General features: G+C 46.9%; 3 protein-coding genes across 7 annotated transcripts in view; 2 read left to right on the top strand and 1 right to left on the bottom strand.

The window, feature by feature from the left end:
• Positions 1-62590, top strand: part of DENND1A (DENN domain containing 1A) — a 465733-nt gene extending 403143 nt beyond the window's left edge. The window contains exons 14-23 of the mRNA XM_081104118.1: positions 2193-2297; positions 2674-2761; positions 4623-4663; positions 6998-7069; positions 8770-8826; positions 16839-16970; positions 43231-43319; positions 56387-56515; positions 59149-59404; positions 60337-62590. Coding sequence (XP_080960244.1) covers positions 2193-2297; positions 2674-2761; positions 4623-4663; positions 6998-7069; positions 8770-8826; positions 16839-16970; positions 43231-43319; positions 56387-56515; positions 59149-59404; positions 60337-61515 — 2148 coding nt within the window. The 3' untranslated portion in view covers positions 61516-62590. The remainder of the gene's footprint in view (positions 1-2192; positions 2298-2673; positions 2762-4622; positions 4664-6997; positions 7070-8769; positions 8827-16838; positions 16971-43230; positions 43320-56386; positions 56516-59148; positions 59405-60336) is intronic.
• A 2700-nt stretch (positions 62591-65290) lies between these two features.
• Positions 65291-87133, bottom strand: CRB2 (crumbs cell polarity complex component 2; the record flags this gene model as incomplete). Its single annotated transcript, XM_081103121.1, has 13 exons — positions 65291-65515; positions 67272-67389; positions 67935-68051; positions 68863-69649; positions 70691-70856; positions 71367-71875; positions 71966-72844; positions 75486-75599; positions 75778-75963; positions 76454-76593; positions 76692-76887; positions 79352-79672; positions 87037-87133. 13 exons carry the CDS (start codon positions 87131-87133, stop codon positions 65291-65293), a joined length of 3855 nt encoding a protein of 1284 aa, XP_080959247.1.
• Positions 87134-157764: 70631 nt separating this feature from the next.
• STRBP (spermatid perinuclear RNA binding protein) lies at positions 157765-286885 on the top strand. Of its 5 annotated transcripts, none has more exons than XM_081104116.1 (18): positions 157765-157915; positions 226953-227118; positions 231013-231233; positions 238812-238977; positions 242806-242950; positions 250338-250429; positions 250930-251025; positions 252158-252269; positions 252927-253024; positions 253251-253362; positions 260999-261091; positions 261779-261978; positions 267281-267439; positions 271390-271524; positions 271718-271858; positions 274804-274927; positions 279794-279838; positions 285847-286885. In XM_081104116.1, the coding sequence occupies exons 2-18, from the start codon at positions 227116-227118 to the stop codon at positions 285849-285851; spliced, it is 1947 nt and encodes a 648-aa protein (XP_080960242.1). In that variant the 5' UTR covers positions 157765-157915; positions 226953-227115; the 3' UTR covers positions 285852-286885. The 5 variants fall into 5 exon arrangements, with proteins under 5 accessions (XP_080960242.1, XP_080960239.1, XP_080960240.1 ...); XM_081104113.1 differs by having other exon boundaries at positions 284981-286519; XM_081104114.1 differs by lacking the exon at positions 285847-286885 and adding an exon at positions 282540-283624.
• Positions 286886-288358: the final 1473 nt, after the last annotated feature.

Genomic DNA, 288358 nt, shown 5'->3' with positions numbered 1-288358 from the left:
GAGCTAAGACTTTCCTCTCCCACCCAGGACCCATGTATGTGATACACGTGTCACCAGATGTACAATGTTGAGCAAAGCAGGTACCCTTCCTGCACACGTATAGCCTAGTGGAAGAAGCAGACATTAATCAATCAATCAAATGTAACGTCTCTGCAAAATTCTTGACTAGGACAGTGACATGATGCAATCTGCATTTTAAAATCACTTCTGCCTGAAGAAGCGGAGGCACTGGGAGGAATGACACAAGCAAGGGGCATGGAGTTAAACCTCCACACCTCAGTGCCAGTCGTGGGATGGAGAGCAAGGACAAACCTGAGATTCCACTGGTAAATGGGAAGGACCAGGAAGCCTGATAGGTCTACTGTGGGTGGTATGGATAATGATGGATGAATGGAAGGAAGGAAGAAAGGAAGGGAGAGAGGAAGGAAGGGGAGAGAAAGAAAGAGAGAAAGAGAAAGAGGGAGGGAGGGAAGGAGGGAGGGAGGGAGGGAGGGAGGGGGAGAGAGAGAGAGAGAGAGAGAGAGAGAGAGAGAGAGAGAAAGAAAGAGAGAAGGAAGGAGCTAGATTTGGGGTGCAATTAGGGGGTTGGGCCATTTTGAGTTTAAAGTGCTGGAGGGCCATCCAGGTGGGAATGGTGACATAGCTTTGGAGCTCAAAAAGACGTCAGAACTGACGCTGTTTATTAGGAGCCCTTCGGCGTGTGAGCTCCACAGTGCTCATGGAGATCACCTGAAGAGAGAAGTCGTTGCCCTGCTCTGGTCCCAAGGGTGCGGAGCAGAATCTCAGGCCACAGAGTGGCCTTCCGCTGGGCTAGCCGGTTATCACCAGCTGATTCCTCGCAAGGAAGGTGTAGAGCCGCACCAGTAGTAAATGGCACGAAAACTCTGAGGAACTGGTCCCCTGAGGAGCTGGTATGCTTTTTTCCTCATAGACAATGTAAAATTTGCATTGTTTCCCTTTTTGCTTCCACAGCCAGGAAGCTCAGAACTGATTTTGTAATTTAATTTTAGAAATCCTATACTCTTTTCCCAAATACTTAAATTTAATATATTTGTCTTTTCCAGCTTCCTTTTTTTCTTTGTTCTGTGTGTTCGTGTAAGCTGCCCCAGATCCTTTGTAAAATTAGGGGTGTAACTGTATAAAAATAAAGATTCCCCTCAGCCTACCTTTTTGAGGCCATCCTTGCAGCCCTTGTGCAACAAGTCTGCCCAGTTGCTGGGCTAATATTGGCTGGATTGAAGCAGGAGGAACTCTTGGAATTTATAACAGCTAGACAGTAAATTTAACACTTAGGTAACTCATTAAAGCAGGATAAAAGTGGAGCTTCAAACATCTCTGTGTTTGCCACCAAGTCTGTGAAGCGAGGGGTACCTTTAAGTCAGTTCAAGATATAAAAGTCTGATCTTTCAGAATGAAGAATACCCCATTAAAACTAAAGCCTTCTCTGTGTGGGTGAGCACTCCGGATCCTTCAAAGAAGGACTGGGGTGTTGACTACAAGATGGGATGTTTGTTAAGCTTAGGGTGTCATTTTCTTGCCTCATAAAATGTAGTTTGGTAAAAGCAAACTTCCTTATCAAACAACATATGCACAAAATTGACTGGATGGTACATTTTCTTTTTAATCATCCCTGCTTTTCATATAAATAATTATTCTTAAGTGATCATTTGCTATTGGTTAAGATCTCGGGGTATATGGTTCTCAAAGGGTGTTCCCCAACTGATGCCTTAAGGACTGTAAGGTGCCGGGAGTGGGGATGGGGTGGGGAGGGGAGACCTCGAGGCCAGGAGAGCCCAGCCAGCCGCCAGAGCAGCTGGCTCCTTCTGCTTCAGGTGCTGTCTGAAGAAGGTCCAGCTTCTAAAAGTGAAAAATTTGGAAATCATCGCATTGGAGGGTCCATCCGCTGACTTGCTGTTGGGATATGCAAGGGGGAGAGGGGTGGGGGGGTGTGGAACCCGGCCTTTGATTCTCACTCTGCCTCCTACCAGCTCTGTGACTTTGGGCAATGACTTCCTCCCTGACACAGCCTTCTCGTCCAGAGATGAGAATGCCATCCAGATAACGGCCACTTCCCCCAGAAGATGAGGATCTAATTAATCCAGTTAGCAGATGTAGAAGCACGCCTAGCCGAGTTTAGAGCTGACCCCACACCCTCTTCCTCTAACCATGCTCTCCCCTTCTCCATCTCCCAGGGGGAGCCAATCACCTTCTGTGAGGAGGCCTTCGTGTCCCACCATCGCTCTGGAGCCATGAGGCAGTTCCTGCAGAATGCCACCCAGCTGCAGCTCTTCAAGCAGGTGCCTGGCCTCCCTAGCTTGGCCTCCGTCTGAATTCCTGAGAGGACAGTTGGGGGGTGGGGGCGGGGGAGGGGGGGGGGGGCTCTGCAGCTGCCTTCACTGAGCACTGAGGCTGCAGGCATGGGAGGGACTCCCACAGCTAAAGAGGGTCTGGGGACGGGGACGGGGTGAGGAGGGTGCTCAGAAACCAGGCAGGCCCTTGCAGATATGCCATGTAGTTTTACAGGTTATCGCAGCCATGCAGCCAGAGTTTGGAGACTCGCTTCTTTGAAACGCACAAGCCCTAAGGCCCTTCCTTGGTCCTGCACCAGGTGCTGGCTGCGCACTGCTGTCCTTGTTCCCGTGTGCAGAGTTCTGTTCTCTCTTTCTTTCCTAGTTTATTGATGGTAGGTTAGACCTTCTGAATTCCGGTGAAGGTTTCAGTGATGTTTTTGAAGAGGAGATCAACATGGGCGAGTATGCCGGTGAGAAGCGTTTTATTTTCTTCCTGTTCCGCGGGCTGTGCGTGGGAATAGGGTGTGTTGGGCAAGGAGCGGCAGTGACTTCTTGTTTCCGTCCCTGGGGGTTATGGAGGAACTGATTTCAACCCTGGCCTTGCAGTGTTTGAGGAATTGCTCTTCGTTTCTGATGAGATGCATATTGGCCCTTCTGTGATCCTCTGTGCCAGGGCCAGCATGGTGCCATGGAAAATACACAAGGCGCCGTATTAGGAGACCTAGATTCAAATCGGGACTCTGCCCCTTACTACAGCAATAACCTGGCCAGGTCATTTCGCCTCTTTCAGCTGAAATGTGTCCATCTCTGCGCTGAGAGTGACAGTGCCTGCCTCACAGGACTCCTGTTACAGCTAAATCAGAGTCCGCGAGGAAAGCTTTGTGCCGTCAGCCAGGACAGACCCGGGCACAGGACCTGCTCAGTCACTGTGTCTTTAAAGTGTGAAAATCATCACAGTGCCTGGTCTCTGCATATCTTTAGAACTGGAGGGCTCATCCTCTCATGTTTCAGAGGGGGCATCTAACGCCCAGTGGCCAGGCCCCGAGAGGTGTTAGTGGCTGACCCTGCCTCCTGAAACCCCGTCTGGCATGTTTTCCAAGTCCCAAGCCTCAGTCTTTGGCAGCAGAGTAGAAACTAAAAGCAAAATAATAATAATCGTGCTGCTGGCCTCCTCTTGTTGCTGGGCATGTGTCTGGTCTGGACTCTGCTGATCATCCAGCTGGCTGTCCTAAACTCAGTCAGGTGAAATGTCACCTGCAGAACCCTTTTTACAGGCTGGCTGTTTGGGGAGCATCATCATTGAAGCCAGAGTGGGAGTCCCACGGTCGTCATGGACTAGTGCAAAGCCTCTGTCTGTCCAGAGTCCCATAGAGGAGGGATAGACCCAGCTCTGCCCTCGGGGGCTTTAGACTGGTAGGAGAAGGAGACACATAACTAAAGACAAATGCAAACTAAATCCATGCAGGAAAAGCAGTAGAAACAGGTTTTTGTACAATTAGAATGGGGCTCTGAATTCTGACTGTGTAACGAGAGAGCTTCATAGGAGGCAGGTTTGAGTAGTTCTCACAGTTGAGTGTTTGTTCTGGAGAAGATGGGCCTTCTATGTTGGTAAAGTAAGTCAAGCCATTCGGAGCATCTAGAAAAGCTGTTTGCCGATGAGACGTCCTTATCCCACCCGATAAAATGAGCAAGTTCCCCAACAACACCTCCTTTTCCTTTCCCTACATGATGCCAGTGCGTGGAGCGCCAAGTGCGTGTCCAGCAGTGTGCTTGCCCTGGGATGCATGGCCGGTGCCCCCTGCCCTGGGGTGGCTCACTGGGCCTCAGAGAAAATGACTTCGGAAGGAGTGTCCCCATCCAGATGAAGGAAGCTTGTAGTGGAAATAACATCTGAGCTGGTGGCTGAGGGCACCGAGCCGGAGAGGGAACAGTGGCCAGGCAAGGGGAGCAGTGTTACCGAGGGTGCACAGTCAGGGAGCCCCCGGTCGTTCCTCGAGGCTGGAACAGAAGGTCCTGTGGAAAGGTAGCACTGACGGAGTGGCAGAACGTGGGCGGTGCTGAAATGAGGCCATGGGCTCTGGGGCCTGCCCTCTCTCCAGAAGGTGGTGGGGAAGCCTGGTTTGTACTCGGGGCACTAACGGGATTAGATCTCTCAGAAAGAAAACCTGTGGCAGCAACTAGCCGCTGCCTCCTTCAGGGGGTGGGGCCCGGGAGCCCCCATGTTCTCCATGTTTTGAACTTTCCCAGGCCTGCCTGGTGAACGCAATTGGGGAAACTCCTGAGCGCACATCACTGCCTTAAATGACAGCTCTCTGACTCCTCTTTCCCCAGGCAGTGACAGACTGTACCACCAGTGGCTCTCCACAGTCAGGGTAAGTGTGCTCCTCTCCCAGCCACCTGGGCCCTCCTTAGCCTCCTGGCAGCCCTGCTCTTCCCCGCCACCCAGGAGGCTGTCAGTTAGCCTGGGGCATCCATTCTGTCAGCTGAAGACGCTTTTGTTTGTAAAGCCAGGTGGAGCTGGCAGGATGAGACTGTCCATAGTCATCCTGGTGAGGGTGAAGAGAGCCAAGAGAAGCCTTCAGCCTAGGACGCTGGCCAAGGCGTGTCAAGTAGATGTCGTCATCTTAGAGCATTTCTGGGTGTCTCCTTCCAGGACCAGGACAATTGGGAAATTGTCATGCGGAAACCAGAAATACATGCCTCTTGCCGCTCTGCAGTGTGTTTCAGAGCCAAGGCTTCTGGGCAGGTGGAAAACACTTCACCGAGAGACCTTTTCCTCCCTCACTGTCCTTGTGAACAGTCTCTCATTACGTTAGAAGCCAGGAGCCTAGGGCTTCAGAAGCCACTGACGAATTCAAAGTCTTGCCTTTCTCTTACCTGGCTTTATCAGTGAGTGTGGACTGCAGGCCTGTGTGCCAGGCACCACGCAGGGGACAAGGATTCCGTGGAGAGCAGACACAGGCCCTGCTCCGGGGGAGCTCCCCTCTTGTTCAGGAGGCAGGCACGTAAACAGGCAGCTTCAACATAATGTGATAAGTGTTCTCCCTGCTTGTGGGCCAAGTGCACTGCTGCCAAGGCGGGTCCTTTGGAAGTGGCTGCAGTTGGCCGAGAGTAAGCAATTCCTCAATGAAAGACTTCTTTTGTTCTTGTGGTATGGCCAAACATGGCACTTGGCAAATCATAGATGAGCAATAAGGACTTGTTGATTGATTGATAAAGAGAGTTTTACTATTCCAAAGGACCATTGAAACTAAATACTGAGTAATTTTGGAAAGCAGTATGGAATAAATGAGTAGGTGAAAATTTCATATTGTCCTGCAACATAGAATGCTTTCTAGGTCAAATTGTAATGTTTTTAATTAAAGCTCAAAATTTCTAATATGGACAGTCTTCCAAAATTGTGCTAAAAGTTGATCCCATTAACTACATTACTATATCTTATTCTTTCATATATTCACTGGGTCCTGCCTCTCTTTATTCGGGTCTGTTGGAATTATCTTTCCGAGCCACTACCGATCTGATTATTTGATGCATTTTATTAAAAATCCTCTAGAGTTTAGACTCCTGATCCTGGCCTTCGAAAGCTGACCCCATCTGGCCCCCAATCGCCATCCCTCCCATGATACATGGAGCACTTGTCACTCACAGACACCCTGGCCTGTCCGCTTCTGCCCTTGTGCTTGTGCTATTTCCTACCCCTAGGATGTTCTTACCCTTCCTATCCCCACATGAACTCCTGCTCATCCTTCATGAACCAGGCCAAATGTTTCATTCTCTAAGACCTTCTCTGACCTTGCAAACGATGAGCTTCCTCCACACTGCTGTGCACACAGTCAGCACAGCTCTCACCACCTCAGGGTGAAGATGCTTACCCTGGTATACTCCCTGGACTGGAGGTCTTTGAAGGCAGAGACCAGCCCTCTGGTGCTCAGTACCCTCAGAGACTAGCACAGGGAATCCCCTCGGTGAGCCCTCACAGTGCCTGGGCCTATCTGTCTGTGTGCTTCATACCCATTCATTGTCCCCTTCATGTGCTGGGAAAGCCTTCCTGCCCCCTCCTCCTTCTCGGTTTTCCCTTCTTCCCCTGCTCACCTAGAGAAACTTAGCCAACGAATCAGTATGTTGAATTTCTACTAAAGCCATGATTAATATTTATGGTTCTTCAGTCTTTCCCTTTCTCAAGCTCTAGATGTTAAGGAAGGCAGCATACCAAAGTGATTAAAAAAACAGCACAAGGTGAACAAAGGAAGGTGCATGGCTGAGGGTGGCATATTTCCAGAGTAGCCAGGAGTGCTGCTAATCAGGCCCCAGTTTTCTGCCCCGGCTTGGTGTTAGCCACAGAGTCCATTGTTATGAAAATCACCGCAGTGCTGTACTGGTGACTAGACTATCTCGAAGCCCTTACCTCAGAGAGCCTGTGACGAGCTTTCCTTCCAGCCAGTGGGCAGGTGCCAAGCCAAGTACTGAGCCTAGAGTCCCCCTCAGCTCATTATCACTATCCCCATCCCCCACCCCAGCACCCATAGTGATTCTGCCATGGCCATAACTAATTGCCTGGGACCAGTTACCATCCAAGCCTATTTCTATTTCTCTAATTAAATTACACTCTTGAAGTGTTGCTTAACTTGATTAAAGAGAAGAGGTTTTTGTTGGTGTTGGCCTACTACATCTTCAGTCCAAATTACTAATTGACATTTTTATTATAGAAAGGAAGTGGAGCAATTCTGAATACTGTGAAAACGAAAGCAAACCCAGCCATGAAGACTGTCTATAAGTTTGTAAGTACTGGTCTTGGTCTCAGGACCCAAACAGATCTGCTCCTTAGCATGCAATTCACCTATATATTTCTGAAATAAATAGATAGATAGATAGATAGATAGATAGATAGATAGATATCAGAGAGGAAGGGATAGGGAGGGAGAGAGAGAGAGAAACATAAATGCTGAGAGGGAATCATTGAATGGCTGCCTCTTGCAAGCCTAACACTGGGGATTGAGCCCACAACCCAGGCATGTGCCCTGACCAGTAATCAAGCTGTGACCTCCTGGTTCATAGGTCAATGCTCAACCACTGAGCCATGTTGTCTGGGCAGCATGACGCAGCTCTTAAACTCACCGGATCCTATCTACAGAGGTGACTCAGCTGCTGCACTGTTCCTGAAGCTCTCAGTGCTTTTAGTGTAATTTAATGTTGCTATTTTATGACCAGGCCACCAGTGACTTTTTTTTTTCAATCCTCACTGGAGGATATTTTTTCCATTGATTTTTTTTTTTTTGAGAGAGAGAGAGAGAGAGAGAGAGATTGGTTGCCTCCTGCATGCACCCCAAGCAGGGCCAGGGATTGAACCTACAACCAGAGTATGTGCCCTTGACCAGGAATTGAACCTATGATCCTTCAGTCTATGGGCTGATGCTCTAACTGCTGAGCCAAACTGGCCAGGGACAGGCAAGTGACATTTTTAATTTAAAGTATTTTGCCTACAGTTGCCACAAGAGAGAAATGGGAGGCTACTGGTTTTAGCTTTTAAAATGTAGGCTGGGTAACTAAAATTCTGGCTGCTCCATGCCAGTGTCCCTGAGACCTGAAGGCATGGTCCCTCGGGTGTTCTAGCAAACCTTTCTTGTGTATCCCCATTATTATGCCAAAATAAAGCAGCTCCTTTGCAGGTTACTGAAGAGTGTTCATGGTGGGAGACACCCCCTAATTTTTGTCCCAAATTCTCATCGTCTCTCATCACTATCCTAAAGGAAATGCACTGTTTGTGAAACTCGTGCACACAGCAGCGTGGAAGTAGAACACGTCCGTTCCCGGTGCTGCATCTTTTACAAGCTTCAAGTATTTGTTTCTCGTGATTTCTCTTGCTTCTGATTTGACTCTGAGCTGCTTAACTGGGGTGGTTTTCTATTATGTCCATTTTTAATTTCGTTAGTCCTTTCTGTGCTTAAATTGTAGTTATTTTAACAGAGAGGTGGCTGCCAACAGAACCACGCAGGTCTAAAGTGACAGAAAATAAAAGCCAGGGTGTCTGTCGAAATGAGATGTAAGAAATGGCTCTGGAGAACCCCAGTCATGCGTCCGCTCAGGCCATTCTGCCTGGCCAGAAAGCCGGTCCCAAGGCTCTGCCCTGGTGAAATGGAATCGACCCTGAATCTTGCAGCCAGAAACGCTGCTCAACTCTTACTGGTCGCTGTCAGGCTGCTGAGATACATAATTATAGAGAGCAGAAAGGGGCGGGGGTAGGGGGGATATCGGTGCCATCAAAATGCAAAAAATAAAATCTCTGTAGCCTCTTTAAAGGCTTTTTTTTAACCTTTTAACATTGTATTTGTTTTCATAGCCATTATGTTTTCAACTTGATGATCCCATTTTTCCTTTCTTTCTAGTAATCAGAGAAGGTGATTCACAACGGACTGAAATCAAGCATAGTCCCTGCTGGGAACAGAAAGGGAACCTTAACTTAAATTAATTTTTCATGCAGGCAAAAGATCATGCAAAAATGGGAATAAAAGAGGTGAAAAACCGCTTGAAGCAAAAGGTACTTGAAGTTCTTATTCAAAATGTATAAGCACCGTGTATGAAACGCGTGGCCACAAAAAAGTATGATGTGATCAATAGAGGCTGTTTGATACGGTGTTGTTAGCACACTTCAAAATGCATTACCAGCTGTCTGGGAGTTCTCACACTGTTATAAATATTCACAGACAAAAACTGTCTTCAAATATCATTAAGACTCTGGCTTAAACCCACAAAGGCAAGCAAGTTGCAAGTTACCATTGTTGGTCTATCCCTTCCCCACCCCACTGGGCTCGGGGCCCACCCAGAAATTGGCTTGGTATCCCCATCTCAGCACCACTCCCTCCTACAACTGACCTGGGACCAGCTGTAACCCAAACCCAGGCGCATCTTCAGAGAAAGGATGCCGTGGTTCTGGCATGCACGTGGCCGCTGTGCAGACACAGGGCACAAAGGGTGGGTTTGAGGAGGACACTGCGGGCTCTCCCCACAGTGGTGGTTTTACCCAGAGGAGCCCAGCAGTTTGTGTTTGAGATACTTTTTGGGGTGGGGGCGGGGCGCGGACAGAGTGGGGCTCTGACGGTCTTTTTGGACTATCAGTAAAATTGTACAAAATCATACAGGCTATATCCTGATTAAGAGTCCTTCCACTTGATTCTCTAGATTGTACAGGGAGGTGAGTGTAACAGAGAGGACATTTTCATATTATTATGAATGTCTCATCATTGTTATTGCTGCCATCTTCATTAAGCACTAAGGATGGTCTAGGCCAGGGGCTTTCATATCGAATCCTTAGAACCACCCTGGGGGTATTATTCCTATTTTATGTGTAAGGGGACTACAGCTCAAAGGTGAAGTCATCTGCCCATGGGTCACACTGTTTGAGGCTGGCTGAGCCAGGGTTAGATTCCAGATCCATTATATCCAGCATCTCTGCTCTTACCACCACAGTATTTCATACTGCCTTCCTGAAACAATTGTTTTGTTTGCCAAAAGATGTTTGGGATCACTACCTTCATTATCCTACACACCCCAAATGTACCTCTCTAATAAGGGCCTTTGTCTATCTCGGCAGTTTTTTAAAAATAAAAGCAGTTTTAATTTTACGAAGTCAGAAAGGACCTCTCATTAACTTGAAATGGTCAAAGGAATTGGTTCCTTGCTTTTAATCGCAAAATAATTTGCTCTAAGCATTTTAAATTCTTAGTTTCAGCTGAGAGTGAATTTTTAGCAGCTAAGATACAAGTCCAGAAATAAAAATCTTGTCATGTAAATCCAGGTAGACCTTAACCATGGTCTGGTGCACCCTGCCCGAGACTGGCAGGTCGAATTCTTTACTCGGATGTTACTTAAGTACCTAAATATATATATTTTTATCTCCTGTCCCAGCCGCATGTAACTGAATTGGATTGCAAGTATAAAATGGAGTGGCAGGGAGGGGGGGGGGGGGGGGGGGACTTGCACCAGATTTCCCTCCTAACGACTAAAGCCCAGGCCCCAGCTGCTGTTAGAATGTTACTGAAAGTAAGCAAAGGAAGGAGTCCCTCCTCAGGCAGGGGACAGATGGGCCTCACTGGCCAGATCTGCGCCCCACAAGCCATTGCTTCCCTCCACGTACATGTGAGCATTAAGAAAACCCCCTTTTCATGATACATAGCATTTCTGCAAATAACTGGTTAAGCTCGGGTTTTGATGCTGTTGTTTAAAGGTTCACTTAAACAATCTAGATCTCTCTCTCCTTCCCTGCCACCTCCTCCCTGTCCTTTCTTTCCTGGATGGTATCTGAAGCAGACTTTCTCCTCCTTCTCCTCTTCCCCCTGCCAGCCTTTTCCAGAATAGCTTCAGGAGGTAGTGCTCTATAGAGTGTCAGTACATTTCAGGTGACACAGATGGTGAAGGCATTTTATAGAAACGTGGTTGTCACCATAGGACTGTTGACAGATCCATTAGTGCTCCCTTTTCAATTTTCACTTCCCCCTTCCGTCTTACAGCTCTCTCCAGACCTGCTACTTTGCCGTGGTGCTTGGAGGAGCTCTTTTGTCATTGAAACTAGCATTGTTCAGTGCAGACAGGACCTGGTCTTCTGCGGAGCTCCCAGCTTCCTTTCTCGAGCTAATGTCGGATTTTGCTCCCTCTGACCCCCTCACTGCTGTAGGAAATACTTCCTGGGCTTTCTTGTTCCCCTCCCTCGCGCTCCCCCCCCCCCACCCTCACCCCCCTGCAATGGCAACATACTTATGTGGCTCTCACACACGTCTAATGCAGACACATCAAGTTTGGTTTCTGCTATGAAACTGAAGCAGTTCCCAACAAAGATCCAATTTTCAAATGTACTGGATTGCCACCTGGCCTCCTCCAGCTGCATAGCAATGGTGACCTCGCAGATATAATCAAGAACCCAGTCTTGCCCTCTGTGCTCTCGCCTGGGGTTTGAATTGCAAATAGAAAGTGTGGGGCCGACCTGCGGAGAGGTCACCGTGGTATGTGAAGGGTCCATCTCTAATATGGCTGAGCAGGGCCCCTTCTCCTTCCCTTGTTCATTTGTGCTGTCGATTTTCAAAGCATCTGAAGCAGGAGCTTTCAGGGTATCCGTGTGACCACTGGCAAATAATTGTCATAGATACTGTAGCGTGGCTTTATTCACACCTGCTCTGCTTCAGCCCAACAACAAAAAAAGAAGGATGGATAACTTATTTCTCTGGGTAAATGGAGCAAGGTAGTCAAGTTCTTCCACAGCTTGGCCTCCTTTGAAGTCTGACTTGCTCAAAATGAGGAAGAAGAGAAATGGCAAAGATGCTACCCAGGCGTTGCTTCCTAAAGGGAGAATAGAGCACTTCCCATGCCCCACACCCCAGCATCTTCTGCCCGACCTGGATAAGAAGGCCACCTGGTGGGGCTCGTGATTGTCACCAGATTGCACCCAATCACAGCACCCTGCAGGCTGGCATCAGAATGCCCTGTTCCTCCTCACCTGCAGGGCAGTAAGGTCTCCATTGGGGTGGGGGGGGGGGTGCGGGGGAGCGATTGTGGAATCCCTGAAAAATGATCTTTTTTTCTTCAGTATCAAAATGATTTCATCAAATGGGTCCATTTCACGGCCCCTTTTAAAGTCTCTAAATCTTTGATCTTTCTAAATCTTCAAAAGATTCATCAAGCTTGTTAATTTAGTTTCTTTGATTAAAAGGAGCAGACTCACCATTGGGTTAGCAAAGGCTTGAGACTCTGGCCCAATGTTCCCCAGTGTATTGAAAGGAGTGAGTAAGCACGTGGCGGGGGCAGGGAGATCAGGTAGATACTTGTAGGACAGACATTTTCACACCTTAACACACAACTGTCAGCTCCTGGTCTCCAGACACATTACGCCGCCGTCTCCATCACAGAAATTCCAGCTTTGGCTATTGTTTTGACATCAGTATTCATATTTTAATTTGCATTTGCTGTGGTGTGAAGTAGACTAGAAAAGAAGGGCACCGCCCGAATCCGAAAATGCAGACCAGCAATCTGAGTCGGAGATGGGAAGCCCCCACCTCACACACTCGGGCTCTTTAAACCCCCAACCTGTGGCCAGATGTTTGGGCTCCTGAGGCGGGACGAGCTAGAGTCAGTGCTGGTTGTATAAGATATTAACTGTGTGACCTGGAGTAATTTACCTCATTTCTGTGAAGCTAGTTTCTCTCATCTATAAACTAGGAGAGAGAGATTTTTACTGGATTGTTCTAAGGATTAGAAGAGGTAAGGGATTTTAACAGCAAAACTTAGTAACCACTCAGTTAATTAGTTTTCCATCCTGTCCAGTTCTCATGTCCCACATCTGGAGCAGCCCGTCCGCCCACACTCCCGGGTGCACATGCCCTGAGGTTGGCATGAGATCACCTCCCTTTTGGTCATCCACACAGCCACCAGAGCAATCTTTCTAGAACACAGCTATGACCGAGTCACTCCCCAGGTTAAAACCTTTCATACGTTTCACACCTCCCACCTCCTTGACCAGGTGGTTCTTGGAGTGCTCCAGCTGCCATCCACCGCTCAACTAGCTGTGCTTCTAGCTCCCGTCGGCTCGGAGCACTCTGCTCACATCTCTGCCTCATGAAGTCATAGCTTGAGCTTCCTCCATGCCCAACCCACACCAGGCTCCTACCCAAGGCCACAGAGAGCCCCTTCCTCCTCCAGGCTCCTACCTCCTGCCTTCTCATGGGCACTCTGTCCAAGGACTTAAGCAAATGCTGACCCTGCATCTGGGAGATGCCATGCTGTGGTGGCCTCTGATCTATAGCTCTGTCTAGTGTCTCTGTGTGACCCTTCAGGAAGGAAGATTTGCCCCTCCTGTCCGCTTCTTGATTTCCCTTCATTAAAATGACATTTTGATGGTCAGTATGTTTTCCGTTTATAAACAGAAAGCATGTTAATTGAAGAAAATTAACCTAATCAGACAAATGAAGAAAATTATCTCATTTTTTAACCTGCATTTTCACTTAACTATGTGCTAAACATTTCCCAGACCACTAACTATTTCTTCCACATGTCATTGTTTTAAATAGGTACCTAAAATTTTGTCTGAGGGACATACATACATGATTTAATCAATCTCATTGTTAGATACTTAAGTTAGTTCCAATTTTGTCTAGGCAAATATCTTCATAGATAAAACTTTGCAGGAATTCTTAATTATTTCATCAGTATAAATATCTAGAAATTAAATTAATGGGTCAAGGGACATGCACCTCTTTTAGGGTTTTGATATACATTGTATTCCCACCAGAAGGATCTGAGACAGCCTTTTTCCCATCCCCTCTGCTGGCAGCTTCTCAGTTAGCACTTAGACCACAATGTATTTAACCCTGGGGAGCAAGACTTGCTGTTATTGGATCCCTACTATGTGTAAGACCTCTGCTAGCAACAGAGGATGTGAACTGGCCCTATTTCTTTCTTTGCTAGGGCTCCTCCCACACTCTGCTCTCCAGGGAGGAAGCTGTTGTCCTTCCCCAGGTGGAAGGTATAGTGCCAACGTTAATAAATTGGTAGGGCAAGCCTTGGGACTTTGCAAGAAGTCTTTCGCACCTTCGGGTCCTCTAAATAAAATTAATATGCTGCACTACTTTTTGACGCACAAGCACATTTGTATATTGGACACATTTGCCTTCCAAATGTGCAACTCTAACTTTACAAAGATTTATTAGAAAACATGTACTATATTCCAGGCTCTGGGGCAGAGAACCCAAACCCCAAGGAATTCGCAGTCTATAGGGATAAGAAGATAAATAAGTACCCATTAGAAGGCATGGCAGCACAGGGTCGTGTAAGAAAAGAGGTTTCTGAGAAGGCGAGCACAGCTGATGACTTGCTGAGCACCTCCTGAACCCAGGAAACCTTCACTTGCTGTTAAGGTTGGAAGGATTTAAATGCCAGAAATCAGACAACTCTGGGTTCTTCCTCTTTCTAGCTGTGTGGCCTTGAGGAAGTTGCCCTCTCTGAGCCCTGTCTCCTCGCCTATAAAAGCATGATCCTCCTGTTACCTCTTGGTTGTTGTGGAAACTAAGTGTGATAGTGAGGGTCAAGGGACTGGAACAGTGCCCGCCAGTAGGAGGTGCTCACCACAGGGCAGCTCTTTTTAGATGGTGTGCTTCCCATTTGGCAGGAATAAGGATTTAACTTTCAATTTGCACAGCATTGTAACATTTTTTAAAGCTTCCTCACATCTCATCTCATTTAGCCCATTGTCCCACTGGCTTTGAAGTTTCCCAAGCAGGAGGTGGTCTCCCCATTGTAAAAATAAAGAAATAGGTTGCAGAGAGATTGAGTGAATTGGAAAGATCAGACAGCTACTAGTGGTGAAAAACAAAACCAGAAGACAATGTTTGTATTACCTATAAGCTTAAACTAAGACATTTTCCTAAAAACTACCACATCCTTTTTAAAAATAGCTCTGTATCATCTTATAATTTTTATCATCATCAGTATTTTTTTACCATGGTACCTAACTGCTCTATTTCTTTTTCTTTTTTTCTTTTTCCAGCCAATCACTCACACACACTTGCAATATTTTTCCTAAACAAAAAGTGATTTTCATTTATTTTTTATTTATTTATTTTTTTATTTTTTTACTGTTTGGCTTTACTCAACTTCTTGTGTCTGTCCTCTGGGTAACCCCACTGGATCCAAAATCCCCCTTTTGCCCTTTGTTACTTTCTGGCACAGAAGGGGTCCCTCCCCATCTTTGTTCCACTTGACCTGAGCACCTTAGGGCAGCCCCTTTCCAAAAGAGCCATTTCTAATTGGCTGTCGGCAACCTCTCTCATCACTGAGCCTCAGCCAGGCTAAGATTTGTGGGCCTCTTGATGTGAGCCCTGCCTGCCAAACCAAGAGGTACTCATCCCCTGTGTTGTTATCAAGAAGTATAGAGACTGCAGCTGGATGTGTGGGTTGACTTCACACACACACACACACATTCCTATAGCTTATTGAGTACCATATACAGTCCATTATTAATGCTCTAGGCGCTTTTATGTTACTTTACCCTTTACTCCTCATAGCTACCATATCCCCATTTTACACATGAGGAGACTGAAGTTCTTAGATGCTACATATGTTTCATCCTTAATGCATTATTATTCAGTAAGGGACCCTGTTCCTCTAAGTGTCCCATTCTCTATCTGGCTAAAAAGTTAAGAGCAATCAATGGTTAAGTCCTTATATGCAAAATTTAATGAGCGCTAAGGTGTGTGTTTTGTTAACCAAAATGTGTATTTGTTTTGGTAATTAAAAGAATTGGAAGTTGTATTTATTATTTCTATAAGTTATTTTTACTTGGCGAAAAATAACAATTTAAATGTATCTTGTTTGTACATTGATTCTCTGCCTTGCTTCATTGAAGATGAGCAATGTCATGGCTTGAATGAATCATGTGGTCCTCCGCACACAAATGGGCACCACCCACACATCCCCAAGAACCCTGTGCGCCGTCAGCTACTGGCAGCTGCCAGAGGAGCCGCACATTCGGGCTTTTCCTTTCTTTAATTTGACTTTACTCATCAGAAGCACAAATTAAATGTAAATTTAATTTAAAAACATTACTTTGGCAACCTAAATTTTCTCCAAGTCATAGAATCCTAACTCAGACTTCCATCTCTTCATTCTCTGCCAGAAAGATTAGGGCTAAGAAAGAGGGAGCATGAACACATCATTTTCACAAACAGTAACATCACCGGTAAACAAATGTGGAAGAAATGTCCACACTCTCAAATAATCAAAGTAATGCAAATTAAAACAACAATGAGGTCTCATTTTTTCACCTCTTAAATTAGCAATACATATTTAAAATGATAAGGCTAACGAGTACTGTGAAACTCTTAGCGCTGCCATTGCTGGTAGTGGTGTAAATTGGAAAGCAAATTGTTAGAATGAATAAAAAGCCTTAAAAATGGTTTCATCTTTTGACCTAGTAATGTCATTCCTAAAGATTTCTGTTAAATAATCCAAAAGAAAGAAAAACTGCGATGTTTATCACTGTGGTGTTTAGGGGGAAAGTAAGAGCATAAATGTTTGATGTAGTAAGATGGTTTATTAAATAACCGTATGGTCATTCAATGAAATACCATGTATCCATTAAAATTATCCTTATAATGACTATGCAACACCATGGAGATGCTTATGATATAGGAGGAAAAATAGAATGTGAAGTTATGCACGAGCTGTGATTGCAAGTAATTTTTAAATGTCTGCATGAGGGCAACGTTAATATGTAAAAATGAAAACAGCCCTGTAAAGTAGTAGAATGAAAGGTTTCCTCCCCGCAGTTTGTGAATTACTATGTTGTCTTTGTAATTTAATGTCCATGGTTTGGGTTTCTCCAGCCCTTAAAAGTCAAACAGCCAAGTTAGCCTTCCAGTTCCTTCATCGCTAGCAGGAAGATGGGCTCTGAGTGGCCCAGAGGGAGTTCCATGGCCTGGCTCTGAGCCTTGAGGTTGGAGGGAGCACCTGTGCTCGGGGCAGGTGCCAAGACCCCGTCACCAACTCCTGGCTGGCTTCTCCCTGCAGGACATCACCGAGAATGGCTGTGCCCCCACTTTGGAAGAGCAGCTACCAAAGACTGTGCCGTCCCCACTAGTGGAGGCCAAGGACCCCAAGCTCCGAGAAGACCGAAGGCCAATCACAGTCCACTTCGGACAGGTATGTACCCTGGCCTCTGACTGGTCTGGGTTTGCTTTGCTTTGCTTTTCAGCAGAAGCTGTGGCGCATACAGCCGGCGCTTTTTCGTTTCAGCTCTCTTTGCTAAAACAATCCCATGGAGTTTGCACATCTTCCAGTGTCTATTTGGAGCAAACATGTTTTGAAGGGGGATTTTCAAAAACTTTGAGGAGACAGCATGGCTCTGGTCATAAACTCGCTGAACTCTGGAATGAAGTCATTAAATGCAGCTGCCGCCTCCCACCCCAGGCACTTCTTTTAAGGTGCCTCTGTCAGCTAAGCATCTCATTAGAACACTTTAGCATCCCAGGCCCTTCTTTGCACCTTCAAATGAAAGGCAACAAGCGAAGTCTTAAAAAAAATCAATTAGGAGTTCTTTATTAATGTACTTCCTGAAAATCAATATCGGGAGTTCTCCTTCTCACAGTAAACACTGCACTACTGTTCTAGGTGCTCGATTCTGTAGCCAACTATTTCAGCGACCTGAGTGAGCATTTGAAAATTTGACTGCTTGATTTTTTTCTCTCTCTTAAGTAAAACATTATACGCTGTATAGGAACTGAATTTTTTTTTATCCATATCTTATCGGTGCTTATATTTTTGGTTGAAAAAGATTGTGTACCCTCTACTACTCTTGATTAGCAAAAGTCATAATTTTTTGGTTTCTAAGAAATGGCTCCATTAACAAGATATGACTGTAATAAGAATCTGCAAGGTTATTTAATCTTAAATCACCTGATTCTTTAGCCATTGATTAGATGAGGCATAATTTAAATAGTCTTTATGATTTTATTTTAAATATGATTGCTGTTTTATCACATAAAGGAGCTAGAAGCACACATTTAAAATGTTTGTTTATAACAGACATTTTATCAAGTGCCTACCGTGTACCTGGCATAGAGCTATTTAGAAATTAAGGGAACTAATTGTTGCTGTGGGTTATGATTGTAAGGTGTGAGTTTGTTAAAACATAAGAATCTTCCTCTGTAATCAATGTTTTTAGATAATATATTCATACATCTTAAACTTGGAGAGGTTTGCCACTCCTTTTCTGATTTTACACTTAAAAGGAATATTATAAAAATTTAAATATAGCATAAGAGAGAAGTGTCCATGGGGCAGAGCTCACTTGCTTAATAATTCTCTTCAAATTTCGTTGATGTTTGCACCCCTGAAGAGCTGCCTCATCACAGCGCAGGCCCCAGTTCCCTGGCTCGGTTTGCTGAAAGCCGGCCGTTGTCGCCAGCGTGGCCTTCCAGAGCCAGCTTCCTGCCTTCCTTTGTCCTCATTCCTGCACACGCGAACCTTCCCATGAAAAGAGCCCCTTGCTGGAGTTTGGAGCCCATTACAGAGAAAGGGGGCGGGGGAGAGGGATTTCATGGTGTTAAACATTCCATTTTCGAAACACAAAAAAAGGAGGCCCTGTTTGAAATGGAGAGAGACCTTCTTTCCATTTCAGGAAGAAGTAGAGATGCTTTAATGTCATTCCCAGCTAAATGCAGAATAAGAGTGTGTGTGTGCGCGCGCGGATGGGGGACAAACAATTAAAAAAGCCACCCCAAACTCTGTTGAAATAAGAGCTGTCTGTGCCTTCACAGGTCTGTAAACTGGAGAGGATGAAAGTGGCTTTTTTCCCCGTTTGTCACCTCCCTCACGTGGCTGCCAGCATTATGCAAGTGTACAGGAAGGCAGGGGTTTTTTTAATGCATGCATGCGGATTAAGGTCAAGCCCTGAGTATCAGCCATGCAGCGGGCTCTCCCTTACAGCTGCAACCGCAGAGCCTACCCGCAGCCGCGAGATGCCTTAATTGAGACGTGCTGTCAAAGTGACAAACACATTTGCATACAGTCTACACTCTATTTATTTTCTCTGGAAAGGTCCACAGTCTGCTGTTGGTTGAACATTCCTAATCAGTTTGCTGTAAGTGAACTGCCTGCGAGCTCACTTGTGCCGCCACTGCTTCTTCATTAGCTGACAGATTAGCTGCTGGGGGGATGGGCCGGGAAACGCCGGCCCTTTCTTTTAACTCTTTCCAGCTTTGCCCCCAGCAAGGCTGTCCTTCAGTCCTTCCCCTGGTTTGATGGGCCGTCGACCGGGACAGATAGCGTTTCAAGAGCACCTGCTACTGGCAGGCCTGAATTTTAGGGGCTTGACGTTCTTCTCAAAGAACAACCTTTTGGGTTCCACTTCAGAAATTCTGCCACACTCTCCTACCACCTGCACTACTTTTTTATTTGATATTTTCCTTTAAACAGACTCAGACCCGACATCTATACCTTAGCCTCCTCTTAAGCGACGACGTTGGTAAAATCATAGGGTTGATATACTAGTCCAAGTTTTTTCTAAGGCATATAAAAAATTTTTTCTAAGTGCCTATCCATGTATCACCTAAACACTCAGCCCCAACAGTATACATTCTCCTCTGGAAACATGTGTCCCCTCTGCTGTAGCCCTTGGAGGAAGGGATCATTACCGGCATTCTATGGTCCCAAAACTAGAGCTCAGGGACGGTCCGAAGGGACCTGCCAGGGCCACGTCACCAGCTCGGAGACACAGGACAGTCCCACGGCAGCGCCCTCGCCAGGCAGAGGCTTCAGGGAGGAGCTGGGTGCCCCTGTCTGCAGAGCCCCGGAACTTGGCACATACTCTGCGTCTCACACAACCTTGTAATCATCGCTTTAGTGCTTGTCATCTCCCGTAAGAATATGAGCCTCTGGAAAGTTCACTGCAGGGCTTGGTAATCAGTAAACATCTTGGGATTTTATTATTGATGTGGATTTTTAGATTGATTAATAAGTGATTGATTCTGAGGTACTTGCTATGTGTCCAGCAAGGTTTTTTTTGTTTGTTTTATTTCAGTTGTTATGTTTATAATTCTGTTCATTTGAAGAAGAATGAATATTCCATTAGTAGCCAAAAACTACTTCATAATCTCTTTCCACAAATAAAGATGTTGCAAAAAAAAAAAAGATTTATTGGAAAAAATAAGCAGTTGAGGAGAGGAAAGGCCTGGCGTCCCTCACTTATATCAAATAAAGCAAGGCTTTTAGCTGTAAAAGAGACTAAGCTACATAACCAATGCAAAGAATGAACTTAATTTGGATTTTTAAGACATTCTTGGGGAACTTGGAAGATGGACTAGGATGTTAGGTGATATGATAGATGTATTGTTAACATCATGGTTGTTAGGGATTTATCTTCATTCCTAAGAGGTACCCACTGAAGTATTTTAGGGGTGAAATACCATGGAGTCTGAAACTTGCCTTCAAATGGTGTGGCCAAAAAATTACACACACGCCAGCACACACTCACAGACACACACAGACCATTCACAGAGAGAAAGCAAACATAGTCCCCATGCCCCCAAATATTTCACTGCTGAGAGGCACGTCCGTGGAGGCAGTGGGTAGAGAGGATGAAGTACAGATTCTAGAATCTAGTATTGGGGGTGTCAGGAACCAGTCCAGCTCAAAGACCACAAGCAGGATCTATACTTGGAACCTGTCAGTTAGGGTACTTTGGGGTGCAGAGACATAAAATCCAAAAGAAAAATTGTTGGCTTCATGTATGGCTTGATCCGGGTATCATGTTATGTCAATCGGGCCCAGTTTTTTGCTACATTTCTTGGCTTTGCCTCCTCTACTGGAGCCTCTACAGGCAGGCTCTCCCTTCTGGTGGCAAGGTGACTGCAGTGGCCTCAGACTACATCCCTCCAGGTGTCAGACCAGCAGGAGAGTGAGTGTCACTTGCTGGTGACTTCCACACAAGGCATGGGACTCACTCATTAAACCAACTTTGATCATACACCCACCTCAGAACCAAACATCCTGCCAAGTCTCCGTGTACCATGGGCAGGCCCTGCCTGAGACACATACCTAAGAGGTGAAGGCGGGGTGGCCCCTAGAAAGGAAATCGGGAGACTGTTATTAAAAGAAGGCAACAGATCAGATTGAAAACTGGGCACAGAGGCCAGAGAGGAGATGCTAGCCCAGCTTTTGTTCTCTTGTCTGATAGCGGACAGGTTTACACCCAGAGCTGTGGAAATCATGAAACCAAGAGAGTAGGCATGGCTGAGAATCAAGGTCAGAGGTCACCCAGGGCACCAGATAAAGAGGGGACTGAAGAATAATGGCAGGTCAGGGCATGGCAGGGAGGTCAGGGCCAGAGGTCCCAGGTTATGGCAATGAGCACAGTTGCCTATGATCGCTTCTGGGCATGGAGTGTGACAAGTCAGCCGAGATCAAGGGCCCAGGGGTGGAGAAAGAGCCAAGACCCTCCCTCACTCATTCAGCAATCACTGGTACCTACTCAGTGCCGTGCCTGTGAAAACAGGGGTGACAGTAACATGGTCCCTGACTTCAGGGAGCCCACAGCCCGCAGTGGGTGGTTTAACTTAATCCTGCGGATGGAATCCATCCGGTGGTTCTGAAAGGCGCAGGTCTGTGCTGTGTGATCCTGCCACAGGGCATCTGAGAGTTCCCTTTTCCTTTGTTATAAACTCCAACCAGTTTGGTCCCCGGAGTGATTCCCTGCCAGCATGCTCAGGGGTGCCCACCACCTCGTCACTGCCTTGCTGGAGAGCAGTGCAGAGAAACGCAATATTTCATTAACACCTTGCTCTTCAGCAGCTTCAAGGACTAGGCTGAGAGCTCGTTCTCCTAGGACAGCCTCAGGTACCTGGGGATGGTCCTGAACCTGAACAGCTTGAGCCTGTTCTAGGATGGGGGGCAGCTGGCTTCCTGCGAAAGCCCCAGAATTCCTGTACCTGCCCACGCAGTCCCCACTGCTTTCTCACTGGCCGCAGGAGAGAATTCTTGCCTTTTGGATCAGTCCTTCGGCCCAAGGTATGGTCTCCAGAAAGACCCCAGTGAAGTGCACGGAGGAGTGGAAATGGGGCTGGCCAGCTGGAGCCCGGCGGAGGATGAGTGTGGAGTCCAGCAGTGGGGGCGGTCTGAGCCGGGCTGTGTGCTGGGAGCTGTGTTGAGTCCTCCTTCCTTTAGGCAGAGTGCCCACCCCCATCCCCAGATTCTTTTCGGCCACACCTGTGCCTTCTAAGCACCACCCCTGTTCTAGCAGCTCCCAGAACCTGCCCTTCACCCTTCCGGTTTCACCAGCTTCCCTCACTGCAATGTCTTCCTTTGTCCTTGGCCTTCCCCAAACCTGCCCATGCCAGTTCCACCACTGCGTCGACGACCCTCATATTCCTGGGTCGCGTGTCACTCTTCTCCACTGGTCTGTGAGGCACAGAGGGCGTCAAAAAAACATCAGCAAGGACTGAGATAGGTGGGAATGTGGGTCCCTCTTCAGGATTCCCTCCCTGGTCACAGACCATCCTTAGAAAAATTTACCCAGCCTTCAGCGTCCTGCCAGAAGCCCCCCTGCCCAAGCCCCCTGCCCATAGCTGGGTCTTCTGGGCTGGAGGTACTTGCCATCCTCCACTTCTGGGCAGTTCCTTCCCGCCCTGCAAGACTGGGCAACGCTCCTTCCTCTCTCTAGTCCCCAGCACAACATCACCGCTCTTTATGGGCATCTGGCGGTGGAAGAAACCAGAGGTGAATTGGCTCCTACCGTCCCCACAGCCAGGGTGTCCTTACTCTTCTGTTCCACTTGACAAAATTCCGTCATCCTCTCAGGTCCGCCTCAAGCACCCTTCCCCCAAAAAGCCCTTCTTTGCTCCTCCAGGCAGAGCCATGCCCTCCCTGCTCTGGGCAGCACTGTCCCTATGCCTGACCTGCTGTCCCTCATCTCTCTGTCCTCGCACCCACGGGGCCTGGCACAGGTGAACTGCTCAGTGAGAATTGGGGGACGACCGAGTGGTGAGTGAGTTCACAAAAGGGTGAATCATAGGACAGGGTGTAGGCAGCTCTGCACTCCTCGTGCTGTGAGCAACCCATCCGTTCACAGAGCAGGAGAAACCACAAAGGGGCAGCTGTGCCCTGCGGTGCCCGTGCGTGCGTGTGTGAGTGACAGGCCTCCCACGTCCCCAAGTCTGTCTGCATTCACAGTGTGGCAGCAGGGGCTCTGCCAGAGGATTGCCCAGAGCCTAGAACAGCCTTCCTTCCAAGGCCTGTGCTGCCGCAGCTCGGAATCCAGCTCCCTGCCAGGGAGACAGTGAGCCCAGCAGGACAAGAGCAGGAAATCTGATTCAGTGAGACCGGAGGAGGCCTTTTCCCCGATTAGAATTCTCTGTGCCAAAGGTGGGGAGTTTATCGCAGTAGGGAAGGGGAAATAAAACATAAAATGTTGAAAATAAATTATGTCCCGCAAGCAAGATCCTCTGGGAGAGTCAGCTCGGAGTCAGTGGCTTTGCAGGGAGTCCTTGCCCTGTGGCCACAGGACTGCTGTGCCAGGAGCTGCCTGTCACGGTACCCCATCAATCCCTAAGCCCTCCTGAGCACTCGGTAAGTTATTAACCTGCCTGTGCCCAGGGGAAGGGATGACAAGAACTGAGAGATGGCAGGATGAGGAGAGACAGATGGATTGGGTTGGTTTTCATTATAATGTAGACCTACTGTGTGTGAGCCAGGCCCCTCCACAAACATCATCTCACTTAATCTTCTCAACAACCCTGTACAATCAGCGCAGTTATTATTATCCCCGGAAAGCTGATGCTCAGAGAATTTAAGCAACTTACTCAAGGTCACACAGTGCAGAGCAAGAATTCCAAACCAGGTCTATCTGATGCCAGAGCCTGGACTCTCCCCTTGCTCAGCCCCTCTCATCAACCCTCCTCATCAGCCACACCTTGGTTCCCGAGGCATCTGGTTGTGGCTGCCCGTGTTTGGGGCCTCGAATCCAGCAGTGTGGCTTAAGTTGACTGTGGAGATCAAGGTCACTTTGTTCTGCTTCTCCCTCATTCCTGGCTGTAGCTCATGGCTCCTGTCTGGACTTGGGACTTTGCTTTCTCCCTAGAATAAACCTAACGGAGCCCAGGATTCCTTAATATGAGGGGAGGGGGGGGCACAGTTTGAGAGCGGCATCCATGCTGCCCTTCTGAGTGCCTGCTGGGGGATGAGCGGTTTTCTCAGCAGTCTCCTTTCTCACTGCATTCTCTTCCCCAGAGTGGTGCAGCTGGGACTCTGACTGCCCCACTATTCCATAGAGTCAAGGGCCTTCCCCCAACCCCACTGCCAACCCCACCATCCCCGATGGTAAGATGGATTCTGCTTCGGACCTGGGACAGCTGGGCAGTGATAGCGGCTCCCTGGCAGCAAAGGCTGCCGGCCAGAGTCCTGCACACTTGATCTGAGATTGCACTGACCCTGACCCTAACTTAGGTCATTGTTTCTACTGGGTTAGTTTTATTGTCGGTCCGCTTAGTTCTGTGTTGCCCAGAATATTGTATCCCATTTTGTTTATACTGCAAATGATTTTTAAATGTAGTAAAGTATGAAAAGAGAATATATAAAAGAGACTTGCCCCAAGGGATTGTTGCTTGTATCCCACTTAGAATGCAGAGTGTGATGGGCATTCGCATTGTCTGTAAGCACTTTCAACTGCGTTTCTGTGATGCTGCTGCCCTTCAGCCACATGGTTCCATGGTTCCAGCCACCTCCTGGCCCTCCCGGGGATGCCCTGTCCCAAGCCCCTTCTAGGCAGGTGCCTGTGTGTACCTCCTGGAGAGGGTGACAGTGAATAGTTCCAAAGGGACAGGAGGTCCCGCCTTGGTGAGATGGTGCCTTGAGAAGCCAGGAGACATGACTTTCCGGTGTGCTGACCAGGGGACTGTTTTCTGCAGAGACCAGGAGGGAGGGGGAAGCCGTGGCCCCAGGGCCGTCTCCCAAACACCTTCCATTGCCCAAACCATGAGACCGCTAAGAATTCTTCCCCTGCTGCCCTTGATCTTTGTGGTTAAAACTCCTGAAGTCTTGGCGTTTTAACCAGGCAGAACTCTGAGCTATTCTTTTATGCTCTCATTAATTCCTTCCTTCACTTATTCAACATGTAATGAGGCCCCAGGATCACACAGGAATGTGATGTGGTCCTGTCTTCATGGCACTCGTCTGGCATACAGTTGAGAAATCATATAGAAAGAGAAAGACTAATGGACATAAATGTATTGGCTGGAAAGGTGCCCTAAGGCTGTCTGGAGGAACCAGGGCAGGCTTCTCAGAGGAGGTGACGTTTCTGCTGGATCTTGAAAGATGAGTTGTTTATCAGGTGGAGCCAGAGGAGGCATTCCAGGTAAAGAGAATGGCAAGTGTGAAGTATAGGACAGTCTGACTCTTCAGACTAGTGTGGAAAAGCAAGAGGCTGGGAGGCAGCTGGTGCGGTCCAGGGGCTGAACTGCAGAGGTAGGCAATGGCTAGGTCCTGGGGGAGCTTGAGACATGAGGGTGTCAAGGAGCCAGTGAGGGATGATTTCTGAGGGATTGGCATTTGGGAACACTTCCTCTGGAGCCACCACCTTGGGAAGGGGTGGAAGTAGGTGAGGCAGCAAGACCACTAATGATGCTGCTAAAGTTCAGGCAAGAGCTAGTGGGGGCCTGACCTAGGACACTGCTTATGGGGCGAAAGTGAGGGAAAGACTGGAGACAGACCCAGGAGACCAAATGCACAGACCTTGGTGGCCTGCAGTGCCCTCCGTGGCAGCTGTGGAAGTGTGCTCTGCATGGTTGAGGCGGACACTGGCTGCATTTCTCCTCCTCAGCCAACTTGCTCTAATGAGGTCTGAGGTGCAGCCCGTGATGAGGGAATGTCCACCGGGGTGCACAGGGCCAGTGGACACGTCCCTATACAGCCAAGGTGAAAGGCTCTGCTGAGGGCAGAGTGGCCAGCTTGGAGGAAACCGGGTACAGTGACCCGCATGGACCTGCTTTTGCCCCAGGGCCATCTGCCAGCCAGCTTCCTTTTTTAGAAAAGTATATTTTTATTGAATTCAGAGGAAGAGAGACGTAGAGAGAGACAGAAACATCAGCGATGAGAGAGACACATTGATCGGCTGCCCCTGCACAGCTCCTATTGGGGATCGAGCCCACAGCCCAAAACTGTGCCCTGACAGGGAATTGAACCGTGACCTCCTGCTTCATAGGTCGACACTCATCCACTGAGCCACACCAGCTGGGTACCACCTTTCTTTCTATATTCTGTTCTGAGTTCTGTAACCAGGGTCCCCAGAGCCTACTCCACCCCTTGCCCCCATCCCAGGGTGTGCAATCTTATGGCTCCTAGTGTCCGGGTTGGCAGCTCTACAGCATCCCAGGTCAGTTCCGCCAAGGAAGATGTACAGTATTATGCTAAACCAGCTTTACGGGCGGCCCCTTAAAATGCAAGCCTCTGCCCATGATGGATGGAGAACATCCAGTTGTTGAGCCAACCACTTACGTTGTTGCAAACCTGCAAGAACCACACACAGGCATCGTTAGGCCTGTTAAGCCAATGACCCCATAAATAAACAGCAGAGTGTGTCTTGGTGCACCAGGGCTAGACTATGGAAATAGAAGCACTGTATAAATCACACACATTTACAAAATAAATATATCAGTGCGTTAGTGTATGCAGCCGTAACCAAATCACCTAGTGTAACAGCCACGAGAAGCTCGGAGCGCCTGCCAAGTGATTGGCTTCCATCCATCCGTGTGCATCAGCATTGGAAATGACCGCCGAAGGGAAGGGGGTCCTCCTGCCCGCTGACCTTGAGGCCTTTGAGTTGAGGCAAGTGGTGAGCTTGCAGGTGGGCACCCTCACACACAGCTTTCCTGCCAAGGTGTGAAGCTCACCCTGGCCGTGTGTTCCTACAGATGTCTTAAGGTCTGCCGCCAAGCAGAAGGCTGATTAGCACCAAGTTGCAGATGTAATGGGCTGCGCCTACAGGATGATGGCTGGCTGGCTGGGGGCTGGGGCAGATTTTCTAATGATGCAGATTTGCTTTGGCTTACGCAGGGAAGCAGTGAGTTGACTTTCCCAGTGACTCTCACCAGAGCCCCGTAACTTTCAGCCTTTCACCCTAAAGGCAGGGCTGCATTTTCAGAAAGTCGGTTCCCTGTCTCCGCTGCCCCTTTCTGCGCTCTGAACCCCACTGGGCATCTGGCTGTAACATCTGGAGCTCCAAAGAGGCAGCTGACAGAATGGCCACTGGAGTGGGCGCCCCTCCCCTTGGTTGTAATGGCACAATGCTAGATTTCAGTATTTTAAATGAAAAATATATGCAGTTAGCTGTGCGCTGACAGTGTCCTTGAGGATTTGACAGTGAGATTTTCCAGCAGTTGGTCTTCGTTAGGATCCTGGCGGTGTTTAATAAGGCAGTCGAACTGCTGGCACCTTGGGTTCCTGTTTGTTCTCCGAGGGCTCTGGGGCTGCTGCGGTAAGCACATCGACCAGAGCTGATCATTACAAGGGCGTACGCCACCATGAATAAAAATGTCACACGTTTTCCCATCTCACAGCGGTACAAAATGTCAGGCCTGTCAAACACACATTGCGGGGAGCTGTGTGCAGTCCGTACAAATTGGAGAGCTGCATATTCCCCCAACCTTCTGATATTCTTCATTTGAAGCTGAAGAAAAACAGTTGTTAACCTATTAGCTAGGATTTTAAACTCTGCTGAGGCGGCGGAGGGTAGACTTTGACACAGATAGAAATGTATTCCAGGGTCCAGGAATTTTAAAACCAGGTTCTCCATCCATTTGTTCCGAGGGGAGGAAAAAACCCCTGTGTCTAGTGAACCTGGCTAGCTGGCTGACTGTAACAGACACACTGGGGAAAAGTTGGGATATTTCACATCTAAGCTTCCTATTGCTTCCCACTTTTGCATTCCATTCAAAATGTCTCTTGCTTCTTGGGATGGCCCTGGGGCTCAACCTGTTAGACCAGAACACCTCCGGGTTGGGGTTTTTCCTAATCAAAGCAGGCCAGGAATGCTGCCAGTCCTGTGGACAGAGTGTCTTGAGTGACAGGGACAAGGACTAGTGGGCCTGGACCAAATGCTGGGCGATGGCCTTACTGATAATTTGATGCGAGTTTCAGGCAAACATTTACTTTGCACTGACTTAGTGTTGGCCTTGTGCTCAGATATGAACTAGGCACAATGCCACCATCAAGGAGCCCATCATATTAGGGGAGGGACAGAAGAAAGAAGCCCGGCTCTGTCGAGCCACGAAGAGAGATGAGCAGGGTCCCTCAGGTAGGCAGGTGCAGGAAGGGCACCCAAGACAAGCACGTGCATTGTGAAGGGCAGCGGCACTTGAGGGGCAGGGCAGGGTCTCTGTAGGGCTGAAGGAAGTGGCTGCTTGTGGTGGGGTGGGACGTGGGTCTGGTGGAGCAGAGACTGGGTCTTACGTGGCCTGCCTGCCAAGGACTATCTACAGGGACATGGCCAGCGCCCCAGGCTGCAGGTGGGACCCTGGTGGCAGGGAGAGCAGTGTGAAGGTTCCCATGATCCCGGACTCCCCTTCCAGAGGATGCTGAGCGATCCTATCTGTACAACTGCAAAATCAGGGGAAGATTCTTACTTTAATTTCCTAGTGGTGTAATGCTCGGGGTGGACATCATAATGGCGATGATAAATTAGCCTTGGTTTTGCTGAGCTGGCCCTGGCCCTTACATGCAGCGAGCAAACCCTCACCAAGTCAGGACACAGGCCTGGCGAAGTGCAGGCAGCTGCAAAGACAAACCTTTCTGTGTGGTCAGAATAGACTTAGCAGGACAGAAAGCTCAGAGGGTGTCGGGGAGCATTCCCGGGAGAGGAAGCCACCCTCAAGCTCAAGGGGTTAAGTTTCAGCATCTGCCTTCTGCTGTTTGTGGGTCGGGTCTGATGGAACAAGCAGGACTTCTGGGTCAGACATAGCTGGGCTTGGATCCCGCCTGTACCACTTGTGATCTCTGAGGCCTGGACATGTGAACCTCAGCTTTTCCATCTGCCAAATGGGTGTTGTACTTTCCCTGCAGGGTTTTTGAGACTGTTAGAGTCCTGGTGTACAGTGCTTCTAGCACAGGCCCTGCTACATAGGAAGTGCCAGAAAACAGTAGCCCCTGCTGGTATCAGAGGGGATCATGCCTCCCAACATCGGGAAGCCCTTCCTCAATCCCCCACCTCCTGGCAATGTCACCCAGCCACCCTTGACGGCATCCCAGATGGCTGCCCTGGTGTAGGTAGCAGCAGTGCATACCCTCCTCCCGCTCCTGTCTGGGCAGAGAATGGCAAGCGTCAGCAGAGCTCCCTGCCCTGCCCTGCCACCCGCCGCATCTGGTGCCCGACCTCGGGCCACCAGTGGGATGCCACCTATTCAGACCCAGCAGCTGCACCTGACTAAAAACAAAAGGCTCCCCTCCCCCACCCCCTGCTGGCCCTCCTCCATCCCCCGCCTCTGTCCCCCAAGTGGCTGGGGTCACCCAGCCCTCTCGCAGCCTTCCCTCACAGCTGCCTGGCTGCTTTTGTTCAGCATGTGAACTTCCCCGTCAGCCGAGCTCCTTGCACGGGAAGTAATCAGGGATCTTGACAAGGCTTCAAACCACAAATGCCACTACAAATTAACCAGCACCACTACAAAATACTACTCCTGTCAACATCGGGAGGAGCGCGCTGCTCTCCAGGACCAGCCGGGCTGTCCTTTCACTCGCCTCACTGCAAAGAAAGCGCCCCGCCCACCTAAGAGAATGGCCTGCAAGGTGACTGGTGAGCCCATGAACCCTAAGCAGGCCCTCTCCAAAGATGCTGGCTTTCGGGCCCAACGGCAGGTGCACAGCTTTTCGTCAAGGGCCACCTCAGCCCTGAATAGCCCCTTCCAGGTGCTACCTCAGGACAGCAAGCTGCAAGGCACGTGGAACCCTCCCTCTGGAGTCCAACACCTGGACACCGCGGGCCACCCCGCCGGCTTCCTGACCGTGGAGCGCGAGTCTGGGCGGGGGTTGCCCCATCTGCAGAACACAGGTCATGATCGAGCCTCCCTCCAGAGTTTGAGGACTGGCTGGGATATGCTGAGGGTGCTCCAAGATGAGGCCCTTTCCCACACGGAAGCACCTCTTTATCACCCTGGGTGGGTAGGATGGAAGTTTCTTCCTCAGCCGTGATGCACAAGCCCATCCTGTGCAGCATCATGCACGGAGCATCCCTCCTGGTAACAGCCTCCGCCCATGCTTCAGGGCCCAAGCACCCAGGGTCTCTCTGGGGGCCCAGGGCCCTGCCCAGTGCTGTTGGCACAGAGCAAGTGCTACAGGACCAGTGCCCGCTCTTCCCCAGCCGTCCTTGCTGAAGCTCTGAAGCCGAGGCGAGCATTTGATCCTCCCCAACAAGCAGGACGAAGAGGATTGGAGATAATGACAGGAGTTGGGACAGGCGAGAGCTGTGCCCGAGAGCTAGTTGGGCATTTCAAAGGAGACACTCCACACAAATATGGCTTCAATGCACTCCTTTTTGGAGGCATATCAAAAGAAGCCCGCTTTTATTTCCATACCTTGCATAATAGCGGCTCTCCAGTCCCGAGGAGTTAGAGGAGCCTTGCTCTCAGCCCAGAGGCCCTTTGTAAAGCCACAGAAAGCTGCCTTCCCCTCCCAGCCGGCCTGTTTCATGCACAGGTCAGAGCATTGATGTGGCTACTAGCCAGGAAAATTAACCAGGTGAACTCTTTCCTCGTTAAATAGTGACAGAGCTTAATTGTGAATTTTCTCTTTTCCCCTCTCCATTCCTGGCAGCGTATCTGGTTGGGGCACATCCCCGGGACAGGGGAAACCCCAACATCTGTCCAGCTTCCCCATTGTGGCTGCCAGGGCCTCCCCATCATGGGCTAGACAGGAGTCTGACGGGAAGGGGACAACTCAGAACACCATTCAGACACAAAGGAGCTGAGGCCCTCTTCTGGGCTGGCCTCAGGCCAGATCTCTCATGCCTCCAGCTGCCACCAGGCACACCCCACCTTCTCCAGCCCCCAGAAGGAGAGCTTCAGGGATCCTGGCTGCCCCCCGCCCCAGGAGGTTGCCTCTCCACCCCAAGCTTTGTATGCACAGTCCTTGGCCTTCGGTTGGTCGTCGTGGCCTCAGGTATCTATGCTCTACCTCCTTCCCCTACCACAGTCCCTGGTTGGGGCCTGGTCTGTCGCCCCACTGACTTGGACATTTCACTTGTGTGGCCCTAGGTAGCACCTGTCCTCCTCCCTGAGCCTGCTCTCCCAGCAGGGACATGGGGATGCTGATTCTGACCTCGAAGGGATGTTGAAGGGAGAGTCCAAGGTGTGACCTCCATGGGGACTGAGTAAATCCATATGTTGGTTCCTTCCTACATACATCACAGGACTCCTGCCCCCGAGATGAGCTCTTCGACCCTCTTCTGAAGGCCTGTCACTCACTGCTATATGTGGCCCTGGGCAAGTCTTTGCCTTCCCTCCTCTGTGAAATGGGGTGATGACCCTCATTCCAGCATGAGGATTCCCCCAGCTACCAAGATTGCTGGTTAGGCACCAGGAACGAGGCCAGCAGGAAGTGCATTGGCTCCGCCCACTGTGTAAGCTGCCCCATCCCCTGCACCCACTGCCCTCAGCCCCAAGTCAGCTCCTGGCAGCGGAGCACTCTCCACCCTGCAGCCCCATGCAGGGCGCCCACTCATCCATGCTGCTCAGGTAATTAAGTTGATATTCCAACAGGACTTCCACTCCTGACCTTTTGGAAACAAGGTGTTTTGCTGCATCAACAAATTAACTGCAAATCAGATGCTGTCCTCATAAATGTGGGTTTCATATCAAATGAGCATACCCACCTGGCCCACACGGCTGACAGATTTAAACACCAAGGGCCAGGCAGAGGCCATAAAGTCCCCTCTTCTCTGGGACACCCGTGTCAATCACACTTTCAGACTTATCCCGTGTTCACATCTCCCAGTAGTCCCTTGGCAAGGGGTTGGGGGATGAGCTGGCAACATGGAGTCCTGGGTAGGCCCCTGTGGCTGGAGTTGCTGTCCACCTACCCTCCTCCCATCCATCTTCTACACCAAGGACAGACACGAAGACCTGGAATAGTCCCCTCTCACCACACCGAGGAGAAAATCCACACTTTTTAGGCAGTCAAAGCCCTATATTATGTGACCCCCCCACTAGCCCCTCTAAGGTGCTCCCCATCTTCATATTCACCCTCGGTCTAGTCTTCTCAGACCACTGTGGTTCCCCTGTACCAGGCACCTCGGTTCCCTACCACCCCATCTGGTGGAAGACTCCTCCTTTGAACCTCCACAGACCTTAGCCCCCTTGTCCCCTCGTCAGAGTAGGAGCCCTGGGAGGGCGGTTCACGGAGGTACCCTGTGCCTGTATAGGGCGTACTCCACTGTTCGTGAAATGAACGAACCAATGAGTCACATGCCTCTGGAAAGCACTGGAAAGAGATGCTCAAATAAGGAAGGGAAGGTGGCAGTCCCCTCTTACCAGCCTTCTCAGGCACAGATCTGACAACAGAGTCTAACTTCAGACGGGACGAGGATTAGAAAAGCCGTGTCAGGAGGACTTCACATGACTTTGGAAATCTGGGTTGACAAGGATAGCACAATGGACTGAGAATACTAGCTCTGTGACCTCAAACTAGTCCCTTCACCTCTCTGGGCCTCCTGTTTCCTCTCTCTATAGCAGGCAAATAATTATTCTCTAACTTGCCTCACCAGGGGATGTGAGGCTCAAAGGAAAGAGGAGAAGTAGAAAAGCTTTGAAAGGGAAACGCATCGTATAAATAGAAGAGATTACTATTAAAATCCAGTCTCCTTCAACAGTGCTTGACTAACAGTGCACTCCCTTGGAAAACCAAGGTCCTCGCATCCACGGGGTACTCTGGGAAGACGGGTGGGTCCAACGGGAGAGAGGACTGGACGGTCCCATTTCCTCTTGAGGATTCCGGGCCAGAGCCTCCGTGGCTGTATTACACGCCCGCAGCATCCTCACACCAGGGCTTGTGACTCAAGAGTTATTTCTATTTTAATAAGAGTCAGCTGAGGCTTAGGCCAAGTAACTCACCCAAGTGGCAGAGCCAATACTGAACGCAGCTAGAAAACAACAGAACCAAGATGTGTGCCCATGTCTGTCTAACCCAAATACTCTTTGTCCGCTCAGAAAGCCATTTTTCTGTGATGTAGGACAAGTCCCGTTAGGTCATACATTCCTTAAGGGTAAAGGCTGTGACTTCTCCTGAGTCCCTGCTCCCTGACCCCAAATAGTTGTTCCTGAAAAGTACACGAGAGGAATCCATCCACCCTGTAGAGTGAATCTGCTTCCCCATGACCATGACCTTCAGGAGGGCGGCTGCTTGTGAGAGTCAGGGAAACCCACAGCCCAGCTCGGGGAGTGCCAGGTGAATTGCGAAATGGAACCCTTCATACTGGCCCTTTGAACTCACGTAAGGAACAGCAGCCAGTGCAGCCGTGTTTTGATCCAGTGAGCCAACTGAGGATCACACAACCGTGCAGAGGTGCCCAGCCTCCCTGTTCTCTGCTTCTGGTTTAGCCGCTGCCTCTTCCAGCCATGGGAAGCACACTGGACTCGCAGTCAGGAGGCCTGGGACCAGCTCCGGTGCTCTCCTTACCCAGTGGGGGCCTTGAGCAGGTCACTTGACCTCTCTCTAGTCTGCTTCCTTGTCCACAGAACGGTATGCCTTCTGCCACTAGGGCCATGAGAAGAGGTTGGGGTTGGGGGGCCTGAGCTGGAGGATGGGGTGCAGAGAAGAAGAGAGCAGGTCTCTGCGCTTGGGAAGGGCTCCTGGCTCCCCTGCATGACATTCACTGGGTGTTGTAGGGAAAGTGAATCTGTCTTCAAATAAACTGGGGAAACAAAACTTTTAAGGAAAAAGGAGTTTCTTACTGAAAGTGGCCTGAGGTGACCTCTGAAAATGGTTCGCTATTCACTTGACCCAGAAACCCCACAAAATCATGCAAATCAACAGGTTCAACTCTTGGTGTTCACTTAAGAACAGCTGTTCTTAAAGTGCCCAGACCATCAAGGGTATGCATATCCAAACGCCTCCAAGTATCTGAAGGATGTCACTTTACAGAAGCAGTGGGTGCCGGGCATTGTTACAATGGTGGGGTTGGTACGTGTGCCCAGGCTATACAGTGCGGCAGGGTCCGTGGCCCAAAAAGAGTGCTGAATTTTTGCTGCATATGCTTTAAAATGCAGAGAGTAATGCTGAACTTAAGGGTCATTCTCTGGCCATTGAGCACATCTAAGTGAACAAAGTTCCCAAGATGCAGTGCAGAACGTACCAAGTTCATGGGCGGATTGACCCATCCAGAGCCCTCCCTGCCACACTGAGAGCTTTCTGCTGAAAAAGAGCAGATTGTTCCGAAATCAGAAAAGGAGGCTGCACAGAAGAAAAAGATATCCCAGAAGAAACAAAACCTTATGGCCTGGAAGTAAATTCATAATATAATGCCAATTAAAGTATTAAAAATGAAAACGGGAGTTACTATGGTTTTGCCTGGTTAGGATGCTGTTGTTGTTGTTGTTGTTTGGGGAGGGGGGGGGGGCGTTATTGCAGAGACTTGCTTTGCTGTACTAACAGTCATTGTGAATCTCCAAAGGGAACAAGACGGTAGACAGCATCTCCCAGACTTGTCTGCTAGAAACCCCCCTTTCTCCCTTCGGACAGTGCGTCTCCTAGGACGGTGTTTCTCAGACGACACCTTGGGAGACACCAGCCTTCCAGCGAGATGATTTGAGTAGACAAGTGGCATGGTTGGGCATGCGTTGTGTGCTGCTTAAGTCCACTCTGGAGCAAGTGTGGAAGGTGGGTTGGGAGGGGGAGCGGCTGGAGGCAGGGAAACCTGCCCATGTGATAGTTGCCCATGTCTCTGATCGGGCGCTGTGGGGAGAACTTGGCGAACATCGTCTCATTGAGTCTTCCTAACAGCCCCTTCCTGGAGAGAGTGCCATTACCTGCATGTACTGATGAGGAAAGGAAGGCTGGGTGGTTAAAAATCACCGGCCCTAGGAACCCAGAGGGCAAATGGGGGCTGAGGCTCAGTCCAAGACTGTCCCACCTAGAGGCCGCCTCCTGAGCACTCGGCCACACTGCCTCCCCTGCCGGCAAGAAGGGAGATGGCCAGGTCACAGGTGCCGAGAGTGAGGACTGCAGAGCTGGAGGAGTAGAGTGGCCAAGCAGATGGGAAGGAGGGGGTGAGAGCTGGGCATCTGGACAGGGACAGTGGCCTCTGCTCCCATTCTCTGTCCTGCTTGCCTCCTGATGAGCTGTGTACACTGGGAGGCTCAGTGGGTGGCATCCTAAACCCCAGATGGCCTCCAACTGAAGAAGGCTCACTGAGCAGGGCTGGGCCCGCACTCCCCACTAAGGCATAGGATCTGGGAAGTCACAGTACATTTCCATCCAGATGAGCTCTCAGTGTGCCATGAGGACCGCAATTCTCCACCCAGTCTCTCAGCAGATTTTCCCCACAGGCCACTCTGATAGGCCCTGTGCAGGGCGGGGACCCAGGGGGGCCTGGAGTACACACCCTCCCCCCTAGGAGCCAGGTCAGAGAATGACCTCTGAGGTTTGTTCCCTGAAGAATCCCTCCCGCCAGAAGCTCTGTCCAAGAGAAATGTCATGGGAGCCACACATGTGAGTCCCATGTGGAATTAATATATTTAACCCAAATATCCAAAATACTTCCATTTCAGCACGTAATTATTATTAAAACTAACCGAGATATTCTACATTCTTTTTTCAAATGTTTTTTTAGTCTGAAATCCAGTGTGTGTTTTACCTTTACAGCATGTCTTTTTTGTTTTGTTGTTTTTATAGAGAGTGGAAGGGAGGGAGGGAAGGAGGGAGGGAGGGAGGGAGGGAGGGAGAGAGAGAGAGAGAGAGAGAGAGAGAGAGAGAGAGAGAGAGAGAAACATCAATGTGAGAGAGACATACTGATTGGTTGCCTCCCGAAAGCTCCCCACCTGGGGTCAGGGATTGAACCTGTAACCGGGTATGTGCCCTTGACCGGGAATCAAACCCATGACCCTTTGGTGCGAGCAAACTGGCCAGGGCATTACAGCCTTAAATCGGACTCGCCACACTCGCCACACATGGCCACTGGCTCCTGAAGTGGGCAGTGCCCGTCTAGGCTTTGTCGAATAAGGATGTACCTTCATGAACTGCGTGGTTGAATGAGCAGGAAGCTCCTGGAAGCCTCCCAGGGTTTGCTGAAGTCCAAGGTCTCAGCCTTGTGTGGGCTTTTATTCTCCTGACTCTGCCTACCGGTCTCCCACACTCCTCGGGGCATCTGCATGGGCAGGCCTTTGAAAGAACAGAGCTTGACTCTCAAGATAAAGGATTTGACAGTAGAGCCAAGAAGTCTGTGCTCTTCTGTTTTTTATCCAAATTCTGATTTCAAAAGCCAAGCATTTTGTACAAATTTTATTTGTTCACCAGACATTTATTGAGCATATATTTTCTTCCAGGGCACAAGGATTTAAGCATTTGAAAGATAATGGGGTCAAATATACTGTGACAGAAGGAGACTGGACTTTGCGTGGCGAACACACAATGCTATATAAAGATGATGTATTATAGAACTGTACATCTGAAACCTATATCATCTTATTAATCAATACCACCCCAAATAACTTTAATAATATTTAAAGAAAAGAAAGATAAAGGGAGATGGGGCAGCTACTTCCTGTTTGTGATAAGTCTCACATAGCAGGGGGCACAGAAGGCATCCTCTGGCCTGGGCAGAATCTTAAAAGCCAGTTGGATGTCTGCCAGGCAGACCAGGATCGGGAAGGCCATCCCACACAGACGGCAGGCAGGAAATAAGGCACGAGAACTCGGGGCCGTTTGGGGGCCTGCCCTGGTAAGCAGGCATGAGAAGGATCTGTGTGGAGCATGGCAAACGCCAGATCTTGGGGAATTTGGAATGCCAGCCAAGACCCTTTTTGCGCCGTCACCCAAGGTCAGATGGGGGAGGGGGGAAGGGGTTGCAGCAGAAGTCTCCAAGCTGAGGTGTAGTGTGGTCATAGTGCACTTCGGAAGTTCCCCCTTGGCCTGTGTGGACAGTGGCTGGAGGAGATCCAGGCAAGGGTGCGGCTAGAATGCCATTAGCAGAAAGGAAGGCCTCAGAAATGAAACGTGCAGGACCCAAGGTCCGGCCAGGGGCAGGTGGCGTCAAGGGTGGCCCTCGAGCTGTGGCTTGGGGGACTGGATGCTTGCTCTCAGGCTGTGTGTGCAAAGGCACCAACCATCTCGTGTGTACTGATGTTTTAAGTTTCGCTTTAATACAGCCTCAAAGACTCCTCCGTGCCACCCGCCCGCCGCCTCCCAAGATACAGCGCTGGAGGCCCGTGAGTAGCCAGTGATTCTGCCCGCCCTCCTAACACTGCCTGGGCCGCGGCCCCCGCCTCACTAAACCTCCTGGGGAGTTTGAACTCAGCTGCCTTGCAAAAGAAAACCGGGGGTTGGGGTTTCCAGTTTCCCTCTCTGTGTGGCATGAACCCGAATTTGCATTTTCTGGGCTTCTCTCTCCTTTTTCTGAAGCAGTCTGGGGACTTGAGGTCAGAGGTGGAGGTCGCCAGGGCCGCTGTTGTGTGTTGGTGTGTGCAGCACAGGAGCTGGATCTCCTAGGTTGAGCCGTGTGTCAAAGCCGTGTGTCCAAGCCCGGCTCCAACTGCCTCTTCTCACAAAGCCTGGCCACACCCTCTAAATCCAGATTAGGATTTGGAAATTCATTTGATGTCCCTCCCCAGGGCCGAGGCTACACCCCGAGGATGTGGCGCAGCTCAGATGGAGACAGGTGCTCCTCCTCTGGTGGGCCTCACCTGGAGCTCACCTGCTCATGTGGTGACAGTGGCAAAGGGGCAGGTAGGCAAGAGGGGAGGCCCATCACTGTTTTTTAGAGAAATGCAGTGGAAAAATACAGCGTGGGTCCCGCATTCAGCCGGGGTGAAGTCATTTTCCTTATAAGCTCAGACTTGGCCGTGCCCAGGCACAGTAACTCTAGCAGGTTCCTTTGACAGGGAAACTTGGCAGGACCGTTTGGTGAGGGCCGTTTACCGAGAAGAGAGCCCCTCCATCTCGCGCTCAAAGCGGCCACCGCGCCCGCAGCCCAGCAAGCGGGGTCAGGGTTCCGCCCGTTGCCACTGGGGTCCCCACGCCCCCCCGCCCGCCCCAGGGCACGAGTCCGATCCAGCCGTGCCAGGCGTGGCGGCCGGGCCGAGCTGTGTCTGTTTTTAGTCCCCGGTGCACCTGTGGCATCAGTGGGGTGGCCCCCCTCTGTGGCTGTGAGAAGTTCCAGGTCCTTCTTCCCTCCCTCGCCCGCCGTGTGTGGGGGTGGGAGGGCGAGGGTGGAGCTGGGGGCCAAGGTGCCTTCGCCTGTGGCCGTCATGACGGACCGCTCCCGTTACCGCTCCCGTTACCGCGCGCACAGGGGTCGGCACAGCGTCCAGGGCTGGAGCGGCCGCGCACTCGGGGAGGAAGGCACAAACGGCCCAGAGGAGCCAGCGTGGGGACAGGCGGCCGCTTCGGGTCGGGCCTGGTGGGATGTGGCGCCTTTCAGGGCAGCCCTTCGCAACGGGGGTGGGCGGAGACGGAGCTGGACTTGGATACCCGAGCCCTGGGCTGTGGGGGAGTCCTCAGCTCGGAGCCCCACCTGTCCCCGTGATACGCCCCATTCACGAGGGGATCCTGAGCAGAGCGGAGACATCTGTAAAGCCCAGCACAGTGCCTGGCACCGGTAACAGTTCTTCGTCATCCTAACGGGTTTTAAACCTTACAACTTCTAAGGAGTGGCGCGGTTTCTTAACTGTCATTGGCCAGGGCTTTTCTGGTCAGCAAGTCCTTCGTGGGCACATCCTCTGGTTGAGCCTCACGGTCACCGTGAGGGAGGCCCTGTCTCCACCCTGTAAGAAATGAGGCGATCCCCAACGTCAGGGGTCCTGCTAGAACCCAAAGCTGACCCGGGAGCCAGGCAGCGGGCAAATGCCTTTACTCCTGCAGGAGGCGCCGCATGGTCCGGGCGCACATGCACATGCACATGCACGTGAGCAGGCGGTCGGACCCCGTGACCTGGCCCTCACTCCTGATTGGAGCGCGGGTGCACAGTCTTTTGCGATTGGCTAATTCAAAGGGAGAGGTGGGCCTTGGCCGTTTCAAGATGGCGGCCCCAGGGGAGCTGCAGGTCATGCGGCAACATGGTGGCTGCCAAGTCGCGCAGTCCAAAGTGACGGCTGTCTACACGGTCCTTTATTCCCACAACCCAGTTTAGAGATGAGAAAACCGCTGCAGGTAGGAGTCACCTGACCCGAGGACCCCTGGCCTCCCAGCACGCGAGCTCCTGCCGCCCACTCCGTTTCCATGGAGTCCCTCGCAGCGCGGCCTGGGAGCGGAGCCTGCGGCTGAGGACGCACCTCCAGCAGCCCGCGGGCTCTGTGGCCCCTCTGGGGCAGCACTGGTCCTGGCAGGGATACGGGGTGAACAGCGTGAGCGCTGACCTTCTCTGGGCCTGGGCCTGTGCTGAGCGCTTGTATGGTTGTTTGTTTCTACAGCAGCCAGAGGAGGCAGGTGCTGCTTCCCCATTGCAGCCGCGACCAGAGCTGGTCAGAGGCCCAGCCGTCCCTTGAGCCCAGGCCTGCCCTGCGCTGCCGCTCCCCCTCCTCACCAGCAGCCTCTCCTTCAGCCACAGTCCGCTCGGCAGCGCGCAGCATTCCCGGGAGAGACCCGGGACCCGGGCAGGCAGGGGCGCTCTCCCCGGGGGCAGCTGCCGTGGGCTCCCTGTTGTCTTGCCAGGGTGGGCACTCACGCAGAGTGGAGTAGAGAGGTAGCCACGTCCTCTACCAGCTAAGCATGTGGGGATGCCAACGTGACCCTGAGGAAAGATGCCATTGGACCTGGATCGGTGCCGGAGGTGACTAGCCCCACACTCGGGGCTGCACGCCCTTGGTCCCCTGGGTCATGGCGCACTGAAGAGGCGGGGTGCCAGCAGAACCAGGTGTCCTGGGCTTGGAAGTCAGAGAGCCCTGCCCTGGTTGGCATCACAGCTTGGCACTTCCTGGCTGTATGTCTTGGGCAAGACGCCTACCTTCTCTGAGCCTTAGTTTCATCATCCATAAAATGGGTTTAGCAATACCAGCCCTGTGCACTCATGCAAACCTGTCCAGTGGGCACCCCCGCACACAGGGGTGACCCTGGAAGACGGGCCTCCCAGAGGATGGTCTGATAAGCTCCCATGTCCGGAGCCACTGGCCCCCACTGGGCTTTGCCTGTCACCGAGCTGCAAACCTTCAGGGCAGAAGTGCCGCCCTGGGCCAGGGTGCTGGGAATGTGCAGGCCAGCCACTCGGCCTCTCTGGAAGGAGCTTTGTAGCCTGGCACCTGTGGCTGGAGTTCACATGTTACCAGAAGATTTAGATTTTTCTTTTTAAAACTGGAAAAAGGCAAGAGCAGAAGAAAGCCTTGCCGGTGTCTGCTGGACTGAGGGGCGTGGGCCCAGGCGTGCAGGGAGAGGCAGGCCGTGCTCGCTTGCATGTGAAGCCTTTATAAGCTCGCATTTATTACTTCTTGCTCACCATTAAAATCAAATGTACTCGGTGCTTTTGTATTCAGTACACATTTAACCCTGCCGACTTAGATTTCTCAGGTTTTAAATCCGGTGGGGAATTGGCTGGTTTCCCAACTTTCCCCTCAAGTCCCCCTTGAACAGAGCTCAAAATCCCTGTTTAGCATTTTCTCCCCTGGCGCTGCTGGGATCCTTACACGGGTGGGGCCATCGCTGTTGTGTGTGCTTGCGGTTTCTTCCCTCATCCCCAGCCCCCTCCCTCCCTAAGCACCCCAGAAAGACGACGTGATCGCTGAAATATGACGGGCCAGTCCTGTTACTTGGGCTTAATTAAACCATTTTGTCTCTGTGTGTCTGCCTGGTCGCGGCTCTAACAGTGGGTCTGCGGCCGTGTGTGTGTGTGTGTGTGTGTGTGTGTGTGGTTGGTGCCTGTGTCTTCGCCTCTTATGTGTATTTGCGAGACGTGTGCATGTTGGCATCTCGAGGCCTCTGCATGTCCCTGGATGGTTGTCTGTGAGTGTGATTCTGTGTCTGGCTTTGTCCACACCAATCAGGTGTGTGTGACTCTGGGTGTGTCTGTAACGATGCGATGCAGGCGACTGACCGTCCCCGGGCCTGTTGTGCCTTTCTCTCCCTCCCCTGCCTCCCCGGCCTCCCTGCTCTCCACCCCCTCCCTCTCCCGCTCTGTCTGTTTTATCATCCCTAATGAAGCAGTCTCCTCCATCGATCCTGCTGATTGCCAACCCGTTCCTTTTGTTTGTTGGCGCGGAGCCACTCAGCGGCACTCTGACAGCTCAGCTCGTCTAATTAGCTCTGTTGTTCTTTTTCTCCGTGTTTCACCACGTTGCAAGTTCAGTTGAGGTTGCCACAAACTTAATCCCCCCATTTCAGCCACAAGTTCACATTCCTAACCCGCCTTTATTGTAGCAAGGAGCAGCCATGTGCAAGGACAGGCTGATAGGCCTTAGCGTCTGCCCTTTCCTGAAACCCCCACCACGGGCCCGGGGCAGGGCAGAGCGGCTCCGTCACCCCCACAGCACACGCCTTTGTGGTGAGAAGTCCGGGGGAGCATTCCAGCCAGGTGATCCTGTTTACCAGCTGCCTCTGGCTCTGGTCCGGGAAACCAGTTCACGGTCAGAATGGGTGGGGGTGTCTCCACCCGTGCATCCAGCAAATGGTGCCTGGGTGTCTGCCTTGAGGCCGCACTTCCTAATAACAGTGATAGCAACCGCGACGGTGTTGTGCACGTCTTAGGTTCCAAGCAGCAGCATTCATTTGTTTCGTGAAATCTTGCTGAGTGACTCCTTGAATACCAGACACTGGGCAAGACGCTAGGCAAGGGTAAGGCCATCACAAATCAAATCTTCTCATTCAGAGACACCCCACTCGGCTTCCTTTTGTTATTGACAAGCTCACAGAGAAGCAAGATGAGCATTTATGGAGCTCCACTGTGTGCCATGCTAGCGCTGTCCCACGTCATTTCAGTGGGTGGTCACGGTAGCCCCACAGAGGAAGACAGCAAGTTTGATGGGAAGCATTTGGCTTTTCTGGCCACATCTCTGAGTTGCCAGAGGAGGCTGAGATCAGACTGGCCAGTCCAGAGGAAAAACTGGTTTGATCAGATTGCAGACCTGGGGGCTTGATCAGACTCCATGAAGACTTGTCTTTTATGCAGTCAGCTTCATCTGTGTTCCTAAGCCATTGTGCTGTGTCACCCACAAATTGTGTGGGAGTGGGGTCCAGAGAAGGGGGGGCAGGAATGGAGCATGAGCGCTCCCCTTCTCCTGTCCAAGAACCTCAGCCATCGTGGTGCCTCCTACTGGGTCCCTCAGCTGCAGAGAGAGAGCAAGCCTCCAGCACCGGACTCAGTCCTGGTTGTTGGCAACGAAACTCACAGGTAGACTTGCTTAGCTGAGCTCCCTTCGGGCCCGCTCTGGCACTGGAAATGTCCAGAGGTGACAGTGGCAAATTTAAAGCCATGTAATGTTGATGAGACTAAATGAGTATCCTTCTAGGGGCACTCAGACATTCGCAGCCTAACGCCTATCACAGGCTCCACGGGGGGAGAGGGTGTTTTTTTCTATGGGTCCTCGTCTTGGCTTTCAGAGGCAGCAGACCAGGAAAAAATAATAATAAAGAAAAAAAAGCAAGAAAACTATCTTGCCACTGCAGCCCACAGTGGACCAGGAAGCTGCATGCTTCACTGTCAAGTACACCCACCCCGCCCCTCGGCGTGGTAGCCCTGGGGTGTGCGGCCCTGCTCGGGGCACTGCTGCGGATGCCCTGGGCAGTACTCTCCAATGCCATGTTTTGCTTTCTTCCTGTTCCCATTTACAGAGGAAAATAGGCGTCCTGTAATTCAGTTATAAAAAGAACAAGATAAGCACCAGGTGAACCCTGAAAACAAAGTCTGAGTTACACTTTGGGGTTCTCCTAGAGTGGGTTCTGGGTTCTGAAAGAAGGCAAGTGGGGCCATATCAGCATGAGGGCCCCTGTTCTGGGTCCTGTGTAGACCGACCCTCACTGCACCCTCACGGCAGCCCTGGGAGGAGGCAGGGGACCCACCCCGACCTGCGGATAAGGAAACCAAGCTCTCAGAAGAGCCTTTCCCGACTGACGGGCCACGGGATTCCAGCCCAGGTGTGGCGGTGTTTTCGTGACAAGCAGAGCTTTTGTAGCTCATACCGTAAAGATTCCCTCGGCATTTATTTTGGGGCCGCTTATCTGAAACTTCAGGATGTTCCCGTGTGGCTCTTCCAACTCACTGCTTCTTGGGGGTTCTCCCCTGTGTCCACTCCAGGTGCGCCCTCCCCGTCCACATGTCGTCAAGAGACCGAAGAGCAACATCGCAGTGGAAGGCCGGAGGCCGTCCGTCCCGAGCCAGGAGCAGTGAGTACCCGCGGCTCCCGCCCCTCTGTCTGCAGGAGCCCAGCGGGCCGCGCCACAGCCCTCACCTTCGGGAGGCTGCCCTGGAGCAGGAGCGGGTGTCTCACAAGAGGTTCAGGAGCAGGGTTTGGTCTCGGTGTCTGTTTCTGCTGGCAGTTGTCACACCAGTGGGGCGGCCTCAGAGGCCAAAGAGCCAGCCCCCTGGGCTGGGTTTTGACCGGTGATGCCCACAGGGACAGGCTCAGGAGAAGGTTCCAGGCCTTTTCTGATGTTGAAGATGTAGGGTCAAGAGGAGAGAGTTAGGAACCTGGTCAAAAGTGACTTCATGAGGGCCTCTAGCCTCCTAGACCTGGGGCACTTGAGGGCTCTGGAGCCCAGATTCATACACAGGACTGTCCTCCCCACTGCCCCACCCCCACTTTGCTCACCTGTGCCATAGCTTGTATGTTGTCTCAGCTTTGCTTTAGCACCTCCCCTCGGGCCCAGAGGTCTTCAGGGCAGGCACTAGCATAGGACCCACATTGGAGTCACTTGCTGGTAGATGGTAGGTAGATGAGGTAAATGATGAGGCAGGTGTCCAAGCAGTGACCAGAGCTGCCTGGGTGGGTGAGGCTTAAACTGCACAACCCCCAACTGGAGAAGAGACCACTACTTCCATCAGAGGGGTGCACTGCTCCCATCAGAGGGTGCACTGCTTCCCTTGGTCCCCAAGCGCACAGCCCCTGGGGCCCTGCCCAGACAGCTGAGCTGCTATACACTGGCTTCCAGTGATTCCTTGAGAAAGTACATGAGTCCATCTTGGTCGGGGGATTTGGGAAACCAAAAACATTGCCTCAAGGACCCTGAAGTCCCTTGGGTGCAGAGGGGAACACTCCTCATGTCTGCTCTCCTCTCAGAAGAGTTCTTAGGGGAGAAGTTTAGGGAGACGGTGGGCCCCGGCCAAAACACGGACCCAAAGGGAAGAAAGGATTCTGAAGTGCCAAGCTGTGCCTGAACCCAGGTTACAATGCACTTCCCTCCTCCAGGATTCTCTCTTTACGACTCCGTATTGGTTGAGACTGTTGTGTCCTATAGAACCAGCCTACCCAGGCAGCCTCAGCCCTTGCCCAGCAGGCTGTAGGAGACAGAGAGAGAGAGAGAGTCAGAGTCTGCCTGCCTGTCTTAGAAGATGCTTGGTTATGCACAATTTGGAAGAGAGGACTCCTGAAGTTGGGTGTAGGCTTAACTTTTGCTCTGACAATATAGGACGGTGGGAATAATTGAGGAATAGGTTCCTGGCCATGACTGGCGTGGATTATTATTGCCCCCTTGTGGAGAAAATGCTGCATGGCATCAGAGTTCCTCAGACCCTAAAGATTTCTCCTTAGGGGGATGAAATCACTTTTCTTTAAAGCCACCACTTTAAATCTGGGCCAAATCTTTTAGCCACTGCACTGCGGTACAGGGCCATGGGCCTGTAGATATTGAAGTGTGAACCCAGAATATCCCTGCCTCGCACAGAACCACCCTGGGCCTACATTACTGCACGTTCTGCAGGCAAGCATGACCCACCTTGTGGCCAGGTTCCCGGTTAAAGGTTGGCTTCCTAGTCGCCTCTGTTCTCATGGTGATGGGATGCCTCTAGTGTGTGCCAAAGAGCCCGTGTCTGGTAATCCCATCCTCCTGGTGATGCCCAGAACCGTGCTGATAGCGCTTTTTGTTTCTTTTTGCAACATGCCTGTTTTAGATTTCTGTTCAGGAAATGTGAAAGGAACCACTGGTGGCATGGGGGCTGGCTTAGTGGGTTGGCAAACCGGCAGCGATAAAAATCAAATGACGGGTTCTCTGTGGCCACACGTCACAGATAAAGAGGTACACTTTGGGACGTCGTTCCAAGAGTTTCTGTTCACATTTTTTAGTCATGGGGTGGGGTGCTCTCCCATAATGCCAGTGGTGTTGCTGGTGCAGCCGGGTGTTTTCCTGCGTCTCTTCCCGTGCTGCCCCCCCTCCCCCGCCTCGCTCCTCCACTTCCACATGCCCTGTCACAACAGCACTTGGATGTGTTTTTCTCAACTGTCATCGGCTCCAGCTGGCAAGACCAAGTTCTTAAAACACAGGAAGCATCCAGCGGAAAATATTTTAATAAAACAGACTCCTCATAAAATATTGTTCTAGGGAGGAAAGAGCCCAGCTCCCCCAATCTGTCAGCATTGTGCTGGGAGACACGAGCAGACAAGCCAGCAGGCAGGAGCCGTTCCTAATGGGCCTTTGTTGCGGATGGTTCCATGTTGGGCACACGGATCAGTGCCTGGCCCTTTAATCCGGCCTGGATTTTCTTGAATCATGGATGGTTGTCTCTACCAGGAACATCTAAGTGCATCAGAAACGTAGAGGATTTGGGCAACAGAAAGAGATACGGGATCTTTGAAGTGGAGGGAGGGATTCCATCCTCCTGACTTCTTGCCCCAGCTCTCACTTCCAAATAGCATATTGAGTAATCAACGTTGTGGACAGTGAGATGGAGCTGATTAAGACGAAAACGGTCTCCACAGCCCCCTGCAGCAAGCTGCTCGCGCCTGGAACTCATCAAGGCCCGTAGCATCGGCCGCCAGCTCGCGGCCAGTCCATCACTGAAGCCGTTTCTCCCTTTCCAGATGATGTCCATCTGTCCACTCGGCTACCCGTTCGTTCAACAGTATCTTTGAAAACCAACTAGATGTGAGCTGCTTAGGGTTTTAAAAAGAGGCCTTTAACGGGTCTCCATGCTAATTCTTGTTGACTTGAATTCCCAAAATGAATTTTTTTCCTCTGTTGAATTTTCTTCCTGAACCGACAGTAGGTGCCCTGGCCCCTTAAAACCATTTGAAGGCGATTGGGAGAACACTTCAGAAAGACTTCTGGGAAAAGTTTCCCCTCTGTTTTCCAGTTAACATTAGCTAATTAATAGTCAGTGACTATTTCTCCCAAGAACTCGTAGCTACTCCCAGGATCCAGGACGGCTGATGGGCTGCCCGGAACACTCCTTAGGGGAAGAGTTGGTGTTGGCAGGGATCGGGCCGCAGGGCTGGGTCAGGGGCCGGTTAGCAGCAAGTACAGCCGTGCTCCCGCCTGTTCTGGGCCTCTTGGGCTGGTGTTGGTTTCTCCTTCACAGAATGGGACTCGAGCTCAGAAAGTGTACTTGACCCATGTCCCAGGGTCATCCAGGTCGAAAGTGGCAGGGCCAGGGCTCCGGTGCCGCTTGACTTCATTCATTCTCTCAGTTACACTCTGTTGTCAGTCTGCTTTGCCTAGGCAGCTCCAGGCGCTAAAATGACTTGTCCCCACACCACCCTTCCATTCTGGTTCCCTGGAGTTGGGAACCGGAGCTGTTCAGTCATCTTCCTGCCAAAGAAGCAGTGTCCACTGGAGCCTGAGTGTCTCCACCTGGGCCGGAACGAGAAGCAGCACTGACTGGCCATCTCTTAATCCTGTGAAGGGAGGGGTGGCTTTCCCCTTCAGCAGATGGAGAGCTGAGACGCCGGGGGAGACTTCCAGTTACTTGCCCAAGGCCTCCAGGCTTGAAATGGCGGGATCTGCTGTCTGAGGACAGAGGCCTCGCCCTTTCTTCTGCACCATCCAGGCTTTCTGTTAAGAACCCAATCTGCTCAGGCTGGTGTGCTCAATGGTTAGTGTTGGCCCTTGCACCAAAGGGTCATGGGTTTGATTCCCAGTCAAGGGCACATACCTGGGTTGCAGGTTCTATCCCTGACCCAGTCAGGGCACGTGCAGGAGGCAACCAATCAATGTGTCTGTCTCAATCGATTTCTCGCTCTCTCCCCTCCCTCCCTTCCACTCTCTCTAAAAATCAGTGGGGAAAAAAATATCCTCAGGTCAGGGTTAACAACAACAAAAAATGAACCTAATATGACTGCTCTGCTCTGAGTGGTGAGGACAGTGGCAGCCACAGGGGGCACTGTGAGGTTCACAGCTCCCCACCTGTTAGAGGTGGGCCTTGGTGGTTTCAGCCAAAGTGTGTGTGGCTACCAGGCCCCAACTTATTTTCCTTTTGGCCTGTCAGTTATAAGGGGATTGACCTTCGAGCTTGCAGCTCAGAAGGAGCCGAGAGCAACGTCTTAAAGGCAGCACTACGCTCAGTACGGCCCGCCCCTCAGGACCACACACAGAGGCCAGAGGCAGGGAGTGACCTGGTCCCCAGTGCCTCTCTGCCAGGATACCCGTCCTTCATTCACTGCAGGAGGGGACGGGCAGCAGCCCTCACAGAGTTGCTGTGAGAACAGAAGGAGATTGTTACATACAGGCTTTGCCTCCCTTAATCTTCACAACAACCCAGAAGGGTCGGTGGTCTTCTGAGTCGTAATGGCTAAGGGGCTTGGGTCCATGTGGATCGGATCCGAGATGCCCCCAGTCCTGGCCAGCTGCAGAGCCTGGGCGCTTCCGGCTGCACACCGTGTCTCACCTCTAACGGTGACACAGAACACCCTCCAGTCCCACAAGTCTTGACTGGCTGCGTGCCGGTTGTTTGAAGTCTCATTGCACTAAGTAAGAGCAGTCCAGATTCAGCCACCAAATGCTCACGAGCCATGGCCCTGCACCCCTCGGCCAGATCCATGCAAAATCTGTTCTTTCCAAATGATTTTATTTACTCGTAAAAATAACCCAATAGCCTTATGGACAATCTGGAAGTTATGAAAAAGACCAATTCACTCTGAATCCCACCACTTCAACCCCTTAGCAGCATTCCTGCAGACTCCTGGCGTTCCTTTTGCCGTGTCTGTGCAGACCTGCGGCTTCCCTGAGGAGCCCATCCTGGGCACTGGCCCCACGTCCTGTAGCCCCTGCCGCTGGTGACCGGAAGACCCCGTCGCGCGGATGTGCGTGGCCTACCTCACCACGCCCCTCGGGCTGGGTCTGCAGACTGTCCCAGCTTTTCACCAATATGGAAAACGCCCGAGTGAGGTCCTGTTCTCCAAGCATTTCCTCACTTTACATCATTATGAGAAACAGAATGATTAACAGCTACCATTAACTGAGAACCACATGTAAGCACTTCACATACTCTGTTCCATTGAGTCCTCGCGAGAAATCTAGGGGGGTAGGGGGTGAGGAGTATCATTAGTTCTGGTTTATAGAAGAGGTAGCCAAGACCCTGAGAGGTAGTCACTGCCCTGGGTTGCACAGCTAGTTAGCGGCAGAGCTGAGCTTTAGAAGTGTCTCTTTAACGCCAGAATCCGTATCCTAAACCAGTTAGGCAGATTTCTGCTCTGTGTTGCTAAGTAATTTTCTAAAAGACTCGTGCCACTTTACACTCCCCCCAGAACTGTGGGCTCCCTGAGAATCTGGGCCTGGGGACCCAGAGGACTGTGTGGCTGGTGCTAGAAACCCTTCCAGCCAAGGAGAAATGCTGCAGGTTGTGCTGGCTGGACAGACAGTCTGCCCACCGAGCGGCCAGCCCACGCTGCACAGGAATGGAGATCTGAACTGCACTGCGCGACCCCAGCACCCAAAGGCCCGGGAGGTTACATCAGGTCAGAAGAGCTGCCGGGAGCAGTTGGTGAGCGCTCTGCCCTGGGGCCGGCCTCGCACCCTGCCGTATCCGTGCAGGCCGGTTGCACACACGCTCTGGCGGGAGGTAATGTGATCTGTGCTGCTGCACGCGGCCCCGAGCAGCCTCAGTGGATCACGACCAGCGACAGGCGTGGAACTCCTTCCCTCCTGCCTGGCCCAGAGCCGCCCTGGGTGTGGTCACTGAGCTCTGCTGGGCGGTAGCCTGGAGCACGAGTGGGGCTTCAGCATCTGACAAACCTGGGTCAGACCTGGGCACGTCTCTGCCCCGTGGTGTTAAAGACCGTGCCTGTTAGCATCCCAAGAAACAGGACTCAGGAGCCACACTAACGTCCTAAGTCAGCCAGTCTCCCTCCTGCCACCTCCTGCAGCCACTGCTGCAGCCTCAACAATCCGACCTCCCCCCACACCTGCCCCCCCACACCCACAATTCCCCGGGCTTCCCCTGTGTAGCACTGACCTGCTGTGTTGCAGCTTTCACCTCACAGGCAGGTGTGCACACCTGGCAAAGCCGTGTGTCCTTCAACTCCAGGACCAGAGCCTGGCCCAGGCCTCTGCTCAGGGATGTTTACTGAATGAATGAACAAAGGAACCACTGAACACAGGTTGAAGCTTACAGCCCAGCACCCCGGAGGCAGGGGAGGGGTATCGGTTAACAGCCACAGAGGTGTAAAGAGCACCTGCTCTGTGCCAGGCGTGATTAGCATGTGAATGTGAAGCCACCAGCACCTCCCTGCCCTGGCCTTCTAGGAGCCAGAAACTGCAATCAGCCCAGCAGCAAGGATTCAAGATGCCAGCTGGGTCCTGGGGCCCAGGGGGGAGGGGCAGCTGTCTGGGTACTACCCCCTGGCAGACTGCCAGGCCCCAGTCTCTGAATAGCCAAACACTGAGCAGAAGGCCACAGACCCAATTAGCAAGGCCAGGGGCTCCTGCCCTGACTCGGCCCCTCCTTCTCCAACAGTGGGTCCTGGGCCCCAGGGACAAAGACGAGCCAGGAGCCAGACGTGCAGCCTGAGCCCAGACTGGAAAAGCAGGGAAGCGCACCAGCCCAGGGAACACAGGCCACTGGGAGCCAAGGACCTTTCCCAGGAGCTGGCACCATCGGGGGAGTCAGTTCCAGCTGAAAACCAGGCCGTCAGGTGCCCCAGGAAAAGGGCTTCATCCTCAGGACACTATTGATGGCAGGCACCTCTGAAAGGCTGTGCCCTCCCAGCCGAGCCCCCCTGTATTTGCCATGATGCCACAGCACCTTTTCCCACGGGCCTGTCTCAGGCCCAGCACTTTCATAGACATCGTCTTGCTCAGCCTCCCTCGCTCCCCAGAAATCTTCCCAGTGAAGGCAGAGGGAACCAAGGTTCTAACACCAAGTGGAATGACCTGGGTCTGCTGGGTCCCACATCCAAGTTCACTGCTTTCTCGCCTGACACCCCACCCCACCCCCACCTCCACCACGGCTGTCAGAGGCATCCGCAAAGTGGGGAACAGTTCCTCACAGTTTCCCTTCCAGGCAGGGAAAGTGCCCCGAGGTGTCCCCACCCATCTTCTCTGCACCAAAGAACCTGAGGGTGGGATAGTGAGGCAAAGCCCACACATCCTGTGCGTGGGCCTCTACCTGTGTGGGTATCCACCCGGTGGCCCAGGAATGACTTCTCAGGGCATCTGGGGCATGGGTGTGGACATGGGAGATTGACACTAGTGATTTTTGTTAAAAGAAGGTAGGAAGGAAGGAACAGACAGGTTGATAAATAAGTGGATGAGTGAACGAAGGTTGGAAAGGCTAAAGGGCACAGCCAACCCAAGAGAGAGATCAGGGCCCAGCCAGGAGGCCTCCCTGCTGCCTGCCCAACCCTCACATCACCCCTAGCCTCGCCCATGGCCTGCACCACCTGCTCCCTGCCAACCCCGCTTTTCCCTCGCTCCCTGTGCCCACTTTTCCACAGGAACTCCTCTAGGCCATGTGCAGCCTCTGCCATGTTCACAATTAGAAGCCCAGCCCCCATGTCACCTCCCAAGTGAGCCAGGGACACCCCAACCACTGCCCTCTGGCAGAGCAGGTCCCCATGGGGTGGGAAGGACCCAGTCTCACACTTAGACCAGCCCTCCTGACCGGAAGACACCCTCTCATTGGTGACTCTACAGCAGTTGGCCTCACATTATTAAGTAGATATTTACAAATGAGTGTAAAGGTCCTGTGTCTAGCACATCTGTCTCCAGTTCCTCCTCCTGAGCGCCGCCCTCACCCTCACCCTGGGTCACATGAGGAATAGCCCCAGTGCAGTTCCCAGCTTCCTCCCGGGGTCCTGCACCGACCTCGCTTCCCCCAGAGACCCCTCTGGCTGGCTTCAGAGCCCTTGTCCGTCGTGTTAGCCTGTGTGCCTGCTGCGGTGTGGTCTGGAGCGTTGGCCCCGGGTCCTGGCGGTGGCGGGAAGGCACGGCAGGGTCCTCTCCTGTGTCTGATGTGCTGTGACAGGCCAGTGGGGGCAGTAACCTTACCTGGGAAGGTCTTTGAAGGCAGGGACCACCCTGTCCGTCCTGGCACACCTGGACAAGAACCTGTGTGTTGGCAGGTGGGTAGTAATCGAATGTTCACTAGGCACCAGGTGATATGCAAAGACCTTTGCAAACATTTCATCCAGCTTTACGTAAAGACCACCAGGAGGGCTGTAGGCATCCCATTTTACAGATTGAGGCTCAGAGAATCCGATGACTTTGCCGAGGTCATCTGGCTGGGGCATGGGGGTATGGAAGGCTGGCTGGACAGACTGGGATCCACTGGCCTCGTCCTGGGGCCTGTCCCTGCTCATCAGCCCCACCGGAGCCACGTGATCAGGGACACCAGCGGCCATGACACCTACGAAGTAGGGATCCTTTGTGCTGGAGTGAAATGATCCTTGAAGAAATGATCACCGGCTCCCTTCACTGCCTCCGGAGACCAAGTCCTCGCTGATTTTCCCCTTCTTTATCTCAAGTACATTTAAATGTCAATTAAATTTGAAATATCTACATTTGTCAGCATTTCATTTTGGGCCAGCGTGACGTGCTGCTGATTTGTCCACGCGATGTGACACATGAAAAAAACTCTCGAGATGCAGATCTTCCTCATTAAAAAATAAGCCCGTGCGATCCCGGCGCGGCAGAGAGCCACGGAGCACGTCCCCGCTTCCTGACGCCGTGTCTCTGACATGGTATTTAAAAAGGAACAGCCGTGCCTGTCACCACTGTCACATGCGCGCGCCAACCGGCGACACGTTAAACCAAACATTAGAAAGGGTTCGGGAAGTCATCTGCATGGGAGTCTGTGCCGAGACGGGGTAGGCAGAGGCGGGAGCAGCGTGGAGATGATGGGGTCTGGACAGTGATGGACAGCAGGCCTTTCTTTCCCGCCAAGACTCCGGCAGCCCTCGCTGGGTAGCCAGGCTCGCCATGACCTGCCTTCTCGCAGACAGCAATTTGTGTATAATAAAATCCAGGCAAGTGGTGGGTGGCAGACTGCAGGGTAGTAGCTGAATTGGGTTAATGAGGGAAGAGGTACACTTTTTTTCCCCATATTCTGCCTTAAGCTAATGAAAAATTTAAACCTGGACATTTTCGACGGTTCATCCTTTATCTCTGACAAATATCTGACTGTATGTTTCATGGAAGAACATGAGCAGCTGAATTTAAATAGGTTTATTTTGAAATCTCACCTTTTATTGAAAGCGGAAGGGGAAACACCCTGCGCCTTATTTCATTGTTTCAGATCCACGAGAGGAAAGAGGCAGGATGGCGAAGTGGTTCAGAGCCAGGGACATGCAGAGTCCCGGGCCCTCCTTCAGCTGCTGTGTGACTCTGGGCAGGCAGCTCCCTCTCTCTGAGCCTTGGCTTCTTTACCTGCAAGATGAGGGCGCGATAGGAGTTCCTGAGCAGCTTTGGCAGCGCTTTGCTCGACGCCGTAAGCACTGCTGGTGTCCTCATCGCCCGCCCTGCGCCTGGACCTGGAAAGCTCTGCTTGAACCAGACCCCATGTCGAATTCTCATCTGAGAGCTCAGCAGTGATCAGGAGACACAGGGCCTCTTGTCGCAGCCACTGCCCAGCCAGCCTGGATGGCAGGAGAGCCGCCCGAGAGTGAGCTGGACATCGGGGCTCCCTCTCCCCCCTCACCCCAGCCCCGCTCCTGGACATACCAGTGTGGGCAGGCACAGGATTTTATCGGTGACGGACGAAGCCAAGGGCCCTTTGCTCTCACACGATTCCCAGCACTCCTGGCAGGTTTAGTGGCGTTTGGTTCGTGTGCCAAGCTGTGGCCTCTGCTTTCTTGTCACTGCCGGGGAAGGGCGTGCGTGGATGGCTGTTGGAACGGCATTCAAGGTGGATTTGAGGGCCTCCCAGAAGCCTCGAGGTGCATCCCCTCCTACACCTACTGCCAGCCTGGCTGACAGAAAGGCGAGGGGCTGGGCTGTAATCCCTGCTCGTCACTTCCTGGCTGGGTCACTTGGCCACATCCCTCTCCTTTGCCAGTGACTCCAGTGCTCAGCTAGCACTGGGCCTGCTCACAGCTGGCACCCAGGCAGGGCCTCTTGATTGGGCACATGGTTGGACAGATGGACAGATGGACTATGGCAGTCGCACTCTGTAAAGTCAGTGTATGGAGACCTTCCTGCTGGGTGTTGGGAGGGGTAGAAATGGCCTCTGTAAGCCCCTGGCACTGTGCCTACGTGTGGATGTTATGTGAAACCTTTTTCTGAGACTCCCACCTGCCCCACACCCCAAATGTGGTCCCAATCTATGGGTCTCAGCTTCTCAGAGGACGGATGGGATGCTCATAGCGGGGACCCTTTTATTCAGCCACGGGCTGGTGAAATGGACCATGCTGTGTTGGGGCTCCAGGAAAATGAGTGAAACGGGGGGGCACCTTGTCTCCCTTGCACACTGGCTTCCATTCATTCAGTCCTAAACTCTGGTGGTGCTCATGCTGTGCCCCAGGTGGGGACAGAGAATGAGCCAGGCCCTGCCCTTGAGCCAGAAATAGAATTGCAAGAGGTTCAATGGCCTCCATGAAGCGGTGACACACGCAGTCCACGGAGAAGCTGACCATCGAGGGAGAAGACCGCAGCGGGAGCTCCGGGAGGGCTGAGCGTGCCATTGGGCTGAGCCTCCAGGAGCAGGCCGCGCCCAGCAGACCAGGCAGGTGGCGTAGGGGAGGGCAGGAGGCCGCACAGGTGGGCAGGGCCAGCTCCGTGTCTGCCCTGCGGGGAGCTCGCCTTGGCACTGCCACTCTGTAGCCCTCACTCCGCCCATCTATACGTCATCCACGAAGGCCTGGACGCTTTATCCCCAATGCTTTATTCAGTGGGTTTACTCACCAATCAGCCCATCGCCAAGAAATTGCGGTTCAGAGCAGCAGATTCGCAGGCGTTAAGCAGGCGAGTGACAGGGCCGGGTTTGTGACTCAGAGCAGGATTCCGGCGGCTGTGGAGGGTGGCCCTTCTCTGCACCTTGTATGTCCCGGAGGACATAGAGGAGCAGCAGCCTTGTCCTGCAGTGAAACCTGCCTGCCCTCCTGAATCCGGGGAAGTGCCCGCCTGAGCTGACGCTCTCCTGTCCAGGAAGGGCCAAGGTGTGTCCCTACCCCCTAGAGGCGACCTGGGGAGGAGAGGAGAGGGACGCTGTGGCTCACCCCCTTCCAGTGTGCACCCCGGCAAGTGGCTTCCCCTCTCTGCGCCTCGATCCGCACTTCAGTAGGAGGGACCGCTCTGCCTAGCTGACTTCCAGGGAGGAGCAGAGGACGCGGGGGCCAGGTGTGACAGCTGGGGGCAGCTCCCTGCTCCTTCTGAAAGAACCAGCATGTTCCAGGTAACAGCTGGCTGGCAGACCATAGCTGAGACGGCCGCAATCCACTCTCACAGCTGCTGCCCCGCACTCACCCTCCAGTGAGGTTCCCATGCACTTTATGCACTTTTCTTAGTCGTCACGTTCTCCTGAAATAAAACCTGAATGGAATTGCATCACATAAAGCAAAGAAAGGAGACTGCAGTGGTTGGGGTGGGGGGAGAGGAGATAGCCCCCCTCAGGCACCCCAGTGCCCACCCACTCCCCAAACTTCACCATTGCCCCTAGGGATCCTCCGCATGTGCTGTACAGGACAGGGACATGGACCACCCGCTCCCAGCCGGGTGCCCAAGCATCGGCTGCAGGGCTGGATTCTAACCGAGGTCTGACCGGTCCAGCTCCCTCTCTCTAAGCAAGGCTCTCGTAGGCCCTGGCCCATGTGTAACTCACAGGAGCCAGCGTGGAGTTCCTCTGGGCTGTGTGTGTGTGTTGATAGAGGCAGAGCTCACAGGTGGTGACAGGAGAGATGTATTTTTTATAACAATGAATATTTAATTTACACATCACAGATGACAAAGACTCTCTGAAGAGCCATCTGAGGGGGATGCAGGAGCTGCTCACCCGAAAGGGCACTCGAGCCCACTTCCATGTGGCTCACTGCCTGCCTCAACTTTTTTTTCCTGATTATTGAAATAGATATGCACGTTGTAGAAAACTTAGATGACACAGAAAAATAAAAGGACTGCTCCAGTCGCTAGTGTAGATGTTCAGACACACCTTTCCAGCCTTTTTTCTGTGCATTTCCCATTGGCAGACGAGGGAGAGTGCAATATAATTGCCATTCTGCACTCTGGTTTTTAGGTTTTCCTTTATAAACATTACTAGTGACCTGGTGCATGGATTCGTGCACATTGAAAGGAAATTAATTGGAAGGTGGCTGGTGGGGCGGGACTGGGCATGACGGGCCAGACACACCCTGGAGCCAACCTCCTGCGGTCCCTCCCCGGCCAGTGCACCTGGGGCAGGGTCTGCAGAGTGAGCGGAGTCCCTACAGCAGGTCGGGTTCCTTGGCCTGGCCTGTGGGGATGGGGCTGAAACTGGCAGTCTGACATCCCCCGGGGGGTCCCGGAGTGCGAGAGGGCACTCTGCAAAGTTGCTGTCACTCCGCAGCTCCTGCGTTGAGCGTCTGGCCCCTGGTGGTCAGTGCCTGTCATAGCTACCAGCCAGTTGGCCAGTTGCTTAGGCTTTTATATATATAGATAGTTACTGGGAGGTTAGCATTCAGCCAACGGGGCCATCATTCACTTCACCAGCTTCCTGTTGCTGTAAGTCTAGGTTGTTTCATGTTTTAATATCACAAACGTGGCAGTGATGGGCACTGTGGGCAATCTTGGCCATGTTTAGGGTTATCTAGATGGCAGTGGGATTGTCAGGTCAGAGGTGACTGGATCGTGTGTTTAAGGCTCTTGACATGTGTGGCAAACCCACAGTTTCTTTTCTGTTTGGGACCAGCTCCCTTGCCTCGGGGGCCTGCCTGCTCCCCTGCCACCAGCTTCACTGGCCCGTGGGGGCTGCTGACTGGGTCACATGGTGGAACTCACTGAGCTCCTGGAAGCCTCCACCCAAGGCTGCAGCGGAGGCCAGGCCAGGCCTGCCCCACCCTGTGGAGTCCTGGGGGTGCCTCCTAACTGTTCTCTTCTCTTGTCTTCCTCTGCCCCAGCTTGGTAAAGCCCTTGCAACACTATGCGGTCTTCCTGTCCGAGGACTCCTCTGACGATGAAAGCCAGCGGGAAGAGGGCCCGAGCCCTGGCTTCACCGAGAGCTTTTTCTTCTCCACTCCCTTTGAATGGTCTCTCCTTCCTTCTTCCCTTTCCCTGAGCTGGGCTGGGTGGCTCCCAGGGCCCTGGGGGAGGGGGTGGCCAGGGCTGCTTGCCCTTGTGTGGGGAGGGTGTCTAGAGCTGCTGCCTTCGGTTCCCCAGTGCCAACCTGCAGGGTGGATGCTACCTCCGGGTGTTCATTGTGCCAGCCCCACAGGGCGTGAAGCGAACGAGGTGACAAGAGGGATGGGGTGTGAGGCGGTAGCATGGGTCCCCACTCCTTATACAGGGAAATGTGCTTGATTGTACATGGAATGAATTGGTGGCCACAGTTAGCCCTGTGGTGATGCTCAAGGCCTTCATCTCAGCACATCTTGGAAAGCCATAGAGATGGAGGGTCAAGTTTAAAACAAGAAAAATTTATGGAATGTGTGTATTAATGCTGGCATATCCAGACATTTTACTGATCCGTCTAACTTTAAAGTAATTTTATCGTTGTAATGTATAGCCTAAGCTTCATGCTGATTCCAGCTATCACCCAAAATTAAGCTTTTCTAGGCCCCTTCTTTGCCAGTTCTTGCCCCTCTGCCCACAGTTTTCCAGAGCTGGGATGGAGCAGTGGCATAGCATTTGTCAGTGTTTGTTAACAGGTTGTGGTGTTTTTCATGGGACCCTTTAAGGGAAGGAACTTGCCCTTTGCTGAAACCCAGCAGGCCCACATAACCCCAGGGAGTGAGTAGTTACAGTGTTTATAGAAGTGGGGATTCTTCCCCCCTCTCCCTGCTCCGGTGACTCCCCCTGAACATAGGTGACAACCCATGGCTCCGCTCCTGCCCCTGTGCCCCACCCCGGGGGCGGGAAGGAGGGTTCTGGCCTTTTCTGACACCAGCTCACCTGAGAGCACGGGCAGGCCGATCCCCTCCCTTGTCCTCACTTACAAAGGGGTGGTCTACGCCAGTATCGCCAAGCTTCACAGGCCACCTTTCCATACGGCGTATCTTTTTCCTTAAAAAATTTTTGTTTAACTTTTTAAAATTGCCTTGTCCTAAGCAATAGTATCTATCATACCATAGGCTTAATGTATCAGCTGTTATTTCTACTACTAATTAAGAGCCATTGGAATAAAATGTTCATCCAGGTACCACCTTAAAACCACCTTGCAGGTAAAGGCACTCTAGGTGACATCCGAGCAGAGTCCAGCAGGCCCATGTTCTCTTTAAACCAATTGGTGCCTTCAGTATTTATTTATTTACTTATTTATTTAGTTATTTATTTAGGTGCCTTACATATTTAAATAATGGCTGTGTTCATTCCTTTAGCCAAGACCTATGAAAATATAGGCTTTTGGGCGTGTTTACAAAAGAACTGGGCCATCTTAAAACAAATGGGTTCTTTTAAGTTAATACTATTTCCTTAAGTGTATGGAGCACACTGACTTTTCTCTGTCTCCTTTGTGTTCAAACTTGGTTAAAGTGGCTTTAATTCCTTGTGCAGATGGCTTAGTCATTAGCGAGGGACTTTTAAGTTCTCTCCTACTTGGCTTTCATTTTTACCTCTTACCAAGGGCTGTGTGACGTAGGATAAGTTACTTAGCCTCTCTGAGCTTCAGCTTCCTCATCTCTGAGATAGGGGTTTGAGTCTACTTCCTGGGCTGCTTGTGTCGTTTCAGCAAGATGGTACAGGTTCATGGAGTCCTTGCCAAGAGTCCAGGCTGTTCACTGAGCCCCCTCCTTCCACCGTCCCCTGCTGGTTCCTGCCAGTGCGCCGTTGTCACCACCAGGTGGCCACCTTCCCCCACTTCACTGGAATCGTGGGCGGTTTCTGGCTGAGCCGGAGGGCCCCAGCCTTCCCCAGCCTTATTGTTAGAAGTGGACGCTGCTCTGGCCCGGGCTCCAGTAGAGGTCAGGGTTTACCCAGCATCATCTCCACATGCGCAGAGGTGCCCTGGGGTCAGGCTTGTGAGAAAGGAGCCCTTTTCACTGAGGTTTTGGTGCATGAACGTACTTGATGCTGTCAGCCTCTGCGTGCCACTGTGCACCAGGCACTGCTCCCCTAATGCCCACCACTGCCTGCAAGGGAGGGGCACTGTGGAATGGGGAAGCCATTGAGGCTCAGAGAGGTTAAGTGACTTGCCCAAGGCCCCACAGCAAGAGATGGCACTGTCCGAGCTGGAACCAAGGTCAGCACAAGATTCCCCCTGAGGATCATGGGGTGTGCTGGGCAGCTGCCCTAGGGAGTTTCCCCGACTCAGTTCCCAAAAGCTGTTCCCAAGACCTGCCTGCCAAAGCTTAGGCCTGCGTCTGCCTGCCTGCTCCCTTTCCAGTCGTGCCCTGTTCCTTAGGCTTTGTCTGAATGGCTTGTGAGTCCACCAGCCATTTATCTGTTGGGTCCTATGGTTTGGGAGGAACGAGGTGAGGCCCCCAGTGCCAGATAGAGACAAAGTGCTTTGCCCATGATCCCACAGCGACCAACAGAACTCAGATTTAGTCCCAGGTCTGTCGGAGTGCCACTGCCCAGACCGCTGCACTCAGGACCTCAGGACACTCCTGTGCCCAAGGCTCCTGGGTGGGATCCTCAAGACCTGGAAGTTCTTGGAGGTGGGGACTGCTTGCTCCTCCCACAGAGGCTCTGGGTGGGAGAATCCAGCCTGCTCTGCTCTTCCCAGGCCACAGCCATATCGGACACTCAAGGAGTCAGACAGTGCAGAAGGCGAGGCAGAGAGCCCAGAGCAGCGGGCGAGGGAACCCGTGGGCCCCGCCCCAGCTCCCCCGGACCGGGCGGCCAGCGTCGACCTCCTGGAAGACATCTTCAGCAACCTGGACATGGAGGTGCCACTGCAGCCCCTGGGCCAGGCCAAGAGCTTGGAGGACCTTCGAACTCCCAAAGACCTGAGGGAACAGTCGGGGACCTTTGACTATCAGGTACGGTGGGGGCGGAGGCGGGGGCGGGCCTGCTGGGACTGGAGCTTTCACACCTGCCACAGGTCCCCCACGTGTCAGAGGGAGAAACTTTCCCAAGGCCCTCGGCCAATGCTCAGGGTCAGTCTCACTGCAAACCCTGCCAGGAGGGCCAGCGGCCACCCGCCCCCCATTGATCACTAGGGAAGATGCTAAGCCTGATGGAAGTCGGCCCCACTGCCATCTGTGCACCAGAGAGAGGTGGCCGGTGCCCCAGGCCGCTCTCCCCAGCACCCCACCAGGGAAGGCTCCCGGAGAGGCTCTGGATCAGAACTTCCGGGTCCTGGATTATTTGTGTGCAACCACTGGTCTTCCGCTGTGACCTGCACCCTGTCACTCTCCCCTCCGTGCCTGTTTCTTCACTGGCCTATGGGCGCTGCTGACTGGGTCACATGGTGGAACTCACTGAGCTCCCGCGTACCCATAACTCACATGCGCCCCTCAGGCCAAGAGAAGGGAGGTGAGGCCAGGCCGTGGAGCTGGGGAGTGGTTGAGCGGGGCCTTGAGCCCAGTCCCATCCCCCCAGCCAGTGTGCCCTCACCCAGGCCCTAACCCTCACTCGCCCTCCTGGGACTGAAAGTGCCCACATGCTCTGAAAAGTAAAAAGGGCCCGACCAGGTGATGGTCAGTGAATGGAGCCATTTTTCCCAAAACTACTTGGCAACCCCAGCATAAAGGGACAAGGGGGCCCTTCGCGCCGTGCAGAGCCTCTGGGCTTGGAGTCCAGCCTGCCCGGGGCTCTCTGCTGGTGACCGGGGCTGAGCCCCCAGCTGCTCTGAGTCCCAGGTGCCTAATCCCAGCCCCTGCCCAGCACACAGGAGGGGTGGGGTGGGGGTGTGCTGACTTCCCGTCTGTCCCGTCAGCCTGTGGTCACTGCCTCCCCTTCCCTCCTGCAGAGGCTGGATCTGGGCAGGAGTGACCGGAGCCGCGGGGTGCCGCTGGCCTTGAGGCTCGCTCACCCGTACAACAAGCTCTGGAGCCTGGGCCAGGACGACATGGCCATTCGCAGCAAGCCCCAGGCCCCCTCTCCCGAGAAGCCCTCAGCCCTGCTCGGGAACACCCCGGCCCTGCTTCACAGACCCCAGAACCGGGACAGCATCCTGGACCTCGGCGACAAGGAGGCGGCACCCACCCCTACTCCGGGCAGTATCACCATTCCCCGGCCCCAGGGCAGGAAGACCCCGGAGCTGGGCATCATGCCCCCGCCTCCCGCTGCCCGCCCAGCCAAGCTCCCGGCTGCCGGTGCTGCCCTCGGTGACTTCTCCTCAGAGTGGCTGCAGGCGGAGCAGGACAGGCGCACAGCCCCGCTCCCCAGCGCTGCCCCCCCAGGCCCCACCAAACCGCTCCAGCCGCTCAGCCTGGCCCCAGGGTCTGCGGCCACTGGCAGTGATGCCCTGCTGGCCCTCCTGGACCCCCTTAGCACATCCTGGTCGGACAGTACCCTCCCACCAGGCCCTACAGCCCCAAATGTAGCTACCCCATTCACCCCCCAGTTCAGCTTCCCCCCCGCGGGGACCCCCACCGCATTTCCACAACCATCGCTCAACCCGTTTGTCCAATCTGTGCCAGCGGCACTGCCCGCCATGTCCCTGGTCTCCACGCCGGCCAGGCCTTTCGGGGCCCCTCCTGCTTCCCTGGGGCCAGCTTTTGCCCCCAGCCTCCTACTGTCCAGCTCTGGCTTCTGCCCCCCACATAGATCTCAGCCCAACCTGTCTGCCCTCTCTATGCCCAATCTCTTTGGCCAGATGCCCATGGGTGCCCACACCAGCCCCTTACAACCACTGGGCCCCCCAACAGTTGCCCCTTCAAGGATCCGAACGTTGCCCTTGGTCCGTTCAAGTGCCAGGGCTGCTGAGGCCAAGCAGGGGCTGGCCCTTAGGTCTGGAGACCCCCCACTCATTCCTCCAAGACCCACCCAGGGCCTGGAGCCAGCACGGCAGCCCTCTGCTACTCAAGAGGCCAGAGACCCCTTTGAGGATTTGCTGTGGAAAACCAAGCAAGACGTGAGCCCGGCCCCGGCCCCAACCCCAGGCTCGGTGGAACAGCTTAGGAAGCAGTGGGAGACCTTCGAGTGAGCCAGGCACTGAGGCTGGGCGACCAAGCCCAGCAGGGCTGTGCGCCACCCCAGCTCCCAGGCCAGCGGCCCTGCTTCTCCTGCCGCTCCATTCCACCCAGGCTCTGCTGGTGAGGAGGGATGGGACCCTCTCTGCCTCCCCACCTCCCCTCCACATGCCCATCTGAGGTCTGGCCTTTGGAGAAAGGCACCAGTTCTGGCCCACCTGCCACCACCTCTCCCCAGCACCCCTGTTGGGTTTTGCACTAAAAAGGTCAGCTGGGCCAGTGATTGCCCCAGGCCAGTCCTACCCACCTTCCCCCTGAAAACCTCCAGGCCTCTCCTCCCCAGCCCAGTTCTGTCCTGCCTGGCCCGGCCCTGGACACCCCCCCACAACAGGCGCAGGTGTCAGTGTACCTGCAGCCTGAGTGTCTGCACGAGGCACATGGTTTGGCGTTTGAAGTAGGAGCTACTGGTGGGGCATTTCCAACCCTCTAGCAATACACACACTGGTTCTTTGTGAGTCTTCACCCCAAAGTTCAGCTGTTTCTGGCTTGGTTGAGAGTTGGGGGGTAAGGGATCCTTGAGATCCCTAGTAATAGCCAATCCCAGCCCCAGCCAGCCCTGTGTGGGCTGGCAACTCTGATTGGTAGACGGAAAAATAGCGACAGGTTAATCTGGATGCATCTGAAGCTGGAGTCAGGCCATTGCCTGCGCTCTCCCTTGATCCTTGTGGGTTCTCCTGGTCTTGTGTTTCTAATGGGGCTCAGCCTCTTGTCTTGGGCTGAGCAGAACTGAGCAGCAGGGACTGTTCCAACTGGAAGGCCAAGCTTGACCCAGGAGTCCAACTGCCCGGGGTCAGGAAGGGGCGGGCCCTGCGCCCTCCTCCAGGCCCTGGGGAGGGGACTAGCAGCCTGGAGGGAGGGCTGGAGCACCCGCCCTGCCCCCTCGAAATCTCGCCAGCAAAGAAATTCCTGAGGCCAATGTCACCAAAGCTAAATTGAAATGTTTTGTTATTGTTTTTCTTTTCCTTTTTACTTTATTGATTTAATGAATCTTGAAATTGACTAGTTTCAATAAACCAAGTTGAAATGTGACCCAAACATTTAAGAAAACAACCATCTGAGACATGCAGGAAATTGTGAGCATTTTGACCTGATTTCTCATTTCCTATTTGTGTTGGCCAGACGGTCTCAGCGGTATCTGATGGGGCAAGGAGGTCTCTGGAGGCCCCCAGAACCCCAGGGAGCCTTGTTGGTGACTGAGGGGCTGGGAGGCCACCCCTGGGTGGGTGAGGCCTGCCCTGAGGTTCGCTCTGATGAGGAGTGTGAAGAGCTGCAGGTCCCGCACACAGCTCCTCCTGGAGTCAGCCATGGCCCCTCAGGCAAGTCTTCTGTGAATCTCCCAGCTGCTTGGGAGAGGGTGGGAGAGGTGTCAGGTGGGGCTGTGGGTGCCGCCAGGACACTCAGGTGTTTCTGTAGATTCCAGTTCTGAACCCCGTTGGGGACAGGGCAGCCCACCTGGTGGGCGTATGAGTCAAGCCGTACTGGTGGCCCCAGGAGCGGAGCCCACCCCGTGATCTCTGGCTGCGCTGGGGCTGGTGGCTGCTCCTTGCTCCCATGAGCAAACCAAAGGAGGAAGTTCGTGTGAGCGTTCAAGAAAAGCTCCTTGGGGAGAAGGCTGGTACCCTGTGTCCTTGAGGAAGGGAGGGAGGGAGGCCTCAGCCACCTTCAGGACCCCTCCCGTGGAGGCAGTGGCCACCGGGCAGCCAGGGAAGCATCTGACCCTGGCCCACTCCCAAGCTTGTTCTCATTCGGGCCTCTGAGGCCTCTCCCTCCCAAGCAGGGCATCGGGTGTGCTGGTCCCAGGCCTGCTGGGTCCCGGAGTAGGGCTGCGGGTCACCTGTGCAGAGGGTGCCCAGGAAGGAACACGTTCAGGGGGCATCTGGAGGTCTCACTAGCGAGGGAACCTTGGCACCTGCAGCTCTGCCGTGTCATGTTGGTGTTGGAAAGGGAGATGCACCGAGTGGGCGAGAAGCACACCCTAATATCTGTCCCCTCCCCCGCCCCAGGCTGCCTGGAGAATAACGGTGCCTTAGGAGCAAAAGGAAACCATGGGGCTCCCCCCAAAAAAGAGTGGCCCAGATTTTATGTTGGGGTTCCACATAAAATATCTTAGGATCCGTAGGAACAAAGGTTGGCCAAATCCTAACCACAGCAGTGCTGTGGCTCAGTGGTTGGTACCAGAAGTGGCCGTGGCATGCTGGCACAGGAGGCACTGGCCTGGCACACAGGCAGAACGAAAGGGCTGTGAAGCCCTGCGGAGGCCAGGCACTCAGGCAGGTAGGTATCCCCTGGGGATCAGAGACCCCAGTGTGAGGGCACCACCGAGGAGAAGAGGGGAAGCAAAGTTCCTGCATGTGTGACTGCAAGACCAGCAGACACAGGCGGCGCCAGCACACCCGAGGGCCTCCCTCGAGTCCTCCCCTGGGCCCTCCCAGAAGCCTTTAGCGATTGGGCTGCAGGTGAAGGAGTGGTCCCCGCAGAAGAGCTGGGAACCCAGAGCTGCGGGGGGAGGGGCTGCTCCTTCATCCTCATCACCCCCAGGGAGGCCCTTCCTCCCCCGCCCCCCCCCTCCCCCCCGTCTTTCCCTCAACTCCTGACACCTAAAAGGACTCCCAGACAGCCTTCACAGCAGACCCGAGTTCAGTGACTTCAAGTTCTTTCCCACTGTCATCCCCACTGATCCTCAGCCCTGCCTGGGAGGGGGCGGGCTGCTCTCCCCTCTCCGGGTGACAGGCCCTGAGGAGGCTGCCTGGCCCAGACACCAGCAGCACCCCTGCCTCCGCTCCTCCTCTGCCCTGGCCGTGGTCTGATCCTGCAGACAGGTCCTGAAGCAGCATTTGTTCAGGGAGCCAGGAGCACCTGGCCGCTGGCTGTGGCCTCCCTGATTCCCCAGCTGCCTCCAGAGGAGGGAGACTGGGACTGGGGCCTTGGTCCTTGGGCAAGCCCTGGCCTGGCCTCCACGGGCGTGTTCAGCCGTGGCTTGCCCCTGCCCGAGCGGTGAAGGTTGTCCCCACCGCCCAGCCGTCCCCTCGTGGGATGGCCTGCACCCACTACAGCAGGGGTCCTCAAACTTTCTAAACAGGGGGCCAGTTCACTGTCCCTCAGACCGTTGGAGGGCCGGACTAAAAAACTAGTCGGCTGCTAAGCAACAGGCAGCAGCGGCAAAAACACCCGGCGGGCCGGATAAATGTTCTCGGCGGGCCGAGTGTGGCCCACGGGCTGTAGTTTGAGGACCCCTGCACTACAGTCACCTGCACACACAGCAAAGATGTGGACACGCCCATGAGCCCAGTCCAGCACACACACCCATATCTGCAGATCAACAGTCCCCAGGTACACACCCATACCGTGTGTGCACGCGCGCGCGCGCACACACACACACACACACACACACACACACACACCTGAACACACCCTGTGCATCACGTGTGCCCTGCCCTGCACAGCTGCACATCTGCTGAGGCAAGGACTGGTGGGTCCGAGGGATTCGTCCAGCCTTGCCAGGCCCTCTCTGCTGCCCTGAGTGCCCCCCTTTTCCTCAGTCCACAGTGGGACAGAGGCAGGGGGTGCCAGCAGAGGGGACACTTCCCCAGCAGGTATGCTGGGCCCTGCACCAGCTCCCAAGGCCTGGAAGGGGCAGCCACATCCCAAAGGCCTCCTGGAAGCGGCCTCCTAGGGTATCCAGGTGGAAATTGTCCGTGGCCTCGTAGGTGCTGGCGCTGGCAGCCAGGCCTAGATGAGTCTCTCCTCGGGCGGCACCTTGAGGACACTGTCCATCTCCAGCCGGGCCCCGGCCACCTCCTGCTGGCTCGGGCTGTAGGTGCCCTCTGACTGGCGGCGCTTTCTGGCTGCCAGGATCCCTGAGAGGAGGCCCAAGAGGAGGAGGAGGAGGCAGGCGCAGGCTGCAGGCACTGCCACCTCCAGCAGCGGGAACGGCAGTGGCAGTGGCAGGTCCTTCTGCAAGAGATACGACCAGGAGGCCTCAGGTAAGGGAGGCAGGGAGGAGAGAGCAAAGGGGGCACAGGACTTGCTCAGAGGAAATGGGAGCTATCAGGGAGGTAGTGGGAGACCTGGCCCTGGGGGTATACAAGCAGGTGCCAGGGAGCCACCGGCAGAGCGACTGCCAGGAGAGTCCTATATGACAAAGGGGTTCTGGCTGGAAGGAGAGAAGACGTTTATTGACCACCCAGTCCGAGCTCAGCACAGTGCATGGACTTCACGGAAACCTCACACCACGTGGTGAGGCAGCAGGGAGACCACTCCTCACTCCAGGAGCTCAGAGTGTTTTATCTGTTCCCTGGTGTTTCCCCAAAAGCTGGGAGCAGGGCCTGCATGGTAGGCCCTTGGTGGGTAGGAGGTGAGAAAACAGGCTTTGCCCAGACTCCGCAGACGCGTGACTAGGTGGTGGCAAGCGAGGACTGGCACTTCTCCGTCTGCCCCCAACACCACCAACACCACGCTGCCAACCTTCAGCTTCAAACCCCGGTCAAGGCCCTCCTGTCACTGGCCAGGGTGGGCCTCAGTGCCCAGCCCTGCCATGTGGCTCCTCCTCCCGACAATAAACCATTCAAGCTGCGGCAGTGGGGACTTGCTCCCTCCCCATCCTGAAGGGTGGCCTGGTGTTTGAAAGTGACCATGGAGACCAGGCTTAACCCCAAAGTGGGAGAATCTTGGGCAACAGCCGGAGAGGCTGACTGGCTGATGGCGAGCACAGAATCCAACAGGGCCTGCTCCCCCACCCCATGGAAGCTAGACCAGGCTTTGGGGGGCCTCCTCTCCGTCTCCCCAGTCTCCCAGGGTTTCCCCATCAAGGAGTCTGCAAGGCTGGAATTCTGAAGTCCCGGAATCACAGAAACCCAGGATTCCAGAGCCACAGGTCTCCCTCAGGCCCCGGTGACCTGGGTCCCAAGCCCAGCACACAGGCCTGGAGAAGGGTCCAAGGCTGCAGATAAAACTGGGCCCTCACCAGCCGCCACCAGGCACTTCTGGGGGAGTTGTAAAGCCATTATCTCCCCGGGCTCTGGGAGGGTGGGTGGGGAGCCAGAGGCTGTAAAGTTCCACTTGAAAGGAAACAGTCCCCAGAAGCAGAGGGAATTTGCAGGTTTATGACCCAGGCTGCCAGAAGCCCGCGGAGATCAAGGCTCCTGCCCACCGCCCCTGCAGCCAGTACCCACTGTGGGTTCATGCCTGCAGGGCCAGCTCCGCCCCTTAGTGGGGAGCCCACCAGAGGGAGGTTCAAGCTCAAGCTGCCCATGGGCCCCTCCGCAGCTGAGCGTCCTGGGGTCGGGGCCGAGCTCACTCTGGCTCAGACCTGGGCTCCTCAAATATTCCTACTCTAGAAGCCCCTGGAGATTACAGCCTCTGTATTCAACCTAAATCCCTGAATCCCAAGATCCTGTGGGTCCCGAATCCTGCCCCAAATCGGGCTTGATGGGGCCCAGCTATTTCACTGCCAGCCCCCTGGGGATGGTGGGGACCTCCGGGCTCTCCCTGGAGTGAAAATGCTTCCTGGGTGGGGTTCATGGAAGGGACCTGGGTCTCCCCTGTTGCTGCTGTCCATCCCACGACAGGGTTGGTCCAGGAGCAGCCCCAGGTGCGGCACATTTCCCCCTCCCCCTCCCCCCCCACCCCACCCCCCGCCACCACCACCACCACCACCACCACCACATCAGCTAATAAACTCCAAAACCCCACACCCTCTGGCACAACTCACCACCACTTCACAGAACTGGCCCGAGAACCTTGCGCTGCAGACACATTCGTACGCCCCAGCAGCCACCCGGCAGGTGCCCCCATTCAGGCAGGGGTTGGCTTCACAGGAGAGCTGACACCTGGGAGGCAGAGAAGAGGGTGGGGGAGGAGCCTGCTTCCTCCCTGCTGTCTCTTGTTCCCCCAGCTGCCACCTTTAGCCCCTCAAACCCCCTTCCCAGGCACCAAAGCTCATCCATGCACTGTCCCCGCCTGGCTGGGCCCTGCCGGGTGCCGAGGCTTCACGTGATCTCCATCACTGCCCGCCACCTCTGCCCCCGCATTCATGACTGAGAATGGCTCACTCCACCAGAAGCACAGGAGAGCCCGTGCAAAGGCCCGGGGATGCTGACTCCGGCTGCAGCGGGCCCAGAACCTGCACCTTTACAGCCTCCCCAGGCGGTCCTGGCGCAGGTGGCCTGTGCAAGGGCCTCCAAGAAACACCACCAGGCCACCCCTTCCCTGCAGGGGTCTGCAGAGCAGTGGGTGGAAGCCCCAGAAAGTGACCGAGGAGGGCTGTCAGGCATGTGAGGACAGTGAGGACTCAGACGGTGAGTACCCGACTCTACCCACCCTGCCCAGCTCTCCACACTCACCGGCCGCTCTCCAGGCCCCGCCCCAAACCCACCTCTGGCCACCAAAGCCCTCCTGGCAGCTGCAGTTGGCACCCTGAGGCCCACCCTCACACGGGCTGCCATTGAGGCAGGTGACATTCAGGCGGCACCCCTCTGGCAGGACCGGCAACCTGGGGAGAAACAGGCTGGACTGGGTCAGGACGCCTGCCCGCCCCCACCCCCACCCCCTCAGCCCCTCGAGCACAGGCCAGCGGAACCCCTGTGTGGGCATCCGTGGACTCAGGGCCACCTCCTATATAGTCCCTAGTGTCAGTCAGGCACGTGGTGTCTGAGGTGGCCACAGGGCTGTCCAGCCCCACCCCAACCCAGGCGGGGGATCTTCCCAGGGTCCAGGCCTTTGAGAAGCTGACAAAGGGGAAGGGCTCTGCTCAGAACAAAGGTGCATGCCTCAGCACGACGCGGGCCTGACATTCCTGGGGGGAGGGGAGGAGCCCAGGAGGCAAGGCCTCCAACAGGCAGTCTCCATAACCTTGGCTCCAAAGGACTGGGGCATCGAACCAAGGGTGAATAGGGGCCCACCTCACCCGGCCTCCCTCCCAGGGGACTAATGCGGTGAGCATCAGCGGTGGGTGGTGGGCTTTCGGGGAAGCTCCATCAAGGGTTTCTTCCCAGACCAGCTCTGGGTTCCCCACCCTTCACCCCCAGACAGCGCGCCGTTTATCTGAAATTCACATGTATCGGGTGTCCTCTACCTGGCAAGTCTAGGGGACTGTGGTTCCCATTCACAACGAGGGCAGGAGGCTCAGAGAGGGGAGGGGGCCGGCCCACAGGCCCGGCGCATCCACAGCCCGGCCCTCGGCCCTCGGCCCTCGGCCTCCAGCCTCACCCACCGACCCGGGGTCCTCCCCTCCAGCCCCGGGTCCTCCCTCCCGCCGCCCGCCTCTCCCGCCCGCGCGCGCCTCTCCCGCCGGAGTCGCCGACCTGCAGCGCGGGCCCGCGAGGCCCTCCGGGCAGCGGCACAGGAATCCGCCGTCGGGGCGCGCGTGGCAGCGGCCGCGGAGGCAGGGCGCCGAGCGACACGGGTCGGCGCGGGCCTCGCAGCGCGGGCCCTCCCAGCCGGGGCCGCAGGCGCAGGCGAAGGCGTCGAAGAGGTCGCGGCAGGCGCCGCCGTGCAGGCAGGGCGAGGGCGCGCACACCGGCCCGCCGCGGCAGCCGAGGCGCGGGGCCGGCGCTCCGGGCCCGGCCGCGAAGTGCTCGCGGGGCGCGGGGCCGACGCCTGGCCGCGGGCGCGCCAGGGGCAGCGGGAGGCCGCCGAGCGCCACGCGGCCCAGGCAGCCGGTGAAGTTCTCGGCCAGCAGGACGCGCGCCGCGCCCGGGCCGCGCAGGAACGCCAGGTCGCCGGCCAGGCCGCGCAGCGCCAGCGGCGTCGCCGCGCCATCCAGCCACAGCAGCCAGCGCGACGCCGCGGCCGCGGGGCGCTCCATGGCCAGGCGCACGCGGTGCCAGGCGCCGTTGGCCACGCGCGGCCCGGGCGCGGGGAGCACGGCGCCCGGCAGACCGCGGCCGCTGCGCACGCCGGCCGCCAGCGAGCCGTTGTGGACGGCCAGCCAGACGGCGGCCAGGGTGCCCGCGGCGGCGCGCAGCAGCCCGGCCTCCGAGTCGCGTGTGCGGAAGGCGAGCGAGAGGCCACTGAGCTCGTGTCCCGACGATGCGTTGAGTCCGCTGAATGGGACGGGAGGGCCCTCGCGGAACGTGGCTTCCGCCACACCTGCGGAGAGCGGGAGCGTGGGGGAGGGCAGGCCTCCGCGCAGCCACCCGCCCACCCCAACCCCTACACGCAGAGGATCCCATCTGCCGCCTCGACTCCCACCCATTGAGGGTGGGTGGAGGATGGGGAGAGGCAGCACACAGCCACCTACCACCTAACCCCAGAATCTGCGGCCCCACCTGCACTTGCAACCCCTCCCAATTCCCTTCCTCCAGGGAGCAGACCAGGCAACAATAACCCCTCGGAAAAATCTCTCTCCCTTTCCTAGGCCCTTTCCCTCCTCCTGAAGTTGCCTGGTCTCATCACCGAGGCCTACTCTCCACTGCAGGGAGTCCTCTTTTTTTCATGCAGATTTTTAAAATGTCGATCATGCATTTTAATGAAATGCAGTCAGCTTTTAAAAATGCTAATCATGTCTTTCTCCAATTTAAAGCCCTCCCGTGGCACCCCACTGCCCTTGGGAAGAAGTCCTGAGCTGCCTGGCCCAACTTTCAAGGCCCCTGGCAACCTAGCCATCCCATCCCTGTACTTGTGTCAAATCGTTCTTCTAACCCTCAGGGCCTTTGCACATGTTCTCTCCCCTCCCTGCTAGGCCCTTCCCTACGCCAGGTCAGAGTTTTATCTGACCTTGAAAATCTAACGAATGCTCTCTTCCTTCGAGAACAGCAGTTCTCAACCTGTGAGTCGCGACCCCTTTGGGGGTTGAACGACCCTTTCACAGGGGTCACCTAAAACCATCGGAAAACACATATATAATTACCTATTGTTTTTGTGATTAATCACTATGCTTTAATTATGTTCAATTTGTAACAATGAAATTGGGGGTCACCACAACATTAGGAACTGTATTAAAGGGTCGTGGCATTAGGAAGGTTGAGAGCCACTGTTCTTGAAAGCCTGTCCTGCTGGATGCAGTGGCCCAACTACCCGAGGCTGGAACTGTTGGCATCCTGGTCTACTGAGCCCTGAGGTTAGGGGTGGGGTCTAACCCAGCCTGAGTGTCCAGCCCCCAGCATGGGGGTGCCCAGGGCACACACTCACAGACAAAGCCATCAGGGACCTCCTCACAGGTGGCAGGCGGGAGGCAGGGCTGGCCGGGACACCACAGCTGCTGGGCACACGTGGGCCCTGTGAAGTTGGCAGGGCAGGTGCAGTGGAAGTCATTCCAGGTGACCAGGCAAGTCCCACCGTTGAGACAGGGGTTGGGCTGCAGGAGAATCGGGACAGGGGTTGGCTCAGGCCTGCAGTAGCATACCCGTCCCTGCGCTGGTTCTTAATTGAGCACCTGCTACAGACGCATTACCTCCTCAAACAAATGGAGTGGAAGTCACTATCTCCACTTTACAGATGAGGAAACTGAGGCTCAGAGAGGAGAAGCCATTGCCTGAGTCACTCAGCCAGTAAGTAGAGGAGCCAGAGGTCACACCCAGGCTATTCCGATTCCAGGGCTGGTCTTTGTTCATGAGCCAAGTGGGTCCCTGTGTCCCCACACAGTCCTGCCCAGAGGCTGAGAAAGCCCTTGCCTGGGTCAGGGTGTCGGTCTCAGAAAAGGACCAGAGGGTCAGAGCAGCTGGGCCAGGAGGAGCTGAATGTGAGCCCTTCACTGCCCCGCTCTAACTGTGGCACCTTGGGCAGAGTGCCTTCCTCACCAGGAGAAAGACGTGCTGACCCAGATGCAGGGCGGAAAAGGTCCCCACCCCTTTGCCAGAGCACTCACCCTGCACAGGTCCTCAGAGACGCAGCCCGCGGTGAGGTTCCAGGCCTGCCTGCTGCCCAGCTCGGGGGGCTGGCTTACGTTCCCCAGCGGCAGCGGAAAGAAGGGGAGGTGGAGGCCATTGAGTCGCAGGTCCTGGAGGCAGCCGCGGAAGGGCCCACCCCAAGGCTGGGCGTCCGCAGGGAGGCGTCTCCCACCCACATGCACCTGCAGCCCCGAGCCCTGCAGCTGCTCAGACCCGAAGCTGAGTGTCACCAGGCGGCGGAGCCCATCGTCCCAGGGTCCAGGCAGCACCAGAGCAGGACCGCCCCGCACCTCGGCCCGGATCTGGCCCTCGCTCAGGAACACTGTCAGGACAGCTGCCGAGTCGTCGGCAAGTTGGAGCAGCAGGCCAGCAGGTTCCCGAGTGCGGAGGAGGAAGGACACCGTGAGGTTGGGGCCTGGCAGCCGATGGACCAGGAAGGATGCAGAACTCAGGGCGCCCCCCAAGCCAAATGTGGCTGCAGGAACCTCTGCAGGGGGGAGAGGGGGCCAGGCATGAGGCGTGTGGGCTGGGGGAAGGCACGGCCTCTGCCCTGGGGCCCACCTGGCTCGCTCCTCACCATCAGCACATGTGGGTCCACTGTAGGGCCGGGGGCAGTCGCAATGGAAGTGAGTCCACAGGTCCACGCAGGCCCCTCCGTGGGCACAGGACAGAGGCTGACACTGCTCATGGCGCTTGCAGCCTAAGAGGACGTTCTCCCCAAGATCTTCAGGCAGCAGGAGGTGCCCATCCACATGGACGTCCTGGAGGCAGCCTGCAAAGTCTGCGCCACCCAGCTGGACAGAGCGGAACCCGGCAGGCGGCGTGGCCGTGGAGGCTGCAGGAGCCTGGGGCACAGAGCTGGAGGCCACGCAGAGCTGGGCAGGGCAGCCCTCATGCCAGAGCCGCAGCTCCAGGACCTCGAGGCGGAGCATCACCTCCACTCGGTGCCAGTGGCCATCATTTAGGGCCAGGTCTGGCAGCCTCAGGACTAGAACGGTATTGCCGTGGCTCCAGAGTGTGGCCTGAAGTGTGGCTGCCGCCAGTGCCAGCTCCAGCTCCAAGCTGTCCTGGGTATCAGTGCGAGTGGCCAAGGAACCAGCAGGTAGGGTGGTGAGAAACCTCAGTGCCAGACCCAGGGGCCCACCAGCTGGTACTGATACCCGCACAGGGTTCCCAGCCACCATGGAGAAGGTGGTATTCTGGCCACAAGCCGGTCCGTGGGTACCAGGTGGGCAGCGGCAGACATAACTGTGGACTCCAGACTCAAAGGTAGGGATGCAGGTCGCAGCCAGTGGGCAAGTGTGGCCCTGGCAGCCAGTGAGCTGCACAGAACAGTCATGCCCACCCCAGTCCTCCGGGCACCGGCAGGTGTAGCCTGCCTTGATGTCATCACAGGTCCCCCCATGGAGGCAAGGCTCCGACCGGCATTCGTCCACTTCCTCTTGACACGTCAGGCCTTCGGGAGAGACCAGGCCAAGGCTCAGCACCCAAGGCCAGAACCACAGTCTGGACCCAGAGCTTCCCAGCTTCCTGGGACCGGGACCTCAGTACCTATCAACCAAACCGATTCCCAATTTCCAAAGGGTTTTTCGTGGCCCCCTGCGGTCCCCGGAGGCTGGAACCCGGGATACCCCTTTCTCTCCACACCCTGCAGATTCAATCCCCTAAATACTCTCCAATCTGCCACCCACCTCTCCGGCCTCACCTGCCTGACTGCAAAACCCCTCCGCCATCCACCTCCACAGCAGCCAGAGGTCTGGTTCTAAAGATCACCCGCCAGGTTCCTCTACTGCTGAAGGTCCAATCACTCACCCTGGCATTCAAGGTTCCTCTCGGGCTGGGCACGACCGGGCACTCAAGTCTCAACCCTGCTCCCTACACACCTTGAACTGCCTGTTCCTCCGAGCTTTTCCTGCGAAGTCCTGCCTCTGGGGCTTTGCTCACGCTGTTCCCTCTGCTTAGAATGCCTCATCCTCCCTTACCCTGCCTTTCAAACTCCTATTCATTCTACTAAGCCCAAATTCAGAGGGCCAGTCCCCTCGGTGGCTTTCTCTGACTCCCAACCCCAAGCGAGTGTGTCACTCCCAACTCCTTGTCCACATCCAGGCACAGCGACCCAGAACTCTGTATTGAAAGTATCTGTCTGGGTAGCTGAGGTCTCCTCCAGGGGCTTGAGTATAGCATTGGCACCTAGCAAAGGGCCTAGCATGGCTTTTGTGGACAGAGTGATAAAAGGGAGGAGCGGGTAGAGGTGGGCATGCATCTGTGGCACTCCTGGTAGCCCCCAGGCTCTAACCTCCTAAGGGGCCCATACAAGCTGTGAAGGGACCACCTCACCCTCCTTCCCAGAGCTCCCATGCCAGGTGCTCTGGCCCTAGCTTAGGTCAAAAAGCCACAGCCCAACCCCAGTTCAGCCCGAGACCCCACAAAACCACCAAGGCTAGCCCTGCCCCAATATCCTAGCTGAAGGGACATAGGCCCAAAGAAGCCACCAGGCTTTGAATCCTGGCCCAGTCAGCACACAAGCGGCACAGTCTCCTTCTGAGGACAGCTCGCTCCACCTCCCCTGCCCACAGCCACCCTTCTCCATACCTGCCAGGAGCCACAGGCCCCCCAGGAAGGTCCACAGGGCCCGCAGCCCCATCGCATTTCCCCAGATGTGTGAGAGTGCTGGGCGGCCGCCGAGGCTGGGGAGCAGCGCTCCCGGCCTGGTCTGGCTGCCTCCTTCAGACCCTGCTCAGGAATGCCAGGCACTGGCCTCCCCCACGCCAGCATGAACCAAAGGGAGGACGGGGGTGGACGGTGGCAAGGAGCCCGGCCCCACAGCCGGGATTCCCCCTCCTGGTCTCTGACCTTAGAGATCTGACCTCGCCGTCACCCATCAGCTGAGCTCAGCTGCTGCTGACGCTGGGGAACCTGAGGGGGTGACACTCCCTCTCTGAAGGCTCCAAGGCCTCCTCTAGAAGGTGGGGACTGAAACCCCCACTTCATGGGGCGGTGGTCAGGGGTAGCAAATACACAGAGAATGCTCTTCAAAGCTGCCTTGGTGGACCCACTGTGTCCCAGGCACCCAGGAGGCAGGGCTCAGGGACTGCAGCCCACAGGGCGGGGCGCCCAGGGGAGTTGGCCACCCAAGGGTGGAGGCACTGAGCCCCCGGGTCTTTGAGTGGATGAAGGGTAGAGGCGACGGTGTGATCACCACCTCCTTCCCCTGGGCGGGGGAGCCTGTGTCGAGGAGCCCTGCCAGGGAGAGGAGGCAGTGAGCCTGGGCAGGAATGTGGGCCGTGTGGGGGAAGTGCCACAGGCATTCCAGAGGGGCAGGGACACGCGGTGAGTGAGGAGTTCTTTGGGTTCACCAGTGTCCGTGTGGGAGGGTGTCTGTGTGTCTGTGCATCTGCTGCACTGAGGCAGGGAGAGGCTGCTGCACCCCCAACTCCTGCCCAACAGGCCCCAGCTCCCCCAAGGTCAAGCTCATCCTTCTCCAGACACTGGCTCCAGCTCCCCGTAACCACCCCCCCCGCTTCTCCCTTCCCTGTCCTGGCCCAAGGGCCTCTGCCCATCCCTCTGATGTCAGGTGCCTGGGGTTCTCTGCCCCTCACCCACACACTCTCCCCGACAACCTCGGCCACTTGTGGCCCCGGCTGTCAGGGTTACACTTCTGACCCTCAGTCTCTGACTCCAGCCCAGGCCACAGCCCTGGGCCCCAGATCCCTGTCCAACAGCCCCCACCCAGGCTCCTCCTGGGGGTGCCGCTCCGACAGACTCAGTGTGGACAAAGCTGCACTCACTGTCCTCCACCCAATGTCACCTGTAGCCGCATCCCTGACACCTTCCACTCCCACCTGGATAACCCTCAGGACCTGCAGGTGTCCTCCTAAATGTTTCTCAACCTGTTTATTCCCTGCATTCCCACCTCCAAAGCCCAGGTCCCAGCTCGGCCCCAACATGAATGACACCTGGGCCACTATACCCACCTCCTCTCTAATTCCCTCTCCCCATCAGTCCAGCCTCCACACATCACCCAGAGGAGCCTTCCCACCCCAGACCCACCAGCTCTGACCTTGCCCTGCCCCGGTGCCCACCCCACCCCCAAGCACCTGTGTAGCCATTTGGACAGTGACACCGAAAGCCGTTGGGCAGGTCTTGGCAGCTGCCTCCACCGAGACATGGCCCGGAGGCACACTCGTCCACGTCCACGCTGCAGTCGTCCCCTGCAAGAGGCCCAGCCGTGTTCCCACCTGTGCCCTCAGAGCCAGTCTGGACCTGGAAGGGCCCGTTATAGCTAGAGAGACTGAGGCCCAAAGAGAGGCGCGTGAACCCACCCCCATCCCTCCGGGTGCATCTGAACACCGGTGGACCTTCTGCCCTGAAAAAGGGTAGGGACCTCACCCTCAAAGCCTGGAGGGCAGCGGCACAGGAAGCCAGCAGCATGGCGGAAGCTGAAGGCGCCAGGAAGGGCGGCCTGGGCGCCCCCGTAGAGGGTCGGGTCGGAGCGCTGCAGGCATTGGCCCCCGTGCTGGCAGGGGCCTGCCGCACACTCGTCCTCGTCCACCTCACACAGCTCGCCGCTGTAGCCTGGGGACACACACACGTGGACATCAGGTCAGAGGGAGTCCTCCGGCTGCAGCACCCTCCCGCCTCAGACGCCAGCCCAGCCCAGGGTCAGGTTAGGGTAATGGCTCAGAATATGGTCAGGCATGTTGAGAGAGAGACACATCAAAGGGGGTAGGAACGACTCTGGCAGCCTCAGTCAGCTCAGCAGCATCATGGCATTACCATGAGAAGTGAGCACCTTGCACGTGCCAGGCCGTGGGCCGAGGCCTCGTGGTCATTACACCTTTACTCTCCTCGGAACTACCGTGGGAGCAGGTGCTATGATTGGGCCCATTTTGCAGATCAGAAGCCTGAGGCTTGGAGAAGTTGCAGTCACGTGCGCCCACAGCGAGGTCCACTGAGGGCGCATGCGCACCGGTGCACGATTTCTCCGCCCCAGGCCGCGCCCCGCCCGCCAGCCCACGCATGCGCACGCATGCGCCCTCCGCCCCCCGCCCCCCCCCCCACGCACCTGGCCAGCAGAGGCAGCGGAAGCTCCCGAGGCCCTCGAGGCAGGTGGCGTTGTGCGCGCAGGGAGCCGACGCGCACTCCAGCACCTCCTGCTCGCAGCGCGTGCCCTCGTAGCCCGTGTCCCCGCAGTCGCACCGGAACCTGGAGCAGAGCGAGCACGCACTCGGCTGCAGCCCCACCGCGTCCCCCCGGCCCAACGCGCGGCCTTCCCGCCTTCGGACACCCGGCCGCCCACTCACCCGTTGACCAGGTCGTGGCACACGCCCCCGTGCGCGCACGGCTGGCTCTGGCACTCGTCCAGGTCCAGCTGGCAGCTGGCGCCCCCGTAGCCCGGCGCGCACACGCAGCGGTAGGAGCCCACGCCGTCCAGGCACGAGCCCCCGTGCAGGCAGGGCGCCGAGGCGCACTGGTCCACCTCCACCTCACAGTTCACGCCTGGACGGGCGAGACACGGACGGAGGCAGGTCACCGAGAGGGAGGGCGAAAGAGGCCGAGGCGGGCCTCCTCAAACCAGTTCCAGTTACAAGGAGCCGAAGGTGAGGGTCCACGCAGAGAAGGAGTTTCTCACGCCCGCGGTGCTAACAGGATAGAAACAAGGTCGACATCCCTGCCCCCTTGGGCTCACGAGCATCTAGCCGGGAGATGGGTGTTAAGTCCGTGTTAACTACGGGAGGACTGGTTTTCATGTTGATAAGCTCAACAGTGAGAAAGCCCTGGATTCTGGGAAAACGAGAGTCAGGATCTTGGCCTGGGGGATTGGGAGTCCGGGAAGGCTTCTTGGAAGAAGCGCCTCCTGGAGGACCAGGGGGCTTCATAGACGAGGATGGGGGGCTGTTGGGTTCCAGAGAGACTGTTAGTCAACACCTGCTTGGGGCCGGGCATGATGCCCTATGGCCGCGCAGAAGGCAGGGAGCTAAGGGGAGAGCGGAGGAGGTGAGGCAGGGGTGCAGGGAGGCCGGCCTTGGGGCCAGGTGACACAATCTGGGCTTACCCTAAAGTTGTAAGCAGCTGAGTTACCTGCTCCTATCTGCATTTTAAAAGGCTCACCTGCCGGCTTTGCAAAGTGTAAGGATGGACCCCAGAGAGGAAGACGCCCCGCTGGGAGATGCTGAGTAGGGTAAGCAACTCCTTCTGGTCTCCCCTGCATTGTCTTGCTTTTAAAACTGAAAGTCCAAGTCCTGGGAACCCCCTCAGTTCTGGACAACACCCAGAAGACTGGGAGGCCCTTGCGGGAGGAGGCTGTGGAGGTGAAGGGAGGTGGGGAATCCCAGTGTGGAGATGGACTGCTATGTTTGTCATTATACACTCCAGTGGCCCTACCCATGCCCCCCAACTGGGAAGGGTCCTGGGAAATGATTGATCATGGGGGCCCGGGGGCCCAGGTGGCTCCTGCAGGAACCTTACCCCCTTCCTGGCTCAGCGAGCACAAAACACAGCCCCTCCTTCCTGTGCTCCTGCATGCCTGCTACCCTGGCCCCACTCCCACCCTCTGTGCCAGGCAGAGCTAGGCCCAGGCCTGGAATCCCAGCCTCCCCCGCCTGGCTGGGAACGGAAGGAGGAGCAGAGAAATGAGTCACACAGACACTGCACTCGCTCACATCTCACCCAAAAAGCATTCCCCAGAGCGTGTGTGCACCACACATCCGGGCGCACACACCTGCTGGCACGTACGCACACAACATGTTAGCACAAAGGCATTCAGGGAGCCTGGACACCCGCAAATACTGAGAGACACACATGACCTCACTCACATATCCAGGCACCGAGGCTCTCAAAGGCTGAGAAAGACACACGGAACCCGCTTCCAGAGTCCCTGTTCCTCTGTGTGCAGAGACCTACCTCTTCACTCTAAGCACCCTCCCCTGGAACCCAGCCCCCCCCCCCCCAGTCTGACCCATTGCTCTGAGGTGACCTCACACTGCCCTCTGCTCTCAGAGAGAGTTGTCTGAATCCAGTGTCCATACTGCAGGCTCCCAGCTGTGTCCTCCTCCCCAGCCTCTAGGCCCTCACTCCCATGCTCTTGCTTGGAGCAGGAATGGGACTGGGACGGGGCTAGCGTTTCCTCAGTGCAGCACTTGGGAATGCATCATCCACTTCCCACTGGAGACCGCAGAGGCCCCTGGGGTTAGTCCCACGGTCCAGTTTGAACAAGACCACCATGTCTCTCTGCTGGAGTTTGGGGGGCTACCCAGGGAAGGGGTCCACATTACAACCTGGACCCGTGGTCAGCAAACTGCGGCTTGCGAGCCACATGCGGCTCTTTGGCCCCTTGAGTATGGCTCTTCCACAAAATACCGACTTCTGCACATGGGCCACGAAGTTTCAATCGCACTGTACGTGCGCACCCGCACGTGGTATTTTGTGGAAGAGCCACACTCAAGGGGCCAAAGAGCCGCAAATGGCTCGCGAGTCGCAGTTTGCCAACCACGGACCTAGACCATACCAGGGGTGTTCATACTCTAGAATCATCCGATGAGTGACAGGAAGTCTGCACCACAGCCGGACACAGGTCTGGAGTGAGTAGATGTGAGAAATATGAGGTGTGTACTCACTAAGGCCAATCCAGGCAGATCTGCACTCCAGTCCCACCAGAGATGCCCGAGGGTGTCTCCACACCTAGCACGCGTCGGACTCTGGAAGGGACTGAGGGAGCGCGTGTGCAGTGCCTTGTCTGTGCCAGCCACCGTACCAGTGCTCACACATCCACGCTCACCCAGAGCTGCCAGGGCCGCCCCAGAAGCGTCGAGACCTAGCGTGGCTGTCCCTGAGAGCTGCCAGGATGCCCGGAAAGGAGGTGGGGGTGTCTCTGCTAAAGTCAAAGCCGAATCGGTGACTTCACACTCTGAGCCAATGGGATGGACGTCACAGAACCTCCCCCGGGCACAGCCGGGGCCATTACCTGCATAGTCAAGGGGGCAGTCGCACTCGTATCGATCGGCCAGGTTGCGGCAGGTGGCCCCGTGGTGGCAGGGCCGGGAGGCACACTCATCGATGTCCAGCTCACAGCGGGGGCCCTGGAACCCGGGCACACAGTAACAGCGGAAGTCGTCAGGACCTGGACCCTGGGGCACGCACAGCGCGCCGTGGTAGCAGGGCTGGGTGGCACAGCCCTGGGGCTCGGTGGGCCCGCAGGTGTAGCCGCTCTCCGTAGCCTGGCACTGGGTCCCTGGAGAGCATGGGTCTGAGGCACAGGCACTCCGAGCCTCTGAAGGCTCTGTTCCTGTAGAGAGAGGAGACGGGGTGGGCAGGGGCTCCCGGGCACTCCCCTCCCCACACTCGCCCTGGTCCCTGGAGACAGAAAACCGCAGGGTCTGTCCACACTGGGTAGGATGGAGAAGGGGCTGGTGGCTCAACAAGCCAGGTCCCAGCCGGCTGCACACAGCCACACCGGGACTGGGAGTAGTTCAGGAACCTCCATGGCAGAAAAATAGTACCTGGGACGCTACTCCGCTCAGGATTGGCCAGCAGGCAACCCTCCCGGGAGCCTGCTCTCTGTCCCCTCGCATCCCTGCAGCGCCCCTTTGAGGCAGGCTCTGTCATGCCCATTTCACAAGAGAGCAGGGTGAGGCTCAAGAGAGAAAGTGAGGACTTGCCAGAGGCCATCGCACAGCAAGTTAGTGCTGGGACAGCTTTCCAGGCCTTCCCTCCGGGGTCAGCCCCACTGGGGTGGGGGTGTCCTGTCCATGGCCCATTCCCTCCCAGAGGGCCCAGGTCAGGGCTCTTCCCACTGCCCCCTCCGCCACTCCTGCTGGGGGTCTGGTAACTCCATCCCTGCGTGAAATTGAGTGAAATCGAAGATGGAGGACTTCAAAGGCCCTTCTTTCCCTCCTCCCCCTCTTCCCAGCCCACCCCACTGCTCTGGGAACTTCTCACAGGATCCCTGGCCCTCACTGTACCCCCATCAGCAAATGCTTGAGTGTCAGCCTGGCTAAGGTCACAGGGTACAGGGCAGGTACTGAGACCTGCTGACAACCCCTGGCTCTGGCCGCTGTGCTGCCTGCACTGAGCTCCCTGTTAGAGGATCACCTACTGATCCGGAAGCCAAGCCAGGTAGAGAGCCAGCCTTCCGCCCTTAACCCTCCCTCCCTCCCTCCCTCCCAGCCTGTCAGCCTGTCAGTATAATTCTGGAGTAAGAACAGTAAGAACTCGGACCTTGGAGTAAAACAGCCTGGGTTAGATCCCAGCATAATTACTAGCTCTGGGACGGTGGGCAAGTTCCTCCTAGGGACCTGCATCTCCCAGTCCGAAAGGGGGTGCTAATAGTCCATGCCTCAGAGGGTGTGATAGGGTTCAGAGCCTCAGGGACTGCAGCCAATCCCCGCTTGTAGGAACTCGGTAAGTGATGGGGGAGGGGGAGTCGCCCATAAGAAGGAGGCACCCCCCTCCCCACCTGGGGTTCTGAGAGGTGCCCCTTCCCTGGCCAAGTTGTCATCCAGACACTAACCAGGCCCTGCACCTCCCCTCCCCAACCCGGGTGAAGACCCCCAGATAAGGCCTCGCAGCCTCTCAGGCGTCATCCACATTCCACAAGGCAAGGCTGTCCACCAGCCGACCCCCACCCTTCCCAGCCAGGGCCAAGCGGGGTGGGGGACAGGGAGACGGGAATACTGGCCAATAAATAGACGCAGGGAGAGGATCCTGCTGCCACCCCCACTCGGAGCACCCAGAGCGCCTGGGACAGCTCAGCATGGGCTCACTCACTCCCAGCCCCAAATTGGGAGTCCCACAGGGCCAGGCTAGTGGCGGAGGGGTGGAGGGTCTCAAATGCTGTCAGACCACATGACTTTCTAGGCCCATGGGGTCCACAGATCCCCTCTGCCCCCAGCTCAGGGCACCAATCCCCAGACCCTCGCCTGGTCGCAGGGGTGAGGGCAGGGGGTATTTGGGCCTCTCTCGGGGGCTTATGGGCAGCCCATCTTTTTCCCATTCCGAGTGGCTGTGGCTGATCCCTTAGGAGCCAGCCCCCAGGGCTAGATGCTGTGATGGGGGCAGGAAGGTGATCTGAAGGGGGTGGGAGTGAGTTCACCTCCCTCATGGAAGGAACAGGGCTGGCATCAGACAGACCCGGCTTGGACCAGGGTGCTGATAGGGCCCTCACAGGGTGTTGTAAGGAGCCACCGCGGTGACATGGGTGAAGCCCTGGCACCCAGTGGCCCCTCAGGGCTCCGGCCGTTATGATCAGGGTCCCTTGACCCAGCCTCGCTCAGGACGGGGAGCGCAGCAATCAGAGGGCCCAGCTGAAGGAAGGGCTCTGGCTGCTGGGCCTGTGCCATTTCATTCCAGCAAGGTGCCACCCTCCTCCGTGTGGCTCGGAGCTGTACCCTTTCAGAGCAGAGGGGCCCGGGCTGGGCATGCAGCGCCTGGGGGAGTGGGAAGGTGGGAGCAGGTGGGCTGTGGCCCCGAATGACAGAGCCCACCGCCTGGGGCAGGGAGTTCGCCCTGTCAGAGCCCGCAGAGAGGGAGGGAGCCGTCTGTCCTGGGAGGCGTGCAGTAGCGCTCTAGCCCGGCCACCAGGGGCAGCCGCATCTCTGTGTAATCTCAGTGAGTCTGCGTGTTTACTGAGGGGTTGGGTAGAGCTATTGCTTCTCTTCCACGGTTGAGGAAAGAGGCTCAGAGGGGAGCCCAGTCCCGCAGCCCAGGAGGGGCTGGAGTGCAAGCCCAGCTCTCCCTGCTGCGGGGCCTCCACCGGTTCCAGAGCCCCGCCCCCGCCGCCAGTGTGAGGATTCCCGTTCCTGGGCCCCGCTCCGACCTAGAGATTCCAACCCCTGGGCCCCGGGCCCCAGAATCTGCATTGCAGCTGCTCCCAGGGAGTCCCTTGTACAGCGGGGCTTGGGAACTGCTGACCTCGGGTTCTGTCTCCCAGGAGCCAGTCGGGGAGGCCAGGCCAGCCCAGGGCTGAGGGGAGGAGGGGTAAGGACCCAGGGCAGGGGCGGGGCCGTCCCAGGGGCCCGGCAGGAGGGGCGGGGCCTGTTGCCAGGGTAACGAGGGGCCTGTGCTTATCTTTACAAATCCCTGCTGACCTCTCAGGCCGCCTGGGACGACCTGCAGGGGACGGATTAACTGTCATTGCCCCTCCCCTCGGACCAGCTGCCCAGCCCTGGGAAGGCCCAGAAGGGAAATTTCTCCGCGGACAGGGCGGGCTGACAATAACAGCAGCCGTTTACTGAGTGTGTACTATGTGCTCTGGCCTGTGCTCCACATCGCGCATCTACGACTACGTTATTATGTTGCTGTCAGTTCCAGCGGTTCTCAACCTGTGGGTCGCGACCCCTTTGGCGGTCGAACGACCCTTTCACAGGGGTCGCCTAAGACCATCCTGCAGATCAGATATTTACATGACGATTCATCACAGTAGCAACATGACAGTTATGAAGTAGCAACGAAAAAAATTCCATGGTTGGGTCACAACATGAGGAGCTGTATTTAAAGGGGCCAGAAGGTTGAGAACCACTAGGCATGCGTGCTGTTGAGAAAACTGTTTTTTCTGACTCAGAGGTTGTAAACTTGCCCAGACCATCCCTCAAAGAACTGAGAACAGATGTCTCAGACTTGGGAGAGGCCCACATCTCCCGGGCATGCGAAATTCCCCGGGCAGCCTCGGCATCACCACCCTGTGCTGCCATTGTAGTGCATCCCAGCCCTGCCTCCTGGGCACTGGCCGGGGTCTCCATGCATCGCCACCCTGTGCTGCCATTGTAGTGCATCCCAGCCCCACCTCCTGGGCACTGGACGGGGTCTCCATGCACAAGCATAAGAGTGGAGGTCCAGCCCCCACCAGGGGCTCAGGTGGTTGGAGCACCCTCCAGTACACAAAAAGATGGTGGTTTCAATAGCCAGTCATTTCAGGGGAGGGGGGTCAACCTATTGAAGTTTCACATCACTGTTTCTCTTTCTCTGCCAGCCACAATGAGAACTGTTTCTGGGGCGTGGATTTTGGGAAGCGTCTTGTCTGGACAAGGCCAGCGAGAGACTATCCTTAAAAAGTGACCCAGTGACTTTTGGTGTTGGGCTCACGATGCAATATACAGATGAAGGATCATAGACTCGCACACTTGACATGTATGTAAACTTATTAACTAGTCGGTTGGTTGGAGCATCCACCCGTACACTGAAAGGCCGAGGGTTGGATTCGCCGTCAGGGGACATACCCAGGTTTGATCCCCCCGTCAGGGTATGTATGGGAGGCAAGCAATAGATGTGTCTCTCTCCCTCTCCCTCTCCCTTCCCCTGTCTCTAAAATCAATAAAAACATATCCTCGGGTGAGGATGAAAAAATAATAAGTAGATTTTATCTAAAAGTCAAAAGGAAAAACATTTTAAGAAGAAGCGACCCAGGGTCTCATAGGTGCAGAGCTCCTGGCAGAAGGGCCATGTTCATCTCACATCAGTGGCCCCAAGGCTGGGACCCAGTAACAAAGCTGGAATCCCTGAGGTTAAAAGGCACAATTCTGGTAACTAACCACAACAATAACTGTAGGGGATTCACGTCCTCTCCTGGCACTGGCACTGGCACATCCCAGAGTTTCCAAACCGTGGTCTCAGAGCACTCGGCATCCAGAATGCTCATGCCTGCAGTGCCTCCCCCTCCCCCCCTGCCCCAGCTTTCAGGGATCCCCAGGGAGGCACTCCCGGTAGGGAGGGCCCCACGGAGCAGGTGGGGCTCCGGCCTGCCGCCCACCAGGCCACGTATAATTATTTCACCTTTAACTACAGTGGCTTCTGGTTCAGTCTAAAGTTTCTGAAACTGGGGATCCCATGCTGCACCTCAGCTGAAGAACCATGGTCTCATGCTGGCCTTGGAGTTAGCCTAGGAGAGGTGGCTATATCGGCTGGTGCCATAGTTCACTGTGTCGTCCTGACCCTGCCAACCACTGGCTCTGTGACTCTGGGCAAGTTACTCACCCTCTCTGGGCCTCATTTCCTCCTTGGTAAACTGAGGGTCTCATAGGGCTGTGGTGAGAATGAAACTGATCATGTTGGTCCGGTAGCATAGCACCGACCACATAGTGGCTGGTACTGTTTGTTTATTCATTCGCCTACATATCTTTACTCGAGGCAAACACTGACCATCCAGCAAACCCTGGTGCTGGGTCACCTGTGAGCAGTTCTTCCCTCCCTGCCTCTGTTCTGCAGGCCCCATCAGCTCTGGCTGGAGGAGGGGCCAGACTTGGGGACTGGAGGGCTGCCCCTTTGTCAGCCAGGCTCCCTGGGTGTTCTGGGAGCAGGAGGGATGTGAGAGCCCAGCGTGCCCATTGTCCTCCAAGATGCCTGGTCCTCTCCTAGCAACCGGCGGAGCCTTTGTGGCAGCGTGGGCTCCGGAGAGGGGCCAGGCGCGGGCCTGGCAGGGGTGGGCAGCAGAGCCAGGGGCCCAGGGCCTCCAGAACCCCCATGCCCTCTGGGATGGAAATGGCTTTTCAGGTGATACAGTCCCCGGGCCCTCTCCGCCTGGCAGTCAGGCCTGGAGAACTGGCACCCAAAATGCTCATGCTGCAGTGCCCCCGCCCCAGCTTTCAGGGATCCCCAGGGAGGCAGCTTCCCGTGCAGAAATCACAGGGGAAGGCTGCCCTCGGAGACCCCAGCGGGTGAGTGTGCGGGGGCGTCTGTGAGTCCATTTCCTTTTGTAGCGCCATTTACTCTCTGTTCACTCCACCTCGGTTCACGTGAATGTGTCTCTGAGTGTGGATGCACGCATGTCAGCACACTCGCATTGGTGGGTGCCGGCACATGTAGGGGTGTGTGTGTGCGCGTGCGTCCTGTGGGTCGACATGTGTGGACACCTGTTCATGAGGTGGTGTGTGCCCTCGTGCATGCCACACCCATGTGCAGGTGTGTGTGCATTTGTGTGTATGTATGCACAGGTGTGCGTGTGTGTGCGTGCATGTGTGTGTGTGTGTGCGCGCGCGCGCATACTATAGGACAGGGGACAGTCACCAGATCCGCAGACCAGGATTTCTTGTCTCGGTGCAGAGAGCAGGCCCCAGCGCCTCTCATGAGCCCAGACATGCCTGGGGGGCCCAGCTCATAGCCTTATCCCTTCCTGAGACTCGTTTTCCTCCACTGCACCATGGGGTCCTCATGCCCCCCAGGGCCGGAGGCTTTGTGAGCCGGGCCCACGAGAGGCTGGAGGAAGTGGACTAGGCCAGTGGTCGGCAAGCTCATTAGTCAACAGAACTAAATATCAACAGTACAACGATTGAAATGTCTTTTGAGAGCCAAATTTTTTAAACTTAAACTATATAGGTAGGTACATTGTTATTAATTAGGGTACTCCTAAGGCAGGGGTGGGCAAACTTTTTGACTCGAGGGCCACAATGGGTTCTTAAACTGGACCGAGGGCCGGAACAAAAGGATGGATGGAGTGTTTGTGTGAACTAATATAAATTCAAAGTAAACATCATTACATAAAAGGGTACGGTCTTTTTTTTTTTTTTTTTTTTTTTTTTTAGTTTTATTCATTTCAAACAGGCCGGATCCGGCACGCGGGCCGTAGTTTGCCCACGGCTGTCCTAAGGCTTAGGAAGAGCCACACTCACGGGGCCAAAGAGCCACATGTGACTCGCGAGCTGAAGTTTGCCGATCACGGGCCTAGGGGGACCTGACCCCACACCCTGGGAGTCTGAGGAGGTAGGGGCTCCTCAGCCACAGTGGACCTCAGGCCACTGCCTGCTTGGTTCCCTCCACCAGCAGTCGGGGGTGGGGGGGGTGTCTAGTAGCCATAGTGACCAAGACAAAGCGTCCCCCGACGCCCCAGGAAGAACTCCAGGCCCGCGCACACATGAATCTACTTGGACAAAAGCAGAAACAGCTTGGCGAGTGGGGTCCGGCTTCGGGAAGCCTTTCAGCTCCGTCTGGGAATGCCTGGGCAGGGGCAGCCGTGGGCACCATGCTCCCAAGGACCCAGCCACCCCAGGGACCCCAGTGCACCTGCGTCCCCCCAGTGCAGGCGGGGCAAAAGCACAAATGGGGGAAGTTGGCAGAGACCAGGCTCCCCTGGTCCCCTTCCCCTTCTCCAACCCCATCCACTATGTTGGGTCTGCTGCCCCCACCCCAGGCCCCCAAGACACAGTTCAACCCCCTGGACAACTTGCACCCCACAACTCGCACTAGGGCAGCCCACCACACTGAGAGGCCTCAGACACACCCAGGCTCCCCCAGCACAGCTCATCCTCCCTCACAACTTTAACACCCCCCCACCTGCACCCCACAACCCAGCACAGGCCTCACAACCCAGCACTCCCACCCCAACACCCCTCCTAAGACACACAGCCCACCCCATTACCCAGGTCACAGCTGGCCCACAAAGCCCCCCAACACACAACAGCCTGAAGTCCCAGGACACATTTGCCTCTACACAAGTTCCAGTGGCCCACAGCAACACACTCCTCCGCACCCCACAACTCAGGCCTGCACCCCACAACTCAGGCCTGCACCCCACAGCATCTCACTCCTGTGCACCCCACAACTCAGGCCTGCACCCCAGCCCTAGAGTTGGGCTGGCACCCGCAGGGACAGCTCCGGGGCCTGGGGTGTCTGCTTTGGACACAGCCTGCTCAGGTTCCCCCCAAGGCTTGTGCCCCAACTCACCGGCCAGGAGGGCAAGGGCAGGGGCCCAGAGCAGCATCAGCAGCAAGAAAGGGGCTGGGAGCCTGGGGTCCCGGGTCCGTGGCCTGGCCAGCGCCATGGCAGCACGCTCTGCTCCGCAGCTATGGGAACCGGCGGCCTGGCTGGCTCCGTACCCCCCTCTCCCTCCAACCAGCACTAATGCTGTGGACAGAGGCCCGGCCCTCCCTCCCTCCCTCCTCTCCCGCCTCCTCCCCCAACCCAGGCCCTCCCAGGCGGCTCCTCCAGGAGGAGGGTTCTGGAGGAGGGGTCTGGCCCACCCAGTCTCCCCAGGGCCCAGGGCTCCAGGCAGGAGTCAGGGGCCCCTGTGGGTCCGATCTCACCTCACTGCCCAGCACCCTCTCCCTCCTGACCTCCCACCCCTGTCTCCTCCCACCTCTCAGGCTGTGCTGCCTCTGCCTCCTCAGAGAAATTTCTGTTCTGTGGGGGAGGCCGGCAAGTCCTCAGGTATCCCACCCGGCTGGACCACCCCCAGCGCCTCAGCCTGGGCCCCCTCCCCAGCCATCTTCCCACCCCAGCTCCTCCCACTCAGCTCCCACCTGAGCAAGGGACGCCCCCTGCTGCCTGACGCCCCTCTCCCTCCCCACATTGAGTCACCCACAGGTTCTGGCAGCAGTTCCTTCTCAGTGTCTCTTGGTCCCACTCCTGCCACACATTGCCCCTCTCACCATGGCCCTCAGGAAACGGCCCCTGACTCCCCCCACTCCCCGACCCCTCACCACCAGCCATTCCTCCCCTTTGGCCTAGATCTTCTCCGCTATTTGCAGCTCCAGACCCCTCACCATAATCCAAGGCCCCCCCCTTCGACAGAGCGGCAGCACTCACTAAGCAAGCTTTCCCCTCCCCCGTGGGAAGTCCCCCTGCTTGTCTAACCTCGCAGTCTCCTGCTGCACTCGATGTTTGCTCGCTCCGGCTGCATAGGGCAATGTTGCTGGGTGGAGAGGAGGGGTTCTTCAGGGGACCTGGACCCAGGAAGCCAGGTCATCTCAAAGGCGCTGCAACATAAAACACCCCCGTTGTCCCACTGCCCTCAGCTCCGGTGGAGGGAGAACCCCTTGCTGAAGGGACTTCCTGAACCAAGCCACTGTCCCCTGCCAGTGCATCCCCGTTTGGCCCTGTTCAGTGACCACCCCAAGAGGTTTTAACTAAAAGGCCCAGGTCCTGTGCTGGGCTCTGCCATGAGTCCCTGACATCTGGGGGTTACAGTGGTTAGATGCGACCAGCGACTGAGGTTCCTCTCGGGCTGCTCTAGGGGGATGGGCAACGGCCCATGGACGTTCAGGGCAGGGAGCAGTGTGAGTCACACAGGGCAGGGCGTGGGCAGTGGGGGCCACACTGGTCCTCCTACCCAGCCAGGTGCTCGGAGAGGGAACCAAAGGCCTGGGTTTGTCCACCTCCCTGCCCCATCTCCAGCCCTGAGTCTTGCTCCCCCTGGAGTCGGGGTTCCGCCTTGGGTTCTGGACTCCTCTCCTAAATCACCTTTAACTTGCTGCCTCTCGGGTACACCAGGAGCGTCTCCCCTCCCCTCTGCGGAAGCCCCTCTTCACCCTGTAGGAAAAGCACAGGCCTCTGGGATAGCTCCAGGTTTGAGCCCCGTTCCACCACCGATTGTGGAGTGGCCTCAGCCAGGACTTCCTTCCCTGGGCCTCAGTTCTCCCGTCTGTAAAATGGGAGTGATAGCAGTTTCCATCATGGAAGGCTTTACAGTAGTCCCTATCAGTGCGTTTGTTTTCTGCAGGTTCAGTTATCTGGGGTCAGAAACATTAAATGGAAAATTGAAGAAATAAAGAATTTATAAGTTTCAAGTCGCATGCTGTTCTGAGTACCTCACCTCATCTCATCAATTAGGCATCGCATCAGCTCACATCATCAGAAGGGAAGAAGGGTGAGTACAGAACAATAAGATATTTTGAGAGACACCACACTCACATAACTTTTATTATAGTACTGGAGGCCCGATGCATGGGATTTGTGCACTGATGGGGGTGTGGCCTGCGGGGATTGGCCTGCTATGGGAGCGCTGCTCATCCTGGTCAGCCTACGGCACTCCCACTGTGGGAGCACACTGACCACCAGGGGGCAACTCCTACGTTGAGCGTCAGCCCCCTGGTGGTCATTGCGCATCATAGCGACTGGTCGACTGGTCGTTCTTGTTGTCCCGCCGTTTGTCACTGGGCTTTTATTATATAGGATATTCTAATTGTTCTGTGTTATTAGTAGTTATTGTTGTTAATCTCTTATGGTGCCTAATTTAAAAATTAGACGTTATCATAGGTATGACTGTATGGGAAAAAACATTAGGGTTGGATACCATCTGCAGTTTCAGGCATCCATGGGCGTCTAGGAGATATCCCCTGGGGGTCAGGGGGGGCTGCTGTAGTGATCTGAAGTGGCAATGCAAGTTCTCTTTATTCTGCTTTTCAGAGGTTCCCAAGAGATCCAAGCAGTCCCGGGGAGCGGGGGGGTGGGCGCCAGGAGGGCAGGAGCCTCTGGATATGTGGACAAACACTGGAGTTCTTAGAGCGCCAGGGCCAGCCCATCCAAGCCTCACCCCTCAGCCACTGTCCTGTAGCTGCCGTGCGCCACCTTGTGGCAAATGTGGGACCACCTTCAACCCTGACTTTATTGGGTCTCTCAGAGGCTTCCCCACCCCCTCCAGCTTCTCTTCCCTAGCTTTCCTCCGGCTTTCCTCATACTTTCCTGACGGTTCCTTGCTCTCTCTCTTCCCACAGTGTTGGGGGATTTCAGGGTCTGCTCCCAGCCCCCTGCCTTTCTCACACGTCCCTCCTCGGGTGAGCACATCCACACCCAGGCTCTCTCATGAGCTCTGCACCAGTGACTCTTAACCCTGTTCCGATTCCCTCTTGGCAACAAATGTCTGGTATCATGCTATGTTACCCAGAAATGGAATGACATATATATACATATAATTCCCAAAGGAAATCTATCCTAATGCTCTAACTAAAATATCAGAGTAAGTCATTACAGGCTAGTGGTGAAATGTACAAATTCTGGTTTCTGTACTTCCCTGCAGTGTGATCTTGGGTAAGTCACTTAACCTCTCTGTGCCTCAGTTAGCTTCCTAGTAAAAAAGGGATTTTTTTTTCTATGCAGCACATTATTGCATAGAGTTGTTATGAGGATTAAATGAGTAATTTTTCATGAAGCATTTAGAACAGTGACTGGCACATGTGAAGAGCCAAGTGAGTTTTGGTTAAACTAATAACAGAAGTAATTTAAGATAATATGTACGTATTTCAAGTAAACATTTTTATTGACTCCATTAGAAGACAGTAAAATAACAAGAGGCTTGCGCCTACCCATAAAAGCCCCCCTGACTGCGGCAGCCACAATGCAGACTGACAAAGAGAATGTCAGGTTGTCAACTCGAACACCACAAGTAGCGTTGACGTTAAGTACATAGTTTTTCGGTGAGTAAGCTTCTGAACAAGAGAAAGGGCAATCTTCCTCCAATTTACAGGGAAGTTATATTTCAGCGTATATTAAAATTTAGAGCATTCATGCAAAAATGAGCTCAGCTCAGACACTTACAAACAGGTTTTTTTTCCTGTCCACGCCTTCAGGGACTGTCCTGCCATTGTAGGCTGTCCAGCATCCTGGGCCCCACCCACCCAGTCACCATGAAAACTGAAAGCACCCCCAATGCCCAAAACAGTGCCCAGGAGGCCCCTGGGTTCCACACCCATTGCCAGAGGGACTTTTCCAAATCCCAGATTGTGTCTCCAGCTGTTAACTCCTAGTTACTGTCAGGAAAGTCCAAATTCCTGAGCCTGGTTCCCAAAGTCCTCATAATTGAGCCCCCTGCTTCCTCCCCCCGGAGCAAATCTACACCGTCACCCCACCCACTCCCCTGCCCCCTGCACACTCACACAGGGCACATAGCAGGTGACGAATTATTACACACGAGGGCCCTTCAGCTCTGGCTGTGGGGATGGCACATCAGGTGGAAAGGACTTTTCTGGGAGGTGCTTCTATAGAACCTGCTGGGGTTCCCAAGGTCAGAGAGCTCAGCTGCCAGACAGCAGTTTCCCGCAGGAGGTAGGGCCTTGGAGTGTGAATAGGAGTTTTCCAGGGAGACGGGGGCAGAAGGCAACCTGGCTGCAGACCCAGCGTGGGCCAGGGTCAGGTGAGAGCGAGGGCATGCACTTCCACCGCTGCAGGCAGGTGAGTACCAGCTGAGGGCAGGATGTGGAGGGGCTGTGATCAGAGGAGAGGCTGGTGCATCGGCAGAGGACAGCTTGTGTAGAGTTTGTAAGGTGCCCAGGAGCCTGGGCTTTGTCCGGGGGCACTGGGAGCCATGAGAGGGGTTAAAGGGGGTGACACAGGTTGCATGTGGCAGAGTTCCTCTGGGAGGAGTGTGGCAGGTGCACGGCATGAGGGCAGGAATGGAAGGATGCCAGGGGACGGTCACAGATCTGAATTAGCGCAGAGGAGGGTGAAGAGCAGGGAATTTGTGGGGCAGAAACAGCCGAACTTGGTATCTGCTGATGAGAATGGAAACAGGTGCTGGTCAGATGGCTTAGGGCAGTGGTTGGCAAACTCATTAGTCAACAGAGCCAAATACCAACAGTACAACAATTGAAATTTCTTTTGAGAGCCACATTTTTTAAACTTAAACTATATAGGTAGGTACATTGTTATTAACTTAATTAGGGTACTCCTAAGGCTTAGGAAGAGCCACACTCAAGGGGCCAAAAAGCCGCATGTGGCTCGAGAGCCCCAGTTTGCCAACCATGGGCTTAGGGAGAGTGGTCCAGACAAACCCAGTCTTCTGCAGCATCATGGACAGGCTGCGGGCCTCTCTGGAGACACTAGAGGGCGCTCCAGGATAGGTTAGGCTCCCCTTCCCACCTGCTGCCAGTCCCCACCCGCTCCTGGAGGGTGATGGGACCCGCACCATGGTTCAGACGTAGGCTCTGGGTTTCTGCCAGGACCCTGACCAAGTCCAGTGGCTCACAGTCTCGGGTCACCTCACCCTCCAGCCGCTGGGTTTGTGGGATGAGGGGAGGTGGAATTTCTTGAGCTGGGAGTAGATGGGGCAGAAGTTGGGGATTGTAGACAAGAAGTACTGACATCCTAACCTGCCTCACCCTGCTCTGTGTCCCCTACCCCCTTGGGAAGAAGGGGAGCAACCCACCCAGGGTCACACCACTGTCAGCGGCAACACCCATCCCAGCCAGAAGTGCTGCCCCCGTGAGGGACAGAAATGGACCAGAGCTCCCCAAGTTAGAGTGGCCCGCAGACAGACTGGGTGAGTGCAAGCAACCTCTCCAGCTCCACCACCCTTCCCACAAAACCTTGAGAGGGAGCTGCCCATGAGTCACCTCACCCAAGGGGAGCCAGCATTCCACACAGAGGGGCGCCCACAGGCCTGCAGGGAGAGCAGCCGGCCGAGTGCAGGGAGCAGGGCTGGCCGGGCGGCTGGGAGGTGGTGCTGGATGCCACCAGCAGCAGAGGGAGCCTTGGCAGGCCTCCTGTGGGCACAGCCCACAGAGTTTGGCATTTGTGAAGGACCCCAGCTGCACAGAGGAAGGTGGACGGATCACAGTTTTTGGAAAGGACTGGCCTCTCGACTTGAGCCTAAATGGCACAGTCCTTTAAATTTTTAAACAAAAAATGAATAACGAAGGCAGACACCGAACAGGAAATCCATTTCCTTTTAAATCTGGCGGAAAGAGCGAATCCAAGCCCAAAATAATGCCAGCCGGATTTTAATAACCTCTAACAAAACAGGCCCACGGAACCATCAGCGCTCGCTTCAAGCTGCCTCTGTGGCTGAGCCAAGACTCTGGCATCCAGGGCCCATGGGAACTACAGTCATTATTGCCACCTGGGGAAACCGAGGCTGAGCTAGGAGCGGACTAACCCAGGGTCGGGGCAAAGCGGGAACTGGAACAGGCTCCTGACTCCCAAGCGTGGGCATTCTGCACTCATGGCACAACAAACACGCCCCACATGTCATACACTCTACATGCAATACACACATACCACATACACGCACTACACACCACACTGCATATTACAGCACACATACATATATGCCCAACACACAACACACACCCCACACATCATATACTCTACACACATACCACAGACACACACTACACACCACACAGGAAATGCTTTCCAAACTCAGGTACACAAATACCTGTATACACACAAGATTCCACAGACGCACAGATCAGCCATCGTACACATACATGTGCCTGGATAGAAGTATGCAGACAGCCACACGATGCCTGCCCCCCAGAGCACCTAACACATACACAAACATATTCACATGCACCGGGACTCACACACACGTAAATGTGATTGCTCCAAATCTCAATACTCATATCCAGACACACACACATGCAAATTTCTACAGATATGTGCAAGTTTCAAAAATGCCCTTCGATACACATCTACAACACAGCGCTCACCCACCTATGGACACAGCACACCTCACAGCCCTGTGAGGCCCACAAGCCTGGGAGTCTGAGCCAGGCAAAGTGCTGCCTCCTTTGGGGCACGAAGGGCACCTTGCCCGTCCTATCAGAGAGCCAGGGTTGATTCCTAGCAAGTGCCCATGCAGCTCAGGGGCCAGTGGCTCAGCCCCCACACTCTCCTCGCCCCAATAGGAGTGTGAGTGGGTGTGTTCCAGTGTGAGTCTTAAGCGGGGGCAGGCAGGGGTGATGTAAAGATGGAGAGAGACAGTCCATCTACTATATGGGTGTAGGGTCCTCTCTCCCTCCCTCCCTCCCTCCCTCCCTCCCTCCCTCCCTCCCCTCCTTCCTTCTCTCCTTTACCTTTCTTCCTCAGATATTTAATAAGGACCTTTTGTGAATCAGGTAAAACAAAGACATAGCCTCTGCCCCTAGGAGCACAGTCTGGGGTGAGCAGGCACACCAGAGCTGAGCGGCTACGTGACACATTGTGACATGGCTGTGGGACACTGAGCATTGCACGTCGTCTCTGAACCTCGCTTTCCTCATCTAAGAAAGAGGGACCATGTCTCCTTGACCACCTGTTGTATTTGTTTTTAGAACCAAATCCAATAGTAGGTAGAGGGTGAAAGGGAGAGTTTTAGTAAAATAAGAATCAGGTGTTTGTTTACTAGGCACCCACTGTGTGCTGGATCCATGAGATGGGAATGTGGATAAGTACACAGGCCCTGGGCTCGGAGAGGCCTGGCTGGATTCAAATCCCTGCTTTGCCAGGACTAGCTGTGTGAGCTTGAGCAGGTTACTTAACCTCTCTGAGCTTCTACTTTCTCATCTGTAATATAGGTGTAATACCCTCCGGACATGAGTGCTGTGGGGTAATGTTAAAGTGCTTAGAGCGAGACCTGCCACAAAGCTGAAGCTCAATTAAGTCAGTTCCTAGTATTATTTATAAGCTTTCATTTATTCATTCAACTAACCCTTCCTGAGCACCTGCTCTGAGCCAGACATGATTCTAAGCACACTCCCAATTCCAAGTCATTTAATCCTTCTAACAACTCTATTATTATTCCTGTTTTCCAACCAAGGAAACTGAGGCATAGAGATGTCCGGTCACTTCAGGGTCCCGAAGCTGGTCAGAGGCAGAGCTGGAATTGAAACCAGGTCTGTGGGCCTCCCTTAACCCAATTACAAGACATGCACTTCCCGCTTATGGCTCAGAGTCCTCCTCCTCTCTCCCCAGCAGCAGTCCTGTTAAATAAATTAGCCAGTAACGGTTTCTAATTCCCAGACTTGGTTGCAAATAAATTATTCACGTTGTAAGGCCTGCAAACCGCCGGCTGGGCCTCATTACCCAGGAAGAGTCACCCGCCCACAAGATGCCACACCCTCCCCTGAGCATAGGTCCTGGTGGCTCGCCAGGGGCAGGCAGAGCTGGCAGACTCCGCCGGAGCCCTGCTGCAGGAGCCGAGAGAGGGGCTTTCCTCCTCCCATTCCCAGCCTTCCCTTTCTAATAAGCTCACAGCCCAGCCGGTGTTGTCAAGGGAACATACGCTCTGGACTCAGCCAGTCCTGGGTCCCAGTCCTGGCTCTGCCCTGAACCGCTGTGTGGCCTCAGGCAGGTGGTCTGCCCTCTCTGAGCCTTGGGGGAAGGCTGACTGTCTGGCCTACACAGGGGGCTCAGGGCCCCACTTTGTACTTCCTGTCCTCCCTCCATTTGTGGGATGAGGCTTCTGCTGCCCAGCCAGGCCCTGTGCTGGACGCTGGGGACAACGATCCTGTCCTGTGGGGACTTGCAGTCTCCGTGGCTCATCTACTCCCAGTATCCACTGAGACCTGGTCCAGGCCAGAGCCCTGCGGCTGGTTGTAGGATACAAGTGCTCCAGAGCCACTCCTTGGGCCAGTGACCCAGCCCAGCTGCTGGCAGCATGGACCGCTGCGAGCTCCCTGGGTTGTGTGTCTGCCAGGGCAGCTAGTGGCCAGTGTCTGACTGATTTAGAGCTACAAAAGCCCGCTCCCTTCCCGCAACTGGGACACTCTGAAGGGCCACCACAGCTCCAGGCATCCCTGCAGGGACCTCTGTTGCAAGCTCATTGCAGGTCAACTTGTGCCTCTGCCCAGTCCTGGCTTCCTGCTTCCTTGCAAGTGTCCCTTCCCAGGGCACCCCCAGGAAACCTGTATGCAATCCTCCAGCTCAGCAGCCTCTTTCCAGGAACCCAGTCAAAGGTACTTGTCACAGACAGAGCCCCGTCTCAGCGTTAATTGAGACCCCATGCAAGTCGCCAATTCTCCAGACTGCTTACAGGTTGGGCCCTGATCCTAGACTGATCCCCAATCTTGGTTCCATACTAATCTCCCAATCCTGGCCCCAGACTGAGCCCCGATTCTGGCCCCAGACTGAGCCCCGATTCTGGTCCCAGACTGAGCCCAGGCATCCATGGAAAGCAGAGGACCACCTAAGACAGAATTGAGGGGTAATCAACGGGAGGAAGGATGGGATTGAAGTCTGGCTTAGACTGAGAACAGGGCTGGAGTAAACCTCGTTGAGGCAGACAGACTGACAACCCCGTCAGGCAGGAAGTCAGTCCAGAATCTCACGTCACAGAGGGGCCTGAATGAAAAACAACAGAATCGGTTCTTCTTTATGGAAGAACCAAATCTGAACCAAGGAAGGGAAGAATAATCGTAGTCGCTGCCATTTCCCAAGCAGGAGAAATCCCGGGCCCCGTGCCATGGGATCTACTTCATGGCCCTGCTGCCTCCTCAGAACATCCTCACGGGGCTCTATTCTCGCCCATTTTATAGATGAGAACTAAGAGGCTAGAGGGGTACAATGACTTGCCTCATGCCCCAGTCATGGCAGAACCAGCATTCACACCCAGGACCTTTCTGTGGGATCCATGCAGAGGCTGGTCCCCCAAAGAAAGTCCCGATGGGGCTTCCACGGGTCACCTCCGCTAGCCGTCCCTGAGCCTGTCCAGGGCAGCAGGGGAGCCATGAAAATGGTGGGCGGTCCATGAGTCTGTGTAGCCGGGACCCAGCCCAACCTCCAGGTTCCTCTCAGGGCCCTCAGTTCATAGTGTCTGATTCCCTCAGCCTTCTCCGCGAGGAGGCACCATTAGTACAGGCATGGCACTGAGGGATAAGGCAACTGAGGCCCAGAGCGGAGACACCGTTAGCTCAAGCTTGCCGAGCTGGGACCCACCCCGAGAATTCCTGACACTCCGTCTCCCATCCTCTGTTCATAGGCAGTGGTGGCAAAAGTAGGTTTACAGGTGTGAGTACTCAAAACAGAGTTTCTTCTTGTACTATTATTTCTTAACTAGAGGCATGGTGCATAAAATTCATGCACTGGTGGGGGGGGGGGTGTACCTCAGGCCAGCCTGCACCCTCTCCAACCTGGGACCCCTTGGGGGATCAGGCCTAAACCAGCAGTCGGACATCCCCCTCACAATCTGGGACTGCTGGCTCCCAACCCCTTGCCTGCCTGCCTGCTTGATTGCCCCTAACCACTTCTGCCTGCCAGTCTGATCACCCCTAACCACTCCCCTGCCAGCCTGATCGATGCCTAACTGCTCCCCTGCCAGCCCAATCGCCCCCAACTGCCCTATCCTGCAGGCCTGGTCCCCCCCAACTGCCCTCCCCTGCTGGCCTGATTGCCCACAACTGCCCTCCCCTGCTGGCCATCGTGTGGCTGTGGGTGCTGCCATCTTTGAGTGCGGGGCAGTAAATTAGAATATTCCCTCCTTATTGGCTGTGGGCACCGCCATCTCTGCGATGATGTGAGGGTCTATTAGCATATTCCCTCTTTATTAGATAGGATTATTATACTATTTGTATGTTTCCTCCCAAAATTCATATGTTGAAATCTAACTCTGAATGGGAGGATATTTGGAGGCAGGCCTTTGAGAGGTGACTCGGTCATGAGTGGCGCCCTCCTGAATGGAAGTAGTGTCTTTATGCACAGGCCCCAGAGAGCTCCCTGGCCCTTCTGCCCTGTGAGGTTATGGCAAAAAGATGGCTGTCTGTGAGCCAGGATGCAGACACCAGGTCTGCCAGCACCTTGGATTTGACTTTCCCAGCCCCCAGAACTGTGAGAGATCCATTTCTGTTGTGCATAAGCCACCTAGACGATGGCATTTTATTATGGCAGCCCAAACAGACTAAGTAGCCACTTTGCCCAACTGCTTCCTACTTCATGCTTCCTTCCACCCATCCATCCATCCATTCACAGTGGTGCAGTGAGCATCCTCCATTACCACGTCCAGGCTGAGTGCTGGAGCCAGGTGGGCAGAGCCTCCCCTTGTGGCATGCACAGGCTGGTAGAGGAGCCACGTATTAAACAAGCACAGCCACAAAACCCGAGTGCATCACCGCTGTGCTGAGTGCTGGGAGGCAGCAGCCCAGGAAGCTGTGAGTTGGTGTAACAAGGATGGTCTCTCTTGGGAGTGTTCTCTGGGCCCCAGGGAGCTGGTGGGCAGAAAACCTGCTGAGCTGGCCCCATGGGCTTGACCTCAGGGGACAGAAGCTGTGAGAAAAGTGGGAACAGTGCCCCAGCTGAGCCAGTTGGCTGGTGAGACTGCAGGCAGCCTACTGGCCCCTCCAGCAATGGAGTCCCGGGGGCGTGGCCACAGCAGGGAGCCAGTCAGGAGGTGAGTGGGGGTCTTTTGAAAATCTGAGCCCAGCTTTGCTTTGTGAGCCATCCAGCTGGGCACCAAAGCCTCTGAGAGCTAGCAGGGCTCCAGGAGGAGGGAGCAGCATCAGTGAACCTGTGGAGGTGGGAGCAGCAGGCAGGCCCAGGAAGGTGGAGCACGCGGAGAAGAGGAAGGAGAAACTGGGTCCTGGCCCTTGGGAATTGCATAGCCCCCGGGGGGGCTCACCTCCCACCAGGAACAATCATGACTGCCCTCGTTGGAGCTGTGTCCCTGATGAGGGTCATGCGCGATCTCATTTCAGCCTCACTGGACCAGTAAGGTCTTTACTGCTGGACGTGAGATTGTTACAGACAGAAAAACCAAAGTCAGGAGCGGTGAAATCTGTCACAGAGAGCGTACAGACTTAGCAAGTGAAGGATCAGGATGCAATCCCAGCCGTGTTCTTAGCACTGCCCTGTTGTGCGCAGGAAACAATGGCAGGAAATCTGGACCCATGACGGGCATGGCCCATGCTGGCTCCGCCTGTGGTCTTGTGTCTTCCCCTAAACTGAGCGTTTATTCATCTCTGTCGCCGTGGCATGGCGTCAGGCACGGAATCGGTGCTTAGAAACTATCGTGAATAAATAGTCATCCTAAGAGCAGATGCTCCCAGTGCTCACCGTGAACCACATCCCACCACCCCAGTGACAGGGTAGGTACTGTTATTACCCCCATTTCACAGGTGGGGAGACTGACACAGGGCTAGTAAGTGGTGAAACCGTGATTCACCAGACAGCAGGTAAACAACGAGATCAATGAACTATTTGATGAGTGTGAGTAATGATGAGTGGATGAATGGGAGGAAGGATGAGTAGATAAGCGAGGCATTGAAGAAGGGACAGGAGAGCAACGATAGGTGTTATCCCGGGGGAGTGAGAAAGTGGAGGCCCTTATCACACGATTCCACCCCCAGCTCCCAGGAGCAGCTCCTTTTCTCTCCTCTCAGGGAGTCTTGAATTCTTTGCCAGGCCGTTGCTTAGCAACAGTGCCCTCACCCCCCAGCCCCGCCCCACTTCAGTCCACTAGAGCTGGGGTGTGCAGCCAGCCCTGGCCATGGTAGTCAGGGAATGGGGAACCCTGGGCTCTCAGGTCTCGGGGGAGGGGGGGAAGGTCAGGGTCAGAGAGATGGGCCTGGGTGGGCTCCAAATCTGGGAGAAAACCTGAGACCCCTGGGGAAGGGTTGTTTGGACCAACCGTTGATTCTGAAGATACCACCCGCAGTGGGGATGCTCACAGCTGCCATCGCAGTGACCATGGGGCCTTGAGTCCTAAGTCCTGGGTTGGAGGAGGTCTTGGATGAGTCCGCTCCCTCATCTGTGGAATGGGAAGTGGGATCCCCCCCCACCCCCCCACCCCCGCCTGGGGAAAGTTCAATGGTAGAGTGGGACCACAGGAGGGCTCTGTACTGGGAGGATGGGGGCTATTTTTATAAGCAAGGAGTGTGTGATCTGTCTCTAGAGGAAGAATATCGGGGCAAAGAACCCTCACAGTCACCTCCAAAGAGAGGTTGGGATGCATGAGGCCTGGAGGGCTCCCTGGCGAGGAGGCCCTGAAGGACTTCTCTAAGTGGAGATGGGGGAGAGGAGAAGTCCTGGTAGAGGGAACAGGCTGTGCAAAGGTCTGGCAGCACGAGACTGGAGCCCGTTCAATATAGCTACTGTTTATTCACGGTCAGGCGTCTTTACATTCAGTCAGCACGGCAGCTCAGCGAGGTTGTAAGGAGTGATCCCCTTGCACAGGATGGGAAACGTTGCCTCAAGGTCAAGGGACTTGTTACGTGAGGGTGGCACCGCTGGTGAGTGGCAGAGCGAGGTCGGGCTCACTTTGCTCAGATGGGCGGAGCAAAGAGAGCAAGTGGCACAAAACACTGCAGCGGAGGGTGCCGGGCCCTCCTGCCACAGGGAAGGAGTCTGGGCTTTGTGCAGAGGGCAGTGGGGAGCCATTGATGGTTCTGAACGGGGAGAGAAGTGACTCAGGCTGGGCCCGCAGGTCCCCTCGGTGCTGTCCTAGGCCATCTGTCTCCACCTCCTACACCTGCCACCCTCTGCACCCACCCACCCCCGCCACTTCTCAACCACACCGAGAAACCATGTGTGACAGAAGAGAATGTAAAAATATATATGTAACCGAAACAACGGCGGGCTGACAGAACGCGGCTATAAATAATCTGACGGGCGTGGAGTCGTTCCTCCAATCCTGCTTCCTGATCCTGCTGCCTGAGCAGCGGGGGCACGGTGCTGACAGGCGGGGTGGGCATTCCGAAGGGAAAGGGGGAGGGGGACGGGGAGGAGACTCCATTTGTGAACCTCCTTTGTGCAACCACTTTACAAGCGGTATGTTTTGAGTCACCACAAAAACCTTCTCAGATAATCACTACTCTTATCCCCAATTTCTTGCAGTAGGTAAGAAAGCTAAAGCACAGAGAGGTGGATTACCCAGCTGGAATCACACAGCAAGGAGGCAGTGGAGCTGGGATTCCAGCCATCCCTGCCGTGCACCTACTTTCCAGAGAAAAGAGCCGATGTCAGGCTCTGCCGCCCTCAGTCCTTGTCCAGGACCAGGAAGAGCTCAGGCTCCCAGGCACTCCCCTGCTCACACGTCTTCCATAGCTCCCCAGTGCCCTCCAGAGAGAGACCAAACTCAGCGAGGCCTTCAAGGCCCGGTGGCCAGGCCTCTGCCCACCCCTAGAGCCCACCTCCCACCACTGCCCCACCATGATCTCTGAGCCACAGCCACGCCATGTGGACCTTCTGTCAGGACCTCTTCAGGTCTGAGTGCTCTCAGCCTCTGCAGCTTCTGCTCCCCTTGCCAGGCGGGCTGTTCCCCTCTAGTTCCAGCTGCCTACAGCGGGGCCTCACGTCTGCCTCCCTGACCTCCTCCACCGTCAGCTCCGCCTGTGCGTTCCCTGCGGCCCGAAGCTCAGCTGCAATCACGTGGGTCGTGATGGGTGGTGGGTGCGGCTGGTGAGGACGGAACCAGGCATGGTGGCAGAAGGTGTGGCCGCAGAGGGGGTGCCCCCGAGTGCATGGGTGCTCAGGAGGGCTCGTGAGGGGGAAGGTGCCTGTCGTGTACATGCTCCTCTCTGGAGGTCGTGGTGTGAAATGGGACTGGGAGTGGAGCCGGCTCTGGGGGGAGAAGGAAAGAAAATGAAGGAGGAAGAAACGGCAAAAGTGACTCCTGGGGCCGCACAAGGGGGACTGGGTAGTGGATGAGAAGAACCAGAAATAAGTTGGCCCCTCATCATGTCTTGGACCCTCATCATGCCCCGGGTCAGCGTTCAGCAAGTGCTCTGAGCCTGTTTGCACATCTGGACAGTGTGAGGCACAAAGTTAGGCTGCTGTTGGGTTATTTGTTCATTTTCAGACTCATATAGGCCAGTGCCGCCCAACAGGTGTTATAGGAGCCACTTATGTAATTATAAATTTTAATTTTCTAGTAGCCACTTCTTTTTTTTTTTAATGTATTTTTATTGAATTCAGAGAGGAAGGGAGAGGGGGAGAGAGATAGAAGCATCAATGATGAGAGGGAATCATTGATCGGCTGCCTCCTGCACGGCCCTCACTGGGGGTTGAGCCCGCAACCTGGGCTTGTGCCCTTGCCTGGAATCAAACCCAGGACCCTCCAGTCCACAGGCCGATGCTCTATTCTCTGAGCCAAACCAGCCAGGGCTAGCCACTTCTTTTTAAAAGAAGCAGCTGAAGTTAATTTTAATATTTTATTTAGCTCAGTATACTTCAAATATTATTTCTACATGTAATCAAGATAAAAACTTTTGAGATCTTTTAAGTCTTTTTTTTTTCACACTGTGTTCAAATCCAGAGTGTCTTTTACGCTTACACCTCAGTTTGGACTAGCACACTTCAGGTGCTCAGTAGCCACGTGTAGTTACTGTACTGGACGTCACAGTGCTAGACTATAAGCTTGATGAGAGCGGGGACCATGATTGTTCCCACCATTGTTATCTCCAGGGTATGGCATGTAATGGGTAGTCAGGAAATGTTTGTTGAATGACTGACTGACCAACTGGCTGAATGGATGAATGCATGAACAAATGGGCTGAGGCCTTGTTAGATCAAAAGCCAGATTCCCAGCATAGGGCATAGGAACAGCCTAGGAAGAAATTCTAGTCCCACCTCTGCGTCCAGTTCTCCGTGTGATCATAGTGAGTCCTGCCTCTCCCTGGACCTCAGTTTCCCCATCTGTACAATGGGTTGGGGAGTTGGCTCTCGCTAGAGTTTCTCAGGAGCAGCCCAGCCTCCTCTCTGCGGCTGCCTTCCCTGAGTTCCCTCCTCCTGGGTGTGAGACAGGAGGTGTCAGGAGAGGCCTCAAGTGGCCTTCTGTACAGAGCAGAACCAGGCCCCAGAAAGGGAAACTGAGGCAGGGCTCCTGCCACAGAATGGCCTTGGCACGGGGAGCAAAGCCAAGGTGGGTGCTTGGGCCTGTCCCTCCCCCAGGGCAGGGCTTCTCCCTCTGATTCTACAGAGAAGGAAAGGGAGGCCGAGAGATGTGCCGAGACCAGTCCCAGGTGACAGAGTCGGTAAGGCAGAGCTGGGACTCTGCTTTCCGCATCTGAAAATGGGCACAAGCGCTGCCTTCATTTTATCGAACATCAGCGCCTCAAGTCCCGGCTCCGCTACTTCACAGCCCTTGATTTTGGGCAAGACGTTTTACCTGGCTGTGCTCGATGCCCTTATTTGTCGATGGGGAGGATAAGAATACTAACCCCATAGCGCCGTTGCGCCCATGAAACGTGTGAACGTTCGCGAAGCGTTCCTCAGTGTGCCTGGGGTGCTCTGAGTGTCATACGAGTGATAGGAGTGATAGGTGCTGTTATCAGCCTTCACCGTGAGGCTGTTCTGCAGTTCAAATAAGGCAAGGGATGTGACCGGCGTTTGCAAACTGTGAAGTCCTCTCTGGAGAGGCAAGCATTTTTTTTTTTTTTGGCTGCAAAGGACGTTCCAAACTGTAAAACGCGTAATGACTTGCAGAGCATTTTGTAAACGTTGCCGCATTAAGGAGGCTTTTGTAGATTAGCTTTGTTATAATCCGGAGAGCACTTCAGCATCACAAATCACTTTGGAGACCGTTGAGCTCTCTGTAAGGGCTTTCTAGGCTGTCGAGGGCCGTGCAAGTCTGAGGCAAGTGGGCCGTTCAGAGACGTGGGAAGGAGCAGGGTGGGAGTGGGTAGAGGAAGAAACTAGAACCCGAGGCTCGAACTGCAGCCCGTCTCCCCTCTGTGCTCATCGCTGCCCATGCCAGCCGGCGCGGAGAAATTCCAGTGTATCTGCGGATGCCCGAAACCAGGGAGGCCTGGCTGCATTGCTGACTCAGCCTGGCGGGAGGCAGGAGGCGGTAAGCAGGAATTGGCCCATCTTCCTTGCATTCATGCCTTGTCTTTTTCCTACCGCAAAGGCAATGAACCTGACACCACTTAAAGATTTCCCTGTGGGTGGCCTCTGGAGCTGGGGAGGTGGTGAGCAGCTGGGCTGCCGGGTGACCTTGCTCTGCTGCCCACTTGGACCTGGTCTGGAGACCCAGCCCCACGTGCCTGCTGCCCCCTGTTGACAGTAATGGGGGTCCAAGGGCTGAGCGCAGGGGAGGCCACTGCCTTCTAACAGCTGTGGGGGCAGCGCAGAGGCCCCAGGCCCGGGAGTTCCTGGGTTCCGATCCCAGCTCTGCTACTTTCTCATCTATGACCTTGGGTAGGTTCCCTTCCTGCTCTGAGCCCATAAGCCAGCCGTGGGGAACCGGCCCGTTTGAAATGAATAAAACTAAAAAAAAAAAAGACCGTACCCTTTTATGTAATGATGTTTACTTTGAATTTATATTAGTTCACACAAACACTCCATCCATGCTTTTGTTCCGGCCCTCCGGTCCAGTTTAAGAACCCATTGTGGCCCTCGAGTCAAAAAGTTTGCCCACCCCTGCCATAAGCCCTCAGCCACAACATGGACAGATAATGCTCGTTTGTGTGTATGCCATTGGGTGGCCTGCTGTGCATGCAGATTCTGTCCCGTCTCCCGTCCACAGGCCTGCCAGCCTTCAAATATGGGAGAAGTAGAAGGTGAGGTCATGTGTGTGCGTGTGTGGGGTAGGGGTTAGGAGCATGGCATTTCAAATGACAAAAGACTGCACCCAAATCCTGGCTCTGCAGCATACAGCTGTGTGTCTTTAGGCAAGTCACATCACCTCTCTGAGCCTCCATTTCCTTGGCTATCAAACGAGCATAATAGTTGCTACCTCATGAAAAGTTGGTAAGGATTCGAATAATGTGTGTGGCATGCATGGCACACAAGCCCTGCTCCACCAATGGGAGCTGGCATCCCTCTCTCGGCAAACTATTTCGGGAGCCCATTGCACTCGGCCATGCCATGCACTTGTCCGTCATTTGCAATGGCTTGATAAAAAGCCTGCTTTCCACGTAACCCAGATGGCAGCTGGGGCCCTGGATGCTTTGGATCCAGCCAGAGCCCTCCATCCCTGGAGCGGGGGCAAGTAGACCTCTTTTTCAGAGCCCCTCTCTTCCCCGTCCCTGGGCTGCACAGTGCAGCCCCCAAAGTGAAACTCAACTCCTCTTTGAGCTCCTTGCACAGCCACGCGGGAGCGATGCGCCTTTTGCTGTAGATTTCATAGACAAAGGAGGGTCTACCCTGCAGCCACACCGACGAGTTGGCCCGGTGCTGGCGGGATTCCTGCTCCAGTGCGGGCTCCCTGCCCTCTGAGCTCATCCCAGGCTCTCTCCCTCCTGCCCTACTTCTTCTCTTCCTCCCTTTCCTTTTCAGAAACAAGACATCGACTTTCCCTGCTGCAGTGTAACTCATTTTTCTGAACACAACGAGTCTCTTCCCAGCAACTGTAGTGAAAGCAGGCTTTCTTCATCTACGTGTGTCCGCTGGTCCAAATGCTCCAGCAGGGCTGGTACTGTGCCCCTGTTCACGGCTGTATCCCCAGCACCTGCCTGGTTTTTGGCCCCCAGTAGGCAGGTCATAGACATGCAGTGAGTAACTGGATAAGTGAGTGGGCGGGGCTGTTGAGGCAGAGGGAGGCGAGAAGCTGCCTCCGTGGTTATCAAGGGCCCTTGGCTCTTGGAGGTCAGCGGTTCTTGGAGGTCAGCTCTGTGGACGGCAGCTCTGTGGCAAGGGGACTCGTTCACAAAGAGGCTGAAGCTGACGTGTGTCCTTTTCAGACCCTGAAACAACCCCAGACCAACACATTCTTGGATTCTCCAAGGGCCCTGTGAACATTAGCACTAGGGGGTTCCTTTTAGGGTCCGATGCTTTCCCGTCAGCAGCCGCCTCTGCTCTGGGGCACCAAGGGTGACAAAGACACAGGGCCGTGCTTCCCAGGACGGCTGCACGTCCGCATGCCCTGGAAAGCTTTCAACACCAGAGCTGCTGGGCTCCACTCCTCCTCCCCTGAGATTCCAATTCAAATGATCTGATCCAGAGAAGGGGCTGGGTTTTTTAAACGAATGGGTCTAAGAATATCTATGGGGTTTTCACATGAAACCTCCCTCCCCCAATGGACCAGGCCGATCTGTGGGCTGGTGGTCCAGGTGAGGGCCTGGCCGAGTGGTGGACAGGAAGGTATGTGGGCTTTGGAGTCACGGAGGCCTGGGTTTGAATTCCACGTCGACCGCGCTCCAGCTCTGTGGCCTTGGGCAAGTCGCTTCGCCTGCATTCGTTTCCTCCTCCGTTCGCTGGCAATCAGAATTCCTACCTCACAGGTTGGCCGGGATCAATCAGGAAGAGAGTGTCCTATCTAATTACCTGGCGCAGGCCCAGCCGCGCGATGGGGCTTCGATAAGTATGGTTCTGTTGTCTTTCTGAGCCAGCATAGGGGTCGGAGGGGAGGACAAGTGTGACCTCGGCCAAGTCACTCCCATCTCGGAGCCTCAGTGACCCCATTCAGCTCAACCCTGAGAAGCAGTTAAGGGCTGAGCTTTGGAGGCAGACAGACCTGCTTTAGCCGGTTCTCTGGGGCAAGTCACTCAACCTCTCTCTGAGGCTCAGTTACCACATCAGTGGAGAGAGAACCAGTGGTGTGTACATCTCATCACAACTCTGTGTTCAGTGACATCAAGTTGGTAGCTGGAAATGGGCCATTGTGGAGTATTTACACCAAGGAAATTGGCAAATCAGGACTCTCCCGGCCCACCCCAAGGCCCTATAAAAGTCAGTTTACCAGCGCTCTACTGTGACTCAGAAAACGATTCCTTTCACCATGATTGTTGGGAGATTCAGAGAGCCATTGCCTGTTGAGCACTTAGCACAGCACCTGGGACTTAGCACAGCACCTGGGCACTAATGCACACTAGTTAAACACTCAACATTTATAAGCCATCACTTTGTCTCTGGCCTGGTATAAGATGGTCACACATCTGTCATCTCAGATAGCTTTAACAATGGCAGGACATTTCTAGAGGAGGAAATTCAGGCTTCAAATGCAATTAAAAATTTCAGGCCTACTGTGTGCAAAGTTTATTCTTATATATCCATTTCATTTCAGCCTTACCTCTCCCTTTTTCTCATTGCAGATAAGGAATCAAAGGCCCTGAATGGGCAAGTGACCCACCCAAGGTCACACCTTGAGCCCAAGGTCAGCTTGAGCCCAAGGCCTTGGTTTTGGTCTTGACCCAGCATGTGCCAGGCTGCATGTCCTCTGAGCTCCCTCCCCACTTTATCCAGCTGCATTTCCTTCTAGATGAGGGCAAGCTCTGCTGATTTGATCTCTCTGGCCCTTAGCTCTGATATCCTCAGTATTTAAATCAGCACATGAATATTTTACAAGCATCCCGGGCGAAAATAACCCCTGCCTGGTTATGTCAGGCTGCGGCCCCCGTCGCCAGGCCCAGGCGCTTCTGCTATTTGCGAGACATGCAATTCTGTGAGGCCTCCCAGCAGCAGCAGCCAAGGAATCGATAGCCTTTAAATAAGTAATTAGAGGAGCCGAAGACGTCGGCACAGCCAGGAGTGAGCAGGGGAATAGAAACTCATTCTCTGCCTGTGAAGGGCCCGGTTCTGTTTCTTGGTCAAGAAATGTGACAGGGTCTGGGCAGGTGAGAGATGGGGGAAGCTCAGGGAAGAACAGGATGAGACCAACAACCGTTGGTATTTATGGAGCACTTCCTATGCGTCAAGCGTTGTCTTATCATTGCCGTACCCAGTGTTCTCCTAAGGACAGGCTCAGAGAGGGAAGTCAGTGGCCACACAGCTAGGGAGCAGCAGAGTGGCAGGCCTTTGTGACTTCAGAGCAGGGTTCCTCACCCTTGGCGCTATTGACATTTGGGGCTGGGTCGTTTTTCTTGGGGTGGGGATGAAGGGGGCTGTCTTGTGCATTGTAGGATGTTTAGCAGCCCTGGTTTCTACCCACTAGATGTGAGTAGCATGTCCTCTCCACTTGTGACAATCAAAAATGTCTTCAGACATTGCCCACTGTCCTCTTGGTGGCGGGGGGACGGGAAGGGGGGGGGGTGTCACCCCTAATGGAGAGCCACTGCTCTAGTCTTTCCTCTGTTTCTGGTGGCGTTGGGGTTAAGGATTAAAATCTTTCTCCCAACCTAGAGAGGCAGCTCTGGAGCCGAGGATGGCTAGGCGAGGACACTGGCTGTGTGACCTTGGGCAAGTTCTCAACCTCTCTGTGTCTCAGTTCCTAGTTGTAAAATACCCCCTCCCCCAAGAGGTTATCGTGAGGTTTAAATGAGTTAGTGCCTGGTGCATAAGTGTGACCTATTGTCACAATCTACAGGCCTGAGGGACATTGGTACGCTCTCCCCATAAGAAAGGAAAGGAGGACAGCAGACCCTTTCAGAAGCCCGGGAAGAAATCACCTCCAACTTCTGCTGTCTCCCTTCCGGCTGCACCCCCCCCCCCCAGCCCTGGAGGAGTTAGAGAGAACCTGCAACAAGGGTGGCCATTTAGTCCCACAGGATCGCAAGGCACTGGGAGCAAACGCAGCCGCTTCCGCTCCCTGCAGTGCTGCCGGCGCTTGGACAGGAAGGTGGAGGCGCTGCACGCGGGCTTACAGAAGCATCCGATTAGCATGCAATTCCTTTTATTATCCAGGAAGCTATAAAAATACATATAAACAAACATATTTTTACCACTGGAGTTGTTCATCACATTTTATTGGTCTGTGGCCTGTGTTTTTGTTATACTGATGTCTGATAGGAACAAGGTTCTGGGATGTTGTCCTCATTTGGGTGCTGGGAAGAAACAGTCGCCGGAAAGGCATTACAGGGTCTGTACTTACGGAGCAGCCCACAGTGCAGGAGGGTGTGTGTGTGTGTGTGTGTGTGTGTGCATGCATGCGCACGTGTGTGTGTGTGTGTGTGTGTGTGTTATTCCTCCCTTCCCCCAAAAGGAAGGGTCCCTTGAAGTGCCTGGTACAGCCTTGTCCTATAGTTGAGGAATCGGAGGCCCAGCACTGCATGGTGCTTTGTCCAGGATCACAGAGCAGCGTGGTTCAGCAGCCGTGCTCTGAGTGTATTAGTGAACTCCAGCTGCTGTAATAGCAAGGCCGCCAGTCTCAGCGGCACAACTGAGTTGTCTTTCTTGCTCACAGGGCAGGTGTTCCTGACTGGTGGATGTGCCTTCCACGTGGTGATTCAGGGACCCCGGCTCCCTCCTTCTTGTGACTACACCCTCCGTTAGGGCCTGATAATCACCTGCTTTTCAACTGGAAGGGGGAAGAATTCAGAGGGTTGCAGGTTTTTATATGGGTTTTTATGGAGGTTTTTTTTAGGTCAGGCCTGGAAGTGGCCCATGTCACTTCTATCCACATTCCATCAGCCCAAGCCGCATTCTATACCCAGCTGCAAGAGGGGCTGGGACGGGTGGCCTGGCTGCATGCCCAGGAGGAAGAGAGGCAGGTCGGTGAGTAGCTGGCCAGTCTGGGTGCCTGGCCCTGGGCTGGAAGCTGCAGGCCGGAGGTGACTGAGCCGGAACCTACCCTCACCAAGTTCAGTCTAGTGTTGGGGGGCGGGGGGCGGAGAGAAGCAGCAGACACAGTTAGTGAATGTCCCGGTCTTGAGGTGCAGAATAAGGACTCGTCTTTTTGATCTGCTCTCCCATTGGTCACGGGAAGTCTGTTGACTTCTCTGTAGAGAGAACCCACCCGGTGATGAGTCCGAGACTCCTGGGGTCCCTGCTAACTCAGTCCAAAAGGTGTCAGCAGTCCTTGCGTCTAAAGGGTTGCAGAGAAGAAACTGGAAGGCCTGGCTCATTTCCTGAAAGACCCTCTTCTCTGCGTCAGGCCCAGTAGCATTTCCTTTTCAGGGGGAGTTTCTCTCCCCAGGGTTCCATGTCACATCACACACCACAGGCCTCGCCCCCAACAGAGCAGCACCGAAGAGGTGACCTAGCTGCTCAGTTCACTCGCACGCTCACACCCCTCAGAACTGGCCACAGCAGTCTGCCGCTTTGGTTAACCAGTAACTATATGGGGATCCCAAGACGGTGAGAGGACTCTGACCTCCTGCCACAGAAGCTGTCTGGGGCCGAAACTCTGCACCCCCAGCAGCTAGCATATGGGCATGTGGCCTGAAGTGTGGCACAGGGTCAGCCAGACCTTTAAAGCCACTGCACCGGATTGGCATCTAGCGATGGGTGACACACCAGCTGCATGGCCCGAGGTACCAGCAGGGGCCGCTGTGACCAGCTGGCAGCTGGCAGCCTCCGACCTGGCACCTTGGCCAGGCCTGCACTCTCCGGGCGCCCTTCCTGTCAAGCCTGTTTCTCCAGTTCCCCTGTCAATTGTATGCGTCACCTGATACTTTTCCAAACAGCTTCTTTAGGTTTTCAGTCCCTCTGCACCCAGGGCAGCCAAGCACCCTGCCTGATAGAGCCTCAGCCTGCACCCGGCACCGGCCCACTCCCTCAAGGATCTGCTTTGCTGCCAGCATCACCCAGACCCCAGGCAGCTCTACCAACCTCCACCCTCGAGGGGAAGGCCAGGCTTCCCCGCTCTGTCCTCCCAGGGATTGCTCAGCAATTCTCAATGAACCTGTTTGTCACACTCTTTCCATATTAAGAGTCTGTGACATGGGACATGGGCCCTTGGCCTTATGAGGCCTCACTGGTTTGAGGACCCGTCCACCTTCCCCACACCGTTTGGAAAGAGATCCTTACTTCTCTGCAGAGGTGGGTGGTCCCAGCAAGAGTTGTCACGTGGTCGTATGACCTCACTCTGCAGCTTCAGCTATTGGTTCAGGAGGAGTGGGCTCCTGACCCAAGCCAGGCCCACCAGAGCCTTCTCTCACAGTTGTTTCTTTCCAGCTGGAACTGGGGTGGGGGTGGAGGGAGAGAACAGTTAAACTGCCCCTGGTGGGGACTCATATTTTCCACACAGTACGGGAAGCCAATTTGAATTGGAGAGGGAAGCTAAAGAGAGAGAGAGAGAGACAGTGAGAGAGAGGAGAAGAGAGGAAGAGAGAAAAGACAAGAAGGGGAGGGGTGGGGAGGGGAGTAGAGGGGAGGGGTGGGGAGAAGAAGGGAGGGGAGGGAAGGGGAGGGAGCTAGCTGTATCCTAGCCCAAGGCCCACCTGAAACCCTGTCCCTGGCAATTTGGTTATTCATTGCCCCCTTGCGTTCTCCTTTTTGCCTCAACTAGTTGCAAATGAGTTTGCCACCTGTCTGTCTTGTTCCCGCTGAATTCAAGGGGCTGCCCAGAACCTGGTACATAGTAGGTATGCAGTCAACACCTGTGAGTGAGTGAATGCAAGAATGAACAAATGGATGAACACATGCAAAAAAAGAAAGAGAGAGAGGTTACCTCTGTGTGGGGAGATGTCAGGAACTGGCTGGGGTGGGAGGTGATAGAGTGGAACTGCAGGGTGAATGGGAGTTTTCTGGGTGACAGTTATGGGGGGAGGAGGCTAAGAAGACAGCAGGGACTGGGTTTAAAAAGGCTTCACTACCAGACTGAGAATTAGGACTTGTACGTGGGCTGGACTAGGCCTAATCCTCGAGCTCTGTCCAGGGCGCCCTTCCTGTAAGTGAACGTGGAAGGGCTCTTCAGCTCCCCTGCCTCTAGAGACCTTGCTAATAGGACAGTCCCGTTCTCTTTTCACCCCACCAGGGACTCTCCTAAAGCTGCCCTCTCGGGGTCCCGGAGAAGCCCCTGTGGCTAGGCCAGCAGACACCCTTTTCAGCCCTAATCCTCCTTGCTTCTGGGTAGCTGCCCACATTCTGACCTTGACTCACACTGTTCCTCCCCGGCAGCCCCCTCTGTTGCTCTCGTGGCCTCTTCCTGGGCCCATAGCCATTTCTTCCATGTTGGTGGCCTCCCAGCGCCTGTGCTGGGCCCTCCCCTTGCTCTACACTCACCTGGAGCGTCATCCACGCCTCCGGCTTCAGGGCCCACTTAGAGAGGGGACTCCCAGATTTCCACCTCCCATCAGCTCCAGCCCCAATTATCCAGGGCCAGGTCCTTCACCCCCAGGCTGCACCATGGGCCCCTCAGACTCAAACACATCCCAGATCGGGCCATCACCCCCCTCCGCCCACTGCTCATCTCCGCTCCGATTCACACAGCACTTTTCCCTTCCACCGACCTGTGAGGAGCAGATTCCTAGCCCCAGGAAGGAGAGAAGAAACAGGCTTGGAGACGGGCAGGCCTGGGCCCAGAGATGGGTCTACCAGACTCAGGCGCACTGCCCGAGTAGGACAAAGGATGGGGCAGTGTTTGCCACCTCTGACCCCCAGGCCTCCCGGGGCCAGGGCAGTAAATGTTGTTGATCAGATCGATTCCCACCACGCTTGGAAGTCAGCGGTCAGCTGCTGACCACACTGTCAATTATTCAGGCTCCCTGGGATTCCGCCGGGAGCGACCGTTTAACTAAAGCATGGCTCTGTTGTCCTCACACCCCCAACTTGCCCTCTGAGGCCTGGGCAGGAGGGCCAGCCAGCCCAGGGCACCTCCCCAGGCAGCCAGGCACACACCTGCCCCCGCCTCTCACTCCCATTCCCTGACCCCTACACTGCCCAGGACTTGCCAGCCTCCTCATCCTCAGATCTCTTGGAGGGATTCCTGGGCCGAGGGGGCTGAGGATGAGGGCAGAACTGGGACCAGCAGCTGGTTATCTGAGGCACGGTTCCGTTCTGTTGCCTGGGGTGCAGACTTTTCTTATAACCAGAGACAGACGCCCTGGGAGGCCGGGAGCCAGCAGTCCCAGTAGGAGAAATAACGAACATTTTAAGGGTGCTTTAAAATCTGCAGAACTCTCAAGACATCGGTCATTGTGTGGCCTCAAGTCTCTCTTTTTAGAACCAGGTGCTACTTAAATAAAAATGCCTTCGTTCATGGTCGTTTATTGAGCAGACCGGGCTCCTGGCTCGGTGGTGCAGGGTGAGGCTAGAATATCACTCCAGCCCTGCCCTCGAACAGGAGGGCGGCTGGGGCTGTCTCCATGTTCCAGACCAGGAAAGGCTGTACAGGTGAGGCACAGACAGGTGGGTAAATGTGCCTGAGGCCACACAACCTGTCGAAAGGATGGAGCCGGAATCAGTCCAAGCACCTGAGTTCTGGCCCCTGCTCTCAGCCCCTCTGATCAAAGTCACGTGAGGGGGTTTGGTCAAGGTTGGGGGATGATCAGTAATGGCCAGATGACAGAGCCGTGGAGGAGAGATGAGAGTGAGTGTAACAGGAAGAATTCATCAATCCAGGTCGGGGAGGGGTGACGACTTTCTAGAAGTCCTTCTGGAAGAGGGGTTCCAGAGGGAGGAGTCCAGGGAAGGAGAAACAGTCCCAGCAGGAGCAGGAAACACAGCCCCCACCTGGTTCCAGCCCCCTGGCCGGGACCCCCACGGGGCCCGCACCGAGGGGAGCAGGCGGCATCTCAGCTCTACCACCCCAGCCCCCGGCTGTGCCCACTTCCTCTTTGTTTGTGGGCTGTCTTTTTAGATCTCTTACTTTCCCATGACGAGTGTGTGCTGGCAGGATGGGCCTTCCTCGGTCCGCTCTTATCACCCACCGTAGTGTTTCTCTCCCAGCACCTCCCCTCCGGGACCTGCCTGAAGCTCATTGGAAGCCCGGCTTTTCCGCACTCAAATGCCAGTCGACACCGTCTCTCGCCTCTCACCCTTGTGTCTGCCTTCTCTCTCTCTTCCCACCAGTTCAGTTCCACTCCAGTCCAAGATCCCTCTCTGTGCCAGACACTGGGCTGGGTGCTGGCAAGACAGACCTAAAAGTGACACAAGCACCTTTAGTGTCTTCTGTGCAAGAGTCAGGGTGAGTGTGTTTGATTCATCATGCAAACTGGGGCGCGTGTGAAAGTGAAAGGGGTGCTATTAATAATCATGCTGAGACCGCAGGGTAAACCAGGCAAGCTCAGGTGCAAGGTCACCCTGTTGAACAGAAGGATGGGGGAGTGGGAGACTTGACTAATGGCGGGAGGCCTGGCTGGGTGAAGGTGCGGGCAAGGACGTGCGTGGCAAGCCTGGGGGTGAGTGGCGAGTTTATGGTGGCAATATCTGGGTGGACCACAGGTGGGAAGAGGTGGACAGTTTGGTACAACTAGAACAGGGTGGCAGAAACCTTGCATCAGAACCCCTGGGCCCATGGCAGGCATTACTAATTGATTGCCGCACTCTCTTCCCACTGACTCACCCTCACAGCCCTCAACACAGTGCCTGGGGGTGGGGTTGGTGGTGGTGGGGGGACCAGAAATTGAGTCTCTGGTGTGTGTGTGTGTGTGTGTGTGTGTGTGTGTGTGTGTGTGTGGTGGGGGTCCACTTACTACCATCAGGCTTTGAGCTCAGTCCACCAGAGCTGTGACTCACAAAAGGGGAACCACAACTTGGCCAGGCGTCAGAGGGGACAGCTGTTTCCCTCTTTCTCCTACCCCATCCCCAGCCCTAGGAGTGAACCCAGAGAAGGGGTGAAGGTGTGTGTGTGTATGTGTGACAGAACATCCTGCCCTCCCCTGCACCGCCCCCGCAACCCTCACACTTCAAACCCCTTGTGGCGGAAGAAGAAAGCTTAAAATCACATCTGAGCCTAGAATTTTAAAATGATCAGATCTCAACCAGATGAGGCTGCTTTATAACCAGCAACGTCTGATGGAGGAACGGGACGGTGCTATCAATGGTGCATGAGTCCCAACCGGTGGAGGGGCTCAGAGTTGGCAGCTGTCATTAGGAAAATAAAACTGCACCATCATTGCAATCTGGCTAGCTGAAGCTCTGAATAAGTTTGCAGAGAGAGCGCTGAAAGGGGACGGAACTGGAGGGAAAGATGGTTAGACATTAGGGTGGACGAGGCTGTGTCGAGTGTATTAGGCAGAGGGACCCAGGAAGGTCCACACCTGTCTCTCCACTCACCCCTCCCTACAAGGTCTGGGGGCCCCCATCTACGAAGCAGGGGTTCTCTGTGTTATCGATTTGGCTTCTGCTCCCAACCCAATGCCGAGGCCCACGGAGGCCTCTCCCTCCAAGGCCAACCCCAAATCTCAGGATCCCATCATCTCAAGTGGGCAAGTGGGACAGACCTGAAGCAGAAAGGTCACGCAAATGACCTTCAAGAGGGCAAGGAATCAGCAGAAGCAAGTCTCTGGCTCTCGCTCAACCCACCACCTCTGCTGCCTGGGTGAGAAGGGAGCAGAGAGCACAGATCCCATGGGAAAGGAAGGAGAGAGCATCCACGTGAGACATGGAGAGGTGGCACGGGTGGGATCAATTCTTCCTGGTGCCCACCCACTGGGAGACATGGCCGGCAGGCACCTGACCCTGAGGCCTAGGCCGCTCCTCGTGGGGAGTCAGGAAAGGAGACCCCGTGCCTCGGGCTGCGGTGGGGGCTCCGAATTTGAGGGGTCTGTGGCACTCAGGGGTGATGGATGGGAGGGCAGGATCTCCCAGGAGATAGGAATCTGGGAGGCCTCAGGGTAGAGACGCTGCAGGCCTTGGAGTGAAGCAGAGAGGGCAAGGAGGGCAGCGAGGACGGGGAGCCCGCATTTCGGAGCCGGAGGATAAGCTGCAGGAAATCGCCTAAGAGCCCTGCAGCCGCCAGATCCCGCCGTCCTCTGGGCTGACAAGATGCATCTCTCAGCTGCTCTGGGAAACCTAATGGCCCCGAATTGAGTCGGCCCAGGTGGGCAGCGGGACAAGTTTACCTCCCTGCTTCCTGCTTCCTGCGTCTCCCTCCTCCGGCTTTGGCTGCTGCTCCCAGGCAGCTCCCCCAAGTCAGCGCCGCCCTCCCACTCCAGGCCAGCGTTCCAGACTCCTCATCCGAGTTTACCAGCCTGGTCTCATTCCCTCTCCCGCGTCCCCGGCCAAGTTCTGCCTGGCTCTCTGCCCCTCTTCTTTCCTTATAGCCGAGCCAGTTGAGGCCCATTTGCAGATGTAGCCACAGGCCAGGCCCTGGGACCCTCCCCACCTAAGGCAGCAAAGCCAGCCCATGACGCCTTCGAAGTTCATCTGCGTCTGTCCTCATGCCCAGTTCTGACAAGAGGGTTTTATGCTCTGGGTCAGACACTGAGACCCAAGTGTTCCAAGCCTCTACCCCGTCTCTTTCTCATGTATGTCATCAGCCCGGCACATGCCAGACATGAAACGGAGGCTTGATCTTTAAACCCAGCCCAAGGCGGGAGACCTGGGGATGCAAGGAAGCCGATATTCTCAGGGTTTAGGGCCTCTCGGAGCCTCGGTTTGCCATCTGTATGTAACCCATTTGTCATCTGGGGCCTCCTGTCCCTTCTGAGTCCAAAAATACCAGTTCAACTCCATGTTCCACATCCTGTGGAAATGCTCCGCTATCCCCAATACTTGGGAGAGTTCTGGAACGGTTTGCATTTTCACACTCCCGTCTGCATCAGAGCTACGGCTTCTGCTAAATTCGTTTAGCATCTGGAATCGGCGGCTGACCCAGGCCTGCTGCTGTGGTTTTATACAGCTCTGGCTGAGACGCGGAAGGCAGCCGGCTCCTTCTGCTCTTTCCACCGGAATCCACTGGTGAAGGTGTTTGTGTGTAAGGCAAGTGGAGGGAGATTTAGGGAAGTCAGAGAGGGTTTCCAGTGCTACAATTCAACCAACTTCAAATAGACATTGAACAGTCCTGCTCTTAAAAGCTCTTTGGTCCCTGGCTGGGTAGCTCAGTTGGTGAGAGCAAGGTTGCGGGTTCGATCTCCAGCCAGGGCACTTACAAGATTCAACCAATAAATGCATAAATAAGTGGAACACCAAATAGATGTTTCTCTCTCTCTTTCTCTCTCTCAAATCAGTTAAAAAACAAGCAAACAAACCTTCGGTCCATCCATCCCTGCGAAGTTTTCATGAGCCCTTTTATCTTACTCAGTTCCCCAGCCTCATCCTTGCTCTTTTCTTCATTTTCGTTTTTCATTTCTCTTTCTTGAGAGACAAAATAGTGCAGTAGTTAAATGTAAGAATTCTGCTCCCCGATGGCCTGGCCCTGTGAGCCTGGCTCTTCATCATAAACCCTGTGTGACCTTAGGAGAGTTACCTAACCTCTCTGAACCTCAATTTCATCTGTAAATGAGGATAATAAAAACTGAATAGGATTGGTTGTGAGGATTTCATAAAGCAAGTCCATGGGAAGCACTTAGCAGAGTGTTAGTAATGTTAGCTACCGTCTCAGCTTCTACCCTCCAAATTCTTCCTACTGTCCGAGGCAGAAGAATCCAAGCTTCTCAGGCCCCATCCCCAGTCCTGCCCATCTTCGCATATTCAACCCCAGGAAGGACTCAGGCTCAGAAAGGCTCTGTTAGAGGTTGCCAATGTGCTTCATTACTTGTGAGCGGGCCTAATGGTGACCCCACATCGGTAGGTACTAAACAAATGTTAGGCACGTCTTTCCTCTCTCTCTCCACCTCCCACCCCGTCCCCATTCAGCTGAAAGTCAGCATCAGTGCCCAGCAGCCGCAGATCCTGGGCCTAATGCTAATCGGTTTCCAACTTGACTGAACTATTGGGGAGGAGGTGCTGGTTATCTTTCAGGGGTTTCCGTACATCCTAGAGTTGCTGGGGGCCGTCTTTTCTACCTCATGGGAAATCTACCTAAGAATGAATCCAACACAAAGAAAAGGACAGCTTCTTGGGGATGGCATTTGAGCTCCTGAATCCCACCGTACCTGAATTTGTCCCCTCAGTTTTCCAATTACATGAGTCCAGAAATTCTTCTTTTCTTGCTTAAGCTAATTTGATTTGAGCTTCTGTCTTGTAAAACGGAATGCATTTTACCTAATCGAGAATCTCAGCTAAAAATAGAGCATATTATAAAACAAGGGGGAATGTCATGGAATCCACAGCCAGAAGTATAACCAGAAAGCACAGGAATGTAAAGGCTGCCGCTGAGGCCACATAATCTCCCACTTCTGCTTGTTCTGTGCATATCTCCCTCTTTCATATCCCTCTGCAGACCAGTGTTTCTGCTGACTCATTGGCTCATCTAGAAAAGATCCCAGGGAGGGGCGGATTTGGGGGACTGGAAAAAGGTGAAGGGATTGAGAAGTACAGATTGGTAGTTACAAAATAGTCATGGAGATGTAAAGTACAGCATAGGGAATATAGTCAATAATATTATAATAACTACGTATGGTGCCAGTTGGGCACTGGAAATATCAGGGGGAATACTTCGTAAAGTATATGATTGCCTAACCACTATTCTGTACACCTGAAACTAATACAAAATAATATTGGCCGTAAACTGTAATTGAAAAAAAATGTGTGTGTGTGTTTTTTTATAAAAGGTCCCAGAGCTGATATCATTGGTCCAGATTGGGTCATGTGACCACCCTGAACCATTCATTGTGATTGGCCAACCAATGGGCCAGTACCTCTGGATCTGAGGATTGGGCTCAGGCCCACTTAAGTCAAATAGACTAAGAAAGGGTGAAGGCTGGTTTACAAAAGCAAGAAAATACAAACAAAAAAACAGAGTGCTGTTTTCCAGGTATGGTGGGATTCAGGACCTTGTCTCAGAGGAGCAGCTCTAATGGAAACTTCCACCTGTGACAACAGCTTCTGGAGAGCGGGGTTTGCTTGGGTTTTCTTTAATTGTTTTTGTCATGATACCACGTGCCGGAAGGGAGCTGGTTCTGACTCTGGCTCCAGCCGAGGCCCTCCCATGCCATCGTTTGAGGTATAAGTGCCCCGTTATTGTGGAATCATTATGGGGAGGTGAGGGAGTTCCAAGGAGAGAAGCCCCAGGGAGTCAGGACGGATCATGGAAGAAGTGGCCTCCAGGGATGGGCAGTGAGGACTTCTCAGGGCTATAATCAAGAAGACAAGTAGTTACAAGTGTTAGCGAGGATGTGGAGAACTTGGAGCCTTCCCTTGAACCTGCTGGGGGGAAGATAAACTGGTGCAAACTGCTTTGGCAACAGCCTGGCAGGTGTTCACAAACTTGAACATAGAGGCACCACAGGCAGCTCGGACATGTTGTGGGTTTGGTTCCAGACCACTGCCATGAAGCCACTTGTGATCTTTTTGCTGGTGGAGGGCCTTGCTTTCGCTTTAGAGCTACTTCCATGGGGAACACGGAGTGTTCCACGGAGCTGAGGAACCAGCTCCATCTTATTTTTATCTCTGCCCGCATGTATGAAGTGCATGATGTATGACCCAGCAATTCCACTCCGAGCTATATACTCAAGAGAAAGGAAAATAGACGTCCACACAAAAACTCGTAAACGAATCTTCATAGCAGCGTTATTCATAGTTGCCAAAAAATAGAAACGACCCAAATGTCCAGCTGCCAAATGGATAGATAAAATGGGGCATATAGCCATACAAACGGAGTATCTTCCACCATGAAAGGGAATGAAGTATTGCTGCCACACAGATGGACTTTGAAAATCCTCTTACGTGGAGGAAGCCAGTCACAAAAGACCATCTATTGCATGATTCCATTTCTATGAAATGCCCAGCACAGGCAAAGCTACAGAGACAGAGCGCAGACGGGCGGTTGCCCACAGCTGGGGAGGAGCGGTAAGGGAGTGATGCTAACGAGGGAGGTGGGATGCTGAACATGAATTGTAGTGCTGTTTCCATCACTGTGAATCCACTAAAAACAGCAACAACATTGAGCTGTGCACTTTACGTGGGTGAGCGGTATGGTATGTGAATTGTATCTCATTAAACTGATTACCAAACAGAATAGAGAACAGACCAGGAGGTAGGAGATGAGGGGCCGAAGCTGCCCGTCAGCCTGGGAGCTCGGGGCCAACTGTCTGATGAGCTGGCCCCTCCCGACCTTCACCCCTTGGATTTCAAAACAAGTGAAGGGAATCGTGGGGATAAAGGAAAAGGGGGAGAGAGGAGAGGCTATTTCCCGGGCCCTGAGGTGGACGGGAAGCTCCCTGAGGAAGCAGAGCGTCAAGGTGACTGGAAGCCAGCCTGGGGCACTGGCTCAAGTGTTGGTGCAGCGCTGTGGCGTGGGCCCGTTTCCTGGGTGTGAAGGACGGGTGGCCAGCACCTTGGGTGGTGTCTGCTTGGCCCTCGATGACCCCTCCAGCCTTACCCACTCCCTGTCTACAGAGGAGGCGCCTGGCAGCCATGTGTGTATCCTGTGGCCCTTGGTTACGGCTGACTGTCCCAGTATGGACCTCGGACCCGAGCTGAATCAGTCTTGGTTCTTTCTCTGGAATTTGGATCTTGACTGAGGAAGAGGACCTGTCTTCAAAGGGCTGGAATCTGTGGGCTCGGGGGCTGTGGACAGCCACACTCCCCTCCCCGCACCTCCCTGTGGGCAGAGATAAAAATAAGAGGAAGCCGGTTCCTCAGCCCCGTGGAGTGTTCCGAGTTCCCATGGAAGTAGCTCTCAAGTAGCTCTTTAGGGACGCTTTGGGAGCCTAGAGGAGATCTGTGAGCCAGTGGGGAGAGCCCCGAGGGACCAGAGCAGGTATGGAGGCTTCTAGATGAAGAGCACTAAAGGGAAGAAGCAGAGTCCCAGCAACTCCCCCGGAAATGGTTGGGAATCAAAGACCATGGCTGCCGGGAGCCACTCCCCTTGGCCAACAAGTTCTAGGGAGCAAAACTTCCACAAATAGCGACATAATGGCCTTGTTAATCTTATCAATAATTAATATTTTGTGCCAGCACAACCCATTATACTTTTCAAAGCATATCCACCTCCACAATCTCACTTGATTTGCTCCGCCTCCATCTATAGTGGAGAAAGAGGTATTCTGCTCTGAGAACTGCCATGCCCACAGCCCCTTCTAGAATAAAGCTAGATGAGCCACCCCTTGCATACTGAGTTAAGGTGTGCACCTGACACACAGGTAGACACCCCACAGGCGGGCCGGAGGCCTCAGAGGCCGCACAGCAGGACACGAGTATCCAGCACGGGTACCAGTGACCGAGCCAACACAGCCTCTCCCTCGGGTTGGAGAGTGAGCCGCCGGAGAGCCAGAGCTCTGTTCCTGCGAGGGTAGAAGCCAGGAGACACAGAGAGAAGGCGGTAAGCAGAAGCCAAGAATAAATAAGAAGTGGCTGCGGCATCCAGGAGGTGGGATGAAGGTAGGAGAGAGACTTTGGTTGGCAGGGAAGGAGCAGGATGGTCGAGATGGAGGAGGTGGTGGAGGGGCCCTAGAACAGAGAACAGCTTTGGCAGGCGGCACCCCACAGCCTGGACGCTGGACCAGCACTGGACCCTGAAGGGTGTTCCTTGCCCTGAACACCATTCCTGTCTCCCCAGAACGTGGCTTGGATAACTGTCTTCCTTATCGTCACAGGGATCCTCAGAGGAACCCTCAACAGGAACCACCTGAATTTATTCCATGAATGCAGCCACCCAACCCCATCTAGGCCATACCTCATCTTATTGTGCCTCACCGTATGGCACTTCGCAGATGTTAGAGTTTTTACAAATTGAAGGCAAGACCCTCCTCTACCGGCACAAAGGTTATGAGTCAGTTTATTGCGTTACTTGCTTTATTGCAGGGGTTGGGAACTGAACCCTTGGTGTTTCTCACGTGTGCCTGTAACCCCGGACCTGGCAGGTAGAGACGCTTCCTGGCTAATGTCAGCACATCTCAGCGGAGTCCTTCCTCTTGTCTGCCCTTGAACCCTCTCTTCGCCAGAGGGGTCCCTGCTGGGGGCCGACTACATCCCTGACAGGATGTCATCTGCCTTCAGCCTGGACAGTTGAGGGATATGTCCCAGGAGAGGTGACCACATTAGTAGATGACAAAGTTAAGTCAATGATGAGGGAATTCTGTCTTCCTTTCTCTCTCCCATTTTCCCTCCCTCCCACCTGTTCTCCCTTCTTCTCTCCCTCCCTTTCTTCTTACGTTTTCTCGAGCAAACCTGACTCTCAGGCACATCCCTTGCTGACTCCAGCATCCAGCAGAGTCTGACTGGTGTCTCTGTCCCAATCCACAATTCAGCCTGATTGGCTCAGTTTGGCTCGGGCAACCACCTCTCGTCCAATCCCCTCTGGCCAAGGGAACAGTGTTGTGTAGTGTTCATAGGGTGCCTCAGCTTCTCAGAGGAAAGGGGAACACGGTTTAGACGAACCCCGAAAGTGCATGCACCAAACAGAGAGGAAGAAAATCAGGGCAGGAGTTACTTTTTTAATTGATACATGTCGCGTGCTCTAGAAACAGTGCATATATTTTCTTATTTAGTTCCATCCTCACAACTCTGTGAGAGAAGCGCTAATAACCTTACTTGGTAAATGAGGGAAATTAGACGCGGGAAGTTAAGGCACTTGCCCAAGATATTGGGTCTGGTAAGGGATGCAGCTGGATGCAAACCCAGGGCCATCTCACCCCAGGAATGTTACTCTCTTTCCTCTACTAAACTGCCTGTGTGACCTTGAAATGTGTCACTGACCTGGCTTTGCTAAAGTCTCAAAACTCCACCAATGCGGGCAACCGGCTTGTTCACATTCATCAACGTATGACGAGGAAGCGGAGTCCAGGGAGGGTGAGAGGCCTGGATGCCTGTCCCTTTGGTGCCTTTGAATCCCCGAGTCGCAGGCTGGAGAGCATGCTGCCTTGTGGGCACCCAGAGAGCCTATCCCATGGTTTCTTCTTCTTTTTTTAAATGGATTTGAGAGAGAGGCTTTGAGCAGGTAATGACATACCCAGTTTGTGGGAAATGGATTGGGGAGAGGGAGAAGGAGAACCAGAGAGAAGAATTAGGAGGCTGGAGCCATCGCCTGGACGTGAGGTGAGTGAGGTAGCTTACACTCCAGCAGGGGAGATGGGCAATGTAGTGAGGTTCTCCGGAAAAGAGAACCAATAAGCTAGATCTATATTTATATCTGGAAATTTATTATAAGGAGCTGGCAATTACGATTTCGGAGGCAAAGGAGTTCCAAGGTCTGCATTTGGCAAGCTGGGGCCCAGGAAAGTCAGCGATATAGTTTTTGTCTGAGGTCAAGGGCCTGAGAGCCAGGAAAGCCTGTGGTATAAGTTCCAGTCCCAGGGCAGGACGAAAACACTGTCCCAGCTCTACGGTCAGGAAGGCCAAGTTCCTTCTTCCTCAGGCTTTTTGTTCTACTCATCTCTTAAATTGATGGAATGAGGCCCGCCCTTATGAGGGAGAGCAATCTGCTGCACTCATTCTATCGATTCAAATGTTAATCTCATCCAAAACACGATCACAGACACACCCAGAATGTGTGACCAAACATCTGGGTACCCTAAAGCCTACTTGTCAAGTGGACACATAAGATCAACCACCACAGTATAAGCAAGTCAACATCACACTTATGCCCTGGCCAGTGCGGCTCAGTTGTTTGGGTGTTGTCTCATGAACCAAAAGGTTGCAGGTTCGATTCCTGGTCAGGGCACATGCCCAGGTTGCAGGCTCGATCCCCAGTGGGAGGTATGCAGGAGGCAGCTGATCCATGTTTCACTCTCACATCAATGTTTCTCTCTCTCTCTCCCTCTCCCTCCCTCTCTAAAAACATCAAAACAAAAACAGAAAAACAACAACACATTTATATATTCAGGGAGCAATAAGAAAGTAAGAAAAAAATGAAGCAGGGTGAGGGGCTGGAGAACAGTGGGGACAGAACAATAGGCTCAGCGAATGTCTGAAATAAATATTTGTTAAAGGAATGGCCGAGTCTCACATTTCTATAAAAATGCTACTTTTCCCTTTATGTCCCAGATTACTTTGCCTCATGTTAGGTGTTAACTGTAGCGAGTGCTATGGTTGCCGGGAACGAAGGTAAAATATATATGTGTGTGCGTGTAAGAATCAGCTGCTTGAAAGATACTGTTGTTCGCACATCCTTCGGGAATGTCACATTTGATACGGCCACTGGACACGCTCGACTTCTTCTTTATTTATGATTTCTGGCGCTTTTCCCTTTGAGGCGGCTCAGAATAGCTTCTGATCCTGCTCACTCACAGAAACAGTGAAATCAAATCTTCCTGCACTGGCCCCGGCCATCAGCAGCTTTGCTTATGCAAGCTGCCCCGCCCCCGTGAGTACCAGGATGGTTAGGGCAGAGCCCTAGACAGGTTTCAGTTGTGGCTCCCGCCACGTAGACATCCCCGACTTGCGCACTATGATTCTGGTAAAGTGCATTCGTTTCCAGAAATCTCGTCGCAATCAATAAAAGTTGTGCGCACACGACTGAAGGCTGAGTTTCAGCCATTTGCTCTCCACTCACCTCTTGCTACCCCTTTAAATGTTTTCGGTCCGTCCCTCGGTAATATTCAAATCAATGTTCTGACTTATTTATTCTTTGGAAGTCTGATTTATCTCCCTCAGCATCAGGCCCCTTCTGCTTGATTGCTCTTACTGAACTTCTGCACTCTGGGCAAAGCAGTGGGCTCAGAGAAGTACTTATTGTGCGTGTGTGTGTGCGTGTGTGTGTGTGTGTGTGAATTGCCATGAGTGTGTGTAGCCTAATAGAGTTGAAAAACCTCTGAATTTGAAAGCAAACAGATCTAGTTAGTGGGACAGCTCTTCTGCAAATGACCCTGTAGGGCCTTCGTTTCCATACCTGTAAGAGAGAAATATAGGTATATACCCAAGAGAAATGAAAACCATGTCCACCTAAAAGCTTGTACATGAATGTTCATAGCAGCGTTTTTCATAATAGCAGATGAAACCCAAATGTCCATCAACCGATGAATGCATAATTGAACTGTGGCCTATCCATACAAAAGAATATTATTTGCTCATAAAGAGGAATATGTTCTGATTCATGCTACAGTGTGGATGAACCTGGAAAACATGATGCTAAGTGAAGGGCCACATGTATTAGTTTGCTAGCGCTGCCATAGCAAGCTGGGTGACTTACGTGACAGAAATATATTATCTCCCAGTTTCTGGAGGCTAGACATCCAGGGTCAAGGTGTCAGCAATGCCACTTCCTCCGGAGGCTGTGACAGAGAATGTGCCTGGCTTCTGGGGGTTGGCTGGCAGGCTTTGGGGTTCCTTGGCTTGTAGAAGCACCGCCGCAATCTCAGCTTTCATCTTCCTATGGCTTCTCCCTGTGTCCAACTTTCCTCTTTGTATAAGGACACCAGCATCCTGGGTTAGCTGCCTACAATGACGTCATCTTAAGTAATTACATCTGCAGTGACTTTTTCCGAATCAGATCACGTTCGGAGGTACTAGGGGTTAGGACTTCAACATATAAATTTTGAGGGGACACAGATGAACCCATTACCACATGTTATATAATTCCATTTATATGCAATGTCTAAAATAGGTAAATCCATAGAGACAGAAAGCAGATTAGTGGTTGCCAGGGGCTGGGGAAAGAAGGAATATGGAACGACTGCTAATGGGTACAGGGTTTATTTTTGAAAATGTTCTGAAATCACATAGTGGTGACGGTTGCACAGCTCTGTGAATATACTAACAACCCGTGAATTGTACACTTTAAATGGGTAAACTGTATGAGTGATACCTTTTAAAAGGCTATTTTTAAAAAAAGTGTAATACTGACCACTCTTCTGCCATGTCAGGGTTATGCAGATCGTGTGATATAATGGAAGCGAGTGTGTTTGGAAACCTCTGTGAAAACAAAACACAATTGTAGCCCTTGGTCTTTAATTTGTAAATATCTTTGGTAATCATGTGCTTTCCGTGCTAACTACACGATGAATTCCCTTTTAATTCCAAACCTTCCTGCTGCAATAAGGAGAATTCGAGTTCTCCTTAAACGCCAACTTAAACAGCCACTGCAAGCTCACTCTCATATTTCTTAGAAAAACATCTTCCCCAAACCTGCCCTGTGAATCCCACAAAATGTTCATCCTTTCTGAACGGATGTCTCTCTTAGCATTGAATTGATCACAGTGCAGTCTCTGGAAGGCACCCCAAGCCTGCACATTGTAAGAAACGAGGTGGTTTTTTTCTCTGCCTCTGGGCTTTCGCCCTTGTTGGATCACAGCGAATTCCCTCCCCAGAGGCCAAATAAAATTTCATGAAACAGTCAGGATTTCAGTGGCTAACAGAATCATCTCTCGTCCTCTGAGATGCCTCCCTGCACCTCTGCCCATCCCTACCCCCAAGCTGCACAGAGCCTCTGAATCCCTTGAGCACCATTCTTAGGGACCGCTCTGCTTGTGGCCAGTCCATTCAGCTGCCTCTGGCCACGGGAGCACTGGGCAGCCTCCTCATCACTCATGACCTTGGCTGGGTGCCTCGTGCCTCCTGTAGGGTGAACTGTCTGAGTTTCAGGTCTCTCAGGCCGCCTGTCTTCTGTGGTGTGAGGGACCTCTGGGTATGAACTGCATATAGATCAGTAGATGGTAGATGAACAGCGCTGTTGCTGAATCCAACTTGGCAATCCCTCCAATGCCCCCTTCTTCTATCTACCTGCCTGAATTTCTGCTTTGGGGCCCCATCAAACTGCCTTCCCATCCTCGCTCTCTGGTTGCTTGCTGGGTGTCTTTGGCTGAGTTGCTGGACCTCTCTGGGCCTCAATTTCTTCAACTTCAAAGGGGATAATGCCTGTGTTCTCCTAAGGCTGTGATGAGGATGGAATGTGATTTCCTGGTACATACTGAGAGCCTGGCTGAAGGCTGGCTCTGTCTTCCCTCCTCCCCCTCTAGCCTAGGGAGGTCTGACCAGCAGAGTCCATCTTACCTGGGCTGAGAACTGAGAGACGGTGGAAAGACCACTGCTTTCTGAATCAGTCACACCAGCTGAGGCCCCAGCTCTGGTTGTGACCTTGGGCAGACTCATATCTTCCCTTGTTGCCGGGGATGGGGCAGAGTGAGGAGCACATGGGTTCATGGCTCAGACACAGCTTAGAAGCCTGCACGGGGCTGTGTGGCTGGGAGAGTCTGTTATCTTGACTGCCCTCCTGGTCATCATGTGACCTGACACCCCTCACACCTGGCCAGGCTGCTCCCCACAGGACCCCACACTTGGCTTCTGTGAAACTCACTGACCCATGGCCAGCCTTCCTGGCTCTCAGGGGGGCAGTCTCTGGGCCATCTCTGCAGCCCCACTTAATTTTCCTTCTCACCCTCCTCCCAGCAGACCTTTTCCTTGGCGCCGGCAGCTTCGAGGGGCCCTGGGCCAGCTGACGGTCTCCCGTTCTCGCCTTGCTCGTGGAGGGTGTGGTGCTCCGGAGGGACCCAGGAGGGTGCTCTCGGTCATTCCTCACTCAGCCGCTTAGAGCTGTGGGCTTTGGACAGGTTCCTCGAGTCCCCTGTGCCGGGATGCCTCCTCCGTGAGTTGGCCACGATGGCAGCACCTCCTCGTAAGCGGCTGTGTAGGCGAAATAAGTCATCAGGCGTAAAGAATTTAGATCAGAGTCTGGCACATAGTAAGCACTCAATAAATATTTGATATGATTGTTGCTTATACATTCCATCATTCACTCCGTGGACACCTACTTCCTGCTGGGTGCTAGGGACTCAGAAGAACCAGATGGTGACCCACCTCATGGAGCTCCCAGGCCAGAGGGGCAGGCAGACGAGACCACAGGCCATGACTACATACGGTGAAAGCAGGGCCGGGGCTGCGGGAATGATTGCTCAAAGTGATGAGGGGAGGGCGGGGGCCAGGGGGAGAGAGGCACTGACTCCTCTGGGGTGGGTCAGGGGAGGCCTGGCAGAGAGAGACCCTTTGGTTGGGTCATGAAGGGGGCGTAGGAGGTCACCTGCTGGTGGAGAAGAGGCTGGAAGAGGGCAGTCAGGGATGGGAACAGCACAAGCAAAGGCACAGAGGCTGGGAGAGTGGGGCCCACATTTGGAGATAAGAATGTTAAGCTTGCCCTGGCCCGGTAGCTCAGTTGGTTAGAGCATCGCCCCAATACAAGGTTGTGGGTTCAATCCCCAGTCAGGGCGCATACAAGAATCAACCAATGAATGTATAAATAAGTGGAACAGTAAGTTGATGTTTCTCCTTCTCTCTCTCTCCCTTGTTCTCTCTCTAAAATAATTTTTAAAAAAATTTTTTTAAAGACTGACAAGCTTAGCAGCTCCTATCGCTGCCCCACCCTATTCCCTCCCACTCATTGGGAACCTGTCCTTTGGGTCCTGCCACAAGCAGCTGTGACCGTAGGACTGAAGGCTCCTACCAACTGGGAGCCCACCACAGGTGCCCCAGGAACTGCCCTCAGCCCAGACCAATGGGAGGTGGCAGGAAAATACCCCAGTGGCCTTGCCCCTCGAGGTGGAACAACTCTAAGTGGGATTTCATGCCATTTCCCAGAATGCCAGCGGGATGGAGCCCCAGGTGCTTGATGTGGTACCTGCTCCTGAAAGCACCCTGTGCTGGGGCTCACCTCCCAAAGGTGCCATTTGGACCCCAGTGCTTTCTCAGAGTCTGCTTCCTGGGGAAGCCAGCCTATGGCATCAAGCTGACCAGACAGGTTAATTATCCGGAATCCTCTGCTGCCCACCATTCTGGTCACTTGATACGTTCTTCGGGCCATTACTGAGTGCTTGGTCCACACCAGCGCTGGGCTAGACACAGAGGGAGCATCAAAGAGAGAAAATAATCCCTCAAAGAACTAGCTGAGGAGGCGGGACATATCTGTGCACAAGAGAAAATACAAAACCCTGAAAGTCAGAGTTCATTAGGGATGAAGAGAAGTTTGGTGCCTTAGCTCCCAGGGAGGGGAGAGAGAGAGAGAGAGAGAGAGGGAGAGAGAGAGAGAGAGAGAGAGAGAGAGAGAGAGGTGGGAATGAAGGCAGAAATGACACGAAGGGCTGGGGCTGGTGTGTGGACACAGAAGCCTGGAATGCCTCCTCTAGGTGGTTCTCCAACGGAAGAGAGCCGTGGAAGGATTGTGAGCAGTGGAGGGCAGGCCATCTCTGTGTTAGAAAGATCCCTTGGGCTCAAATGCAGGATGCCAGGGGAAAGGAGGGCGAGGCTGGAGACAGGGAGGCCAGGAGGAGGCTGTTGGGTAGTCCCGGGCTTCTGACTCCAGCTCAGTCCTGTCTCAGCCAGCTGGGCTCCTCCCCCAAACCAGGGAGGGCCATCTTTTCATAAAAAGCTCAGAAAGTTTCCTGCCTTCCCACCCTTCCTTTCAGATCTGTTTCCTGCTGGGCCTCCAAACCTTTTCCTCCTACCTCCCCCCACGATCTCTGACTTCAGAATGTCTGCTCTGGTTCCCACCATCTCCCGCCCTTTCTCTCCTGCAGTGAGTGGGGGATACTCAGCAAAATCGCTCCTTCCTGCAAACCGCCCAGACGCATCGGGCAGCGATTGTCTTCTCTCTGCTTTAAGTAAGCGGAATTGGAGCAACCTTGGCCTTGGGAGACAGACTGTGTCTTCTAACGACTTTCCTTCAAAACCACAAATGCATTTTGTCTCGATTTGAGGTGGTTCTTGCCTCTCTATTCCGCAACCTCAGGGGGTGTGAAGCGGCATCTGGCAGCCCTGCCATTTCACAGCGGATGCTGCACTTTTGTGAAAAGTCGATTTCTCTGCAAACCAGCCGAGAGGGCACAGAGAGCACAATTCTCTGTCCGTTCAGTGCATGTGTCTGAGCCAGGCCTGGGGCTGGGAGTCAGTGGGTAAGACATCCGCTGCCCAAGGCCCATGGCCTTAGTCGGGGAGATGGACAGTGAGACGGGTCGCATGGAAAGGTTGTGCGAAATACCTTGGGGTCTCCGAGGAGTCGAGGGCAAGTTATCAGACCTCCCTGTGCCTCAGTTTCCTCATTTGTGAAATAGGGACAGTGAGAGTTCTTTCTCTTTGGGTTGTGGTGAGGATTGAATAAGGGAATATGCAGGAAGAGCTTAACGTAGAGCTCAGAGGAAGAAGGACCAAGTGAATGCTAGCTAGCTCTCTGTTGTTTTTTAAATTCTCATGCCATGAAATCCTCCTGTTTAAACTGTATACAGTTCAGTGTGGGTTTTTTTTTTAATATATTTTTATTGATTTCAGAGAGGAAGGGAGAGGGAGAGAGAGAGATAGAAACATCAATGACGAGAGAGAATCATTGACTGGCTGCCTCCTGCACGCCCATACTGGAGATTGAGCCCACAACCCGGGCTTGTGCCTTTGACAGAATTGAAACTGGGACCCTTCAGTCCGCAGGTTGACACTCTATCCACTGAGCCAAACCAGTGGGGGCTTTCAATGGTTTTTAGTATATTCACAAGGTTGTACACCGCTCACCGCTATTTCCAGAACATTTTCATCACCCCCAGAGAAACCCTGCACCCTTTAGCAATCATTCTCCCAACTGCCCCTGCCCCAGGCCACCACTAACCCACTTTACAGTCCATATAAATGGGATCATACATATATGTGCCTTTTATGCTGGCTTATTTCACGTAGCATGTTTCCAAGGTTCGTCCATGTGGTAGCATGCAAACAGTGCTTGGTTCTTTTTTATGGCTGAATAATCCTGTGCCGTTGCGAGGGTAGTTTGTTGATCTGTTCACCAGCTGATGGACACTTGGGCTCTTCCCACTTCGGGGCTATGGTGAGTAATGCTGCTGTGAACATCTGTGGGCGTGTTCTTGTGCGGGCATCTGCTTGCATTTCTCTTGGGAAGATACCTAGGAGCGCAATCTCTGGGTCGTATGGTGACTCTACGTGTAACTGTTCGAGGAACCGCCAGACTGGTTTCCAGAGTGGCTGCACCAGCTAGTCCGTCTAGTTCTCAGAGCACTTTCCCACACGCCACCACTGCACAGCCCCAAGGGGAGCAATTACAGCCCCGGGAAGGGAAGCCGTGTGCCCAAAGGCCCAGGGAAAGATAACGGCAGAACCAGCACTAGAGCCAAGAACATTGGGGCCCAGATTCAACCTGTCACCTCAGGCACCCAGGACCAACCGCCTAGGTTTCTCATGCCCCCAGCTGATGGCAAGTGGTATGAGGCATTGCCCCTGCTCTTGGCGGCTCACTGTCCAGCAGGTGAACAGTGACCGTCCTAGCTTATCCAAGGCCCGTAGACACCAGAGGGCCTGAGACCCCCACCTCCACCCCTCTCGGTAGACATAGCCTCACCTAGTTCCCGAGGCCAGGCCAGGGGAGCGCGGCAGGGAGGACCGGGAGTGGCTGTGCTGTACCACATAGCAGGTGTGTTTCTGGGGTGGAAGGGAGCCCTAGAAAGCTCCCCTACCCAGCTTTTCCTTCTCCTGCCAGGACCGGAGCCCAGCTCCGGATCGCTGCCTTCCTGGTGGGGGCCCGGGCGCCATTCCACACCCACACCAGACTCTCCCCTTTTGCGACCTTCTTACTCATCGAGTGCGCCGCCCAGACAGGCACCTGCCGGTGTCTGAGCTCCCAGGCTCGTCTGAGGCTCTGATCAAAATGACCTTGAACCATGACATCCTTGCTGAAACTCAGTTTTCTCATCTCTCACACCTATTCCATAGGGTGGCTGTGGGAGCAACACCCGGTACCTGTTAAGGGGACCAAGTTGGTACTCAAAGGTTGGTTTGAGAGGCGGTACCACCTCTTCCTTACTAGCTCTGTGACCTTGGGCAGCTCACCTTACCTCTCTGAGCCTCCTTCATACTTTGGAGAATGGAGTTGCATGTAAAGAGTTGAATAAGGACTCAGTAAAGAACGTCTGTGGTCATTATTATGCAAATTAAGGAGATTGGCATGTAAGCCCCTAGCAGAGGCCTAGGACATAATAGATGTTTGCAAAATGAGACCTATGGTTATCATCGCTTGACTTTGTGCAGGTGATTGTGAAGGAAGGTGGCCTTGCTTATTATATGACATTGGTGCAAATGGGGTGAACGCCAAAGCACCGGCAGACCAGTGGGCAGAGCCAGGTGAGCCCCCAGGTATTGGGAGCCTTAGGACAGAGCCCAGGGATTAGTGAGCCAAGCATGAAGGACAGCCTGAGGCCAGCTGAGTGGGCGAGCCTCCTGGGAGAGCCAGAGGCAGGGGCTGTGGAGGCTGCTGGGCTCTCAGGCATTCCAGTATCTGCTATGTAAGTAGCCAGATCTGGTTAAAGGATCAGGGACCGAGCTGCCCCACTGGAGATGTCTTATGCTTCCTGGACTGGTGAGCCACCTCCCAGCATGCTTTGGCAGCATCGCATGGCACTTGTGTCCCATGCAAGTGGGAGGGAAAGCTGAGTATGATGAGCTACAGAGCCCAGAGGTCAGCAGAGATCATGGCAGGCTTCCTGGAGGAGCTGGCCTTGCAGAATGGGATGGGTTTTCAGAGAGTAGAGAGGGCAGAGACCAGGGAGGGAAGAAGACTCAAAGGCAGAAGCACAAAAGTTGCTTCAGGGATAAGAGCAAGTTGCTGAATCCCCTTTTAAAAATGTACCCCAGTTTTGTGATACACTTTCATTGTAAGACATTTAGCAAGGGGGGGGGGGATTGTGAAAATAGAATTAGGGAAGGGAGGCAATGAATAAAACCTTCAGTAGCCTCACTCCCCAGAGGAATTAGCACTAACATTTTGGTGTGTGTTCTTCCACCTTCTTTCTATGCATATATATTACCTATATTCTTTTCCCTTTCTTTCATAACAGCAAAAATGAACTCCTATCACACATGCTGTTCGTGACCTACTTTTAAACATGCATCATGAACTGTGTTCCCTGTCGTTAAATATTCGACTTCACCACTATTTAATGCCTTCCGAGCATTCTCTCATATGAATGGAACATAATTTATTTAAGTAATTTTCTATTCTTGGGTATTTAAGTGGTTTCCAATTTTTCAGTATCATAAGCATCTTCTAAATGAACATCTTTGAGGCTGCAGCTCTGTGCACGTCCTTAATTATGTCCTTGGGATACATTTCTAGGAAAGAAATTGCTCAGATAAAGGGATGCAGATTTTAAAGAATTTTCATACGCGTTGTCCAATCCCCCCCCCCCCCAGCCTTGCGCCGATTGCCCCTCCCTGCTCCAGAGCAGAGGGCTCTCATTGTCTGCGTTGCCACGAACACTGGGTGTGGGTTTTTTTTCTTTGTCAGTGTGATAAATTCAAGACCAGAATGCGTGAATCCAAGTTTTCTGAGGTGTAAACTGGAGGCGGTAATAATACTGGTGTGTCAGGGGTTAGTTGTGGCAATCGAAACGCGTAGTGCATTGTTAGTGACTATCCCAACTCGATTATCCCTGGAATGAGGAAGCCCTGAGAGTCAAGGTTGAAAAGGTCATTGTAAGTCAGCTCTGTCAAGGGCTTTTATCTTCCCTTTAACTACCAATTAGTCTACCGTATGCTTGTAAAAATGGAAACAACCCACATCTTTGATGGTCGAAAGTGAAAGTACTGCTTCCCCTTCCTCACGATCCTCTCCCCAGAGGTTAGGTGTGTGTCTTGCAAGATGTTTTCTCCTACGTTTACGAACTCTGTGTGTATGCGTGTGTGTGTGTGTGTGTGTGTGTGTGTGTGTACATCCATCCATGTATATAACTCATGTTGTCTTGCAAAATGCAGTCCTGCACAGGATTTCACTGTCATCTCTAACATTCAGATCCACCTTATTCTTGGTAACATCTGCTTGGGTTCAATGTGCTTGTTCTTCCCCTCACCCACTTGAGCTGGTATTTCTGTAGTTGGCGTTCCTCACAGCAGGATGCGAGGTCAAAGGGGTTAGACATTGTCACACTGTCAAATTGCTCGCCAAAGAGGTTGTACTAATTAATCCATTCTCCCCGCATCACTACAGGAGTGTGTGGAGGGCTGGGAATGCCGGGCCCAGGGAAACCCGGGCAGCCCTTCGTAGCCTGGGCTGGGTCAGAACCGGCTCCTGTCTCCCTTACCTGTTAACGCTAAGCATTCCGAGACCAGCCTGCAGCGAAGCCGGAGTCTGTCCCCAGCCTGGCTTCTTGCTGTCCTCTGCTGTGAAGCAAACCACAGAGGAATCTTTTTCTTGTTAATTAACTGGGGTTTTATTAAACACCTTAGCAGCTAGCCAACTGCTCTGACCCAGCTGTTCCTGGGAGACGTGTGGAGGAGTTTTGTGTTTTAACCGGTATGCCTTCGACGACAGCTTTCGTGTCAGGGAGTGCGCTCTGAGTCAGATATCCGTTGTCCGAGTTTCACGCTTCTCCAACAGCAAACCTGTGTGAAGCCCTGACGCTCTGTCAGGCAAGGTGAAGGCCTGGGGCGGGGGTGTGAGCACCAGGTCCTACCCCAGGAACACAGGGTAGTGGAGGAGCTGGGAACTGATGCAAAGAGTGACGGGGAGTGAACATGGTGTTCCAGGGGTGCCAGCCTGGCACCAGAGCGCTCTCGTTCTCTCTCTCTCTCTCTCTCTCTCTCTCTCTCTCTCTCTCTCTCTCTCTCGAATTCGGAGAGTGGACAATAAGCGGGGCCTCAAAGGCTCAGGAGGGAAACAGTGTGGGTAAAGGCCCTACATTTGACTGGGAAACAGCGAGTAGGAGCCTGGTGTTTATTACTGTGTGATTTATGAAAGCCAAAATTCGGAAGGACCTAAATGTCTAAATTAGGGCAATTATTAAGTAAATTATGGTATACCTACATTTTGCATATATTAAAATCGTGTTTTTAAAACAATATATACCTGATAGCATAGGAAAATTACTACTCTGTAATACATTTAAAAGCAGTATATGATGCTAAATGGAGCATAATTCTATTTTGTTTTTCTAACTGCGTGATAAGTCTCTAATCCTCTCTATCTGGGAAAAACCCCCACAGTATTGTTAACTGTGGGTATCTAACTAAATTTTATTTTCTTCTTTACATTGATTATTTTCTCAATTTTCTGTAATGAGGATGTAGCATGTTCATAATTAGAAAAAGGAAATCCATGAAAGTAGAAATGACACGAATGCTAATAAACATGAAAAATGCTCAACCTTGCTGATGATTAAAAATGCAAATTAAAGCAGCCTTGTGATACTGTGCTTTAGCCGACCAACTTCAGAAGGAAACCCTGCCAGTGCTCAGCAAACCGGCTATGATGGGCCACAGTGTGGCAAGAGAAACACTGGTATACTTCACATCCGAGTACAGTTACTTTAGCTACGGTGTGGGGGGCTCAAAAAATACTTTCCCTCCTCCCTTCTAAGTTTTTCTAGCTGGGCTAATCATCAAATTCACAGAGACAGATTAACGGGTAAAAATCAAATTTTAATGCATGCACACAGGGAATTCACATAAGCAAAAAAAAAAAAAAAAAAAATCCCAGAGACAGCGAGGCAAAATTGGGTGTCTATGTCATTTTGGACAAAAAGAAAAGGGGAGAATGAGCTATCAGATGTCAGAAGTGAGAATGAGCAGTTTACAGGTAATTGAGGAAGAGCCCACCATACATGGCAGGCAAATTCTTGCTTGGGTGGGGCAGAGAGGGTGATCCAGCCACCAGGCCCTGCCTGGAGCCTCCCGTCCCCCCACAAAACTCAGCTGGAACTAGGCGGAGAGGAATCGCCTAGGATTTCCTTCCTGGAGCAGGCCTCGCCATCAGAACGTCTTAGGCAGGAAAGGAGGAGGGGAAAGGTTCTTTCTGAGCCTTTTGTTTCTTCATAACCGGCTTAAAATAAATATCCCAAAAGGCAGCTGCAGGGTTTTGGTCCCTTTCTATTCTCTGCAACGAGGATGTAGTGTTTTATTAATTAGAAAAAGCAATGAAATTATTTTTTACGTTAAAGTAAAAGGAAAGCCATGCAAGTAGAACTGATACAAATGACTAATAAACATAATTACTAAACTAGTTACTAAAAATGCAAATTGAAGCAGGATTGTCTTACTGTGTTTTAACTGAGCAAGTTTAGAAGAAAAACCTGCTAGTACACAACATCTATTGGCAACAGTGTGGTTAAGAGAAACACTTGTATACTGCAGATTTGAGTCTAATTCAGTTCAGCCTTTCTGAAGAACAGTTTGGCAATATATATATCAAAGTCCTTAAACTGTGTAATTTCTCAGTAACGTTAATTTTTAAAGATGTGTAATTGGATTCCTTGAATACATTAAGGAAGTAATTAAGGGACTGTGTATAGGTGGATAAGCAAGAAAGCCTATCGGTGGACTTTTTAAAATACAGTAATGAAGTCCTGGCCGGTGTGGCTCAGTTGGTTGAGCATCATCCCATGCACTGGAAGGTCACCAGTTCGATTCCCAGTCAGGACACATGCCCAGGTTGTTCGATCCCCGGTTGCTGTGTGTATGGGAGGAAACCTATCGATGTTTCTCTCTCACATCCATGTTTCTCTCTCTCTCTCCCTCTCCCTTCCCTTCCTCTCTCTTTAAAAAAAAAAAGAAATCAATAAAAACATTAAAAAAGTGAGCCATTAAAAAATATATAGTAGTAAAGAGTTGTTCAAATTAACGTTATAGAAGTATATTTATGAACGTGGAAACGTATAATATATTGTTAAACTTTAAAATATGGTGCAATCCCTTTAAAATGTAATAATTAGGTATAGAAAGGATCTGGAAAAATATACACATGTTAAACAAAAATTTTTAACTTCCATGGCTTGAAAGTCTTTTTAAAAGAAAGGGGTTATTCCCCTGGCTGGTTTTGTTCAGTGGATAGAGCATTGGCCTGCAGACGGAAGGGTCCCAGGTTCGATTCCAGTCAAGGGCACCTGCCCCAGTGGCAGGCTCGATCCCTGACCCTGGTTGGGGCGCGTGTGGGAGGCAACCAATGGCTGTGTCTCTCTCACATCAATGTTCCTCTCTCTGTGCCTCTCCCCTTTCCTTCTACTCTCTCTAAAAATCAGTGGAAAATATCCTCAGGTGAGGACTAACAAAAAAGCAAGAAAGAAAGGAGAGAAAGGGGAAAGAGAGAGAGAGAGAGAGAGATCATTAGGCAAAAAAAAAAAAAAAAAAAAATAGTGGTCTTGGGTCTTGGAGTCGAAACCACCAGCAGCATGGCCAGGTAGGACAGACAGCATGTCCATGGTCCTGGAGGTTTGCAAGCATTTTCACGCAGCAGGAGAAGAGGCAGAGCCGCGCTGAGAAGGTGGGAGGGAGGAGGTGGAGCGGGGCTAGTTCTGGGGCAGTGCAGAGTCCAGGGAAGAGGTGCCCACCTGGGGATTAGCGTGGACCGAGGATTGGAAAGTCCACGTGTAAAGAAGAAGTGAAGGCTCCTGGGGTTCCGTGCGCCTGGCTAGTCTGTCCTGTGGATAATCTCAGAAACAGCCACCTGGGAATGAATCCTCAACGTGAGCAGGCTCTCTCCTCTGGCCGCTGTCATTTCCGTTTAGAGCCTCTGAGAGTTCTTTCCGTGTCACACCTAAATGCTAAGATGGTCATGTCTGAGTAGGTGGGATCATGGCGATTTTTAAATCTGTTTTTATTGATTTTAGAGAGAGGGGAAGGGAGAGGGAGAGAGAAACATCTACCAGTTGCCTCCCGCACACACCACCTCGGTATGTGACTGGGAATGGAACCCTGGACATTCCGGTGTACTGAACACAGCTCCAGCCAACTGAGCCACACGGGCCAGGGCAGTGGTCGCAGTGTTTAAAATAATTTTGAAAACAATTTTTAAAATCTTTATAAATTTTAAAATGCAGATTAAGAAGTTTAAAACCCAGCAGTTACCTAGCTGGCTGCACGCAGAGCTGAGTGAATGCTCCGTGAGTTGTGCGGGGCTCACCTCTAGAAATGGCTGCAGCAGCCTCACTGCACGTGTGACAGCCGTGCCCTGCATGTGTGACAGCCGTGCCCTGCACGTGTGACAGCCGTGCTCTCTTGGTCCAAGGAGAACATGCTTCCATCTGCCTTCACCTCGGGACCAGCCTGACCAGTGGCAGGCAGGGTGGGCGGCTGGGAGAGGCCGAGACCACGAAGGCCTCTCCCTTGGAATTGTTTTTGTTTATTTTTTGTTACCTCCCCGCAGCCCCCAACCAGGCACTCCAGCAATTCAGAGGTTCTTGCAGTTTCTCAGCTGAAACTTGCTTTTTCTTTCCATAGACCCTTCCTCCCCCATCTCCTGGCAACTTCTGCTTCGTGTTTCATCTTTAAAAGTCACTTTCACCCCAGCTCACCAGGTTGGGCTCAGTGGAGAGAGGGTGGGCCTGCGGACTGAAGGTCCGGGTCGCAGGCTCGATCCCCAGTAGGGGGCGTGCAGGAGGCGGCGGATCGATGATTCTCTCTCACCGTTGGTGTTTCTATCTCTCTCTTCCTCTCCGAAATCAATAAAAAAATATTTTTTAAAAGTCACTTCCTACTTTTGGAGATGATGAGGGGAGAGAAACGAGAGAGAGAGAGAGAGAGAGAGAGAGAGAGAGAGAGAGAGAGAGAGAGAGAGAGAGAAAGAGAAAGAGAGAGAGAGAGAGATACACATGAATTTGTCCCACTTATTTATGCATTCATTGGTTGATTCTTGTATGCGCTTTGACTGGAGATTGAACCCACAACTTGACGTATCAGGATGATGCTCTAACCAACTGAGCTCCCTGGCCACAGCATGCTTATTATCTTGATTGTGGTGGTGGTTTATAGGTATAATATACATTTAAAATGCACTGACCTATACACTTTCAATATATGCACAGTTTAGCACTTATTAATTATACATCAACAAAGCTATATAAAAAAGAGATCACCTCCCCAGTGACACAGGTCTTGAACTCACCCTGTCCCCACCACCAACCCCCAAATCGTATTAGCTTTCTCTGATGTGTACCACGCGTAAAGGATCCATGTCCTGCCTGGTGCTGAATGAATGGGTGCGGAAGGCCGGGGAGGTCCCGCCGTGGACAGAGGGCGGTGGAGCAGCAGAGACTCCAGGAGTGAGGAGCAGACAGGCCCCTAGGGAATCTGGGGATGGCGCTGGAACAATCCAGAAAGGCACTCAGAAGTTGGAGGTCAAGCCAGAATCCGGGTGTCCCATCACTGGGAGGGGACTGGCATTGTTCCCGTTTTCCCAGCCTGAAAATTGAGAGTAATAATATTCATAGCTATTGCATTATTGTTGAGGATTATTTTTGTTGAGGGTTAAATGAGTTCATCCATGGACAGGGTCTAGAGCCGTACCTGACCTGTCGGAGGTGCCACATGGTCACAGTGAGCCTATTTGGTTGTGAATAGCCCTGGTGACCAATAAATCTGGGAGCCCCTGGTACAGACCTTTGGTTCACCTAGATTCAGGTTAATGGTGTGTGGTTTCAGGGGTGGTGTCTTCTTCCTCAGAGACCCAGCGTGCCCCCCACCCCCTTTCACCCAGCTGCTGGACAACCCCCATCCTTTCAACCTTCCCTGCAGGGCTTGGCACCCCTGCCAGCTTCTCTACGTTATTTTGCAAAGCTGTCTTCCTAAAGCCTCCGCTCTAACGACAGGGAGGCGCATATGCTGCAGCTTATGCTTCTATTTCGAGTTGGGGATTTGAAGAGAGAGTGTGCGCACACATGGATAAGCATCTGCGTACATGCCTGTGTGGGTTTGTGTTTGTGAACCTGCGTGCACCTGGTTGACCGCATGGGCTTGCATGAACCTGCAGGGTTGTGCATAGCACATGTTCAAGGGCACGTGAGCTTCTGAATGACTGCCTGAGCACCTAGATGAGTCTGCGTTTGGAATATATACACACGTCCTTGTGAGCATACACACATGTCCATGACCGTGTGTGTGTGTGTGTGTGTGTGTGTGTGTGTGTGTGATGTGGTAGGGTTTATTTCACATGCGTCTAGGTTTGCGTGCATGTTTGCACACGGTGCTTTTGTGTATCTGTGTGCATATGGTGTGAGTTTCCCTCTCCTCGCACCCCAGGAGGCACCCAGGCAAGTGCAAACTCCAAGGAACAAAGGAATAATCTGCATCGTTTAGCCTTTGATCTCTGCCACCCAGGATTCATCCCTTGCTCTCACTCCAGCTGCCAAGCTGTTTCTCCAGCCCTGTGGACTCCATCTTTGAGCTTTGTCTTCCAGAAACCTCGGCCTCTCCTTGCCCCCCAAGAGGGGAACCGGGTGGAGAAGGGTAAGGAGCCTTTACTGAGCACCTGTGGGCACGTGAACCGAATGCTTCACATACATTCTCAGGTCTTAGCAATCCCTAAACAGTTGTTCCCACTTGGCGGCTGAGGAAGCCGAGGGTCAGGGGAATTAAGTCATTTGTCTAAGCAGTGGAGCTAGAATTCGAACTCAGGACTGCAACCAGGTTGTCTTCCTAGAGCATACCTCGCTGCCAGGTACTGAGGAGTGGAAGCTACAGCCAGAGCTCTAGGGGAGATGTCCTGGGAGACACAGACAGGCTGATGTCAGGGACAGGGGTACGAGCAGGGAATCAGTAAACCCTCAAAGGACAGCCCTTCCTCAGTTTCTATAAGGAGACAGGATGGAGTAACCCCAGGTGTCAGAGTGGTCCACGGATCAAGTCGGGGGAGAGCAAGGCATGGATCAATAACACAAACAGCAAAGCTGAAATACAAAGCATCTTTGCCACCCCTATCTTAGCACGTAGTTTGCAGAGTCCTTCCCCGGTTGGAGGGAGTATGGGAGGCAACCAATCGATGTTTCTCTCTCTCTCTTTCTGTCTGTCTCAAATCAATAAAAACATATCTTGGGGTGAGGATTTAAAAAAATTTCTCCGTGTTCTTATCTGTTAAGTGTGTGTGGAAGATGGGTTTCAAAGGGTTTTTACAAGCTCTTGTTAAAACTTGCATTTGTTCTCCCTGACTGGGTATTCAGTTGGTTAGAGTGTCGTCCCAATACGCCAAGGTTGTGGGGTTTGATCCCCAGTCAGGGCACATACAAGAATCAACCAATGAATGCATAAATAAGTTGGACAACAAATGAATGTTTCTCTCTCTCTCTCAAATCAATTTTAAAAAATTCCACACACATTTATGATTTTAAAAAAACACACACTAGCATTTGCTCTCTTCCTGTGCTAACTCATGCAACCTCACAGTCGTCCTGTAAGATGGTTACTGTTACTGGCCCATTTTGCAAATGAGGTCACTGAGGCTCAGAGAAGTTACCTTTCTTGCCCCAGAGGCAGAGCAGGATACAAACCCAGGGGGTGTCTGACTCCCAGCCCCTACCAGGATTCCCTGTTTTAAAGTCTAAAACAAAGAGTTGATAAAATACCAAGACATACCATGTGTAGACACTCAACACAAGGTAGCAAATGATGATGATGATGGTGACAGTGACAGTGACCACAATGATGACAAAAACGTGTTTTGCTGAGCGTTGACGAGGCATTAAATTCCTCAAGAGTCAAAATTTCTGGAAAATGGCACACTGTTAGTGATTGTTTTTGGAACAAAGGTTGCCTCCTTTTTTAGCCAGACCAGACCCCAAAAGCTCTTTTTAGCTGTGTGGCTCTGAGCAACCTGCCTTCTCTGGGCATCATTTCCTTAGCTCTAATGCAAGGATAATAATAGCCTGCTCGGTTCCTCAAAAGGTTAAGCAGAGAGTTACCATATGACCCAGTAGCTCCAGTCCTAGGTGTTTATTCAAGAGGAATGAAAACAGATGTCCCCACAAAAACTTGTACATAACTGTGCATAGCAGCGTTATTCATAAGAGCTGAGCCATGGGGACAGCCCAGATCTCAGTCGTGATTCCGTTCTCAGAAGAGGCAAATCTACGGGCAAACGCCAGTCCAGAATAGGATTTTCTGACTGAAAATCCACAGTCAGAAAATAGGTATGTGGTTGCCAGAGGAAAGCATGAAAAATGATGGAGTGGGTATGGGATTTTTTTTGGGGGGGGGGGTTGATAAAAATATTCTGGTGGTGACAGTGGTGATGGGTACACAAATGTGTGAATAGACTAAAAACTACCGAATCATACAATTTAAAAGAAGGAATTTCATAACATGTGAATTATATCTTATTAAAAACAGCTTGATCTCATAGGGTTGCTGTGAAGTTTAAGTGAAATAATTTATGTAAATCCCCTAGCGCAGAGCTGGCATTGTAGTTCGCAGTCATTAAATGCTAAACAATTTAAATAAATGCCAGCACTATGACTGTTGTCATCATTACTATACTAGCTGGTGATTTTAGTTCCCAGAGTTTCGGACTCCTGACCTGTAAGCAGGACAGTGATACTTTAATGAGTTAGGTTTTCTTAGTCGCAGGCAACAGGTACCAGTGATTCATGAGTAAAAAGGGATTTATTAGAAGGCTGCAGCATAGATGACTGATTTGGAATAAAGGACATAGAACCAGGCTCAGAAAGTAAAGGTCAAAACAGTTGTTTCCTTGGCTTATTCATCTGCTAGCTAAGGAAGGGAGCCAGTGTAGCAGGGCCTACTTGATAGGATTGTTGTGAGGGTTAAATGAATGCCTTGCACTCTGAACTCTCAATAAATAGTGTTATTATTATTACTAGAGGCCCGGTGCACTGGTGGGGGGTGTGGCCTGCGGGGATCAGCCCGCTGTGGGAGCACCCCTCATCCCGGTCAGCCGAGCAGTGCTCCCACCGTGGGAGCGCACTGACCACCAGGGGGCAGCTCCTGTGTTGAGCATCTGCCCCCTGGTGGTCAGTGCATGTCATAGCGACTGGTCAACCAGTCATCTGGTCATTCTGCCATTCGGTCACTGGGCTTTTATTATATAGGATTATTATTTTTTTAAAAAATATATTTTATTGATTTTTTACAGAGAGGAAGGGAGAGAGATAGAGAGTTAGAAACATCGATGAGAGAGAAACATCGATCAGCTGCCTCCTGCACATCTCCTATTGGGGATGTGCCCACAACCCAGGTACATGCCCTTGACCAGAATCGAACTTGGGACCTTTCAGTCCGCAGGCCGACGCTCTATCCACTGAGCCAAACCGGTTTCGGCTATATAGGATTATTATTGACAGAGCCTTGACTCTGGGATGATTCAACTCAGCCCACTTTTTCTGACTGAGCCTGGCTCTGTTCAAGGTTTAGATCCATAGAGAGTGTGAGGGGCCCAGCTAGGGTCACTCACTACTCCTTGGCCAGGGGAGGGTGGGGCATCTTGACTGACAGCCTCATTAAGAGTTCAAACTAGGGAGGGGAGGTGATACCCAAAAGAGAACCCAGAAGAAAAAAGAGGGTTCATCACAGCAAAACCAACCCATGCCCCCTGCAAATACCCTCATGCAGACTGTTGGGAGGATCAGAGGTAATATGCGTGATGTTCCTGGCACCGAGTGGGCCCTTAATTAATGGGAACTTTTTAGCTGATGACTGTTCTCTACTTGGGGCTCTGAATTTTTCATTGCAATGTAGGTTTGGGATGGATTGTGAAAGGCTTTGAATGCCATGTTAAGGCATCTGCACTTTATTCTGAGAAATAAGGAGGGAGGACCCTCCCCTGAAAGCCCCATGGCATGCTCAGAGCCCCTGTAGGCTGGAGTCACATTCCCTAAGCCTCCCAGCTGTGTACCATGGGCAACTGGCTTAAATCTCCAGCCCTCAGCTTCCTTGTGCATAAAACCTGGTCACATTAAAAACATATATTTCGTGTTGATTTTTAGAGAAAGAGAGAGGAAGGGACAGAGAGATCTGCTGCCTCCTGCACATCGTCCACCAAGGATCGAGCCCTAAACTCAGGCACGTGCCCAGAATAGGAATTGAACTAAACCAATAACCCAACCAACTGAGCCACACCCTCCAGGGCAAACCTGGTCACATTTTGAGTTGGTGGGTTTAAATGAGATAGTTTTTGCAATGTATTTAGAACAGTGTCTGGACAAGGTAAATGCTCGATAAATCACAGTAGTTATTATACATAAAATAAAATTAAAAGAACTCTGCCTCACCAGGTCGATGGAAGAATCAATCGGGATCAAAGAGGTTATGGCAGTTTGCACTTGACTGTACTGTGTCCCGGGAAGATGTTTCCTTGATTGTAATCACCACTGGCAATAAGAGACACCTTAGTCTAATGACTATCTTTTCGTGAAACAAAGTAACATCAAATATACACACTTAATAATAACATGGAACCTGATTTCAGAAACATTTAAATATGAGAAGGGGGTGTCTTCGAATGGGGGAAATGAAGTATTGATAGTTCAATGTTTCAAATAATTAAAGAATGTTCTCATAGAGTCTATTACCAGTTTCCCAAAACTTGAACACGATATTGCTTACTTAATGTTAAAAGAGCACTGGGCATAATTTAATCTTTCCTTGCAGCTTTTGAATTTCCTTGAAGGCAAGATCAGCAATTTTGAAATACACTTTTAGGTCCTCTGGCTCAATGGTTCTCAATCCTGCCTACACATTAGCATCCCCCCTGAGAGCTTTTTGAAAGTACCGTTGCCTGGGTCCCATTTCAGACCAATTAACTCTGAGTCTCAGAGGGGAGGAGCCTGAGCACTGGAAATTTTCAAAGCTTCCCAAGTAATTCTGACGCTCAGAGTCCGAGAACTGCTCCTGCTAGCAGGGGCCTAACCCACAGAGGGTGCCATCTGTGTTTGGAGAGGAGGTTGAAGAGGACTTTGGAGGCTGGGACACGGAGGGCGGAGTACACCACCACATAGAAGCTCACTGTTATCTTGTAAAATGGGAGCTACTAAAGACGTTTAACAAAATCGTTAATCCAGCGTGAGTTCAAGTGAGAAGGACGACTCTGGCGACCTGTGGAGCAGAACTGGAGTTGATAAGACTGGAGGAAGAGAACCTCGAGTGGAAGTCCCCGCAGCCATCCAGACTGCACCAGTCATCTGCTGCTGGGTAACAAAGCAGCCCCCAAATCTAGTGGCTTAAAGCGGTGATTTATTGTTTATCCTGATTCTGTGGACTGGCTGGCAGTTCTGCTGCAGGTCTTGCCTGTGCCCCTTCATGCAGCTGAATTCAATTGGAGGGTCGGCTGGGGGCTGGGCTGGCTGTAATGACTGGACCTCTCTCCATGTGGCCTCTCATCCTTAATTTCTTCTTAGCATTAGAAGAGTTCTTCTCAGCAAGAGAGGGGAGGTAGAAATGGCAAGGTCTTTTAAGGCCTAGTCTTGGGAATCATATGATGTTACTTCTTCCATCTTTCATTGGCCAAAGCGATTCACGAGAGCAGCACAGATTCAAGAGGAGGGGAAATAGGAGGCATGACAAAGTCACGTTTCAAAGGAGCGTGCATTTGATAGGGGACATTTGTGGCCATATTTTGCCACACAGATGAACGGTACTGCAGCCTGGCCTAAGGCAGGAGCAGTAGACAGAAGTGAATTCATTCATTTAGTTAGTGAGGTAGTCTTTTCTTCAATAATTTACTGAACACCTCCCGGCTACCTGGCACTTTTCTAGACATTGGGGATAAAGCTGTAACTGACAATGGCAGAGTGGTACTGCTCTTGGGGAGTTTACAGTCTAGGGGGTAGGGAGACATAGAGTAGAAAGCAAACTACTGTAGCAAGAAACATAAAGTGGGATAAGGGATCACAGAGGGTTATTTTAGGCCTTTTGGAGTAAGGAAAATCGGAGCGGAAACCTGAATGAAGTGAACCATCCAGATGTTTGGCGGTTGCAGAACATCAAGTGCAAAGGCCCTGAGGCAGGAGCATGCTTCACATTTGAAAAATAACAGGAAGTCCAACCTGGCCAGCATGGCTCAGTGGTTGAGCATCAACCTATGAACCAAGAGGTCACAGTTTGATTCCCAGTCGGGGCACTTGCCTGGGTTGTTGGCTCGATCTCCAGTGTGGGGAGTGCAGGAGGCAGCCAATCAAGGATTCTCTCTCATCATTGATGTTTCTCTCTCTCTCTCTCTCTCCTTCTCCCTTCCTCTCTGCAATCAATAAAAAATATATATATTTTTAAAGTTTTAAAAAAAGAGGAAGGTCATTGCTTGGACAATATTTGTAGTGGGGAAAAGTGGTGAATAAATGTCAGAATCTCGGTATATTTTTTTGTTGTTTTTAAAGAGTTTTTTTTTTAACATATATTTTTATTGATTTCAGAGAGGAAGGGAGAGGGAGAGAGAAATAGAAACACCAATGATAAGTGAGAATCATTGATCGGTTGCCTCTTGCATGCCCCACGCTGGGGATCGAGCCCACAACCCAGGCATGTGCCCTTGACCGGAATCGAACCTGGAACCCTTCAGTTCACAGGCCGATGCTCTATCCACTGAGCCAAACCGGCTAGGGCACGAATCTAAGTATATTTTAAAGGCAAAGCCAGTAGATTTTAATAAAATCTGGGAGGAGAAATAAAGAAGTCCGAAGCTTTTGTCTTGAGTAATTGGGTGAATTGTGGTGCTTAGTTTACTGAGATACGGGGGCCCGAGGAAGGCATAGATGAATTGAGGGAATGGCAAGTTTGGTTTTGGATAGGTTATGTTCAGGATGCTGGTTTGACTTCCAGGTGAAGATGGCTGTAGGCCATTGAGTCTGGAATCCGGGTTGTGGTTGCAGATAGAAATCTCAGTGTTATCAAGGGCTACATCAAAGCTTGAGCCTGGATGGATCACTCAGGGAGTGGGTTTGACAGGAAATCTGAAGCCTGAGCCCTGGGGCACTGCAGCCTGCAGGGGTAGGTTGAGAGGGAAGATGCAGCCAGGGAGACGATAAGGAGTGGAGACTGATAAGGAGTGCACAGTCAGGTGGGGGCATGAGGAGGACTGTGGGCTCCTGGAAGCCCAGAGGGAAAGTGTTTCCAGAAGAGTGGGATCGGTGTTGAACGCTGCTGAGCCGTCAGGTAAACTGAGGCAGAGAAAGAACTCATCATTTGGATTAGGCAACATAGAAGTCACTGGTGATCTTAAGATTAAATGGAGCAGAGGGGAGTGGCTTGAGAAGAGAATAGGATAATTGTAGAGAAATGAGGCTCTGTGTGTGTGTGTATACACACGCGAGTATTTGGTTGAGAAAAACTGGAGAATATTCATATGTTAGTGGAAATAATTTGCTAGAAAAGTAAAATGATCACTGGTGCAGGAGAAAGGGGGACAATTGCAGGAACAAAGGGCATGTGATCTGGTGAGCACGTGGAGCAGGTGGCCTAGGTAGCAGCAGGGACAATGCTTCCATTGTATGGGGGGGGGGGGGGAGCAGAGCATATGGGCTCAGACGCAGGTAGATCGCAAGATTTGGCATTCAGAGAGCGTGGAGGGAGTCAGGAGGCATTTGGAAAGTAGAACGAGGAATGAAAGGCTTTAAAGCATCTCCCGGGGAGACCATCTCTTATCTGCACCCTTGCCCGACACCCGGTCTGTGCGGGGCCTGGTGCCAGGCCGAGGGGCTCACCGATGACTCACCCACCCGGTGTTCCTGCTGAGGAGAGAAGTTCAGTCTCAGAAGGGACACAGACCTGTAAACTGACAGCTTCAGTGCACTGTGCTAATAATAAAGACGTGTACAAAGTGTTTTGAGAACAAAGGGCGTGAGTAACTCTGCCTGCAGGGGTCAGAGAAGGCTTCTGGGAGGTGAAATTCAAATTAGGCTTCGAGGAGGAGTGAACTTTATCAGGCAGCCTGGGGGAGGAAGGTCATTCAAGGTGGAAAGAATGGCATGTGAAAACCACTGAGCTGAAAACCATCCTTTTACTGCTTTTCTGGCTCTTCCACCTGTCTCTTCCCCCCCTCTCCCCCCCTCCATTCCCAAGCTGCCGCCTCTCAGGCTTTCTTAGTTCAAGAGGAAATTTTTCTTTTTGGAAAGTTTAATAAACTTCCGTTCAGCCTGTACCGAGTCATGACAAAGGTGTGTTTCACACTTACACGTCTCAGATGTTATTTTTTGCACTTGAAGAACAAGCTATTTTTAAAGAAATCCAAACTCACTGGGACTCAGCGAGGACAGTTTCTGTGACCTGTTTTCAAGAAGTGAGCTTTGGAAAGGAGCACAGTGACCAGGGGTGGCAGAATCAGAGGGCCTGGCAATTCTTTCTTCTAAATGTTTCAGCGAGCCAGTGAGCAGTGTCACCTTTCTAAGCTGCGCGTTTTATCTTGGCTGTCTGTTCTTCTGGAAAACTCGCAGGGAGCATGCAACAATTACCCAGTGACAGAATGAGGGGAGATGAGGCCACCACTCTCTCAGAGGTGAACCGAGATAGTGGTAGAAAGGATGGAGGGAAGGGATGGATTCGAGAGGGGTTTAAATGGTGCAGTGCCCTGGCCAGTGTGGCTCAATGGTTGATGGTTGACCTATGAACCAGGAGGTCACAGTTTGATTCGTCAGGGCACATGCCCGGGCTATAGGTTCGATCCCCAGTAGGGGGCATGCGGGAGGCAGCCGATCCATGATTCGCTCTCATCATCGATGTTTCTATCTCTCTCTCTCTCCATCTCCCTTCCTCTCTGAAATCAATAAAAATAGATATTTTTAAAAACGGTGCAATGAATAAGGGACTGTTTTTTTTTTTTGTTTGTTTTTTGTTTTTACCCATGCTTCAGAAGTGTCATTGTGCCCATCTATGTAGCTTGCCTCTGCCGGGAGCCGGTCCATGCTTGCTGTTTCAAGGGACCTGGCATATATGGCATACTGTTCTTAATATGTTTGCTCACCTTCTAGGCACTATGTGTTTTAACCAAGGTCTCTGAGAAAGGTTGTTTCCCCAGGTAGGGATTTTCCCCTGAAGTTAGGGAGGGAATAAAACCTCTTAACTAAGTGCCAGGTGGGTAATTAATCACTTTAACTACGAACAATCATGCTTAAGCTACATAGTCTTTACTCCCTGGAATGGAGATAAGAAACGCCCTAACCTTTGAAATAGAGATTGATAGGATTGGAATCAACTGGTATAAATACAGATGTAAGAACACAGAACTAAGAAGACAGAACAAAGAAGACAGAACCTACACAGAACGTTCTCTAGAGACAGATGAACTTCGCTGGAGAGAACATGGCAAAAGATCCTGGAAAGAAACTGGCCTCAGAACCTAAGAGACAGAACCTAGTGAGAGAACATGACAAAAGATCCTGGACTGAACCTGACTACAGAAATTGGCAAGAGAACCTGACTAGAACCTGGTGACTGAACCTGGCTGGAGAACCTGGACAGAACCTGGCTGGAGAACCTAGCGAGGGAACATGGCTACTGAACCTGGCTGGGAACCTGGACAGAACCTGGCTGGAGATCCTAAGCAGAACTTCGCTGGAGATCCAGACCAGAACTTGGCTAGAGATCCTGGCTAGAGATCCTGGCTAGGCTGCTGATCAACTGAACGCTGTTTCCGTGTCATTCCTTCTTCGCCGACTCCGTCCACACCTTTGGGGACCCCTGGACCCGCTGGGGTTGGACCCCGGCATGCCTCCTCCCTGTATGGGCCACCAGTTCCTTCCATCCCTGAACACACTTAGCATTCCTCTATAGAGTCTGGTCTGGCTTGTGACTACTTGGACCAATTGAACACAGGGTAAGTGACTATGGGCCAGTCCCAGGACTAGTCCTTAAGACTCTTTTTTTAAAAGTTTTTATTGATTTTTGAGAGAGAGGAAGGGAGAGGGAGAGAAAAACATCGATGTGAGAGAGTAACATCAATTGGTTGCCTCCTGTATACCTCCCACTGGGATTGAGCCCACAACCCCGGCATGTGCCCCAACCCAAAAATTGAACACAAGGCCCTTTGGTGCATGGGACAACACTCCACCAACTGAGCTACACCAGCCAGGGCCACTTTTAATCTAGCTCAGTCCCTTCTTCTCCCTTAATCCCACTTTTCTTTTGCATGCTTTTTACTTATTGCGGTAACTGGATCAGTTGTCCGTCGAAGAGTCTACATTCTGAATTCGGCTGATGGCTTCCTCGTGGTGTCATTTACTTATACCTCTAGCCCCTGCAATTACTGTAGGTGCTAAGTTTTATTGAAGGCCTTCATTGGATTCAGGTGAACCCTTTTTGGCCAGGGTAGAGGTGCTGTGTACTTTAGAGGCACAGAGCCTGTGTTCCTCTCACTTTTAGTGAAGCTCACATTTATCAGAGGGTTTAGGTGGTGACACCCTTATTTCTTCATTGAAAAGTTTCCCATCAATCCTTCATTCAAAGGTTTTACCATGTATTATGCCCGTTGCCTAAATCAGGTATATTATTAGGGTTTGCAAAATGGGGTTTGCATATTCCTTCTGACTTATTAGGTAAAATTCTGCTGAGTACAAGAACTATCTCTTAACCTCTAGGACTAGGTGGTTCCCCTGAAATATAGTCCATAATGGAAGGCAGAAAAAAAGACTTAATTCTTTTTCTTTTTTTTTAAAAAAGACACGCTCCAGTTTTTATGAAATTTCCAGGAGAGAATTGAATAGCAATGTTGATAGTTCCAACTCAGATTTAAAATTGTAAGTTTTTTTACTTAACTTTTTGATATGATACTTGTAACTCTTTTGTCTTGAAAATCTGGGGTCCTAATACCATTGATGTAATTACTACACGTCTTATCCCATGAGAGACATTTTTTAAATGGCAATACTATAATTATGACCATTACTAACAATAAGACTGTTGAGAGAAGTTTAAGATTTCTTTGTGTCCTCCCCTGCCCCTTTATTCTTAGAATATATCTCATGGAAGATGTGTGGTCAAAAGTATTTTGTTTTAAGGGGTCAGTTGAATTCATTCACTTTTTTCTGTATGGTTGTGTTGTCAACCTCATATAAAGTTATGTTCATGTTTTTCATTTTAGGGATTTTTAAAAATATATTTTATTGACTTCAGAGAGGAATGGAGAGGGAGGGAGAAATAGAGAGGGAAGAGAGAGAGAGAGAGAGAGAGAGAGAGAGAGAGAGAGAGAGAAAGAGAGAAAGAGAGAGAGAGAAGAAAGAGAGAAACATTCATGATGAGAGAGAATCATTGATTGGCTGCCTCCTGCACACCCCCCACTGGGGATTGAGCCTGCAGCCCGGGCATGTGCCCTGACCGGGTATTGAACCTTGACCTCCTGGTTCATAGGTCAACTCTCAACCACAAAGCCACGCTGGCTGGGCGGGATTATTTTCAAATGTATATGATTTAAATATTTTCATGAATCACTTAGGATATGTCAGAGTCCCAGCTAGATAACCAGGCTCATTCAGAGAAGCTGCACCTCCAATCCTTTCCCTCCACTCTGTTCTCTTTCTTCCCCATAGAAACCAGTGTAAAGCTTGGGTTCTCAACCCCAGCACTATTGTCATTTGGGGCCAGATTATCCTTTGTTATGGGGGGCAGGGGGATGGCTCCTGTGTATTGTAGGGTGTTTAGCAGCATCCTTGGTCCTTATCCACTAGATGCCAGTTGCAGTTAAAAGTGTCTCCAGACATTGCTAAATGTCCTGGGAAGGGGTTTGGGGGGCAAAAGTGCCCCTAGTTCTGAATTACTGTTTTAAGAGGAATGCTTTCTTACTGGCTTGACATTTTGATTTCCAGTCTAAGATATCTGCATTTAAGGTTAAACCTGTCACTTTAGGCAATTACTCTGCACCAAAGCAAGAACTAAAATATGGGCATCAGGTTTCATTTACAAGGTGGCTGTCCCGGTGATCCAGAATATGCTTATATTATTATTTGTAGATTGTAACTGAAACCAACACACTTTTTAAAAAAATATTTTTTTATTGATTTCAGAGAGGAAGGGAGAGGGAGAGATAGAAATATCAATGAGAATTATTGATTGGCTGTCTCCTGCATGCCCCCTATTGGGGATCAAACCCACAACCTGGATATGTGCCCTTGACTGGAATTAAACCCTGGACCCTTCAATCTAAAGGCTGACGCTCTGTCCACTGAGCCAAACCAGCTAGGGCCCAACATACACTTAAAAACTTCCCTTAGAACACGAGGACCCTGAAAATATGTCCACCCAGAGCCCCGGACACCTCGGCACTCGCCCTGGCTTGCAGAATGGCAGGGCTGGGAGGTTTCGCAGAGCCTCCCTGCTGTCTGGAAGCTTTCTTATTCTAAGGCTCTAGAACAGCCGTGGGCAAACTACAGCCCGCGGGCCGAATCCGGCCAGTTTGAAATGAATAAAACTATTGAAAAAAAAGACCGTACCCTTTTATGTAATGATGTTTACTTTGAATTTATATTAGTTCACACAAACACCCCGTCCATGCTTTTGTTCCGGCCCTCCCGTCCAGTTTAAGAACCCATTGTGGCCCTCGAGTCAAAAAGTTTGCCCACCCCTGAACTAGAAGCTGGCATTTCAGACTGGGGTGGACAGCACAGTGATTGAGAGCACCGGGCTGACTCCCCGGTCTTCAGCTTCTCAACGCTATGATATAGTGCATGTTACTCACCTTCCCGGAGCCTTCCTCTCCTCGACTATAAATTAAGATGAACACTGTATTTACTTCATGGGAGTGTTTCAAGGATTAAAGACATAATGCATGTCAAGTGCATAATATACGGTGTGGCATACAATAGGTGCTTAGTAAATGTTGGCGAGGCAGTGGTGCCAGGAAACACTCAGAGCGTCCGATGCAGGAGGAGCTGCGCCCTAGAGTGTGAATGCGTTACTTAAAGAGTTAGAAAATTGGGCTTTACTTTTCTCTTCTAAAGGGAAGTCATTGAAAACATCATGTTCCCGTTAAAACAAACATGGGGATAAGTGGTGAAATTTGTGTGGCTTTTAAAGATAAAATGTGAGACTTCAAAGAAATGTGATGCTGGAGGGGGATGGGTCTGGGCCTTATCCCCAGAACGCCAGGGAGAGCCTGTGTCCTCCGATGGGGAGAACTTCGGTGGGACAGGTTCAGCAGCAGCTCTCGGCTATTTTGCATCGTGGACTGATAGAAATTAAATATTACAGATTATGTCACAGAAATTAGATAGTAGAAGAAATTCTGTAGAAAGTGGGGAATTCCTGATCAGGAATCCCTGTGCTTCTTGTCCAGTCCTCTCCTTCCAAATTGCTCTGGGTTTGTTACCCAGGGAAGAGGAACGGGAGAGCCTTCTGGGTATTCATTCAGCACACATTCATGAAGTGACTACTAGATACCTGGCACCATTCTGAGGGATATGAAGAAAGCATATCAAACACACCTTCTGCCTAATATCAGTGGCTACCATGGCCTCGCTAAGGGAACTGAACTGGGAAGGCTTGGGGTTTAGAGCAGTGGTTCTCAACCTGTGGGTCGCGACCCCTTTGGCCCTGTCACAGGGGTCACCTAAGACCATCCTGCATATCAGATATTTACATTATGATTCATAACAGTAGAACATTACAGTTATGAAGTAGCAACGAAAATTTATGGTTGGGTCACGTCACCACATGAGGAACTGTATTTAAAGGGCCAGAAGGTTGAGAACCACTGGTTTAGAGGAAAGACCTGCAGTTCATGGACAGTTAGGTAGCGTGGGAAATAGCCAAATGGAGATGCTGAGTGGGCTGTTGAGTGAGCGTTCTAGAGCATAGTTCTCACTTGGGGCTTTTAGACAGTCGTGGTGGAGTTTGGGTGGGCATCATGACAGTTAAGGGGGGGGAGGGGTGGGAAGCCAGGTGCCCTGCAATGCATGGACACTATTGCACAACTTTTGAATGTCACACTGAACATTTATGTAGGTGAAAGTCCTATATACAATTATATGCTCCTAACAACTAAGTTCATTTTTCATATAAAGACAAAGTATATCCCGGCATGGTTTTAATATTCCAGGGAGGCAAATACCATGCAAAGTGAGTGGAGATGATACCTCGTTGTGTTCAGACTCTACCAAGTGTTACTCACCATGTCAGAAAGTCACGTCAGCAACAGCGACTCCATTATAGTATTTGAGTCTCCAGTCGGCATCTATAGCTGTTTACGTTGGGTCAGTGCTTCTCCAACTGTGAGGTACACATGATTCCCTGGATAGCATCCTTCTTTCCCTCCCTCCCTCCCTTCGTTTTTTCCTAGGAAATGGAAGAGACTGTCTGGGTAATATTGGAAAGAACCCAGCGGAGAAGGCGAGGCTGACCGTAGCAGCAGCGAGGGGGCAGGTTGAGGAGTGAAGTTCCTCAGAGGGGAGGAAAAGCCGGCACCCGACACAGTAAAAGGACCTGGTCTTTGTTGAGAGGAGCTGGTTTTGGTAAAAGGAGATAAGGGAGAGAGAATGGCTGGAGATGCAGGCAGATTTAACGCGATGCAGGAAGTTGAGGATGTCACATCCCCTGGGTCCCATCCCTCACCCACAGCAGGACTCGCAACCTCTCTGTCTTCAGCTTCTTTCCGTAGAGCTGGTCTGTGGCTGGCGGAAGGATGGGGAAATGAGAAACAGGGGGACCATACTGAATTCTCTACGTCCCAGGGCAAGTGCGTTGGAAAATAATATACAAGTAAATTATCATTACTGCTACCACTAATTGTTAGGATTGTTCTTCTAGGGCAGCTTGATCAATAGGACTTCTTGCAACGATGGTAATGTTTTATATCAGCGCCATGCAATGTGGTAGCTATGGAGCACTTAAGACATGCCTACTGTCACTGAGGAACTGCATTTTGAATTTTATTTAATTTTAATTAATTTAAATTTAAATTTAAATAGGATCTTGCAACTCTATGATACAACGGACACTAGCCACAGGTGTTTTCTGCCTGGGCCTCGGTGTCCGCTATTTCCTTCTCTTCGTGGGGTGGGGGTGGGGGGATGGAGGAGTCAAATGAGCTAAGGTGTGAAGGCACTTGGAGCTGTGAAAGGCTGCACTCCGCTCATGCAGGGGAGCTAACCCACCTCCCATTACAAGGCGCCTTTCGTGAGAATGGCTCAGCCCTGAGCCAAGGATATGCTCCCCAAGTGCCTCTTCAGACCCCTGCCTTTCCTACCCTGTTGGCTGCTCCCTTCTCTGTAGGCTATTCAAGGTTATTTGATTAGTGTGCATCTCTCCCACTGGCCCCCAGCCCCAGGAGGGCAGGGCTGTATAGCTGTTTGCTTGCTCTTGCATCCCTAGGGAATCGTACATAGCAGGCCCTCAGTAAATATTGGTGCAATGAATAGATGAAACAGGAAGTACTGGTGTTTGAATTTAGGTGTGATTCCAAAGCTCACTGAGCTCTAGAATTTTACATCTTATTACCTTCCCCTGTTTATAAGGGTGGAAATACTGGAAAAAAACCCAAATATTTAACAAAGGGAGTGGGCTTAATTAAATGATTCTTAAGATACAACACTATACAAAAGAATATTCAGTGACATAAAAGAGGTGTATTTACTTTATATTGTTAATTGAAAAAATAAAAACTGAAGGGGTTACTATAATCTCACTTTGTACAAGTTATGTATTGATATGCATGGGAGAAGTTTGGAACAATAGACACAAATATTAACAGTGATTGCTATTGCTGGTTGGGAGTAGGAGGTGGTATGTTTATTCTTTTTTTCTAAAACATATTTGATCTTTTTAGGAAATGTACTTAACACTTTGCAGGCAGATCAAGAGCATTCTCGTGTTTTCATATTACACAGTGTTTTACACAAATGTTAAAGGCACGCCTTAAAATTAAATACCCATTGCATTTTGAAGTTATTTATTACATGTTCTTACAAGCTAATATCTTTTTAAAGTATGATACTTTGTAAAACATTTTTTGTACTCGTTCAATGGAAACTTATCTGGCCACTGGGTAAAGCTAGCAGTAAAACTACTGGTGCACAATGTGTTAATATATCCAGAAAAAAGCAAAAATAGAGAGTAGATTAGTGGTTGCCTATGGCTGGGGGTGGGAATAGGGATTAATAGTAAATAGGTGTGAGGGATTTTATGGGGAGTCTGTAAAAGTTCTAAAACTGATTTATATTGATGTCGCTTCACTCGGCAGAGTTACTAAAAGTCCTTGACTTGTACACTTGAAAAGTGTGAATTTTATTTTATATATGTATGTATATTTTAAAATTTATTACATATGTGTGTGTTTTTTGTTGTTGTTGTTGTTAATCCTCACCTGAGGATATTTTTCCCATTAATTTTTAGAGAGGGTGGAAAGAAGGGTGAGAGACAGAGAGAGAAACATCGATATGAGAGACACATCGATTGGTTGCCTCCCACAGGAGCACCAGCCAGGGCCGGGGATGGAGCCTGCAACTGAGGTACGTGCCCTTGGCCAGAATCGAACCTGTGACCCTTCAGTCCCTGGGCTGATGCTCTAACCACTGAGAAAAACTCTCTAGGGCTATATGTATTCTTTAAAAAATCAAAACAATGCAGTATTTAAAGGCCCCCATCCCACACCCAATTCCACTTTCTAGGCATAATAGTAATAATTGGTGTTTACTCTTTTCTGACTGTTTTCTATGCAGAATCCAAGTATTACATTATAGATATGTAACTTTCTGCAACTTTTCTTCTTTCTCTGGACATACATTGTAGGACATGAAAAACTTAACAGTAGTTTCCCTGGGAAGGTGGGATTAGGGGTAGAGGGAGTTGAGTGGGGGGCAGGAAGGGAGAGGCACACTTGAAATTCGAGTTTTCTTTACTTTTGTATTATTTACATGTTTTTTGTCAGGAATGTTAGAGTTATAAACTCAATAAAGATACTGGAATAAGAGATACCACTGAGTGCTTAATGCTGTGCAGTGCTCCTGTTTAAAAAATGTTTGTAATTTACCAAGTGCCAGGCGCCAGTACTGAGTGTTTGAGATACATTGTTTCATTGAATCTTTGAAACAACTCTATGAGGTACTCCTGTTATAGTCTCATTTGATAGATGCGTAAACTAAGACCTAGGCTGGTTTTCCAAGGTTCCACAGGTAGTGTGCAGTGACCTTTATGCCGTGGCATCTCTTCTCCCTCTAGCAAACTCATGTCCTTCCTGTAAAGCCCAGCTTTAATGATCTCATCTCACGTGCACCTGTGGTCCTGCCTAACCCACTCAAGTAGGGATGACCCTGTTCTCAAGGGGCTTACCGTTCAGGGAGGAGACAGACAGCTAAACAATGGCAATGCAGTGCCACAGAACGCGTGGTTTAACAGGCCATGTGCAAAGCAGAGGGAGGTTAGACAGTGTGCCCGAAGCCTCCATGCAGCTCCTGAGAGAGTGTGTTCTGAGTGGACTGATAAGAACTACAAGGAGTTTCTCCGGAGGACTAAGGGAAGGTGTGGGTGGTTGGAGATGAGGAGGGCGTGTAGAAAGGGATTTGCCGCTCAGCACCTGGCTCAGGAGGCTCAGAGGCTCAGAAGTGTTGCAAACCTGGGCATCTCCCGGCAAGGACCGTTCTGAAGTGCAGTGTGGCTGCAGGGTCAAGTTGGCCTGAAGGAGGGGCGCAGGGAAAGGCTTGCACCTTGAAACTTAACACCAGATCATCAAGCTTTTGAGTTGTTAGAATGTTTACACTTTATCCCGTGAATGAAGCAGAGCTGTTAAAATGTTTGAGTCTGGTGTATTAGAAAGATGGGAAAAGGCTCGAAGGGGACTCTTGTGAGGTCCCTCCTGGACCCCAGCCCTCCCAACGCTTTGTGATCAGGTCAATTCTGCCCCAGTCTGGGAACTCCTTCAGGGCAAGGACTTGTCTCTTCTGCCTGTGCATCCTAGAACCCAGCACAGCACCTGGCATACAGCAGGTACACTCAGTAATGGCCACGCTGGCAGAATATTCTGCTGGGTGCCAAGAAGATGCTGACTTTCTGAAATAAGAAGCAGATCTTCATATCTTCCCCAGAACCGCCTGGGTAGTGTTCAGCCAAAGTCTGACCCAACTATAAAGAGGTCAGAGAGGCCCTGGACCCAAAATCAATCCAGAGGGGTCCATTCTGGTAGGAGAAGGAGAGGTGGTTACTGACGGAGCTGTAACAACTTCTGTTCAGTGCCTACTATGTGCTAGGAGAATTCACACCTATTGCCTTTCCCCATCTCTCCAACAGCTCTTAAACCGGAATCATTGTCCCAGCTTCTCCGACCAAGATATTGAGGATCAGAGTGGTTCTGTAATTGGTCAAGGTCACACAGCTGGTAAGTGTAGGCGTGCGGATACTGGGATCTCTTCTCCCCCTGGGGAGGCACTGCACGAGGCAACTACTCTGTTTGCGTAGCGGCTGGGGTTGGGGGGAGGGGGCACCCCGTTCTGGGACGTGGGGATTTGGAGCCCGGTTCATCGCGGCGGCCCAGAGCCGCTCCCAGATTCGGAAGATACGAAGTTTCCGTGCATCTCGCTGGCTTCCTTGCGCAGCGGGTCCCCGCTCCGCAGCAGTTACGCCGCTAGCGCAGCAGGGCTCAGGTGCTGCAGCGGGCGGGGGCCGGGCGGCGGGAGGAAGGCGGGGACGCAGTTTACGTAAGCGTCCGCTCACAGGTGCAGGCGGCCGCCACCCGCGCGTGCTCCCTGCGCGTCCCCAGGTGCGCAGTTGGCGCAGGCGGCGGGCGCTGGCCGGCGCTCTCAGGTGCGGCAGGGCGCGCGTGGAGGGGGCGCGCGGCGTGCAGGGGGCGGGCTTTCCGTTCCCCAGCAGCCGCGGGGCCCGCCCCCCGGCCCGGCCAATGGGCGCGCTCGGCGGCGTCACGTGCTTGCCGCCGCTGCCGCCGGAGCGGAGACCAGAGCCGTGAGCGCCACCAGGGCAGCAGCCGCCGCCGCTGGGCTGAGAAGCCGGAGACGCGGGCTGACGAGGTGGCGGCGGCGGCGGAGCGGGAGCGGGCACCGGGCGCGGGCCGAGCGCGGCGGCGCGGGTAGGCTGCGGCGGCGGGGCAGGCGCCTGCGCGGCGGGCCGTCCCGGGCGGGCGGGCGGCGGTTAAGGCGGCGGTTAAGGCGGTTGGCGGAGCCGGCCGGGCCCCGCATTGTTTGTTGTGCGTCCTTAGCAGCGGCGGCGGCGGCCGGGGCGGAGAGCCCTGCCGGCCCCCGCGGCTCCGGCATTGTGGCCGCCGCCGCCGCTGCAGTGCCCGGCCGCTCGGCAAGGGCAGCGGGCAACCCTCCTCCCTGGTGGGGACGGGCGCCGGCCCCCAGCGAGGGGAGGGCGTGGACCGCGGGGGACCGGCGCCGGGGGGTCTGGGTAAGACCGAGGGCGAGGGGCGAGGGGCAGGTGTTGGAGGACGTTGGGGACAGGAGCCGGGAGCCGGGGGGGTGGGGGGGAGGCCGCGGGGGGTGCGGGCTGGTGTGGGGGCGCATGTAGGTGGAGGGTGCCGGCCCTACGGGGGGAGAGGGCCTTCGGGCAGGTTCGGGCACCCGCGGGGCCGGGGCGAGTGCGGAGGGATGGGGGACAGAGGCGGGTGGGGGCAGTCTAGGGGGTGCGGGAGAGTGAGGGGAGCCCCGAGGGGGCAGGGGCGAGGTGGTGGGAGTGGAGGAGACGAGGATCCCCGGGAGGATGGGAGCAGCGCCGGCTGGGCTGCGGGTGAGGGGCGGGGGCAGATCTAGAGACGACCCCCGGGCGGAGGTGGGAGAAACGGGGAGGGAGTGTGCCGTGGGGGGATGGGGGGGGTCAGGTCTCCCCGCGACGAGGAGGGAGATGGAGGGCGTTGGGCAGGAGGTGTGCGAGGTAGGCCAGAGGCCTCCGGAGACCTGGGAGGGGTGAGGGCAGGGTCTGGCCACGAGGGGTGCAGCCGAGACCCAGGGGGGAAGCTGCGAGGGGACCAGGCAGGCATCCACCTGGCGGCGGTGCTCAGGGCAGGCGAGCAGAGGGCGGAGGAGGAAGGGGAGGGGAGCGGGGCCTGAGTTTGAGGAGTTTGGGGGAGAGGTGGGGACAGTGGAGTCGGAGGGTGGGGGGGGGGGGAGGAGATGTCTGGGTAGGAGGTGAGCAGGGCATTTCGCGGGTGGCAGGAGAAGATGCACGAAGGGGCTGGAGCAGAAGAGGGAACCTGGGAGTTGGGAGCGTTGGAGGGGGGACAGGTGGAGTGGAGTGGAGTGTGTGATGGAGGGCCCAGGTGCCGGGTGAAGGCCGAGTTCTTGGAGTGGCAGGTGAGCCTTGGGGGCAGATGGAAGGAAACGTTTCTGAGCAGGACGGGTGGAGGGAAGTTGGGGAGAAAGAAGGAGAGGGTGCTGGTGTGCATGTGAAGGGACATCAGCAGAGGGAGGCAGTAGGGGACGGGTTGGAAGGGAAGGCACACGGGTCTGGAGAACAACATTGGGAGGGAGGAAGCAAGGGTTTGGGGTGCTAGACTTTTTTCTGGTAGTGAAGAGCGGGTAGGCAGGGAACAGAGGGCAGGAAGGGGGGGAGACAGGATATTTTGGGGGACGGGATGCAGAAGAATGCATAGTACCTATACCAGGGTAATGGGGTAAGTGCAAGGGAGGGATGTGTGTGGGTCCAGCTGCAGCTAGAAAGGGATAGGATGTCTGTTGGATCGGGGTGGTGGTGGGAACCAGGTGTAGGGCAGGAAATGGCTGTGCAGGTGGAGAGAGTTAGGAAAACAGGTTGCTTAGGAGAGCGTGGAAAGAGCAGGGTGCTGAGGTGTCAGAGAGATTGGAAAACTCTGAGTCATGAGATTAAAGGGGCCAAAATGTTTAGGTCACTGGAAGTATAAGGAAGGGCAGAGTGCAGAAGTTGGGACAACATCTAAAGGGAGGGGATTCCAGATTTAGAGAAACTGGAGCGTGTATGTGTGGATCACGGAATGATGTTAATGGAATATAGAGGATAGTAAGTTATGTTCCATATCTGAAAGTTCATGCTTCTACGGTCAAGGAGATGGTGAAGCCTGGTTTTAGTCCCAGAACCCGTGAATGGGGGATAGATAAGGGAGGGCTAAGTACACATTCCTAAGTTTGCAGGTGTGTAGTGGGGTATCCCAGCACATTGGCCTGATGAGTGGGCAGATAGAGTCATGAAGAATATGCCAAGAGGCATACAGGGTCATGAAGAATACACCAAGAGTGAATAGAAATAGGATTGCAGCAGGTGCAGGGCAGATGTCTTTGTGAAGATACTGTAAGAGCAAGGCCCCGCCTCAGTAACATTCAAGGGCTGTGAATTAGAGGGAGGAAGGGATACCTTGGTGCAGTGTCTCAGATACCCTGGTGCTTTGTGGGTAATGGGGCAGTTTTCAGACATTGAATGATGTAATATCTGAGTCCCATACTAGAGGCAGACAGAGGCAGTAAATACATCTAGCACCCAGAAGTGGCTGGAATGGAGTTCTTCTGACTCTTTAACTCTCTTTTGGGGTATAAACACCTGATCGTGGGATGTCAGCCTTTCCTCCCAAATAGTTCAAGTAAAATTTAGTTGGTGGCTTTTGGATTTAGGAGTATTTTTATGTGAATTGGGGTGAGTAGTATTAGTTTTATTGAAAAAAGAGTTCTGGGATTGTGTGGACATAGGGATATCAGCTTGCCAAATACATAGGATATAACCTTTAGGGTTTTGGGCACAGACATTTCAGTGTAGGTCTCATTCAGTGTTCTGTGGCTTGTGTGAGATTCTTTGAGGCTTGGAAGGATTAAGGAAACTGCTTGAGACTGCCTCAGTATGCAGAATTTTCTAGAACCTTAGAAAATGATTTCCCCTTTGACAGTTGAACATTTAGTTTGTCAGATTTGCAAAAAAAAATATTTCATGTTGCAGAAATAATTTCAATTATCACTTTGTGGGCTTCAAATAGTGAGCTATGTGATACCTAGTATGATTTCAAATAAAAAGTCCACTTTGGTACATTGGGAAGCTTTCTGGGTTGATTAATTTTCTTCTTTTGTCAATTTAGGAAGTATCTTAACGCAGTCATTTATAAGTAAGTTCAAATAATAAGTTCTAGTATAAGTGGGAATCTTGCCCAAACATAATGAGGGCTGAGCAGAACACCACATTTTAAGCAATCTGAATCTGTAAACATAAATAAAAAATAAACTGGAACCTAATCATTTTTGAAACCCAAATTTGAAGTGTATTATGAAGGCAGCAAAATAATGCTCTGAAGGCATTGCTATAAGATTTTATTTTTGGAGGGAAAGGCTTTTAGAGTATAATATGCCTTCCATTGAAACGCTTAATATTTTGACATTTGATATATGTAAAGAATATAATTATAAGGAGCATCTCTGGTCTGACCCCTTTCACTCCTTGGAAGAGAATTTGAGAAGTAGGATAGAAGGTGAATAGAGTGACCTTTGAAAAATATTTCCAATATGGCTATTGTTTCCTCTTGTATTTTTAAGTCCATTGTGGTAGTTCATTTTAATGATTTGAGGCAAGCAGTACTGTCTTCTTCAGAATACTCAATTCTGCCATAGTGTCCTGATCATATATATTGTTCTGTGAAGTCCTATGGTTTGGGATAGTTTGTAGGCACTTTAAAATATTATGCTAAGTTTATGAACCAAGGAAGGAAGTTTATTTAGACTTTGTAGGCTAAATAATTGGGTCTGGTTTTACTTTCAGTGGTGCTTGCTGGACAAGATACTTAATCCCTTTGTGCTTATTTCTCCTCCAGAAACCTGACTCTTTATCTACCTCCCATGAGAACTGAGATGGTTTATATAAAACAAGTGTAAGTCTTTCAGGAAGATTAGAACTATGTAAAAATGGGGGATAGGTGTTATTTCTGTAGTCCCCTTTTTTTCTTTTAGCCTGGTCAAATAATAATTAGTACTTAAGATTTTGGCATTAAATAGGTTAATTTGTAGTGAGAAACTTGGATAGAGATGAAACTTCTGTGACTATCAAGAGATGCCTGTGAATTGAAGTTTGTTCATTCTTTGCTCTACTGTCTACTTACCTTTCCTGGCTCATTTCTGCAGTTGAGTGCTGGTGTCTGAATAATTGAGTAAAGCAGAAGCTTGTGAGAGACATTATGTGTTCTAGCTATAGCCCCCAAATTTTTCTAAGCCTGAATTTCCAGAGACAGAGTACTTCTATCACTTGTGAATGCAATTCGTAAATCAGGGATCATAAACATAGTACATTTTTCTATGTATTTTGCAGAAAATTGAGTAATGCTGAGTAACTTGAGCAGAAAAATAGAGCTATCCCTTCTAGTGGCATTAAACCTCCTTTTTCAGATTTATTGAATAATCTTTCCTTTTTAAAGTTTTAGTTGTTAAGTAATTACCCATCCATTTGAGATTTCCAAGCCCATTGATTGACAGGGGGATTTATTTTTAAATGCTTTTTAAATGTTGTGTTTGGTTTATTTGTTGTAAAGAGCCTCCAGATGCTGGTCATGATAGATATGGCAAAAATGTAAATAGTAAGTTGCTTTATTAGACATTAATTTGCTTGATCTTGGTAATACTCAGCCCCGATAGTACTTGTTCTCTGCTAGCTGATCTAACCATTACCCATCTTACTGCTCTTCTGTTTTTCATTCAGTTTATTGAAAAATTGGGTTGTTTTAAAAATTTGTTTAGCTGTAGAAAAACTTTCTGACAGGTAATTATGAGAGGCTTCATAATCCAGTTTAATTTTAGAAAACTTTATTGCGATGTAAGTTAAATTTATCTGTCAATCAAAACAGAAAGGAATAAAGTAATGAGACCAAATTAATGGTGATAAACATATTTAAATGTTTGAGCCAGAAAGCTCTGCAAATCTTTAACTTTTAGGTCTCGTGTTGAATAGTGAGGTCACCAGATGACCTGATTTGTCACTTTCATGCCTAATTTGAGTTATTTCTTATCTTGAGGGTCAAGTGTGTTATTTTTGAGAAATATGGTGTGTATCATACAAAAGGCATTACATACATGTCTTGCTGATGAATGTAGCAGTCCTGAATTTTAGTTATTTCATATTCAAATTCTCTTAACTTCTGACATAACTAACACTATGCAGAACATCTGCTTTCTTTAGTTAACTTTAGCACAATTTGAAAGGGTACAGTTGATTATATCAATAATAAAATCACAGCCTTGCATTTTGTGACTTCATGGTTCATTTCCATTTGGAAAATGAGAGTTCTGCAGCAGGTTGTGTGATAAATTCTGCAGCGTTTCTGGGTCATGGATAAGATGTCGTTTCTTACTGCACCTGCAGAATTTCCTGTTCTTTGCAGTTTTCCAGGTGCCGGGGCTTTTCACAATATCCTATTGAGCCGATGAACATTTTGTTTATGAATTGAATTTAACCATATTAATCCTATTGACGTAAACAAGTAGTTTTTAAAAGTATGCTTTTAAACATATTTTGCCAGTCTAATTCAGCAAATGTGCATTGACTCTAGGCCCAAAGGTGTGTTTTTTTGCCAGACCTGAGATTTCTTAGTAGGGGTCAGAAGTATTTTTTTGAGTAAAGAATAGGTTATTCTGTAGATAGATTGGCCCTTAATGTGAAAATGCAGTCTATAACTTTGGTTACCTGTATACAGTCAGCGCAAATGAAAATCAGTACATTTTAAGACTGTAAGTAACCTGATAAAGGAGTGGTTTGTTTTTTAAAATTTATTCTTATTATGTTTCTAATACCTACTAAATCTGAAACTCCTCAAACACTCCATCTAGTCATAGGGTTTTGTACAGCTTAGGCAACCTGCATTTTAACCTAATGAAGTATTGGATACTGGGTAGCTCTTAACTTAGGTGACTTTGGACAACTCAGTTTTAGTTAGAAAAGCTGGCGACCTCAGAGGGGAAAGGTGTTGACTCTGTAGGTTGTTAGCAGCTGGAGAGAATAAACATCTAGAGCTCGTAGTATGCATATTTTTAGTTGTTTTTGAAGTAAGCTGTAAATAAGCTTTGAATGTCAAGGTTAGCATGGAAGAACAGACTTCAAACATATTAGTGGTGAGGCTTTAAAAAAAAAGGGTATCGCCTTAGCTGGTTTGGCTCAGTGGATGGAGTATTGGCCCTTGGACTGAAGGGTCCTGGGTTTGATTCCAGTCAAGGGCATGTACCTTGGTTGCAGGAGGCAACCAATCGATGTGTCTTTCTTACATCGATGTTTCTCTCTGTCTCTCCCTCTCCCTTCCACTCTCTAAAAATCAATGGAAAAATATACTCGGGTGAGGATTAACCAAAAAAATAAAAATGGTATCTTAGCCCTGGCCGGGTAGCTCAGCTGGTTGGAGCATCGTCTGGATGCACCAATGTTTCAGGTTCAATCCCCTGTTAGGGCACATAGAAGAATCAACCAGTGAATGCATAAATAAGTACAATAAATCAATGTGTGTTTTTTTTTCTTCCTCTCCCTTCTTCTCTCTAAAATCAGCCAATCAATAAAAATTTAAAAGATATGGTATCTTAAAGATAAGTATTGACTATGATGCTTTCTGGTACACCAGATCTGTGGTAAATGTGGAACTGTATAAAATTGGCTTTTGAAATTAGTCACTATTATTGTTTAGTAGTGTCCTTTATTTCTAGAGCTCAGGGTTCAGATACCTGGACTTTGGTCACTATGATAGCTGTGTAATATAGGTGAGTAACAGAGTATTTACATTTGGAGAAATGGAGGCACAAAGAGTTGACTCTAGAGGTAGGTAGGCTTTCAGAACACCCTTTCAGACGTTGTATAGGATGTACCTGTTAGTCCTCCAATTTAGCAAGGAAGGTTGATGTCTGGGCAAATTTGAAACCTGTCTCCTTTAGTCAAGCCCTTGAGTACAATAAGGAGAGATTGACTGAAATAAAGCTTGTCCTTTCCTAGGGCTATGAATTAGCAAAAAAATCCAAGGAAAGAGTCTCCTTACAGGTATGCCCAGAGATGACCCTGTGTACAAGCTTGATCTTGTGTTGGGTAGTAGAAGAGTGTTTGGTACTAGGAGACTTGGCTTGGGGTCCAATTCTGCTACTTATTAGTTGTAGGTCTCTCTCCTTATGTGTAAGATTGGAATAAAATTCCTAATTAACAGTTACAGTGAGGATTAAAGAAGATAAAAAAAATTGTAAGCTATGAAGCATACAACATTTTTTTGAAAGGAGGGTTGAGCAGAAATTAAGGGTAGGCTTTGAAGTAATTTGACTTGTAAGCAGCTGGGTTTTTATTTTTTATCATGGCATTTTCACATGTATTTAAAAGAGAAATATAGTACAGTGAACTTCCACATACCCATCATCTAGCTGCAACACTTACCAGCATTTTGCTGCTCTTTCTCACACTTTTTGTTGCTTTTGCTGGAGTATTTGCAGTAAATCTTGGACATCATATACTTTCATCCATAAATACTTCAACCTTAAAAAATAACCACAAAACTATTTTAACCCCCCTAAATGAACAATTTCTTATCTAATCCTCAGAAGGAGCTGTATTTGAAACAGCTCTACCACTCACCAGCTTTGTGTGGTAATCAAATTACTAGCTCTCTCAGAGCTTCTGGTTCCTTATCTGTAACATAAAGATAATAAATACCTCTTGAAGTTATTTTGAGCGTAATGAAATAACATAAAATGCCTAACATGAAGATTCTCAGTAAATTCTATTGCATGCAAATTAGAATTATGGGTTGCCATCCTATGTTCTTTAGTATCACAAAGAGTAATAGTACTCTGGAATTATTGCCCATTAACCTAGTGAAATTTCTCTTCATTGGGCTATTTGATTCTTTGAAATTCTGTAACAGTTAAAATCCTATCCATTCTCCCCCTCTCTCCTGCAACATCATTATTCTCATGTCTACCTGCTCACTTCAGTCAGCATACATCTCTTTTTAAAAATATGTATATTTTTATTGGTTTTCAGAGAGAAGAAGGTAGAAGGAGAAAGTGAACTTTTTTCTTTGTGTGTTTTTTTAGAGTCCGAATCTTTTTTTTTTTTTAAATATATTTTATTGATTTCTTACAGAGAGGAAGGGAGAGAGATAGTCAGAAACATCGATGAGAGAGAAACATCGATCAACTGCCTCCTGCACACCCCCTACTGGGGATGTGCCCACAACCAAGGTACATACCCTTGACTGGAATTGAACCTGGGACCTTTCAGTCCACAGGCCAACGCTCTATCCACTGAGCCAAACCAGTCAGGGCGAGAGTGAACGTTTGATGTGAGAGCAAACCATCAATCTGTTGCCTCCTGCATGCCCCTCACCAGGGATTGAGTCCGCAACCTGAGATGTGCTCTGACTGGAATTGAACCAGCACCCTTTTGGTGCACGAGATGATGCTCAACTAATTGAGCCACACCAGCCAGGGTTACATCCTTTTTTTTTTTTTTTACCTTTTCTTGACCACACTGAGTCTTCCAACTACAACCCAGTTTTTCAACTTCTTAAAAAAGTTGTTTCTATTCATCTACAGTTCTGTTCTTTTCTGAACCTACTCTCATGAGACTTTAAACCCTATCACTTTACTGAGACTGCTCTTGTCAAAACCACAAAGATTAATAATTCTTACTTGACCTGTTAACAGCATTTATTGCAGTGGATGCCCCCTTCCTTGAAATACTTTCTACTCTGGTTTCTAGACACCACACTCTGCTGTTTTTCCTCCTACTTTCTTAGCTTCTCAGTCTCATTTGTTGGTTCTTCCTCATTATTCCTGCTTCGTAATACTGGACCGTCCCATTCTGCTTTTCATTCTCATTCCCTTGGTGATTCCATCTAATCTCATAGCTTTCAATACCATATATTTGATGATGACTCCCAAATTTTTATCTCTGAAATTCCAGGTTTGTGTATCCCACTGCCTACTTTGATGCTTCAGATTATGTATTTATTTTTTTATAATATATTTTATTGATTTTCCACAGAGAGGAAGGGAGAGAGATAGTTAGAAACATCGATGAGAGGGAAACATCCACCAGCTGCCTCCTGCGCATCCCCTACTGGGGACGTGCCCGCAACCCAGGTACATGCCCTTGACCGGAATCGAACCTGGGACCTTTCAGTCCGCAGGCCGACGCTCTATCCACTGAGCCAAACCGGTTTCGGCCAGATTATGTATTTTATTGGCCTCTCAAACTGAACTTATCCCAGAACAAACTCCTGATCTTTACACTGCCCCATCTTCTCTCTGCCCCTCTTGCAGCCTTCCACATCTTAATAAACTGCGTCTTCCTTCATCTTTGCAGTTGCTCCTCCAAAAGTTCAAATCATCCTTGACTCTCTTACACGACATCTGACCCATCAGGAAACCTTGCCAGTTTTATCTTCAAAATATATCCAGATTCTGACCACTTTTCATCACCTTTACAGTTTTAAGTCTCTGTCAGCTCTTCTGAATTACTGTTGCAGTAGCCTTTTTTTGCTCTTGCCCCTTTATAGTCTGTTCTCAATACTGTAGCAGGAATTATCCTTTAAAAACGGTAAGTTGGATTTTGTCTCATAGTCAGAACACTCTGGTGATACCTTGTCTTGCTTAGAGTAAAAGGCCAAGTCCTGCCAAAGCCTTTATGTGCTTGGATCCCTTCTTTTTTCCTCTCTGACCTGATTTCTTCTTTTTGTTTACTCTGTTCTGGCCACAATGGCCTTCTTGCTGTTTCTTTTTTTTTTTTTTAAATATATTTTATTGATTTTTTTTTACAGAGAGGGAGGGAGAGGAATAGAGAGAGTTAGAAACATCGATCACCTGCCTCCTGCACACCCCCCACTGGGGATGTGCCCGCAACCAAGGTACATGCCCTTGACCAGAATCGAACCTGGGAGTCTTCAGTCCGCAGGCCGATGCTCAATGCACTGAGCCAAACTGGTTAGGGCTCTTGCTGTTTCTTTAACATGTCAGGCATATTCCTGTCTCAGGTCTTTTGCATTTGTGGTTTGCCCTGCCTAAGGATCCTGTTTCTCAGATCTATGTGGCACCATCTTTTTCAGATCTTTGCACATATCTCCCCTTTCCAGTGAGGCCTTCCCTTACCACCCTATTAAAATGGCAGCTCCTCGGTTGCTGGCTTAGGCTCCCTTTCTATCCTCTTTTTCTCCATACCACTTAAACCATCTATATACTGTATATCTATATATATACAGTGGGGCTTTGACTTACGAGTGTCCCGACTAACGAGTTTTTCGAGATACGAGCCGTCTGTCAGCCGATTTTTTTGCTTTGAGTTGCGAGCTAAAATTCGGGTTACGAGCCAGCTTCAGATACCCCACCGCTAGTTGGCGCAGCAAACATCACAGTGAACGCCACATCATCAGCCCAGCATCACGTGTCTCACTCGTTCACTTTAAGATTTGACATACGAGTAATTTGAGTTACGAGCTCTGTCACGGAACGAATTAAACTCGTAAGTCAAGGCCCCACTGTAAAAGCCTAAGCGACCATTTGACCCGTAGCTATGACATTTACTGGCCACCAGGGGGCAGACACTCAACGCACAGGTATGGAAACTTGGAACAGACTGATGAATCTCAGAGGGAAGCGGGGGGATGGCGGGAAGAGATTAATCAAAGATCTTATATGCGTACTAGAGGCCCGGTGCACAGATTCGTGCACCGGTGTGGCCCCTCGGCCTGGCCTGAGGGGATCGAGCTGAAACTGGCAGTCCAACATCCTGAGGGGTCCCGGATTGTGAGAGGGCCAGGCTGAGGGACCCCACTGGTGCACGAATTCGTGCACCAGGCCTCTAGTTTGGCTTATAATATATTTTGCTATTTAATGTTGTTTATTGCCTTTTTCACTTTCACTAGAGTATAAGTTCCATTAAGGAAAGGATTAATGATGGCTTTGTATTCTGTAGATCTTAGGCACCTAGAATAGTGCCTGGCACTAAGTATTTGTTGAATAAATCGTTCTTTTATTAGTTGTAGTCTATTACTTTGTAAAGAACACTTTAGCTAGGGTTTTGCTAGGGAATACTATGTACCTTGAAGTCTATGATAATATTTATTCCTGTTATTCTTCTTCATGAGTATCCTTTCTTAAGATCTTGTTAATTTTTCATCATGATTTTGAGTCCTTATTTACTATGCGTAATCTGTGTTGCATTGAGGGATACAGATAAAATATACATAGACCCTCATCTTTAAGAGCTTTCAGTCTGTCAGGGGAGGTGTATATATGAATGATAAAATGGTCCAGGCAGGAAAATATTTCCAGCTAAGGAGACTAAAGAAGAAACTTCAAAGAGGATGTAGTTCGTGATATCTGTGCTGAGCCAGGGAGAACAAGTAAGATTAGATGATGAGAAAATGGGGAAGGGAATTGCATTAGCAGGTAAGAATGCTCAAGACTGCTTTTTTAAAAAACATTTTTTAAATTTTTATTTTTTGTTAATTTTCACCCAAGGATATTTTTCCATAGATTTTTAGCGAGAGTGGAAGGGAAAGGGAGAGATATATATAGAGAAACATTGATTGGTGCCCCGCATGCACCCCAACCAGGGCCTTGGATTGAGCCTGCAACTGAGGCATGTGCCCTTGACTAGAATCGAACCCAGGACCCTTCAGTCCACAGGCCTACGCTCTATCCACTGAGCCAAACTGGTTAGGGCTCAAGATTGCTTTGGGAAGAACAAGTGGTTCATTTAAAGGTAAGGAATATGAAAGGGCTTGGTAGAGTGTAAGATGCTGTTGGCGAGGAATGTTGGAACTACTGACAGAGGCTTTGAGGAAATCAGACTTTGGTCTGTCAACAGTGAGGCTTCAGTGAAAGGTTTTTGGGCAAGAGTGGAAGGTCCTGGCTGGGTTGCTCAGTTGGTTGAAGTGTGGTCCTGTACACCAAAAGATTGCGGGTTTAATTCCTTCCTGGTTAGGGCACATGCCTAGATTGCGGGTGTGATCTCCAGTTGGGGTGCATACAGGAAGCAATTTACCAATGTTCATTCTCTCCCTCTCCCACTCCTCTCTTCCCCCCACTACCTCTTCCTTTTTCTTAAAAAATAATCTATAAAAATATTACCCCAGGTAAAGATTAAAAATGAAAGCCCGAGTGGAGGGGCATTATTAGGGCTGTCTTTATGAATTTGACAACTTTATGTGAAAAGAGAGGCTGAAATGAATACCATGATTAAGATGCTATTGAATAGTTTGAGAAAAAAGTGATAAAGGTAGTTGGAAATGGGTATAAAAAGGATGCTAATGAAACTTGGTAACATGTGAGGACTGAGCAACAAATCTACAAGCTTTCAAGCCTAGTCACCTAGGGAACCCAAGAGAAGTGGCATTGGAAGGCAAGTTTAGTTTTGAGTTTGCAAGTGTGGTGGTGACATCCAGGTGATGATTGTCCTGATAAAAAGAAAATCAGGAATCTTTTTTGAAAGGTTGTTCACCTGTGGCTTTATGCCTTCATTTTGATACAACTAACTGCCAGAAAGAGAGGGGAGACTTAATTGCTGAATCTATTACTGAGGTCTGAATCTAGACAGTTGATTTGGGAAACTTCTGCTAAGGCATCCAAACTTTTTTGATTTGTTAATTGGCCCTACTTGTTTCACTAAGTTTGTTACATAAGTTGCTCTAGGTTGTAAAGCAGCTGGATACAACTGAAATGTTATCCTTAGATCTTTCCATTGGCTATGGATATCTAAGCACTGTCTGTCTAGTATTCCTTTGAAACCAACAGATGAGAGTTCCCACCTAGTCGCCTTGATCACTGTTGAGATCACTTTAATCATGCTATACACCTCTTTCTCTCCTTAGGATTTAGGGGCACGTTGGAGGAAGACAAACCTTCTATCCCTAATTAATGGTAGTTAAGGTGTTCATTGCTAAAACATTTCTTTAACAACCTGTACTTAACAAAATGCCAGAAGATACCAGAAGATTTAGCTGTATTCCAGACAAATTCAAGAACAGATTAAGGTTTGTTTAGATTTATATCCTTTTTAGAGCCTTGTAGCAGGAGAAGTTTTTAACTTGAAGATTACTTATAAGACAAAATAATTATTTGCAAAATAATGTTGATTAATGTATATAATTTTTATTATAGGCTATCCTATAATGCATATTTATTTTATACTTAATGCATTTTTAATAGTTGAATAAAAAGACATTGAGTTTATTAGTTAAAAACTTATAATTCACCAGCTTGGTTTAGAATGAATGGTGACCTTGAGCTTACCACAGTTAGTCATCTTTAAGTCTTTTCCTTTGTGCTTGGCTCATAATGTTGGTGAATAATTTTGGCTCTGCCATTTTAGGGTCTGTTTTTGTTTTCCAGTAAATAGGAGTTAGTAGAAAGAAGCCCACTATCCTGAAAAGAGAAAATTTTCCAGTTTAGGATAACTTATATTTTCAGCTCACTGGAGGTGTGGTGGCTTTTAGTGTGTCAAATTTAGCATATATTGTAGTTAATTTTTTAAAACATCTATGCAATTTTATTTCTACATAAATTGGTTTGCCAAGGATATAAAGTATAACATCTTAAACTTGTGGTGAGACTCTTTTAGCCCTGCTTTGGTCTTTGATAGATGTAGAATTTAAGATATATCCAAAGCAGTTAAGAGATTTGCCCAAAATCACATACCTAACTGGTTGCAGAGTTGGGACAAGGAATGGATTTCTTGACCTCCACGTTTGGGCTCCTTCCACCATGTCAGGCTCCTTTTTAAGAAATGTGGACCAGAAAACCTTGAATGCACTTAGTTTAACTGGTCACATTGCTGGCACTTAATGATGTTTAGTAGGAACAATTAGGGTAGTTTTCCCTTGTTCTTCCGTAAAATACACTTTTTTTTTTAGATTAACCATTTTAAACTGAACAACTTAGGGGCATTTTTGATGCAATCACAATACTGACCAACCATGACCCTACCTATTTCCAAAACATTACCGTCACTCCAAAATAAAGCCCCCTGGCCCATTAAGTAATTTGAAAAGTTATTAAGCAATTAAAATAAAAAATCTTTACTCTGACAATGTCAACAGTAGCAGTTTGTATTATAGGTCACCCCTAGTGCTTTGCCACCTAACTCTGATTTGCCAATGAGAAATAGAATCCTCTTTATTATTTACTAGTAGGTATATTACCTTATAAACAATGGCAACATTACAAAAGAGTAAGGCACATAATGATTAACAGAACTAATAACAGATTTGCATTATGCAAATTATCTCTAATCTTCACACTAGCTTTTCTGAATGGTTGCTATAGATCAGATAAGAAAACTAAGGCTTGTTCAGTAAGTCCAGAATCACTTACCTGGTAAATTGTGCACCTGGGTCTGAATCCATGTCTCTCTGATTTCAAAAGTTGGGTGTTCTATTTGCTAAGTCTGAGGACTTCAGCATAGCAGTGGTTCTCAACCTGCCTAATGCCGCGACCCTTTAATACAGTTCTTCATGTTGTGGTGACCCCCAACCATAGAATTATTTTTGTTGCTACTTCATAACTGTAATTTTGCTACTGTTATGAATCGTAATGTAAATATCTGATATGCAGGATGTATTTTCATTGTTCACGACCCACAGGTTGAGAACTGCTGGATAAGGGAAGGGGAGTTGAGTTTGCTGCTTCTTGTAGTACCTGCAGTAGTAGCCACTCTTCTCCTGACCAGTTATGATCCGTATTCCATAGGGGAAAAGAACAATAGGAAAACCCTTGGAACCTTTGGAACTCTCTAATGGACATAATTACAAACAAAGAAGAAACTGCAATGTAGCTTCTGAGATTTGTTCCTACAAATTCTCTATATTTCCTTTCCATTTATTTTTAGTGAATTACTTCATTTTATTTTTTTAAATACGTTTTTATTGATTTCATAGAGGAGGGGAGAGGGAGAGAGAGAAACATCAACGATGAAAAAGAATCATTGATCGGCTGCCTCCGCACTGGGGATCGAGCCTGTAACCCAGGCATCTGCCCTTGACCAGAATTGAACTTGGGACCCTTCAGTCTGCAAGCCAATGCTCTATCCACTGAGCCAAACCAGCTAGTACTCATTTGATTTTAAAATCATACATTGATTTGCTTTGAGTAGTTAATGACTAGTCTTAACATTACTGGAACTTGGTTGAATTCTCATTTTGAGATACTTTAAAAAAGTGGTGGTTCACTTCCAATGAAAAATAACTCAAATTGTGCTGTTTTGAAGAATTTTTGTAATTACACTTGCCCCAATAAAAACAAAACTAATTTTAACTTTTTTAAAGTTTGAAAGAACTTTTATTAGGCCAGTTTTCAGTTATTTATTTGAAAGTAGCTAGAAGTTACCCTCCTAAACCCGTCATTTTTTTTCCTGTGCTTTGGATGACACCACTTTCTCCTCTGAGTAATAGGAACTAGAGTAATTTGCTTCAATGTGCTGGGCTTGGAGTGAAAAGATGATACCAGGGAAAAGACAGCTTCTTGGCTACTTTGGACAGAAGAGATCTTACCAGGTTTTATGAGCATAATGAGACTATAAGCTATAGCAATAGCAGCCATCTCATATGTTCTGAGTTTAAGTGTATTGATAGTTATCCAAAGAAATAATAGATTTTTCATAGTGACCTTGTGGCTTTTTCTGGTATCTAAACAGTAGGTACTTCCATAAGTAGATTTCAAGCTTTTAAAAATGCCCTTGTAACTTGGCTCAAACGTTAACACGTTATTTTTCTGTTTTGACCTAGGCATGAGGTTTCATTCTCTAGAACCAGCAGAAATGTGTCATGAAGAGTACAGGCTTTGGTGTTGGTCAGATTTGTTTCAAATCCTTTCTCTGCCACTTACTAGCTGTAATACCTTCTTTCACCTTTTAACATGCATATAATACCTCACAACTCTGCAGAGTAGGATTAGAGGGTGATGTCTTTAAAGGGCTCAGCACTGTCTGGCACATACTAACTTGTGTTAAAATTGTAACTGTTGTAGGAAGAAGTCTAAATTTTGGTAGCCTAGACAAGTACCAACATAATGCAAATACAATAAAACCTCATTTAATAATGAATACTGTTCTGCAGTCAATGCATTTTTTCTTGGAAGTGTGTGTGTGCAGGCGCGCGTGTGTGTGCACTGAAGTGCCATGTATCAGTTTTCATGATTTTCTGCAGCTTGCCCTCCTTTTCTCAGAAATGCTTGGCAAATATCTCCATTGATTGTTGTATAATTTACCTCAAAGAATAGATGGTGCTTCCTATACAAGCTAATGATGAGGCATTTGTTCCCCATAGCAGTCCTTCAGTTAGGTCTTTCTGTGTTGCATGCTAATAGATTCTTACCACCTTCAGAGATGTCTGCTTGCTGAATGCCCAAGCTTATGTCAAAGAAGAAAGCTCTGGTTGCCTGGGATCAAGGAAGTACACAGTGCCTGCTTATTTTTATAATATACTTTATGATGATTATTGACTTTAAAGCATGAAAAGCTGTAGTCTGTTAATTTTACTCATTACTTATTCTCCTCAATTGTTCTGTTCAGAAAAGTGTACAAAAGATTAGGTAGGGTTGAGGTTATGATGAATCATAATCCAAGAATATCAGCTACGGATGGGACTCTTTGTAGATCAGCTACACTGATCCTCTTATCTTATAGATGAGAAAACTGGCTAGTAGAAGTTGTGACTAGCTCAAGGACACAGAATAAGTGATAGGTCTGATTTCCAGGCCAGAGTTGTGAAGGTAACCTGGTGGAGTGGAGAAAACACTGGACTTTGGAGTCATGGTCCTGGTTTTGATTTCTGATTTGACCGTTTATTAACTGTATGATCTTTAGCAAGTACATCTGAGTCTCTTTCTTGCTGTTATACTTTGTTTGCAGGGTTGTAAGGATTATGAGATGTAGGAAAGCACAATGCCTGATATATGCTGTGGGCTCAGTAAGTGCTGCCTGTTGTATTGTGCTGTTTTTGTTGATTACTTACAACAGGTCATATGGCTAAGTGATTATTCTTTATGAAATGAGAATGTTGACTTTTTTTGCCAAATCCTTCCACTGAAAATCTAAGTAGTCGTTTATTAGAGGAGAACTGCTTACTGCAAAACGAGTGCAAAATATTCACCAAGAGCTTAGTGAATACTGCTCCAAGTTGTACACTGTTGACATGGTTCTTTTCTGGAAAATTTCTGTATTCCTTAAGTGAAATGGGTCTAGCAAAATCAACCTTTATTTTATTAGACCAGCAGTTCTCAAACTTTTAAACTCAGGACTTCTACACACTCTTAAAAATTATTGAGGACCCCAAAGAGCTCTTATTTATGTGAGTTATATCTGTTGATATTTATATTAGAAATTATATCTGATAAAATTTTATATATTACTATTTAAAAATAACTATTGTATATTAGCACAGATTGTATACATAAATATATATTTTAAGATTTTAGGTTTTTAAATTTTTGTTTCAAATTATAAAAGTAATATCTGTAAGTTAAAATAATAGAACCAAAGTAAAAAGTGAAATTATTTCATTTTTTTCATATATGCACATCGGTCCCTGCAGTCAAGAATTAGCATGTATTCTTCAAGAACTATTTTTATGTAATTAAAATATTCTCTTCCTCTCTCCTTCCCTCCCTCCCTTATTACAAATGTTGTTTGGTGACTTTTAAAAAATTGTATATATTTAAGGTGTACAACATGATGTTTTGATATACATATACCTAGTGAAATGATTACTACAGCTGAGCTTTAAACATATCCATCTGTCATATAATACCTTTTTGTGTGTGTGGCAAGAGCACATGAAATCTACTCTCTTAGCAAATTTCTAATATCCAGTACAGTGTTATTAATCATCATGCTTTACAATAGATCTCTAGACATATTCATCCTACATAACTACAACTTTGTATCCTTTGACCAACATCTATCCATTTCCCTCTCTTCCCCCAAATGATTTCTTTTTAATGAAAAATAGGTATTTTTCAAAACAAAAAAATTTAGAAGAGTGAGCACTGCTTTACATTTTTGCAAATCTCATTAATGTGTAACAATAAAAGATAGCTGGGTTTCTGATAGCTACCTGTACATCTGTTGTGGTTTGTTCTGGTTGAAGTGTATTATAAAGAAAATTTGGCTTCACACAGATTTGAAGTTGGAAATGTGGAGGAGTATTTTAATAGCTTTTTCATATAATTGGGTATTTTCTTTTGATACTATACCAAAACTTGAAAAATGTTAGTTTCTTAATGGAATCTGAAAACAGATTAGTAAACTATTTTATTCTATCACATAAAAATCCATTGGTCTGTTACATTTTGAATGGATCTTTTATCATGAATAACATCATGCTTTGGACACTTGGAAAATATTGGTTCACTGAATTATATTGAGCTTCCAAATATGACACATTTCATTACATAATACTACACACATTATGTAGTCTCTGGAAAACTACACTCACGAGAAAATGAGAATTAGAAGGCATATAATGTCTTAGTTCTGCAAAAAGACTTCCAGGAGTCCAGAGAACTAGAGTTGGACAGATGGGTAAATTACAGGTAGTGACCAGGTTTGCAAACTGTAGCTTTAATAATGGACAATCTGGAAATTATTTAATGGAATGGATTATTGTACAAGGCCTAAGTCTTAGGAACCATTTTATTCCTTGAATAAAGAGTGGCCTAATTTTGAAAAGCAGTGAATTGGTCATTGAATATCTTGAGTGCTTTTTATATATGAAACATTGTATTAAGATGCCACTAAAGATATGCATTATGGAAAAAAAGATTCTTTCTCTTTAGTGTTTTGTAGATTGGCTGTAGAAGCAAAACATAATTTTTGTTTGTTTTTGTTTTTAATCCTCACCTGAGGATATTTTTCCATTGATTTTTAGAGAGAGGAAAAGACAGAAATATTGATGTGAGAGAAATATATTGATTTGTTGTCTTCTGCACACGCCCCACCAGGGCCCAGGCTGGGGAGGAGCCTGCAACTGAGGTCTATGCCCTTGACTGGAATCATCCTGGAACCCTTTGATCTGCAGGCCAACACTCTATCCACTGAGCCAAATTGGTTAAGGCTAAAACATAATTTTGTGAAAAGATAACTAATGCAGTGTTCTCTGTAACAAATGTGACATACAATGCTGGGTAGAATAGTTTTAAATAGTTTTAAATAGGTGAAATGAGAAAAGTGAGCCCTTAAATGGTTAGTTACTCAAACTGCTTAGTAGCTAAGAAGTTGTAGCTGGGATTTGAACCCTTGTCTGTCTTCAGAGTGTCTTTTTACCTTTCCATTTGGGCCATAAGTATAAAGGAAATATTTTTTTGATTGTAGTGAGGATTTGCAGTTTTTCAGATAGCCTATTGTGTTTGTGTTGGAGGGTAATTGGGTGGTAGTTATTCTTCCCTTTTAAATGTATTTATTGGTATTTGGATTCTAAAGCTTATTTTTTATTGTTATTAAGGCATTTAATCTACTTAATGCCTTTATGAAATTATGGTGAATTAGTAATGAATAAAAAATTTTCAGATCTTTTTTTCTAAGGTGAGGTTTTACTATATTGGTGAGGAACAGTTTGTGGGCTCTTACAGCTTGTTTTAGGTCAAGAATTGACTTACCTTTACTGACTAATACATTGTTCTTTCATTGAATAATATGGTTATAGTTTTTTGAAAGAGTATAGTGGCTTGCAAAGCTTGTTTAAGGGAAAAAATTCATTTGTACTGGCAGTCAGCCAATATTTTATAAGCTACAATTTTCTTTTGAATAGCTGGTGGTTTGTAGCACATAATTTGTGGTTCTTCTGAACTTGTAAAGAGATTACACATATTTAAAAATGGCCTTATCACTTTAATGTTTTAAGCAATATACAACTGTCGAATTCTGTTGTGTTCTTGTGTTTTTTTAACTTAATTTTCCTGGGCTGAGACTCTATTTTAAATTAATATTTTGTACAGTGTGATTGCCCCACTCCTCCCCCAAACTCAAAATAAACCTAAAACCAAAAACTATTTTGGTAAGTAATATAACAGGCACAGCTAAAGGCAAAGGAAATGTGAATCTCACTACGTCCGTCAGTCTGCCAAATCCTTGCAGTATCCATGCTATTCCATTCCTTAACCACTGCTGTGGTATGTGGGTTTGTTTGGGTGTGTTTAGTGTTCCCGCATGACATTTAGTTTTAAATCAGTTTCTTCTGATGCTGCCACTGTGGCTTTTTTACATGCAGGTGGAAAAGAGCGCTTCATTTGATATGCTTCATGTTCTATATACCTTGTTCCTCATGGTTTGTATGTAGGTAGTTAAATTGTCCTGAGATTATTTAAATTTCTTCTTTTCGATTTTAGGTTAAATCTTAAATTGACTATGGTAATCTTTTTGCTTGAAAGATTTTGGAAGGTCAGATTAATAGTTCCATTTTTGTATTTATAGAAGTTTCATAGATAAAAATGAACGTAGCATTCAACTTCAGTAACAGTCCATCTGAATAATTTTGTCATTTCAAGAATGTTACAGCCCTAGCCTGTTTGGCTCAGTGGATAGAGCTTCGGCCTGTGCACTAAAGGGTCCTGGGTTCAATTCCAGTCAAGGGCACATGCCCGGGTTGCTGGCTCGATCCCCAGTGGGGGATGTGCGGGAGGCAGCCAATCAATGAATCTCTCTCATCATTGATGTTTCTATCTCTCTCTCCCTCTCCCGTCCTCTCTGAAATCAATGAAAATATATTAAAAAAAAAAAATGTTTCATAAATGGAATCATACAGTATGGAAACTTTTAAGATTGGCTTTTTTCACTTAGCTTAATTCCATTGAAATCTAAGTTGTTGCATATATCAATACTTTGTTGTTCTTTATAGCTGAGTAGTATTCCATGTCAGACAGGTCTGTCACTGTTTCTTTAGTCATCACCTGTTGAAGGAAATTTGGATTGTTTCCAGTTTTTAGCTATTAGCAATAAAGCTGGTATAAACATTCATATATATAGGCTTTTGTGTGGTCATAAATTTTCATTTTTCTGGGATTAATGCCCAAGAGGGCAACTGTTGGGTTGTATGGTAAATGCATTTTTAGTTTTGTAAGACATTACTGTACTTTTTCAGAGAGGCTGTAGCATTTTACATCCACACTAGCAATGTATGAGTGGTTTAGTTTTTCCACATCTTCACCAGCATTTGATTTTGTTACTGTTTTTTGTTTTTATTTTATAATATATTTTTTGTTGATTTCAGAGAGGAAAGGGGGAGAGAGAGAGGAATAGAAATATCATTGATGAGAGAGAATCATTGGTCAGCTGCCTGCTGCACATGTCCTACTGGGGATCGAGCCTTTAAGCCTGCAATCTGGGCATGTACCCTGACTGGAAATCAAACCATGACTTCCTAGTACATAGGTCGATGCTCAACCACTTAACCACACCAGTCAGGCTTTTTTTTTTAAACAGAAGTATTTATTTCCTTTTTTTATACCAGTGTATTTTTAAAAATTATATATATTTATTGTTGACAGTATCATAGATGTCTCCCATTCCCCCCTACCCCTTTTACACAACTCTGCCCAGCCCCTACTCACCTCCCCACCCAGGACTTCACCACACTATTGTCTGTGTCCATGGGCTAGGCATATCCTGTATAATAAAAGCCTAATATGATAAGTATCCAGCCATCCGGTCGTCCGTTTAAACAAAGCATAATATGCTAATGATATGCTAAGGCCACTCAACTGCTCACTATGACGTGCACTGACCACCAGGGGGCAGATAGTTGACCGGTCGACCAGTCACTATGATGTGCACTGACCACCAGTGGGTAGACGCTCTGACTGGTAGGTTAGCTGGGGTCCAGCCGATCAGGACTGAGTGAGACTGGCTGGACATGCCCTGGAGCCCTTCTGTGGGCCCTCCCTGGCTGGCCAACCTCCTGCGTACCTCCCTGGCCCCAATCGTGCACCGGTGGGGTCCCTCAGCCTGACCTGCTCCCTCTCGCAATCCGGGACCCCTTGGGGGATGTTGGAGAGCTGGTTTTGGCCCAATCCACCAGACCAGGCCAAGGGGCCCCACTGGTGCACGAATTCGCGCACTGAGCTTCTGGTATGTATATAAATTCTTCGGTTTATCTCTTTGTCCCCTTGCCTCCACATTGAGGTATGTCAGTCTGTTCCATGCCTCCATGCTTCAGGTCTTATTTTGTTGGTCAATTCATTTTGTTCATTAGAGTCCACAAATAAGTGAGATGTGATATTTGTCTTTCTCAGATTGGCTTATTTCACTTATGTGTCATGTCCTAAGAACTCTTGACTTACTTAAGTGTCCTAAAGATTTTCTCCTGTTATTTTTTCCCTAAAAGTTTTTACAGTTTTACATTTAAGTCTGTGATCCCCTTTGAATAGTTTTTTATGTAAGGTATGTATTTTAGATCAAAGTTTTTTTCTTCTTTTTGGGCCTGTGGATGTTCAGTTCCTCCAACATCGTTTGCTGATAAGGCTATCCTTCCTCCATTGAATTGCTTTTGCACCTTTGTCAAAACTCAATTGGGCATGTTTGTGTGGATCTATTTCTGGATTCTCTGTTCTGTTCCATTGATCTATGTGTCTATTCTGCCAATACCACACAATCTGATTACTGTATCTACGTAAGAAATCTTTAAATTGGGTGGAATGATTCCTCCTTTTTCTTCTCTTTTCAAAATTGTGTTATCAATTCTCAGTCTTGATAGGAATTTCATTAAATTGATAGACCAATCTGGGGAGGATTGACAACTTTATTATGGTGCATCTCTACCATTGGATTTAATAGCTTGGATTTAACAACTTTACTATGGTGCATTTCTACCATTGGATTTGATAGAGAAGTTGTTTTGTAGAGACAGTAGTCAAAGTACTTAAATTGGATAGAGATATTTGTTAATAACTAGCAAAATGTCAACTTTAATTGCCCCCCCCCTTTTTTTTGGTGCTAAAAACCACCATTAATAGAGCAATGGAAATGGAAGCAATTGTTCATAAACTAGAGGTCTGGTGAATGAAATTCGTGCAGGGTAGTGTCCCTAGGTCTGGCCTTCCTGCCTCCCCGCCTCCTCTTTCCCTCGCTCCCTTAGCGCCCCTCTGCAGCTGCTGGTTGCCTGCCATGTTCCGCGCTGCCCCCTGGTGGTCAGCGCACACCATAGCAAGCAATTGAACTGTTCTCCCGGTTGAACTCCCAAGCAGACAATTTGCATATTAGCCTTTTTTATATATAGATATATTCACTTAATATTCTATGAGTATCTGTTGTGGGCCAGGCACTTATTTAGTCACTGGAATACATTGGTAAATAAGACAGGCAATATCCCTACTATCATTGACTTTATGTTTCTGTGGGGAAAAGATAAATAATCAAATATATCATTTGGGTTTGCAGAAAATTAAAGTAGGTGGGTATTAAAATAAGAGAGTGATAAGCCTGGCCGGTGTGGCTTAGTTGATTGTCATCCCTTGCACGGGTTAGATTCCCAGTCAGGGCACATGCCCAAGTTGTGGGCTCAATCCCTGGTGGGGGTGCATGTGGGAGGCAAACAATCAATGTCTGTCTGTCTGTCTCTCACTCTCTCTCAAAATTACTAAAGACATACTTTTTTAAAAAGATGCCTTTATTTTAAAAAGATAGAGTGATGGAGTGGCTACTTGATTGAGATCTCATTTGTGGTTAAATCTGAATGTTATGAAAAAGTCAGCCTTAGGAAGAAAAGGGATAAGACTTTTTCAGTCAGAGTGAGTCCAGTGGTACAGTGCAAGGACACAATAGGCATGTGGGAAGAAGGGAAAGGAATATCCAGTGATTGGAGTGTAATGGGAGAGGGGGAGAGGGCAGGATGAGATAGAGATACAGAGATAGATAGTAACAGAGGAGTTCAGTGAGTACTCAGAGGTCAGATCAGCTGGGACTTCTTAAGCCAGGGTGAGGAGTATGATTTTTATTCTCAGGGTGATGAGAAGACATCAGAAGATTTTGAATAGGGGAGTAAAAAGGTTTGATGTTTTAAATGATGACTCAGTTGTTGTATGGAGAAAGGATTGTACGTATGGGCCAGAATAAAAGCAGGAATATGAGTTAGGAGGCTGTGTCAGTTCAGGTAAAAGATGATGCTAGGAAAGGATTCAGGATATATTTTAGAGGTAGAATTAATTAGGATATGTTGACAGGGCTGACTTTCCTTTAGAGCTTGGATGGATGGTTATTGGTGTTTAGTGAGATGGGTAAGAGTTGGGAGAGGAGTAGGTTTTGAGGAAAATAATTCATAGTTCTGCTTTCATAATTTATTTTCATTGATAGCAGACATTAATTGGATAGACAAATCTAGAGCCTAGGTAGAGAACCGGATTGTAGGTATAGTATGGTGATCTGTCTATAGACATTTAGAGTCATGAAACTGGGATAGGCCATTTAGAAGAAAGTGTGATGAAAAGCAAGGGGGCCTAGGACAGAGCAGAGCCTTGGAGCAGTGGAGCTTTATAAGTTCTGGAAGAAGTGGAGGCAGAGCCAATAAAGACTAAGGTTTAGCCATTGGTGCCTGTCTCTTTTTAGTTTGCACCCTTGAATTCATTAAGTTGAAAATATTAAAGAAAATACACTACCCTAAGGTTTCGTTTGGTGTGGTGTATAAATAATAGGATTTTTATATGCCTAACAGTGTAATGGTTTTAATAAGAAAAGTCATTATACAGTCACACTTCAGTTCTCAAACATCTCCCATCTTGAACAATTCGGTTCTTGACCCCACAACACTTTCATACTATTACCTGTAATTGTGCTGTGAATATTTTCATGCTTTTTTGCTTTTGTTGCTGCTTATTATTAAGTAACCATGGGTCCTAAGAAGGTTAGAGATAGCAGCAAAGTGAAAAGGAAAGTTGTGAGAATAACGATATATTGCATATAAGAAAGGTTAAAATGGAATCATTTGAGGGTCTGGAATGGATTATGGAATCTAACTTACATTATTTTTAATGGGAAAAATGATTATATTTTCAAACAAATTGCTTTGAATGAATTAAGTTCGAGAAACTGAGGTTCCACTGTATTTAAAGCAATTGAGTAACTACTCTGGGTCTAGCTAGCATAATGCTAAAATTAGGGAAGACAACAAAAGAAATGTAAAAAAAAAAATAGACCTTGCTTTCATTGAACTTTGCTACAAAGCAAAGTAAAAAATAATAATAAACTGTAAGCTATGGCAGTTGGAGAGGATTTATTGGAGGAGTTGGGACTTGAAGAATATGTAGGACTTAAGTAGGTAATAGAATAAGGTATGGTGGAAAGAAAATCAGCTTTTTGGTTAGAAGAGCTGATTTGAATGTGGACTTTCACTTAATAACCTTGTGACATCACAGGGCTGCTGTGAAGATGAAAATTGTGTTCATTGCTTCATCTCTAGTGTTAATGTACTAGTTCTCGTGTTGGGTGGCTGGTTCACAGATACTCATTTTTTTAAACTTCATAATTCTTATCAATAGTGCCTAGCTAACTGTGAGGCATTCAGTAAATTATAGGTGGTGATTATTATTACTTTGATCCAGCTGTAAGAATAACAGCAAAAGGAGATGACAATGCCTGCCCTGCAGGAATTTTGTGTTCAGTGATTAGTCCTACTATGAGTGCAAAGCAGCCTGTGCCCTAGTGTCTGAATTTGTAGTACAGTTACAAATAAAGAGGTTGGGGAAGGCATCTTTGTTGGGCCTCATTGTGGCAATGAAACAAATGTGGCCTAGGAAAAAGAGTAAGATTTGGAGGGAGGGCAGGCAAGGCATTCCATACTGAGAGAACTTTTATTTCATTTTTTTGACTTGTTTTATTTTATTTTATGTATTGTTTATTTTAGGGGTAGCAAAGCATAAATGTTACTGCCACTGCTGAGGAAATCATTGGTAACACTTAAAGATTCCCATTCTGAAACTTTTATAATGTTACTAGAGGCCTGGTGCACAAAAATTTGTGCACTCGGGGTGGAGGGGGCGTCCCTCAGCCTGGCCTGTGCCCTCTCGCAGTCTGGGACCCCTCGGGAGATAACGACCTGCTGGCTTAGGCCTGCTCACTGGTGGCAGAGGGCAGGCCCAATCCCTAAGGTGCAGCCCCTGGTCGGGCTCAGAGCAGGGCCGACTGGGGAGTTGGGGCGCCGCCCCCTGTCATGCACAGAGCAGGGCAGATTGGGAGGTTGCGATGCCACCCTCAGTCACGCTCAGGGTAGGGCCGATTGGGGGGTTGGGGCAGCGCCCCCTGTCACACTCAAGGCAGGGTCGATGGGGAGGTTGCGGTGCCACCCCCTGTCACGCACAGAGCAGGGCCGATCAGGGGGTTGGGGAGCTCCCCCGTCATGCACAGAGCAGGGCCCATCGGGGGGTTGGGGCTCTGTACCCGGTCATGCACAGAGCAGGGCCAATCAGGGGGTTGGGGCGCTGCCCCCTGTCACGCACAGAGCAGGGCCCATCAGGGGTGTTGGGGCTCCGTACCCTGTCACGCACAGAGCAGGGTCAATCAAGGGGTTGGGGAGCTCCCCCCTGTCATGCACAGAGCAGGGCCGATCAGGGAGTTGAGGAGCTCCCCCCTGTCACTCACAGGGTAGGGCTGATAGGGTGTTGGGGCACCGCCCCCTGTCACACTCAGGGCAGGGCGGATCAGAGGATTGGGCCGCTGCCCTCTATCACCCACAGAGCAGGGCCGATCAGGGGTTTGGGGCGCTGCCACTGTCACACTCAGGGCAGGGCCGATGGGGAGGTTATGGCTCTACTCCATCACACACAGAGCAGGGCCTGTGGCGGGGGGGGGGTGCGGTTGGGGCACCGCCCTCTATCACCCACAGAGCAGGGCCGATCACGTGGTTGGGGCACCGCCACTCTCACACTCAGGGCAGGGCCGATGGGGAGGTTATGGCTCTACCCCGTCACACACAGAGCAGGGCCGTTGGGGGGGGGGGCGCGTGTTGGGGCGCCGCACCCTGTCACACACAGAGCAGGGCTGATCAGGGGGTTGAGGCACCGCACCCTGTCACACAGAGCCGCAGGGCAATCAGGGGGTTTGGGTGCTGCCCCCTGTCATGCTGATCCCGGTACCGGGAGGCCTCGCGGCTCCGCTGATCCCGGTGCTGGGAGGCATATTACCCTTTTAGTATATAGGATAGAGGCCTGGTGCATGGGTGGGGCTGGCTGGTTTGCCCTGAAGGGTGTCCTGGATCAGGGTGGGGGTCCCCACTGGGGTGCCTGGCCAGCCTGGGTGAGGGGATGATGGCTGTTTGCAGCTGGTCACACACCCTTCAGGGTGGGGGTCCCCAATGGGGTGCCTGGCCAGCCTGGGTGAGGGGATGATGGCTGTTAGCAGCTGGTCACACACCCTTCAGGGTGGGGGTCCCCACTGGGGTGCCTGGCCAGCCTGGGTGAGGGGATGATGGCTTTTTGCAGCTGGTCACACACCCTTCAGGGCAGGGGTCCCCCCTGGGGTGCCTGGCCGGTCCAGGTGAGGGGTTAAGGGCTGTTTTCAGGCCGACTGAAGCTCCCAACTGTTCTTTTTTTTCTTTTTTTTTTTTTTATTCTGGGCCAACTTTAGCTCTGGCTCCAGCTCTGAGGCTTCTGCTGCTGAAAGAAGGTATCTGGTTTGTTTCAGTTCTATAATCGAAACAATGTATAACTCCAGCTCTGAGATCCTGGGCTTGCTGAAAGCAGGTTTCTGGGTTTTTTTTAGCTTCTATATTTGTTACTATGTTTCTTAAACTGCAGGCTCAGAGGCCCGCAAAGCAGGCGGGGAAAGTTGGTTTCCTCCGTCACTGAAGCAAGCAAACATCATGTTAGTTTCAAGCTGCCTGGCTGCCGGCTGCCATCTTGGCTGTTGATTAATTTGCATATCTCGCTGATTAGCTAATGGGAAGGGTAGCGGTCGTACGCCAATTACCATGTTTCTCTTTTATTAGATAGGATAGTTGAATTTATCTTTTTCCCTGTACAGTTTATTTAAATTATGCCTGCTCTCTAGATGGCATATAGTGTAGAATTTATTTTTGGAGTGTATTTTTTAAAAATACGCAATTGCTTTTATGATATACATAGGTTTAATGTCTGTTATGGGTTTTCTCTTTTATGTATACAAATAATAAAGCTCACTCTATTTTATGTTGTAAGATTTATTGTTAGAAAGGTAGGGCAGTTTTCTGAAATGTCCTTGGTTAGTCTCCCTAACCATTTTTAGATTACTTGGATCTCAACTGCTTATAATTCATGTGCATATGTGGGATGCTAGGATGACTTTTTGTTTTGGAAAACAGAGCCATCAGAGTTTCTGTACAGCCTGTGCTGAAATAGGGTTGTTTTAATACAATGCACTCTTCTCTCTTGGTCACTGTCATGGTTTGTAAATAGCTAGATCCTAGGTCATACTGCTTTTCTGCAGCTGTCTTCCTTGGTTATTGGAAGTTAGATGCTTTTCTTTTTTTTTTTTTAAGGGAATCTGGTTGAATTGCATATCTACTAGAATACGTTGCACCGCAAGCTAGGTGGTTCAAAGCATTGCAGTAGCCTTCCTTATTGATACATGATCAGCTCAGTGGAATTGTGTAGTATTATGATGAATTTTATAATTTTAATAGTAAAAGTTAACATTTACTTTAGTGCTTTTGTGCCATGCACTCTGCTAAGCAGCTTTAAACATGGAATTTTTCCATTTAAATGTTTAACAACTAGTTGAGGTGAGTACTGCTTTTATTTCCACTTTACATGTTAGACCAGGGATGGGAAACTTTTTGACTCGAGGGCCACAATGAGTTCTTAAACTGGACCGGAGGGCCGGAACAAAAGCATGGATGGAGTGTTTGTGTGAACTAATATAAATTCAAAGTAAACATCATTACATAAAAGGGTACGGTCTTTTTTTTTTTTTTTTTTTTTTTTTAGTTTTATTCATTTCAAACGGGCTGTATCCGGCCCGTGGGCCATAGTTTGCCCATGGCTGTGTTAGATGGAGGTTGATTTCCTATCCCAAGGTTACACACTTAGAAAGTGGTGGAGCAGGGATTTGAGCCTAAGCAGTCTGAATTTAGGGCCTATTCTCTTATCCAGTGTGCTTTACAGTCTTCTCAGATAATGTCTTTTTGGGAAACTGTCATATTGGGAATTTTATTTTGTCTTTTATGTGCTACCTTGTGTGAGGCTTTGGAAGCTATTAAGTTCCTGTTAGGGATTTTATAGTTACACTCATCATCTCGTGTGAGGGATTGGCCACTGTATTAGTTACGGAACCCTATCTGTTGAATACATTGGCTAACACCCCAAAATATAGTGCATAATAGTCTAGAGCAGGTATCCACATCAGTATGTGGCTCACTTCTTTACAGGCATTTAGTGACCTGAGGCCAGCCGTGGGCAAACTACAGCCTGCGGGCCGGATCCGGCCTGTTTGAAATGAATAAAACTATTGAAAAAAAAGACAGTACCCTTTTATGTAATGATGTTTACTTTGAGTTTATATTAGTTCACACAAACACTCCATCCATGCTTTTGTTCCGGCCCTCCGGTCCAGTTTAAGAACCCATTGTGGCCCTCGAGTCAAAAAGTTTGCCCATCCCTGCCTTAGGCCCTTGCTGATACTAGGAGGTAAGGTGCCATTCTTTAGTATTTTGAATATTTCATCCTTGTTGAAATGTTCTTCATGAAGTGCATTTTTTAGCTGTAGAATTTGGGATAAATCTAATTTAGGATTGGAAGTTGTGGACTGTGGCAGAATGTTAAGTATTTTTTTTTTATTTTTTTATTTTTATTTTTATTTTTTTAAATATATTTTATTGAGTTTTTACAGAGAGGAAAGGAGAGAGATAGAGAGTCAGAAACATCGATGAGAGAGAAACATCGACCAGCTGCCTCCTGCACACTCCCCACTGGGGATGTGCCCGCAACCCAGGTACATGCCCCCGACCGGAATCGAACCCGGGACCCCTCAGTCCGCAGGCCGACGCTCTATCCACTGAGCCAAACTGGTTTCGGCGAGTATTTTTTTTTTTTTAAATATATTTTATTGATTTTTCACAGAGAGGAAGGGAGAGAGATAGAAAGTTAGAAACATTGATGAGAGAGAAACATCGATCAGCTGCCTCCTGCACATCTCCCACCGGGGATGTGCCTGCAACCCAGGCACATGCCCTTGACCAGAATCGAACCTGGGACCCTTCAGTCCACAGGCCGACGCTCTATCCACTGAGCCAAACCAGTTTTGGCAAGTATTTATACAGATGGTTTACTAATCAGAAAGTTAAGGTGGAGGCTTCTACACATTCCTATTTTAATATAACAAAAGCAGCAAGCTCATTCTGGTTGACTTTTTTTCTTTCTTGAAATTCTATCTTTTTGGGCACTCTATTCCTAAATTATTTCAGAAGAGGTGACTTTAGTACAGTTGAATTTTAATAGAAGTAGCATCGTTTAAATTTATTTTCCATGTAGCAAACTAGCCTTCCAACATTCCTTACATCATTAGTTTTGCCATGAAGGGGACACAAAGAAATACCATTCTGTTTGCATTTGGTTGATGACCTATATATAGCTTTCTGGGATAACAGTGTATTTCCCTGAAGTTGTACCTTAAGTGATCCAGTCTTTTCATAGATTTTTCGTTTTATGACAAGATATCAATGGAAATACAGTGGCTGCATAATAAACTCACTGAAGCCTGATTGAGGTCTTTATAAAACACAGATTCGATTAGCATTCCTTGAATGTTTTTGTAAGAATAAATATGGTTACACATATCTCCTGTAATCCATTACTTTAGCATATGCACTTTAACAGACTAAAAAAGTAGACTGAATTTTTAAAGAAAGGTTTATTTTCTAACTTCTGCAGCTTTGTTACTTCTTGGAAGAGTACTTGTAAAATTTTGGCCTCTACCACAGGCAAGAAATGCAGGCAAGTGTCCTGCTAAAATTCTGTTTGCACCTCTTTATTTGCCTAAAACAATGGGACAGCACTTTCAACCCATTTTAATGAAGTTTAGTTTCAGTGAATTATGACATTTGAACCCTGGTCATAGTGTGATTTTTGTATTCACTTGTATTTTATACCTGAATGCCTAGTACCAAAAACATTAAACCAGTTCGACAAATACAAAATATGTAAGCTAAGGTGAGGCACTTCATGTCATATTTCTGTAAAATAAAAACAACAACAACCACACAACAAAAATCACCAACTCCGGAGGGGGATCTAAGACTATAAAAGGAGGATGGAAAGAGCACTGGGCACTTTCAGTCGTGAGTCCAGGGTTTAGTCTGAGCTTTGCTAATAGTTGTTTGGTGTCCTTGGGCAAAATACTTCAGCTATTTGGATCTTGGTTTCCTCTTTTGAGAAATAAGGAGCTTGTAGTCTTTTTGACCAGTTTTAGCTGTCTGTGATTCTTTCGTGCACTAGAGGCCTGGTGCACGAAATTTGTACACAGGGGTGTGTGTCCCTCAGTCCAGCCTGCACCCTCTCCAATCTGGGACCCCTTGGGGGATGTCTGACTGCCAGTTTAGGCTCGATCCCACAGTTGGATATCCCTCTCATAATCCGGGACTGCTGGCTCCTAATCACTCACCTGCCTGCCTGATTGCCCCTAACCGCTCTGCCTGCCAGCCTAATAGCCCCCTAACTGCTCCCCTGCTGGCCTGATTGACACCTAACTGCTCCCCAGCTGGCCTGATTGATGCCTAACTGCTCCTGTGCCAGCCCGATCGCCCCCAACTGCCTTCCCCTGCAGGGCTGAGGGGACTGGGGGACTCTGGCTAGATGAGGCGGGACTGAGGCTGGATGAGGCTGGATGCTGTGGGGACTGGGTGAGGCGGGGTTGAGGGGACTGGAGGACTGAGGCTGGATGAGGCAGGGCTTAAGGGGACTGGGGGCTGAGGCTGGATAAGGCGGGGCTGAGGGGACTGGAGGACTGAGGCTGGATGAGGCAGGGCTGAGGGAACTGCAGGACTCCAGCTGGATGAGGTGGGGCTGAGGGGACTGGGCGCTGCCGTCTTGTGGCTGTGGGTGCTGCCATCTTGTGAGGGGGTGATTTAGGCAATTAGCATATTCCCTCTTTATTGGCTGTGGGCACCGCCATCTTGTGAGGGCATGATGGTCAATTAGCTTATTCCCTCTTTATTAGATAGGATTCTTATTCTCCTGATGTGTTTTTCTGACTTGTCAAGAGAAGGTTAACTATATAGCTGCTAGCTCTTTTTCTTTTGTCTTGATGAATGGTCTTAAAAATAGAAAACACGATTTGAATTATTCTATCTAACTAAACTAGTTTTAAAGCAGGCATGAAATTGGAAGTATTTGGTTTTACATTTTAATTGTACCTCATTGCTGTCATTATGAAACAAGTTTGTGAACTGGGAAGACAGACAAAACACTTTGAAAACCTAATCAGTGAAAGGAAATCACCCAGGTACCTATCTATCTTTTAAAGTTTTTTAAATTTCCATTTTAATGCAGAGGGCAATAATATCAGTTAATGAATATATTGCATATGGACTTTTTTTCATATAATTCAGTGCAATTGCTGTTATATTTTTCTCTAAGCGTTTTAACGCAAAGAAGTTGAATTGTACCATGAACAGATATATTCTAAAAGTAGTTCACCCTAAAAAATTAACATTTTCTTTTGCTTTATCACATATCTGTCCATCTATTTATCTCACTGTCCATCTATAAATTCATATTATTTTTGATGTATTTCAGAATAAGTTGCAGACATCTTTACACTTTGCTCCTAAGCAGTTCGACATACAAACTATTAGCTGGAGTTTAATACTTGTTTATACTTTTTAGAAGTGTGGCATGGATGGCAGTCATTAATTGAGCACTTGACATTTTCTAGGGTCTGTGCTAATCTGGCAGATAGATGAAAGACACAGCTTTTGCCTTCATGATGCTAAGGCAAAATAGACATATGTAGTAAGAAAGTAAATTCAGTATTGTACCAGTACTTGGATCTTTTAGTTGCAAATAATAGAAACCAGCAGTATCTAAAGATAGATGTCTTGCTTTCAGAACTCAAGGACAGAAATTCAGAGGGGCCTTAGGAAGGACTGGAACCCAAACCTGGAAGGCCCACAGGACTGTCTCCTCTTCTCTCTCTCACTCTGCCCATCTCTTCATTCTTTTCTCTGAAGATCTGCTTTCTCCTCTCTTTAGTACATATGGTAGAATATGCATCTCCTCTCTCACAGCCTTGCTTTTAGTCTCAGCCACACAGACTCTAATTTTCTAATTTTGGTTCCAAATTCCTGGAAGGTAGAATCTGATTGGCCCAGCCCTGGTCCAGCTATGCTTGAGGGCAGTCTTTCGAAGTACATATTGCCTGTTGGAAACCTATTTTTGTGGATGCAGCAAAGCAGGGAGGATAGAATAGATAGTTCCCAGAGCAAATATGGGACTGTTGTGAGTCTGACATTGAAAAATGTTTGTAGCTATAAATGTGTGCTAAATAATTCTATAGAGAAGAATAGGAGTATCAGAGAAGGGGAATGAATCACTATTTAGGGGTGAAGTGGGGGTCAGACACAGCTTCCTGGAGAAAGTAATGACTGAGTTGGGTTTTGAGAGAGAAATTCAACTATAGCAGTAGTAAGGAAGGATATGCTTTACAGAAGAGCAGCAGTGAAAAGATAGGAAATAGCATAATGTTTTTAGGTAATGATAAGCACATTAGTACATTTGTAGTATAACTTTGTAGTGGGGGCAGGTTTGTTAGAGGGGAGGGGAGGAGAAAGAGAGAGACACAGAGAGAGAGAAAGAAAGAGAAAGATAGGGGAAGCCAGGAAGCGTAGGTGACAATCAGATTTGTTTCCTTAAATCATTTCATTGGGTGAACTGGAGGCACTTACATTCTACTGAGAATATGGAGGAAGAAAATGGCAGCAAAACAGAAGAGGGAAGATATTTAGGCAGTAAAATCCTTAGTACTTGGATTTATTGGATGCAGAGGGAGAAGATGAAACCCTGATCATCTGACCTGGGTGAGTAGGTGAATTGGGGTACCAGCCAAGATAAGACATATAGGAGACTGAGTTGCTGTTCATAGTATATTTCTTGATCTGGCTGTTAACTATAGTTATAAGGGCACTTTTTTATAGGAATATTCAATTGTGCTTATAGGGTTTATGCATTTTTCTATATGTAAGTTATATTTCACAGTCTAAAATGTAAAAGAACAAAAAAAAACAGGAGAAAATATGTTTGGGAAATAGATGCTGACTTTAGAATTGGACTTTTGCATGAGGGGTGTCCATGCAACGCCCCCAGATGGAGGTGTGTAGACAGCAGTTAGATATGAAATTGGAAGTACAGGAGAGACATATGGATGCCAATACAGAGGAAGGGATTAGATTAGGTCTGTAGTTGTCAAGCATGGCTGTATATTAGAATCTTGGAGCGTTTCAAAAAGTGCTAATAACCTAGATTCCATCCCAGACCAATTACATTGGTTTCTGGAGGTGCTTAGACATAGCACCTAGCTTGAAAAGGTCCCTGTGGTTCTTAATTTAATGCCCAGAGATGTAATTCCTGTGTTACGGGAAGATCACTTGTTACCTACATTCAATAACTGAGAACTCAATTTAGAACTCCATATAGGTTTATCTTATTTTTACATAATTCTTATGCCTTGTGCTTTTCTCCCAGTAATACCTAAAATTTTAAAAAGTATGCTTTTTTTTTTCCATGAGTGCAGGGCACACATTTCAAATTTTATTGCACTTTCCACGACCATTGGTTGAGTCCTGCTAGGCTGTGTCCAGGGCTCTGGATAGCAGGACGTGGAAGGTGACGCTATGCAGTAACCCATTCCTGCGGAGGGGCTGCCCGAGGGAACCCGCTACGATAACCTAGTTGCAATGGTTGGGAAAACCCATCGAGGACTGAACCCCGCCCTTGGTGGCAGTCAGGCCTTTCAGCCCTGTCTCCACACCGCCTCTTGGATGCTTCCCGCAAACAGGGAAAAGTATGCTTTTTGTTAACATAATGATGTACATTTGTTCTTGAAGAAAAATGTGTAGAAGATGTAAACAGTTTGTTAAAACAATTTTAAAACAGAAGCTTTCCTTTGATGAAATGCCTATGTCTCCTCTAATTCCAATTACTAATAGTGTATAGTCTGCAGCCAAACATAGAAAATTGTCTCATCAGCTGCAGTGTCTTTGAATAGTAAATATGAAGGACAGTGGTTGGTAAATTGTGTGTGTTATAGTCTGAAAGGCAGACAGCTGTAAATGGTGAGAAATTGTATCTGATGTATGTGATAGGGAAAGGACAATTGCTCACTTGTCTGTCTTTTCATTCCCTCACTGCATGGCTTTATAATTGATTAGGGCCCTGTATCTATTAATAAGTATTTATTAGCACCTGGAATATGCCCAGGAGTATGTTAGGAAGTTTATGTAAGTTGCTAAATAAATAGGTAAAATAAATAGATAAAAATGCATGGGACTTGCCAGTATTTGATTTGGGGAGGACATATAAATGATGCTGAATGCAAAATTATTTGATAATTAGAATAATACATTTGTTGTTCAGAAACTAGAAAGATTTCTTAAGCTTGAGCATTTAGGGATGACTTACACATAGATGATTCTCCTAACACACTGTCCTCTGGTTATTTGAACTCTCCTCCAATGATCTTCTTTTCCATGGACCTCAGACCATGGACCTCTCAGACCAATTGATCTTACCACTTTTTCATTGTCTTTTATCTTGATGTTTTTACTGCCTTTCTCACCTTGCTTAAATTCCTAGTCAGTCATACAAACGCCTCTACATATACTCTCAACTCCCATGCCCTTCTTTATCATATTCACTTGGCAAAACTTAAAACCCTGGTTAAATCTGATTATCCTACTCTGTACTTGTACACGAGCATCTGAACATAGCTGAAAAATACGTGCATGGGCACACATACTCCCACACCTGTGGTAACTGATTTTACCTTTAAATTCATGAACTTGAACCTCAGGTAGGTCCTTAAGGCTGCCGGGAAGGCAGAGTACCTAGTCTAGTGGTCGGCAAACTGCAGCTCGCGAGCCACATGCGGTTCTTTGGCCCCTTGGGTGTGGCTCTTCCACAAAATACCACCTGCGGGTGTGCACGTACAGTGTGATTGAAACTTAGTGGCCCATGTGCAGAAGTCGGTTTTCGGCCTGGGTGAATCTATTTTGAAGAAGTGGCGTTAGAAGAAGTGGGGGGTGTCGGTCGACGGGAGATGCGACACTTTTGCTATTTCAAAACAACACTTTTAAATATGAGGGAAGCTTTTCTCAACAGGCTTCAGGAATTCAGAAACAGCAAAGCGTTTATTAAAAAACCTTTGTTAAAAAAACCTCTCAATGTTAGTGTAACAATTAAATTTTTCTCCCTTTAATATTGACATTGGCAACTTTGAAATGCAATTGCTGGATTTAAAAAACAACTGTGGAGCTCGAAATTTGAACGTCTTTGTGCTAATGTAGAAATATTAGACTAAGAAACCAAGATGGCGGCATAGGTAAACACCGGAAATTGCTGCCTCGCACAACCACTTCAAAAGTACAACTAAAAGACAAAACGGACATCATCCAGAACCACAGGAAGGCTGGCTAAGTGGAAATTCTATAACTAGAAGGAAAGAGAAAAGCACACTGAGACTCAGGCGGTGCGGAAGTAAAGTGCAGAGGTACGGAGGCGCACGCGGAAAGGGCTGGCAACTGAGAACATGGTTGTCTTTTTCAATCGGGAGGGAGTCTCAAGGTCCCAACTGCTCTGAACTCCACTTCCGGGCGAGTCTCTGGGGACCCAGACTCATACAAGAAGAAACTGGACTGTCTGGCATTGGGCGGAACTCCAGGGCAGCTTTCTCTCAGAGGTGCTTGCAGCAATTACCGAGGGACACTGAGACCCAGGACCTCTTAGGGCAGGGCTGAGGATCAGCCATAGCTGTTTGCTCCGCCCTGTTGATTCCCTGACCCGCCCCACCCAAGCTGTGCGCAGAGGCTTTTGCATATGAATGGCTTGGCCCTTTGCAATCTAAAATTCTGTTCTAACAAACTACAGCTGGGTCAGAGAGACCCAGAACATCCAAAAGAAGGTCCAAGGCCCCACAGCAGCTTGCATTGCTTCACAGCTGGGCCTCATCTGGGCACCTCCAAACCCCAAACAAGGAAGAGGAATCTGCGGATCTCTCCGTAGCTCCTGCTGGGTAGCCTCAGGCAGAGGCTAAATTAGCACCTCAGAGATCCAAGAGCCAGTGTACCCAGTGGTCAGAGTGGGACCATCCAGATTACAACTCCTCAGATCCATAAGGGACACTCGGGACAAACTCAGTGAGCACCAAAGCCCCACTGAAGCAAGTCTTGCCCCATAAGGGTGTCTCCAGCTCAGAAGTTCTCCCACCACAGACACAGCTGATTCTCACAGCCAATTGGCCTGGAGGTCAATTCCTTCCAGTGATATCTACAACAATCAAGACTTAACTGCAACAGTACTGTACACAAAGCCCACAAAGGGGTGCACCAAGAGTGTTCACCTCAGGTAATTGGGGAGGCTGAGCCACTGGGCCCTATAGGACACCTAGCACAGAAAGCTACTCTATCAACACAGGGAAGCAGCCAAAATGTGGAGACAAAGAAGCAGGTCGCAAATGACAGAGATGGAGGAAAGCAAACTACTGGATATAGAGTTCAAAACCACGGTTATAAGGTTTTTCAAGAATTTTCTAGAAACCACTGATAAATTTAGTGAGATCCTCGATAAATCTAGTGAGACCCTCGAGGATATGAAAAAGGACCAACTAGAAATTAAGCATACACTGACTGAAATAAAGAATGTTATACAGAGATCCAACAGCAGACTAGAGGATTGCAAGAATCAAGTCAGATTTGAAATACGCAGAAGCAAAAAACACCCAACTGGAAAAACAAAAAGAAAAAAAGAATCCAAAAATACGAAGATAGTGTAAGGAGACTCTGGGACAACTTCAAGCGTACCAACATCTGAATTACGGGGGTGCCAGAAGAAGAGAGAGAGCGAGATATTGAAAACCTATTTGAAGAAATAATGACAGAAAACTTCCCCTACCTGGTGAAAGAAATAGACTTACAAGTCCAGGAAGCGCAGAGAACCCCAAACAAAAGGAATCCAAAGAGGACCACACCAAGACACATCATAATTAAAATGCCAAGAGCAAAAGACAGAATCTTAAATACAGCAAGAGAAAAACAGTTACCTACAAGGGAGTACCCATACGACTGTCAGCTGATTTCTCAATAGAAACTATGCAGGCCAGAAGGGAGTGGCAAGAAATATTCAAAGTGATGAATAGGGTAAACCTACAACCAAGATAACTTTACCCACCAAAGCTATCATTCAGAATTGAAGGTCAGATAAAGAGCTTCACAGATAAAAAAAAAAAAGCTAAAGGCGTTCACCACCACCAAAACAGTATTATATGAAATGCTGAAAGGTATCCTTTAAGAAGAGGAAGAAGAAGAAAAAGGTAAAGATAAAAATTATGAACAACAAATACATATCAAGTGAATCTAAAAATCAAGTGAATAAATAATCTGATGAACAGAATGAACGTGAATATAATAGAATCAGGGGCATAGGAAAGGGAGTGGACTGACAATTCTCGGGGGAAAGGGGTGTGGGGGGTGCGGGAAGAGACTGTACAAAAATCGTACACCTATGGACGAGGACAGTGGGTGGGGAGTGGGTAAGGGCAGAGGGTGGGGTGGGAACCGGGTGGAGGGGAGCTATGGGGGGTGGGGGGAGGAACAACTGTAATGTGAACAGTAAAGATTTAATTTAAAAAAAAATATTGGAGAAAAACAAATGTGAACTTAGTTCACAGCACAAGTGGTCTGCTTTGAAAGACCTGGAGAAAGAAGATACGCTGATTTTTAACACCTGGAATAGTATTCCTGACTCATATAATCAACTGATAAAACTAGCGTTTGCTGTTCTTTTGGGTCTTCATATTTATGCAAACAATCATTTTCAAGCATGAACCTTATCAAGAGTATATTGAGAAGTCTTATTGATGAGAACCTGGAATCGTGCCTAAAATTAAAAACAACAACATACAAACCTGACTTACCCAAACTTTCCAAGGAGATGCAAGGCCATTGTTCACATTAGTGTTTGTCAGTCATTGTCATGATTTAATTTTATGGATATTGTAAGGTAAATTGTAAGGAATTTAATTTTATCAATAAATAATATTGTTATTAAGTATGATATCAAGTTTTATTCAACGTACCTATAGTTTAACTAAAACTTTAAAGTTTATTAAGTTAATTTTAGGGAACGTTGTGGAGTGAAAGAAGATGTAGTGTCGAGGATTGAGAAAGGTATGTTGAGATGGTTTGGACATATAGAGAGGATGAACGAAAGGAGATAGACGAAACAAGTATACAAGACGAGTGTGGATGGGAGAGTTGGAAGGGCTCCTCAGTGAATGTACCTCAATCAGATTGACGACGTTTTTAGCAAAAGCCAGCTTAGGAGTACCCTGATTAAGTTAATAACAATGTACCTACCTATATAGTTTAAAAAATGTGGCTCTCAAAAGAAATTTCAGTCGTTGTACTGTTGATATTTGGCTCTGTTGACTAATGAGTTTGCTGACCACTGACCTAGTCCATTCACTCTATATTACTTTCCTAGACAGCTCTTTTATATCACTCCCGTTTTCTTTAAACCCATAACACAATTTCTCCCATTCATCTGGTGACCTTATTTCCTACTTCATTAAGAAAACTGAAGTATTCTGTATTCATGCATTTTGTCCTTATGTAATTATAGATTTACTAGTGGCCTGGTGCACGAAATTTGTGTGTGGGGTGGCAGTGTCCTTCAGCCTGGCCTGCACCCTCGGGGGATGTCCGACTGCTGGTTTAGGCCTGATCCCTGCACAATCTAGGACACTGCATGAACCAGTGACCTTGCTTTTCATACAGGTGAAAGGCATCTTGCTGTTGTATGAGCAGCTACATTTTTTTTGCCCTGATTGCAAAAAGTAGTACATAACATGATCCTTCTGAGGCAGTAGTACTATTTCCCCCACCTTATGGGTGGAAAAACTGAAGCAGAGAGAAGTTAAGTAATTGGCTTTGTCACACAGTTATAAGTGTCAGGATTAAGGCTGACCACAAAATGCAAGCCAGAGTCCATGCATGTCATCGCTGCATCATCCTGTTTTTTCAGTGTTAGAGTAGCCTTGCCAGGTTTTAATTTTAAAAAAATACATATTTTATTGATTTTTTACAGAGAGGAAGGGAGAGGGATAGAGAGTTAGGAACATTGATGAGAGAGAAACATCGATCAGCTGCCTCCTGCACACTCCCCACCCGGGTTGTGTCGCAATCAAGGTACATGCCCTTGACCGGAATTGAACCTGGGACCCTTGAGTCTGCAGGCCGACGCTCTGTCCACTGAGCCAAACCGGCTAGGGCAGGGTTTTAATTTTTAAATCTAAGAGACTGTTCCCAATATATAGGGTAGGGTCTCTAGGCCTGGCCGGTGATCAGGGCCAATCTGTGGGGCAGCTAGCAGGCAGGGCGATTGGGGGTGGGGGCCCACTGGCACCCACCTTGGCTGGCGGCCTGGCGCGGCCCGCTCACTGGCTCTGCCCCCTGGCCACGCCCCTCGCTGCCACCACTGGTCGCCTTCCTTTTGGGGGGCAGACCCACAATGCGGGAGCCGTCCCCAATTGGGGGCAGCTCCTGCATTGAGCGTCTGCCACCTGGTGGTCAGTGCATGTCATAGTGACCAGTCGTTCCGCCATTCGTTCGATTTGCATATTAGGGTTTTATTATATAGGATTATATGTCTATCAAAGACAAGTCTTCACTTGTATATTAGATACCATCCCCTTTCAACTACTCAAGGATATTGCTCCAAGAAACCACCATTCTAATTTTTATGCATCCCAATTTTTTCTCTTGGATCATTCAACAGCATATAAATGTTTTATTTTTCCCACCTTAAAGATACTTTCTCTGGACTCCACTTTCACTGCCAGGTACTGTTCCATGTATTTGCCGTTCCTTGTAGCAAAACTTTGAGAAATAATTGTCTCTATTCAATGGTTTCTAATTTCTTTTCTCCTGTTCTCTCTTTTATTATTTTTTATTAAGATACTAGAAGCCCAGTGCACAAATTTGTGCACCAGTGGGGTCCCTCAGCCTGGCCTGTGGGATCGGGCCAAAACTGGCTCTCTGACATTCCTGGAGGGGTCCCGCATTGCGAGAGGGCACAGGCCAGCCTGAGGGACCCCACTGGTGCATGATCGGGGCTGGGGAGCGACGTGGGAGGTTGGCCAGCCGGGGAGAGACCGTGGGAGGGCTCCAGGGCATGTCCAGTCCTTCTTGCTCAGTCCCGATCAGCCGGACCCCAGCAGCAAGCTAACATACTGGTCGGAGCATCTGCCCCCTGGTAGTCAGTGCATGTCAGCAATTGGTCAACCAGTTGACTGCCCGCTGGTGGTCAGTGCCTGTCATAGCAACCGGTTGAGCAGCCTTATTATTAGCATATTATGCTTTGATTAGTTGAATGAACGACTGGATACTTAGCATATTAGGCTTTTGTTATATAGGAAGGATAATTCACCTACCATAAAATTCACCATTTTAAGTATATAATTCAGTTTTTAGTATATTTATAAAGTTGTGCATCTATCACCACTATCTAGATCCAGCACTTTTTCATCATCCATAAGAAATCCCATACCCCTTAGCAGTCGCTTACTGTTCTTTTCATTCCCCCAGTTCTAGTAACCACTAATTCTGTTTTCTGTCTCTATAGATCTATCTATGCTGGACACTTCATATAAATGGAGTTATATGATGTGTGACCATTTGTCTGGCTTCTTTTACTTAGTAAAATGTTTTCAAGGTCCATCCATGTTGTAGCATGTATCAGAACATCATTCCTTTTTATGGCTGGACACGTATAACAGTTTGTTTATCCATCAGTTGATGGACATTTGGGTTGTTTCCTCTTGTTGTCTATTATGAAATATGCTGCTGTGAACATTCATATTTCTTTTGTGTGTGAATGTGTGTTTTCAATTCTCTTGGATACATACCTTGGAATAGAATTGCTTAGTCCTATGGTAACTTTGTGTTTAACATTTTGAGGAACTATCAATCTCTTTTCCAAAATGACAGCGTTTTACATTCCCAACAGCAAGGTAAAAACCACTGGGTTACAGGAAGATCACTTATTACCTATATTTTGTGACTGAGACGTAGTGTTGTACAAAGAGGATTTTGTAATTGTCTTAAAACTTGATATAAGTTTATCTTTTTTTGGGACGGGGGTATAATTCTTATGTCCTGTGCTCTTCCCCATTAATACCTGAAATTTAAACAAAAGTATGTTTTTTAAAATAATGATGTACACGTGTTCTTGAAGAAAAATACGTGGAAGATACAAACTGTTTTAGTTAAAACAATTTTTTTAAATATGTATTGATTTTTTACAGAGAGGAAGGGAGAGGGATAGAGAGTTAGAAACATCGATGAGAGAGAAACATCGATCAGCTGCTTCCTGCATACCCCCTACTGGGGATGTGCCCGCAACCAAGGTACATGCCCTTGACCAGAATCAAACCTAGGACCCTTCAGTTCGCAGCTCTATCCACTGAGCCAAACCAGTTAGGGCAGTTAAAACAGTTTTAAAACAGAAGCTTTCCTTTGATGAAATGGCCATGTCTCCTCTAATTCCAGTTACTAATGGTGAATAGTAATTATGAAGGTTCTCACTGGAAACACAGGGAGGCCCAGGAGGCCCAGGAGACCTAGCACTTTACCCAGCTCAACTCCTGTTTCTCTGCTCTATAAAGATTCTCTCCCATATTTTCTTCCTCCAGCCTATTCTCCCTACTATTTTTAAAAACTTATCTCTTTATTATACTGTTACTCAATCATTTTACTTTCTCCACCAAGAAGATGACATCACGGAAATACAAATTTTGGAACTAGACAGACCTGCTTTCAAAAAGTTATTGCTTCCTACTTTGAAAGGATGTGACATTGTGCTGAGGGTATTTTTTATGAACCATTTTTTCCCTTAGTAATTTTGGAATTTATACAGTCTTTTTCAGTTCTTTGGTAATATTCTGAGAAAATTCAATCATATACCTTTGACTTATTAGAGTCTATTATTAATTGATACCATTATCATTTATCCTGACAATATATGCATCTTAGAACACTTTCTTTATCCTAATCTCAATTTATATGCTATTATAGTTTTGTACTTTATCTGTTTAAACCCCATAAGTCAATATGTTATTTTATATAATGTTATAACTGTTAATATTCGTTTGGGTTTACCTATATACTTATCACTTTCTTTGCTGTTTTCCTGTCTGTATTTCTCTGATCTTTTATCTGCAATAATTTTCTTCCTGATTGAAGAAGAGCCTTTAGAATTTGTTTTAGTACAAGTCTAAATTTAATTTAAAATAATCTTTAGAATTTCTTTTAAAAAAATTTATTGTGGAAAGTATTGCAGATGTCCCCCTTTTTTCCTTTGGTCACCCTCCACCTTGTACTCTCCTCAGGCCTTCACCACACTATTGTCTGTGTCCATGGGTTATGCATATATGCATATACATTATTTGGCTAATATCTACCCCCAACCCCACCTTCCCTCTGAGATTTGTCAGTCTATCCCATGCTTCTAGAATTTCTTTTAGTACAGTTTTCCAGTGGCAAACTCAGATTTTGTTTTTTTGAAAGTGCCTTTATTAGCATTCATTCCTGAAGGATATAGTCCCTGTGTTTAGAGTTCTATACTGGCACTTATTTTCTTTAAGCTCATTGAATATACCATTCCTCTGTTTTTTTAGCTTCCATAAATATTGAGAACTCTCAGTTTGTCTCTCTTTTTGAAGGTAATCTTTTTTTTTTTCTCTCATTCAAATTTTAGAACAACCCAGTGAGATACAGGTTTTATTTTATTTTTTAATATAGATGAGAATAGAAACTCAGGACAACTTACCAAACACCCAGCAAATGGTAGGTTAAAATTTTGGGTTGTTGGACAACATTGCCTGTACTTTGTTGAAACACTTTGCCTCACTGCCTCTCACTAAATAAAAGTTCACATTCATCTGTTTAACATTACTTACCAATACCTGTTACATGTATAATACTGTGCATATGGACTGAGGTGGATACCAGATTTTGAGACATAATTCTAACCTTCAATTTATAGTTTGGAGGAAAGCATGTAAAAACATTCAAATTGCAGTATAAGGCAGTATATGATTAATTGCTAAAATGGCAATAGCTTGCAGTAATTACTGAAAGTTTATGCAAAGATAATTTCACAATTTGGCTGTAAGTGTCAAGAGAATGTCCTGTTAAGGAGGTGGAACTTTAAACCCCCGGCAGAACTTGTTGAGGGTGGAGATTGTAGAGGTTGTTTTAGGCAGGGGTAAGTCACATGAAAAATGGCATGGGAGGGCTGAATGACAGATGGCAGCAAGGTTGATCTAACTCAAACTGAAGTTCATAAATATGTTGGAGATCAGATTGTATGTGAATAATGCTGCTATGAACATAGGGGTGCATATTTTCTTTTTGATTGGTATTTCAGGTTTCTTAGGATATATTCCTACAAGTGGGGTCACTTGGGTCAAATGGCAGTTCCATTTTTAATTTTTTGAGGAAACTCCACACTGTTTCCATAATGGTTGTGGGGAAGGGGCAGGAGTTGGGAGGGAGGAAGGAGTTAATTGGGGGGCCAAGGGGGCATCTGTAATACTTTCAACAATAAAGATAAATTAAAACACACAAAAGATTGTATGTGAGGTGGTGCCTCAATATATTTTAGGCCTAAGGGAGTCCTTGAAGAGTTGTTTGTGGTGGGGTGATGCAAGGAAAGTGGAAAGTATTACTTAGAGCAGCGGTTGCCAACCGGTGGTCTGCGGACCACTGGTGGTCCCTGAGGTCCGAAAGGTTGGTGCCACTGACTTAGAGGGTAAGAGCTTGACTTTATATACCCAACCTAATTTTCAATTATAGTTCTATCACTTCCTCACTTACACTGTAAGTAAACTAACATTTCAAAGTTTCATTTATGAATTTGATATACTAGTTCTTACCTTATAGAATTGCTGTGAGGATTAAATAAATTAATATGTGCAATATACTTAGATCAGTACCTGGAAAATAGTAAGCACAATTTAACTGTTAGACATCATTTTGTTGTTATTATTAAATGAGATTACCCATGTCAGTAACAGTGCCTAGCGCATGTTTAATTATAATTCTAGGCACCAATAGAATGTGTATGGGATAAGTATTATTGACTAAATTATATTTTCATACCTCTGTACCTAGGTATAGAGAATGTCAAATCTTTAGTTTTATTTAAGAAAATTTTTATTTTATTAATGTATAGTAGATAAGCTGTATAATTCATGCAGATTATTTCCCTCTTGCATAATTTTTGTAATTACCTACTAGTGACATGGTGCACGGACTCGTGCACATTGAAAGGAAATTAATTAGAAGGTGGCCAATGGGGCGGGACTGGGCGAGATGGGCCAGATATGCCCTGGAGCCAACCTCCCATGGTCCCCAGCGTCTGCAGAGTGAGTGGGGTTCCTCTGGCAGGTGGGGTTCCTTGGCCTGACCTGTGGGGATTAGGCCAAAACCGGCTCTCTGACATTCCCCAAGGGGTCCCAGAGTGTGAGAGGGCACTCTGCAAAGTTGCTGTCATACAGAGTGTGAAACGCAAATGCAAGTGTGCAGTAAACCAGATTTGGGGCCTACGGTGCCGCAGCAATAACATAACCCATGGCCGAAGGTGGAATCGCGTGGCCCCATGAGGAATCGGGCTCCCTTCTCTCTGGTTTCGGTGTGCATCACCCGAGAACTGCTGCTGCCAAGTCATTGCAGCTTGGCAGCTCCTGCGTTGAGCGTCTGTCCCCGTGGACAGTGTGTATCATAGGTACCGGTCGGATGGTAGGAGGGATACTTAGCATATTAGCCTTTTATGTATATACAAAAGGCCTGGTGTATTAAAATTCATGCATACAGGGGGTCCCTCAGCCCAGCCTGCACCCTCTCACAGTCTGGGTCCCTTGGGGGATGCCCACCTGCTGGCTTAGGCCTGCTCCCCAAGAACAGATGATCTAAAAGAAATAATCATATCCTTGGGTAAGGATTTTTTAAAAAGGTAATGGTCGCATGAAGATTCACTGCTGGCGGGGCTGAGGGGACTGGGGGACTTCAGCGGCAGGCGCACGGCATGACCGGACCCACCTGGGGGCAGGCCTGGCTGCACGCCTGCTGCCCCCTTACCCCCGCTCCCCCCTGGCTGGGCTGAGGGGACTGGGTGCTGCCATCTCGTGAGAGTGTGATGGTCAATTAGCATATTACCTCTTTATTACATAGGACTAGAGGCCTGGTGCACAAAAATTTGTGCACTGGGGGGGGGGGGTCCCTCAGCCCAGCCTGTGCCCTCTCGCAGTCTGGGACCCCTCGGGAGATAACGACCTGCTGGCTTAGGCCTGCTCCCGGGAGGGCAGGCCCAATCCCTAGGTGCAGCCCCTGGTCAGGCTCAGAGCAGGGCTGAATGGGGAGTTGGGGCGCCGCCCCCGGTCATGCACAGAGCAGGGCAGATTGGGAGATTGCGATGCCACCCTCAGTCACGCTCAGGGTAGGGCTGATTGGGGGGTTGGAGCACTGCCCCCTGTCACACTCAAGGCAGGGTCGATGGGGAGGTTGCGGCGCCACCCCCTGTCACACACAGAGCAGGGCCTATCAGGGGGTTGGGGAGCTCCCCACTGTCACTCACAGAGTAGGGCCGATAGGGGAGTTGGGGCACCGTCCCCTGTCACACACAGAGCAGGGTGGATCAGTGGGTTGGGTCGCTGCCCTCTATCACCCACAGAGCAGGGCCAATCAGGGGGTGGGGGCGCCGCCACTGTCACACTCAGGGCAGGGCTGATGGGGAGGTTATGGCTCTACCCCGTCACACACAGAGCAGGGCCCGTGGGGTTCGGGTGCCGCACCCTGTCACACACACAGCAGGGCCAATCAGGGGGTTTGGGTGCTGCCCCCTGTCACACTGATCCCAGTGCCGGGAGGCCTTGCGGCTCTGCTGATCCCGGTGCTGGGAGGCATATTACCCTTTTACTATATAGAATAGAGGCCTGGTGCATGGGTGGGGGCCGGCTGGTTTGCCCTGAAGAGTGTCCTGGACCAGGGTGGGGGTCCCCACTGGGGTACCTGGCCAGCCTGGGTGAGGGGATGATGGCTGTTTGCAGCTGGTCACACACCCTTCAGGGTGGAGGTCCCCACTGGGGTGCCTGGCCAATCTGGGTGAGGGGCTGAGGGCTGTTTTCAGGCTGGGGGTGACTGAAGCTCCCAACCGCTCCTTTTTTCCTTTAAAAAATTTTTTTTTATTCTGGACCAGCTTTAGCTTGAGGCTTGGCTCCAGCTCTTAGGCCTCTGCTGCTGAAAGTAGGTTTCTGGCCTTTGCTTACGATGTTGCGATCCCGCTGGCTGAAGTCTGGTGGTATTTGTTACATAGTTTCTTAAACTGCAGGCTCAGAGGCCTGCAGCCGCAGGCGGGGAACGTTCGTTTCCTCCGTCACTGAAGCAAGCAAGCCTCATGTTAGTTTCAAGCTGCCTGGCTGCCGGCTGCCATCTTGGCTGTCAGTTAATTTGCATATCTCGCTGATTAGCCAATGGGAAGGGTAGCGGTCGTACACCAGTTACCATGTTTCTCTTTTATTAGTGTAGACTAGAGGCCCAGTGCACGAAATTCATGCAGGGGAGTGGGGGAGTCCCTCAGCTCAGCCTGCACCCTCTCCCATCTGGGGTCCATTGGCTTCTAACTACTCACCTGCCTGTAGCCTGATCCTCCTAACTGCTCTCCCCTGCCAGCCTGATCGTCTAACTCAGGGGTGGGCAAACTTTTTGACTCGAGGGCCACAATGGGTTGTTAAACTGGACCGGAGGGCCGGAACAAAAGCATGGATGGAATATTTGTGTGAACTAATATAAATTCAAAGTAAACATCATTACATAAAAGGGTATGGTCTTTTTTTTCAATAGTTTTATTCATTTCAAACGGGCCGGATCCGGCCCGCGGGCCGTAGTTTGCCCACGGCTGGTCTAACTGCTCTCCCCTGCCAGCCTGAACGCCCCTAACTGCCTCTTCCTCGGGCCCACCACCGTGGCTTTTGTCTGGAAGGTCGTCCAGAAGATGTCCAGTCTATTAGCATATTACCCTTTTATTAGTATAGATAGATACTATTTGTAATCTACTCTTCAGTTAATTCATTTTATCAATAAAAATAATAGTGAAGAAAACATTCTGTGTTAAAAATCTGCAGTCAGAAACGAGAGAAGGAAGTTTGTTAAATCTGTGATGAAATGGTGTATCATAGAAGGAAGCTGTATTGATGTCATAGGAAAGGTATAGGAATTGTGCTGGTTGCTGAATTTAGAAACATTATCTCTGGGCTGTTTAATTTAGTCTCTTCAGAAAATTGTGTATAACCTGAGGATGCTCAATTACGCTTCCACCATAGGTATAAACAATAAAAAACTGCCTTCTCTGTTAAAATTTTTATTCCAAGGGAAAGTGTATGAAGTCATTGAAGCATCAGGACTGACAGGCTAGAAATTCATTTAAGTGAAGTCTCATTAATCTTTAAGAAGCTGAAAAGCAAACGTGTCAAGGAAGCAGTGTGGATTTGCAATATTAAAATGCCAGTGTCTTTAAATATTGTCATAAAGGTGAATGGAAAATAATTTAAGAATGGACACCACATATATTTCTTTTAAAGTTAAAATAGCATTAAATCAGATACCATAGTGCAGGGGTGAGGAACCCTTTTTCTGCCAAGGGCCATTTGGATATTTATAACATCATTCGAGGGCCATACAAAATTATCTATTTGGTCAAACATTTAATTAACTCACCTTTAATGCCTTGGCAGGGCCTGACTAAATGATTTCTCAGGCCTTATATGGCCCTTAGGCTGGATTTTCCCAACCTCTGCCTTAGTGACAATAATTTAATAAGTCGCTAATTGTAATTTAAGTGAGGTTTAACTTTATCTAGTGACTTTATTAAAAGGCATGTAGATAATGCATCAATTGGAATGATCTCACTAGCGAAATTGCCTTTCAGTGTACATGTATATGTAGAGGCACTAAACACATGGTGCTGTCTTTTGGGTTGTATTTCAAATAGTCTGTGGTCTAATTAATGATTTGAACTATTTTGTTTTAATTGGCAACTTTTTCTTAAAGAGAATTCCTATAAATACTGTCAGATTTTTTCTATTTTCCATATTCTTTGTATTTCTTATAAATTGGCAAGGGAATAACTTTGCATATGGTCTGTTATTTTTGGAATACAAGGCCTTTTCACTTTCTTTTTTTCTGGTCTGCTTTCCTAACCTTTCTCCTGTTAACAGATGGTCATTTTATCCTACTCCATCATTTTGAATAATTGTTTTTGAAAAAAACAGTTTCTAACAGTGGCTTTAATTTTGTCATAAAGATGAATGGAAAATAATTTAGGAATTATTTCCAACTCTTTTTAATTGACAACTTTGATTCTTGAAGCTCCTTTTATTTTTTTGCGTTGTTGTATCTGTATATAATACTAAATGGAAAACTTAACCTTACATTTTAAATTATTGAATGGTCATGTCTTCCTGACCCCTTAACTCAACTTTTAGTTGATTGACACCGCCTTATCAAGCCCATAAGGCAGGTATCTTGTACTTGAAGGCTCTTTAGTGTAGTGATCCACAGGTTTTAGCACCTAACAGACTAAGGTTCAAATTATAGATTTGCCTTCGAGATGCTTTGTACAAGTTACTTAACTATCTGATCTCAGTTTTTTAACCTTAAATTAGAGAATGATTATACGCTATTTACTTTGTAGGGCTGATGTAAATACTAAATTAGAGGATTAAAGTATCTGATACACATCTGTGGAGCATGGGTGATCAAAAGTGGGGGGCTTAACTACAAAGGTGATCATTTTATAAGATTGGTCATGTAATTGTGTATGATATGGCAGCAGTGTTTGCTGTTTTTATGGGCAGTTTCCTGAAGTGATTTATCTGGGAGTAAAGTACCCTTAGAATGAATCATGACAGCATCTCAGTTGAAATGTATTCTCATGAGCTTGAGTTTGCTTTTCAGTAACCAAAGGGCGCATAGTAGTTGTGGTCATAGTACCTGTTTGCCTATAGTGCCTGGTAGAGAGATCTATGGCAAAACTATTACAAGTCTGGCTGTGCTATAGCTGTGGAGAATGATGAGGAGATGCTTATATGTCCCACCAGAAGTAGCAACACAGGGTCCTAATTGGGTCATCAGTCATTTATTAATTTGACCAGTATTTGAGTGCTTACTATCAAGACACTGTGCTATATACTAGGAATATAGCAGAGATTAACGAACAATATCTGCCTTCAAAAAACATGAGGTTACAAACTGGTAAGTGGTAAAATATAAGGTAAAACTAGTGCAGTGGGAGCATTTGGGAGGGTTAATTTAGTTTAAGCTGGGCAAAGGGTTATGAAGTGTAGAGGTAGAGAGGCACTAAGCTAAGTGCATGGTCAGGGTAGAGTAAGAAATTAAGGAGGGTATTTTTGAAAATTTCATTTTCAGGGGTAAGCATTTGTTTCTGAGAATAGAGGATACTAAGTAAGCAGGTTTGAGTTGGATCTCCAGCAAAAAGTAGGAAATCAGCTTTCAGAAATTCTTTCTTACAGTTTTGGAAATGGGGTGTAGAACTAACATTGTGTCCTGGAAAGATAAAATCTGGAATTTCACTTGGAAGCTGAGGGCATTCTCAGTTTTAGAATATTATCAACAATGTATTGATTGATGTTTTATAATTTTATTGCGATAAATATTTGTTAACTGAGTAACAGATGAGATTGGCATGGTTCTGGTCACTACCTGACCTCCAATGTTAAGAATTAACATGTGAGAGGCCAAATGATTGGGCAAGCTATGTAGATAATACTAAGAACATTGGGCTTGGAATCAGGTGGCTAGTTTAGTAACATAGGTTATTAAACATAAACATGAATTCATATCTTGACTTTGTCACTTACCCTATGGTTTGGGCAAATAACTTAATGTCTAAGTATTTTAAATAAATTCTCATATAGTTTCAAAACAAATCTTGTTGAAGTAGATGGTTCCTCAGGGATGAGGAACCAGACTCAGATATGCTATAAGCTTTCTCTTGTTTATATCCATATGTGTATGTGTGTACGTTTGCCAAGGTTCATAATGTTTATAGATTTTGTTTGTTCATTCATAATATATAAGATAGGTAGGTAACATTCGAGAGGAAGTGAAATGGTGCTTTGAAGGGAGAGTTAGTTTCACACTGGAGTTGGGATGAAGGAGGGCTTCCTGAGAGGTATTGAGGTGGTGGGCTTTTTTGGCAGATGATTTATAGCAGTCAAAAGCTCTGACTCTGTATACAGACAGGCAGTCTGGTTTGGATCCTGGCTTTGCCTACTGACTAGCTGCTTGATCTCAGATATATTACTTCACTTCTCTACATTATTGTTTCCTCTGTAAACTTAATATACTTGTTTCTCCTACAGAAGATTTTTGAGGATTAAGTGAAGTAATGCAGGATACAATAAGCACCTGCTATTATTGCTGTGGCATCATCATTATTACTGATAGGTATTGGTGGAGAGGCCTTTTCAGTCAGAGAGAATTCAGTGTGTTCTCTTGTCCTATTTTGTAAACTGTCACGTTTTTATAAGTGAACCTAGTGGTTGTATTTTTCCATTTATGAATCACACACTGAATAATTGAGATTTAGACAGGATTCTTCTTGAATTGCAGAATTTGTTGCAGGCTGAAAAAACACCAGTCACAAGCTCCTGGTATTGTATTGCTGTCCCTTGAGTTTAGGACTCACTATCATTGGTTAAAGGTTGGAAGGGTAATCTCTCCCCTGTTTATGTAACAGTGTACTTTTCAGAATACTTCCATGACTGTTAGTTGATCCTCACAGTAGCCTTGGCGTGAGAGACATTTTTTTTTCAGGAAGTAGAATCCACAGGGCCAGGGAAAAAGCCTTTATGGCTTTTAGTGGCCAGTCCAATATAATTATAGCACTGGTCTCCTGACTTCTATTTTTTACATTAGTTTTCTGTGAATAGAAGTTTGTCAGCAGACCTGAGTTTGCATTTAATTGCTACCGTTTACTAGTTGTATGATCTTGTAAGAGTTGCTTAATTTGAGTATTTTTTTTTTTCATCTGAGACTTTGAACCACACAGGATCGTCTGTGATGCTGAATTTCCGTCACTTTGTATAATACAGGGATGTGTGTATTAGGACACAGGCTTATTCACTAATTGGTATCTTATCTGCGTTATTGGTAATGCAGGTAGGAAATATTTCTATTTCATATTGCCTTAATGTTTTTATCCTGCTTATTTGAAGGTAATATTCTGGATAGTAATGTGAGGGCTCTTTCTTGGGAAAACGTAGGAGATCTGGGAGTGTTTGACAGGCAAATAATAACACTTAACAACAACAGAATTAATCCATTTTCACAGTATTATTGTGTTACTTGGCCTTTCCCTTTGTTCCTTCTCTCTACTTTTTTGGGGGAAGTGGTTGGAAGGGGTTTTTATTACCCACATGGTTGAATAGTTTAAAGCTTTCCAGCTAATAAATACATAATTTTTGAAGTTTGAAGTTTGTTTCCCAATGGAAATTTAGACAAGGGACCTTTTTAACATATGAAGAGCATTTTGAGTGTTTATTAGTTATTTATACTTTACTGTTTTCCTCATGAAACTGTCAGAGGTAGGTGAATATATAGTTTTATAAATACCATATTAATTGGAAATTATAAAATGCAGAAATTGTATAGCTTTATCATATCTTTATGGATTCTTAGAAAGTATATCTTTTAATTTTACCAAAAAGATATTTTGTATATAATCATTTGGGACTTAGTATTTTTACTTAACATTGTATTGCTAAGATTTATCCAGGTTGTTGCATATCATTGGACTTTCTTCACTTTGCTGATTAATAATCTGTTACATTAATGTGCCATAGTTTATTCACCCATTCTCCTGAGAAAGGGCATCTGGCATGTTTTCCAGGTTTTGCTATTGTGAACATTTGCTATGAACATTCTAATTATGCATATCTTGTATATGTGAATGTTTCTCTTCATGTACATGTAAGAGTAAAATCCCTGGGTAATAGAGTATGGGATTATTCACGTTGTAGAAATTATGTCTGATTTTTTTCCTACCTTTAGTGTTCAGAAGGCTCCATAATTTTTCAACACTTGGTATTATCAGACTTTAAATTGTTTCATCTTGAATGGATATAGAATGGTATTTCATTTTTTATTGCATTTCTCTGATCATTTTTTATAATGTTTCTTCACTTTTTAAAAATAAATCTTCACCCGAGGATATGTTTTTCATTGATTCTAGAGAGAAAGGGAAAGGGAGAGGGAGAGAGGAAGAGAAAGAGGGAGAGGGAGGCCAAAATGTTGAGGGGGAGGAACTGAGGTAGGGGGAAAGGGAAAAAAGGGGGGGGGGAGAGAAAGAGAGAGAGGAAGAGAGAGAGAGAGAGAGAGAGAGAGAGAGAGAGAGAGAGAGAGAGAACAAACTTTAGTGTGAGAGAGAAACAGCTACAGTTGCCTCCAGCATGTGGTAGTTGCCTTCCACATGTGTCCTGACCCGGAATTGAACCCGCAACTGTTCGGTGTACCAGACAACACTCCAACTACTGAGCAACAACACTGGCCAGGACTCTTCGCATTTTTATTTGGTCTTTTTTTTTGTTCCCTGTGAAATGCTTGTTCATGTGTTTGTTTTTCTTCTCCTGGATTGTGTGCCTTTTTCTTTTGGATTTTAAGTCATCCTTATGTATTTTTTTATACTTTTGTTAGATGTATGGATTCCAAAACTTTTTTTAGTTTATAACTTTTTTGTGTGTGTGTGTTTTTTTTTTGTGTTTTTTTTTACTTTTTTAGGGTGTTTTTTTGAAGACTAAAAGTTTTTTAAATTTTGATATACTCAAATATATTTCATCTTATAGTTAACACTTGTGTCTTTAAGGAATCATTTGCCTCTCTATTTCTCATTTTATATGCCAATATCTGTTAACATTACAGCTGGCATTTATTTAAAAGCCTGAGATTGCAGTGGTAGGACAACACAGAAGGAAGAAGATAGTTTAAGAAAATGAAAGCAGAGGTGGGAAGTATGTTAGAATATATCAATGTATATAACTACTCATTACCCATCAAATCCCAGTAGAAAATAAGCCTTTGTTAAAAGCTGGGTTCACATTTATGCTTTAAACCAGCCGTGGGCAAACTATTGCCCGCGGGCCGGATCCGGCCCATTTGAAATGAATAAAACTAAAAAAAAAAAAAAAAAAAAAAAAAAAAAAAAAAAAGACCGTACCCTTTTATGTAATGATGTTTACTTTGAATTTATATTAGTTCACACAAACACTCCATCCATGCTTTTGTTCCGGCCCTCCGGTCCAGTTTAAGAACCTATTGTGGCCCTTGAGTCAAAAAGTTTGCCCACCCCTGGCTGGTTTGGTTCAATGGATAGAGCTTCGGCCTGCGGACTGAAGGGTCCCAGGTTCCATTCCGGCCAAGGGCACATGCCTGGGTTGCAGGCTCGAGTCCCAGTAGAGGGTGTGCAGGAGGCAGCCAATCAATGATTCTCTCTTTATCATTGATGTTTCTCTCTCTTCCTCTCCCTTTCTCTCTAAAATCAATAAAATATATTTTTTTAAAAAGAAATTTGTATGAAAGCATTCTGTAATAAAACTTTTCCAAAAATTATTTTTCTATACCCTGTTTTGAAATTTCAAAAAAGGACTTCACTTAAATGCTCTTCTGATATTTATTGAGCTTATCAACATTAGTATGACAATTACCCATATCTCCTGTCACTTCTATATATACACTCTGTTCTCTAGCAGATTTGAATTCTGGAATCTTCCTACCCTCCAGAGCGCATGTACTCACACGCACCATGCTCTTTCATAGCCATTCTTTTATATCTTATTTCTGCTGTAGGGAAAGCATATTTGGAGAACTCATGCTTTATCAATAAGTGCATGATTGTTGCCATCACAAAAATAACTTGGATATGTGTAGTGCTTTATCAAGTGTTTTTATATACATTTTCTCAATTTCAATCTTTACCTGAAACTGATTTGCAGGGCAGATTATAATCCTACTTTAGGCTGTGCTAATACTGAGGCTTGAAGACAAAAATCGGGGCTTTTCTGGTACATTAAGAAGCTTAGTAAGTATTAGTTGGATGGATAAATGAATGGCTAGTTATTCTCACCATAATGCCCTTTGGGATTACAACATAGCTTCAGATTGAGCTATAGCTCTGAAGAGGTCCTGATAAATAGTAGAAACTAGAACATTTATCGACTATGCTTTTGCTGCTGGCTACAATGGAGCAGTTGGTCTGGATTAGCCTTCCTGCCATAGAAGAACTTGATATGAGGCTATTCTTTCAGGCTTTGGGGAAAGAAGATACTTCTGATCTTGAAATTCATGAAATGATCCCCATGATTGTCCCTGTGTTTTGCCTGAGGACAATTTCCTTATCTGGAATCCATGCAGAGCATGGTGGCCTAACTGTGCTGAGCTCAGAATTTAGGACAGTTAAAATGACTAGAATCTCCTGGGCAGGACAGTGGAGAAGAGGAAGTTGTGTAGGAAGGGTTTCCCAATGTTTGTGTGTGTGGGGGTCCCTTGTGAATTTGTGGCAGAGGGTTGAGCTGTCAATAAATGAGAAAGACCAAGGTTTACCATAGTGGCTGCCCGAGGGTTGGGTATGAGCAGAGATACTAGAGTTTGTACAGCTGGGGGTTATTAAAGTTCTGGTCCAGTCAGAATTGAGAGACCCCTGACATGTGGGTGAAACACCAGAAAGACCTTGAGGTAAAGCAGGGATTGGCAAACTTTGTCTTTAAAGTTTTATTGAAAACATCCATGCCCATTCATTTGCATATTGTCTGGCTGCTTTCACCCTACAATGGCTAAGTTCAGTAGTTTCCATGGAGACTTAGGGCCTGTAAGCCTACTATATTGACTATTTGGCCCTTTAAGAAAAATTTTTGTGACTTCTGCCCTAGAGTAAAGCCTATTCTAGACCTTCCTTCCAGTCACAAAGCTTATAATGAAATCTTGACAAAATCTGCAGGGGAGATAATTTGGAAATTGAGTTTTGCCAGATTAGAGATTTGAGAAATAAATCTGTGATAGATCTCCCCTAACATAAGTACTACTTGAGTTTTTCCTTAAAATTAGAATGTTTCTGGGCAGTATTACCTCCTACAGCGCTTTGGGGCCTTCATAACAGTGACAGTGACCTTAGCCTGCAGGCTAACACTTTGAACATGTTAACGTAAAAAAAACCATTGAAACCTGTAAATAATTTTTGTGAGTTTATTTGAGCCAAACTGTCGACATATGCCAGGAAGCAGAACCTCAACGAATTGAGATAGTGCTCCGGAGAATGGCAGGGTTACATCTGTATTTATACATGAAATTCATTGGTGACAGATTTAAGGAGGTGGGATTAAGCGAAGTGGGGAAACCTCTGTGATAGGATAAAAAGTAAAATGATGGACACATACTTAGGTGGGTGCAGGAACAATTAATAAGGAATCTGTGGTATCTGTCCTGGGCCAAGCACACCTGGCTGTGCCCCAGGGGCTCCATAAAAAGGGAAGTCACAAGTGACCCAGACATCCCAAGGACATGTTATCATAGATGCAAAAAGACAGATAGGCTCAGTTACGGTAAAGGTTTACCGTATCAATGAAGATATCGGCTTAGGACGTAACTGCCCACCATAACTGCTTTTAGTTAAGGTTTAATTTCAGACCATCCTTTGTTGAGAGACCACTGGCATGTGGGTGAAACACCAGAAAGACCTTGAGGTAAAGCAGGGATTGGCAAACTTTGTCTTTAAAGTTTTATTGAAAGCATCCATTCATTTGCATATTAGGTCTCCAAGTCTGCAAAACTGCCATGCAGGCCTCTCCTGAGCTTGTCAGGTCAGCATGTGGCCCCTTTCGTCCACAAACGTCTTAGGTTATAACTCCTGGTTAATTCTATGTAAGGATAAGTCTCATTCCACTTGAAACAGGAAAAAAAACTTACAATCTTCTTTGATGAGGGAACTTTCTTGTATCTTCTATCCAATATCAATATTTATTATACATTGAAAAATTTGCTAATCCCTGAAGGTTAAGACCAGAGCTAAATTACATTGCTTAAGAGGCCAAGATTCCATTTGTTTCTGTTTTACACACGTGGACTTAATTATTAACATACTTTGAAATATAAATTGTTTCGGGCATATAGACAAAATAGGATATATTAAATAAGTGTCTACTCACCACACACATTTTTCACATGCTATTATTTTGCCAAATTTGCTTTAGAGTTTTTTTCTAAGAAATTGTAGTTTAAATATGTACCTGTATGTATTCCTCCCTGATCCGGAAGTTTTTGTTTGTCACTACCTTGAGTACTTTTTATACTGAAAAGTGTTTATATCCATAAATTTTATGTAGTATTATTTTGTGCATTGTTAAGCTTATATAAATGGCACCACTCTACATATTATTCTGCAACTAGCTTTTCCTTCCTTTTTTTTTTTTTTTAATACATTTTTATTGATTTCAGAGAGGAAGGGAGAAGGAGAAATAGAAACATCAATGATGAGAGAGAATCATTGATCGGCTGCCTCCTGCACGCCCCCTACTGGGGATTAAGACTGCAACCCAGGCATGTGTCCTTGACCAGAACTGAACCCGGGACCCCTTCAGTCTGCAGGCTGATGCTCTGTTCACTGATCCAAACCTGCTAGGGCTGCAACTAGCTTTTTCATTTAACATTGTTTTGAGTTTAGACATGATGAAATATATCACTGTAGTTCATTAACTGCACAATTTATGTCTCCTCTTGTTGATGGACATTTAGGCTTACAGTGTTTTGTTAATGAACAGTGTGCTTCAGTGAACATTGGTAATATTGGTGTTTATGTGTTGGGAATTTCTCTAGACCAGGGTTGGGAACTTCTTTTACTGCCAGTGGCCATTTGGATATTTATAGCATCATTCGAGGGCCATCCAAAATTATCAACTTACAAATTAGCTTGCTATATTTGGTCAAACATTTAATTAACTCACCCTTAATGCCTAGGCAGGGCAAGACCAAATGATTTCGTGGTCCTTATGCGGCCCACAGGCTGGAAGTTCCCCACCGCTGCTCCTAGACAGTATAACCAAAAAGAGTATTGTTGCTTGTAGGATATCCACATCTTTGACTATTAGTTATTACTAAATTGTTCCCCAAGAAGCTTTTATAATTGCCCCTGTTTTGGTTTTGTGCAGTTACATATGAATTCTCTGAAGGAGAATGTGCCCAAAGAAAATATGACATATGAAAATCTCATTTTATTATAGATGAATTGGAAGTTGTATGGTTAGATTCTTGGTAAATTTGTTCTTGTTTCAAAACCTTCTTAGGATATGTTCAAATATATAAGGAGAGTGAACTGTGAAGCATCAATTTTCAGTAATTATCAACATACGTTCAGAATAATTTCACTCTCCCTCTTATCCTTAACTAGATTATTTTAAAGAAAATCCCAGATTTTGGTGTAATTTCATCTGTAAATAATTTAGCATGTGTCTCTAAAAAATATGAATACCCTCCTCAAAAGCCCAGTATTACCCTTTAGAAACAATTCCATGTTTTCAATATTCAATGTTCAAATTTTCCCAGTTATCTGGTTTTTAGTTTTATTTATAATATTTAAAATATGATCACATGGTAAAAACAAATACTTTTAAGGAATAAATTTAATATGTCTTATATAAAATGAACCTATGGATTCTGGTTTATCATAGAATCATGTTTAAACAGGCAATACCTAAAAAGTAATCTAGGTACATAGTCTAACCCTTTTATTTTATTTTATTTTTTTTATAAGTGAAGGAATTGAGGCTCAGAAAGGTTGGCACTTGTTCAGAATTGGCCAGCTCAGTTATAACAGAGCGGGAATTAGAATACAGATCTTCTGACCCTAAATCCATTGCTCTTATACTAATTACATGTATTGTCTATCTCATATTTCTCTTTAAGTCCATTACCTTTGTCACTTTTCTAAATCTAGCATTTAAGTGTTTTTCTTTCCCCCAGTGGCTTTCATAAATATCAGTAGTACTAATCTTGTGATTTACATCAGAGTATATTTTAAAAGGAGTTTGTGAAAGGGTTGAATTATAATATCAACACTTGTGCCAAAGATATTGAGCTGTTCTGAAAAGCTACTTGTCTTTTCTGACCTAGATACACAGTTTCCAACTGTGGCAGAGGATGCCAGAGGGAGGGGAATGAGTGTTGGCAAGAGTCTGGAAATTGAATTATTATTTTACTGAAGAATCTAATATATTTCTTAGTTTTTAGCACTGTTACATATGAAAAATTTTCATCATAGTACTTGATGAATTTGTGCATTTTATTTGCTGTCAGAAATTATTTTGTCAAGGTGAAAACAAAATGACTTCTGTTTATTTCAAAATTGGTGATTTTGAATAGTACTGCTTGTTTATAACTAGATTTTAGGTTCTGAGGTTGTTTTGCAATCTTAAGAGAAATAATCGTGTCAGTCTATCTCCAGATATGGTTTCTTTGCCATTCTTTGTTCTGTAGAGTGGCAACAAAAAGTCTTAAGAATCAGAGACACCATTTGAAGCTTGTTTTACCAAGGTGCCGGTTAGAAACCTCTAGTGCTAAGTGTGCTGCAGTTAGGCACAGGAGGACAGAGAATGCTTGAATACTTAACTGTTTCTTGACACATTACCCCATTTTCCTTTTGATCAGAATTGTCACAAGATCTGTAAGTTCTAAAGTCTGATGACCTCCATCATAGCCTTTTAATGAAAAGAAAATAAATATTATTGAAGCATGTACAGTTTAGGTGGTATTTCATATCTGATTGTGATTTAAAGGACTCGATCTCAAGTTGAGCTTTTAAATATTACTGTGCAAAATTAATATACATCTGCTCTTTGATTTGCTTGTGGAGATAGTGATTGTAAAATGTGGAGAATGCGAATTGTAAAAGATACTAGAGCTATGCCTAGAACTGCCTGTGTGTGATCATGGACAAATCATTTAACACCTTGTTATATTTGTGCTTTCATATTTTAAAAAGATTATAGAAAATTTATACTACTTATTCTTTTTCAGTACTTTGCAGGACTGCTGTAAGCATTGAATGTAATGTTGTAAGAGAAAATCTGTTTAAGTTTCTCCTTTGTGCCAGGTATTTTTCTAGGTGTACAAAGCAAAAAGCAAAGATCTCATATGTTAGATCCTATGGAGAGAAATAGAACAGGGTTAGAGGTGTGCAGGAGGCATTGCTATTTGTAGGGTGATCAGAGATGGGCTCCAGATAAGTGACATTTGAGCAGACACCTGAAGAAGTAAGAGAAGGAGTTATGTGGATATCTGGGGTAAACGAGCAAGTGTGAAGCCTCCAAGATGGGAGTAGGAGCGAATTGTTTGAGAAATATCAAGGATACCAGTGTGGGTGGAACACAGTGAGATGCTGAAGAGATTAAGTGTGAGGGCTGAGCCCTGGGGCACTCTAGCATTTATTTAGAGGTCATGGAGATAAGAAAGGAGATTGTAGAATAATTTATGAAGCAGGCGCAGTTCTAGTGTACTGCGTGAAAGCCAAGGGATGTAAAGTGTTCAAATAAGGCGCAGTGGACTGTGTCACCTATTGCTGAGAAATCAACTAAAATGGGGACTGAGAATTGTACACAGCAGTAAACACCATCGAAGTCCTACAGGACTTTGATAAGAGTTGTTTCAGTGGAGCTTCGGAGTGAGAGGCCAATTGGGGTAAATTTAAGAGGGAATGGAACGCCCTAGCCAGTTTGGCTCAGTGGATAGAGCATCAGCCTGCGGACTGAAGGGTCCCGGGTTCGATTCCAGCCAAGGGCACATGCGCGGGTTGCAGGCTTGATCCCCAGTCAGGGGCGTGCAGGAGGCAGCCAATCAATGATTCTCTCTCATCATTGATGTTTCTGTCTCTCCCTCTTCCTTTCTCTCTGAAATCAATAAAGAAATATATTTAAATAAAAAAAAAAGAGGGAATGGAAGGAGAGAAAATGGAAAACAAAAGTATAAACCCAAAGAGTTATGTATCTCCTAAAAGGGGCAAATAATCAGGCTGTAAGGAGGTAAGAGATCAAGGAAAGTTATTCAAAGGAGGGAGGAGGTGATTACTGGAGTGATATCCTTGAGTAGTCTTTGAGTTGAGAGATTTGGGTTAGATAGGAATTGGGACAACTCATTCATAATAAGCAAGAATTGTATGCCGAACTGGTTTGGCTCAGTGGATAGAGCGTCGGCCTGCGGACTCAAGGGTCCCAGGTTCGATTCCGGTCAAGGGCATGTACCTTGGTTGCGGACACTGGGGGGCGTGCAGGAGGCAGCTGGTCGATGTTTCTCTCTCATCGATGTTTCTAACTCTCTATCCCTCTCCCTTCTTCTCTGTAGAAAATCAATAAAATATATTAAAAAAAATAAAAAATTGATATTTTGTGACATGAACATTATATGAAATTGACATTTCATTGCCTATAAATAAAGTTTTATTGGAATATAATCATACTCATTTGTTTATATGTAGTCTATGACTACCTTTGCACTACCATGGCAGTTGAATAGTAGAGACCTTATGGCTCCAAAGCCTAAAGAAAAAGTTTGCCAATCTCTCTCCTGTATGATCTGGTCCCTCACTGCCACCCCTCTGTCCTTAAAGCTCTTCTCTTGCGCACTCATCCTACTCCAGCCCTCCAACCACATTGGCCTCCTTATTGTTCCTCCACCTAACCAGGCACAGTCTTCCTGGCAGGACTGCTCATTCCATAGATATCTGCATGACCAACTTCCTCCCCACATCAAATCTTTGCTCAGGTGTCACCTTTTCGATGAGGACTGACCATCTGTTTAAAATTGCATCCCCCCTCTACAGTACGGAGTGCACTTGTGCTGTCACCTCCTCTCTCTTTTCCAAAGCACTTTATACCTTCTAACATATTATTTAACTTACATATTTTTACATTTATTGGTTTTGGCTGTTTTCCCCTCTCTGAACTTGAACCCACAAGGACAGGATTTTAGTCTCTTGTTCACTTATATATCCCAAGTGCCTAGAACAGTGACTGGAATATTATAGGTGCTCAATAAAGACTTACTACGATGCATTTAATTATTGTTTCTTTGACCAAATGAGCGATCTAACCAAATGAGTAATCTAGCTGGCTGATACACAGCTGTTCTGTTAGAAATTGGAAAGAGCTAGTGTCCCTTTATTTCAGTGAGATGTGTTTTCCTGTTACCACTTTCTTTGATTGGTGACTTGATAACATCTTTTCCATTTTGCTCACTGACAGTAAGTATTTAAAAAGCATTCTGGTTCTACTTAGCCAGTTCGTAAAGTGCATTTCATATCAGGATTGCAGCCATTGTACCTCCCTTGTTTAAGCTGTTAATTGAGAAAAGGACCTTTTGCCCCAAGCCCAGTGTTGCAATGCTGCTGGTGATGTGGTGAGATTGCACTTGTCCATCACTGTATGTTTTGGGGTAGGGATGAATAGCTGGATTTTTGGCTTGGGCATGTGTAGTGGATAGGTTTTTCAGTTTAGTCTTCTCCTGTGCTTTTTTAAATATAGAAAATAAAAGGAAATTTCCAGAGGAAAATAATGAAATTCAATGTTCTTCACATTAGTTTACAACAGAAACTGAATGCCACCATGTAGAGGGGAATACTGAATTTATATGTAGTATTTGCTCTTCTTTTAGTGTGTCTGAATTGATCCATCTTTGTATCCCATGTACTACCAAGGCATAGTGCTAGATCCAGAATAGGCAATTAATTAGTATCTATATATATAAAAGCCTAAGTGACCGAACAACTGGTCGACTGGTTGTTATGACGCTCACTGACCACCAGGGGACAGACACTCAATGCACAGGATTGGGCTCCCTCCTGTCTGGATCGGGCCTGCGGGGATCAGGCCGAAACCAGCTCTCTGACATCCTCTGAGGGGAACCTGGATTGTGAGAGGGCACATGACAGAGCTAGGGACCCCACTGGTGCACGAATCCATACACCGGGCCTCTAGTTTACTTATAAATCCCACATAATTTAAAGTGAGCCTCTTGTCATATCAGTGAGATGTCTTTTTCTAACTTTTATCTTGTTCATCTTTAATATAGTAGAAATGTGATTGTTCTTTCATAATGGAGAAGTAGAGCCTGGATATTTTATTTTCACATAACTTCTTTTGGTGAAGTTGCATATGTTAGTATTAACAGAATGTAATGTTTTCTGTTGTTACTATTTTGAGAGTAAGCAATTTCCTGAATTCTGTACATTACATGGAATCTTTCAAGAAAGTAAATATATTTAAATAATTTCTTGCCTTAATTTAAAATATTTTCTTTTAATTGCATTTCAGAAAAATTACTAAATATTTGACTAAGTTTTATAGTTTGACGATAGTATAGTCATTCTTCAGTTTTGAGATTTGCTCCTAGGAAAAGGGTCTAATGTTCATACATACAAAAACCTAGCTTTGCAGTCTGGGTAGCCTGACATCTAAAACCTTTCACCTTTTAAGGTAAGTAACAAAAGACATACAACACTAGCAAAAGTGTGATCCATGAAAAAAAAAAAAGTTGATAAGTTGGAATTCATTAAAATTTAAAACTTTTGCTCTATTAAAGATGAGAGACACTGTTAAAAGGATGACAAGACAAGTCAGAGATAGAAAATCTTTGCAAAACACGTATCTGATAAAGGACTGGTATCCAAAATATTCAAAGAATTCTTAAAACTAAACAGCAAGAAAACAGACAACCCAATTAAAATGTGTAGAAGATGTGAACAGATACCTCACCAGAGAAGATATGCAGATGGCAAATAGGCGTATGAAAAGATGCTCCACATCATCTGTCATCAGGGAATTTCAAATTAAAACAACAATGAGATACCATTACACATCTATTAGAATGACTCAAGTCCAAAACTTTGACACCACCATATGCGGTGAGGATGTGGAGCAACAGGAACTCGCATTCATTGCTGGTGGGAATGCAAAATAGCATAGCCATTTTGGATGAAAGACAGTCTGGAAGTTTCTTACAAAACTAAACATAGTCTTACCATATGATCCCGTATTCATGCCCAAATGGGTTGAAAACTTATGTCTACACAAAAACCTGCGCACGAATATTAATAGCAGTTTTATTCATAACTGCCAAAACTTAGAAGCAACAAGATGCCCTTCAGTAGATGAATGGATAAACAAACTGTGGTACATCCAGACAATGGACTATTATTCAGTGATTTCAAAAAGTGACACAGAGGGATCTTAAATGCATATTGCTAAGTGTAAAAAGCCAATCTGAAAAGACTGCGTACTTCAGCTATATGATTTTTGGAAGAGAGAGGGTTGAATAGGTGGAGCGCAGGATTTTTTAGGGCCATGAAACTGTTCTGTATGATTCAGTAATGGTGGATACATGTCCTTAAGTGTTTGTCAAAACTATATAATGTGTAGCACAAAGCGTGAACCCCAAGCAAACTATGGATTTTAGTTAATATTGGATTAACATTGGTCTGTTAATTATAAACTAGAGGCCCATTGCACAAAGAGATTCGTGCAGTAGGCCTTCCCTTCCCCTGGCTGCCAGCACCGGTTTTCCTCCGGCAGCTAGGACCCAGGCCTTTGCTGCTCCGGCTGGAGCCTTCAGTCTTCACTACACCGCTTCGTGCCTATGTATGCAAATTAACCGCCATCTTTGTTGAGTTAATTTGCATACTCTCCTGATTGGCTGGTGAGTGTAGTGGAGGGATGGTCAATTTACATGTTTGTCTATTATTAGGTAAGATGGACCACACAAATGCAAGATATTAATAATAGGGAAGGTATTTGTGTGGTGGAGAGAAGGGGAACATGGGATTCTCTCTACTTTCCACTCATTTTTTTCTGTAAACCTGTTCTTAAAAAATGTTTATTAAGAAAACAGTACTTGATAAAGAAATCATACACATGTACACACAGGCCTATACATATACATTCAACATGCTGTATAAAGTACTCTTATTTAACAGGTAGAGCACAGCTAATATATTTCTGAGGTGTTTTTCAGCTGTTTCTGATGTATAAATAAAATATTTTATTTGATGTTTGAGGGTTTTCTTCTCCCCTGAAGACATTTATTGAGTGTACATTATTTGGCAGATAGTTTTAGGTGTTTTTATGACCAATCTCATTTAGTTTGAAGTAGATACCATTCACCTCATTGCACAGGTGAGAAAGCTCTGGTTCAAAGAAGTGGAGTGGCAAAGCTGGTATAGGCATACCTCAGATAATGCAGATTCAATTCCAACCCACTGCAGTAAAGTGAGTATCACAATAAAGTGAGTTACAATCTTTGTGCTGATGGAGGATCTTGCCTTCAGATTTTTAAAATGGCAACATCTGTGAAGAGCACTAAAGCGAAGTACAGTAAAATGAGGTATGCCTGTACTTGAATCTAGGGATGTCTGATTCCAAAGCCTGTGTGTGCTGTGCAACTATATGGCCTTTGTAATTACATAGCAATATTTTTTGAAATAGCTAATGTTTATCCTCTAACAAATGTGAGTGTCTTTAGAGCCAAATTATTATTGAAAGGGATTGTCTAGGTTTGAATCTTGGCTCTACTGTATACTTTTGCTTTGTGATTTTAATTAGGTTATATGACCTCTTAATGCTCTAGTTTCCTTGATGTATTAGAGACAGTTGTTGAGATTGTTGTAAGGATTAAATGAGGTAATATATGAAAAGCTCTTAGAACAGTGCCTGGTTCAGAATATGAGTTCCATAAATGTTAGCTATCAGTAGTGGAATAAATAAAGGAAATTGAGACCCAAGTAAATTAAGTGATTTCCTGAGTCATAATTTTCCAAGGTCACAAGAGCTATTAAATAGCAAAGTTTAGTTTTTTTATTTGAAGGTGGTAATTTTATCCATTTTAAAAAAGAGAAACTCTTTACTGGGGTGGTGGGGGCCTGCCCTCGGGGATGGGAGTGGCGGGGGGGAAGGCGTGTCAATCGAGGAAAAAGGAGACATGTAATACTTTAAACAATAAAAAAAAGAGAGAAACTCTTTAAAAATGTGTTGCAGTTTCTTCCCATCTGCTTACAGTCTACCGTATATAGTTTGATTTTTTTTCTCAGATTGATACGGTAGGGAAAAAGCATTGGGCTTTATTTAGGTGCTGGACCAGGCTTTATTCCTGATTAGTTGTGTGACCTTAATGTTTCTGATTGTAGTTGATTTGTAAACTGAGGGTAGGTGGAATTGGGCCAGAGGATTTCCTGGTTCCTTTTACAGCACCAACAAAATATGATTCTGAGCTACACTGCTTTTATCCTGAATTCCTGCACTATGCTATATAACACCCTGAGGTTCCCAGAACTTCTTGATGCATGTGTAGGGTGGTTCATCTCTGTGCTAAATGACTGAGGAGTGCTGTACTTTTATATTGGCCATCCACAACCTATCTCAGCGTTTTCTTAGCATTCTTCCTGCTTTTTCTACTGTCAGTCTACTTTCTTGATATGGTTGATTGATTTATTGCCTTTACCTTTTTACAGAGTAGAGCTTGTGTGGACTTTGTTTTCAGTTCTCAATTGAGCACATAGCATTCTTTTTTGGCTGCTGGATTCACAGCTAAGTACTGAGTCCTCTAGCATGGAATAGGATTGGGAATAGGAAATGCCAAAGACTCTAAATTGTGTAGTACGATCTTTCTGCCGAAGGTATGATTTTAGTGACAGAATCTTTGAGGTGTCTTTTACCATGGGATCAAGTTTTAGTTTGTTGTATAAAAGGACCCTGTGAATTGCAGCATGTGCATGTTCCTGCTTTACCTTAAAGTGATATGTATACATAATCAAAGTAAGTTTCATTTGTTAATTCACTTACATAACCTTTTTGTTTTAGGCAAGCCTCACTAGCTTATTTCTGGTGGATTTTGTAAACCAGAGTCAGGGAAGTTGGTTACAGGATATGAATAGTTTTGCACGTAGGTCACAGTTGAGTATCATCTATAATAATAAAAGTGTAATATGCTAATTAGACCGACGTCCTTCTGGATGACTTTCCAGACGAAGCCGGGGCTGCAAGGGAAGCCAGGGTCCTGGGTGCCAGAGTGAAGCCAGTGCCGGCAGCTGAAGGAAGGAAGGCCCCTACTCTTGCACAAATTTTGTGCATTGGGCCTCTAGTTTGATTATAATCATGGGTCTTTTTTTTTTTTCATTTGTATTTGGGAGAGTTAGATGTCACACATGTAACTTTCCTGGTCCGTCCAAATTAAAAAAGAATTTTTTTTTTCTGTAAGGGAGTAACTGGTGGACTATATTAGGAAACTTACAAAAAGAAGAACAAGGGGGGTTCTTTAAAATAAATTAAAAGATACTGAAATAAAGTCAAAGCTATTTCTTTGTGAGTTTATGTATTGTGTGGTATGTAAGATACTCCTGATATCTACATAGTTAAAGCATGTGTTCTATTCTGATAGTCACTCTCTAGTTTTTTGTGTGTGTTTTTTTAAGTACCTGGCTTATATAAGCATTTCATCAGTGCTCAGAAGAGTTAATTTTTACACTGTCTGCAATAAAATCTCCTAAAGGTGAAACAAAGGGATAATGAGGCCTCTGGGCAGAAATATACAGTGGGATCCTGGCTAGATTCATCCATGGGTAATGAAGACAGGATTTCGCGGATATTCAGGAGTCTCATATATCAGTGCATGATAGGTTGAGGGGGAAGTAGAATTTCTTGGGAGTACAGAGCCAAAAAAAAAAAAAAATCCGAATTTTTGGCTTAAACATGATTAAAGGAAAAACATTGTGGCAACATATGCTGCCTATCTCATCCTCCTATATAATAAAGAGATAATATGCAAATTGACCATCACACCCTCACAAGATGGCTGCCTATGACCAGGCCAATAGGGGGTTAGTGAGGAACGACCGAACGACTGAACAAGCAGGCTGCCATGGGGTGACCAGGCCATCAGGGGGGTTAGTGAGATGACCAAATGACTGAACAAGCAGGCTACGTGGAGCGACTAGGCTGGCAGGGGAGGCAGTGAGGGGCTACCAAGCCGGGGGGGGGGGTGGTACAGTTGGGGGCAACCAGGCTGGCGGGGGGGGGGTAGGGGCAGTTAGGGGCGACCAGGCAGGCAGGTAGGTGAGCAATTCAGAGCCAGCGGTCCAGGATTGTGAGAGGGATGTCCGACTGCCAGTTTAGGCCCAATCCTGGCAGTTGGACATCCCCCTAGGGGTTCTGGATTGGAGACGGTGTAGGCTTGGCTGAGGGGACCCTCCCACCACACACACACACCAGGGGCCTCTAGGGGTTCTATCAGATTGAAAAGGCTCATGGTTACAATTGGTGGTGGTATATTTTCAGGTGTCTTATCTACTTTTTGGATAGGTCTGATTAATGCCAGTTTCCAATAGAAAAATCTCAAGGTTAATTGCAACATTGTTGCCAACAATAGTACTATTACTTATTTTAGGTGGTGGTACTATGTTTGTTAACATCTTTATCTCATTGAGAGCAAGTCAGCGAGCCACCAGCCACATTGTGACTACCAGGAAGGGGTTGCTTTTCTGGCCATATCACTTAGACCAGTGGTCAGCAAAATACCATGTGCGGGCGCGCACGTACAGTGCGATTGAAACTTCGTGGCCCATGCACAGAAGTCGGTATTTTGTGGAAGAGTCACACTCAAGGGGCCAAAGAGCCGCATGTGGCTCACGAGCCGCAGTTTGCCAACCACTGACTTAGATTCACTTTTTCATGGGCCCAGGCCTTCAAAGGCTGTTTTAGGTTTTTGTTTGCAATGAGGTAGTTGCTGTTGTAAAGATTGTTTCTTTTTAGTCAATAACATGCTTATAGGCTCCACACTTAGATATGAAACTGATAGTAAATGAGCATTTTTGAAAAGTTGGTTTTATTTTTTCTTACAGGTGTAATTCGGAGAGCAGTCTTCAAACCTTTGCCGTATTGACTCTGAGTTGTCAGGGGACTCAGGCTTATGAGGAGGTACTGTCACATAAAACAGTGTCTGGTGAAGACAACAAGAAAGAGGGGAAAGGATCGGAAAAAGAAGCTAAAACACTGTAGGAAACCATGGTAGGTTATTATGTTTCTTAATTAAGTTACAAAAGATTCCAATAGTTTAAAATTGGAAGTGTTAACAGGAGGGCAAGTGAAAAAACAATGGTGTTAATTTTTGGCTCTAGTGCATCAGATAAAGAAGGCACTCTACCATTTAGGCAAAGAAATGAGTTCAGATTTATTATGAGCCCTTTAAACCACAAGATGGAGCCCCATGAGCCTGCAGACCATAAATTATTAAGTACAAAGGAGGGAATGTTCATAAATAATATTTTCTAATAAAACTGGCATCAGCAAATATACCAATGGCTGATGTGACCTTGAACTTGAAGTTGTGTAATTTTCTATGAATTCAGTTGTTTTTCCCCATGGAAATAAAAAAAAAAAATTGTGTATAAAATGTGTATTTAACTCGAAAAGCCACCTTTTCCCACATTCTTTTAAAATAATAAGGTCAAGTGTTAACTGTATTGGGGACACTGAACTGAATATCAAGGAAATCTGGTTTTCTGTGGAAAGTTCATTCTTTTGAATTTGAGATGTTAGATGAGGCCATAACCTCTGGTGCCTAGTTTTTTAATTGGTAAAATGTGTTGGATTGTTTCCGCCTAGTATTTTGTTTCAGGAGGATGTGTGAATTTTTTCCCTTTAGTATATAACTGAAAAAAGGTTTAAAAAAGATAAGTGGGGAAAAAACACAAAAATATTAATCATCAGTATGTTTGAAATACATTGTTTAGTAAATCTGATAGTGTTTTTTTAAGTGTTGTTTGATTTTTAAAAAAGTTGTAGGAATTATAACTTAGTTGAATTGCTCTTTAGAGAAGAAATTCTAATATTTTAGTTCTGGATGGTGGGGAATATGTTGATTTGGGATTTTCTCTGTCCTGAGTTTTATGGTGATATGTAAAAAATGACACTGACTTGTGTTTCCTCCCATGTGAATTATTCAACACTTCAGCTCATTTATCTATTATGGTCTTGATATTCTTACAGTTTAAAGAAATGCTTTATATATATATATTACTAGAGTCCCGGTGCACAAAATTTGTGCACGGGGGTGGGGTTCCCCTCAACCCAGCCTGCACCCTCTCCAATCTGGCATCCCTCTCACAATCCTGGACCACTGGCTCCTAACTGCTTGCCTGCCTGCCTGATTGCCCCTAACTGACCGCCCCGCACGCGCGCCCCCCCACCCCCGCCAGCCTCATCACTTCTAACCACCAATGCCTGCCAGCCTGATTGCCCCTCTCTGTCCCTCCTGCTTGGCCTGGTCACCCCTAAATGCCTTCCTGCCAGCCTGATCTCCCCCAACTGCCGCTCCCCCCCACCTCCCCGCTAGCCTGGTTGCCCCCAACTGTCCCCCCTGCCAGCCTGGTCGCCCCACACAGCCTGCTGCTCAGTTGTTTGGTCATCCCTCACTAACCCCCTGCCAGCCTGGTCGCCCCATGCAGCCTGTTCAGTTGTCCGTTTGGTTGCGATGGTCGCTTAGGCTTTTATATAGATAGATTGGTCCTAGTTGATGAAAATTTCATTTCTAGTTTATTTTAAATTTAGCTTTGATTTTTTGGTGTAGAAACTTGTGTTTTTATATAATTTAATTGGTTGGTAGGTCGTTTTCAATTTCTTCTATTATATCTCAGATTTTAATGAGAACTTTCTATTTCTGCATAGTTCTTTCAATTTAATTTTTTAATACTTTAAAAATCTATTTGGAGTTTATTTGGGTAAATAAGATCACCCTCCAATTTTTTTTTTCATATTGTTTAACTCTTTCTTTCACCGTTGTTTCATTATGTTTGCCCTATTATGTCCTGTTGGCTCTTGGACTTACCATGGGCAGTCTGTGTTATTTTTGAGAGAGACACCAAGGGCTTGTATTACATAGCAATCTAATTTTACTGTGGTGAGGCCAGTGTGTAGGACTGAAGAGATCTAAGTAATTTAGTAAATCATCATAAAACTAAATGATGGAGAAAATCCAAAGATAGCGTTTTTTTCCTATCATCCAAAACAAAAATATTTTAATAGAATTTCTTCTCTAAAGAACAACTCAATTGCCAAAACTGGTTTGGCTCTGTGGATAGAGCGTCGGCCTGCGGACTGAAAGGTCCCAGGTTCGATTCCGGTCAAGGGCATGTACTTGGGTTGTGGGCACATCCCCAGTAGGAGATGTGCAGGAGGCAGCTGATCGATGTTTCTAACTCTCTGTCTCTCTCCTTTCCTCTCTGTAAAAAATCAATAAAATATATATAAAAAAAGAACAACTCAACTAAGTTATAATCCCTAGAACAACCTAGCATTTTCTAATTTGTTACATGGCTCTTTTGGGATATATGAGTAAATCTCATGAAGTGATTAAAAAGTTTGGCAAAAGAAATTCTAGTTAGAGACTGGTTGTGGACTTTGAGTAAGAAAGACATCTAGATAAGATTTTTTTTATCTAGAATAAAGAAAGCTTCTGTGATTGCTTTTAGTCCTTTTTTAATTTAATAACGGGGTTTCAAAGGATTACTGACCTTTTTAGTTATAGTTGCTGCATTTTATAGGGAATAATTATACTGTAGTATTAGTTTACAAATTAATAGATTAATTTGTTCAAATTAATAGATTTTTAAAATATTGATATAAAAACAAAGTAAAGAACACTGACAAAATTGTGAATCTTTTATTTTGAGGTAAAGACTTTAAAGCAAATATTTACCACCTACTAGTGCATAATTTCATGTAAGTAAAGACACTGTAGCCATCCTTAAAAAAAAAGAATACTTTTGGCTTTATGAAAACTCATCAAGTTATCCTGGTTCATTTTGCTTTGCACTGGTACAAGTGCCTTCATGATATTTGTAAATTTGGAAGTATTCAAGGTTTTTGAGTGTGAAGGATCTACTCTATTTTCATGAAATTCATCCTATTTCTAGGCTTTAATCTGTATCACTGATTTCTGGACCAGTCATTTTAATTATTGCTTTTTAAGTTTTTGATATTTTGTTTTAGCACAATGGCACCACCCATCTATTTTTGTAGAATATTTCTTACTTTCATTGATTTTTTTTTTCCTCCTCAAAAGAGCTATAAAATTATGTTCAGTATTAATACACTATCCTTAGGGTACTTTGATTGAGAATGTAATACATATGTAAAATTAGTTTGGGAAGTTGATTTCTTTAGCAATATAAGGTGGGGCAAAAGTAGGTTTACAAGTGTTCATATGGAAAATAATACAATAATTAATAACAATTCAAGAATAATTTCTGTTTCATGTACTCACAATTGTAAACCTACTTTGCCCCACCCTGTATGTATTTTTTTGTTCTGGAATTTGGAACGTCCCCTGCCACTCTTTTTTAAGGATTAAAGCCTTGCACCAATGTTTTAAATGACAAACAGTAAATAGTATTCTAGTGTGTCTATAGTTCATACATAATGGTGTATTTTGTATTATTACTGTATTATAAAATCTCAGTTTTTCAAGGTGCAGAAATCTCCAGCAGTTTGGACAGGAGAGACTGGGTATCATGAGTCATCATCATGCATTTCCTGCATTTTCAGATACTCTCTTGAAGCTAGGACGTGTCTGTTTTTAGCAGATAATGTGTGATATGGGTGACTTTTTCTGAAGTGGTATTCAAAACACAGATTCAGCTAAAAGGTAGCATATACATCTTTACCAAGTGTGACCTGGGTGAACTGTACCAAACACGAATGAAAGATCTCTAATTTTTTGGTGTGTTCAGTAGAATGGGGTTTTCCTTCTTATTCCTGAGCAGTTTTTTACTTTCTCAGCATTAACTATTTCACAATGGTTTGACAAGTAATGCTATGACTTGACTTAAATATATTTGTCTTCTTTTTCAGGTAACATTTTTTTTTTAATTGAGGTAATTGTTTTCTTTCTCCTTCTGACAGAGATCTATTAGATCTTTTGCCAATGATGATCGCCATGTTATGGTGAAACACTCAACAATCTATCCATCTCCAGAGGAACTTGAAGCTGTTCAGAATATGGTGTCTACTGTTGAATGTGCTCTTAAACATGTCTCAGATTGGCTGGATGAAACAAACAAAGGCACAAAAACAGAGGGGGAGACAGAAGTGAAGAAGGATGAAGCCACAGACACCTATTCCAAGTGAGTGTGGCCTGACCTTTGCGGCACTTTGCTGTAGTGCCCAGAAAAGCCCAGGGCCTGATCCCACTGGGTTACGTTTGGCATATGATGATGTCCTTTGTGTTTTCTTATTTGTATGATTGTAAATAAGGAAGTAAGTATTTGTGGAATTTTTCTGAGTTAAATTTGAAAGGAAAGCAAGAAAGGAGGAGTGATTAGACCAGAAAAAGAGGGACCTGTTCAGGATGCCTTTTGAGAGTGCACCAAACCCTTTAAAATCATCTCTTTTTGGAGGTTATGATATGTCATCTTTTTCATGTTTTGATTCAGCCTCCTATATTCAGACATAAATTGTAGTGTTTTTTGTTTCTGGGAAGTCATAAAATGTGATTTTTTTCAGGTATTTTAAAATCCTGGTATAGAAGAAAGATGCAGGAAAATGTATTTAAAGGTATTTTTAACTGTATCTACCATGTTGATTCCCAGTGTTTTCCATATAGTAAATGCTCATTGGATATTTGTAAAATGCAAGACCTACCAGGACCCAGACCCTTCAACAATTATAGCAGAGTGCTGTAATTGTTGAAGTGCTGTAAATATAGTAAGAGATTAGTGAGATGAAGCTGATAACTGGAGTCAGATCATGGCATTTTTTATGCCATATAAAAGCTTAGAGTTATTGTTTTGAGCATTATTATGACTGAAATAAGTGTATGATTGACTTTGAAAGATGAAGCTAATTTAACTACTGTATTAACTGGGATTAAGACATTACTTTGGCTAAAACTTGTAAATTGAGGATAGAGGTTATAGAATTTTTTCCCAGCTTTAATTCTGAATCAGTGTGATAAGTAGATAACAGTGGGAAAGTATTGATAAATTGAAAGCTAGTGTAACCTTTTCATTTTCAGATCAAAGATAATTAGTATCATTTTTCAGTTGAACATAATTCCTTGACTTTGTTAACGGTTTACAGGTAATATGTACATTGTATCTAGTTGTAATCTTGGCAGCAATTCAGTTTTTCTCACATATGATGGCTTTAAAAAAGTCACTCTAATTTGCGGTTCATGTTAATCTACAATAATAAAAGTGTAATATGCTAATTAGACCAGACGTCCTTCTGGATGTCCTTCCGGATGTCCTAACGTCCTTCCAGATGAAGTCGGGGCTGCAAGGGAAGCCTGGGTCCTGGGTGCCTGCTGGTGGCTGGAGGGAAGCCCAGGTCCCAGGTGCCAGAGGGAAGCCGGTGCCTACAGCTGGAGGAAGGAAGGCCTACTCTTGCACAAATTTTGTGCATCGGGCCTCTAGTCAGTAATATTATCTAACAATCTAGTTCTGTGTATCCCAGTCCCTGTTCAAGTTAAATTCTCATGCACTTCATACTTGCATTGTACTTTGGAATGTGTTATGCCCTTTTAAACTTTTTTAAAATTGCAAAATATATAAGATAAAACTCACCATATTTACCACTTTTAAGTGGTTTCCTTTTTTAGTGGAGTTCATGCCTTCTTAACACATTGTTTGCGGGTAGTTTTTAACGCGCGCTAACAGGTGGTACGGGCCACTTTTGCTAATTTTTTGCACAAATGGCAACATTCAGTAAAATTACGATAACTTTAGTTTATGTATTTTTACGTTACCCGCATTCTACCACTAGTCTATAAAAAACGTATTAATACGTGTCCTGCGCTCTACTACATTGGTAGAACGTATAAATACGTAAAACATGTAAACACGTTTCCCGCATACAATGTGTTAATACATCTTCAGTTTGTTCTCATGGCTGGGTAGACTTTTGGAAAGTGTTCTAGTAAACTTTTGCTTACCTGGATTAGGTCACTGTGTTTTAAAGGGATGTGTTTAATGTTTTTATTGATTTTAGAGAAGAAGGGAGAGGGATAGAGAGATAGAAACATAGATGAGAGACATTGATCAGCTGTCTACAGGGGATCGAGCCCACAACCCGGCCATGTGCCCTAACCAGGACTCGAACAAGGGACCTCTTGGTTCATGGGTAGATGCTCAACCACTGAGCCACACCAGCTGGACTGTTTAAAGCTTTTTAAAAGATAATGTGCTCCACGTGTGCTTCATTTGGATTTTTAAATATAGCTCCCTATGTTGATGCTCTAGATTATAAAGTCTTTCCATTTTGTGGACTAGTCACAGGTTGAGCATTTGTCTGGGGTCCTTCCCACATGGTAGAACCCCAGTTGTGCAGAATGATTGTGTCCTTATTTTGTATCAATCAGAGGCAGACACATCTCCCAAGAGCAAAGGTGTGTTTGATAATAGATGTGTATTGTGCTCCTGTTATATGTTGAGTATCACTACACAGGGCACAAGATGGGTGAGGGCTAGCTGATGGTTATTAAGAGCCTTCTCTTGTCAGGCAGTTTTTATTTTACCTTTTTACAAACAGACTCAAAGTCAAATTGCACAATATCCCACTATTTGTATTATTAGAAATACTAGAGCCCCAGTGCACAAAAATTTGTGCACTCCGGGGGAAGTGGGGGGCCCCTCAGCCCGGCCTGTGCCCTCTCGCAGTCTGGGACACCTCAGGAGATAACGACCTGCTGGCTTAGGCCTGCTCCCGGGTGGCAGAGGGCAGGCCCAATCCCTAGGTGCAGCCCCTGGTCAGGCTCAGAGCAGGGCTGATTGGGGAGTTGGGGCGCCGCCCCTGTCATGCACAGAGCAGGGTGGATCGGGAGGTTGCGATGCCACCCTCAGTCACACTCAGGGTAGGGCTGATTGGGGGGTTGGGGCACCGCCCCCTGTCACACTCAAGGCAGGGTCGATGGGCAGGTTGCGGCGCCACCCCGTTATGAACAGAGCAGGGCCAGTTGGGGTTGGGGCGCTGCCCCCTGTCACAGAGCAGGGCCCATCAGTGGGGTTGGGGAGCTCCCCCCTGTCACGCACAGAGCAGGGTCCATCAGGGGGTTGGGGAGCTCCCCCCTGTCACGCACAGAGCAGAGCCCATCAGGGAGTTGGGGAGGTCCCCCCTGTCACGCACAGAGCAGGGCCGATCAGGGGGTTGGGGAGCTCCCCCCTGTCACTCATAGAGTAGGGCCGATAGGGGAGTTGGGGCACCGCCCCCTGTCACACACAGAGCAGGGCGGATCAGTGGGTTGGGGTGCCACACCCTCTCACACTCAGGGCAGGGCCGATGAGGAGGTTATGGCTCTACCCCGTCACACACAGAGTAGGGCCCGTGGGGGCGGGGGGGTGGGCGTTGGGGCGCTGCACCCTGTCACACACAGAGCTGCAGGGCAATCAGGGGGTTGGGGAGCTCCTCCCATCAGGCACAGAGCAGGGCTGATCAGGGGGTTGGAGCGCCTTCCCCTGTCACGAACAGAGCAGGGCAGATAGGGAGGTTGTGACCCCGCCCCCTGTTACACACAGAGCCGCAGGGCGATCAGGGGGTTTGGGTGCTGCCCCCTGTCACGCTGATCCCGGTGCTGGGCGGCATATTACCCTTTTTACTATATAGAGGCCTGGTGCACGGGTGGGAGCCGGCTGGTTTGCCCTGAAGGGTGTCCTGGATCATGGTGGGTGTCCCCACTGGGGTGCCTGGCCAGCCTGGATGAGGGGATGATGGCTGTTTGCAGCTGGTCACACACCCTTCAGGGTGGAGGTCCCCACTGGGGTGCCTGGCCAGTCTGGGTGAGGGGCTGAGGGCTGTTTTCAGGCTGGCGGGTGACTGAAGCTCCCAACCACTCCTTTTTTTCTTTCTTTCTTTCTTTTCTTTTTTTTTTTTTTTTTTTTTAATTCTGGGCCAGCTTTAGCTCTGAGGCACCAGCTCTTAGGCCTCCGCTGCTGAAAGCAGGTTTCTGGCCTTTGTTTACCTTCTGTATTTGAAACAATGTTGCGATCCTGCTGGCTGAAGCCCGGTGACTAAAGCAGGTTTTTGGGGTTTTGTTTAGCTTCTATATTTGTAACATAGTTGCTTAGAGTTGCAGCTCAGAGGCCGGCAGCGACACGCGGGGAACATTGGTTTCCTCCGTCACTGAAGCAAGCAAGCCTCATGTTAGTTTCAAGCTGCCTGGCTGCCGGCTGCCATCTTGGCTGGCAGTTAATTTGCATATCACCCTGATTAGCCAATGGGAAGGGTAGCGGTCGTGCGCTAATTACCATGTTTCTCTTTTATTAGATAGGATTAGGATTCTGTTCTTAAGCAATTTCCTGCATTTGGGTTGCTTGCTTTACAATACCTTCTGTATTCAAGTTCATTATTAACTTCAGTACTGAATTAGGACTTAGTTTTTCTGCTCAGTCATGCTGTCTTCTATATGAGAAGACCAAATATATCATAATTATGATATAGCATTTAATAAGTGAGCTAATAATGGCTCGTTAACAATAGCTACCATTGTATTGCATGCCAGTTACTGTACCAGATTATTTTCCACATTATTGTAAACCTGCTAGTCTCTGTTATTATTATACTCATCCTCTGCCACCATTTCATTTATGATATTTTCACTGTTTCAGATTTGATTACTAAAAACAAGTGACTCGGTATTGTTATCAAACTTTAACTTGCTTAAAGTCACTGAATGAGTGTGTGTGGTGTTGCCAGGATTCATACTTAAGTCTGTTGGACTCCAGATCCAGTCTTCTTAGCATCTTTGCCTCCATTTCCTGTGACTAAATGTGAAAGTACAGAGCAGGGAGAGATTATGTGCTGGTTCTGGGGATCAGAAAAAAACTTTGTGAAGGAAGTAGCATGCAGTAGGTTTAGAAGATGGGTGGGGATTTGGCTCAGGTAGTGAAAGTGGAAGGAAAAATAAATCTCAGCAAAATGTAGGTATGAGCCCCCAGCCGGTGTGGCTCAGTGGTTGAGCATTGACCTATGAACCAAGAGGTCATGTTTCAAATCCTGGTCAGGACACATACCCGGGTTGCAGGCTCAATCCCTAGTAGGGGGTGTGCAGGAAACGGTCGATCAATGATTCTCACATAATTGCTGTTTTTATCTCTCTCCATCTTCCTCTCTGAAATAAATAAAAATATATTTTAAAATAAAGATCTAGGTATGAGAAAGTGTAGGGACTGTTGAGGGATTAATAGTTATTTATTGAGCTATTAATATATGCCAGGCTCATTAATTACATTAAATTAAATATTTTCAGTACTGGTCTGAGAGGAAGGTATTATTTCCTTTTTACAAATGAGAAAGTAAGCTCAAAAAGTCAAGTAACTTGTAATTTGTCCAGTGTTACAACGTAAGTAGCAGAGCCAGGATTCGAACCAGGTATTTATATGGTTTTTTAAATTGCCTCTCAATATGCTGTCAGTGTTCAGTGGACACCAGGAAAGTAACAGGGAGAGTGCCATCATCTGTGCAGTACTTTTGGAAATTTATTCTGGTTGCAGGATACAGTGTAGATTGGAGATGGCAGAGGTTAGTCAATCAGGGTAATGAAAGGTTATTGAGATAGTATAGGGGAGAGGTAGTAAGAGCCTGAAAAGAAACTAGTTTGAAGGCGAATTTACAAACTATTACTAGATTTGGGAGAATGAATATGAGAGGACAGGGAGCCAAAAAAAAAAAATCAAAGATGACTTGATTATTCTTTTTTTTCTTTTCTTTAAATCCTTACCCAAGGATGTGTTTTTTAAGTTAATTTAGATAGAGAGGAAGGGGAGGGGAGGGACGGGGGGAGAGGGGAAAGAGAGGGAGAGAGGGAGAGAGGGAGGGAAACACCAGTGTGAAAGAGAAACATCCATCGATTGCTTCTTGTACTTACTCTGACCAGGTCTAGAACCTGCAACCTAGGAATGTGCCTGAACAGCTATCAAACCTACAACCTTTGGACAACACTCCAACCAACTGAGCCACCTGGCCAGGGCCTGACTGTTCTCTTTTTGTTGTCATTAATCCTCCCTCAAGGATATTTTTTCCATTGATTTTTCAGAGAGATTGGAAGGAAGCATGGGGGCGGGGGGAGAAAAACATCAATGTATGGATTTGAGAGAGTCTCATTGATTGGTTGCCTCCCATATGAGTCCCGACTGACCAGGGCCAGGGATTGAACCTGCAACCCAGGTACGTACCCTTGACTGGAATCAAACCTGTGACCATTCAGTACATAGGCTGACACTCTAACCACTGACCCACACCGGTCAGGACCTGACTGTTATTAATATTAAGTAATTCCCTACGCTTGGGTCACTTGCTTTAAAATGCTTTTTATTTTTATTTTCTCTATACTTGCCACCCTTAAAGTTTCTTTGTGGTTTTTTTTTATTGATTTACTATTTATGAATTTCTGAGGTGTGCCAGGTGCTGAACCAATGACTGGATTATTTATAATTTACTGTCTTGTTTCAATGATCACAATTTGTTTCCTTTCTCCTTTTTCCAGTTCATTCTGTACTCTGCTGACTTTTGCCCAACTCTGCTGATTCTTTGCCTCTAGCTAGAATGACTTTTTAACCAAATCAAGACTGGGCTGAAGTCAGACTTTCAGGTTGCTTTGCTTAACCTTTTAAATTTTGACCTCTCCTTTTTCTGTACTTGGGATGCGACTATAATTAAAAAAAACCCAGGAGTGTTGTGATCAAACCGACTTGAGTTTGAATCCAGGCTTTGCCATTTTACTCTCACTGTGTACCTGAACAATTAATCAGCTTGTCTGAGATTCACAATTTTTTGTTTTTCAAATGCAGGCTTATTTGAGGTATAAATGAGAATTATGATATGCAGTTTGTTCTCAGTTGTTACTTTTTCTTCCCCTTTTAAGCAGGTTACTGCTTTTGTACTTAAACAGTGTAAGCCTCAGGAGCAGAAGTGATTGGATCTCCTTTTAGTATGTTTTCCATACTCAAACATTTGCTTACTTGTTGAATGACTGGCTCAGCTTAGTTATAGTTTCATGTGTGATTAAGGAAAATGAACCCATAAAAAACTTAAAATCAAGGATAGTTGCTAACATTATTCTTTGCACCACTCACAACTTGATGTTCTTTGAGTATTTGTTCTTTTTTTTACTGCTGGATTCGAAATGCATATCCTGGCAAATTATCTTTGGTCTGTTTTTTCCTCAGCCCTTTGCTTTTATCACATTAAACTGCTTTCTCCATAAACCTATGGATTCCTAGAATGATACAACTAGAAGGGATGAGCTAAGACTCATCTAGCCGATAGCCATTTGACAGTTGTGGATACTGAACCAGCAGGCATCACTAGGAGTAGAGTTCTGGACTTTCAGATTTCCATCCTGATGCTTTCTCAGTATCCCATGGTGCTCATGTTCCTCACAAATTCTTTAATTACCAATAAAAAGATAATAGGAAGGATTTTTTAATTTGAAAAAGTGTATAAGATCGAGATGCAGTATTTTGTATTTTCCTGAGCAATATAGATGTGATGAAAAATTTTTAAATCTTTTGTCTGAAATATGCTTCCTAATGATTTCTTGGGGAAGGTTGATACTATATGAGCCTTAAATTGCAGACTTAATTTTATGGAATTTCGGATATCTGGATTTATATACTCCCTTTCACATGGATAGCCAGAAAACCAAGTAATGATTAAGTTTTAGTCAGGAAATAGGTTGTAAAAATAATCATTCAGACTTCTATTTTTAGGGATCAAGGTGGTCGGACATTGTGTGGTGTAATGAGAATTGGCCTGGTTGCAAAAGGCTTGCTGATTAAAGATGATATGGACTTGGAGCTGGTTTTAATGTGCAAAGACAAACCCACAGAGACCCTGTTAAATACAGTCAAAGATAATCTTCCTATTCAGATTCAGGTGAGTACAGTTTAATTGCACCTCTAGGATAATTTGTAAAAAGGTGAAAATAGGTAGTGACCTTGAATTCAATAACAAGAAATCGGTAATAGTAAAGGGTACAAACAAAAGGAATGTTGCTTCTCTGGATCAATGACTCATCCATCCCATATAAAGCAAATTTCTGGTGATGAGTTCTCTGGATACATGTATCAAGTTAAGATGGCTGTTAAGATACAATCTTAAATTTTTCAGGTGTGTCTTGTTAAGAACCTTCCTGTTGTACAGACCAGGTCTCTCAGCATTGTGAAACTCTTGGTGGAAGGGTTAGTATATTGCAGAAAAGAATTGAAAGATAAAGAAGAGCTGAGGCAACTGGAGATTTGCATAGATGGTAATATTTAATATCGAAGACTCAGTTAATTTAACAGTCACCCACTCATTCTTTTAATGCAAAGTCACTGTTAATTTCTTGTTTCCAAACCTTTTTTACCTGGTGATGCATTTAGAAAATTTTAATGTTAGCATACTTCCTGGAGGATGCTGCTGAAGACTGAAAGCTCCCCAGGGCTGAAGGCAACCCTAGGACCACGCTGCTACCTACTCTGAGGACCAGTGCATCACTAATTGGGAAGCCATGATCACTTTTCAGTTTCAGATATGTTATTGTGGTATTAGTAGATTGTGGCTTTTTGATGATTCCATATCAGTTAGTCCTTATATCCATGTCAAATAAATAGATACCAGTCTACAAGGTACAAACTTTGAGTTGTTGAATGTTCTCTTCGTTGTTTTTTACTAGTAATTTATATTTCTTCTAAAAAGCCCCCCCCCCCCCCTTTTAAGTAATAGGAATTTTAAGCTTGCTTTTTAATTGGCTTTGTTAGTAGATCACTTTCTTTCATTTTCACCAACTAGTTGTCAAAACCATCTTTCTGGTTTTTTAATCTAGCATTCTTAACAGTCAAATTGTATTACTTGTTGACATATTCCCCTATATTAATTTTTGGAGCATCTGCTTTATCATTCTTAGATCTTAACATGATTTTTCAAGTGACTGTATAAACATTTGGCTTTTCCATTTTTGATTCTGATGAAATGTTTCTGGTCTTTTTTAGGGTTAAATTTATTTCTTTAAAAAATTTTTTTAAAGCCCTTTGTCATCATTTGGAGAAGGAAAGTGGCAAGCAACATGAAATACATAAAGTTTTAAGAAACAGAAAGCCCAATAATGGGTTTCTGGCTAACTATACTTTTTGTCATTAGAATGTTAATAAAATTCCTCTTGTTTCCGTTATTTTTTATATTGCTTTAAAATTTAATCTATATTTCTGCTTTTAGTATAGTGAATATTGTACACTTAAATCTATAATAAAGTAATAATAAAATGGGTGGCTATATTAAAGGCTTTTTCAACCATTTCATCCCCCTCTCTGTTTCCTTTAGTGAGTCCTGTTTGTTATGAGAGTGGTCATATTCCTCATGTGTTAGGGTGGAAAAAGATTTGAGAAACCAGTGCTGTAATAAATCAGAGTTCTTATTCTGAAAGTCTATCACATTTTTCTGGTATTGAAGATACAGGAGATTGGTCCAAGCTTCAGTTTGCATTAATAGAGCTTTCTCTGTGCAGACCACAACTGTGTGAACAGCATTTTTTCCCTTTCCTGAGGGGTGTGTGTGTGTGTCTTTATTTCTGGGCACCACAGTTTTAAAATGCTCTTCTTGAGCTAGCAAGTGTTCAAGCGGGGGAGCAAGAGAGAGGGCAGGCTGTGTAAACCAGTTCAGATTTAAAGTGATTGGGGCTTTTTAGTCAAGAGAAGACTAAACAAGACTCAAATAGCTTTAGGTCTGTGAAGGGCTTCTTGGAGAAGGTTAAAAGAGGCCTGAACTATGAAGACCAATAATGAAAATTATGAGAAACATTTCAATTTAATATAGCCAATGAAGCTATCCAGTGGTGAAACCAGCTGCTTTGTGTGATGGTTAGATCCATTACTATAGGTGCTGGGTAAAGGTACCCACATAAAATGGGGATGTTAATTGTACTTCCCTCTCATTAGATTGTATACATGTTCACACACATGTGCCCAAATATATACATATAAGTTACACACACATTATTATTACTATTACTAATAATGTTTCAGAAAATCATTTTAAGGATGATTTCTACTTTTACTCCCTGCTTCCCCCTTGTTTTTTTGGTATTTGTGTTGAAAACCAATTTCTTATCATCTTATTTTTTTATGAGTTTAAAAATCTTTTTCTTATTTTAAGCACTTACCGTAGTAAAACTTCCAGTTAGCTAAGTACCTTAATTAATTGAGGTTGTACTACACCTTTTCTCTCCATATTTTTTTCCTAAGGTGATTTTAAAACTTACATGAGCAAGAAGGGAGACCTAAACCAGAAATCACTTATAATTAGTCTAATGCAAGGGTGGGGAACCTTTTTTTCTGCCAAAGGCCATTTGGATAGTTATAACATCATCCACAGGCCATACAAAATTATCAGCTTAAAAATTAGCTGCTATATTTGGTCAAACATTTAATTAACTCGCCCCTAATGCCTTGGCAGGGCCTGACCAAATGATTTCTCAGGCCTTACACGGCCCCTCGGGCTGGACATTCTCCACCCCTGGTCTAGTCCAGAACTTAACATCATATGCTTATTACTTTGGATCTGTCTTATGGTGATCTGCATGAATAATTGAAAAATTTAGTTTGACTCATTCTCTGATGGACATCTTTAATGTTCTTATAGTGGCAAAATGAATGTGAGCAGTTTTCTGTTTTTTCTTTATAGTCTAGTTCTGTTTTTTCCAGTTACTCTGTGGCCTTTCCCTTCCTTGGCTTCCTCTATTCAAAAGTAGATAATGAGTTTTCTATTTTCTATCTTTTTTTGAAATGTTTAATGATAAAATGCTATTTTTATGTAAATGACTCTGAGTTCTTTTAATGTGCAATGATGAGCAGAAACCCAGTAGTGTTTTCATTTACCTATTTATATCAGATAATAGGTACTAAATTTTGACCTCCAAGAAAGGCCTTGTGTAATTAATATGTATATATATATGTGTGTGTGTGTGTGTGTGTGTGTGATAATACATTAAATACAACTTATGTGATTCTAATTGGTGATTATTTTGTGGAAGGTTCTTAAATTGCATACAGTTGTATATTGAAAGAAGTAGTATACATTTATTTCCCTGTGGGTGTCAGATAACTTGTCCCATAGTGATGGGCCTCACTGGAATGATCTCTGAGACCTATAGTTAGAGAAGGGAAGTTACTTGTTTATACTATTTTTTGTTGTTGCTGTTGGTTAGTGACTGTAGAGATTCTTATTCATTCTTGATTCTCTTTAGAAATCTATATAATCGTATATAAAAGTCTACATAATCTTAAATTTGTAAGTCCTTCGTAAGTAGGAGTTCCTTTTTAGGCTGTCTTATCAAAAAAAGTATTGGTTTAGAGAGCATTCCCAGCAATTTATTTTTCTACAGTAGTTCTCTGTAATAATGTAAAAAACCAGTAATTTACTGTTTATAATATAATGATGCTGTTGCTATTTTACATTCAAATATTACAAAGAATGAATTGAAATACTGCTTATAATTGTATAGAGAGTTGACATTGTGGTTGCTTTTTGAGGGATGGAGAAAGGATTTGCTGATAAGTTGGAAGGAGAGAGAAATGTTATCCCTAAAGAACTAGTTAAAGACTTTATTCACTCTCTTGACACAGTCTTACTAGTAGTTAATAACACTTGGAAACTAAGGGACAATCATTCATTTTTTGAAAATTTAATCTAATTAATTGTATGTTTTGAAATCTTGGTGACTTTCAGAAACTCACAGAAGAGAAATATGAAGTGGAACAATGTGTAGATGAGGCATCTATTATAATTCGGAATACAAAAGAGCCCACGCTAACTTTGAAGGTGATACTTACTTCCCCTCTAATTAGGGATGAATTGGAGAAAAAGGATGGAGGTACATACACATATATTTTTATTTTGTTTTGTTCATGAAAGACCTCTTTAGTGCTATGTTAACTATGCTTTATAGATTTATGAAATAACTGTCTTCATTTGTTTATGCCATTCATAGTATTTTAAACAGCTTTGTTTCTACATAAATCACTATTTTGCAAAAATGTATATATTTGAAATATAAAATATGTTAATTGAGAAACTTGTGCTTACCATGTTGGTCATAACTAATTTTATACTCTTTTGGCGTTATGGTATTGCATTGTTATTGCTGTCATTCAGCCTATTCGGTAGAGTTGGCTATTAGGTCTGACTCTAGGATTAAATGTGGACCAAACAATATTTTCATATTTATTCAGTTGTTAAAATTACTCATTTGTACATTGCTCTTGACTTCTATTAACTATATATAACCTTATAAGATTTATGCTTTACCTAATTGTCCATATGTAAATATGTTTTATAATGTAAGATATAAATTGGGGGATTGAATTTTTAAAATTAACCTTTAGTAAGTTTTTTTCCTAGGAGGTTTGTGATCCTGTTAACATTTTGATTATGATGTATGTGGGAATCATGCCTTAAACTAACTTTCTTCTGAAGTTAAAAAAAATTCCTGTATGGCAGCGTCATCCTTGTAAAAGTAGAGTGAGAAACCTATTCAGTTTTGAGAAGTAATGATGGAGCCGAACTTCTTTTTCTGGTGTTTTTATTCTGTCAAGTTAGCTTGTTTCCGCCTCTCAGTTCTGTCCCTACAAACTTGACCTGTGATATTTCTCCTGTGTCAGACCTTTGACCAACCGCCCTCTCTCTGTCATGACAATTTAGAGGCAGTCCAGCCTGTCTGGGCCAATGGAGACTTTCTATTGCTCCTTTTCATCACTAGACATTTAACAAGTCCCATTGCTTACTCCCCTACCTGAAATGCCAGTGCAGTAAGAAATATTGGTCAGTTTCTTAATTAATTTCAAGTTGACGATAAAGGTAGACAAAGACATTTACCAGTCATGTTAGAACTTTGAGTTTTGGCAGACATGTGATAGACTCCTTTTAAAAAGCTTTTGGGGTAACTAAAATCAGCTATACAAACCCAACAATCTAAACTAGATACATTTATGAGTTATAGTTTAAATTTAAAGTGCATCCAATCTATAATTGGGTTTATGCATGTACTGGGTTTTTTTTGCTATATATAGTGTCTCTAACACCTCTGAAGAACCAATCTTAAATGGCTTAATTTCTTTAACAGCTTTTCAGTTCACCATTAACTGTAGAACTATAAAATGATTTCTGAAGTATCAAGATAATTCTGTTAATTCTGGTAAGCTGTGTTCTACTTGACACCCCTAGTGTAAAACTAACCATTTTTAAGTAGAGTTATAATTATAGGTATTCTTAAAAATTATTTGAGTATAGAGAGATGAGAACAAGATTGCAGTTGCCAACGACGATATTAATTGTATGTTTGCTTGTAGCTGTAGGCGTCCCTTCCATTACCTCTTTGAAAATATTAAGACAACATCAGACTTCTTTTTTCCCATGGTTTTGTGTTCTTACATGGGGTTTTGTCATAGTTTTCAGTGATACCCTTAAGCTTAGTCTGTTGTTTTTATTTTTTTAATTTCTGTTTGGGGAAACTGAAAACAGATTCTTGTATTGCATCCTCACTAGAAGACTAGTTATGGGATGGAACTTGTGGTAAAATAGGAGAGTCAGTGTTTGTTCAAGATGTTTGGGTTACTGAAGGATCCCAAGACCTTTTAAGGGCTGACTTCCATTAGTTTGTGTTAACATAGTTGGTGTGGGATCAGGGAAAGTGAAAGAATCAGCTTGGCTCGGATGTTTTATACATGCTACTTCCTCCTCTTTTGAATGGCAGGAGGGTTTGCTTTGCTGTTGTCCTCAACCTCCCAGCCCTTTTGACTCACTTGTTATCTCTTCCAGTTTGCTCGTTTTGTTTAACCTGGGTTTTGTCAAAGACAGTTTTTTTTCCTCATGTGTGCTAGAAGTTTTGTGTATTCCTGGGAAAATTTGAGGATCCGGCATAACTGAGTATTTGACACCTAGGCTGTAGGTCTTGATTCCTTACACTAGACAGCTCCTCCCTCTGATGGAGGTCTTCCTGGCTGTAGGGGGCGAAAGCACAAGATTATTAGGGTCCCAGGAATTTCTAAGGCTGATAACTTTCCCTTTAAAAATAATCTGCACTTGTTTTCTTTCTCAAAATTAAAAGTACATGGAACATATTTCAAAGAGTATTTTTCTGTAGAATCTCAACTTCTCCCCTTCCCACAAAACAGACTATATATACTGGTACATATTTGGGTAAAATCTAAAAAGGGGGATAAAGTGTGGTTGAGAGCAGAGAGAACTGGAAAACTGGGACAACTGAGGGCATTACACTTGACCTCCTTAGGTCTACTTCTTGACCTATTTCAGGTCACTACTTACATTTCCATATTCTAACCCTTTACCTGAAGGTCCTATAGAATAACCCTTCCCCTTTACTACATGCTTCCTGCTAAAATAAAAAGCACAGACCTTGGTGTCTGGCAATCAGTTGTTCAATTCTTAATTCCATTAGTTACTATTTCTGTGTGACCTTGGGGCAGATTTCTTAATTTAAAAATGTGGATAATAAATACTTCAGAAAGTTGTTTGAGGTTAATGAAAGAGTTCATGTAATGTGACCTATACAATACTCAGCACAAAGTAGTTGCTCAGTAAATAGTGGTAGCTTATGAAAAAGATTCATAACACAAGCTTACTTACTCAAACTGCCGTGAGCTCACAGTGATAATAATGTGTACATAATGGGTCTGAAGAACTGAACCTAAAGCCCCATTGAAGTGCAGCATTGGAATCAGTAATTTGTACTTGCTACAGTGCTAATGGCTTGCGTATTATATAGCTTATGATTCATTGAGGGCAGGTATCTTTTTCTCTACCCCGATCCTGTCCCCCTAGCACCTAAGATGGTACCTAATACATAGTAGGCAATTTAAGAAAATTTGTCCGATGAATTTTTGTAGCCAGCATATTGTTTGATTAAATAGGACTGTCTAGTACAGTGGTTCTCAACCTTCTGGCCCTTTAAATACAGTTCCTCATATTGTGACCCAACCATAAAATTATTTTCGTTGCTACTTCATAACTGTAATGTTGCTACTGTTATGAATCATAATGTAAATATCTGATATGCAGGATGGTCTTAGGCGACCCCTGAAAGGGTCGTTCAACTGCCAAAGGGGTCGTGACCCACAGCTTGAGAACCGCTGGTCTAGTATGTAAGAAGCATTAACATTGGGCATGTCAGAATTCAAGCTCTGTCAGGGTATAAAATAACTTACTGTTTTATTAGCAGTTTTTCATATGACTCATATTAACCGTCAGAACAGCCCTCTTGGGTAGATAATTGCCCTGTTTTATAAATGAGAAAGTATCACATTGGACCCAGCTCTTATAAGTCCATTGTGCTGTCCACACTCCCATTGCTGTCAAGGATGAGTGTAGGAGCGTCTTAGCTGATTGGGTTATTCTGAGCACCATACAGCCTCAGCTTCTTTTGGTGTTTGTGATTTTAAACAAGCAGTTTGTTTGCTATGAGGGTAATAAATCAGCTGTTTATTCTATTTACAATGCTGTTTGAAACCAGGTGAACAGGGAAACGACAGAGTTGTGTGGCAACCCCCTGCCCTTGGTATTGGGGAGGTTTTTAAGGGCTCACGGAGAGGTTGCCCAAGAGTCCCTTTTCACATATCAGCGCCAGTGTAAACTTCCGGTGCATCTTGACAAACGTTCACTGGCATACGTCCTGCTAGGGAAGGTACTAGATTCTTATAATCCAGAAATCATACCTGGGATTATAATGATACTGTAGGCTTTCTTTTCCTGCCTTTTCCAGTTGTTAGATCTAAAATCCGGTGCAAACTTAGAGCCGTTACCTTTCCAGTGGCCAACTGTCTACTAAGGCATTGAAAAAAAAAGTTATATCGAGTGACATTTCTACCAGAAATTAGGAAAACAGTCTCTCTGATCTCCCTTAGTGCTGCATTTACCTGTGTACTTTATTGTGGCTTGATGTTTTGCATGGATAGCGGTTTGAAGCATAATGTCTGCTCTCCCCAGAGCCTCAAGGAATTGAGAGAAGGGGCTGCTAGCGTATTTTCAGGCTAACCAAAACATTCTATCGGCACCTACTCAGTAGCTCAGCTTCACCCATATTGTCAAGGAGGCCTTCATGACGACCCAGCTCAATTATTTCACCTTTGAAGAGCCCAGGTTCCAGACATATGACTCCTGTTTACAGTCATGTTCTGGCTTTTCTCTATCCAGTGTCCAGGCTAGTGTTTTTGTTAATGGGAAGAGAGTTAGCATGCATGTATGAATTGAGAGAAACTGACCAACATTTCCTGTAGTACGGTGTGTTTCTGGTCACTGATCTAACCTCTAACCAAAATAAAGTTCGGCACAATAGGCTTTTCCAGTGCTTCCATTGTTCAGAATGCTTTATGTAGCTTCATGCCCTGATGCCAGGTTACTGAGCAATAAATCTTTACAAGCTGTTTTTTTTTGTGTGTGTGTGTGTTTTTTTATGGTTTTGGGGGGCATTTTTGTCACTCCCCATGCCCATTCCCCATACTATTTCTTTTCTTTCTTTCTTTTTCTTTTTTTTTAAAATTCCAATTGTATTTCTTAATTAGTTTTACTGATCAATGTAGGAAAAAATGAAATGTCTCAGAGTTTCATTGTTTCTAATTTAAAGACTCCAAGTTGCCTTTTATCAGAAAAGCTTTGCTTCTCCACAAAAATGAAACACTTATATTGAAGTGTGTTAAAAAATGTTAAACTTGAAGTTCTGCTATTAGAAGTAGTGGTGTTTTTCCAGCAGCAATTCTATGATTGCCACATTAAGTAATTTATTTTTCTCAATGAATGAAAATATATAAAACTATATGTTATTCATATATAAAGGAAATAGGAAAGCAGGGCTTACAGGTACTGGTTACCATATGAATGAATTCACATGGTTTTAAAATAAGAAACTTTAAGGAAGATAACATTAGATGAATTTCCTCTACTGTGTCCCACCTCATGAATATTGAAACATTTTGGATCTTTTGACATTTTGACTATCAGAGCAGGAAGAAACATAGCCATTCTGATGGTGATGTGAATGGGAATCTGGTGCAAGTCTTCTGTTCACTGCCTGCCCCTCCATCTTGTCTTAGTGGAAACTGTTGCCTCCAAATGTTGACTGTCTGTAGCAAGCTGATGCCTCTGTTGTTGTTTTTTTTAAATAAGAGTTTGTGGTTGTAATCTGACTTTGGGGATGAAATAATTTATCGTCATATTTTTGCCATTGTTGCCCTTTAAAAATATGTTTTGTAATGAGCATGAGATGTTATTTACAAGTTCTGACCATTGGATGAAAGTACCAGAAAGTTTTAAAGGGTTTTGGTTTGCCTTTTCTTTTCCTATCCAAACTTCCTCTGCCTCCCTTCTCTCTTGCATTACCTCGTCCCCCTTCCCAACTCCTACTTGTAAGATGATAGACTAAATCGAAGCCTGCCTCATTCTTAGAGATTGAGATTTTAAAAAATAAGTACAGCCCATACCTCCTTTGGGGATTACATTACTTAGCAGTCAGTCAACCTTTGTCATGTCTATCTTTTAAGATATTCTAATCATTCATTTATAGTAGTTTGTTTGATCTGGTATGTGAGTTTTATGCAGATGCTTGCATTGACCACAGTTAAACATTTCGACATAACATTAAAATGAGTTAATTGTATGTTTGTGTCATTATAAAGACAAAATTGAGCAAGTCCAGGAACTAGGTCACCTATGAAGTGAAAATCCATAGTATATTTGCTTATGGTTATAAATGAATCCACATTTATACTTTTTGAGGCTGACCAATTTTTTAATAAAAGAGGGTAGTGAAATGAGGCCCTGTGTTGTGAATTTGTTGGCAGAAGTTAATGTGAATCAATGCAAGTATCTGGTGTAGAGCTCACCGGGTCAGAAAATAAGTGTGTAGCACTTCAGCCTTTAGAATGTTGCAACCTATAGAATAGCGGTCAACAACCTTTCAGACCTCATGGACCACCAGTGGTCCGCGGACCACCGGTTGGTGACCACTGCTATAGAAAACCCCAATTCTTCCTCTGAAAGATTTGTTTTCTGCTGGGCATTATGCCTTCAGTTTTAGTTAATGGCAGGCTACCAATTAGAATATATGTCATAATGGAATCCTGTAAATGAGGAAACCAAAAATTATCAGTTATCTGCCTCTTATTTAAAAATATTTACATTGTATCAATTAGCCCACACAGCATACTACCAATTCTCATTATTATGATAATGCTAGGAAGAAGTATTGGTGGATTTTCCTACATCTAAAAGTTCTTAAAGGAGAATGGTGAATCTGACTTCATTGGGCTAGACAAAATTTCTCCCCAAGAAACATTTGTAGTTTTTGTTTGCATTTAAATAATGCACCAAGTTTTCAAAAAGTGAAATCCCACTCAGTAATCGCTTAGAGGGAATATATTTGGCTCTTAAACTTGGATTTCTCAAGTGTGGATATTTTTCATTAATCACATGTTTGAATTCTTAATTTTGCTGCTTTGGCCCTCTAATCCAAATTTAAAATGTTAAGGCAAGTCAAATAGCTGTAATTAGATAGTATTCTTTGCTGCCTTTAAAAAATTTATATAATTTAGAATTGAAATATATTTCAGTGTTTTTCATTTTTGTAGTTTTGATAATTTTGGCTTAGAAAAGAAATAATGAGGGAACTCCAATGTGACCCTTGAACAGTTTTCATCAATGGGGTAAAGTTTCTGTTAATGGCTATCTTGTTGGATAAGTTTATTTAGTTGTAAAAAAATAAAATTGCTATACGCAGTGTATTCGTAGTATATCTCAAATTGATTATATAAAAGAGCCCCAGTTTTCCTTAAGAATTGATTAAGATTTCTTCTATAAAAAATAGTTATGATTACTATTAGTCCCAGATTTGCACTGTTTGCACCCAGCCAAAGGAACAAGTGCTATGTACCTATTTTGTGCCCTTTGATGTTATATGTGCTTAATAAGATCCCAGATTGTATGTAGCAGTGATCATTGATTTGTTTACTGACTGAATGCCTTTGTGCTCCTGTTTACTTGTGCACAGAATGGCTCTGATGACTTTTTACTTAAGTAATCATAGTGCATGTAACTTTAAAAAAACAACAACTAAACCAAATCATGAAATCTTCTGGGAGTCTTATTAGTTAACTCAAATGCCGCTCTTTTAAAAAAATTTTATTGTTTGGTAATTTGACAGGAACTCCTTGGTCAAATTGTATGTGTCTCTCTCTATCCCATTTTTCCATTAGAAAAGGTTGCGATGAAAGATCCTCCAGACTTATTGGACAGGCAGAAATGCCTGAACGCCTTGGCGTCTCTTCGACATGCCAAATGGTTTCAGGTTGGCTCTTTGTTTTTATCTTACTGTTGATATAGCCTTGCATAGGTTTCATACTTGCCACTTAATGATTTCTGTGTAAATTATAACGTGGGGTACTCTACCTTATAGGGTCATAAGAGTAAATGAGTTAATTTAGGTAAAATGCCTAGTATGGCTTCTACTATATAGGTGATGTTTAATTATAATATAATCCTTTTCAGCTTAGCACTCTGAATTTCAAATGGTGGCTTATAAAATACAAACATGGGCGAGAAAAGTGAAAACTTTAGTGGCCCAGAATGGTGTGTTGTCATGAGGCTATAAAAGCAATTTTAATAGTATGCTTCCTTTACTTTTAAACCTGCCGTTCTGAATTATAATTTTACTTTATTTTTTAAATTTTGTTTGACAACTGATTGTGATTGACTAATTAGTATTCACTTTAAAGAGCCTATCCATGATCAGTGTGCTTAAATGAATGGATTTCAACAAGGATATTGGAATCACTTTGTTTGTTTTAGGCAAGGGCAAATGGATTAAAATCGTGTGTCATTGTCCTTCGTATTCTGCGTGATTTGTGCAACAGAGTCCCCACATGGGCACCATTAAAAGGATGGGTAAGTACTTAAATACAGTTAAAAAGCAAATTCTGAAGTAAAGTCAGAGAAATTCCTGTAGAAATTACATATTACCATGAAATAGCTATATTCTGAGTTAGCTGAGGTATGCATTGCCTATTTTTGTTTTGGAAAAAAATTATGCACCTTTTCATATGAATTCGTTTTTATGTATATCTCTCTTTTACCTTATCATAATTCATGTTACAGAGCCTGAGATTTTTTTCTTTGACAAAAAGCCTCTATATCTTTTAGAAGTGAATGTCTTTCTGCACTTTGCTCTGCACTATTCACTACTGCCCATGAAAGCTCCTTGACTGGCACATTGCTCTTTCAGTGCTGCTTCCATTTAAAAAAAAAAAAAAAATATATATATATATATATATATATATAGATAGATAGATAGATAGATTTCAGAGAGGAAGGGAGAGGGAGAGAGAGATAGAAATGTCAGTGATGAGAGAGAATCATTGATGGGCTGCTTCCTGCACGCTCCCTATTGGGGATCGAGCCCACAAACCAGACATGTGCCCTGACCAGGAATCAAATTGTGACCTCATGGTGCATGGGTCAACACTCAACCACTGAGCAACACTGGCCGGATTAAAGGGTCATTTTAAATTAGTCTAGCAGTTATAACTTTCATATAGTATCATCAGTTTTTAATTTATTAAATATAGAGATTTGGTCCTTCATTTATTCTAATTGTAGTACTTGAGGCAGGCTGTCTGAAATGAAGTCTTATTGTGGTTTTAGTGTTCCCTAGGTTATGTGGGAGATAGGGTTGGGTTTGAATATTGATTAGTTATTAGCTATTACTAACTTATATGAAGGCTTGTTATATTTTTATTAAGTCAGTTAAGTGACCACAATTTCTTAAGTGATCTTTTCAGGGTAACTCAAGTTTTATAACAAAATGTCTTCTGAATATATTATCTCAAAAATGGTAGATTTAAAAACACTAGCTGGGTTAAAGGTTAATAAACAAAGGGGAAAAGTTAATTGAGTCCTAAATCATAAATGGACTTTCATGGTTTTGGCCTTCATTGTAGATAGAAATGTCAGCTCACATTTAACTGGAATCCTTTTAACACTTGATGCATGTACTAATTTGTAATTTAATATCTTCTAGCCACTAGAGCTTATATGTGAAAAGTCTATAGGTACTTGTAATAGACCTTTGGGCGCTGGGGAGGCCTTGAGACGAGTAATGGAGTGTTTGGCATCTGGAATACTACTTCCTGGTAAGGGTTTCAAACTCTGGAGGCAGAAGAATCAGAAAAATCACATTTTGGTTTATTTTTCTAAATCCTTATTAAATTTATCCTCTGCACCAGAAAGTGATATGTAGGAGTTGTTTTACTTGGAATTTTAGCAAATAGGAAAGTAGGATATCTGTATGTTGAAATATAAAACTCTGTTTCAATAAATGTAATTTATGTTTTATATATACTAACATAAATGGTACTAATAAGATACTGTGTCTGCTATGAATTTGCTTTACCTTGAGCTCTGAATTTGAAAATGCAGATGTTTGGTTAAAATGTATTAAGTTCACTCTGTTTCCACTCTGGTGTTTAATTTGGAAACATTAAATTTGGTTTTATTTTCTATATGTAATCCCTTTAAAGATTTGGGATGATTTATCATGCTGTGTCTAAATTCTCAGAGTAAGACCAAATGTTGACCTTAGATATATGTGACTTCCAGTAAAATGAGGACATTTAGGTGCTAACATATTGAAAATGAGAGTGTCCTTTGTACTCCATTTAATTAAGCAGATGTAGTTTCTCAGTTTCTCCCCCCCCCCCCCCCCCCGGTTCCCTTTTTCTCTGTTGGTTTATTGAATTCTAAACTCAGTTCTAAGTGGTACTTGTGTCTTTCTTTTGCCTTTGCCAAAGGGGGTCCTGGTCTTCATGATCCTTGTGAGCGAGACCCAACAGATGCTCTGAGCTATATGACCATCCAGCAAAAAGAAGATATTACCCATAGTGCCCAGGTAGAAGATGGGGCACATCACTGTGATCTATTAGAGGGATATCATCACTTTAGTTTCTGAGTTTTTCTATTTAAACACTATTTTCTTGCCTATTGTTAAGGGAACGTTTCCATCATCACTTTAGTGTTAAATGAATAGTCTTTTTAGCTAGATGTTCTATGGCTTTATAAAAGGGCTTTATAAATGGCTGTTGAAATGTGAATAACTATAATCTTTTGTTCTTCAGCATGCACTGAGACTGTCAGCCTTTGGCCAGATTTATAAAGTGCTGGAGATGGACCCCCTTCCGTCTAGTAAGCCTTTTCAAAAATACTCCTGGTCAGTTACTGATAAAGAAGGTGAGTATAAAAGTGTTTTTATTGGTGTTGGGCATGGGCAGTGGTAGAGATGATTATGGGGTGCATCTCTTATTAGAGGTGAGGGAATTTAATAATTGTTGATGTTAACTAGACTTATTGTGGGATCATTTCACAGTATAGACAAATGTGGAATTATTATATTGAACACCTGAACCTAATATAATGTTGTCTCAATTATACCCTAATTTAAACAAATTGTTAATCCAAGTCATGCATAAGGATTTTTATTGCTTTCCCCCCCTGACTTTCTGCTTTTCTGTCCCATCAATGACATCAGCTTGCTATTATTTACTCTTATTAGTGATGAACTCAGTTGACTATGTTGGCCAGATTCCATTACTGCATAGATGTAGGGACCATACTTTGAGAATCTCTGGTCTAAGAGAAGAGGTAAGCCATAAACTAGGAGATGATGTTATCGCTGTACTTGGAACTGTTATATAACCAAGAAAGAGAAAACAAATATAAAGGAAAAGTATATTGAAAAATCCAGGAGTATCTTCCGTTTGTACTAGTCTGTTTCAGTGGAAAGAGCATAGATTTTGGGGTCAGTATTGCCTGGGTTCTAGTCATAGCCCCACTCTTTACTAGCTTTAGGTCTTGAGCAATGAGTTTGCTTTTGTCCTAGGGATGTTACCCTGCTTTATTGGCTATGGACAGATTAAGATGCCTGACTCAGTTCCTCGAATACAGCAGACTCAAATATGAATCCACTTACTCTCCTCATTATGCCCAAAAAATATCCCCCCCCCCCTTATCTCCTGTTATACTAGAAGGTAGGATGTTTAACACCAGTTATTCCCTACCAGACTACCAGCCCTTGACCTCAGACCCAGTTTCCTCAGTTTTCCACCCAGATGTCTAACAGCCATCTCAAACTTAAGATGTCTAAAATCCAAAAATCTGTCCTTATGCTACCCCTGATCTGCTCTTTCCAGTCACTGGAAACTCTATCCGTCTATGTGCTCAGGCAGAAACCTTTATCCTTGAATCCTCTCTTTTTTCCCTCCATATCCAAATCATCAACAAATCCTGTCTGTTTTATATTCAAAGTATCTCCAGCATTCAGCTATTTCTTTAACTTCTTCACTATTGCCTTCCTGGCCTAAGCTGCCATCATCTCTCAACTGGGTTATTGTAGTAACTTCTCTATCTTGGTCTTTCTGCTTCTGACCTTGCCCCATTTGTCTGTTCTCAACAAGCAATAATTCTTTTTTCCCTTAATTTTTCCTCTTAAAATCAGACTCAAAGGAAGTTGCCTAGTTAGCACGGAGAGTTCCCATGTACCCTTTAGTCAATTTCTCCTATTAGTTACATCTTATATTCTAGAACTGTACAACAAGCATGTCAAACTCGTGACAAGTGGGCTGCATGCCTCGTCAGCCATGAGTTTGACATGCTTGCTGTACAATATCAAAAGCAAGAACTTGACATTGGTACCATGTGTATGTATATATTTTATGCCATTTTATTACATGTGTAGATTTGTGAAACCACCTTCACAATCAAGATACAGAACTATTCCATCTTCCACGTACTGCCCCTTTATAGTCACACCCGCTGCTTCTTAATCATCCCTAAACCCTGGAAACCACTGACTTTCCTCTATATTTTTGTCACTTCAAGGAGTTATACAGTATGTGATCTTTTGAGATCTCCCCTTTTTTGTTTACTTGTCCTTCTAATTACTGAAGAGTATGTCAGTTTCCCTCTGTTTTGGATTGTCTAGTCCCCTCCCATCCCCAGTGTAATGTCCTTATGGCCTGTCCAAGTTGTTGTACGTGTCATTAGATTTATTGCTGAGTAGTATTCTGTGGCATTGGATGAGCCAGACTTTGTTTAACTGTGCATCTGTTGTAGGGAATTTGTTTGTTTCCAGTTTTGGTTATCACAAATAAAGTTGGTATGAGCAGTCTTGCATAGGTTTTGTAAGCAAATCCTGTTTGTGTGTTAAATTGGCCAGCAGTTTTCCTTTGTTGTAATGTTTTGCCTCTAAGATTATGTTGGTCTCATAAAGTGAGTTGGAGATTGTCCCTTCCTTTTTTTTTCCTTGTAGGAGTTTGCATAAGATTGATGTTATTTTTTCCTTAAATGCTTACAAGAATTTATTATTGAAGCCATTTGAGCACTTGGTTTTCTTTGTGGGAGGGTTTTAAATTATGGATCAACTTTACTAAATAGGTATGAGACTGTCATCCTCTCGTGAGAGGTTTGGTAAATTGTTTTTTTCTACGAATTTATCCATTTCATCTAAATTTTAAAATAGTTTTATAAATTTACCTTCTTTGGGTGTAACTTGCTATTTTTCCTTTAAGCCTAGATTTATGTGTATAGTACACACTTTTTTTGCGGGGGGGGGGGGGGGATGGTATAGCCAAGGTGGAAATTTATTAAAGAACAAGTACAGACTCCCACGTGGGGAAGGGGAAAGAATCTCACAGCACAGACTCTCACGTGGGGAGGGGGAAAGAGTCCCTAGTATATGCTTTTGACATTAGTATCTTTATTATCACTAGGTTAAAACTATCTTTTTTTTTTTTTTTAAATATATTTTTATTGATTTTTTACAGAGAGAAAGGGAGAGAGATAGAGAGTTAGAAACATCGATGAGAGAGAAGCATCGATCAGCTGCCTCCCGCACATCTCCCACTGGGGATGTGCCCACAACCCTGGTACATGCCCTTGACCGGAATCGAACCCGGGACCCCTCAGTCCGCAGGCCGACGCTCTATCCACTGAGCCAAACCGGTTTCGGCAAAACTATCTTTTATTTTCCCTTATTATCAGTTCTTTGACACATGAGCTATTTAATACACACACACACACATACATATAAATTTATTTATTTTTTTTGTTTACTCTTCACCTGAGGATATTTTTTCTGTTGATTTTTAGACAGAGTAGAAGGGAGGGGAAGAGACAGAGAGAGAAACATTGATGTGAGAGAGACACATCACTGGTTGCCTCCCACACACCCACCTGGAATCGAACCTGGGACTCTTCAGTCCACAGGCTGATGCTCTATACACTGAGCAAAACCAGCTAGGGCTATTTAATACATTTTTATTGATTTCAGAGAATAAGGGAGAGGGAGAGAGAGATAAAAACATCAATGAGGAGAGAGAATCATTGATAGACGGTCTTCCCTACACGCCCCCCTACTCGGGATCGAGGCCACAACGCATGTGCCCTGCCTGAACGGGAATCGAACCATGACCTCCTGGTTACTGAGTCTACACTCAAAACATTTAACATCTATAAGAATAAAGAATATTCTTTATTCTTTGTTGTCATTGCTTAATTTCCAGACAGGAAAAGATTTTTTAGTTACCACTTTATATTTGAGTTCCCACTTATTCTACTATAATCTGAGAACATGTTTTGTTTGATTTCTATCCTTTGATATTTTTTTTTGAGACTTGTTTTATGTTCCAGTACTTAGTCAGTTTTTGTAAGTGATTCTGTCTGAAAAATTATGTACATTTTGCAGTTGTTGGTCCGCATGTTCTTTATGAACATTTTGCAGTACATTTGTTCGTTGTGCTGTTCAGATCTTGTACACCTATACTATAGTTTTGTTTACTTGTTCTTCTGATTACTGGAAGAGTATGTCCGTTTCCCTCTGTTGTGGATTGTCTAGTTCCACTTGTAGGTCTATTAGTTCTTAATTTATATTATATTTTACATTTTTATAATTTTGGATCTTTTATAGTTTTAGATTTTCTTCCAGAAATTCTTCTAGTTTTTATTTTTTACTTTTAAATTTCTTTAGCATTCTGATTATTCTTTTTAATAAAGTTTGTTTTTTGAAAGCTCCATCATCTGGGTCTCTTTTGGCTCTGTTTCTGTTGTCTGCTCCTTCCTTGATTTTTGATCATAATATCTTGTCTTCTTATGTACCTGGTCATTGTGAATGCTGGAGACTTAAGATGAAAAAATTGTGGAGAATTTAAAGGCTAGAGTAATACTATCTTTCCGCAGGGCAGATTTATACCTGTTTCTGGGAGATGGTGAGTGACTTTGGCAATCCTGGGTCATTTTAATGTAATCAGGGAAGAAGGTGACTTGAAGTTAGGCTTCAGTCCTCATGAGATCCACAGTGGGGGGAGATTCAACAGGACTTCCCTTGGCGGTCCTCACTTCAGTTTTTGCCCTCAGAATCCTTACTGGCTGTTTCTGGACTTGGAAGATGCCCCTAGAGCAGTGGTCGGCAAACCACGGCTCGCGAGCCACATTCGGCTCTTTGGCCCCTTGAGTGTGGCTCTTCCACAAAATACCATGTGCGTGCGCGATTGAAACTTCGTGGCCCATGCGCAGAAGTCGGTTATCGGCCTGGGCGAGTCTATTTTGAAGAAGTAGCTTTAGAAGAAGTGGGGGTTGTCGGTCTGTCAGGCGACAGGAGACGGGGCGCAGGCGCAGGCGGGCCGCAGGATACGCAGCGCGGGGGAGGCGCGCGCGATTCATGCATGAGTTGAGTGAGCCAGTCAGTCAGCAGTCTCAGTGCAGTGGTTAGTGCTAGTTGCGACCGCAAATTGTGCGTGGGTGACAAAAGTACCTACTCGAAGCATAAATTTACCTGTATTTTTCCAACCAGCTGCAGATCCTACAGGTATTTTTGTCATCAATTTAATAGAAGAAACAAGTATACAAGACGAGTGTGGATGGGAGATTTGGAAGGAGTTGACCTCAGCGAACGTACCTCAATCAGATTGAGGACGTTTCTAGCAAAGGCTAGCTTAGGAGTACCCTAATTAAGTTAATAACAGTGTACCTACCTATATAGTTTAAGTTTAAAAAATTTGGCTCTCAAAAGAAATTTCAGTCGTTGTACTGTTTGCCGACCACTGCCCTAGGGGAAATGTGGCCCTAAGGCAGGGCTCCCTTCCTCTCCCAGACCTAACTCACTCCATAGTCTTCACTGTCTGGGAGCATATTTTATTCTACATTTTGTCCAGTTTTTCTAATTACATCAGGAAGGCTTTTTCAACTTACTTACTTTCTTATACTGGAAGTGGAACTTTTCAATATTTTGTAAAAGTTCTTCTGATGAATTAGTGGCAGCTGGGTTCAGAACTACTGCCTCTCCTCATCTTCTGCTTTCCTCTCCTCCTGGGTCGGGTAATTCCAACCACTCAGGCCTTTATGCTATTTCCTAGCATGTTCCTGCCCTTTGTACTGGGCTGTTTTCCTTGCTTGGGGCTCATTCCCTAATAGTGAATAGCTCATTCTTATTTTCCTTAAGTCTTCATCAAAAGGTCACACCTATCAGCAATACCTCTTTGATCTTTCTGATGAGCACTACAAACAAAACAGCAACACCTCCTCCCCTTTAAGCCTCTTATTTTTTTTTCATTGTGTTCAAAACTATAGGACATGCTGTAATTCCTTTCCACCACCTTGCATAAACTTTTTATTTTTTGCATAAACTCTTTGAGACATTGTTTTGTTCTCTTGTCCAGCATCTAAAATTATCCTGCACATAGAAAATTCTCAGTTAATATTTGTTACTGAATGAATACATACATGAAATTATAATGAGGATGATAGAAGTACATGCTTTAAAGAGTGATGATTAAATAAATTAATACATGTAAGATATTAAAAACAGTGCCAGGCATATAGTAAGCACTCTCATATTATTTTTAAAAATTATTGCCTCTCAAATGATCACTTCTCATTTCTAGATATTATATAGATTGAAAATGACGTGCATTTTTATAAAACAAGCCCATTTCTACCCCCTCCCCCACCCCTATTACTATTATGGTTAGCCCCAGATTTACAGCTGTTCTACAAGGGCTGGGACGGGAGAAGGAAGCTTAATCCATGGAACTTCATAGCCAGAGGATTTAGAGATGAGATCTATGCTTTTAAGCATTTGTGATTTCTGCACAATCAGGTAGCAGGTTTTAATGTAACTTAGTGAACAGTTGAGTGATTGAGTAGACTGTGCCCTTTGAACTTTTCTCTCTTAAAGAGGGGACATTCCGGGAGACTGGCACATAGGTTTTTTTAAAAATATATTTTATTGATTTTTTTACAGAGAGGAAGGGAGAGGGATAGAGAGTTAGAAACATCGATGAGAGAGAAACATCGATCAGCTGCCTCCTGCACACCCCCCACTGGGGATGTGCCCGCAGCCAAGGTACATGCCCTTGACCAGAATCGAACCCGGGACCCTTGAGTCCACAGTGGCACATAGGGTTTTATATAATGCAGATGAAATACAGTACTAAGCAGATAAGCAGACAGTGCCTTCTGTAGAAGAGAACATCAAGATTTATAGACCTGAGCAGTAAGCATTGACTCAAGCAAGTGTAAAGTCAGTGTTTGCCCCAAGAGACAACAAATCTTGATGATTAAAGAATATGTAGTTAATGTTAGTATACTTACAAGGTCTCATTAGAAGTATCTGGAAATCTTGTGGCAGAATCTCTTGAGTATAACTTCCCTTTAGGAAAAACCCACAACCATTTTTTTTTTGTGTTTTTTTTTAACATTTTTTTAAAAAAATATATTTTATTAATTTTTTACAGAGAGGAAGGGAGAGAGATAGAGAGAGTCAGAAACATCGATGAGAAACATCGACCAGCCGCCTCCTGCACATCCCCCACCGGGGATGTGCCCACAACCCAGGCACATGCCCTTGACCGGAATTGAACCCGGGACCCCTCAGTCCGCAGGCTGACGCTCCATCCACTGAGCCAAACCGGTTTCGGCCCACAACCAGTTTTTAAGTTGAAGAGACAGAGTTCTTTAAAATACTTGGAGAGGTTGATGAGCTTTTCTCTGATTGGTTTTAACCTGGACAGCAAAGCCTTTTGCCTGACAGCGTTACAAACTAGCTGCTTTACCCAAGAAATTGCATATCATTTAGTTTTGGTTCATACCCACTATGATGTTTCTAAGTCTTGTGATAGTTTTAAAGATACAAGACACGGGCAAAATATCTTTGACCTTCATTAGAGCACTAAGAAAACATGTGAAATAGCCAATGACACACTACCACATGGGACGCTTTATATTTCTGATACCATAGAAACTCTTAGAAAGTTGAGATGAGAAAAAAGCTGAAGAAAACTTCATGGAAAAGATGAACTGTAAATAAAATCTTAAGTAGGGTTTGACTCAACAGACAGAAGAATATTTTGTAATGTGAGAAATAATCAGATTTTCAAAAGCTTAAGATTTAACATGTGAGCTTTAAAAATTTATATAAAGTAATGAAAAGTTATAGAAATACTTGAAAAGACATAAGTAAAAATAAATCCTAATATCAGAGAACACTACCTTTAACATTTTGATATATATCTTCCCAGACCTATTTCTGTCCATGCATAAACAGATGTGAATATATACATAGGTGTTTGTATTTGTATATATGAATGAATGGGAAAATAAATATTTATAAAAAGGGATAAATTGTTTCATAAAGATTTACTTTAAAAGTTTTTGCTATTACAAAATGGTAAATACAGTAATTTAATTGTTCAATGAAAGAGTACTATGGTCTTTGTGATTCCTAAGGTTTTCCTTTCTGAACATAGTATATACATTTGGTAGAGAAAATAGAATCATTGTTTTGACTGATAATGAATCTCTTGTAATTGTTTAGGTGCTGGATCTTCAGCTTTGAAAAGGCCATTTGAAGATGGGTTAGGAGATGATAAAGATCCCAATAAGAAGATGAAACGGAACTTAAGGAAAAGTATGTAAAATCTTTATTCTTGTAGATGTTGACTAGAAAAGACTCATAGTCTCAGGAAACGAAAATTTTCATAGTGAAGAATTTGATTGATTTGAATTGGGGTTTTTAGAATAGATCTTCACTGAGAAATTGATGATTAAATAACTTCTTTTGTTTCCAAGCTTCATTGCTTTGAACAGCAATTTTCAACCTTTTTCATCTCATGGCACACATAAATAATTACTAAAATTTTGCAGCACACCAAAAGATATATATTTCCTGATATGACCAAAAAAAGGGGATAACTTTTATTCATTCACACTGGACAGCTATTGTGTTGGCTGTTGTTTTTCTATTTGACAATCTAAGGGAAAAACAGGTCAATGCCCCTGATTAAATAGTTAGGTATTGTATGTTTTAAAAATTCTTGTGGCACACTGGTTGAAAATCACTGGTTTAGGGTATGTTAATTTTGCCAAACGAAAATTAATGTATAGCTGTAGTAGTGCATATTATTTTTACAGTGATGTTAGCATAATAATTTAAGGAGTAATTTTATTATTATATGAAGTTATTTGTATGTTTTTTTTTAAATTCTTCTTTTAAAAAATCTGATGAATTTATAGTGATCACTAGGAACCTACAGATGCATAGATTAAAGCAAAATGGTTTAATATCTGATCTCTCTCTCTTTTTTTTTTTTAACAGTTCTGGATAGTAAAGCAATAGATCTTATGAATGCGCTAATGAGGCTAAATCAGATCAGGCCTGGGCTTCAGTATAAGCTCTTATCTCAGTCTGGCCCTGTCCATGCCCCAGTCTTCACAATGTCTGTAGATGTGGATGGTACAACATACGAAGCCTCAGGACCATCCAAGAAAACAGCAAAGCTTCATGTAGCAGTGAAGGTACTGTATGTCTTTAACTTACTAGTGCTTTGCTATTTTATGTTGTAAATAAGATGTTTATTTTCCTATATTAAATTAACAGAACTTTTTTTAGATTTTAATAATATAAAGAGTTTTGTGATTTCTGGTCACAAATTCTTCTTTGGTTGTAAAATATGTGTTGATTATACAAAATTTGGAAAACACAGAAGAAAAAGAAATAAAAATGTAAGTTGCATATTTCTGAGACAGATGATTAATATTTATATATGTTTTATTTATCCAATTTTACCCTCTGATTTTCTTCATTGTGTCATGAATGTTTTCCCATGTGTTAAAAGCTTCATAAATAATATTTAATGGTTGTTTGAGTAACATGATATGGATGTAATATTATTTGTTTAAACATTTCTTTATTATGGGATATTTGCTATTTGCAGATTTTTTTCTGTCATAAATTTGATCATTGTCTTTGTTCCTGGTGTCTTTTCTGTGTTTCAGAGGATTTACATAGGTAATATGTTACAGGATTGAGCCAATTAGTCATTCATGTAGGTTTGTAGAAAAGTCCTAAATATTGGAATCCCTCTAAGAGCACATTTGATCTTTTGTAGACATATGTGAAAATGTCAAAGGCCATGTAGACTGAAGATAAGTTTTTCACTTAAAAGTTCTGTTATGTAACAATCTGGCATAAGATATAAATGGTCTGTTTTCATGATCATTCCATTTTGCAAGAAGCGTTATTAATGTAGATGCAGATATTATCCTAGAACTAAGGATACAGCAGGGAGCAAAGTCTTAATCCTCCTGGAGCTTGCATTCTAGTGTGATACGTTGGGGAGACAGGCCACAGATATATAAGTGAGTAAGTTACATGTCAGGTAATAATAAGAACAATGCAGAAAAGTAAGAACTAAGCTTTAATAATATAAAATGATATTTATGTTCTGTCTTATTTATAAAAGGGGTACTTCAGGTGTGATGAAATAGAAGAAGAAAGCCAAGAATGAGGGAAATGGTGAAGCCAGGGATAAGGCTAAAAATAGTTTGATAATTTAGCTATAATGTATTCTGAGAATGAGTCACAAATATAGCCCTAGGTTCTCTGGCATCTGACACAAAAGCAGGTGAAATCTTGATCCACTGTCTGTGACATAAGAATGGACAGTTGATTATGAGAGGCACAGTTGTTCTGGTATAAAAATCAGGTGGGCATTCTCCTTTGTAAGAAGGAATAGCATGATATCTTTTAAAAGATGCCCATGGTGCAGAAATACAGTTTGTGGTTGTTTTGTAGTAACCTTTAATACTGTATAAACTAGAGGCTTCACAGCAAATTGCAATTCAGTAAAATTTGGGCGAGTTAGTAGAGTGGTAAATTTTGCAATATGACAAGATTTAGATGCTATGTGTTCTCATAATAACCATTAACATTTTGGTATGTATTTTTCCAATTCCCCCCCCAACTTACAATTTCAAAATCCAGAAAGCACTAAAAATGAAAAATACTTTTCTAAGTTTGATGCAAACTCACTTGATGGGAAAACTTGACTAGAATTGATGTGTGGCTATTTTTAGTCTTTATGATTCTATTTAATGTGAATATTTTATCTATTTCTTTGACCAAACATGTGGTAGCACCTGAAATACCACTGGAGATTTAGAAAATATATGGTAAATATATTGTCGCTTTCTAAACTCTGAAAAGTTATAAATTCTCAAAACAACCTGGCCCCAAGGGTTTTAGGGAAAGAATGATGGGAACGCCCTAACTGGTTTGGCTCAGTGGGTGGAGCGTCGGCCTGCGAACTGAAAGGTCCCAGGTTTGATTCCGGCCAAGAGCATGTACCTTGGTTGAGGGCACAGGAGGCAGCTGATTGATGTTCCTCTCTCATTGATGTTTCTAACTCTCCATCCCTCTCCCTTCCGCTCTGTGAAAAATCAATAAAATATATTTAAAAAAAAAAAAAAGAATGATGGGAACTACAAAATATATACTTAAAATAGGATCATGTTTTCTTTGTTAATCTAAAAATATATTGAGGTTTTTTTAATAGTTATCACAAAGATTGTTCTCATTTTTACTGAGAATCTAATATTTCATTACCACTATTCTACTGCAATGTCACTAATCCTTTTTTAAATTTATATGCTTTCTGTTGATTACTTTACATCTTTTTGAACTAGTATGATTCTCCCTTAAGATGTATTCTACAGGTAGAATTACCAGGTCAAGAAGAAAGCCCATTTGAATGGTCTGTTAATTCATTAAATATGTATTGAGATTTCTATTAATGTCAGGCATATATTTCCAAATTGTCATCCATAAGGTTATACCATGTTACAAGTTCTATATTAGAGAGTTTTATATCCAACATGTGTTTGTGAAAGTAGGTTCCACTTGATAAAATTCCTTGCATTTCTTACTAAGCTTGGTGTAGGTTTCTGTACCTGTTATGACAAATCACACCATAGAATCAAAACAAGAAGAAACCAATTTCTGCCACAAGAGCCTGGCTGCTCAGCAACAGGAAGCCTACAGTGGCCAGTCTTCCCTTTCCTCCTCCAGTTATTTCTCCTTAGAGTCCCTCACAAGTAACACCTGTAGGGACAAAAGCAGCCATATTTCATGGAAAGAATCTTATTCATTATGGAAAAAAGATTAGTTAGAAGGGGACACGAAGTGAAGGCTCTTTGGAGAGGTTCTGGGAGCTGTCAGCTCTCTATGAGACAGAAGCCATGAATGGGACTTTGTTTTGAGTAGAGAGCCGTGGGGTAGAATGTGTTTTTATGTGTTTTCACTCTTGGCCTCTAGTCCTTTAGGGTGTCATCTTTCTCAGTCTCAACCCCCTATCATGAGAAAAAAAAGGCATGATTACACCAGGACTTCCCAGTCACCTTATTTCCAGGACTCATCTTGTGAATTTCAGTTTATTTGATGTGTTTATTAGGTTGGATTTGTTAGCTAGACATTTGAAACCCACCTTTCTTTGGTATAGCAAATTTTTGGCCTTAATTTTCATTTCAAACAAACTTTCATTCCAGACGTCTGAGGACTCTTCACCTTTTATTTTTATAGCATATACCACTTAATCTTTTTTTAATTTTATTTTATTGTTTAAAGTATTACAAATAGTAGTACATATGTCTCCTTTTTTTCCCCATTGACCTTCCCCTGGCCTCCCTTACCCCCCGGCACATGCCCTCACCCCAGTTAATAATCTTTGAATTATGTATTCCTAGAAAATTACTTAACTTGAAATTTTTTGTCAGTTGAGCTGCATTGCAAGTATTCTGTATCCTTTGATATTATTTGTCAGTTATATAAACAATTTATGAATGTATTGAAATAAGTTACTATAATAACAGGTAAATAAATGACTTTGACATCTGAGAAAAGGGCAGAGAAATGGTGCTAAGTAATGCACATGAGGCTATTTTAACTGTTTTAAATGGGGGGAAACTGCATGTCTCTATCTAGATTTTATTGGAATAAACCAAATTTACTTGTGACTCTGGCTTTTGACTTGCAGCTTGTTAGCGGGTGTTAATTCCAGGCTAGTAACTGTTCTCTCAGGGATGTGATTTCTCGGGAAGAACATATTCATTCTCAGGACTCAATGGAGCATGCATTTTCCTCAGAAAGCATTAATGAGGTTGTAACCAAATGATGTGAGTGTGTGCTCAGTGTCAAGAACTACCTGACCACTTTTAGAACTCAAGATGTTAAAAAAAGGGGTCCTTGGCTTTATTCCCAATTAATACAAGGAATTTATTTGTGATTTCAAGTGTTCAACAGAATGCCAGATTTTCCATATGAATTGAGTGAATTAATTTCAAGTTCTCTTGTACAGAGTTCTTAGGCTCTTTTTTGTTTAGTGGTACTACCTTATCTATATGGCTAGTCCGTCATATCAGATGGCATTGTTTATAAAGGCTGGGCTGCCAGGCTGCTCATTTGTGTGATTATCAGAATAGTTTATTTTTATTTATGGTCTTTTTAAAGCCAACTTCATTGAGATATAATTTATATGCAGGAAAGTTAATCATTTACTGAGATTATGGTTTTTGGCAAATGTTTATAAGCATGTAACTACCACCTCCATCAAGATATAAAATATTTTGTCTCATCCAGAAAGTCCTCTCATGTCTCATAGTAGTGCGTCTCCCTTGCCACGCCTCTAGCCCCTGGCATCCTCTAATCAGTTTTCAGAATAGTTTTTTTGAGAGACACCTGTTAGGTATAGCTGGGATTGTACAGAAATACAATGTGCTTTTATGTTCCAGCAACTTAAAACATTAGTCAAAAGCTAAAGCAAATACAGGGATCTTTAGGAACCTCTCTCGTTATTTTCTGATATAAACCTTTAAATTAGTAACTGACAGTGCCATATCAACCTGTTTAAAAGGGGCTTGTGCAAGTGCTGGTGAACGTATTTCTCTCGTAAACGGAAAAGCAGTGTCATCTGGAAGGAGGTTTTAAAAGGCGTGTGTGTGTGTGTGTGTGTGTGTGTGTACGTACACACATACAGAGCTCTGGAAACGATATTTTATAAAAGATAAGAAATGCCAGGCATTGACTGGAACTTTAGAAGAATGAACATTGGAGGAAGCCAAGCCATAGCCAGTTCTTGTGAGGAAGGGGTGGAAATACAAACCTGAAATTGTTCCTGGTTCACTTCTTATAGAGACTGAACCTAAAGACTGAATGCTTCCTTTCAGGGCTCACTTATGGTTTTAGTTAAAAGCAAAGAGACCAATAGGAGAAAGGTCCAGATGTTATTTTGTAATTGACTGGAAAATTGGTTTCAAGGTAAAGAAAGCTTCTTGATGGCCTTTTTGTGCTAATTTCTCCTAATGGGTTGGATCATAGAATTTAGAGGTCAACTAATCAGTCTTCCAGTCTTACAAATTGGAAAATTGAGGACCAGAGGAGAAATTCAGGATTAGACACTCCTGTTTATTCTTTTCTAGTCCAATGTACGGTTTTATGTTTCCCCTCACCTCATTAGTTGAACTTGGCTATTTTCTCTATCTCTTACCTCCAAATTAAATGAACCAGGAGCAACCTCAGGTTTTCATTTCCATCATCCTTTATTTAAACCTAATTACTCTGTGGAGGCTTTTCCCATTTTTATGGTGATACCCTGGTAGGTAAAACCAAGGATTTGTATATGTATTTAGTACCATCTTGCTCTTCCTACAAGGTAGTTAATAGATTCAAATATTGTGGATTTGAAATTCTTGTCTTTAATATTTCATCTATTCTCTGTGGTTTCTGTTGTTTGAATAACACTGAATCTTAATGTAATCTGTACAGGTATTGCAGGCAATGGGATACCCAACAGGCTTTGATGCAGATATTGAATGTATGAGTTCCGATGAAAAATCAGATAATGAAAGCAAAAATGAAACAGTGTCTTCAAACTCAAGCAATAATACTGGAAATTCTACAACTGAAACCTCCAGTACCTTAGAGGTATATTTATACATTATTTTCCTTAGGGGAAAAAAAAAATTCATTATAGAAAACTTGAAAAATATAAATAAAATAAAAAAGTATATATAAATGGATATATTCCAAAGGCAGGTATTATTAATATTTTGGTTTATTTTCATCCAGCCTTTTTAAATAACATTTTAATTTTTTTTAAATTCTCACTTGATACTCCCCCCCCCCCTTTTTTTTTTTTAAAGAGAGAGTGGAGGGGAGGGAGGGGGAGAGACAGAAAGAGAAACATCAATGTGAGACAGACACATGAATTGGTTGCCTACCGCACGCATCCCAACTGGGGAGGGCATTTAACCTGTCACCCAGGTACGTGCCCTTGCCCGGGAATTGAACCCTCAACCCTTTGGTGTGCAGGCTGACACTAATTATTGAGCAACACTGGCCAGGGCTCTGTAAGTATTTTTATGAGGACATTTTTATGCAGTTTTACATCTTGTTTTTCCCCCCACTTAATTCTAAAAATAACTGTAAAAAGCCCTGGCTGGTTTGGCTCAGCTGGTTGTAGCATTGTCCTATGTACCAAAAACTTACTGGTTGGATCCTGGTCAGGCATAGCCTGAGTTGCAGGTTCCATCCCCGATGGGGGCACGTACAGGAAACAACCGATTGATGTTTCTCTCACACACCCATGTTTCTCTCTTTCCTTTCCCCCCTCTCTCTCTAAAAGAAAATCAGTAAAAACATATCCTCACATGAGGATTAAAAAAATTTTAAAAATCTGTGAATGTACTGTGTACTGCACAACATGTTTAACTAGCAGTTCCCTTTTGCTGCATTTCCCAAGTATATTAACTATAACTGTAGAGCAGAGAAACAGAAGATCTAGTGGAAGAAATATAGGATTACTTGAAGTTGTGCTAAGCTGAAGCAGTGGGTCATCATTGAGTTGGAACGGCTCTGAGAAAGGCATATAGCTTGACCTATTATGTTCCTTAGACTCTGGGGAAATCCTGGCCTGTGAGCTTATTAAAACAGAAAGGGGCAGAATCCAAGCAATATATTCACAGCATATTTGGGAATTCATGGAGCCCTTGTTTATTGCATTCTGCATAAGGAAAATTGGCTTTCAAGTAACAGCAATAGCTTACATTAACATTTAAAAATTGTCATTTCTAAGAATGCGTATTTATTAAAGACTAAACTCTTCTTAGTACCTGCTTACTACCAGTTGCTGAAGACATGTGTCCAGAGCCTCAAGATGCCCTCAGGCTAGAAGGGCAAAAGACATGTTTATAACTAATTTTACTGTAATGTGATAAAGCTCTGTGATTGCAAACTGAATATAATGATGTAAAATCTCCAAGTAGGAAATGATTGAAACTTATACACATGTGAAATTAAAGGGAGTAAAATGTGAGCTAGGTTTTAGATGATGTGTAGGATTTTTTAGGGAAGAGATAGAAGGCATTCTAGGTCAGAGGACTAGTAGGTATAGAGGAGTTGTGAAAGGAAATGTTTAGAAGCACCAGGTGGGCCAGTAAGGAGGGCCTGATAGGGACTGAAGCCTGTAAAAAACCATGTTGAGGATAGTAGACATGGTACCTGGCTTCTGAGAAGACTAGTCAGTCATTCACAAGTGGTAGTCACAGGCAGAGCAAGATGTTTTGCTGGCAGTTTTTGAAATTCTAAGAAGAGAAAGAGCTCGTTAATTATGAGGCTCAGACCTTTAAGTTGGGAGGCAATTAGGAAGGAAGAGTGCAGTGTGGCTGCACTAATAGCAGTCATGAGTATATGGAGCTTTTGGTAGTGAATACATCACTGCTTTGTTTCTGTGTGATGTAGTAAGGGGGGGGGGGTGACACAAAGCCCTATTCTTCATTGAAGTAGGAGTAACTGATTAGAATGCAAATATTTTTATATCTTGACTTATTTTTATAAAAGTGATTTCAGATTTGGGAAGCAGAATGAGATTACCATAGACTAGTTTTTTAAAAAATTATTACCTTTTAAAGCTGGAGACTGGAAATGTAGATTATAAAAGCTCTTCAAAAAGCATATTTATTACAAAAGACTCAGAAATATTTATTTTAACTTGTCTTTAAAAAGAGTTCAATGTTTCACTTCTACAGCATCAACCACTTACCAAATCAGCAAGAATCTTGCTGTCCATTAGGTTTATATACATAATAATTCTTTTGGGCATTCATTTCTTTTTCAGCATTTTTTTAAAAATTGATTTCAGAGAGGAAGGCGGGGCGGGGGGGAAACATCAATGATGAGAGAGAATCATTGATTCGTTGCCTCCTGCATGCCCCCTACTAGGGATCTAGCCCACAACCCAGGCATGTGCCCTTGACTGGAATCGAACTCGGGACCCTTCAGTTCGCAGGCTGACACTCTATTCATTGAGCCAAACCAGATAGGGCTTTTTCAGCATTTCTTGAGCAGTTACTGTGGTGGAATTAAAGACATGATCTCTAACCTCAAAAAGTCCTCAATCTTTGGGTCTTCCTCAAAATCATAGTTGTAGTATTTTGTGGTTTGTTTTACTTTTGGTGCTAACTTCACAATTTGAGCCTTCACACTCTTACGAGAATTACTTTTCTTCCCTTGACTCTTACCTTTTATAAAGTCAGTTCTTTCTACCATTCCTAGAGTAATTTTTTACAACGCAAATCTAAGTATGAACTTACCCGGATGAAAGTCTTTTAGTCTTTCCACTGTCTATGATACAGGCAACGCCTGTGTGCCTGATACACAGTGATTATGATCTGGCTCCAGTAGGGGTGTTTGCAGGGTGAGGTTCTGCCTTATTCTTCTCACCCCTTCATCCAGCCAGCTGAACCTCCTGCCGCTTCTTCTGTCCAGAATGCCTTTCTCCTTTGTTTCCTCCTTAGGATGGTCTGGCACTTCGCTCCCTTTTATGGGTAGGTTCACAGTGTCACTTCCAGGGAAGTTATCCTGATAGCCCTAGAAAGTGATTCTTTCTATTGTGTTTCCATAATTTACATCTCATCTGTAATATACATTGTTTTACAGTGATTATATCTGTCCCTCCCACTGCACTATAGCTCCTTGCGGACAGGGAATGACAACTTTTATTGTTATTTTAAAATTTCAGAATCCATAGTTTATAGCCCATTGTTCTGTTTTGTTTTTACTTTAGGTACCCTTAAATCTCTTTAGAGAGTCTGAAAGGTGTGAATGGGCATTTTCTTCCAATCTCCTAAATTGAGTTATTTTTTCCTAATCCTAACGATGAAAAAACAGTGAACACTCATTTGAATCTCAACAGTTCTATCCACTTTGTTAGTAATTTAGATTATTATTCTTAGACCATGAACACAGATCAGACTCAAGAGTACGATGTACAGTAGGTCCTTGGGTTACGTTGGAGATCCGTTCCTACGGCGCGACGTAAGGCGATTTTCACCATAAGTTGGAACCCACCTACATAAGCACCTACGTCACTCCCATGGAGCACATACACAGCAGTAATTAAGTGAAACAGTAAAAAAAAAATTTAAAGAAAGATAAAAATTCCTGACCTTTACTTGTGGCAAATAAATAATAAAAACATAAAGCACATATGTACATAAGTCAAAATGACGGAACTTTTTTTTTTTTTAATAAATGAATGGGAGATGGTGACGTAACCACGAAACGACTATGTCGAGTCTGACGTAACCTCAGGACTGCCTGTAATGGCAAGATTACATTACTCTTGAATACTCTTCTATTGGGACAGCCCTGCTTCAAAGTCAGGGTGTGCAGATGACTGCCTGACTGGGATGTTTACTGTTTGTAGAGTTTTCACACCTTTATAGATACTTTGTCATTTGTATATGGAGGTGCTCATGCACTAGCTCCTGAATGCTTTAAAAATACAATTTTGAGCCTCTGTTTCAACAGAGAGTATAATTGTATAATAAGAAATTTAATACTTTGGAATCTTGCTTTCTTGAACCTCCTTCTAGGTAAGAACTCAGGGCCCTATTCTCACAGCAAGTGGCAAAAATCCTGTAATGGAGCTCAATGAAAAAAGAAGAGGTCTGAAGTATGAACTCATCTCGGAGACTGGTGGAAGCCATGACAAGCGCTTTGTGATGGAGGTGTGTACCTAGATAGAAGCCAACCTGTTTTGCCCTCAGACACATAGGACACCCTGAGCTTACACATAAATAGACTGGGTCTATTCTTGTGGCACTATTTGACTTTTGGTGTTTTCTGTGTTATGATCCATTTAAATTAAACTACATAGAGGAATTGCATGGGCTAACTTCAGAGTGTCATTCTTGATTTTAGGTAGAAGTAGACGGACAGAAATTCAGAGGTGCAGGTCCAAATAAGAAAGTGGCAAAGGCAAGTGCAGCATTAGCTGCCCTGGAGAAGCTGTTTTCTGGACCCAATGCAGCAAACAATAAGAAAAAGAAGATTATCCCTCAGGTATGAGTTGAGCATTAATAACTTTGAAAAATATTTCCATTAAGTTTCCTTTTTTGCTTTTGTGCCCTGTTAGCTTTTGTTTTTAGTATTTGTTTTTCTTGGATTTAGCAATCTTTTCTTTGGGTTAGGTTATTAATAATATAAATGTGTCAGTAGGTCCCTGTTCCATGGTTGTCTTAGGCAGATTATATATTGAAAAGAGAATGGTAGCATTATTTGGGGGCTTCAGGTCTCTCTTGATGAGGTGGAGTGTTAAGGGATTTGGACTTGAATGAGATGTTAGCATTTGTCTGGTTTAGGGAAGCTGCCAAGAGGACTTGGGCTTACTTTCATCAGTCTGCAGATGCTTTTCCATTTCCTTTTCAGTTTTGAATTTTTGCAGCCTTTATTTTGGGTTTTCTGTTGGAGATGGCACAGTAGAACTTGACCCTGTGTTGTTTCTTCTGTTGATTGGGAATGTCAGTGCTGCAAAGGTCTGGAATTAACAAGATATTTGGAAAAGATGGCGTCCTAATTCCATGCTTTTGGATAACAGATTCTTCTAACCATTTTTTTTTAATGCATTCAAAAATATTTTCTAGACATACACCATGTGGGTGGTTGTGAGGGAAAAAGATACAGAAATAAATATAAGACACATTCCTTCATGGAGAGTACTTGTGTAATAATATCTGAATATATTAGGTGATAGGAAAAAGCAATTAAAATAATTAGATTAATAGAAGGAAGCTTGGGTTATTTAAGATTGTGTGTTAAACAGTTTCTTTTACATATGTTAAGTCTATTATAGGACGGTAGAATTGATCTCATTTTATCAATGAGGAAACAGGCCACTAAGAAATTAAGATACTGTGTGTAGCAACATAGCTGATTGATGGTAGAAGTTCCTTTTAAAACCAGGGTCTTCTCCTTCCAAAGACATGGGCATTCTACTGTTGCATATAACATCTTAAAAACTTGTTTTGTGTTTAACTTACTTACTATAATAAATTGCTTAAATTTTAGGATTCAAAATATAAACAAGTAAGGATAACTTTTACTGAGATTAAATTAAAAAATAAAGTTTAAATTGCAGAGGAAGACGTGTAGAGAGAATAAGTGGATTTTCTTTTCCTAAATCTTATAGAATATGTTCTAAATTAGGAGAAAGATAATTGTTACCTTGTTTATTTTGGTGTCTTTTTCCTATGAATTACATCTTGTAATTGGCCAGTTCATTTTTGTGCTTAAAAGCCTACTTGCAGAGACTTTTCAAGTAAGTTTAGTTTTAGTAGGAATGAGCTTAATTTGTGTGAGGTCACTCTGTTATTGCCAGATTGTTGCTTCCTGACTACTTTTGAATAAGCTGTGTTAAAAAAAAAAAAAGTCTGCTTGAAGTTCACTCATTTTTAGAAATTTTCCATACTAGAAGCTATAAGCCTCCTGTGTTCAGTGTGCTTGACAGCCAAGAAGCAGTCTGTTTTGGATGTGTGGGGTGATTTTTTTTTTTCCAGCCAAAAAAAAATGGCAGTTCTCTGTGCATGATATATTCAACCTTAAAACTGCCTCTGCCTAGTTATACTAGCAGAGAGACTGACCTCAGAGGAGCAGAGGATGATGGTATTTCCATGTGAGATAAATGTGTGTGTGCTCTGAGATACTGTTGGCTTTATCATACAGTGAGCTTTGAGGCTCTGTCCCCTTCCCCCTCCCTTGTTTGTAGTAGGGAATATTAGTAGTTTCTAGCTTGAGTTTTTGTTGCATTATTTCACTACAAAATAAGAATAATATTTAAGTTAAAACTAGATATCCTTTGATTTTTTAAAAAATTTTAGTTTTGGAAAGGGATGTTTTAGCGACCCATGTTTGCTGTTACTCCTTGAATTAGTCAGCTTTTCAGTTTTATATCTATATTCGATACTGCTCTTTGTACCCTGAAGTAAGGAGAGCAAAATGAGTATTATTTTACAATTACTAGGGCAACTCTTCTAGAGAGAGATTATGGGACTTTATCAGACTCCATGGCATTTTAGAGCAAGAAAAGACTTTAGAGTTGGTATGTGTATATATATGTACTTATTTATTTAACTAGAGGCCCGGTGCACAATATTGATGCACTCACGGGCTGGGGGGTGGTATTCTCCCTCAACCCGGCCTGTGCCCTCTCGCAGTCCGGAACGCCTTGGGGGATGTCTGATTGCCATGGAGGTGGGAGAGGCTCCCGCCATCACCTCTGCACTCACCAGCCATGAGTCCAGCTTCTGGCTGAGCAGCGTTCCCCCTGTGGGAGCGCACTGACCACCAGGGGGCAGCTCCTGTGTTGAGCGTCTCCCCCCGGTGGTCAGTGCGTGTCATAGCAACTGGTTGTTCTGCTGTCGGCCGATTTGCATATTAGCCTTTTATTATATAGGATGATTGGCGCACGCCCACACACACACCCCCACACACGCCCGCAATAGAAGAGGCAGGCTCAAGGAGATCGCATGACCTCCCTGAGGTCTTAGTAACTTAGAGCAGAAACTGGATCCATATCTTTTGTCTTCTGTCTTAGTCCTTTTGTACAAAAACTCCATTCCGGTTTGCAGCTTGTTCTGGGTGGTTTGTTGTTGCAGTATTTTTTATCTGTGGCCGGAGAAGTCAATGGATTTCGATCAAGTGTCTATAATTACTCTAATCTGGCCTCAGTTGAGTTTGGATGTAATTTGATACTGAAATTTGTATGTAGGAAATGAACTCTTTTTGGGTAACCCTCAAGTGAAAAGAAGTGATTTGCATATTCTTATGTACTTAGCATATTATCTAGAACAACTCTGTAAGGCAGGTGTCATTTTCATTCTACAGATGATAAAGTGAAGGCTTAAGGTCATAGACAACACACTGTCTCATCTAAAGGCTCAAGTTTCTCAGAGATAATAGGATAATAGTTCTTATTTCTCTCAGTAATAAAAATGTGTTATTTTTAACAGGCAAAGGGTATTGTGAATACAGCTGTGTCTGCAGCAGTCCAGGCTGTTCGGGGCAGAGGAAGAGGAACTCTAACAAGGGGAGCTTTTGTTGGGGCTGCAGCTGCTCCTGGCTACATAGCTCCAGGTACAGTACAACCTGTAGGAGATCTGCCTCCTTTTTTGGAGGAATGGCGTCTCCTTTATTTTCTAGGATTATACTTGGTCTCTGGAAACATGACACAGGTATAGGATGGGGGTGCACAGAAGTTGAAAGGAGAATCTACAGAATGTCACGTGTTTTCTCATGGAATTTGCGGAGTGGCTAGAGGCTTCCTGGAGGGAGTGACAGATGAGTAGTGTTGCACATAGATGAAGGGATGTTTTTTGACAATGAGGAAGCTAAAAGATGTAGCACAGATTGAGGAGCAGAGTGTATTCAGTGGGATACCGAAGACAGAAAAATAGCTGCTAAGAGGTTATTTAATTGGGGTGAAGCCTGGTCATTATTAGCGTTTCCTTAACTCAATGTTTGGGAACCATCACAGACTAAAGAAACAAAAAAAGAGAAAAAGGGGAACTTACTTACACCATGCTATATAGTCTTACTTAGAGCTTACTATACACCAGATACTTTAAAAAAAAATTATTGATTGATTTTAGAGACAGAAAGGAAGGGGGATGGAGAGAACCATTAATTTGTTGTTCTACTTATTTATGCATTCATTGGTTGATTCTTATATGTGCCCTGAATGGGGATCGAACCCACAACCTTGGTTTACGCTCTAATCAACTAAGCTACCCAACCAGGGCACCAATACTTTCATATAAGTGATTTCGCTTAATTGTTTCTAATCTTCACATGTTTCCTCACATGGAAATTATTTCCATTTTCCAGATGAGGAAACTAGGTTTAGGGAGATAAGGTGAAACAAAGAGTTGAATATAGAAGTTTGTAGTTCCAAAGTTTCTCTTTCCCATTTTACCACATGCCTTGAGGTAGATTGATAAAGGTGCCATCTCCTTGCCTTCTGTTCTAATCCATATGTCATTTTAGTGGTAGATACACATGTCCCACTAAAATCAAGTTCTCTGCAATATTGAAAGTATGAAACTTTTAACTTGACAAATAAACTGCTAGTAATTGTTGCTCAAGATGAAATTGTCCTAGAGATTGGGTTTTATGCAGTCATTTTTTAATCTAACACTCCTAAGTTTACATAGATGGTGGGTTTTTTCCAAAGAATTAGAATAGACTATTTGGGAAGTTGTATGGATGATGGGATTTGGTAATTCTACCTTCTAGAGGTTGATCCCAGTAGGTAGGGGCTGGAGACACCCCCATTGTTTCTTGCTTGGGCTACTAGTTTATAAAAGCCTTAACTTGCCTTGGTCATATTTGTCATATACATAATAGTTCAGTTGCTCTAAAGGTGAGACATAACTAATCAAATAATCACTGTTATAGACAGAGATGATTTGATGATGGAGAAGGACATGATGCTACAAGAAGATGTAGTAGAAAACTGCTCTAGTCTGTTGAGTCCCTGAAGAAATAACACCTGAACTGAGCTTTGAAGCATGAGTAGGAGTCAACTTGGGGGAGAGTGTGGGGTGTAAGTTTTATACACGTGCAGAGACCTTGTGGTCCTGGTGGTAGGGAACTTGGCTCAGTTGAAGGTTTGGAAGGTCAGGATGTAATGTGGAGATCCTTGGGGTGGGGTGGGAGTGAATTGAGCTAAAGCTGGATGCTCAGGCCCAGTCCTGGAGGCAATGGTTTAGAATTTGTTCTTAGAATCGTAACTGCAGTGGTATGTCGTAAAGGATTCTAAGGAGTGAAATGTCAAGCTCCGATTTTATTTTTCAAGATCACTCTATAGTGTGAAGAATAGATTGTAGGAACAGAAGTGGGCATGACAAGGCAAGTTAAGGTTTTTATAAACTAGTAGCCCAGGCAAGAAACAATAGGGGTGTTTCCAGTGGGTGTACGGCAGTAAACGGGTGGCAGGAAGTGAACAGATTGAAGGATTCCTCAGAAGCAAAATGTATGGATTTAATATGGAGAATTAAAAAGAGTGAAGTTTCCAGGATATCTCCTAGGATTTTAAGCTGAAGGAATTAGGCTGGATGACTGTGCCATTCAAGAAAACAGAGAACACTGAAAGATGCATGTTAGGGACATGGGAGGAAGGAGAGTCATAGTTTGGTACATTCTGTGTACAAAATTAAGACATTCTTTTGTGCATCTCACTATTTCAACTGAAATTTAATTTTTTTTGGCCTGATTCAATGCATTGTTTAAAGGAAGCAACTTTCACTTAACAACAATAGGCAAGTTACTGAAAATAGCTTTCTTGCCTTTGATTACATGTTCCATTGGGACTTTATCCATCTGTGTCTGTGGTTGCTTAGTCTTGAACATTTACCTCCTGCTTGAGTGGTAAGCAGCCATCGTCCGTCTAGTGGCGGTAATTGTGAAGGGAAGCATTTAGGTCTGCTGTTAACCAGGTGTGTCTGCTCTATAGCAAATTCTCTCTTATGTCATCACGTTGACCTCTCTGAAAGGCCTGTCTCCTGAAGTTCTCTTATAGCCTAGAGAAGATTCACATGAGGTTGGTTTAGAGTATGAATAGGTTATATGCCATTTGTGGAGTACATGCTGTGCAGCAGGGACTGTAGTTAGTATTTTTACATATGTTATGTAATTGCATTTCACTGCCAACTCAATTACTACAGTAGACTATGAGGTGCAGAGACATTAAATAACAGGTACAATTCAAAGTCACCTTGCTAGTGAGAGGTGAAGTCAGGATTAGAGCCCCAATGGTTTGTTCAGTGGCCAGTCTAATTCCTTCAGCTTAAAATCCTAGGAGATATCCTGGAAACTTCACTCTTTTTAATTCTCCATATTAAATCCATACATTTTGCTTCTGAGGAATCCTTCAATCTGTTCACTTCCTGCCACCCATTTACTTCCGTACACCCACTGGAAACACCCCTATTGTTTCTTGCCTGGGCTACTAGTTTATAAAAACCTTAACTTGCCTTGTCATGCCCACTTCTGTTCCTACAATCTATTCTTCACACTATAGAGTGATCTTGAAAAATAAAATCGGAGCTTGACATTTCACTCCTTAGAATCCTTCACGACATACCACTGCAGTTACGATTCTAAGCAATCTAACCTCATTTCTCTCTAAGGAGGTTTTGGTAAAACCCTTGAAACTATAGTCTTAGCCAAATAGCCGCCTTTTCCTGGATTTGATGCACAACTCACTTTTTTAAGCATTAATTTCTCTTTTGGCCTCTGATACTGTTCCTACTGCTTATTTCAGCTGCATTGTGTCCTCTTAAAATAACGACTGAGCATCAAAGATTAAGAACAAGATTGAGACGAAGTTGTACTATCCCTAGTTTTATATGACTGAAGTGAAAAAAACTTTATCTTTCAGGAAATGTTTCAATTGGTCCCTAAAAGCAGTTTACTTGTTCAGTGTACATTTGAGTGTTTTGTCTCAAACAGGAGATTTGGAACTGGCCATTCAAAGATGACCAAGACCTAACGTCTGCCCTAGTGAATGCTTGGGGTCAGGTGGGAGTAGGAACAGACATTGAGTAAACACCATGCAATGTGGTGCAAGCTGTAACATGAGTGGGCAAAGAAGTGGGAGGCTTCACAGAGGAGGTGATATTTGGTCCTGATCTAAATGATGAGTTGCAGCTGGTCATTAGAGCAGTAGACAAAGGGGTTGTAATGTGAAAGTGCTTGCTTTGTTGTGGGTACATGTACCTTCCATGCCCTTGTCCTATTTTAGGAACCAATTTTTCCTAGAAACTCTTACCCAAGTGATTTAGTATTTATATTTTTTAAAGTTGTTTTACTGAAAGATTAAAGATTGTAGCTTCTATTAATATAATATTTCTAATCCCTACAACACTATAAAGTAGCTTGGAAGGTTTTCCATTTTAAAGATGAGAAAACGGCAACTCAGAATTATATGTCTAAGGACATGTAAGAAACTTGTGCCAGAACTAATTGGTTCAAAATCTTCTGTATTCTTTGTATTTGTATTTATTGACAATGTGAGCGTTTTTTCTTTTTCTTTTAAATTTTCAACGCGAGGAAAGCACGGGTGAGAATAGCTTTTTTTAAAAAAAAAAAATTTATTGATTTTTTTACAGAGAGGAAGGGAGAGGGATAGAGAGTTAGAAACATCAATGAGAGAGAAACATCGATCAGCTGCCTCCTGCACACTCCCTACCGGGGATGTGCCCGCAACCAAAGTACATACATGCCCTTGACCGGGATCGAACCTGGGACCCTTCAGTCCGCAGGCTGATGCTCTAGCCACTGAGCCATACTGGTTAGGGCTGAGCCTTTTTTCATAGGTACCAGATGCTAATGTCAATTGCACCACTATTTACTGAGAGATCCTGTACTGGGGCCAGGAATTCAGGCAGCAACAAGACATGGACCTTGCCGTCAAGTCCACAGCCTGACCTGTGTGCTCTCCTTAATGGCCGTTGAGGCTCCAGCCTGCTTTGTCACTGCTTTCTGGAAAGAGACTTGAACATGTCTGTTCTCCGGCTCTGAGAATTGGTCATTTGAGTAGTTCTGAGTGTTCCTTTGTTCAACATATTATATTTAGCCAGTGCTTACTACATTCTGCTAGATCCAGGTGATGCAGAGTGTCTCTGCCCCCCCCCCCCCCCCCCCCCCCAGTGGGGAACAGAGACAGCAATTCGATAATTATAATAGTGTGGTAAGCATAGTGAGGCAGAGACAGGCTGTTCTGTGGGTCAGGGGAGCCTGTGGACCATGCAGAAAGTTTCCACTCTCAGCAAGCCTGAAGGGATGGGTAGACTAGAGCCAGTCTGGGAATGGTTCTCATCCATCCAGCATCTGGACGAAGTCCTCAGAGCCCACAGTGCCGGGCCCAGTGGTACTTGTGAATTCGACCAGTGCCAGCTGCCCTTTGTCCTGGACTGATCTGCTCTCTCTTCTTTGCACTAGGCTATGGAACACCATATGGTTACAGCACAGCTGCCCCTGCCTATGGTATGTACACCGTCTTACTGGTTTCTCCTATTAGCGACTCTGTCACAGCAATCCCAAGTACAGTTTGCATCTAGGGTTTCTTTCAATGAATTGGAGGATCTCAGACCTATTCATTCTAGTGACCCAACTTAAATTCCCTTTGAAAATGCCACAACCTTGTGGTTCTGGGTTTGGTTGGAGTTGCTCTTCTCTCGCTTTGCCTGATCGAAGGACTGCTTGTTTCTAATTGCCTGTTTCTGACCATACTGAAATTAAGTATTTTAAGTAGTTCTTACAGCCAACTTATACTCCATTCAAAGGCTACTGAAGGGCCATACGCAGTTTCTAGCTTGGTTGCCTGCCAGTTATGTAGCTATACTTAAACTTCTGGTTGGAAACTGAACTATGGGTGATTGAAGTTAGGGATAGGAAATGCTCACTTCAAATTTGTAGCCATCATCCCTTACCAGAAATCTGCTTTAGAGGTGGAGTAAACAGGTCCTAGAGAGGTGATGGGCTCACCAGCAGTGTTCCCTAAGTGTTTGCTGCAGAATGTCTGTAGTACATGTCAGAAAATCACAGGAGTGTCCCCTCTCCCTCCAAAAATAAAAAGTAAAAGCGAATGCAGAAGTGAACCTCAGTGGCCCTTTGGATAACTTTTGAATGAGGTTTATGTGGCAATGGAGGCAATAGGTTTGGAGTCAGTGATATGCTCTTAGACATTTTTCCTAACTCAGGTGCTACATGTTCTAGAATCAACCATCTTCAGGGTGTTTGTCATTGAGACAAGAAGGGAGCAAGTGTGTATGCTTGTGTGTGTGTGTGTGTGTGTGTGAGAGAGAGAGAGAGAGAGAGTGTGTGTGTGTGTGTGCGTGTGTGTGTGAGAGAGAGAGAGAGAGAGAGTGTGTGTGTGTGTGTGTGTGAGAGAGAGAGAGAGAGAGAGTGTGTGTGCGTGTGTGTGTGTGTGTGTGTGAGAGAGAGAGAGAGTGTGTGTGTGTGTGTGCGTGTGTGCGTGTGTGCGCGCGCGTGCAGCCCCTGCTGGGCACGCACGTTCACAAATGGGGAAGACCCTGAGTGTACCGAGGCTTGGGCTTTTGTTCTCTACATGAGCCCCGAGGCCTTTCATTATACTTTTTCTCTTCATGCATCAGCTTTTCCATTTTTGTTTGGATGAAAATTAAGGGTCCTTAAGACTGCTAAATTGAAGCTTCATCTGGTTTCATAACTGTAGAAATAAGTAGAAAGCGAACAGTTTGACCTCTTTCCCCATTAAGGTAGACAATTATATCCTGGAAAGATGTGGAGAAGCTGCCAGGGTCAAATGTGTGGGGTGAGTGTCTCCAAGGCAAAGTGCAGAGGCTGGAGTTACTTCCCTTACCCGAGTGTCCCCTCTGGCACACTCTGGTTGGGTCAAGGCTCCCCCAGATTCCCTTGTTATCAGATTTGGGTGAGTAGGAAGTGGAGATTAATTCAAGAGTGTGCTTTCACCCAGAATTGCCTCTAAAGTCACACTGTCCAGCTCCTTTGAGTCTGGGTATCCTGACTACTGCCCCCTTCCTGCGAGTCAGGTCTGCTCAGTGTACCAGACACGGCTGCCTCCCTGGCCTCAGTCACGTGTCTGAGCGACAGAGCATCTGCCCCTAGGGCAGGTCTCCCTCCGTGTCTTTCTTTTGGACTCAGTCAGTCTCACATTCTTTGTAAGGTTTGCTAGAGCTCTGTTTTTCCCTTAGAAGCAGTTTTATATCTAGGTTCTAAGTTGCATTCACATTTTCCTCAGTATTTTTAATTTTTCTTTCTCGTTCCTCCCTTTTCTCTAACATTGTACTTTCACCCTGTGGCATCTGAGCCCCACAGCAGAAGGCTCTTCTCCTCCATGTGCCATATAACTGACTTCCAAAGCTGGTGAAATTTGATGCCCCCATTTTTCACATAAAAGATTTGTTTTTAAATGTTACTGTGATGCCAACCTACTAAAATGATGCTTTATTTTGGCTGTAAGGTAAATATGTCTTTTGGCCTTTGTAAAGCTGTTGCATGTGGGGTAATTTCCCTCTGATCATCTGGTGCTCTCGAATACCTGCTGTTGCTGCTTTGTGATTTCTCCATAGGTTAAAGATTAGAATAGAAATAGGAGCAGATTTCAAATCATGCTTGAGTATGCAGAAGTTTGTGAGGCCACAAGAACTCATTAATTACAAAATTAAGAAAGCAATTATTAATCTTTCCAGATTTGCCATGCCAATATTGGCACTAGCCATGAACAAGATAAGCCCCTGGTCCCGACTCCACTTGGAGCTGTCTTTCTGGGGAGCTCAGGCCTGCAGAGAACGATGTGCTTTGAATGTTGACGATCTGTGTTTCTCCTGTAAAACATGATTTGCCAAATGGAGAACCAATATGGATTTCTAGAATCACTTTAGAATATTAATCAATGGCTTTGCCTTTGATCTTTAGAATTCACGACAGCTCATTCATATGAAATTGCCTTCTGAATATCATTCTTCCTGTGATTTAGCCATCTTAATTTGAAGTGGAGAATATTATCAAAATATTAAGAGCAATTTCAAAATTGAGAGATTTGTGGGCCTCTTCCAAAATGGTGATGTTGACTGACTAATCTGGAAAAGGTTAATGATAATAATTGTAAGATTTTTTTTTAACCTGGAACTTTTATTGGATTATCAAACTTATTTGGAGTCCTTTCCGTTTCTTTTCTCTGTAGGTTTACCCAAGAGAATGGTTCTGTTACCCGTTATGAAATTCCCAACATATCCTGTTCCCCACTACTCATTCTTTTAGCAAATGACAGAAGCTAATTCCTATTGAACAACAATACAGTACGATACAGAATGTTAGAAACAAAGCCTTTTTATCCTGCTTTCTTCGAACACATACTTGATCAAAATTATTTGTAAAGAACATCTTTCCTACTTTTTGATTTTAACAAATGCAAATTTAGTTCTCTAAAACTTGAAAACAAAAAAAAAATTAAAAAGAAACTAGTTCTGTGAAACGGTACCTCATTTCTGGAAAATAACTTATACCAGCCCTTCTGTTGTAGGGAAATAAGTCTAGCAGTTCAAAGTTTAAGAGGAGTATCAGATTATGTAAAATTAAATTTGTGAAGGATGTATAGTCTTAAACACTGATCACAAATAAACTGCTTTGTTGTACCCCAGAGTACTGCCTGGTTCCTGACATAGCCACTGATTCTAGCTGATTGACATGTATCTGCCCCAGGGCACTTTAAGTTGGGCTGTAGTAATTTTTTTTAATACAATAGACTTTTCATTTTACTTTGTAAATATTGAAGTGTGTAATTAAAGCCAATAAAATATGGGTTTGAATATTGTTTTAGCTTATTATTTTTGATATGTTTTGGTATAAAATTATAAGGAATTGAAAACTAATAACTTATCCTAGGAAACCCATCCATTTGTAAGCAAACTGCTAAAGTAAAACCAAGGCGGTTGTGAGTCCCAGCCAGTCTCCTTACTTTGTGAGCCCTTTGTGCCCTGCTGTACAGGGGCTTCACCACGATCCGGGGTGCTCTGTTCCCCAAGCATTGCTTATCAAAATGGTGGCACCACCCAGAGATGGGAAAGGAGGAATAGGATCATTTTAGTTTCAGAATTCCCTAGTTTTAAAAACTAATAAATTAATTGACCAGTCACCCTCTCCTGTTCTTGTGGCCTTCTTCACTCTGTAAGATACTGTGTTCACTCCCTGGCTTTTTTCATGCAGATAGAAGATCAGCAATTTTTCTGGGATTCATTGAAGGGTCTTCTTTTCCTCTTCAATTACATCAGAATCTAAAGCAGCAACAGGGTCCCCATAAAAACTTGCTCTTCGATTGTCCCAGTTCTTGTTGAGTGCTGCTGTGAAAAGTGACAGGTTTCAGCCATGGGTCAGCATTTATTTTTAAGACACCTGGTTAAGCTGGTGACAGATGATGACTGGGTATCATTGTGCTGTTCTGTAAAGGGTGCAGACCTAAGTCTTCCACTTGCATTCTCACCTTGTTTGAAAAGCCTATGATGTTACTAGAAGGTAATGGTTTCATTAAGGTATTCACCCCCATGGAGACAACAATGTGGTCCCATGTTGGTATTTACAAGTTGCTGTGTCTTAAAAATGTCCGTTTTTAGTATGAAATAGCTTTCTTCTTCCCTTTTAAATTCTGTTTTTCAGAGTGGAACACTGCCCATCAGTGAGAATGGGCTTCACAAAATATGGCAAATTGATTGCCAGATTCTTTGGGACCACTAAATGAGAATGAAACGGGCAGTTTAAAACAAATGTTCATGTCACTTCTCAGACATCTATTTATTACAGTGGTTTGTTTGTTACTTCTGCTCCTTGACCTTTTGTCTTATTAGTGGTGGGTGATTCTTTAATAAAACCTCATCACTTGCTAGAAATAGCTGTGAACTTATCATTCTCATCTATGCATTAGTGGCTAGACGTAAACAGGAGGCCCATTTCGGCTGGGAGTTTTCATTTTTCATTGATTCGTTTTGCTGACCTATGGATGAAACAGAGCCATCACTGAGAAGAAAAAGCATGGCTGATAGTGTCCAATTTTTATTAAATATTTACAATAGTCCTCTTGGTTTTTGGAATACTATTAATTGGCAGCTGCAGCTGTATTGTCATTTGAAATTGATCGTCAAATTTGCATTCCAAGTTGGAATCTCTCTGGAGATTTCTCTTTAGAAAATTCTTTAGAATTAGCTGACTCAGCTTCATAGCTCGATCCCTGTATGATGGTGAAAAGGGAGCTGTGCTGTTTTCCAACATGATGGCAGTCATTTCAAATGGTTTCTACCAAGTCCTTTTTTTTGTTTGTTTGTTTGTTGGAAGTTACTAACCATGTTGTAAACCTGCCCCGTTGCTGCAAACTTTTACATTTCTCTGCTTTACTTAAAATAACAGAGCTGTCAGTCCTTTGTTAGAAGTGGTAACCATTGCAAGTTCAACTGTTTAAATTTTGTAATGAATTAAGTGTCCCCCCCTTCTTTTGCCCTTCCCACCCTTCCATTTTGTAATGAAAATTCCACTTACAGCTGAAAGAGCAGAGAAATATAAATGAAGCTCTTGGCTTCACCAAATTCTGTGAAATTAACACAAAGTTTTGCTTCTCTGCTCTTTTCTCCACTGTAGGTGGTTTTTTCATTGAAAGCCCCTATTGCCAGCCTCTCAGCGTCGCACCATTTATTATTCACTTGGGCCCTCAAGATTTCTTCTCTGACTTCTAGAACCATCAGGTTGTCTGGCTTGAAATGGCAATTTCTATGTCTTGGTCTTAAGAGCAATGTGACCCCTGAGGCTTTCCAGCTCTCAGACACACCACTCTGGTACCTTCTTTTGGAAAGCAATGACTGAACATTTTAAAGACGAGCAATACTTTACTCAAAGCCACGGTGTCTGTTCTAAAACTTTTCTTTGGAAACCTAGCAATATCTGTACTTGACTCCTCCTAGTGTAGTCTCTTGTCAGGGAGTTTACAGACCAATGTAGAACTTAGAATTAGTGTGTGAGCTGTGCTATATCTTCGAACCATTTTTAAACTTTTTTAGCATATAAATTGGGTAGTTGCATTCCTGACTGCGTCAGTTAGTGCTTTTATAATGTCTCAGAGATAGGGGTTCTTGAAGCCATATTCTTTGCATGGAGGCTGGTGCCCAGCTGTGGATGTGGCCTGTAGCCTGTGCTCCTTCAGGCTCAGGAGCACCCCGTCTCCTGTGCAAGGAAATGGTCCCGTGGTTTCCCACGTACCTCATGCAGACTTGCCGCCGTGCCCGGTGCAGTGCAGTGCGGAGTCCTGAGGTCGTCTGTAGTCCTCTCAATCTGTTAACCCAGGGGACACACCCGACAGATTGTCCTGGTATTAACCTTTTCTTCTTTTTAAAAATTTGGGTGAATGTTTGAAAATCATGAATCAGTCAGTCACCATTATTAATTGAAGAGCTGGGAATACCTCGTTAATGTATTTTTAAAACTGGTGTTGGACCCTCTGTGTATTTCAGGTTAATACTTTTAAGCAGTTTTCAGCACGTTTATCTCACTTTATTCTCGTTCTCCTCGGACCTTCGTAGCCATATCACTTATATAAAATAGGCTGAGATATAGTGACTGTAAGCTGTGCTCTCAGTATACAAAGGTAAGCTCTTTTACTTTCTGATTAAAGAGAAAAGTAATTAAAAATGGATGAACACAACATGCATGCATATATTACAATCATATATGATGTATTTGATCTCTTAGGTCTTATGGCATCACATTTCCTTTAAAAAATTTTGTATGATCTAAATGTAAAATAGTTATTTTTGGCGTTTCTTTTAATACCTTGTTTTACTTTCTATTCAAGAGACATTTCACTTTTGCTGAGTTAAGTGTGTGTATGAGTGTAGAAACTTAAAATATAACATATGTGAATTACACACACATACCTGTTTAAAGAAAAGAATTCAGTGGTAGAGAGAGTTCACCTAAAAAGATCTTAACATCAGGACACTCTTGGCCAAGGTGCTGGGATTTCATAAGCAGCAAGGTTGGTGACAGTGCTGGTAGGATGCATTTATATGTAGTTGTTACACAAGCTGAGGATTGAAGTGCCAATTTCTCAAGGAGAAAAACTCTGAGAAATGAAAATCTCTGATCTATGTTGTATGCCCTAATGCAACAGCAGCAAGAAGCCATAAAAAAAAAAGCAATAGAAAATGAAAAAAACCAAAATATTAAGGTAACTATGAGAAAATATGTAATTGACTGAGTTAGCTAACTATTTGCAGAACCAAATTTGGCAAGACTCAGAATGGTAAATACCCAGGGACCAAATAGATGTAAGGCAACTCACCTGTCTTTCTAGGTTCGATAGCTAGATGATTTATTTCCCACCTCATTCAGCCATCATGGAGTTTATTTAAAATATGTCAGGGTTAGGCCAAATATTTTAATAAGGATTTGCTTTGTTTAGTGTGTCCCATATATGCATTTCATATGTGTCAGATGTTCTGTGCTAAGGCTATTTTTTTTATATATAGATTAAAATGAATTTTATGTTTTATATTTGTCTCTAAGTAGCAGTTTTCTTTTTATTACTAACTTGAAGGTTGCTAGAACAACTTTCTTTTCCATACAGAACCTGCATGTATGTTGAATGTGGCTTTCACATCTATAAAAGATTGTATGAGGTCTAGCTGACTAGTAGCAAGTACATTCCAGTCCTGCTCAAACAGCCAGATGCCCATTATGTGCCAGGTCCTTCTCTGGGTATCAGCAAACAGAGCCCTGCCCAGTGGAAACGCTTTAAGTCTGAGCCTCCTTGTTGATGGAATTGGGCCTACTATAAATATCCTAGCTTGGGAGGCAAATCATGCGCTAGAAATGTCAAAAGATTAACTTATTTAATAGTTTATTTATAAACTAGAGGCCTGGTGCATGAATTCATGCAACAGTAGGATCCCTCAGCCTGGCCTGCGGGATCAGGCCAAAACCGGCTCTCCGACAGTCCCCCGAGGGGTCCTGGGTTGTGAGAGGGCGCAGGTCAGGCTGAGGGACACCACCCGTGCAGGATCGGGGCCAGGGAGGGACGATCAGGGCTAGGGACGATCAGGGCTGGGGACGGACATGGGAAGTTGGCCAGCCGGGGAGGGACCGCGGGAGGGCTCCAGGCCATGTCCGGCCCATCTTGCTCAGTCTCCATCAGCCAGACCCCAGCAGCAAGCTAAACTACCGGTCGGAGGTCTGCCCCTTGGTCAATGCACATCATAGCCACTGGTCGACTGTCTGCCCCCCTGGTGGTCAGTGCACATCATAGCGAGCAGTTGAGCGGCCTGAGCATTTCATTAGCATATTACGCTTTGATTGGTTGAACGGACAACTGGATGACCAGACACTTAGCATATTAGGCTTTCATTATATAGGATTAATAATATGGGCCCTCTGACATCACAAAAATGAGCATCCAATGGAAATTCACTCATTTTAAATATTTCCCTGCCAGTTTTGACAGCTCAAAACCAACTCTGGTTTATGTTCATGGACCTCTATCCAAGTAAGTGAACTGAATGAAATTAGTAACAAATACCCCAGTCCTTTTATAGCAATTTTTATAATAGCAAATAACAAACTGGCTAATTTAAATACTGACCACGTATTTTTTTTATGACAAACGAGGGGAACTTTACACTTCTAACTATTTACTATTACTCCCCTGTTTCTTGGATCGTATTAATAACTGCAGCGGATGTAAATTTTCAGTAGTGAGTTAGGGGAATGAACTGAGATTCCCTGCACCCCACTCCTAGCAGTTAGAATTCTAGCAATCTAGAGCCTAAAAACCAGGGCTATTAAGAACAGTTATAGCTAAAAACAGCCTGCTCTCTGAATGGTCGTCCTGCAACTGCCATTGAGCTAAACCCTGTACCTCCTCGCTGTGGGGGGTGGGGCTCTCTGTGGCCATGAGAACAAGGAAGGCTCTGTTTCATTCAGACTGGTGCTGACGCCATGCTGCCCAGCGACCGTGGATTTCTCATT

The sequence above is a fragment of the Myotis nattereri genome (genome assembly GCF_964212035.1).
Source record: "Myotis nattereri genome assembly, chromosome: 12".
Classification (NCBI taxonomy): domain Eukaryota; kingdom Metazoa; phylum Chordata; class Mammalia; order Chiroptera; family Vespertilionidae; genus Myotis; species Myotis nattereri.
The sequence above is the reverse complement of the archived record's forward strand: the minus strand, read 5'-3'. Positions and strand labels throughout refer to the sequence as shown.

Bases quoted from the DNA above. Each gene is read 5' to 3' on its own strand.
- STRBP (XM_081104113.1), top strand. The intron at 271,525-271,717 runs GTGTGTACCTAG...TCTTGATTTTAG, and splicing joins ACAAGCGCTTTGTGATGGAG to GTAGAAGTAGACGGACAGAA. The intron at 279,839-284,980 runs GTATGTACACCG...TCTCCACTGTAG, and splicing joins CACAGCTGCCCCTGCCTATG to GTGGTTTTTTCATTGAAAGC.